Source organism: Triturus cristatus, chromosome 11 (genome assembly GCF_964204655.1).
Source record: "Triturus cristatus chromosome 11, aTriCri1.1, whole genome shotgun sequence".
Lineage (NCBI taxonomy): Eukaryota > Metazoa > Chordata > Amphibia > Caudata > Salamandridae > Triturus > Triturus cristatus.
This window is the reverse complement of record NC_140594.1, coordinates 116,371,434-116,659,791: the sequence shown is the minus strand read 5'-3', so window position 1 is coordinate 116,659,791 and position 288,358 is coordinate 116,371,434. Positions and strand designations below refer to the sequence as shown.

The following is a 288,358-nucleotide window of genomic DNA, read 5'->3' as shown; positions in this document are numbered from 1 at the left end:
CTACAATCCACACTGTGAACATCTTCAAAGGAGAACTGGATGCACTCAGGAGGTGTCTTTCAGTAGAATGGCAATATGAAAAGAAAGACAGTTTGGAAATGGAGGCATACATATTTTTTACAAAACAAAAAGAACTGATTGGCTGTTTCATACCATTCTAGAAAAAAAACTAGGCTGTATGTGAAAATTAATAGAAGCATGTTTTGTATTGGTACAAAAAAATGTGTAACCAAAGAACAGTACTATGGATTTGCAGTTAGGATTGAAAAGTCAAGCACTCTTGCTCTGTGGAATTGAAACATTGTGTGTCGAACTTCTGACCTAACTGCACACAGCAGTGTTCCATGAGCTGTTGCTATGGTAGCAGGCAGAAGTCAAGTTGGGGGAAGGGTACTAGGCAGAAGTCAAGTTGGGGGCAGGGTACTTTTGGAAAAGGGTTGGTTTTCAACCAATAGAAATGTGTCATTACATTTGAAAAAAAGGGGGAAGCACTGAGATTTGAAACTTACATGTATATGTGTGGAAAAATAGAGGGAAAGTTTGCCATTATCTGGTTCTGCTGAGAGGAGAGAGGTGTACAGAACAGAGATCCTGGCTCTGATAATCTGCTGTTTGAGTGACACATTTCTTTCACAACTAACTAAATTTAAAGGTGAGTTTACAGTTTGAGAGGGGATGTATGTGGGAACTTAAGAAATGAATAATAGAAATGGGAATTGTTTTTGTTGTAGTTACACATGGTGGATTCATAATGTGTCAGTCTGTAAAAGAGATTTTCACTTGGCCCGAAAAAAAAAGAGCAGTAAGTGTGCTTTCAAATTGGCACAGAAATTTCGTTTTGGGACTAATGTGAAAACATGACTCTGTGTCCATAGAAGAATTATAGGCAGAAATTTATTGCGTCTTGCTCTGGTGATTTCACAGTTGCAGTAGATGGAAAAGAGGAGCGAATTTTTGGGGGAAGAAGCAGAGGGTTAGCACACACCCATGTGCTTGCCATGTATAGTCATGCACAGTAATTAGAAGCGAGTGGGGTTTTCAGGTTTAAGTCTGTAATGCAAATACATTCAGCATCACTAAGGCTGGTTGCCCCTGCTGGAGTGTAGGTAGTCACAGAGAATACACACGGTGGTGGTCTGAAAAAAAAACAGCTTGGACATGTGCATTTAAATAAATTTTAAAAAAAGGTTTCAGAATGTGTCAGTCTGTAAAAGTGATTTCAAAGTGTAAAAAGAGATTTTTACTTGGCCCAAAAAAAAAAGAGCAGTAAGTGTGCTTTCAAATTGGCAAAGAAATTTCGTTTTGGCACTAATGTGAAAACATGACTCTGTGTCCATAGAAGAATTATAGGCAGAAATGTATTGCGTCTTGCTCTGGTGATTTCACAGTTGCAGTAGATGGAAAAGAGGAGCGAATTTTTGGGGGAAGAAGCAGAGGCTTAGCACACACCCATGTGCTTGCCATGTATAGTCATGCACAGTAATTAGAAGCGAGTGGGGTTTTCAGGTTTAAGTCTGTAATGCAAATACATTCAGCATCACTAAGGCTGGTTGCTCCTGCTGGAGTGTAGGCAGTCACAGAGAATACACACGGTGGTGGTCTGAAAAAAAAACAGCTTGGACATGTGCATTTAAATAAATTTAAAAAAAAGGTTTCAGAATGTGTCAGTCTGTAAAAGTGATTTCAAAGTGTAAAAAGAGATTTTCACTTGGCCCAAAAAAAAAAGAGCAGTAAGTGTGCTTTCAAATTGGCAAAGAAATTTCGTTTTGGCACTTATGTGAAAACATGACTCTGTGTGCATAGAAGAATTATAGGCAGAAATTTATTGCGTCTTGCTCTGGTGATTTCACAGTTGCAGTAGATGGAAAAGAGGAGCGAATTTTTGGGGGAAGAAGCAGAGGCTTAGCACACACCCATGTGCTTGCCATGTATAGTCATGCACAGTAATTAGAAGCGAGTGGGGTTTTCAGGTTTAAGTCTGTAATGCAAATACATTCAGCATCACTAAGGCTGGTTGCCCCTGCTGGAGTGTAGGCAGTCACAGAGAATACACACGGTGGTGGTCTGAAAAAAAAACAGCTTGGACATGTGCATTTAAATAAATTTAAAAAAAAGGTTTCAGAATGTGTCAGTCTGTAAAAGTGATTTCAAAGTGTAAAAAGAGATTTTCACTTGGCCCAAAAAAAAAAGAGCAGTAAGTGTGCTTTCAAATTGGCAAAGAAATTTCGTTTTGGCACTTATGTGAAAACATGACTCTGTGTGCATAGAAGAATTATAGGCAGAAATTTATTGCGTCTTGCTCTGGTGATTTCACAGTTGCAGTAGATGGAAAAGAGGAGCGAATTTTTGGGGGAAGAAGCAGAGGCTTAGCACACACCCATGTGCTTGCCATGTATAGTCATGCACAGTAATTAGAAGCGAGTGGGGTTTTCAGGTTTAAGTCTGTAATGCAAATACATTCAGCATCACTAAGGCTGGTTGCCCCTGCTGGAGTGTAGGCAGTCACAGAGAATACACACGGTGGTGGTCTGAAAAAAAAACAGCTTGGACATGTGCATTTAAATAAATTAAAAAAAAAGGTTTCAGAATGTGTCAGTCTGTAAAAGTGATTTCAAAGTGTAAAAAGAGATTTTCACTTGGCCCAAAAAAAAAAGAGCAGTAAGTGTGCTTTCAAATTGGCAAAGAAATTTCGTTTTGGCACTAATGTGAAAACATGACTCTGTGTGCATAGAAGAATTATAGGCAGAAATTTATTGCGTCTTGCTCTGGTGATTTCACAGTTGCAGTAGATGGAAAAGAGGAGCGAATTTTTGGGGGAAGAAGCAGAGGCTTAGCACACACCCATGTGCTTGCCATGTATAGTCATGCACAGTAATTAGAAGCGAGTGGGGTTTTCAGGTTTAAGTCTGTAATGCAAATACATTCAGCATCACTAAGGCTGGTTGCCCCTGCTGGAGTGTAGGCAGTCACAGAGAATACACACGGTGGTGGTCTGAAAAAAAAACAGCTTGGACATGTGCATTTAAATAAATTTAAAAAAAAGGTTTCAGAATGTGTCAGTCTGTAAAAGTGATTTCAAAGTGTAAAAAGAGATTTTCACTTGGCCCAAAAAAAAAAGAGCAGTAAGTGTGCTTTCAAATTGGCAAAGAAATTTCGTTTTGGCAATAAAGTGAAAACATGACTCTGTGTGCATAGAAGAATTATAGGCAGAAATTTATTGCGTCTTGCTCTGGTGATTTCACAGTTGCAGTAGATGGAAAAGAGGAGCGAATTTTTGGGGGAAGAAGCAGAGGCTTAGCACACACCCATGTGCTTGCCATGTATAGTCATGCACAGTAATTAGAAGCGAGTGGGGTTTTCAGGTTTAAGTCTGTAATGCAAATACAGTCAGCATCACTAAGGCTGGTTGCCCCTGCTGGAGTGTAGGCAGTCACAGAGAATACACACGGTGGTGGTCTGAAAAAAAACCAGCTTGGACATGTGCATTTAAATAAATTTAAAAAAAAGGTTTCAGAATGTGTCAGTCTGTAAAAGTGATTTCAAAGTGTAAAAAGAGATTTTCACTTGGCCCGAAAAAAAAAGAGCAGTAAGTGTGCTTTCAAATTGGCAAAGAAATTTCGTTTTGGCAATAAAGTGAAAACATGACTCTGTGTGCATAGAAGAATTATAGGCAGAAATTTATTGCGTCTTGCTCTGGTGATTTCACAGTTGCAGTAGATGGAAAAGAGGAGCGAATTTTTGGGGGAAGAAGCAGAGGCTTAGCACACACCCATGTGCTTGCCATGTATGGTCATGCACAGTAATTAGAAGCGAGTGGGGTTTTCAGGTTTAAGTCTGTAATGCAAATACATTCAGCATCACTAAGGCTGGTTGCCCCTGCTGGAGTGTAGGCAGTCACAGAGAATACACACGGTGGTGGTCTGAAAAAAAAACAGCTTGGACATGTGCATTTAAATAAATTTAAAAAAAAGGTTTCAGAATGTGTCAGTCTGTAAAAGTGATTTCAAAGTGTAAAAAGAGATTTTCACTTGGCCCGAAAAAAAAAGAGCAGTAAGTGTGCTTTCAAATTGGCAAAGAAATTTCGTTTTGGCACTAATGTGAAAACATGACTCTGTGTGCATAGAAGAATTATAGGCAGAAATTTATTGCGTCTTGCTCTGGTGATTTCACAGTTGCAGTAGATGGAAAAGAGGAGCGAATTTTTGGGGGAAGAAGCAGAGGCTTAGCACACACCCATGTGCTTGCCATGTATAGTCATGCACAGTAATTAGAAGCGAGTGGGGTTTTCAGGTTTAAGTCTGTAATGCAAATACATTCAGCATCACTAAGGCTGGTTGCCCCTGCTGGAGTGTAGGCAGTCACAGAGAATACACACGGTGGTGGTCTGAAAAAAAAACAGCTTGGACATGTGCATTTAAATAAATTTAAAAAAAAGGTTTCAGAATGTGTCAGTCTGTAAAAGTGATTTCAAAGTGTAAAAAGAGATTTTCACTTGGCCCAAAAAAAAAAGAGCAGTAAGTGTGCTTTCAAATTGGCAAAGAAATTTCGTTTTGGCACTAATGTGAAAACATGACTCTGTGTGCATAGAAGAATTATAGGCAGAAATTTATTGCGTCTTGCTCTGGTGATTTCACAGTTGCAGTAGATGGAAAAGAGGAGCGAATTTTTGGGGGAAGAAGCAGAGGCTTAGCACACACCCATGTGCTTGCCATGTATAGTCATGCACAGTAATTAGAAGCGAGTGGGGTTTTCAGGTTTAAGTCTGTAATGCAAATACATTCAGCATCACTAAGGCTGGTTGCCCCTGCTGGAGTGTAGGCAGTCACAGAGAATACACACGGTGGTGGTCTGAAAAAAAAACAGCTTGGACATGTGCATTTAAATAAATTTAAAAAAAAGGTTTCAGAATGTGTCAGTCTGTAAAAGTGATTTCAAAGTGTAAAAAGAGATTTTCACTTGGCCCGAAAAAAAAAGAGCAGTAAGTGTGCTTTCAAATTGGCAAAGAAATTTCGTTTTGGCACTAATGTGAAAACATGACTCTGTGTGCATAGAAGAATTATAGGCAGAAATTTATTGCGTCTTGCTCTGGTGATTTCACAGTTGCAGTAGATGGAAAAGAGGAGCGAATTTTTGGGGGAAGAAGCAGAGGCTTAGCACACACCCATGTGCTTGCCATGTATAGTCATGCACAGTAATTAGAAGCGAGTGGGGTTTTCAGGTTTAAGTCTGTAATGCAAATACATTCAGCATCACTAAGGCTGGTTGCCCCTGCTGGAGTGTAGGCAGTCACAGAGAATACACACGGTGGTGGTCTGAAAAAAAAACAGCTTGGACATGTGCATTTAAATAAATTTAAAAAAAAGGTTTCAGAATGTGTCAGTCTGTAAAAGTGATTTCAAAGTGTAAAAAGAGATTTTCACTTGGCCCGAAAAAAAAAGAGCAGTAAGTGTGCTTTCAAATTGGCAAAGAAATTTCGTTTTGGCACTAATGTGAAAACATGACTCTGTGTGCATAGAAGAATTATAGGCAGAAATTTATTGCGTCTTGCTCTGGTGATTTCACAGTTGCAGTAGATGGAAAAGAGGAGCGAATTTTTGGGGGAAGAAGCAGAGGCTTAGCACACACCCATGTGCTTGCCATGTATAGTCATGCACAGTAATTAGAAGCGAGTGGGGTTTTCAGGTTTAAGTCTGTAATGCAAATACATTCAGCATCACTAAGGCTGGTTGCCCCTGCTGGAGTGTAGGCAGTCACAGAGAATACACACGGTGGTGGTCTGAAAAAAAAACAGCTTGGACATGTGCATTTAAATAAATTTAAAAAAAAGGTTTCAGAATGTGTCAGTCTGTAAAAGTGATTTCAAAGTGTAAAAAGAGATTTTCACTTGGCCCGAAAAAAAAAGAGCAGTAAGTGTGCTTTCAAATTGGCAAAGAAATTTCGTTTTGGCACTAATGTGAAAACATGACTCTGTGTGCATAGAAGAATTATAGGCAGAAATTTATTGCGTCTTGCTCTGGTGATTTCACAGTTGCAGTAGATGGAAAAGAGGAGCGAATTTTTGGGGGAAGAAGCAGAGGCTTAGCACACACCCATGTGCTTGCCATGTATAGTCATGCACAGTAATTAGAAGCGAGTGGGGTTTTCAGGTTTAAGTCTGTAATGCAAATACATTCAGCATCACTAAGGCTGGTTGCCCCTGCTGGAGTGTAGGCAGTCACAGAGAATACACACGGTGGTGGTCTGAAAAAAAAACAGCTTGGACATGTGCATTTAAATAAATTTAAAAAAAAGGTTTCAGAATGTGTCAGTCTGTAAAAGTGATTTCAAAGTGTAAAAAGAGATTTTCACTTGGCCCGAAAAAAAAAGAGCAGTAAGTGTGCTTTCAAATTGGCAAAGAAATTTCGTTTTGGCACTAATGTGAAAACATGACTCTGTGTGCATAGAAGAATTATAGGCAGAAATTTATTGCGTCTTGCTCTGGTGATTTCACAGTTGCAGTAGATGGAAAAGAGGAGCGAATTTTTGGGGGAAGAAGCAGAGGCTTAGCACACACCCATGTGCTTGCCATGTATAGTCATGCACAGTAATTAGAAGCGAGTGGGGTTTTCAGGTTTAAGTCTGTAATGCAAATACATTCAGCATCACTAAGGCTGGTTGCCCCTGCTGGAGTGTAGGCAGTCACAGAGAATACACACGGTGGTGGTCTGGAAAAAAAACAGCTTGGACATGTGCATTTAAATAAATTTAAAAAAAAGGTTTCAGAATGTGTCAGTCTGTAAAAGTGATTTCAAAGTGTAAAAAGAGATTTTCACTTGGCCCGAAAAAAAAAGAGCAGTAAGTGTGCTTTCAAATTGGCAAAGAAATTTCGTTTTGGCACTAATGTGAAAACATGACTCTGTGTGCATAGAAGAATTATAGGCAGAAATTTATTGCGTCTTGCTCTGGTGATTTCACAGTTGCAGTAGATGGAAAAGAGGAGCGAATTTTTGGGGGAAGAAGCAGAGGCTTAGCACACACCCATGTGCTTGCCATGTATAGTCATGCACAGTAATTAGAAGCGAGTGGGGTTTTCAGGTTTAAGTCTGTAATGCAAATACATTCAGCATCACTAAGGCTGGTTGCCCCTGCTGGAGTGTAGGCAGTCACAGAGAATACACACGGTGGTGGTCTGAAAAAAAAACAGCTTGGACATGTGCATTTAAATAAATTTAAAAAAAAGGTTTCAGAATGTGTCAGTCTGTAAAAGTGATTTCAAAGTGTAAAAAGAGATTTTCACTTGGCCCGAAAAAAAAAGAGCAGTAAGTGTGCTTTCAAATTGGCAAAGAAATTTCGTTTTGGCACTAATGTGAAAACATGACTCTGTGTGCATAGAAGAATTATAGGCAGAAATTTATTGCGTCTTGCTCTGGTGATTTCACAGTTGCAGTAGATGGAAAAGAGGAGCGAATTTTTGGGGGAAGAAGCAGAGGCTTAGCACACACCCATGTGCTTGCCATGTATAGTCATGCACAGTAATTAGAAGCGAGTGGGGTTTTCAGGTTTAAGTCTGTAATGCAAATACATTCAGCATCACTAAGGCTGGTTGCCCCTGCTGGAGTGTAGGCAGTCACAGAGAATACACACGGTGGTGGTCTGAAAAAAAAACAGCTTGGACATGTGCATTTAAATAAATTTAAAAAAAAGGTTTCAGAATGTGTCAGTCTGTAAAAGTGATTTCAAAGTGTAAAAAGAGATTTTCACTTGGCCCGAAAAAAAAGAGCAGTAAGTGTGCTTTCAAATTGGCAAAGAAATTTCGTTTTGGCACTAATGTGAAAACATGACTCTGTGTGCATAGAAGAATTATAGGCAGAAATTTATTGCGTCTTGCTCTGGTGATTTCACAGTTGCAGTAGATGGAAAAGAGGAGCGAATTTTTGGGGGAAGAAGCAGAGGCTTAGCACACACCCATGTGCTTGCCATGTATAGTCATGCACAGTAATTAGAAGCGAGTGGGGTTTTCAGGTTTAAGTCTGTAATGCAAATATATTCAGCATCACTAAGGCTGGTTGCCCCTGCTGGAGTGTAGGCAGTCACAGAGAATACACACGGTGGTGATCTGAAAAAAAAAAAAAGCTTGGACATGTGCATTTAAATAAATTTTAAAAAAAGAGCAGTTTGTGTGCATTCAAAATGGCAAAGAAATTTCGTTTTGTGACTATTGTGAAAAGAAATGTAGTAATATATTTAAATACAATAAAGGATTTTTTTTTTAGTTTTTTTCAGGTATTGCTGAAGAACAGTGAACAAAATTTAAGATGCCTACAAAATCTCGAGTTCAAAAAACGCTAAAAAAAAAACTATATTTGAGGACAACTGGAGGACCAAAGTTAGTAGAAGATGCTGATGTTGGGAAAAAGAAAAAATCTTCTGGTAAGCAAAAAAAACAATTCCTAAACAAAATATTGAAAACAAACAAAAATGTACAAAATGTCTGTTCTCGGAAAAATGTAACAAAACCTACAGAACAGCAAAAAATTGAGGATTTAGTTAATGCAAATATACCTTCTGCAATTGAAAAGTTTAACATAAACAGAAAAACAGCATTTAAAGAGATACGTAGAAAAATGTTTCAGAGAAGAGTTATGTCCAATTTGATAAAGGATATAAAGAAATATAAGCAAAAGGCTAAATATTATAAGAGAAAAAAAGAAATTGAAGCCATTGCAGCAAAAGCATTAGAATTAAAAAGGAAACTATTCATATTAATTTTGAATAGGATGCGTACATTAGATAAAATGGTTAATGTACTGAAATCACAAAGCAAAAGCAAAAGAGTAGTGAACAGAACAAACTTTTGTAAAGTGTTTTTAGGAAAGTGGATGCATAGTTCAAGTAGTGAACCTTTTTTTAATGAAGAAAGCTATTTTCAAAGTAATAGTTTGCTGCATGCAGTTGACACCAGAGGTCGTTCATACGAAGTAAAAAATGGTTGCATAATGGAGAAGGAGATAATGGTTCCAAGAGATGAGGTACAAGTGATGGCAGATGAGGCAATGGGGAGACGTCCTAAAGCCCCAGTGTACACTTGGAATTGTAGTAGTATTTGCACTGTGCGTCAGGAATCTATTGACAGATTTCGAGAGTTTCTAAGAGAATATAGTAAAAAAAGTGTAAAACAAAAGATTAAGGTGCTTCAAAGTCTGGATCCATGCAGAGTGAGAGAGAATACTGGTTTGCAGGGTCATTCTCTTGCTTGTCTATCTAGAAAAGTGTGCAATAGTGTTTTCCATCATTTTAGGATGCTGGCTGTTCATCATACTGAAATGAGAAAGTTTGTGAGACGGTTGTATTTTGCCAAAAGTCCAGCAATAAAGTTAAATGAATTGAATAGGGCTCTGTTCCGAGGAACGGTATCAGATGTAGAGAAGGTTGTTGATGAAATTCAGTTTTGTTACTTTGGTCCTGAACAAAACAGTGCAGAGAAGGACACAGTAAATGAGGCAGAAGTGGAAGAGAATGTAGAACCCTCTGTAAGTAACACATTTAATGATCACATAACAAAATTTGCAATAGTCTCTAATGAAAGACCAAATGTTACTTGTATTTGTTGCCGCAGAACTCATTATAGAAAACAAACTAGGAATGTTGATCTCTACAGAAAGAGTGAAAATGAAGATAATTATAAGTGGATGGATTTTGCCACATATATATTTCTTGAAAATTGTTTTGAATTGGGTGAAGATCAGCGTATTTGCAAATACTGCTACAACAAGTTAGAGGAAAATAGAATGCCGACCAGAGCTGTACATAATAATTTAGAATTGGATGCTATTCCTGCTGAACTTTCTGAATTAAATACATATGAGTCTATACTCATTCAATGTGTTCATCCGTTCCAGACCATAGTACGTATGGAGCCCAAAACTGGTAAATTACCTCCTTCAGATTTACTGAGAGGTTTAAAAGGTAGAGTGGTGTATTTGCCCTTGGATTTGAAAAAAAATATGGAAACTATTGATGCAGATACTTTGGAAACTGAACCATTAATTATTCTGGTTAATGGTGTCCCTACAAAGAATAAGAAGATTTGGCAGGAGCTGGTAGATGTGCGGAAAGTACAAAGAGCAAATTTGTATTTGAAAAAAAATAACAAATGGTATGAATCAATTTATATAGAAGAAGAAGAAGAAGAAGAAGAAGATTTACAAGGAGACACAGAAACACCAACTGGACACATTGAAAAAGTGGACAAGTCAAAGGAAGAAGAAATTTATGAACATTTTAGCATACATCCTCTCCATTCGAAAGAAGTTATGGGAGACAATATTGATCTCTTTCAGATGAAGAAAGCAAAAGGAAATCCCGTGAGTGTATGGGAGGAGAGCTTGGAAGCTCGATGTTTTCCCCAGCTGTTTCCTAAAGGAAAAGGAGGACGATACGATGAACGTCCGGAACAGATTCCAGCTTCTGAGTATCGGACTACAAGACTATATGCTGAAGATCCCAGATTTCGACAAAGTATCCCTTATTTGTTCCATCTTTTATTTGAAAGCGACTTGTCTGCACTGTCTTATGCAGTAAATCACATTTTAAAAAGTGGAGTACATTTACAAAATGTGTCTGCTAAGGATTTTATGGAGAAAGTGCAGCACCGAGATGATCATTTGGAAACACAACTGATCAATCTGATGGCTTGTCAGCGTGGGACAAATGAATATTGGTACCGACGCCATGGTGAACTAAAATGCATGTTACGCAACTTAGGAACACCAACATGGTTCCTTACCCTAAGCTGCGCCGAGTACGCTTGGGATGATTTACTGGATTTTCTACGAGAGGCCAATTCAAACATTGAAAACATCGAATACAAGACAGCAGGAGAACTGTGCTCATTGGATCCGGTTAATGTTTGCAGATATTTCAATCATAGATTTGAGGCTATGATGTCCTTCATCTGCAATAAAAAAAATCCACCCCTTGGAGAAGTAGTGGATTTCTTTTGGAGAAAAGAGTACCAGGCAAGAGGTGCTCCTCATATTCATATGCTGCTGTGGATCAAGGATGCCCCAAAGTTTGGAACAGATACTGATGAAGCAGTGTTATCTTACATTGAAGAATATGCAACATGTGCTATACCTAAAAACACAGAAGAGAACAAGTTAAAGGAGCAAGTTCTACGTTTCCAAAGTCATCGGTGTGGAAAATACTGTCGACGGAAATACAAGAGCAAAGAAAAATACTACACTCTGGTGCCAATTCCGATCCGGTAAAAACCGGGTACGAACCGTCGGACGGAGCCTTTTCTCCGTCCGACTCGTACCCGGTGCGAAATCCATCCGAAAATGCAAGTACGAATCATACGGAAACACCATTTCCGTACGATTCGAACAAAACACCGACCGAACAGAAACTAAACACAATTCCGATCCTGAAAGGAGCCGACGTGACGTCGGTACGCATCCAGCCTACGTTTCACGAACCAGGAAGTACGATTCGAACCGACGTCATCCCGCACGGAAAATATTTACCGGCTGCCAAAAACTGCCGGGAAATCAGGACGACACACGCAAGGAGCAGCTGGACGCGACGAACAGACATGGACCCGAACCTACGTGCCATCCCTGCCCTCCTAGCAGTCCACCTGGCGTACAGGAACCGACGCAGACGCCGCAGAAGGTCAGCACAACAACCAGGGGCAAAGGGGGGGGCAGGGGCAGGACACACAACACCAACACATGGTACCAAATCACACATGGCCTGGACATACCTGACCATCAGGGCCTGGTCACTTCCAGGGGGTGGGGGCAAGGCCAGCAACGCAAGCGTCCGCCACAACGGAAGTGGATGGTCACGCGAACCGGTACGTACCCTACCCAGGCCGCAAGAGCGTGGGTACGGAACGTACCACGCGTCCCCCTACGTCACTCCAACAATAGCGGTACGGCCCGTACCCACGTCAGAAAGGCCTTGGTACAGCTCGTACCAGCATTGCTGGGGTCATGTAGGGGTACGCGTGGTACGACCCGTAGCCACGCCCCCAAGGCCTGTGTACGGTGCGGACCCCACGGCCCGCAACAATGGTGGGACGCACCGTACCCACACACCAAAGGCATGGGTACGGCCCGTACCCAGGCACGCAGAGCGTGGGCAGGGGTATGTACGGACCGTACCCCCACCCGTGGAAGTACGGCCCGTACCCCCACCCGTGCATGTACGCCCCGAACCCCCACTCGTGTATGTACGCCCCGAACCCCCACCCGTGTATGTACGCCCCGAACCGCCACCCGTGTATGTACGCACCCAAGCGCCACCCGTGTATGTACGCCCCGAACCCCCACCCCACCCTGGTATGTACGCCCCGAACCCCCACCCGTGTATGTACGCACCCAAGCGCCACCCGTGCATGTACGCCCCGAACCCCCACCCCAGCCGTGTATGTACGCACCGAACCACCACCCGTGTATGTACGCCCCCTAACCCCCCCCAGCCGTGTATGTACGCACCGAACCACCAGCCGTGTATGTACGCCCCCGAACCCCCCCCCAGCCGTGTATGTACGCACCAAACCCCCACCCGTGTATGTACGCACCTAACACCCACCCCAGCCGTGTATGTACGCACCGAACCACCACCCGTGTATGTACGCACCAAACGCCCACCCGTGTATGTACGCCCCCGAACCCCCCCCCAGCCGTGTATGTACGCACCGAACCACCAGCCGTGTATGTACGCACCAAACCCCCACCCCAGCCGTGTATGTACGCACCGAACCACCACCCGTGTATGTACGCACCGAACCACCACCCGTGTATGTACGCCCCCGAACCCCCCCCAGCCGTGTATGTACGCACCAAACCCCCACCCGTGTATGTACGCACCTAACACCCACCCCAGCCGTGTATGTACGCACCAAACCACCACCCGTGTATGTACGCACCAAACGCCCACCCGTGTATGTACGCACCAAACCCCCACCCCAGCCGTGTATGTACGCACCGAACCACCACCCGTGTATGTACGCACCGAACCACCACCCGTGTATGTACGCCCCCGAACCCCCCCCAGCCGTGTATGTACGCACCAAACCCCCACCCGTGTATGTACGCACCTAACACCCACCCCAGCCGTGTATGTACGCACCGAACCACCACCCGTGTATGTACGCCCCCGAACCCCCCCCAGCCGTGTATGTACGCCCCGAACCCCCACCCGTGTATGTACGCACCTAACACCCACCCCAGCCGTGTATGTACGCACCGAACCACCACCCGTGTATGTACGCACCAAACGCCCACCCGTGTATGTACGCACCAAACCACCACACCAGCAGAGTATGTACGCCCCGAACCCCCACCCGTGTATGTACGGACCGAACCCCCACCCCAGCCGTGTATGTACGCACCAAACCACCACCCGTGTATGTACGCACCAAACCACCACCCCAGCCGTGTATGTACGCACCAAACCCCCACCCGTGTATGTACGCACCTAACACCCACCCCAGCCGTGTATGTACGCACCAAACCACCACCCGTGTATGTACGCACCAAACGCCCACCCGTGTATGTACGCACCAAACCCCCACCCCAGCCGTGTATGTACGCACCGAACCACCACCCGTGTATGTACGCACCGAACCACCACCCGTGTATGTACGCCCCCGAACCCCCCCCAGCCGTGTATGTACGCACCAAACCCCCACCCGTGTATGTACGCACCTAACACCCACCCCAGCCGTGTATGTACGCACCGAACCACCACCCGTGTATGTACGCCCCCGAACCCCCCCCAGCCGTGTATGTACGCCCCGAACCCCCACCCGTGTATGTACGCACCTAACACCCACCCCAGCCGTGTATGTACGCACCGAACCACCACCCGTGTATGTACGCACCAAACGCCCACCCGTGTATGTACGCACCAAACCACCACACCAGCAGAGTATGTACGCCCCGAACCCCCACCCGTGTATGTACGGACCGAACCCCCACCCCAGCCGTGTATGTACGCACCAAACCACCACCCGTGTATGTACGCACCAAACCACCACACCAGCCGTGTATGTACGCACCAAACCCCCACCCCAGCCGTGTATGTACGCACCGAACCACCACCCGTGTATGTACGCACCGAACCCCCCCCCAGCCGTGTATGTACGCACCGAACCACCACCCGTGTATGTACGCACCAAACCACCACCCCAGCCGTGTATGTACGCACCAAACCACCACCCGTGTATGTACGCACCAAACCCCCCCCCAGCCGTGTATGTACGCACCGAACCACCACCCGTGTATGTACGCACCAAACCACCACCCCAGCCGTGTATGTACGCACCAAACCACCACCCGTGTATGTACGCACCAAACGCCCACCCGTGTATGTACGCACCAAACCCCCACCCCAGCAGAGTATGTACGCCCCGAACCCCCACCCGTGTATGTACGGACCGAACCCCCACCCCAGCCGTGTATGTACGCACCAAACCACCACCCGTGTATGTACGCACCAAACCACCACACCAGCCGTGTATGTACGCACCAAACCCCCACCCCAGCCGTGTATGTACGCACCGAACCACCACCCGTGTATGTACGCACCGAACCCCCCCCCAGCCGTGTATGTACGCACCGAACCACCACCCGTGTATGTACGCACCAAACCACCACCCCAGCCGTGTATGTACGCACCAAACCACCACCCGTGTATGTACGCACCAAACGCCCACCCGTGTATGTACGCACCAAACCACCACACCAGCCGTGTATGTACGCACCAAACCCCCACCCCACCCGTGCATGTACGCACCGAACCTGCTATAAGAATGGGGTGTGCAAAACACCCCCAGCAGTGCCCAGACACAGGAGGGGTGGGTGCAGGGTCCTCCCAGCAGTGCCCAGACACAGGAGGGGTGTGTGCCTATCACTCCCAGCAGTGCCCAGACACAGGAGGGGTGTGTACCTATCACTCCCAGCAGTGCCCAGACATCGGACAATATACCCCATCAACAAGTTCAGTGACCTACAAGGGTGATACCCCAGATGCAGGCGGAGACATCGCTGAGCCAGCATGGCTATATTGAAAGGCAACCCTCACACATCCAGGAAATGTAGACACAGCACAGCACAGCATTTGGGAGACACCCTGCAGGAAAAATGGGCTGGGCCACAGAGGACGGAACACACCTTGGGACAATGTCACCATACAGTGAGAGCAAACATGACCAAATACCATTTGCAGAGACCTTTGTGATGGCACGCAGATGGCAGGGTACACCCCATGAGCAGCACACTCCAACATTTCACAGACCCCTAACACATTATCACCACCCCAACGCAGGGAGCACCAGCACCAACAGCAAGTCCAGGAAAGCATCAGTGTGCAAAACAAAAAGAAAAGGCTTTATTCAGCAGGAAAATATATCAGAGAAAATGTCCACTATGTACAAGGGCCATGGGCCAGCCCAGCAGCAATGTCCGGGGGGGGGGTACACATCGGGACGTGTGTCCCCTAGCTTGGCTGCACAGTTCACAAGTCCATTTCATCCACAGAAGAGGGGGCATCAGGGGGGAGGGTGGAAACAGGCACCGCAGGGACAGGAGGGGAAAGGGTAGGTGTTGTGGGTGCAGGGAGGGATGAATCTGCCACAGGGGGGGTGCCAGCGCCAAAGGTGGAGGACAGAATGGCGCTGCACACGTCGGCAAGTTCCCCCAGCGACTCCCCCGTACCCAATCCAACCACAGGCCCCAAGGAGGGGGGGGGGGCAAAGGGATGGGTCGCAGCGCCACTGGGGGAGGGTGTGGACAGGGTGGGGGACTCAACTCCCCTGGCCGGGTCCCGCCTCCACCGCTTGCGGGGTGGTGTCATCCTGGGGCTGGGGGGCACACTCGCAGTGGATGATGCTGTCACTGACTGTTGGCCAGGAGAGCTAAGGGGAGTGGATTTGGAGGGAGTGGGTTGTGTGGAATGCGGACTCCCACTGTGGCTGCGTGTTCTACGTTTCCCCCCCGACCCAGTGGGTGTGCCTTCCTCACCCTGTGTGTGCGTGACAGGAGGTGTGCGCTTCGACTTCCCTGGTGGTGTGGTGCCTGTGTCTGTTGGGGTGCGTGCACGCTGACGTCTGGATGTGCGTGGGACAGGCACGGGAGTGGGAATTGGGGATGGGGCAGGGGTAGGGGGTGTTACGCAGCGCTGCAGGAGATCCAGTGCTGCAGTCAGTGTGGAGTCTATGGACCTCAGCAACTGCCGTTGGTCAGACTGCGCAGCCGACATGCCCTCCATGTATGCCTCCATCTGGGTCAGCACCTGGGTGTGGGCATGGAGGACATTTAGCATCGCAGTCTGACCAACCTGCAACTGCCTCAGGATGTCCACAGACTCCGCACTCACCGCAGCAGTGGTGACAGGGGCAGGGGGTGCGGTGCCTGGCAGGAAGGAGACATGTGGGGACCGAGCACGGAGGGAAGGGCCACGAGCATGTGGGAGGCCGGTGATGGAACCTGAGGTGGCGGGGGGATGTGGAGGGCTGCCATCAGCTGGGGGGGCAGACTCCGCCACCTCTGGGAGCTCAGCCTCGGACCCGTCTGCGTCATAGTCTGTGTTGGCAGTCAACAGGTCCTCCGCCTCACTCCCTTCGGCCTCCGTGCCACTCCATGTGCCAGACAGGACAGCACTGCTGGTACTGGTGCTCAATCTCTCCTCCCGGTCCGTGCTAGTGTCTCCTTCCGTGTCCCCCGGCGATGCTGTGGGCAAGGTGAAGAGACAGGAGAAAATCAGACACCTGTACACATATGTCACATGAGTCAAATATACATAGGTCACATTGCATAGCCTGAAAAGCAACAGGAGTAACACCTACAAAACAATGTACACATGTAGGCCATGGAACACACAGTTTTTCTACCCACCATGCCACTGAGACACAATGGAGATCATGACACAACAGCAAATCACTGCACCTGAAATTTTAGAGAGGAGTCAGCCTCTGGGGACAAATGTGCACAGCACCTGCACCACACTGCGTCGTCAAAAAGGGATGAGCATGAATCATATCCATTTACTCTTGCCGCATGCTGCAAAGGCAATACATGAAACCAGGCCACACATGACAGGGTCACTGCACCTTGAGCGTATGTCCAGTCAAACATCACACACAGGCTAAACCCAGCAAGGAGGATGAAGCTTCTGACATGTAGGCCTTGTACGCACAAACCACCCACACCTGAGACAATCTCATTGAGACGGAGAAAGTATGTACACCTCTTACTCTGGGATGGAAACACATGGCCTCCACTAATTCATGACTGTAAACACACAGCCCCTGGTGGCCATGTCCACACATCATTGACAGGCAAACATCATCAGATTGTCTCAACAACACACACAGGTAATGCCCACTGTGAGTATGCACAAGCAAAATGGGTCCCCCTGTACAGTGGACACATGTAGCAACCTGTAGGTCCTAACAGTTGAGCCCAGGGTACAATGCCACCCTACGCAACCCATGGCAAAGACACAGTGAATGGCCATATTGTTGGATGACGCACATGATACCTAGGAAGAGGTGCCCCAGGGCACAGTAGTGCCCACACTCCTCCATGGTCCAGGATGGACATGACTGCAAATTAAGCAACCGTCCCTGCACTTAGCAGGCCTCCCACTCAGGCACATCATGTCAGAGGGCACACAATTGGACATGCATGCTGGAAGGCTGTACATTTTGGAGACACACCCCTATGTCGTGATTCACAATCAGTGCCAAGTGACATGGACACCACAATGACTGAAATTGGCCATGGCACACGCAAGGTCCCCATACCTGTGGCACATCACCCCCACACATGATGCTGATAGCATAGGGCACCTGCATGAACTGCCTGCATAAATAACCTTGTGCAAGAGTGGCGACAGACCAGGGAACACATTGCAAGGAGGGGAAGGGAGGGAGTGAGAACAGCACTGTGCTACTTTGTGGAGAAGTTGACGCACTGCACAATCAAACCCTGGCAGTGTATCCATGCAACTGCACACTTACATTGGCTGGGGACACACAACTGACACACATGTACCTACCCCCTTCCTGCTGCTGCCTCTCCTGTAGGCGCCTGTCCATATCGGGGAAGACCACCGCCAGCACACGCTTCTGGATGTGGGTCAGACGACGGCGGCCACGGTTCTTACGGCTCTCAGGTGAGTCCCCCAGCAGGAGCCGTGCAATCCTCCTCGTCCAGCACCGGATGTCCTGCCAGCGTTTCCTCACCTGAGACAGGCTCCGCCTCCGACCCTCTGTACCCCTCACGGCACTGACGGCTTCCCTCCAGATCTCCCCCTTGGCAATGGCGCCTACCTGTGAGGATGCAAAAGAGAGAATACATTAATCCACATGAGCAAAGACACAGAGACACACATATAGAACAATCCTCATTATGAACAGGCCATGGTATGCATGCAACTAATTGCACCTTTGTCATAGGGACATTATCCACTGTGGAAGGCCAAATGCACTACGTGCCAGTGGAAGCACACGGGTGGCATGAGGGGTACCACACACTCACTGACCAGGGATCACACTGTGCCTCACAGGCTACACCAGGATTATGTACAGCACCTCACAGCAGTCACCTGCCCCAGCACACTGATGCTACCTCAGCAGAGTACACAGACACACACAGGTACAGGACAATCACATGGCATTGCCAACTGCGGGTACACACCTCACTCTGCCCATGTGCCAGTAGACGGGGGTGTCACAGGTGTGGGGCTGGCTCAGCACGGCATGCACACAGCACTGCTCCCTGCTCACATCCGATGGCCAGGCCATATCCATCCCTCATGCTGCTTGTGTGCAACACTCCCCATATGCACTCACCCACATGACAGGGGACTAACACACACACCAATGTGCAGGGGACGAACACGGCCTTTGGACACTCACAGCACAGGTACACTGAACAAACACACATCCATGGGTACTGACACCTGTCACACTGGGGGGAACACAGGATCACATCAGGACTGTGGAAACAACATCCCCAGGAGGAGTATGCAGGCAGAATGTGGCATGCACCTTGCATTCATTGTCACAGTAGGCACTATGCAAGTGAGGAGTGCACACAGGAAACACAGCATGCTCTGCATGGGTGACATGAGGCCTTCCACACCCTGGGACCCACTCCAAACAACAGTGCATGTCTGTCACACATGGACACAATGCCAGAAGTCACTGTCACACAAAAGGGGCACAGTCTAAGCTAGTGGAGTCTGCACTCACCTGAACCCCTGGTCGACCATACAGGCTCTGGAACTGTGGGAGGATCACATCTATCAGGGCAAGGTTCTCCTCCTGGGTGAATGGCTGTGACCTCTCCACAGTCCTGGACATGGTGCCAGAGGAATCACTATCAGCAGCAGTGGTAATGGATGAATGGATGTGCAGGCAAGTGCTCTCTCATGGGACCTGGCTGCCTTATATATGCCTGGCTGGCCTGTTCATGTATAGGAGTACAGATTGATTGGTCAGTCACATTAGCATCCTACGTTTCATCCAATCCCTTCAAACCTACCCCAGTGTGTGGCTTTGCATGGTTTCAGTTTTGATAATGATGTCAAGTCAACATCCACATTGCAACAATGTAGATTCTTTCAAACTGACTTCTGCTGTGCACCTGGTGCTCAAAATCAAAAATTTAACTCAGTCTCCATGGCAACCATCAGGCATTTAGGCCCTTATACTTGTCCCTCATGTGTCCCCTATGTGTTTTCATACATTTACACACAGGTACGGTGCGTTCCACGCCCTAGGGCACCCCACAAGCAGTGATACCGACCGTACATGCGCTTGTACGGTCCGGATCACAATATGGGCGCTGGCGTATGCGTACGCCACAGTAGTACGGACTGTACACGCGCTTGTACGGTCCGGATCACAATATGGGCGCTGGCGTATGCGTACGCCACAGTAGTACGGACTGTACACGCGCTTGTACGGTCCGGATCACAATATGGGCGCTGGCGTATGCGTACGCCACAGTAGTACGGACTGTACACGCGCTTGTACGGTCCGGATCACAATATGGGCGCTGGCGTATGCGTACGCCACAGTAGTACGGACTGTACACGCGCTTGTACGGTCCGGATCACAATAAGGGCGCTGGCGTATGCGTACGCCACAGTAGTACGGACCGTACAAGCGCGTGTACAGTCCGTACTACTGTGGCGTACGCATACGCCAGCGCCCATATTGTGATCCGGACCGTACAAGCGCGTGTACAGTCCGTACTACTGTGGCGTACGCATACGCCAGCGCCCATATTGTGATCCGGACCGTACAAGCGCGTGTACAGTCCGTACTACTGTGGCGTACGCATACGCCAGCGCCCATATTGTGATCCGGACCGTACAAGCGCGTGTACAGTCCGTACTACTGTGGCGTACGCATACGCCAGCGCCCATATTGTGATCCGGACCGTACAAGCGCGTGTACAGTCCGTACTACTGTGGCGTACGCATACGCCAGCGCCCATATTGTGATCCGGACCGTACAAGCGCGTGTACAGTCCGTACTACTGTGGCGTACGCATACGCCAGCGGCAATATTGGCCCAGGGACCCTATACACGCGCTCCGAGCGTATGTACGGTGCGTATTACAACTGTCAGTGGTGACAGGCGGCACACAGACAGGAATGGAGCGGACAGGTATTGCCAAGGGTGGACACCAATGCATTGTCTGTGCAATACCACCTGTGTGTGACACAGGTGTGTCAGGATGTGATGTGGCACTTTACCCCTGAGGTGTGGGCAAAGCACATGTACGATGAGCTGTGTACACATGTCGTGTGTGATGGTGCGCATTGTACCACACATCCCCTGCACTCCTTTGACATGTGTGCATGTCGTACACACTAGTGGAGCCATGAGTCACTTGCATGTCCCAGTCACGGACACCCGCACCTGTCCCCTGATGCCAGGTACACGGAATATTACATATGACACGTGTATGGCTGCGTTGCATGCTGCAACCATGTCATGTGTGTGGCATGTCTTTCCATGATTTTGCTGTAGGTGTGTGATTCAATGTGTCAGCAGTTGCTGCTGCCAACATGTGTCTGTGTGTCGATGGGCATGGCACACTGTTCCGCACACCAGCCCACATATGTGATTTGCCATGAGGTGTGTATGTATCCAACTACACGGAGTATCAACACAAGTACATATCCACATGCTCCCTATGTATGTTCTGTCTCGACATGTACTCCTCAAAGGCAATGTGTGTGGCCTGTCCTATTCCTATGACATGTGACCAGTGCATATCGCATCCAACTACCTGTCTGTACCATACGCATACTACTTCTGCACATGTGTGGATGTCTGTGAATCCTGTGATGCGTGTGCATGTTCACTTACACTGGCCCACAGCTAGTCTCATGCCATGTCATCGTGATCTTGCCCCCCTCCGTTAGTGGCTGTCCCTTGGTAGGAGTGTAACCTGACTGGCGTTCGTGTCCAGGAACTGTGGCACAGACCTGACTCACAACGTGGCATATGTGTATTGGCTGTGTAACATGTGCTCAGTGCATTGACGATGTTGTTGTACAGTGCTCACTCTTAGGTGTTCCTTCCATTTCACTGCAGGGCTCCGCCTCTCCCTCGACGTATGCCAGACATTGCTGCCCTGCATGAACGGGACTGTATACGCCGCTACAGATTCAGCCAACGGTTGATTGATGAGTTGACTGGCCGGCTGGAAGCACAACTCCTCCCGCGCCACAGGTATCCAAGTGCACTGACACCCAAGTTGAAGGTGATGGCAGCCCTACATTTCCTTGCCACGGGTACGTTCCAACATACCATTGCTGATGTCGGGGGCATGTCCCAGACGATGTTCAGCCGTGTTCTGCATGATTTCTTAGAGGCCATGTTGGTTCACCTGGATGAGTACATTAAATTCCCAAATCGTGAGCAGTTGACAGATGTCAAGCGTGAGTTCTATGCCCTGGGAGGGATGCCCCATGTCATTGGGTCCATAGATGGGACACATGTTGCGTTGGTACCACCACAGGCACAGGAGGTGGTGTATAGGAATCGCAAACATTATCACTCCATTAATGCCCTTGTGGTGTGTCTGTCCAACATGGTGATTTCACATGTCTGTGTTCGCTTTCCAGGATCAGCACACGATGCCTTCATCATGAGGCGTAGCAGGGTGCCAGAAATGATGCTGCAGCTGCGGAACGAGCGAGCATGTATTGTTGGTGGGTAGACTCTGGCAGTTCAGTGTTTGGCGTCATCTTCCAATCTCACTGCCTGTGCTGACACACTTCTGTCCATGATGTTTCCTTGTAGGGGACGCTGGCTATCCCAACATGCCATGGCTGATGACGCCTGTCCGCAACCCCAGCACGGCTGCCGAGCACCTCTACAACAACGCACATGGGCGGACCAGGAGAGTCATTGAGAGGACGTTTGGACTTCTGAAGAGCCGATTCCGGTGCCTCCACAAGACCGGCGGAGCACTCCCATATGCCCCGGTGAAGGTGTGCAAGATCATCATCGTCTGCTGCATGCTGCACAACATGGCAGTGGAGGAAGCTGTTCCACTCATACTGGATCAAGATGACCAGGACCATCCACCCGTGGAGGATGAAGGGCTTGGTGACGGGGCAAGTGATGTGGAGGAGGAGGAGGCTGTGGAGGACATGCGGAGTCGGCTCATACGCAACTTCTTTGCTTAGTGGTGAGTTCCAGTGTCTGAGTGTGCACGCATTGGGCCGTGTGTGGCATGTGTTGCAATGTGTGTGTCCATCTGCATGTCTGCCAAGTGAGTCAGTGGTGTGTATTGAAGTGTCACTCAAGTGATGGCGCAATGGAAGGATGTTGTCTGAGGGTCATCATTGTCACCTGTCATGTTAACAACATGATACGTGTTAAGTACATGCTTGCGGATGTGCTCCTTTGTGCTGAATCCTTGTGTGTCTCTCTTCCACAGGTCCATGTGCATGCTGTCTGCTGGTGGCATTGTTGTGCTCCTGCTACTCCTCATGAACACAGCGACATGTGCTGATTCAGCGTCACATGCACGGGCAAGTGTTGAAATCTCCTCAGGGTAAGGGATGCCTCACGTCGTTTTGGGTGTGTGAATTGTTTGTAGTCTGTGTGCACTTCTCCGGTTCATGTGTGTTCCATTTGCATACATGGTGATCCTACATGGGGAACATGACATGGGGCAGGCTTCACCTGGAGCCATGCTCAGACTTGGTGACTGTCATGTGGCAGGGGATTGGGGATTGTGATGAGGCCATCATTGTGTGTAACACTGGCCTCGGAAACATACAGGTTGCACCGGGTTGACATGGTGTGTGATTGCCCCATCAGGGCCTCAATGGTGTATAGCGGCCTCTCCGTGGCAGCAGGGGGTGTTTAGCTGTTATCCGTCACTTGTGTGCCAGGTCAATGGGATGCCAGCATCTGTGTTGCAATGGGGGGTGCCAGTGTTGCTCCCACATGTACATCCACATGACCTGTGTATGTGTTGACAGAGTATCATTGTCATTCCAACACACATGACTAATAAATTTGTCCCTCTGTCTCCAAGGTGCCTCTTCCCTGTCAATGGTGCCCTGTTGCCACTGTGCGTGCCGCAGGTCTGGCATAGTTTTCATAGGTGGTGCATATGTGTCTATGTGTAGAGTGACAAGATGCTAGGGGTTTGTCAGGGAGTGGGAACTGTATTATGCACAAGATGCACAGTTCCATCCACCTCAAGGCAAGAGAGACCATCCCCCAGGGAAACTACAACATCTGTGTAGAATCCTACCCTGCAGTCTACGGACATGTGCCTCACGACTCCCATGGTACTTGTCCATATCCGGAGTGCATCTGCACAGCTCTGCTACTGCGTCGGGCAACCAGGCCACATCAACGTCCTAACGGGATGGGGGGAATGTTTCACAGCCAGCTGCAGGATGACCTTCTAGATCCACGCCCACACTCATGATGCAGCCCACAACCCCAACACAACCATGTGGCACAGTGATCCTAAACTGCATTCTGGCATCTCCATGCATCCAACCTTGGCCTAGCCACCATTCTCAACATCCGCCTGACGCAAGCATGCTGCACATTGTAGGGACACATGTCTAGACATACCTGGGAGCGGCAAGCCAGGTCACTCCACATGATCCCTGACCTCTGCGCATGACTGTTGCTCCCCTGAATGTGTCTGTTGCCACAGTTGTGCGGGAACCACTCAGCTGGTTGGGCCCAGCACAGGTGAGTTTGGTACTCCATGTCTGTATCAGATGAGACATTGGGACCCATGTGTGTCCTGGGCAAGACTGCGACCCCACGGTTTGGATGGTTGGAGTTAATTCTGAGATCAGGCATGCTTTGACTGTACGACACACACATGTATTGTAATAATGTAGAATCACGGCATCATCTTGTAAGTGTGATTCATTTATTTGTGGTGGGGTACGGGTTTGTGGGGATGACAAGAGGTGCACAGCGGGAGTGTAGAATCCAGAGTTCACTGGGGGAGTTGGTATCCTTGTCGTAGCAAAATGTCAGAGTCCATGCCACAGTCTTCGTCAACATAGGTCAGACAGTGACCAGCAAGTCCATGTGGCAGAGAATGTCATGTGCTGCTATTGGGCCAGAGGGCCAGGTGCCAGGCCAGGTGACCTGGGAGATGGTGATGTTCTGCTGACTCTCACAGTCTTTTTCGTGGACGACCCACCTTCCTGCGGGGACCCTCGGAAGCAGTCCGTGACGATGTCTGTGACGCTCCGTCGGATGAATCCTCCTCCTCCTGATCCCTCCCTGTGTCTGGTAATGGCCTTCGCCTGGTGCCACAGGGAGGGTTGCCCATGTTGTCGGCAATCCGACGGAGTACACCGGTCATTTGGGTTTGCACCGCCACGAGCTCAGCCTGTCTATCCTCCATCCTTCCTTGGTGTTGCAGTTGACAGGCATGTTGCTGGGACTGCAGGGTCTTCATCTCCTGGAGGGTCCCCTTGATGTCATTGAGGGTGGACGCAATCTGGTCCATGCCCCTGGTGTCACGCCGGTATGTATCCAGGATGTTGCTGACCTGGGACACTACCGGGTCCTGAGCTGCCTGGTCAGGTTCGCGCCTCCGCCGTCCTCCACTCCCGCCACCCCTGCCCACGTGCACCTGGCCTGCCGTTGTGGGTGCATCGGGTCTCCGGGACCCCTGAGGGATGGCATCTGCGTTGCCGCCTGCCTCCTCCTGGGTGCCCGGAGGACCGTGTCCCTCCTGGGCAGACTGGCTGGGTGGTCGTGTGCGGGCAGGGCTCCTGGACGTCTCCTGGGATGTGGCAGGAATGGGGGTGGTGGTTGGCACAGTTGTACCTGACGCAGGTGCTGCAGGTGGTTGGACACCAGAGGGGCCAGGTTGGTCTGGGTCATCCACGGAGTGGTGAGAGTCATCGCTGGCGGTGGGGTCATCATCCCGCGGAGCCTGGTCCTGTGTGACTTCCCCCCCAGTGTTGGGGGGTGTTCGTCGACGTTGACCTGTGTGTGAGAGAGACAATGTTAACAGTGTCACATGTGGCATCCATGTTGCATGCATTTCTGATTTGGCACTCTTCCTCTGGGTAGTTGGATCTGTCCTGCATTCCTCTCACAGTGCACTTGTGCATGGCTATGTCCCTTGGCCACAGCTGTCAGGGCTTTACGCATGTGTGAGACACAATCTTAGTTGATGCATCTATTTGGGTACACAGTCAGCAGTGTGGTGTGCGGGCGTAGCGAGCCATGCAGAGGCGCCTTACGTGTTGCACTGTACGTGGCCAAATGGTGTTTTGGCAAGGCAATTTGATGTTGCAGGTAGGGGACTGAAGCATTTGTGACAGGGTTCTTACCGACACGGTGGGTGGGTATACTGGGTGTGTGGTTAGGTCTGTGCCTGCAGCACGGATGGACTCGTGCACAGATTGACACATGGACCGGTCTTCATCTACGGAAGGGGGGGTTGAGGCACTGCCAGACCTGGTCTGCATGCACACAGTCCACCGGCTGACGAGTGGACATGGCCACACCACCCAAGGGTGATTTAGTCTCCCTGTGTCTCCCTTCCTCCCTCCCTCTGTCACCCTCCTCCCTCCCTCTGTCGGTCTCCCTCTGTCACCCTACTCCCTCCCTCTGTCTGTCTCCCTGTGTCCCCCCTCTGTCTCCTTCCCTCTCATTCCCCCTCTCCCTCCCTCTCTTTGTCACTCTCTGTCACCTCAGGCCAGCTTCCTGGGCACACACAGTTAGCCGGTCTTTGAATGGCCATTGGCTTGTTCATGTGAGTTAGTCCCTGTTCTCCGGGCACCCATTGGGCAGTGTGTCTGAGTGTAGGCTGCTGCTGTGGCGGTGTGTGCTGAGACTCTATCAGAGCGATGCATCTTCATTGTCTGCTGTTATGTGCAAATTGTGCCTTCAGACCCATGGCATCCTGCATGGCAGCCATCATTTGCAGGCAAGACAGTACTGTGTGGGTACACACAGTTTGTATGGCTGTGCCCTGGGCCATATGGGCTGAGGGCATTGTTGTGTGCTTGTGAGTTGCTCAATGTTAGTTTTGCTGCCCCCACTCCCAGCATCGACCACATCCTGTGTTGTGTTGGTGTTTTGTGTGGCCTGTGACTTGGCATGGCCCTGATTGATGCATGGGGCATGGAGGTGCCAGTGGCATGTGTGTGTTTGTGGAGTGTTGTTGTGTCCGGTGGTGGCTTGGGGGGGGTGGCATGCATGATTGATTGTGTATGGCATCCCCCCCATGTGAGGTGAGTTGTTTGTGTACTCACCAGGGTCTGGGAGTCCTGGCAGTCCGTGTAGTCCCTCCACCGCCAGCGTGGACATCACCTTCTCCTCCCAGGGATGGTATAGTACCGGTCTGGGGGGCGGCCCTCCTCCAGTGATGTTCCCCTGGTTGTGATTGTCAGTCATCTTCCTCTTGACCGTCCTCCGCAGATCGTACCACCTGGATTGGCACTCGTGCCTGGTCCTTCTGGTTGTCCCAACAGCATTCACAGAATCGACGATCCTCTGCCACATGGCGGTTTTTTCGGATATGCTGGTCTGTCTGACCAATGTCCCAAAGAGCTGTGGCTCGACTCTGAGGATTTCGTCGACAAGGATCTCCAGCTCCTCCTTTGTGAACTTTGGATTCTTGGTGGTGGACATGGCGTGGGGTGTGGTTGTGGGGGTGTGGGTGTGGATGGCTGTGGGTGTGTGGGTGTGGTAGTGGAGGTGTGTGTGTGAATGTGATGAGGGGGTGTTTGTGTAGGTGGTTGTGTGAAGGTATGCAAGTGTGAGGTTCAAGTATGGTGGTGTGGGTCGTCTGTGGGCTCTGGCAGCAGTGGGTCTGTTGCAAAGGCTCATGGTTTGTGTGTGTGGTCCATTTTTATTGGTCCATTTGTGGGTGTGGCTGTGTTTGAAATTTGTGTGGGTGTGTTATGAGGAGTGATTGAGTTTTGGGCCTCTGTTTGGCAGTTTGGCAGTTGCAGGTGAGTGTATGTGATGTTTGTGGGGTTGTTGGGCCTGTTTGGTGGTGTGGGGAAACTCTACTTGACTCTCCTTGTGTAAATATGGTTTGTCCGGGTTCAGTACGTGTTTTTTTGGCGTCAGTACGGTCCGTACATGCACTGGTGGGGGTGCGGTCCGTACATTCCCTGGTGGGGTGGTGGTTAGGTGCGTAAATACACGGCTGGGGTGGGGGTTTGGTGCGTACATACACGGCTGGTGGTTCGGTGCGTACATACACGGCTGGGGGGGGTTCGGGGGCGTACATACACGGCTGGTGGTTCGGTGCGTACATACACGGCTGGTGGTTCGGTGCGTACATACACGGCTGGGGGGGGGTTCGGGGGCGTACATACACGGGTGGGTGTTTGGTGCGTACATACACGGCTGGTGGTTCGGTGCGTACATACACGGCTGGGGTGGGGGTTTGGTGCGTACATACACGGCTGGTGGTTCGGTGCGTACATACACGGCTGGGGGGGGGTTCGGGGGCGTACATACACGGCTGGTGGTTCGGTGCGTACATACACGGCTGGGGGGGGTTCGGGGGCGTACATACACGGGTGGGTGTTTGGTGCGTACATACACGGCTGGTGGTTCGGTGCGTACATACACGGCTGGGGTGGGGGTTTGGTGCGTACATACACGGCTGGTGGTTCGGTGCGTACATACACGGCTGGGGGGGGGTTCGGGGGCGTACATACACGGCTGGTGGTTCGGTCCGTACATACACGGCTGGGGGGGGTTCGGGGGCGTACATACACGGCTGGTGGTTCGGTGCGTACATACACGGCTGGGGGGGGGTTCGGGGGCGTACATACACGGGTGGGTGTTTGGTGCGTACATACACGGCTGGTGGTTCGGTGCGTACATACACGGCTGGGGTGGGTGTTAGGTGCGTACATACACGGCTGGTGGTTCGGTGCGTACATACACGGCTGGGGGGGGTTCGGGGGCGTACATACACGGCTGGTGGTTCGGTGCGTACATACACGGCTGGGGGGGGTTCGGGGGCGTACATACACGGGTGGGTGTTTGGTGCGTACATACACGGGTGGGGGTTCGGGGCGTACATACGCGGGCGGGGGGTGGTGGGGTGTTCGGCGCGTATGCGGGCACATGTCTCCATGGTTGCTATGGGAGTTCGGTTCGGACGGTGTTTTTTGCGTACGGTTGTGAAATGGGGAGGACGGGAGGGATCGTACTTGCGCAGTCGGACTTTATTTTTCCGCACGGTGGGTTTCTCGCCCGGGGACGTGTCGGTGACTTTTCCCGACCCGAGGACGTGTGGGGAAATCTTCCCAATGCGATTCGTATGGACTTTTTTCCGTTCGAATCGTACTTGGCAGTTTGTACGCTACTTTGACGATTCGGACGGTAAAAAATCCGGATACGAGTCGGACGGGGAATTTTTTTACCGGATCGGAATTGGCACCTAAATGTCGATTTGGATTTCCTAGACCTGTTCTTACAAATGGAAGAGTCAACAGTTTTATGTCAGCTGTGAGACATACTATCACAAGAAAATCACCTAAGAATACCTACAACCTTAAAAGAAAAGAAGAATCAAAAAATATAAATGACTACAACCCAGTCATTTTATCCATGTGGAACGCTAACATGGATATACAGTATGTTGCTGACAATTCCATTGCTGTTGCTCGATATGTAACGTCTTACATTACGAAATCAGAAAAAACAGAATTGAAGGAAATGTGGGAAGAGATTTCTCACGAGAAGACTGTCAGTAAGAAGCTGTACAGTTTTAGTTTGAAGATGTTATCGCATCGAGAAATTGGATCCTACGAATGTTCAGATAGGTTATCTTCTGCAAGTCTCTACTCGAAGTCAAGAAGAATAATTTGGGCAAGTTTAGGCCTTGCAGCAATGAGAAATCGGGTACTGAAATCTGTTGGAGAAATTGAATATTTGGCTGAGAATGACCCAGAAAGTACAGACATATTGAAAACAAACATGTTGGACACATATTATCCCAAGAGAAGTCATCATCTGGAGAACATGTGTCTCTATGAAGTGCTGCAGAACTACATTTATTCACGGAAAGCTGCAGAAGACATCAACAGTGGAAAATATAAAGTTGTTGGTGAAGAAGGATGTTTGGTGAAGCAAACCAAAGGAAGTTTGATAAATCACCGGAAGCTGAGTTGCGACACTACCGACAAGAAAGAATTTTACTACTTGGCTCTTTTACAGTTGTTTAAACCATGGCGTACAGAGGATGAACTACTGGGAGAATTCCAGAGCTATGAAGATTCTTTTAATGCTTGCAAAGACAGCATACAATGCAGTACATTCTCAACTTATCTGCAAATGTTAAATGAAGAAATTGAACAGGAAACTACAATTGCAGCAGAAATAGCTAGAGACAGTTCTCAGGACAGCCAAAGTTCAGGAACATACAGTCAAGATCCCCTAGGACAACCAATCGTTGAAAATGAAGCATCAATAGCCATGAATGAAGTGGAAACGGCTATGAATCAAGCTCAAGAAGAATTTATAGACTTAGAAAATTTGGAAAGACAACTGAATCAAGAGCAGCAACAAATTTATGAAGAGATCAAAAACAAAATTGATCACGGATTTCTACATATCAAAAAAGAGTGCTCATGCACATCATTTCATCCAATCAGGATGTATGTAAGCGGACAAGCTGGCACTGGAAAAAGTTTCCTAATTAAAGTCATCAGAAGCTACCTAAAGCAAAAAACGGATTCTACTTTGTCTTGTGTGGTTACTGCTCCAACTGGGTTAGCAGCATATAACATAAAAGGAATCACCTTACATCGTTTGCTAATGTTACCAGTGGAGCATGAGAACAAAATACAATTCAACAAGCTAACTGGAGAAGCATCCTTAGAAGTGTCAAGAGTATTGAAGAAGATGCAAGTTCTCATTATTGATGAGGTGAGCATGGTATCAAACTTAATGCTTGCCTTTGTGCATTTAAGAATGCAGCAAATTTTGAAGACAGACTATGACGTGTTATTTGGTGGAAAACACGTCATAGTTTTTGGGGATCTTTTGCAACTTACTCCAGTTAAAGGACAACCAGTGTTTAATACTGTGACACATGAAGACACGAAGAAGTCATTGGGAAGCATTGGAAATACAAATATTTGGTCCTTCTTTGAGTACAAGGAACTTACAACTAATATGAGGCAAGCAAACGATGAAGAATATGGAAGTATTCTGAAAGATATCAGAATTGGACTACTCACAGAAGTTGGCAAAAAAGCATTACAGAGTCGGCTGCTACATAACTTATTTCCAAAGGAAGAAATAGTTGCAGAGAAAATATACAAGAATATTGCAGAAAACAAAAGTGTCATCTGCTTAATGCCAACTCTACGTGAATGCTCAATATTTAATGAGGAGCTTTTGAAATTGGAAAATGAAGACATCATGAAATTGGAAGCAGTGGACAAAATTGAGGATGGAAGAATTACTGTCACAGTAACAGGCAAACTGAAAAATAAATTGGACTCACTAGAGAAGAATATCTCCAAAACAGCAGGATTAGAAAAAAATCTATATGTTTGCATGAACTGTAGAGTGTTTTTAAGGAGAAATTTGGATGTTGAAAAAGGCTTAGTGAATGGAGCGATGGGAAGAGTTGTGGGTTTTATTAATTATCAGAAAAAAGATGGAATTGAATGTTTAAAAATAAAATTTGATCAGATAGAGGAAGTTAAAGACATTTGTCGTTGTTCAGTTCGTTTCATGCTTGTGAAAGACTTATATGTACGTAGGAAGCAGTTTCCGTTTTCACTAGCATATGCTGTAACTATCCACAAGTCTCAAGGATTGACTGTAGATTGTGCATTTGTGAACATTGGTTCAACTGTGTTCAAAGAAGGTATGGCATATGTAGCTTTGTCACGAGTCAAAACATTATCAGGTTTATTCATGATTGACTTTGATGATTCAAAAGTTAGTGCTGATACAAACTGTGTAAAGGAGTATAATAGATTAAGAAGAAGCTATGCTCCTCATTTAGGTCAGTATCCTGTGTTGGAGAAACGTGTAGTTTCTCGTAAAAGGAGAAATGAGAATATCTGTAATGAAGATGTAGAGAAGAGGAAAAAAAAGAGGAGTGATGTAATTGCAAGCAAAAAGAATAAGGAAAATGAAGAACAGGTTGTAGGATGTCATTTTGAAAATAGCTCTGGTGTCAACTGCTACGCTAATGTAGTGCTGAATGTTGTATTTTATCTGGAAAGTTTGCAAGAGCAGATAATAGTAAATCAGGGAAAAAGATTCTGTTCAGAGCTCAGTCTCCTTTTTCAAAAGCTGAGTAAAGATAAAACTCAAATAGAAAGTGCTACTGACATTAGAAAACTTTTAGATGTATGTTCAGGACGAACACAGTTTTCTCAAAATGTACAGCAAGACGCACAGGAATTCTTGTTGTTTTTTCTTCAGGTAGTGGAAGAAGAAGGAGTTCCCATTGACATTTTTTTTGGTCTCTCTTATAAATGGGAACATAGTTGTGAAAATTGTTATAATATATGTGGCTCTATTGTTGATAATGAAAGGTTTATTTATTTGACATTGCCAGAGAGTAAAACAGTCACTTTTGCAAAATTAGTTAAAGATGCTAATCATAGCATGAAATGTGGTGAGTGTAATTCTGACATGTTTTCAACATTAATTTTAAGGGAATACGGACAGTATGTAATTTTAATGATGCAACGATGTAGAGCTGATGGTTCAAAATTGGATACTTTAATAAAGAAGTTTACAGGACAGCAATTATCAATTTCAGGAAAAACTTTTGTAACTGTTGCAATAATTTTCCATGATGGACCTACTGTTACTTCTGGACATTACACAGTTTATCTTAAATGTGAAAAAGGCTGGACACTGTGTAATGATTCCCAATTGATTTTCAAACAACGTTTGCCTTTTGATTTAGCAAATTCCTATCTAATCTTTCTGAAACCTAAATTTTAGAGAGACTTGGCAAGATGTGGACAAAATAATTTTACCATTTTACTGGATTACCATTGCAATTTTGTAGAAAAAATATTTTTTAAAATTATCATTTGGCCTAAAGGAAAGATAACCAATTGTAATGTGGACTTTTTAAATTTTTAATGCAATTTTGAAAAACCAATAATTTAGAGATAATCGGTAACTTCTGCACATTTTAAATTTTGGAATGCTATTGGACTGCCATTGGAAATTTTTACAAAAATGATTTAAAAAATTACTATTTGGCCATGTGGAAAAGTAAGCAATTCTATTGTGGACTAAATAAATTATTCAAAAAATTTTTGTGAACCAAAATGTTACAGAGAATCGGTGAGATCTGGACAGATTAAACTTTAGAATTTTAATGGTTTTCCCTTGGAAATTTATTCCAGGGAAAAAAAAAAAATACAATTTGGCCTAAAGGAAATAAAATCAGATGTATTTTGGAGTTATTTGAGATATAATATTGTGATTATACTCCTGAAACAAAAATATCAGACGGTATTTTAAAGAAAAAAGTATTGTTTTTAGATGATATTTTTTTAGAATAATATGCATTTCTGTAATGATAAGTTTAAGTGAGAAGAGATTCTGGTCTTTTTAAATACAATCTTTGAGATTGTTATTTTTTTTTGCCCGCTGTAAAATGATGAATGCAATTGCTTTCACAATTTATAGTGAAATGCAATATATTCTGAAAACAGCAAAAATAAGGCAAAAATATTTTTTGGTAAAAAATGTAAATATGTGTACTGTATTATAAAATGGTTTAAAGATATTAATACTTTTTTCTTTTTTTTCAGATCGATATAGAAAATTTTCGTAAACTACAACCATTTTAAAAACTATTTTTTAAAAAAACAAATGAATAAATATTTTTTTCAGTGAGTATGGTAAGTCAATAGTAATAATTGTAGTCTCTCAAGGACCTTGTAATGTGAAAAATGATTTTTAGTGTTTTTTTTAAAAAATAAAAAAAAAGGTACGCTTACCGTACGCGTACGGTAAAAAAAAAAAAAAAAAGTTTTTTAAAAAAAATGTAAAAAAAAGATGAAAGATAAGGTTGGCTCTTAAAAGAACCGTTGTGTTCATGCAGGGACAGAGGAAAGGAACCATGGGAAAATCATTCAAAGCTACAAATGTGCTGATCTATTTTGTTATTCACTAGGGAAACACTGGTCTCCCTATAACAAATTAGAGCTTTACAAAATGTGCAATGAATATCAACCTTCCGAAATCGAGGGTTCATTTCCAGAGGGCCAGCAAAAGGAGATTCTCCCCCCACAGATGAAGGGCTCACCTGAGCTGCAGAAGAAGGAGTAAGCTCTGCAGGTGATGGTCCAGGCTGAGCTGCTGTGGATGTACTGGCTCGTCTTTCTGAAGAGTTACCTCCAAAAAGTTGAGCATGTGTCCTTTTGTGTACATCCTTGAGGTGCCTCATCATGGTGTGATTCCCAAAGGAATACTTCCTGTCAGGATTACCTCTAGAAAGTACACGCTGACACAGCTTGCAAGTAACTAAGGGTGCATTCACCTTTTGCTGGCCTTCTGGAAAAGTAAAATAATCCCAAACATAAGAAGGTTTTACTTTCCTCGCTCTCTGCCTCAAGACAGTGCTGCTGGTGCTAGCCTCACTCTCAGAAGAGCTCTGCTGTTCTGCCATCGTATCCCAAAGACAAACCAGCTCCTTCTCCCAAGGGATCACAAGCAGAAATGAGGGGAATGGGTGTGGTGTAGGAGAGTTCTAGAACTGAAAGTAGTTTCAACCAATCAAAAGTTGTGTTTCAAGATCACATGACCTACCGTACGCTTACGGTACGCTTACGGTACGCTTACGGCAAAAAGTACGCGTGCGCGTAAAAAAGACACGCGCTTGCGCGCATGCGCATAACAGTCATTTCCCGGCACTTCCGCGTAACGTGCGCGTGTTGCGTAAGCGCGCACGCGTCCCACGCGCAGTACGCGCGCTACGCAAAGTACGTAACTATACGCAAGCAGCGTAGATAGATTACAGACGTTGCGTAAACCGTACGCTTACCGTGAGCTTACGGTACGCGTACTATAAAAAAAAAAAAAAAAAAAAAAAAAAATCTGGAAATAAATTTTACTTGTTTATTTTAAAAAATTTATATAAAATAAATATTTAATGATTTTAAAAAATTAAGCATAGTCTTTATAAAAGGTAAAAAATTAAATTAAAAATATGTTTGAAAAAAATGAAGAAAAAAAAAAAAAAATAGCATTTAAAAAACCTTGCAAATTCACTGAAAAAAACATGGGTTTCACACACGTTATAGTTAGGAATTAGCATTTAAAAAACCTTAGAAATTCACTGAAAAAACCATAGGTTTCACACACGTTATAGTTAGGAATTAGCATTTAAAAAACCTTAGAAATTCAGTGAAAAAACCATAGGTTTCACACACGTTATAGTTAGGAATTAGCATTTAAAAAACCTTAGAAATTCAGTGAAAAAACCATAGGTTTCACACATGTTATAGTTAGCTGGACATTTTACTCGTAAAAAACCAATGAAATTGCCCCGTTATAGTTAGTTCAGCTAACTATAACTCGCGCGCCCGCAATGCACTGCTGATGACGTCACATATTACATCACTCATGACATGGTCAGTGACATCACTCATGACATCACTGATGACATCTCAAATGACATCACTGATGACATCACTGATGACATCATCCTTGTGATAGAGTGGCAGACCTCATCTCACCTTAATATAAGCTTTGATACACACATTCAAAAATAGAGACTAAAAATTTCAAAACAATGGACATACCAATACCAGTTACAACAACCTCTTCAGTAATTCTAAGATCCACATACACATCCACTCATTCACCAACAGTCCTATACAGTCACTCATACATGTACTCACTCATCATATGTACTCATACATCTATACATCCTGTTACACAATGCCACTCATCCATAGAGTTACTCACACACATAGTCACTCATGCTAATAAAGAATAAAACATACATTTACTTGCATATACAGTAATACACACACCACCATACTTACTTCTACGGAAACTTACACATACTTAGTCTTTTAAACAATCACTTATAGAAACACATACTTATTCATACAGGAACTCTTTCAATCTCTCCCTCTCATATATACTCACATATATACACCAATACTCACATATACTAGTTTAAAACATATGTAGTTACTCCTGAAGACACTATTGAGACAGTCATTCACTCACTAACACACCCATACACACACTCATCCACCCATACAGTCCTGCACACATGCTGTCTTCAACACATACAAACAGTGAGTCACTCATTCATGCATCTATGCACTACGTAATACCCCCCACCGTACCATACAGACACTCAGACTGATACTCAAAAAAACAACTAATAACCTATATAGACACCCATGTAGCTACTCACCAACCCATGCAGCCACTTATACACAAAGTGAGAGATACACTTAATCAGTCAGTTACACAATCAATTTTTCAAAAACAAATCATCCATTTAGACACTTATATACCCATTTATTCTTCCATCGACCTTGAGATATACATATATAAAACATATTTAATTTTCAGAATAACACACATTCACTGGATGATGTCATCAGTGATGTCATCAGTGATGTCATTTGAGATGTCATCAGTGATGTCATGAGTGATGTCACTGACCATGTCATGAGTGATGTAATATGTGACGTCATCAGCAGTGCATTGCGGGCGCGCGAGTTATAGTTAGCTGAACTAACTATAACGGGGCAATTTCATTGGTTTTTTACGAGTAAAATGTCCAGCTAACTATAACATGTGTGAAACCTATGGTTTTTTCACTGAATTTCTAAGGTTTTTTAAATGCTAATTCCTAACTATAACGTGTGTGAAACCTATGGTTTTTTCACTGAATATATATATATATATATATTATCTACTGGCGGTCACCAGTAGATAGTTATAGTTAGGACCGTGTTTCCATAGGAAATCTGAAAATTCTATTTTGAATAACTTTGGCGCCGGTTGACGAATCCTCGCGAAATTTTCAAAACTAATGGGGCGCTCCGCTCAGCTCCTACCCTAAAAGTCTCGGGGTGATTCATCAAGCGGGGGCCGAGAAAAAAGGGGGGTCCCAAAACGCGTTTTCCCCATGCATTTTCCCATAGGACCTTTAGTCGAAGGTACAGCCCGAACGGCTGAACAGAATTACTTGAAATTTGGCAAAGGGGTAGTCCTCAGGTCAGGGAAGTGCCTTTTGCATAGCTGGAGTCAATCTGTTCAGTATTTCCTGAGAAAATTGCATTTAAAAGCATATACATATCTATATGCGCGCACCGTGCGCGCAGCCTAACGTGCGCGAGCGTAATTCTGATTGGTTGTTTGATGTCAGTCAACATTTGAATCGGTCGAAATCAGGAAGTGTCGGCCGCCATTTTGTCTGTCGCAGTGATAAGGAAAGGTGGAAAAAAGTTGGTAAGCGTGAAAAGGGGGCAGGGAAGAGAGTTTCTGACCCCCTAGCCCTAGTTAGGGGGTCACAGAAGGACCCCCAAGGGTGAAAAAAAATTTAATTTTTTTTTTAAATCGCGGGGTGCGCGCACGGTGCGCGCAGCGCATAACCTGTATGAAACCTATGGTTTTTTAAGTGAATATATATATATATATATATATATATATATATATATATATATATATATATATATACACATGTGTGTGTTTTTATATGGGTATATATTTATATACAGTATTAAATGTTAGTGGAGTTTGTTTAATATACATTATATCAATGGTATATATTATCTATATTTTTGTATGTTTTTGGATAATATTAGCTTCAACAATATATATTTTTGCTATATTTTTGGACCTACCATTATAAATGTAGGAACTAAGGAGTGGGGGAAACTCACAGAATTCCACTGAGTTACATCAACACTCTGTGAGATTCTGCAGAGTTTCGTAAATGGGCAGAATTAGGCACGTAGCACTGCTAGTGCTAATTTTTAGTGCCGGGAGCTCGTTACAAGCAGAAAAATGCACCACACGGTGCGCCAGAGGATGCTGCTTCTCAAGTTGATTTTGCTGCCACTCGCAGCAGCTTTCTGACTGCGAATGGTTGCAATTGCCTGCGACCACCCGCATTGGGGATATCTTGCCGGGTGCCCTCCTAGTGACCAAATATCGCACAGGGGGAAGTTGAATCTCGCTCGCCAACTTACCGTTGGCGAGCCACACGAGAAAAAGCTCCACTACGCGACAGTTGGTGGAATTTGGCTGGAACTCTGCTTTACATGCATAGTGTGGAGTTGCCAAAACCGCGCCAACTCCGCCGGCCGAGCGGAATTTATCACCCTCCCCTAATAGGAACTTTTTTTATTTTTATTTATTTATTGATATTTTCAAATAAATGCAATATAAATTTTAAGTAACAAACCAACATGCCAGTTTCACATGTTCATGTTATGCTATAGCACAGAAGACATAAAGAAATCATTAACCCTCATGGTCTTATGACAGCGATATGCATTAGTACCACCCATTACAGTATACACATAATATTAGGCATTAATCAATTTAAGCAGCTGAGTATAATGGCGGAGCCCAGACCCTACCCGATATTATCCATAATTTCACCATAACAAAAAGGAAAAAACGATATCATAGGTCATACATCCCCAGCGGTAACAGCATTTAAAGCAAGCTCCCCATCATCAGTCGTCCGCTCCCCAACCCAAGCAATGAACGGCTCCCATATATCACGGGGTCTCGAGGTGGGTGGCATAACCTCCAAAATGTGGACAATTGGGCATGACCATACGTAACCTCTCGAATCCATTCAGTAATTGTAGGCTTCCTCCTCCTCCCCCAGTGGACTGCAATTTGATGCTTGGCAAACAATAGCAGCAGCGCATGTAATTTGCGTTTCTTGACATGCGTTTCCTTAACTTACCCTAACAGTCCTAGTAGAGGGGATGGTGCTAGGGACATACCAAGGATCTGATTTATTGAAGTAAAAATCTGTGTCCAATATACAGTGAGTTCAGGACATTCCCATGCCATATGCAGGAAGGAAGCGGGAGTAGCCCCGCAGAGCCAGCAACACTCATCATCTCTCAGCCCCATACGGTGCAGACCCATGAGCGTTCTGTACAATCTATGGAGGAATTTAAAATGGAGCAAGCGGAGCTTATAATTGGGGAACAGCTCAGTTAGTTGACTACAACAGTATGCCCATTGATCTTCGGTCAGTGGGGGAAGGAGTTCTGCGTTCCACCTCCGTAATGCTCCAGGCCTTGTCACAGGGGCAGTGGTTTGCATGTGTGTATAAAGACGGGTTACAAGTTTGTGTGGCGATGGAGAATGAAGTAGCTTTTCTAAGGCTGATAAAGGGGGTGGGGGGCTGGGAAGTCACTATGCAGTGCGCGACATGCAGCTCGTAACTTGAGGTAGAGAAAAATCTCCCAAAAGGGCACCCTCTGACCCTCTTCTGCAACCAGGGGATCCCTGAACGTGTCATTTGGGTATAGGTCCGCAAATGTATGTAGTGTCATCTTCTGCGCTATCCTATTGCTTATCTTGTCCTTGACATTGGGCAGCATGGGGGTTTGTGCTAGGGGAATGGAAGGGGCATTCAATATCTGAGCCCCAGCTCGCCTATGCAGTCCATCTCAATCCCATCTCAGTGTTTCTGAGGTGTCTATTTCCTCTGTTGGACGCCTGAATTTCTGATATAACGCCACCCAGAGAGGAACCGGCGCCACCGCGTCAGTCTCCACTGCTACATGTGGCTGAAATGGCGTAGGGTGAACCCAATAATGTAAGATTTGTGCCTGTGCGCAAAGTGCATACAGTTTCATACCTGGTGCACCCAGACCTCCTTGTTTTAACAGAAGAGACAAGAGTTCCCACGATACTCTAGCTTGCCCGCCCGCCCAGACCAAAGATACCAGCAAGGAGCATAGAGTTTTAAAAAAGGGTTGTGTAAGTATGATCGGCAGATTAACAAAAAGGTATAAGAATTTAGGCATTACAACCATTTTTGCCAGAGCGATCCTTCCTGCTAATGACAAGGGGAGTTTTGCCCATAGATTAACCTTCTCGTCTATCCAGTTTATGGCACGGCCATAATTCAAGTTCCACACCTCTTGGAGGTCCCGGCTTATCCAAATGCCCAACTATTTAACTTTTTTTGGCTTCCCACTTCAGCAGGAACTCAGAAGTCACTGCCCTAGTGTTATCCGTCAGGGGGAACCTGACTGACTTAGCCCAATTAATGGATATGCCGGCCAACCCCCCAAATTTGATAAATTCCCTCAAAATAACATCCAAATTCTCCACAGGATTCAGGACATACAGGGTGACATCATCCGCGTAGAGTGACATAAGAAGGCTCCTAGTGCTGAACCCTATCCCCCTGGCCGTATGGTGCTGCCTAATGCGTGCCGCCAACGGCTCCATCGCAACTGCAAAAAGCAGGGGGAATAAGGGGCACCCATGTTGAGTGCCTCCCGAAATCGAAAATGGGTCAGACACGAGACCGTTAGCTCGCACCCTAGCTGCGGGCTCTGTATATAACAACCTGATCCACTTAATAAAAAGGGGGCTAAATCCCATCTGCTCTAATATCACAAAAAGATAAGGCCATTCCAGCATATCAAAGGCTTTGGTGGCATCTAAAAAAAAAGCCGCACTCTGCACATCCTGGTGTAAATAGTGCAGACCCGAAAAAACGGTCCTAAGGTTATGTGAGGTAGACCTCCCCGGAACAAATCCCGACTGATCTGGGAGAGCAATAATGGGGATTATGTGTTACAGCCTATTGGCAATTAACTTCGCTAAGATCTTAACATCCTCATTAAGAAGCGACAGGGGACGATAGGAGTCCAATTCAGTGTTAGGCTTCTCGGGTTTTAACAGGGTAATAATGATCGCCTCCTGCATCGTTTGGGGCGATACACCCAACGTTTGCGCTTCCTCATAAACCGCCAACAGCCTGGGTGCCAGCTCTTCCACATATGTTTTGTAAAAGGCGGTCGTCAACCCGTCTGAGCCAGGGGCTTTGTCCAGGGGCAGACTTTTAATTACCTGAGCCACGTCCTCCACAGTAAACGGTATTCCATGTATTCCCTGTGTCTATTGTTAAACCAAACCAGTTCTTTTTTTTTTTTTTTTTGAAACCGTTTATTGCAATCTCAAATAGTTACAGGTATGGGCCTACAACCGTCTGGCCGGCCGCTAGAGTGGCAGAAGCATATGACATATATACAGAAAAATCTCTTGGCGGTGCAAAAAGGTAAATCAGGAGATATCAGTAGTGCAGGCCACATAACTCCAAACCCACAATACGGTTTCCTTTTGTCGAAACACAACAACACAAAAAACCACACCCGCAAGGCAACCCGCAATCCCAAGTGACAGCACGCGCTCCTTAAGTGGGGGACCCCAACCAATCGCCAAACTCTGAAGAGGGGAATGAGAACAGATCAGGGACTGGGGAACCACGTGCCCGTGGCTGGGGGAGGGGGTCGGCTAGGGGGACGGAGCTGGTGAGGCAGCCGGCAGCAGTGGCGGCTCGCAAATACCCCCGCGATAGGCGTTCCAGGGGCCCCAGATTTTCACCCACGCCCCAGGCTTACCCCTCGCAACATACACCACCTTTTCACGAAACATACACCAATCCATGTGTTCTTTCCAGGCCGACACAGCCGGGGGCCTCTGGGATCCCCACAATTGAGCAATGTCACGCTTAGCTATCATGTATCCCAGAGTCACCCACCGCGTCTGCGGAACCGAGTAGTCAGTTGGCTCCCACACATTCAGCAAGCATCTCCTCGCTTCAGGCAACAGCGCGACACGCGTAACCACTCGCAGGACCTCGTGCACACCACGCCAGAATCGCTCCACCTTTGGGCATTCCCACAGAATATGCAAGAAAGTTGCCAAAGCACCACAGCCACGCTTACACAGTCCATCCTCAGCAAAGCCCATACGTAGAAGCCTTGGCCCCGTCACGTAAACCCGGTGGAGGATCTTAAGCTGGACGAAGCGAAGGCGAGCCGGGATGGCCACCTCCTTCGGAGAGGCCACCGCGGAAATCCAGTCCTCGTCGTCCAATTCCAGCCCATCGGCAACCCAGGCCTCACGGAGGCCAATCAGCAGGCCCGATCGGTCGTTGATCAGTTTTTTATATATAAGGGAGATCGTGCTGTCTGGGGCATGGCCATCCAGCACTCTGTCCTCCAGGGGGGAAGACTCCGGAATGGACGCGACATCCGGGAAGACGGAGCCCAGCGCGTGGCGGACTTGTAAGTACCGAAAGTACTCACTGCCTTGCAACTGAAACTCCGTCTGCAGCGTCTCGAAAGTTTTGAATCCCCCCCTCGTCCAGAGATCTCCCACTGTGCTGATGCCGATCGTGTCCCACTTCTCGAAGCCCTTCGAGGTCCACAGGGAGCCCAACCTCGCAGACGCATATAGCGGTGACGCCCGGGTCAAACGGTCCTTCCACCCCATAGCTGCGTTAGCCTCGTGCCATACACGCACCATGACACGCGTCGGTCCCGTCAGGCGAGGGTCCGGCGCGCCAGAGTAGAGCGCTCGATTGTAGTCGCCACCGGGCAGGAGCATCTTGTCCATTTCAAATGCCGGGTTCAGGGCGGGCCCGTAAAGGCCATGATTAATCGCAGCTAGCTGGGAGGCCCAGTAATACCGTTTAATATCCGGGAGGGCAACCCCCCCATCGTACCACGGGAGCGTCAATTTAGCCAAGGCAATACGTGGCCTCCCGTCCCAGAACAGGCGACGCTGCAAACTCTCCACCTCACGGAAGTAGCGCGCCGGGACCAAGTCCATAGTGTTCTGGAGAGCGTACAGAAAGCGCGGCAACGACATCATCTTAAACAAGGCCGCTCGGCCGAGCGGCGAAAGCGGCAGACGCCGCCAACGCACCACGTCCTCCTTCAAGCGCTGGAGGGGGGGCAGCAAATTCCGCTCGTAGCGGGCCTCCGGGTCCAGAGTAATATATATACCCAGGTACCGAAACCCCTGGGAGGCAATCTGGATCGGACAGTCCCGTGGTAGGACCGGAGCCTCCCCGGCAAGCACATATACACAGGATTTCGCCCAGTTGATGACGAGGCCTGAGTTGCGACCGAATGAGCGCAAAACATCAACTAGGACGATCAGTGATTTACGCGGGGAGGCGAGATATAGAAGGATATCATCAGCGTAGAGGGACACACGGTCCTCATGCTCGGGGGTCCAGCGGAGACCACGGATGGAAGGGTGCCACCGCAGCCACTCCGCCAGGGGCTCCAGGGCCAGTGCAAACAGGAGAGGCGACAGGGGGCAACCCTGTCGCGTGCCCCGTGCCAGTGCGAATGGGGCCGAAACTCGTCCATTCACCACCACCTGCGCCAATGGGCCGGAATACAACAACTTGACCCAGCTGATGAAGCCCGGTCCGAAGCCAAACTTCGCCAGCATCGCCCAAATGTATGGCCACTCGAGCGTATCAAACGCCATGGTGGCGTCCAAGGACGCCAAGATGGCCGGTTCCCGCACAACGGGACACGCGCGAGCACCCCGTGCAAGCGTCGCAGGTTAAGGGCCGTGTTGCGATGGGGTATGAAGCCGGACTGGTCTTGGTGGACCAAATCGCCCACCACGCCGACCAGCCGGTTGGCCAGCACCTTGGCGAGGATTTTGGGCTCCGCGTTCAAGAGCGAGATAGGCCTATAGGATGTGACCCGCTCACGGGGTCTCCCCTCCTTGTGGATCACCACGATCGTGGCCAGACGCTGGTCCGGCGGAAGGGAACCCCGCGAGCGGGCCGCCAGGAACATTGCGCGCAGGTGGGGCGCCAGTACATCCGGTCGCAGCTTATACAGCTCGATAGGGATGCCATTGGGGCCCATGGCCTTGCCAGATGCGACCGAGCGGATAGCAAGGGCAATTTCGTCCGAGGTGGGAGGAGCGTCCAGCGAATCCCTGTCCTCCACCGAAAGGGAGGGCAGCGCGATGTCCCGAAGCAGGGCATGGGAATCCTCCTCCGAGCAGGGAGAAACCGGGGAATACACCTCGCGGAAATAATCCGCGAAGCAGGAGACAATGGCGTCCGGCTCGGTGACACACACACCATCCATCCTCTCGATCAACGGAACCACACGACTCGCTCTCTCCTTTTTGTCCAACCACGCAATCAATTTACCAGCCTTATCACCCACATCATACAGTCGCCCCTGTTGCTCTCTACTGAGGCCCCTGGCCGCCTCCGTGACGAGGGCCCTATAGGCCGCCTGCTTGAGGTGTAGAACATGCAATGTGGCATCCGTCACCCCGCTCCCCAGGTCACCAGGTCACCCTCTAGTTCAGTAATTTCGGCCTCCACCCGGGTTACCTCCTCCCGCTCGCGCCTCCGGGCATGGGAGATAAAGGAGAGGGCCTCCCCTCTGAGAACTACCTTAAAAGCCTCCCACAGGGAGATAGCCGAAGGGACAGACCCCACATTCTCCTCAAAGTACCGCTGCAAGGATTTGATCAATTCGGCTCGAATAGTGGGGTCGCGCAGGTACCAGGCATTGATTTGGGCTACCCTGCCCTCCCCCCTCGGGAAGACATCAAAGTGCAACAGTAGTGGGGAGTGATCTGAAATACCCCGCGCCAAATGGCGCACCTCTCCCACTCTCCCAGCATAGGCCGCAGGGACAAGGACATAATCAAGCCGCGAGAGGCTACCATGGGCACCCGAGTGGAAGGTGTATTGCAGCTGCGCGGGATGCTTTAGTCGCCAGCAATCCACCAATCCTAGTGTATCTAAAAGGCCGGACAGCCACGCCTGTGCCCGGGGGAGGTCCCTGGGGGGATGACGATCCATAGACCCAGAAGCCACCGCATTGAAGTCCCCCCCAACTACCAGAAGCCCACCCGGGAGGTCAAGGAGGAGGCGCCCCAGGTCCGCAAACGTGGTAGATTGCAACCCCGGCGGAACGTACACTGATACAAAAACGACCACTCTGCCCTCCATTCTACCCACCAAGACAGTGTAACGTCCCCTCTCATCATGGCGCACCTCATCAATCTCCAATGGGAGCGAGTTCTTAATCATGATGCCCACCCCCCGCGAGCCCGAAGTGAAGCCCGAATGGGCCACCAAGCGATAGCCTCGCCGATTCATGGCATGAAAGGAATTACCTATAAGGTGTGTCTCCTGCAGGAAGACCACATCTGGTGAAATTCGTTTCAGATACTGCAGGACCACACCACGCTTAATCCTATCCCCCAGTCCGTTAACGTTCCATGATAACACAGTCAAATCCCTACCCCCCATCATACATGGAAGCCATCAGTCGTCCCCCAAAGAGCATCTCGAAAACAACAATACAGTAAAGGGTTCGCCTTGCGGTGCAAACAAACAACACTCCACCCCCACCCACCCATCCCAACAGAACTCCCCCCTCCCTGCACCCCTGCATGAGCCCAGACAGCCCCCCCAAAGTGCAGTGTGCCTGTCGCCCCATAGACGAAAAACTAACTAGTCCCCCAGAGGAGGAGGGAAAGCCCCCAATGGACCCCGTACGACCTCCATAGGAGGGGAACATACACGATCAGTGAATGGTAACCGGAATGTTGTCCAGAGCAAGGCCTACTATTCACCCCTCAGTTCTGATCCGGCGAGCCCTCCCCGCCAACCGCACCCCCCCCACCCCCCCGGCCCCGATCCCCAGGCAGAGTATCCAACCAGTCCCCAGCCGCCTCGGGACGGTCAAAAAAGTGCGTGCGACCATCCACCTCCACCCTCAGCTTAGCTGGAAAAAGCATTGAGTACTTAAGGTTCAGGTCCCGTAGGCGACGTTTAACTCCGAGAAAACTCAGTCTCTGCTTTTGGACCGTCGGAGTAAAGTCAGGGTAGAAATTCACGTCCATATTATCGAGCTTGACCGGTCCCTGTAGCCTGGAAGTCTGCAGGATAGCGTCTCTGTCCCGAAAGTTAAAAATCCGGGCAATGAGAGGCCGCGGCGGGGCTCCGGCCTTAGGTCTTCCTCCGGGGACCCTGTGAGCACGTTCCACCGCAAAAAGTTTACTCAGCCCCCGGGGCTGGAGACGGGTGAGGATCAGGTCTTCCACAAACAAATCTGCCGCCTCCTCCTCCCGTCCCTCCGGCACCCCGACAATGCGAACGTTGTTCCTCCGGGCCCGACCCTCGGAGTCCTCCAATCGACGGTCCATCAGGGCGCTCGCCTGGCCAAGCCGGTGCACCTCCTTTTGAAGGGCCGCCACGTCTGTAGTGAGACTCGAGGTAGTGTGGGCCAGGGAATCGACCCGGTCATTTGTTTTAGACAAGTCGGCTCTCACCAGGCCCACATCCACCAGGGCCGAGTCTATCTTCTGCGCCAGAGTATCAAAGCGCTGGTCCACCGAGGCCTTCATCTCGGCAATGGCGCCCATGACGTCCCGGAGGGTCAGATCCGCGGGCTGAGCAGACGCCTCAGTCGGGCCCGCGGGGGATGTACGCGGTGCCTCTGGAGATCCCTTCTGTAGGATGTAGCGGTCCATGCTGTTAGACTGATGTGCCGGGCCACGGCGGGTCGATTTCACCTTTGCCCGGTCGCCATCTTGCTTTGTGGACATGTCGCACTCCCAAAGTCGTGCCAATCTCCTCGAAAGGGCCGATAAACCAGTTCACGGGTTCCGGGGGGGGGGTGACCACTGGACCGCAGGACAACTCACAGCCGGCGGGTCAGCCGGGCACCGGGACAAGGCCACACCACCGCACCCCGCTCCGCAACCCTACCTCGCTTGAGGGCAAGGAGGGCGCAAAAGCGAAAGTGAAAGCGCGGGGTACGCGAGTCGCCCAGCCCTGCCCGCCGCTGTTGTACGCTTTGTCCCCGGATCGCCCCACAACTCCAATCCGGGGGGCCGGCGCGGAGAAGGCCGCAATCTTCGATCGGTGCTCCCACCGGTGTCCGGGGTCCGATTCGAAAACGGAAAACGGGTGCCGCCTCAGCTCGGGTACACAGACACAGTCCCCTCATCAAAGACAGGATATAATCAGGATTAATTCAGGAGGTCGCGGAGGTCCTCGGGAGCTTCGCACCTACGCGGCCATCTTGGTTGCGCGCTAGGCTCCTCCCCCCCAAACCAGTTCTAAGGAATCAAGAAAAGCCTTCATGCCCTCCATGCACTCGGATTGCGTAGCAGTATGTAAATTAGAATAGAATGAGGTGAACTCACCAAGGATATCTGCCGGGCCTCTAACGACACCACTCTCCTTGTTAACCAGCTCGGGGATGTAAGCAGTGGACCGCGGGGCCCGAATCATGCTAGCTAGTGTCCGCCCTGGCCTGTCTCCCTCTCCATATCTGCGCGCCTCGGCATGCTTTCCAAGAAATGTCACCTCCCTCTGTGCCCCATCAGCATAGTCTATTAGTTTGGATTTCAATTGGGCTAAAATAGCAGGTGTGCCATTAGAAGAAAATCGCAGTTCAAGATCTTTGATTTGAGCCTCTATTGAAGTCAGCGTGGTTCTGATTGCTTTAAGTAACCCCGCCTGTCTAGCAATACATTGTCCCCGAATGATCACTTTGACTGCTTCCCATAAAGATGCTTCAGTGTCAACAGATCCTGTATTATTAGCAAAATAGTCAGTTATGTCTTTGCGTATGTCTTCCTTAAAAGCCTCATCTAACAAAGCATGTGGGGGGAGTCTCCAGGAAAATGTTCGCCGCATGGAGTCAGGGAGTGTGAGGCACAGGAGGCAGGGGGAGTGATCTGACAATGTTCGCGACAAGTGTGTTATCTCCACAACCCAGCTGGCCACATCTCGAGATACCAGCCAATAGTCCAGCCGGGACCAGGCTTTATGGTGTTCAGAGAAGCATGTACCCTCTCTAGACAGGGGGTTGCGTAATCGCCAGACATCAAAAAGGTCCCCATAATCTGGTATGGCATTCAGGGCTTTACCAGCAGCTGGATGGAGAGTTCTGGCCATTCCCTGCATATCCATGAAATTGTTTAAAACTGCATTAAAATCTCCTCCCCATAAAATAGTGGAACATCCAGTCGCCTTAATCTTGGCCCATACATCTTGAAAGAAGCTCGGGGAATCAACGTTAGGTCTGTATATTACTACTATGGTTATAGGACTTCCTCCCAGCGAGCCTTATAGAATAATGTATCTGCCTTCAGGGTCCGTGTGTCCCTCCCTCTCTCTCCAGTCAATGCCCCTCTTAACCAGTATCGCCACGCCACAGGAATAGTTTGAGTAGACCGAAGAGTATGCAAATCCCCACCTCCTATGCCTGAGCTTTAGGGAGGGATTGACGTGAAGGTGAGTTTCCTGTAGCAAACACAAATCTATATTATGTCTCATTAGGTAGGCATGCACTAGTCTGGACTTCCTGCCATAATTTAGACCTCTTATGTTCCATGTTAAAAACCTCATAGTATTAGCGTGGTGTAGCATATAGTAACATATCTAAAATCACTATGTCTAGGGCAACATTTCCTATTTATAAATCTGGCTATGCATTCTTTCCGATAGCATGTAAATACACTGGCAAAACTTGTAGCAACATACCCAACCCTCCACCCCGCACCCACACCAACCCCTTAATCAGGTTGAATATCACCCACCCACCAGCAAAAAACAAAATAGTGTAGATCTGGGAAAATTCCCATGGGGATGAATGAACACCGGCGCACTACCCTACTGTGGCAGGGTGGCCAAGAAACTGCAGTGAGTCCGGTCTACAGCCCAATAGAGAAAGAACTGAGCGGGCACATATTATAACTGACTGCACAACACCCCACCCTTTCACCTCCAACACAACAAAGCAGCAGGCAGACATAGATAACAAAACAGGTGCGACAAGAAAGAAACCAGCATTGTCCCAAAAACCACCAAAGGCAACTTTCCAACCATGCCAGGCCAGCACAGCACATATATATGAATCCACCGAATGTCAGTTGCAACTAACAATACATATCAATCAAACATGTCAAGGAATGAACATTAAATGGTATAAGTCCTGCACATCTGTTTTGAAGCCAAATATAAGATAAAGAAACAAATACGCCGAAGCATCTAGAAGGCAAGGCCTGAATGCCCTCAATCATTGTCACTTAGTTGGTTTCCAGACGACTCTTCCAATGGAGGGCTGTTCTTCGCCTGTTTACCCCCCACATGTTTAGCAAATTTTAATGCGGACTTGGCGTCGGTGAAAAAATTGGAAGTTCCATTGTGAGACACCTTAATTTTAGCGGGGTATAACAGCGAGTAAGGGATGTGTACCTGCAACAGGATCTTCTTTGCTGGCATGACCTCACGCCTCGCCGCTTGCACCGCCTGTGTGAAGTCTGGATAAAAGGAGATATTATTGCCTTTATGTGTGATTTTTCCCAACTCAAGCGCCTGATGCAGTATCACATCGCGGTCCTGGTAATTGAGCATGCCCCACAAGCCCGTGAGCCCTGCCCTACTGCCTCGTCACCGCCCCCTGTGACCGGGGATCTATTTCATCTTCCTCGCGCCTCCCGCTTCGCGGGAGACGCAGCGTTGCACCGGGGAACCAGCGGAGCCAGCCTATCACGGACTGCATGCCCCACAAGCCCGTGAGCCCTGCCCTACTGCCTCGTCACCGCCCCCTGTGACCGGGGATCTATTTCATCTTCCTCGCGCCTCCCGCATCGCGGGACGCGTGCGGGCGTGCGCCGGGCCAAGCCCGGGCAAAGGGCGGGCCGTCTGTGGCCGTCAGGGGCCGGAGTAGGCCGGGCTGGGCCACCCCCCTTGGCTGTATCCTGCAACACCTATGAGGAGCGGCTCTCTAACATAAGGTGATTCAATACTCTGTGTGGTGTTCGCTTGCTGGTGTGCTCCCTTGCCATTTCTAACGCTGCTGTTACTGCTTCCTGAATGGGCAAGAGAAAGCTAGCTGAGAGCTCTGGGGGAACAGGGGGTAATGGTTCCTTGCCTAAAGTCCGGAAAATCAGGAAGCCTCGACGTGCTGGCAAACAGCCCGACCCGGAGGGGACTTTGTCACGTATTGGTGTTCTAGTGGGGGAGTGCGAAGCCATCCTTGGTTCCGACCAGTCATCGACGGATGATGGCCTGGTCATTGTCCAATCTTCTGCTGACTCTGGACATGTTAACTCTATGCCAACACCTATTGTGCCGGAAATGTTCCGTTGTAAGCCTACTGCAAGAGTTGCTAAGGGGGTTAGCAAAGCGGATGTGCTCGAGGGTTCGAATGTTGGGGACAATAATCTATTGTGTGATTCAGTTGATACTCAGAGCAGTGTTCCTGCTGTTCCTTGTTTTAATAGGTTTTCTCCCTTGATGAACGAACAGGTTGTCGCCAGTGGGGTCCCATGTGAATCTTTGTCGCATTCCCCTGCTATCCCCTTAGGCAATTCTATCGACTCATCTGTTAACCCCTTATTAGATCTTATAAAAACGGTTAACTTGTTGAGAGATGAAGTCAGCGCTTTGAAATTAGTGATAGAATCCCTGACTAACAAAGCAGGGTTGTGTTCTGTTGTCCCACACCATGCCCCTGCCACTACTTTACCTAACCCCTCTCTTGCTCCAGATAATCCCTTAGGAACTCAGACTGATAGGACAGGCCTTTTTAACCCTCGCCCTAAGGGTTATGCCACTTATAGTAATGTAGTTAAGGCCAATACGAACCACATTTTGGTTAGCTTACCTGATAACACCAAATGTTCTTTGCTGGGCAGAACAAGTCATCCAAAGAGGCCGGGTGCGTGAAGTGACCATGACACCTTTGACCAGGGGTCCCGGGTCGGGCGGAGCGATCATAATGTCCAACCCAAGGGCTACGTCGTAGATTCCTCCAACATAATCTACATGACCAATGTCCCCAAATTGCTACCTAAGGGCGGCACAGAGTCCCCTGAGTCGCTGACCAACAAGGCAATCCACTGGCTGAGACATGTGAGGGGCTGTCGTTCAGTTATTAGGGAGGATATCTCCAGAGCTACGAGATTTTCTTCACCCAGTGCTTTTGTTGATTGCATCGAATTAACTCTTAAAAGCAATTACCTTGCTGAAAATCTTCTAGCACTTGAGTTTAGAACTTGTCCCCCAGAGGGTTCTTCCATTCAACTGCGAAGCTATCTCTCGCATGATCTAGGGGGGTTGAAGCGAGGCCTCTGTAGCGATAGGGATTTAGATGGTTCATCCCTGGATACCAATGACTGACTACACAGTGAGGGGGGTGTTGGCTTTTGGGACAGGGGCGAGAGGGTGAGGGTCACTGAGCACCAGGAGTCCATTATGGCTAACCCTTGCATTGACCCCTGTCCTATATTTGCCAACCAAGTGGTTACAACTTTGAGTAGCAGTCATTTTGTCTTTGTTCCGGAATCTTGTCAGGGGTTTGACCCATCCGCCAGTAACTCTACAGTGGATTCGCAATTCACTATTCCTGATATCGACGGTCCTCCTTTGGCTGGTGGCTCTCTTTGCTCTTGGAACATTGCTGGTTTGAATTCCAAGCTAGCTATTCCTGATTGGGTAGCTTTTATTAACACAATGGACATTTGTATATTCCAGGAGACTTGGCTTCTTGAACCACGCTTTTATATGGGCTACTTAAATTTTCACATTCCGGCAACCAAGGGATCCCACGGGCGTCCATCAGGGGGTTTAACTATCTGGTTAAGAAGCGAATTGAGTCTGACAACTAAGCTTCCCCATACGGGAAGCAGTGATATCCAACTGTTGAGGTTAGACCTTGGATTATTGGGTACAATCGACATATATAATGTGTACGTTAGGGGTTCTAGAGGTGCAAAATCTTCGGTCATTGATGACTTACTTCGCCTGTTTGACCTTTACTCAGCTGACACCTTCGTCATCATTGCAGGTGACTTTAATACATCATTCGAACCTCTTGTTGATAATAAGTGGGACCTACAGGACAGTGAAGAGTTTTGCTGGGGTATTCCCCCCCTGGAGTTGTCCCCTATACCAAGATGCTCAGATGTCGCCATTCAGATTAATTCCCTTTGCATGGAAAGGGGCCTGAGGGCTCTGAATGGTAGGATGCCAGGCGACCGCGAGGGCGCCTGTACATTTAATAATGGGCTGAGCAGGAGTCGAATTGATTACATCCTGGCTGATATGAAATTATGGCACTCCCTCGTTGATATGGAAATAGTGTCCCTTCCAGAGAGTGATCATAACCCCCTCTGTTTATCACATAAATGGTGGAAGGTGTACGGTGGTCCTGCTGAGGCCAGGGTATCGCCCCCTTCCGCTGTGGTGCCATCCAACGATATGCGTCGTCTGAGATGGTCCGGACTTATGGGGAACCCTACCACCCTATCAAAGATCATAGAGGAGGTGAATGGCTCCATCATTGCTATTGAGTCAGTTTTAGCCGATGTAACATCAGTGCACGATAGTTTATTTGCAAAACTGAAATCCTATTTCTTCACAAAAGTGAGACCAGGACCAAGAGGCGCTAACCAACAAGCCTCTTGGTATAATAGAGAATGCAGGGAGGCAAGGCTATCGCTTGGGTCTGCCCTGAAGGGTGGCGATGTTAGCCTGGTACGGCATAGGAGAATCGTTTACAAGAGCTGTGTCGCTAAAGCTAAACGCCAATGGGATGGCAAAAAGTGGGAGGACCTCCTTGAAGCTAGTCTCCGGAATGATAGTAAATTATTCTGGAGTATTGTAAAGTGGGGTTCTGGTGCACAGTCTGAGTGTCCCCAAAATAATGTTTCACATGAGAAGTGGGTGGACTATTTCAAACCGCAGTATGCTTCTCCTACCGATCCTTCTGATAGCTATGGGTCCCCCCAGTTGTTTAATCCAGAAGATAACTTTTCTATTTCTGAGGTTGATCTGGCACTGGTGGGAGTGGCATCTGGTAAGGCTCCCGGACCTGATGGTGTTCCTGCGGATGTCTTTCTGTATGACAAGCTAAAATGGGGGAGGTATATACAGCTGATTGCTAACGCGTTGGCCCATGGAGCTCCAATTCCATGCTCTTGGAAAGCCGCGGAAATAATTCCGGTGTACAAAAAGGGTGACCGTTCGCTTCCTGAGAATTATCGGCCTATCAGTTTGATTGATGCGATTCAAAAGATCACTGGTAGACTGATTTTAAATCGTGTTCATCTCTGGATTGCGTCAAATAATATTTTATCCCCATTTCAAGCCGGATTCCGCCAGCACATTAGCACTGTTGACCAAGTCTTCCGTTTTACTCTTCTTTATTGGAAGACTGTGGTCTTGGGTAAGGGAAATTTGTATGCAGTGTTCGTGGATCTAAGGGCCGCCTTTGATTTAGTCCCTCGTTCAAAACTGTGGCAGACTCTAAAAGATTTGGGGCTTCATGGCGGATTGTTGTCCCTAATCCAGAGGCTTCATGAAGATAATTTGGCTAGAATCAGATGGGGCGGCCAGGGCATGTTGACCGAGGATTTTCCGGTCCAGAGAGGTGTCAGGCAAGGCTGTGCAATGGCCCCCACTTTATTTTCCCTATATATTAATGACATAGCGGATCGACTTTTGGAAGCACACGTTGACGCTCCCGTTCTTGGCAACACTAAGGTCCCAATTTTAATGTTCGCTGACGACACACTTTTAATTGCTAAGACACCTGGCGGCCTTCAGCGTTCATTAAATATTTTTGAGTCCTTTTGTGTTGATCGTGGCCTGGAGGTCAATATTAAAAAAACCAAGCTTATGACATTCAGGCCTCACAAATCTTTTAAAAATCAATTTGTTTTGTTTAACAATCCACTAGAACAAGTGCAGGCTTTTAATTATCTTGGAGTTAATATTCAAAATAACTTTGCATGGAAGTTACAGAGAGATCTGACTACTCTAAAACACAGGCAGATAGCTGGTGTACTAGCTGCTGAATTTAAAAAGTCTCCTTCGAAGCCCATTAGACCAGTGTTACAGGTCTATAGTGCCAAAGCGGTGAGCTCGGCACTTTATGGTGCGGAACTGTGGGGGTACGAGAACCTGTCTTCCTTAACCATCTCGGAAAACAAGTTCTTGCGCAGTATCACCTCCCTCCCGCAGAGCACACCTTTAGTCCCCCTAAGGTATGACCTTGGGAAGAACTCTATAGCTGATGTAGCCAGGCTTCGACCTATCCTTTATTGGCGTCGCCTATGGACCACTCCGGCGTTGGCAGAGTATGCAGAGGGTTTTCTTGACATATTGGCGATGGTGGGCTCCCGGAAGATTGCTTGGCTTAACGAAACTAGAAAATCCCTTGAGGCTTTGGGGTTGAGCGAACTTTGGGATAACCCTACAGCAGCTATTTTTCCATCTAAAGCTCTCTTGAAGGAGAAATACTGGGAGCTGGTAAACACAAAGGTACTCTCTGCCACTAAACCCTTTTCGCTTTCGGACGAATTTATGAACATCAAACTCGTCCCTAGGCTAGAACACTTTTGGGATCTTGTAACCAAAGTTCTTGATAGGAAATTGTTTTTCCAGATGCGGGTGGGAGCGCTGCCCTTAAATTCATTTGTAGCCCAGTGGGAACCCCAGAAAAGTAATTTATGTCCCTTTTGCAAATCCCAGGTGGAAACATTAGCCCATATGTTTTTTGTATGCCCTGCTTACTCGGCCCCGAGGCGTGTGTGGTTGAAACCCGTTTGCCTATTATTGGGCACTAGACAGAGTGTTGAAGCAGAAAGGCTCCTTCGCACTTGCACTGACCCGGTAATTGTTGTGGGGGTTGCCAAATTTCTGGGGTGGGCATGGATTATAAGAGCTAAGAGTATCAGATAGTAAAGTCAGACCTCTGGTATGTTTTACCCAATGATTTTTTTATTATATGCTTTTTAAAACTTGTAAATATTTTAAGTAGTTTCGCTTTTACACTGATTCTTGTTAAATTATTTGTGTATTTTGTACCTGTACTTGTTTTGTCTCGCTTTTATGACTTTTGTCGAATAAAGCTGTTTGGATTGGATTGGTAATTGAGTAGTCTCGCCAGGATGGGCCGGGGGGTGGCCCCGACTGGAGGTTTAGGACCCAATGCACGATGAGCTTTTTCCACCGCAAAGACTGGTGAGAGGTGGGCATCAAAGAGTTCCCACAGCAGTTCCGACACATAGGTCTCCATTTTTCTGATTGCTGTTATTTCCGGAATGCTTGTGATGCGCAGATTATTGCAGCGGGACCTCGCCTCTAAATCTTTGTTTTTGGCACGTATGACGCCCAATAGTCTGTCCATCTGTAGCAGTTGGTCTTTTGTCTCCACCTGGAATTCGTGGAAATCCGATTGTTTGTTTTCCAGCACATCCAGCCTATGTTCGTGAACCCCCACCTGGGACTTCACAGACTCCATCTGAGATGGCAGGGTATCCAGTTTGGCGTCAATAGTGCGGAGGCTAGACCGCATTTCGAGCATAAGTGTTCGAAGGTCTTCTCCCTGGTCTCCTAGTTGCCCCTCAATAGCACCTCCTGCGCCAGTCTCAGGGTCCGATTCCGTAAGGCGAGTCGTTCTCCACTGTTCAAAATTGATTTTGGGCTGTTTAGCATCTTGTTTGCCCATGATTTATAGTGGGCTTGTGGTAAATAATTTAATTACCGGTACTTAATTTGATGCGGAAAATTAATAAGAATAGCTCAATAAAATAAGAGGCAGAATCCGTGGTATTAGAGGTTCGGAACGGGCTTTATTCCAAAACACAATTCGAATTTGTGGGCTTCATATTCCATCACCACGAAGGTTCAGGAAGTGAAGGACAATACTTTATTGACAGGTAATCATTTTTATAGAAGAGGCATTACAGTGAAACAGATGCAGGAGGCGTAACAGTTGATAACAGAGATAAAAACATACATGCGTAACTAAAATGGGTGTAACTAGGCGTAACTAAAGAACGTCATTAGGTATGATGTCACAAATGGGTGGTTTCATGAAAGAATTTCGCAATGTCAGCAAAAATACTTGGCATAGATGCGCGCGCAGCAGCATGACGTGTGATTGACGTGCAACTAGGGGGTGAATGGGACTTGACATTTAGCTCTACATGTGGAGACAGAAGTCTGGGGTTATGTCAACCTAATCCCAAATCATATCTAATATCCTATGTTTAAAGAACTGTGTTATCCAAAAAGAGAGGTCTCTTAGGATAAAATCTTATTCTATACTGACTATACTGACTGTTAGTGCGTGTACAAGCGTCTAAGTGTCTACACTAGATGCGAGGGCAGAAATCTTCCATAGTAACAGGACTATGAATTACTTGCATAAAGACAGAGAAGCCGGGCCCTTTTGCACGGTAGCTAGAGGAATGTTTACTTAAACTGCTAGACAGGAATGCATTGGATGAGGAGCGGAGCAGAGCAGATAATCTTGAAGGTGAAATACAGTTTTTGGCAGGCAGATAGGCCGACAGGCCGAGTCAGGCACCGTTAGCCGCGCAGGGAGTAGGACAAAGTTCATGGATACAGATGCGAGCTCAGACTGGAGCTTTCAGAGGCAGAAGGCAGGAAAAGGCTTAATGGCAGAATCAGGGCCTACTCGCCTGGACTGTAAAATGGGATAAATGAACCATATAAAGCCGGTGGCCTTTCATACTTAGGAATAGAATATCCGGCCCATTCATGGCGGATCTGAAAGAGGACATGTTGACGGTGGACGCACATGTGTTTGCGTCTTCATAACTGGAACTGGAGGGAACATACATGTACTTGTGACTTATACATGAAACCGTTGGGGTCCAAGATAGGGGACATAACTGATCATAAAAATCCATATTTCCACATTCCCTCCTTGTCCCCTACTTGCCCTTAAGAGATATCAATCTTCATCAATCCGTTGATCTGTTCATATAACATAATTTTTTCTTCTTTCTTCTTCCGGGATCTCGAATGAAAACTTGGTGGTGGGATACACGATGTGGCACACAGACCACAAATCGCTGGCCCACATTGTAGACATAAGCAGCAACTGAATAGTATGAGAAAGCCAATACCTAAGAAGGAGAGCATTCTCCATCCCCAGGCTGACAACACGCCCCAGAACCAACCGGACCAAGTCCAGGTGCCTGGACTCTGGTGTATCTGGCTTACAATCTTATGAAGGCGAGTTATGGCTTTATATACAGACGGCGAATTTTCTGGTATGAAAATGCAACAACTTGATCCGATGACCCTACAAGCTCCGCCCCTATCGGCCAGGATGACGTCAAGGACAAGACGATTTTGAAGCACAACAATCCGCATAGCAGACTGCTCTTCTGTTAAATTGCCTAAGGCGGAAATAGTTTCGTTCACTACTGCTTTAAGGGTTCTGGTTAATCTACGTATCAGCTTACTATTAGTGACTGTACCTATATAGGGGAAGAAACCTTTATTGAAATCTGTGTATTTTTCCCATGCTGTTTCAGTGTAATCAACGATTGGGAGATCTCTCTGCTGTCTATTGTGTACTAAATGAGTATTTCTATGATAATCAGGAGGAGCTAGGAAAACAGGTGGCAAAAGGAATCCGATGTAACAGGTACCATCCCAATCTAGAGGCAAACGTATATATGCAGTCTGACCACATATAAAGTAGGAATGGCGAGAAGCTCTAAATGTAGACTTGCCTTGATCACTGAATTCTATTACAGTGGTGCACTTACTATGGCCCATATGTATGGAACCATTCTTTCTTACACACAATTCACCTTTAACTGGAAATACTGACATAGCGGGCAAAATTGGTGCAGCTTCGGATTCAACATTCAGGATCATGAGATTAAGCGTGAAATTACCTAATCCGTATACTTCATTTTCTAGATCAGTTCCTGTTCTTTTGGGAAGTCCCTCCTTGTTAGGGTAGCAGACTTTAAGCAAAACTAAGTTCAGGTTTCCCCATACCCAGTTATCTTGATAAACTGCAGAATTCGAATCTAGGGAATTAATTAAACTAAACCATGCTCCACAGGAGCCATTGTGTGTGAACGGATATGGAAAGAGAGGCAGAATTCCCTTATAGTTCTGATAGGGAGGGAGTCGGCCACATATCCAACAATTTGTAGCATTGCTAGTCTGATGGGAATGATGTAACATACTAATAAAAGTGTTATTGCGCAGCGCAAATCTATAGGACAACTCATGCGGGGGTAATTCACTAAAAGAATGTTCAGCAGTAACATTGTAAACATGTTTAGAAATAGGATAATATACGTGCAACAATATACTTGCAACGATTATTAAAAGACTTAAGAAAAACAAAATTAATAATGTCACTGTGCAATGACTACGCAGTGATTTACAATACGCATGTTTTTTCAACTGCATTTTTCCGTTTCTTTCTCTATTCAGGTCTAGGGGATACATGTCAGAGACAAATTCGACCGATTCACCTTGGAGAGGACTTAAACAATCAAATTGTCTGACTTATTAGACCGTAGTTTTAGTTTGTATAGTTCCTTATCGCTTAGTTCAACCAAAGGAAGCTTTGAGTCAATCGGTGAAGACACGCGAGGTGTATCGTTTACATCAGACGGTAGTCCATGAAATTTCTTGATATGATTTGAATGTATCCAACCTTTGCGACCTTCGATCTTCACGGCTGTCCTCGTGGTGAGTAGTACAAGTTGAGGCGATTTCCACCTAGGATCCAGCTGAGTCTTCCGATCAAAATTCCGCACTAACACCAGGTCCCCGGGAACTACGTCATGGGGTTTCACCTCGGTGTTGTCGGGAAAGGCTGCAGCTACCTGTGAACGACAAGATTGTAGTGCAGACATCAAGGAAGCCAGGTAATCTGTCAGCATATTACAGTCAACATCAGTTATTTTGCGTGGTATAGGCATCCCCCACATATTTGGTGGTCTACCGAAGATCACCTCATAAGGGGATAGCCCTGTTCGAGAGTGTGCTACCATTCTCATGTAAAAGAGTGCAACTGGTAAGGCTACTACCCAATCGACACCTTTCTCTCTACATATTTTGGACAATCTAATTTTCAGAGTTTGATTATGTCGTTCCACGAGACCTGCTGCCTCGGGGTGTCGGACACAGTGAAATCTCCATTGATAGCCTAACAAAAGTGAAACGTGTTTCATTAGTTCGGATGAGAACGGCTGGCCGTTATCTGAGTAGACAACACGTGGTAAACCGTACCGTGGGAAGAATTCTCGAACCAACTGTTTGGCAGTAGTCGGGGCAGTGTAATCTGAAACCGGGTATGCTTCTGTCCAACGGGAAAGAGCACAGACAACTACAAGAACATATTTGAATCCTCGACATCGTTCCATCTGGATATAATCCATCTGGAGGACTTCAAAAGGGTGCTCAGGAGGCTGAAATCCACCCTGTTCTACGGGAATGCTTTTACCTGGGTTAAACTGACAACAGATCATACAGGTACGAACTTTTTGTTTAGCTGCTGCTCGTAAATGTTTGTTGAACCAAATGTGTTGAATGCTGTCTAGCATAGCTTTTTCTCCTAGGTGTGCTGGACTATGTATTGTATTAATGATAACTTGAACCATAGAATCAGGAAGGAACCATACAGATTTTTCCTTCGTCATCCATCCTTGATCCGTTTGGATCCCTCCTAATTCAGTCCATTTCTTTATTTCATCTGGTGTAGCATGTGTCTGTATGTCAATTACGTCAAGAGCGGGATCCTTAACCATCATGCAATGTGTTGGTGTCGGAACTATTGTCTTTGTCATGTCAGATGTGTAAGTTTGAGCAGTCTGTTTAGCTGTTCTGTCAGCTAGATCATTGCCTTGGGAAATGATATCAGTAACTTTCGTATGAGCTTTACATTTCATAATTGATATTGCAGTGGGTAGATGTATTGCATCTAATAAGGCATGAATGAGGGGTCCGTGCTGAATGTGGGCACCGTGAGAAGTTAAATAACCTCTCTCTCGCCACAGCACGCCGAAGTCATGTACAACTCCGAATGCATAACGTGAATCAGTGTATATGTTGACTTTCTTATTTTTGGCTTGAATACAGGCTTGTGTCAGAGCGATGAGCTCTGCTGCTTGAGCTGACAAGGTATTTATGCAATTTGTTTCAATGACTTCAGTGACTGTTGTGACTGCATACGCGGCCACTAACTCTCCTGTACTTGTTCTCATACATGAACCATCTACATACAACGTCAGGTCTGGGTCTGACAATGGGACGTCTGTCAAGTCTTGTCTAGGTTTCGTCGTGACAGTAATAACTTCAATACAATCATGTGCTAGTGGGTCTGTTCCGTTTACTGGTAACAGTGTGGCAGGATTTAATGTACTACAACGTCTGATTTCTATGTGTGGCTGAAACAATGTTAATTCGTAACCGGTGAGTCTTGCTATAGTCAAGTGTTGTGTTTGCGTTCGGTTCACAAGAACCTCTACTGCGTGTGGTACTTGTACTGCCAATGGATGTCCTAACACTATGGCATCGCTTTGTCTGATTGCTAAAGCTGTCGCTGCCACTGATTTCAGGCACGCAGGCAGAGCCTGAGCTACGGGATCTAATGTACTAGAAAAATAAGCACATGGTTTGTGTGATCCTGCTTGTTCCTGAGTGAGTACTGACAAGGCAGTACCTTCGCGTTCTGTAACAAAGAGCGTAAAATGTTTATTGTAACATGGTGTTGCTAAAACAGGTGCTTGACATAAAGCTTTCTTTAGGTTTTCAAAAGCTTGTGTATGTTCCTGAGTCCAAGGGAGGACAGTCGATGTGGCTGCCTCCTGTGTTGTCAACTGAATGAGTGGTTTTGCTAGAAATGCATACTGAGGGATCCACTGCCTACAATATGAAGTGAGGCCTATAAAAGCCCGCACCTCCTTTTGTGTCTTGGGTATTGGCATGTTAGCAATTAACTGGATGCGATCGGGTGTAAGCTGCCTTCCCTCCTTGGACAGCGAGTGACCAAGGTAAACAACTCGCTGAACACAGAATTGCAGCTTAGAAGGGGACACCTTGTGTCCCTTTTCGGCCAAAAATTGTAAAACCGTCAGTGAGGCTTTTTCACATTCAGGTTCGCTTCTAGCGGTGATTAGCAGATCATCGACATATTGAAGCAGGGCAGTGTTGACTGGCATGTGGATACTGTCAAGTTCTCGTTTCAGTGCTTGGCTATAGATGCCGGGGCTTTCTGTGAATCCTTGAGGTGCGCGTGTGAATTTAAAGCTTCGTCCATTTAAACTAAATCCGAACAAGTATTGGCTTTCCGGATCTATTGGGACGCTGAAAAAGGCATTCTTGAGATCAATTACAGTAAAGAATGTTGCTTCGGAATCAATGGCTGTCAGTAATGAAGAAATGTCTGGGACTACGGGGTATTGTGGTACAATACATTTATTTAATTCGCGCAAATCAATAACCAATCGATATACTGGCGGGGCCTTTGGATCAGTTCGTTTAAGAATCGGAATTATCGGGGAATTACATACATTGGAGTCGGTTTCCACAACCACTCCTTGGGTAATAAGCTCGTCAATGATTTGCAGTAAAGCCACTACAGCATCCGGGGGTAACTTGTATTGTCGCATTCGTGGTAGTACCACTCCTGTCTTTAGTGTGACTCGATATGGTGTAATGTTCATGCAACCAACATCTGTAGGGCCTTGTGCCCATAAATGTGTGGGTAAAGTCTGCAGTCGGTGATCCATGTCTCGGGACACGTAGTGCCCTTTGAAATCACGTAAAAACAATCTTACTCCTTCCGGAGAACAACATATTATAGCTCCTAGAGCTTTCAATGTTTTTATACCTAACAGGTTTTCTGGACATGATTTAGTAAGCAATAAATCTGTAGTTCGTGTCAAGGGACCAATCGTAAGGGGAAGAGGCTGTGATACTTCGTTAATGATAGGTTTTCCTGAAAAACCAAGGGAAATATTCTGTGCGCCTGAGAGGGGTGCCCCTGGAACTTCACTACGTTTTATGGTTGTTCGGCTTGCCCCTGTATCCAGTAAAGATTTTCTATCTTGGCCTAATAATTCACTGTGTACATAAGGTCCTTCTTGATCTACAGGGACCTCGATAAGGGGTAAGCCAACTTCCCTCTCTAGGCTGTTTCATGAGTATCGTTGATAATCAGGATAGTCATACTGTGCGGTCTGGTACATCTGTTGTGTCGTTGTTTGTGTGGCAGCAATAGGCTGCGGTGGTGGAGCTGGCATAGACTGTTGCGGAGCTGGCATGGACTGTGCATGCTGCGGGGCTCCTTGTTGGTTCTGATCCTGTCTAAGTGGCCGTGGTCTTTCTTTTGTATTACCTATGGCGATATTATGTTTTAAAACTGGACAATCGTGTACATAATGACCTGGCTGTTTACAATAGTTGCATGTCCCTTTTACAGGACCTGCTGAAACACTGGACTGTGTCATACCCTTTCTATGACCGTCAGCTGGAACTGTCTGGGAAACTAGCATTTTCATTTTCGTGTCTTTCATGCGTCTTTGTTCATGTTCTTGTTCCTCTCTAATTCTATTGTGATGGTACTGTAACATTTGTAACATTTGTGACGGAGTGTTACCTTGCCAGGTACTCTCGAATTTCAATACTCTATTCTTAACTTGGGGCAAGGCATTTTCAACTAATTTTGTCACAAACAGATGTGGATACGATTCGCTACTTGCTTTTATTCCACTATTTATACCGAAACATTTTTCGAATCGGGCATAGAAATCACTAGTGTCTTCATCTTGCTTTTGTTTACAGGCTGAGATTGCACCCCAGTCTTCCTTTTTCGTAGTTAATAAACGTGGCAGTACCTGTACTAATAAACCTGGTAGTATTTTGGTCTTTTCCCCAAGCCCTAAACCTGGACCTCGAGCTGTTTCTTCGTTTTCTAATGCTGTCCAATCTATCTTTTGGTCTCCCACCTCCCAATCCTTTTCTTTGAGTTTTTCGTAAATGCCCGCAGGCATTAATACCTTTAATATTTTCATAATGTCGGGATAGGTATACTCTCCCATGAGCAACATGTCTTTAATTTCACGGTGGAAACCCGCTGGGTCTTTGTCATGACTGGGTACCACTTTCTTCATTTCTAATAGTTCCATTTTAGATATGGGTGTGTATACAAACACACGTTTAAACTGATTGTCATCACCTTTTATCGGGTGCACTTCGCGTAAGGGATTCTGTCTATCCATATAATACGTCGTTCTTTCCTTGATGGGCAGTGAGACATGTTCGGGGCATACAAAAAGAATGTACTGCTTTCTGGATTCTAGTATTTCTCTAATTAACTCAGTACCTGAACCTCTCCATTTATTCGTGAGTAATTCAGTCAATATATCAGGTAGGGGACCAGGATCGGAGTGTTGGCTTTTATATAATATAAGGAGTTGTTGAATCATGTAGATACCAGCTAAACGCTGTTCATCTGGGGTGAGGTTCAAAAACGTATGTGCTAGTTTATCATCACTATATTTTCCGGGACTGTCAACCCAGTGAACGGCTGACCTGGCTAATTCTTGTTCGTCCATAGAATCGAGTATATGATAACCCCTTCGTTCTCGGAGTAATTTGTCAGCGGCTTGGAACGAATGTTCGGGGGACCTTATATTTATTATAGGTGTTTGGAAATTTCTGTTATTATCTGGACGTATCGGACGTATCGGATCAGTAAAGCATCTAGTATTATTACAAGATCTCCCTCTACCTACATAGGCCATGGTTTCTAACTGTCCTGTGGGCAGTTCTAATTCTTCCTCCTCCTCTTCCTCGTTTTGTTCAGGCTGGTCTACCGCTAATCTTTCTTCGTGTATGCGTTCTACTTCTTTGCGGATCTTTCGGCACATAGCTACTATACTTAATAGTTTATTATGTCTCCCCTCTGATATATTCCGACTCCATGTGGTAAGAATTCGCATTTCTTCCGGATTTACCCCTGGTCGGTCTTGATTTCTGATCACACAATTTATGAGGAAACGTAACAGTTCCCCCTGTATCTCTACTTTCTGGTACTCCATGGCTCTATTAATACTCTCAGAATCTCGCCCTGACTGGACAAAGTGATATATATTTTCTAAATGCGTAGTCATTCCTGGTAGCCTCCCTAAATATATTGCAGCTCGTCGGATACGTAATGATGCCAGCAGCATTTCGTCCTCTTTGCCGGGCACCGGATCATATCTACAATCTACTAGAAGTTCCTTAAGCATGTCGGGAGTTACTAGTTTGGGCGTACGTTGGTGGGCTAATTCTTGAAAGGAAAGTTTATTTACTCTGGGTGGCGTGGAAAAAATGTTTGCTGTACCTCCTGTAGCACCGCCTGGGGTGCTGGATGTGAAAGGATTCGTTGAACGTGATATAGCAACCATAGGTGTGGGTACAGCTGTAGAAACAGGTGTGCTTGCCGGAACTTGTGTCGGAGTTTGTTGTTGCGGAGGTACAGACGGAGGGTCTTGGCGTTGAACCCCCTCGGCAGGCGGTCTATGTGGTGCAGTATTAGCATACTCGGGAGCTGCGTCGTCTAAATAAGAGGAAAGGAAAACATCTTCTGCGGTTCTGGGATGCCCTTTGGGATGTGCTTTTATCGGAAACAATGGGGGTGGCAAGTCTTTTGGTATCTCCGGAGTAGCCTTAGGTAACCCTTCGGCCAGAAGAGGATACATACCATTCATAAGGGCATTTCTTTGTCTGTCTGCTTGTTCTGATTTTGCTCGGGTACCTTCTTCAATTAATAGATTTTCTCGGACTGTATTTGAATTCTCCTTACTTTTCTCTTCCTGTCTGAGTGCTTTTTCTGTACGTCTATATGATTCTTTACGCCATAATTCAATGGCATCCTTCTGTGATTGTCTAGCTTTCTTTTTCCATAATTCTTCCTCTACTTTCATGATGCACTCTGCATCCCAGGTCCCAGCTGCGGGCCACCTCTGACTTTCTGGTAATTCCTTGGTGTAGTCTACCCATAAATCAAGAAATAATATGGCGTCTAGGCCATGTTTATGATACATGAAGTACCCTGGAGTGTCCCTAGGAGGAATGGGAACAGCTTCTTCGAGTACCCCTTTTCTAGTTTTGATCTGTCTTAATCTCGAAAAGAGCGGCATATTGAAAACTGATCTGATACCTAATTTTGAACACGTTTAATACAACAAAACACAATAATGAACAGTCATTCACACCACAATATGCAGAACGTATTTAAAACATTTTAACATTTAACATTTAATGAACAACAATGATGGTCATTTAGGGAACTAGTCACTAAACATAATACTCGGCACTAACTAGGTAATTCTGAATTATATACTAGACATACTTGATATACTGCTAAACAGTACAGATACACTGCTGAAACAGTGCAGACCGGATTTGTGTACCCAAACCCGTCTTGACCGGCACAACCTATGTGCACGTCAGAACGCCTCCCCAGCAATGGTACTCACCGGGTAGCTCGGAACGGAAGGCCTCGGAACTGAACTGAACTGGACTTGGACCAGACTGGACTCGACTCGAAACTTCGGAACTTCGGAACTTGGTGGGCCTCTGTATACCTCGGATCTTGCTCTCTCAGCTAGGCTCTGGTCGGGATACTTCGCACTTCTCACCGCCTCGTCTGGGTGTTGATCGCAGCCTCAGTTACCCCCGCTCGGCAGGAGGGAGATACAGGAAATCCTGTGGGTACGCGTTGTTGTCCGTCCAGCTGTGGCAGGAGACCGGGCCTGCAACGCACCTCCGGCGCGTGAGATGAGAAAGTGTCCCTATTCGGGCGCCATATATGTGGTAAATAATTTAATTACCGGTACTTAATTTGATGCGGAAAATTAATAAGAATAGCTCAATAAAATAAGAGAAGTGGGTGGACTATTTCAAACCGCAGTATGCTTCTCCTACCGATCCTTCTGATAGCTATGGGTCCCCCCAGTTGTTTAATCCAGAAGACAACTTTTCTATTTCTGAGGTTGATCTGGCACTGGTGGGAGTGGCATCTGGTAAGGCTCCCGGACCTGATGGTGTTCCTGCGGATGTCTTTCTGTATGACAAGCTAAAATGGGGGAGGTATATACAGCTGATTGCTAACGCGTTGGCCCATGGAGCTCCAATTCCATGCTCTTGGAAAGCCGCGGAAATAATTCCGGTGTACAAAAAGGGTGACCGTTCGCTTCCTGAGAATTATCGGCCTATCAGTTTGATTGATGCGATTCAAAAGATCACTGGTAGACTGATTTTAAATCGTGTTCATCTCTGGATTGCGTCAAATAATATTTTATCCCCATTTCAAGCCGGATTCCGCCAGCACATTAGCACTGTTGACCAAGTCTTCCGTTTTACTCTTCTTTATTGGAAGACTGTGGTCTTGGGTAAGGGAAATTTGTATGCAGTGTTCGTGGATCTAAGGGCCGCCTTTGATTTAGTCCCTCGTTCAAAACTGTGGCAGACTCTAAAAGATTTGGGGCTTCATGGCGGATTGTTGTCCCTAATCCAGAGGCTTCATGAAGATAATTTGGCTAGAATCAGATGGGGCGGCCAGGGCATGTTGACCGAGGATTTTCCGGTCCAGAGAGGTGTCAGGCAAGGCTGTGCAATGGCCCCCACTTTATTTTCCCTATATATTAATGACATAGCGGATCGACTTTTGGAAGCACACGTTGACGCTCCCGTTCTTGGCAACACTAAGGTCCCAATTTTAATGTTCGCTGACGACACACTTTTAATTGCTAAGACACCTGGCGGCCTTCAGCGTTCATTAAATATTTTTGAGTCCTTTTGTGTTGATCGTGGCCTGGAGGTCAATATTAAAAAAACCAAGCTTATGACATTCAGGCCTCACAAATCTTTTAAAAATCAATTTGTTTTGTTTAACAATCCACTAGAACAAGTGCAGGCTTTTAATTATCTTGGAGTTAATATTCAAAATAACTTTGCATGGAAGTTACAGAGAGATCTGACTACTCTAAAACACAGGCAGATAGCTGGTGTACTAGCTGCTGAATTTAAAAAGTCTCCTTCGAAGCCCATTAGACCAGTGTTACAGGTCTATAGTGCCAAAGCGGTGAGCTCGGCACTTTATGGTGCGGAACTGTGGGGGTACGAGAACCTGTCTTCCTTAACCATCTCGGAAAACAAGTTCTTGCGCAGTATCACCTCCCTCCCGCAGAGCACACCTTTAGTCCCCCTAAGGTATGACCTTGGGAAGAACTCTATAGCTGATGTAGCCAGGCTTCGACCTATCCTTTATTGGCGTCGCCTATGGACCACTCCGGCGTTGGCAGAGTATGCAGAGGGTTTTCTTGACATATTGGCGATGGTGGGCTCCCGGAAGATTGCTTGGCTTAACGAAACTAGAAAATCCCTTGAGGCTTTGGGGTTGAGCGAACTTTGGGATAACCCTACAGCAGCTATTTTTCCATCTAAAGCTCTCTTGAAGGAGAAATACTGGGAGCTGGTAAACACAAAGGTACTCTCTGCCACTAAACCCTTTTCGCTTTCGGACGAATTTATGAACATCAAACTCGTCCCTAGGCTAGAACACTTTTGGGATCTTGTAACCAAAGTTCTTGATAGGAAATTGTTTTTCCAGATGCGGGTGGGAGCGCTGCCCTTAAATTCATTTGTAGCCCAGTGGGAACCCCAGAAAAGTAATTTATGTCCCTTTTGCAAATCCCAGGTGGAAACATTAGCCCATATGTTTTTTGTATGCCCTGCTTACTCGGCCCCGAGGCGTGTGTGGTTGAAACCCGTTTGCCTATTATTGGGCACTAGACAGAGTGTTGAAGCAGGAAGGCTCCTTCGCACTTGCACTGACCCGGTAATTGTTGTGGGGGTTGCCAAATTTCTGGGGTGGGCATGGATTATAAGAGCTAAGAGTATCAGATAGTAAAGTCAGACCTCTGGTATGTTTTACCCAATGATTTTTTTATTATATGCTTTTTAAAACTTGTAAATATTTTAAGTAGTTTCGCTTTTACACTGATTCTTGTTAAATTATTTGTGTATTTTGTACCTGTACTTGTTTTGTCTCGCTTTTATGACTTTTGTCGAATAAAGCTGTTTGGATTGGATTGGTAATTGAGTAGTCTCGCCAGGATGGGCCGGGGGGTGGCCCCGACTGGAGGTTTAGGACCCAATGCACGATGAGCTTTTTCCACCGCAAAGACTGGTGAGAGGTGGGCATCAAAGAGTTCCCACAGCAGTTCCGACACATAGGTCTCCATTTTTCTGATTGCTGTTATTTCCGGAATGCTTGTGATGCGCAGATTATTGCAGCGGGACCTCGCCTCTAAATCTTTGTTTTTGGCACGTATGACGCCCAATAGTCTGTCCATCTGTAGCAGTTGGTCTTTTGTCTCCACCTGGAATTCGTGGAAATCCGATTGTTTGTTTTCCAGCACATCCAGCCTATGTTCGTGAACCCCCACCTGGGACTTCACAGACTCCATCTGAGATGGCAGGGTATCCAGTTTGGCGTCAATAGTGCGGAGGCTAGACCGCATTTCGAGCATAAGTGTTCGAAGGTCTTCTCCCTGGTCTCCTAGTTGCCCCTCAATAGCACCTCCTGCGCCAGTCTCAGGGTCCGATTCCGTAAGGCGAGTCGTTCTCCACTGTTCAAAATTGATTTTGGGCTGTTTAGCATCTTGTTTGCCCATGATTTATAGTGGGCTTGTGGTAAATAATTTAATTACCGGTACTTAATTTGATGCGGAAAATTAATAAGAATAGCTCAATAAAATAAGAGGCAGAATCCGTGGTATTAGAGGTTCGGAACGGGCTTTATTCCAAAACACAATTCGAATTTGTGGGCTTCATATTCCATCACCACGAAGGTTCAGGAAGTGAAGGACAATACTTTATTGACAGGTAATCATTTTTATAGAAGAGGCATTACAGTGAAACAGATGCAGGAGGCGTAACAGTTGATAACAGAGATAAAAACATACATGCGTAACTAAAATGGGTGTAACTAGGCGTAACTAAAGAACGTCATTAGGTATGATGTCACAAATGGGTGGTTTCATGAAAGAATTTCGCAATGTCAGCAAAAATACTTGGCATAGATGCGCGCGCAGCAGCATGACGTGTGATTGACGTGCAACTAGGGGGTGAATGGGACTTGACATTTAGCTCTACATGTGGAGACAGAAGTCTGGGGTTATGTCAACCTAATCCCAAATCATATCTAATATCCTATGTTTAAAGAACTGTGTTATCCAAAAAGAGAGGTCTCTTAGGATAAAATCTTATTCTATACTGACTATACTGACTGTTAGTGCGTGTACAAGCGTCTAAGTGTCTACACTAGATGCGAGGGCAGAAATCTTCCATAGTAACAGGACTATGAATTACTTGCATAAAGACAGAGAAGCCGGGCCCTTTTGCACGGTAGCTAGAGGAATGTTTACTTAAACTGCTAGACAGGAATGCATTGGATGAGGAGCGGAGCAGAGCAGATAATCTTGAAGGTGAAATACAGTTTTTGGCAGGCAGATAGGCCGACAGGCCGAGTCAGGCACCGTTAGCCGCGCAGGGAGTAGGACAAAGTTCATGGATACAGATGCGAGCTCAGACTGGAGCTTTCAGAGGCAGAAGGCAGGAAAAGGCTTAATGGCAGAATCAGGGCCTACTCGCCTGGACTGTAAAATGGGATAAATGAACCATATAAAGCCGGTGGCCTTTCATACTTAGGAATAGAATATCCGGCCCATTCATGGCGGATCTGAAAGAGGACATGTTGACGGTGGACGCACATGTGTTTGCGTCTTCATAACTGGAACTGGAGGGAACATACATGTACTTGTGACTTATACATGAAACCGTTGGGGTCCAAGATAGGGGACATAACTGATCATAAAAATCCATATTTCCACAGGCTGGAGATCACAATAGTAAATAGGGAGAGTTCCAACAGGCCACACACACCTTATTCTGCCACTGCCACTATGCAGCTTCTTGCGACTTGCTGAGTCCCAACAGTCTAGAGGGGCAGTGCGGCCCGCAGTACACCCTTCACCCCCTCCACGAAGGTTGCATATAGCTACCACTGCCAGGGATTCAGTGCAGCAGCTGCACCAGATAAACCGTAATGAGGTCTGAGTGTTACCCTCAGCCTCCCCACCACAGCCGCTCATCCAATGGTGTCAACCAGCTTCAAAATGATCTTATCCTAACACTCGTGCAGGTAACGACAGCATCAGATCGACCGTTACCATCAGAGGCTCAGGTGGCGCAGCTTGCCAGGTTGTAATGTGAACATACGGGCAAATTATAACCCCGAAGGTATTGTGCGGCCCGCTTTGATAGTATGCGGAGTGGCTGGACATTTTCAATGAATGCGCGATGTGCCCCGGTCTGCCTCCTGATGCATGTTGAGTGCCTGGTGAAGTTGTGACCATCCTATTATATACCGGGGAGCGGATAGAAATATACATACTGTAGTTTCTATTCTAAACGCGTTTTTAACTATCAAGACCCATATAGTTCTCCATTTCGCCTATGGTTTTCCCCTGAAGAAGGGACTCACTAGTCCCGAAATGCATAGGGCCGTTCACTAAAGACAGATGAACTGATTTATTTTGCTCTTTATATTGAGATTGATTTGTGTTATGTATTATTATGCACAAAGTATAGTATTTCTTGTTTATGTGCTAATAATGTAATGGTTTCATTGGATATGTATTGAATAATTTTATTGCAAATGTTGCAGTTATAATATAAATGATGTAATAGAAGCTTTTATTAAGGATGTAAAATATGGGGTATCTAACAGTGCATGTTGAGGGGGTGAGTTATAGTTACCTTAGGGCATAAGTTATAGTTTCTTGAGATAAGTATATATTTAACTTTTGAATTTCGATGGTTTTGTGCATGCAAAATCTGAGCCTAACTATAGCGTCCCTCTAACCTTTGGTTTTTAGGTGAATTCCTATGTTTAAAAAAAAACCTCTAATTCCTAACTATAAAGTCCCTGTAACCTTTGTTATTTCCACTGAATTTCTAGGGTTTTTTAAACGTTAAGTAATATATAATTATCTTCTGTTAATCCAACCCCTGCCACATACAGCCGTCAGTGGTGCTCGGCAGGGGTTGGTCGCACTGCAGCAGCAGGGGTTGGCCGCAGGGCTAAGCCCCCGTAGGCACCCAACTCCGTGCCACACATGGCTGGCAGGGGTTGGCTGTAGGGCCTGGCCCGTGGCCAGGCTCTGCGTCCAAACTCCTGTAGGCACCCAACCCTGTACAGTGCAAAACCTTCGGCCTTGCTTGGCAGGGGTTGGCTTCAGGGCCTAGTGCCCCCTTATGCACCCTATCCCACGCCACACACAGCCTTAAGTTGTGCGCTGTTGGTTTGGCCACAGGGCCTGCAGTCAACCCCCACAGGCACCCAGCCCGCTCCTTGCAATGCCTGTGACCGTGCTTGGTGAGGGGGTCGTCCGCAGGGCCTGGCCGCAGCCCACCCCCCATATATAGACAACCAGGGAGGGGATCTCGCAGCCCCCTTCCCCAGCTAATTATGGCTCCGGGACCCCATCCCCTAGGGCCACCCAATTACTAAAAGGGGAGAGGGCCATGCAGCCCCCCCTCCCCAGGACTATTTTGGCCCCAGGGACCTTATCGCCCGGGGGCCAGCCAATTACTGAAAGGGGAGGGGGGACGCACACCCTCCCCCAGGGCCAATTTCAGCCCTGTGGAACCCAGCCTGGCCAATTGGTGGAAGGGTAGGGGGCATGTGGCTGATTTCGGCCCAGGGGACCCTATACCCTGGGACCAGTCCAATTAGTTAAAGTGAAGGGCAACCACATAGCTTCCGGGCCGATTTTGGCCCCAGGTACCCTTTCCCCGGGGCCTGGCCCATTAAAGGAAGAGGAGGGGGACCATGCGGCCCACCTCCCTGGGCTATTATGGCACCGGAGACCCCATCCCCCAGGACCCGACCAATTAGTTCAAGGAGAGGGAAGCCATGTGGCAACCCACCCATGCCAATTTTGGCCTCAAGATCCCATCCTTTGGGGGCCAGCCACTTGTTGCAGCATGCCCTGGCCCCCCAGGACACCCTGTGTGCACTGTTGGGGACCGCTGGGGGAGACTCAATGCCTCCGTTGTCCCTGCCAGCTCCCTGACTCCAGTGGGAGCCGGCATTGAATGCTCCCGCATACAGTGAGCAGCAAAAAATACTGCTCCCTGCGTGCGGGCGCAATTTTTTCATCTGTTTTCCTTGACAAAGCTCCTGCCAAATGAAAGCAAACAACTATGTCCGGAGGGTGGGCACCTTGGGACATAGGGAGCCGGTCCTGGGGGAGTAGTGGTCCTCCAGGGCCAATGATGACTTTAAGAGGGGAGCAGCGTGGCCCCTCTTTTATTTTTGCAGGGCCTGCCCTGGAGAGGTGGTGGTCCCCGAGGCTGAAAATGGCCCGGGAGGGGGCCCCCTCCACTTTGACTAAATTTGAGATGTCATCAGTGATATCATCAGTTCAGTGTCATGAGTGATGTAATATGTGAGGTCATAAGCACTGCATTGCAGGGGCGTTAGTTATAGTTAGCTCAGGTAACTGTAACTGCAGAATTTCACAGGTTGTGTACGCGAGAAATCTGAGCTTAACTATAACGTCCCAGTAACCTTTGTTTTTTTTCTGTGAATTTCTATGTTTTTTAAAAATTCTAATTCCTAACTATCATGCCCCTATAACCTTTGTTTTTTTTAAGTGAATTTGTAAGGTTTTTTAACTGGTATTTGCATCTGCAGAGTGGTGGATCTCAGGAATCCCGCTGTAAGGGACTACTGGAGGTAATAGGAGGTTTCTTGGACCCAAGGTCTCTCAGCATCCAAGAGGACTTCATCCCCCAACCAGTATTGCACCAGGAGGCACGTTTGCAGAGTGGTGGAGAAAGGGGGTGTGGCCTCCAAAGTCCTCACGCCAATTGCGCTCTGTGGAACTTACTGGTGGTAACAGGAGGGGTGGTTGGCCCCTAAGGGCCTTTGGAGCCAAGGGGACTTCATCCCGCAACCAGCAGTGTACTAGGAGGTATGTTTGCAGAGTGGTGGAGAAAGGGGCATGGCTTCCGACACCCTCTCAGCAATCCCACTCTGTGGGACTTACTGGATGTAACAGGAGGGGTAGTTGGCCCCCAAGGACCCCCAGCAGCCAGGCGGACTTTATCTCCCCACCAGTATTGCACCAGAAGGCATGTTTGCAGAGACATAGAGAAAGAGGGCGTGGCCTCCGAAGCCCTCTCAGCAATCCTGCAGTGTGGGACTTACTGGAGGTAACAGAATGGCTTGTTGGCCCCCAAAGACCCTCTGGAACCAAGGAGACTTCATCCCCCAATCAGAAGTACACTAGGAAGCGTGTTTGCAGAGTGATGCAGAAAGGGGACGGGCCTTCAGTGAATTGCTGTTTTTTTAAAAACATTTTTCCTCTAATCTGGGAGGGGCCTGTGTGGCCCCCTTCGCTGTGCCAATTTCAGCACCATGAACCCCATCCCCCCCGAGCCTGACCTTTTTTTATTTTAATTACTAAATTAAAGGGAGGGGGGCTGAGTGGCCCCCCTCCCAGGTCGATTTTGGTGCCGGAGACCTCACCCCCGGGCCTGGCCTTTGCTTTTTTTTTTATTTAAAAAATAATAAGGGGAGGGGGGCAGTGCAGCCCCCCTCCCGGGTTTATTTCAACCCAGGGACACCATCCCCTGGGGCCTGGCCTGTACTGTGGGTGTCCTGGTCCAACCCAGTGCACCCACTTTCTAGTGTTGGGGACCGTGGGGCCAGGCTCAAGGCCCCCCACGGTCCGTGCCGGTTCCCCGCCTCCTGAGGGATCGGCATTGCTTTGACACAGAGGGAGCTGCTGAAATGCAGCTCCCTCTGTGTCAACGCAGTTGTGCTCTCTTTCAGCAAGCAACATTGCTCTGGATTTATTGTGAACGGTGCCAAGGACAAACGTTGGAATAATGGGCTCACATATTGCCTCCAAATTTTGGCCCCTGAAAAAGTCCCAATGTTAAGGGACGAAACGCGTTGGCTGTGTCCATGTTTGTTTTTTCTATGGAAATAAGAGGAATAAAGAAGGATTTCTGAGAACACACATGGCCCATGATATGTTTGATTTGCATGTATAACACATATTGTTAATTTGACTTCTGACTTATTGTAGGTATTGAACATAATGTGATTGAATTCAATTTGACTGATTTCTCTGAGGGAATATGTTCTAATTAAGTGCTTCTCCAACCCCTATTTTTTTCTAACGTTTCTTGTTTTTGGGGCGTTCTGGACAGTAGGCCCTGGGAGTGAGCATTTCTTCTTCAGGAACTATGCAGTGTGCAGCAATAATATACCATAACCATTCGTTTTGTGCCGCCTCTATTACATGATACTTAGTATTCGATATTTGCACCTTCATTCTTCTCCAGAAATGGCCTTTATGAAGAGTGATGCTCCTTCCAGCAGGGTAGTCTCCAATCTGAAGTACCCACAACAGAGGCACAAAGAGGGGCGAGGTTTCTGCACCTGGCTATCAACAGCCACACTAAAGACAGATCCGGAAAGACAGAAAAGGCTGGCCACACCTATATAGCCCTTCACACTGAACCACAGAGAAGGCACCCTTCACCCCCACCATCTACTAAACTGTAGTGCTTCGGAAATCTAATCAACAGATCCTCTCAGCCAAAGTACAGAATTTCATTCTGTAAGGAGGCTTGTTTCTTCTCTCCCTTTTCTTCTAAGGATCAGATGTACTAAGGCTTTCTGCAATCGCAAAGGCTCTGATTTGCAAAATCGAGCCATTTGCAACTGCAAAAAAGCTTTTTTGTATGTCCCAAACCCAAATTGTTACTGAATCGCAATTTGATTTTGCGACAGCGTGCTGAGCTGGTGTTTGGAAAAAGGGTGTGCTTAAAGGTCCCTTCCACATGGCAATTCAGAATGTGATGTGTTAATGTTTTGCGACTGAAAACTGGTCGCAAAACATTAATATTTTACTGACTACTGAAAGGTTGTGGTAAACTATTTGCAAACAGAAAGGAGTCCCGCAGGGACTCCTTCCCCTTTGCGAATGTTGACAAAAAATGTTCTTAATCTTTTAGCCTACTCCTAAAAAATGTTTGTTAAACTTTTAATTTTTTTAAACTGCATCCCATTTTCTTTTAAGAAAAACAAACTGCATTTAAAAAAAAAAAAACTTGTTTATTTAAAAGCAGTCACAGAGATGGTGCTCTGCTGACCACAGCAGGCCAACAATCCTGTGATGGAAGCGAGTCTTAGAGAGTCACAATTTGCATCCTACTTCATTAATATTTTTGAGTTAGGTCAAATTGCAACACGCTGCGATTCGATATTTTGTAAACCAGCCTACTAGTAGATAAATCAGTTCAGAAAATACCACACTGGTTGCAAAAATATTGGTTGTAAATTGTGACCAATATTTTGCGACCAGTGTTTAGTACATCTGGCCCTAAGTCTCCTCCCTTTGGCTTTCTTCCAGTTTCAGAGATGTCAGCAATACCCTTCCACTGTCTAGTAAACCGTCTCACCTCCATCTCGGGCATAGGAACAGGCCAGGGGCTTCCAAAATGGAATCCACAGTCTGCCATCACTCTGGCTTACTCATACACTCAATGCATTTACTACACATGCTACACACACACACACATCATGCATTCTGGATGTTAGCACTAGGATACGGGTTAGCGCATAGCAGCAGAGCTTCACACGAGCGGGCCATTATGCCTTCACTCCAGTGACACAGATAGAAGGTCTGGCCACAACTATGGATTCACAACCACGCTACTCTGCCACCACCACTCTACATGCTAAAACCATGACAGACGGTAGTCCACAGCCAGACAAGTGAGGGCGTGCTTGGTGTGCCCCTCCAGTTCAGAAATCAGGTCCATGCCAAGGGAAGGCCTAGACCTCTGAGCTCACATTAAATTAGTGTGGGGCTACGACAGAAGTAAAAAGACATGCTACAAGGCAAGGGAACTCAACTGTACACCATGCAGGGGATATTTCTGTCCCAACATGTGAGATTTTTATTTCTCAGACACCGAGTCACAAACCTCATAAGTTGTCCCCACTTGCACTCAGAGTAGTTGAGAATTGGAAGTCAACCAAGCACACCTCAAGGCCGCTGTGGCAGAGCTGCATTCTCACCACCAGTGCCATCTTAACACTTGAGCATGCTGGGTAATTACCCTGGGGGCCCCACAAGCATAGGGGCCCCATGTAGACCAGAATTTAGCACTAATTTTTTGTTCAACATTTTTATTCCTGTGAGTGGCTGTGCAGGCAGGGCCCCGTGCACTGCTTTGCCCAGGGGCCAATAATGCTGTTAAGATGGCCCTGCTCACCACAGCCACCATTAGTTGATGGTGATGATGACAATCAGCCTGATAGACCCATCTTGGAGCCAGTAGGGAGGCCATGACAAGCAGCGTGTTCCAGTGCGTGCTGCAGTCTGCACCATGAGGCCAAACATGCCAAGCAACCATTGCTGCTGGTAGATCCAGAATCAAATGGCCAGACGTTAGGAGGCCTTGAGGCATCCATGCTCCAGATTCAGTGCCTGCAACACAAGCAGATGAAACTAATGAACACATAAATACAGAACATGCAGAAATGCATGTCATTTGGATTCACAATATTGGTACTCAGTGGACTGAAAATCAGGCTAACATGAACACAAAAATGGGTAGCCTGACTACTGCAATAGAAGAAAATATGCAAACAAATGACTTTGAGACAAAAGCATGGCTGCTTGAATGGAGGGATTAACCCGTTCTATTGGTGGAAAATTAACTGTAGGAGAGCACAACAATCATCATGTAATGTCTGCAAACCAAATGTCCATAGAGCTAAAGCTGTAATAACTTGTAAACCGATGCTCATAAGCCAAAGTCTATTTTTGTCAGAAAGAATTTGTTTTTTAAGTTCTATAATTTTCAAATATTTTTTCTTTTCAAAACAGTTTTCCAATTTTGGACTGACCCAGCCAATGCGTTTCGTCCCAATGAAGGGACTTCATCAGGGCCTAAAAAATACATATCTATAATAATTTAGATATAAACAGACATTTAAAAATCTTTTGCTTGTAGTTCCTAATTTTTTTTGTTTTTTAATTTTTATATAAAATTAAGTGTATACCTTCAGTATATTCATATACCAAATCCAAATGCGTGTGCATTGCATCAAGTGAAAAAAGGTGTGAACGATTATGAACAAACAAGAGCAAAAATTTGACTTCACAGAGTCAGTTTAGAAAAATGTTATAGCGAACCTGTCCAAATGAATCAGTTTGCATGTCTTGGGGGCTTATTATCAAGGGCCGGTGATAAATATCGCAAATCGCGCTTAGCGCTTGCATATTTATCGCTGGCTATCTCTGGAATGTATCACCTGGTTAGCACGTTATCAACAACGCGCATCGCCGAGGCGATAAAAATTCCAGAGATAGTTGGGATATCGCCGTTTTCCATGGTGGAAAACGGCGATATCCTAGATGATAGGGCCTGTGGTCTTAGCCACACAATCCATCCCCCATGTTAGGTATGCCTTAGTCAGGAATTTAACAGACGTTAAATTCCTGCGTTGAGGCATAGTTAACGCGATTTTATATAATGCTAACCCTCCTTGATAATATTGCAAAGCTGCCTTCACGATATTATCCCATGTTGTTTTCACAGCCACGCCTCTTTTGCATCTCATTATCGAGGCGAGGCATGTGAAAAAGGGGCGATACGTCAAGGAATCACAAGCTAGCGTGCCCTTGATGATAATGCGATAATATTATCACCGCTTTTCGCCCGAAAACGGGCTCTAAAGCGGCGATAATATTATTGTTGCCCCTTGATGATATGCCCCTTGGTTGTCAAGGACAGTGGGCTACAACTTCTCTGTTGTGTGTCAGACCTCGTATTAGGTACAGGCAATACAACTCGATCCTCAATGTTCCACCCTCAAAAGTTGTGGTTCATACTTTGGAGCATGGTATCTAGAAATCTCCTGTAAAAACGTGAGAGCGCTCTTTGGGACACCCCGCCAGCAACAGCAATCACATCCTGGTAACTGCCAGAGGCCAAAAGGTTTAAAGAGCACAACTCGTGCACATGGGGACGGGAGATGAAACTCTCTGCAGGGTGCTCCTTCCTAGTTGAGGTTACAGCAATTCAATTAAATCTACGCGACTTAGCCTTAATTTGTCATATATTCCCTCCTCTGTTTGTTGGAGAATGGGGAGCCTGGATCTAACGACCCTCTCCTGTCTCCTCCTCTGCTGAGCAGCCTGCAGTCACATTCTCCTCACAATCACATACAGAGCAGCCATTCTGGAAACTTCTGATACATTCTGAGCCAGCGTTTATAGTTTGCACTCAGTTACCGCCTGAAACGAAATGGTGTTAATTATATGTGCAAACTGACGTTTTTGGGACTAGTCGCTAGTTGCAACAGGCTGGACCATGAGGTTTGCGGGTTGAAAATATAGACTTGGTAATTGCAACTTGCAAATACGGGGCGCAAAAAATACAGAGTGGCAAAACGCTTGCATCGCTAAAAATACATTGCGAATGCCTTTTGTTCATCTCAAAACACCCCTTTTACGGTTGCAAATCAATTTGTGACTGATTTGAGAGGCACAAATGCTTAGCACAACTTGCCCTAAATGTCTTCTTCTCCTGTATGAAACTTCAGTGACTAAAGTTAGTGTGTTTTCTATGTCTAGTGGGAGAAGCCTGTCTAGAGGAGCTGGGCCCATGCACCCGGGTAGAACTGTTAATATCAAGAATGTTTTGGAGAATGAATGGCTTGGGGTTACTGGCAAATACATGAGTATCCTTGCTGCTTCCACCTCTGACATGATGGAAGGGTGTGGTAATAGTGGTGGGTAGGTGGTGAGTGGAGGGTTCAGTGAGGGGATGCGCTAGAGAGACAAGGACAGCAGTATATACGGGAGATGACGGGTGAGGGCAGGAACTGACAGGGTTTGGGCGAGACCGTCATTTATGTGAAGAGGAAGAGTAGAAGCAATGAGATAGGGCAGGTTGGGGGGGGCATGTAAATGGGTAAATGGGTGAAACAATGCCTAATTTGAGCCTGTGGTTTCCGGTGCTGGCTCCCACACTTAATTGGCACTTAATTGTCAACATGGACACTTTTGACAGTCTGCCACAAGGTGGTGCTGTCTGGCTAATTTAGGGATGACCACAACAACAGTTAATTATTAAATCAATATACATTATAAATGACTATTACCTGCCCTCCAAGACATTCTTACAGCTTTGGGTGGCCTAAAATAGTCTGAATTGTTCAATCAATCAGGGCTTTGTAAAGCGCGCTACTCACCCGTGAGGGTCTCGGGCGCTGGGGGGGGGGTGGAGTGGGGGGGGAGCAGCTTTGGATCAGTCGAAGAGCCAGGTCTTGAGGTCCTTCCTGAACGTGTGCAGGGTCGAGGAACGTCTGGTGTTCACAGGGAGCTTATTACAGGTCTTGGCTGCGATGTAGGAGAAGGCTCTCCCGCCCGTTCTGTTTCTGCGGATGTGGGGGACCTCTGCCAGGGCGAGGTCGGCAGAGCGGAGGTTCCTCTTGGGTACATGGAAGGATATTCTCTCCTTGAGGTATTTGAGTCCGATGTTGTTGAGTGATTTGTAGGCGTGGGTGAGGAGTTTGAAGGTGACCCTCTTCTCGACGGGGAGCCAGTGGAGGTCTCGTAGGTGGTGGGTCATGTGTTCGGGGCGCAGTGTCCCGAGGATGAGTCTGGCTGCTGCCTTCTGGATAGTTTGGAGTTTGTGTAACAGGGTTCTGTTGATCCTGACGTAGAGTGCGTTACCCTAGTCCAGTTTGCTGGTTATGAGCGCGTGAGTGACGGTCCTTTTGCAGTCGGGGGGATCCACTTGAAGGTCTTGCGGAGGATGCGTAAGCAGTTGAAACTGGTGGAGGCAACGGCGTTGATCTGGCGGTTCATGGAGAGGGAGAAGTCGAGGATGATGCCACTCTGAGTGTGTTGGTTAGTAATTGTGTTGTTATTATTTGTTGGCAGCGTTGGCAGGGGCAATGGGTGGTGTAAGCTGCAGTGGCCTCCTGACCAGAGCACTGACACTTATTGTTTTTTTTACAAATTAAGCACTGGCAGGAAATTGAAGAGGGTGCGAAGGGAAGCGTGCATCCAGAGTTGAGAAAGAGTGGGAGGTACGGGAGATAGGACGAGGGGAAGACAGGCAAGCTAGTAGAAAAGGAAAGGAGGAGAGCAAAGGAAAGGTGAGGGTGGTATGGGGAAGGGCTGTGAGGGAAGGGAGCTGAGGTGTGAGGGAGAGAGAGGGAGATTAGAAGAATAAAGGAAGAGGGTCAGACGATAAATTGTCATGAGGCAGGGGCCGTGCAACATTTTTGGTGCCCATGGTGAAGCCATGCTTAGCGCCTAACTCGACATATGGTAGAAACATTTTAACATGGGAAAAAGTGACATACCTGCGGGCAGCGCAATGGGCTTGTAAATACGCACCACATGTCATGCTTCTATGTGCTAGTGGACGCCCTCTGGTGGAGCCGCCCTGGGCGGCTGGCAAGCATTGCCCCTCCATAAAACTGACCCTGCTGGAAAGTGGGAAGAGAAAGAGGGTGGGGGCTAAAAGTTTAGGTGGAAGAGAGCAAGGCAGGTCGAAGGGGGGAGAGCTGAAGTGGAGGGCAGCGCAGAGGCTGGTGGGATATTTGTTAAGTGGGAGAAAGGGGAAACTGAAGCGGCTGCGGAAGAGGAGAGGAATATGTGTTACCAGATTGGAGAGTCAAGTGAGGGAAGAAAAGAGGGGGGAAAAACATGGAGAAAGGGGAACGATAAGGATAAAGAAGAAAAAGATAGGAGGGGGAGAGGGGAAGAGAAAGGGGGTAGATGAACGGAAGATGGAAAGGGAGGAAAGGAAATAAAACATGGGCGACTGGGAGCGCGAGGAAGGATGTTAATGTGTAGGAGAGAAGGAGCATAGATGAGAGACAGAGAAGGAGAGGGGGGCGTGAGGAGTGGGGGTGAAAGGAACGGGGTGTGAAGGGATCGATCCGTCCAAGTGAATTTAGCACATGAATTGGCGTCTGGTGAAGACATGAAACAAATACTACGAACAGCCCTGAAGTAGTCTTGCATTGTATGCTAATGACGCGAGGAGTAGGTGTGAGAGGGGAGGGGCGTGGGCGGGGGAGAGCGCGTGGGGCGGGAGTGGGCGGAGGAGGTGTGCGCGAGATTCGAGGCAAGAGACAGACAGGCGCTGGCACAACAGCGGCTGCGAGGGACTGAGACTACAGACCGGACCTGGGAGAATACAGACCGGACCCGGGAGAAACAGACCCTCGAGAATACACACCGGACCCGGGAGAATACAAACCCCGGAGAATACAAACCCAGGAGAATACAAACCCAGGAGAACACAGACCAGACCAGGGAGTATACAGACCGGACCAGGGAGAATACAGACCGGACCAGGGAGAATACAAACCGGACCCGGGAGAATATAAACCCCGGAGAATACAAACCCAGGAGAATACAGATCCGGGAGAATACAGACCAGGGAGAATACAGACCGGACCAGGGAGAATACAGACCAGGGAGAAAACAGACAGGACCGAGGAAAACACAGACCGGACCCGGGAGAATAGAGACCGGACCTGGGAGAATACAGACCAGGGAGAATACAGACCAGAACCTTGAGAATACAGACCAGACTCGGGAGAATACAGACCCTCGAGAATACAGACCCTCGAGAATCCATAGCAGAATACAGACCAGGGGTAATATAGACACTTGAGGATACGGATCAGAATACAGACTAGACCCAGGAGAATACAGGCTAGACCAGACCAGGGAGAATACAAACCAGGGAGAAAACAGACCGGACCAGGGACCATACAGACCATCCCACGGAAAATACAGACCAGAACACAGACACGGGAGACTACAGATCAGACTAAAGGCAATACAGACCAGACCCGGAGAATACAAACCAGACTGGGAAGAATAGGAGCAGGTGTAATCCAGACCAATACAGACCAGACCCGGGAGAGTACACACCAGACTCGGAAGAACCCGACCAGAACCGGGAGAATACTACACACCTGCCATACCCGGGAGAAAGCAGATCAGACCTAGGAGAAAACAGACCAAATAACGAAGAAATCCAGACCAGAAGCGGTAGGACCCGAACAAAACCCAGGAGATCCCTGAACCCTGAACCCTGACCAGACACGCGAAATTCCAAGGCCAGGATCGAGTCGGTTCAGTGAGAGTCACAGGAGATCGCAGATAGGTCTCAAGAGATCTCAGGCACGCCTGGGGCAAGACCCGGGAGAAAACAAGTCACACCACGGAGATAACAGCCCCGGGAGGGTCCGCGCTAATCCCGGGAGATCCCTGACAAGATTCTAGGGAATCTACGCTGGTGACGTGGAAAGTCGTCCTGACCCGAGCGATTCACATTAAAGATCCCACAGAGCCGAGACCGGACCGGGTGGAGCCTGAGAGGGGGGCTGGGATCCACCGGGATTTCTTGAATAATTCATTGATCTTTCCACCGTTTGCAGCCTTCGACACGGGACCCCTCCACCGACCCCTGTCCCAGGACAGCCCTCCGCAGGGCACGCACCTGGACAGGTAGGTGTACGGGATCCCGCTAGGAGGCAGTGCCTAAAGGACCCGCCTTTGGGTCCACCTCCGGAGTGATCCCTCCGTCTGACTTGTAACAGAACAACTTTCCAGGGGTCGCCTAGCGATCTTTACTCCGAAACAATTCCTTGATTTGATCCGTACTTGGAGGGGATCGACCCAGGACAACCTTCTGCAGGACCACCTCAGTGGGATCCCTCCACTGAATCACCGCAACTGATCGTCGCTCCAGGACATCCCTGCAGGAGATCCCCGCCTCTGAAACATCTGTCGGCTGTGTCAACATTCCACGAGATCCCGACACAAGATCAACCAAGGAGATCACGCAGCAGGATCTACCCAGAGGGATCCCTTCGGTACACGCTACCTATGAAAGATCCCGACATCATCAGAGGAGATTACTGTACGGGGCGAATTCACAGGATCCCTTCTCTAATGCGCACCCGGGGACGATCCCTTCATTTGATCATCACCTAGGTAGGATCTGGCTTCTGTGGTGCGATCAATTTAAGAAGAACCTCTTTCACAGACCGGACCAGAAGGAAGGATCGATCGGGAGCGACCCGCGCTGGATCTCCGCCCTCCAGGAAGGAGGCATCAGAGAGCGGTAAGGGAGCGAGGGACGGCGGTGAAGAAGGAGTGAGAAGGTGCCAGGGGGACGAGAGGGTGCCCAGGGAAAGGGAAAGGTGCCCATGGGTAGGGTAAGGTGCCCAGGGAAGGGGAGAGGTGCCCAGGGGTAGGGAAGGTGCTCGGAGGTCGTAAGAAGTTACCCAGATGTAGAGGAAGGTCTTACTGGGCGTTAGAAGGTGCCCAGGGGTACCGGAAGGTGCCCAGTGGTAGGAAAAGGTGCTAGGGGGCGCAGGAATGTGCCGGGTGAGGGGGGGGGGGGGTTGAGGAGAACGTGCTCAGCGGTCTGAGAAGGTGCTAGGGGGCCCAAGAAGGTGCACAGGGGTACGGGAAGGTGCTAGGGGGCGTAAGAAGGTGCACAGGGGTACGGGAAGGTGCTAGGGGGCGTAAGAAGGCGCACAGGGGTACGGGAAGGTGCTAGGGGGCGTAAGAAGGTGCACAGGGGTACGGGAAGGTGCTAGGGGGCGTAAGAAGGCGCACAGGGGTACGGGAAGGTGCTAGGGGGTGTAAGAAGGTGCCCAGGGGTACGGGAAGGTGCTAGGGGGCGTAAGAAAGTGCAGAGGGGTACGGGAAGGTGCTAGGGGGCGTAAGAAGGTGCCTAGGTGTAGGAGACGGTGCCCAGTGTAGGGGAAGGTGATGGGGCACAAGAAGGTACTTAGATGGGAGAAAGTGCTAGAGAACACATTAAGGTGCCCAGGGGTAGGCGAAGGGGCTAGAGGGTGCAAGAAGGTGCTATGGAGTTGAAGAAGGTGCTAGGGGGAGTAAGAAGGTGCCTAGGTGGGAGAAGGTGCCAAGGGGTAGGGAAAGGTGCTCATGGGCGTAAGAAGGTGCCTAGGTGGGAGAAGGTGCTAGAGGGTGCAAGACGATGCACAGGGGTCCGGGAAAGTACTAGGGGGCGTAAGAAGGTGCCTAGGAGTAGGAGACGGTGGCCAGTGTAGGGAAGGTGATGGGGGACAATAAGGTGCTTTGATGGGAGAAGGTGCTAAAGAACGCATGAAGGTGCCCAGGGGTAGGCGAAGGTGCTAGAGGGTGCAAGAAGGTGCCATGGAGTAGAAGAAGGTGCTAGGGGGAGTAGGAAGGTGCCCATGAGAAGCTGCCAGGGGGCGTGAGTCGGGGCCTAGGTGGGAGAAGGTGCTAGGTAACGTAAGAAGGTGCCTAGGTGGGAGAAGGTGCTAGGGGGCATAACACGGTGCATAGGGGTAGGGGAAGGTGCTAGAGGGCGTGAGTAGGTGCCCAGGGGTAGGGGAAAGTGCTAGTGGGTGTGAGAAGGTGCCTAGGTGGGAGAAGGTGCTAGGGGGCGTAAGAAGGTGTTATGTGCACAAGAACATGCCCAGGGGTAGGATAAGGTTCTATGGGGAGTAAGGCGGTGCCTAGGGGTAGGGGTAGGGGCTGAGGGGACAGTGCTGATATTGTGCCGGTGATTGGAGGTGGGCTGCACCTGCGCTCATTTCTTTGGACCGGCCCTTATTTTACGTCATCAGACTTTGACCCAGAACAAGAGACAGAAAAACACAGAAGGAGGAAAAAGAGGAAAGAAAGGCGGAAAAACTGTGTCTTAGTGAGAACGCAGGAACCTGCAAGAGTGAGACACAGGGGCAGCGAGTGTCTGGGGGCAGATGAGAGAGGCAGGAGGCGGGATCATGAGGAGGCAGCCGCGGGGGTCGGCAATCCTGACTTTGGATGGCATCCGGTGCAGTCTTATGGGCCAACATTTGTGCCCAGAACTTCTTTTTCTTACACATCAGGATTTTGAAGGGTGTAAAATGGTGCCCGGGAAGGAGAAGGTGATGGGGGTGTGGGGGAGGGGGGGGGGGTGGTAAGAATTGGTGCCCAGGGGAAGATGCTGAGAGCCCTAAGAAAGTACACAGGAGAAGGAGAAGGTAGTGAGAGGCATAAGAACATTTCCATGGAGAGGCGAAGGTTAGTGATGGGTGCAGGATGGTGCCCAGGGGAAGGAGAAGATGCTGAGGGGCATAGAAAGTGCCCAGTGAGATGAGAAGGTAGTGAGGGGCGTAAGCAGGTGCCTGGTGAAGGTATAGGGAGGATGTGTGTGGGGGGAAGGTGTCTAGGCAGAGGGAGGTGTTGAGGGGCGTAATAAGGCGGCCAGGAGGAGATGTGGGTAGGGCAACAGAGAACTACATGAAAGGAAGGGGAGTGCACTGGGAGGAACAAGAGGTACTGAGTGTGGAGGGGGAAGGGCAGTGCAGTGGAGGAAGATAGGGTACTGAACGTGGCGGGGGAGGGGAGTTTATTGGGAGGAACAAGAGGGTACCGGGCATGGATGGGGAATGGTAGTGTACTGGGAGGAACAAGCAGGTACTGAGCGTGGATGGGGAAGGGGCTGTACTGGGAGGAACAAGAGAGTATTGAGCGCTGAAGATATAAGAACTCGATGAGAGTAAGGGGTATACTGGGAGGACCCAAGAGGCACTAAGAGGAAGGTTAACACACTGAGAGCAATAAAGGGTACGGGAAAGCAAAGGGTACAGAGGGGATTAAAAGCAAGCAGAATGTACTGGGTCAAACGAGAAGGTGGCGAGGGGTGGGAGAGGTATTCGGAGAAGGGGGGATGTACTGAGATGACTGAGATGTTACAGAGTGGAAAAGAGCGGGAGAGATGCTAGGAGGAGTAAGACGGTACTGAGAGTGGGGGGAGTAAGCAGAGCTCAAGGAGAGGAAGGGGGGGGGGTACTGTGAGGAATTAAATGGTGCCAAGTGGAAGGACGATGCCCTCGAGCACGTGAAGGGCACTGGCACTAAACTTAAAGTACCGAAAGAAAGAAAAAGTAAAGTATGGTATGGAGGAGGTGCCGCGGATGGGGGCGGAGAAGTTACCAAGAAGAAGGTACTGGGAAGAAGGGTACGGTCCTAGATATAGAGAGAAGGTACTGAGAGGAAGGGCACAGTGCGAGGTACAGAAAGAAGGTACTGGGAAGAAGCATACGGTGCTAGATATAGAGAGACGGTACTGATAGGAAGGGCACAGTGCGAGGTACAGAGAGAAGGTACTGGGAGGAAGGGTACAGAGAGAAGGTACTGGGAAGAAGGGTACGGTGCTAGATATAGAGAGAAGGTACTGAGAGGAAGGGCACAGTGCGGGGTACAGAGAGAAGGTACTGGGAGGAAGGGTACAGAGAGATGGTACTGGGAAGAAGGGTACGGTGCTAGATATAGAGAGAAGGTACTGATAGGAAGGGCACAGTGCGAGGTACAGAGAGAAGGTACTGGGAGGAAGGGTACAGAGAGAAGGTACTGGGAAGAAGGGTACGGTGCTAGATATAGAGAGAAGGTACTGAGAGGAAGGGCACAGTGCGGGGTACAGAGAGAAGGTACTGGGAGGAAGGGTACAGAGAGAAGGTACTGGGAGGAAGGGCACAGAGAGAAGGTACTGAGAGGAAAGGCACAGTGCGGGGTACAGAGAGAAGGTACTGGGAGGAAGGATACAGAGAGAAGGTACTGGGAGGAAGGGCACAGAGAGAAGGTACTGAGAGGAAAGGCACAGTGCGGGGTACAGAGAGAAGGTACTGGGAGGAAGGATACAGAGAGAAGGTACTGGGAGGAAGGGCACAGAGAGAAGGTACTGAGAGGAAGGGCACAGTGCGGGGTACAGAGAGAAGGTACTGGGAGGAAGGATACAGAGAGAAGGTACTGGGAGGAAGGGCACAGTGCGGGGTACAGAGAGAAGGTACTGGGAGTAAGGGCACAGAGAGAAGGTACTGAGAGGAAGGGCACAGTGCGGGGTACAGAGAGAAGGAACTGGGAGGAAGGATACAGAGAGAAGGTACCTGGAGGAAGGGTACAGGGAGAAGGTACTGAGAGGAAGGGCACAGTGCGGGGTACAGAGAGAAGGTACTGGGAGGAAGGATACAGAGAGAAGGTACTGGGAGGAAGGGCACAGAGAGAAGGTACTGAGAGGAAAGGCACAGTGCGGGGTACAGAGAGAAGGTACTGGGAGGAAGGATACAGAGAGAAGGTACTGGGAGGAAGGGTACAGGGAGAAGGTACTGAGAGGAAGGGCACAGTGCGGGGTACAGAGAGAAGGAACTGGGAGGAAGGATACAGAGAGAAGGTACCTGGAGGAAGGGTACAGGGAGAAGGTACTGAGAGGAAGGGCACAGTGCGGGGTACAGAGAGAAGGTACTGGGAGGAAGGATACAGAGAGAAGGTACTGGGAGGAAGGGCACAGAGAGAAGGTACTGAGAGGAAGGGCACAGTGCGGGGTACAGAGAGAAGGTACTGGGAGGAAGGGCACAGTGCGGGGTACAGAGAGAAGGTACTGGTTGGAAGGGTACATTGATGGGTACGGAGAGAAGGTACTGAGAGGAAGGCGCTGAAAGAACAGGCGATACAGGGAACAAAGGGTACGAGGATGATAAGAACATGCGCGGAGCAAGAAACAGTGTCCGATGGAGAAAGGCAAGGGACTGATGGCAAGAAGTCGATACAGAGGAGAGTACACTGCCCGCAGGAGGCGGGAGTCATGGGGGCGTGAGGGGGTCTGCGACAAATAGAAGAATGCCTCAGGGGGGGATGAAATGATGCGGACTGTAAGGAAAGGTACTGCGGAAGGGCAAGCTGCTGGTTAAAGGGGGAACGGAAAGGAGGGTGTGGCGCTGATCTGAAGGAGAAGGTGCTGAGTGCGAAGATGAGACACTGAGAGGAAAGATAAGGTGCTTATTAGAAGTTGAAGGTACTTTCAGGAAGGAAAGGCAAGGCGAGTATTGTAGGCTGTAAGAGGAAGGGTACGGTGCTAATTATAGGGGAAAGTACTGGGAGCTATCAGAAGGTGCTGATTATTAAGAGAAAGATATGGGGTAAAAGATAACGTGCTGATTATAAGGAGAAGGTGCAGAGTGGAAAGACGACACAATGGGAGAAAAGATAAGATGCTGATTATTTACAGAAGGTACTGCGATAAAAGATAAGGCACCAATCACAAGAAGGTACAGGGATAAAAAGATACAGTGCTTTTAATAAGACGCACACACTGAGTGCAAAGATTAGATACTAGGAGGAAAGATAAATGGTTGATTATTGTATTTGTAATTGTATTTACATAGCGCTTACGACCCCAGGTGAGGCGCTGAGGCACTTTCTCGGCGAGTAGCACGCTACTCCGGAACCCAAAAAGGATTAGTGGTGAATTAGTATAAGGAGATATGAAATGAATTTGAGCGGTGAACATGTGAGTTTGTTATTTGGATTCAAAAAGGATAGTGGAGAGATAGAAGAGAGGAGAGTTTGCATTTATGTAGCTCTTGGTACCCCTGACGAGGTGTCGAGGCACTTTGTTATAGTTTGATAGCCTAAAGGAACGGCTTCGTGCAACACTGGAGCCATGTCACATCTACCAACCATGATTCAGTTATGAAGAGTAAGTCAGGTTGTGTGTCAGTGAGTAGTTCGTTGATTAAATACTTGTTTTTAGAGAGTGATTGAGCATCTATTAGTAGGCAGTTTAGAGAATGTGCTTTGGTGATTGTGTGACTGTTTTGTAGAAGAATGAGCAGTATTTTGTGGGCTTGTAGCAGGTGTGTCCTTACTGCTGGTATTCGCTGTGTGAGGATAGCAATAGTGTAGCTGTTCTGTATCGTGTTCCTCGTCCAGCAGGATAAGAAGGCATTTCGATGGGCATGCGTGTGTATAGGTGGTTGAGATGGTGGTTGAGAGTGAGTTGGTGAGTTGTGTTGTTTTTGTAGAGTAGCCGTGTTGTGCAGTAGACACGGAGATGCAAAGTTGTGAAGAGTGGCATGTTACTTATTTTGTTTCTGTCTGTTTAGGGTGGAAGGTGTATGAGTTAGGGGTAGTGGTGCAGCATGTGGGTCATTTTGTAAGGGTCTAAATTGTCCAATGGATGAGAAGCGGTTAAACGGAGGTGCTGACTTGCTGTGTATGCGTTAGGTGTGGGGGAAGAGAGAAAGCTTGTCAGTGGAGTTTGTTTAGGGTGTATAATATTTGTGTAGTCAGGACGGTGGGAGTGGGTGTATGTTTCTAGTTTATGACAGAAAGTATGAGCTGTTGTGTGTGAAAGATTTTGTAGTGCTGGTCTGTGTGTTATGTTTCATTTTTGAGGAGTAGGGAGAGGAGGCGATGATGTATTTGTTTTCTGAGAAGAATTTGTATGTAGCGTATTGTTGGTGAGTTGAAGCTGCAAGGTAAAGGGGGTACTGAAAGTTTTGAGACGGTGCTAATTGTTAAGAGAAGGTACTGCGATAAAAGATAAGGTAATAATTACAAGAAGGTACTGGGTAAAAGATAAGTTGTTAATTAGAAGGAAATATATAGATTATGAGGCGAAGGTGCTAAGTGCAAAGATGATACGGTCAGAGGGAATATAAGATGCCGAGTACGAGGCGAAGGCTCTCGGGTATAAGAAAAGGTGCCGATTACAGGCAGACGGGACTGAGTGCGAAGATGAGCTACTGAGGGGAAAGATAGGCTGCTGATTATAAGGAGAAAGTACTGGGAGCAACGAGAAGGTGCTGATTATTAAGAGAAGGTACTAGGGCAAAGTATAATGTGCTCTTTATAAGGAGATGATACTGGGAGTAAGTGAGTCACAGTGAGGAAGGATACACTGCTGATTGAAGGAAGAAGTTCCCAGCTGAAGGCTATGTTGCTGATTATAGAAAGCAGGTATTGGGAGAAGCAAAGGTGTTCACTGCAGGGAGGAGGAAGAGAAGAGGCTGATTATAAGAGGAATGTACTGAACTGAAGGACAAGTGCTGATTATAAGGAGAAGGTACTGGGAGGAATGGTTAGATTCTGGTTACAAACGAAGGATACTGAGTGTAAAGGTGAGGCATGGGAAGGGAGAACACGGTGCCGATTATATGGATAAGGTACGGGGGAGGAAAAGGTGCTGATTTTAAAGGCGAAGCTTCTGAGTACAAAGATAAGGCCATGGGCAGGAGAATATGGAGCTAATTATAAGGCAAGGGTACTAAATGGAAGACCAAGGTACTGGGAGGAAGAATCTGTTGGTAATTATAAAGAGAGGGTACCGAAAGGAGGAACACTGGTTGATTAAAGTACTGAGAGGAATGATAAGAAGTTGATTATACAGGATGGTACAGGGCAGGAGGATATGGTGCTGATTATAAGGTAAAGGTACTGAGTACAAAGAAGAGGCATGAGGAGGAGGATCATGTGTTGAATATAGGGATAAGGTACCGGGGAGAAAAAGGTGCTACTTATAGGTAGAAGCTATTAGGAGAAAGGAGAAGTGAAGCTTGATCTTGCTAGTTTGTCCACTTGGGCATTCATTTATTTTTATTTATTTTTTATTTTATTTATTCATTGATGGCTTGGAGTCCATGGTAATTCTGAGGTTTCTTACTGCCTTAGATACTTTAGGCGGTGTTCCCAGATCATCAGGCCAGGCTGATTCTAAGAGGGTACTGGGAGGAAGGGTGCAGTGTTGATTATAAGAAGAGGGTACTGGGAGGACAGATGTGAGACGCTGATTGTAAGACGGTACTGAGAAAAAGGGTACGGTGCTGATCATATGAAGAGAGGGTATTGGCAGAAAAGATACGGCGCTCATCATAAGTAGATGCTGGGAGGAAGGATATGAGTTGCTGAGAATAAGAGGGTACAGAAAGAAAGGGTATGGTCTGTTATGAGAGGAGGGTACTCGTAGGAAGGGTACGGCGCTGATCCTAAGAGGGTCCTGGGAGGAAAGGTATGGTGCTGATCCTAAGAGTGTACTAGGTGGGAAGGTACGGTGCTGACTATAAGAAGGTACTGGCAGGAAGGTTACAGTGCTGATTATAAGACTGTACGGGCAGAAAGGGTACAATCCTGATTATATGAGGGTATAGGGAGGAAAGCTATGGTTCTGATTATAAGATGGTACTGGCACCAAGGGTACGGTGCTGATTATATGAGGGTACTGGGTGGAAGGGCACAGTGATGATCCTAAGAGGGTCCTGGGAGGAAGGGTGCAGTGCTGATTATAAGAGGGTACCAGCAGGAAGTGTATGATGCTGATTATAAGTGTGTGCTGGCAGGAAGGGTACAGCACTGATTATAAGAGTGTACTGGCAGAAAGGGTACAATCCTAATTATATGAGAGTACAGGGAGGAAAGCTATGGTTCTGATTGTAAGATGGTACTAGCAGTAAGGGTACATTGCTGATTATATGAGGGTACTGGATGGAAGGGCACAGTGCTGATCCTAAGAGGGCCCTCAGAGGAAGGGTGCCGTGCTGATTATAAGAGGGTACCAGCAGGAAGTGTATGATGCTGATTATAAGAGGCCCAGGGTGGAGACTGTCCTGAGACTAAACCTCTATTCTTAAAGTACGAGAGGAGGGGAGGGGCTTTGAGCGGAAGGCAGGTTCTGGTGGTGGGGGGAGAGGCAGGGTTCTCAGCGAGATGAAGCCGCTCTCGAGGGGGAGGGGAACAGGGTGTTGAGGGAGAAGGAACAGTCGGTGGCTGGCATGAACTGATAACGGAGAGGGACACTGCGCTACGGGAAAGGGGCAGAGACGGGCACGGAGGAGGGCAGTGGATGGACAGAGACGGGCACAGAGGAGGGTGGTGGATGGACAGAGACGGGCACGGGGGAAGGCGGCGGACGCACTGAGACGGGTACAGAGGAGGGCAGTGGATGGAAAGAGATGGGCACAGTTGGAGGGCAGGGGATGGACAGAGAAGGGTATGGAGGAGGGCGGTGGATGGGCAGATATGGGCACGGAGGAGAGACGGGCACGGAGGACGGCGGTGGATGGCCAGAGAGGGACACGGTCGGAGGGCAGTGGATGGAGAGATGGGCGCGAAGGAGGGCAGGGACATGGATAAGGGCAGTGGAAGGACAGAGACAGGAATGGGGGAGGGTGGGGGATGGACAGAGACGGGCACCAAGGATGGCGGTGAATGGACAGAGACGGGCACAGAGGAGGGCGACAGATGGAGGGAGACGGGAACGGAGGAGGGAGGTCGATGGACAGAGGCCGGCATGGAGGAGGGAGATGGGTGGACAGAGACGGGCACGGAGGAGGGCCGTGGATGGACAGAGATGGGCACGCATGAGGACGGTGGATGGACAGAGACGAGCAAGGAGTAGGGTAGTGAATGGACAGGAACTGGCACAGAGGAGGGCAGTGGATGGACAGGGACAGGCACAGAGAAGGGCAGTGGATGGGTAGAGACAGGCATGGAGGAGGGCAGTGGATGACAGAGACCGGCATGGAGGAGGGTGGGGGATGGACCTAGATGAGCACGGAGGAGGGTGGTGGATGGACAGAGACGGGCATTGAGGAGGGCGGGGATGGCAGAGACGGGCACGGAGTAGGGTGGTGGATGGACAGATGGGCACGGTAGGAGGGTGGTGGGTGGACATAGACAGGCACGGAGGAGGGCGGTGGATGGACAGAGACAGGCATGGAGGAGGGCGGTGGATGGACCGAGAAGGCATGGAGGATTGCAGTGGATGGACAGAGATGGGCATGTGAGAAGTTGGCCTGGCATATGCTGTCCACTAGTTATAGTGGGCACCTTGCACCAGTCCAAACAACCCTTATTGATGATAGGTTTAAAGACAACCTTTATTGAAAGCTATCCTAGTGGTAGCTATGGAGAGCAGCCTTCAGGCTAAGTCTTGAAGGAGTGTAAAGCAGCTTGGTTTACCAGATTATAACCTCCTGAATCACTAAATGAAAGGAGAACCACACAAGGTATATATAAAATATATGTATTTATTTCTAAACACTCTCTACTAATCCCTTTATGAGATTAGAGAGCCAGGCACACAATAATACAGTTCTAAAAGGACAGTAAATAGCGCAATATACAATGGGCCCTAGGGGCGGACCAAACCATATATTAAGAAAGTGGTATGAGAACCACGACTTGACTAGACACAGTGCCTAGAGGTATATGTGGGGCTGGGGATGCAAGTGCCCCAGAGGTGTATGTGGGGCTGGGGGTGCAAGTGCCCCAGAGGTGTATGTGGGGCTGGGGATGCAAGTGCCCCAGAGGTGTATGTGGGGCTGGGGATGTTTGTGCCCCAGAGGTGTATGTGGGGCTGGGGATGCAAGAGCCCCAGAGGTGTATGTGGGGCTGGGGATGCAAGTGCCCCAGAGGTGTATGTGGGGCTGGGGATGTTTGTGCCCCAGAGGTGTATGTGGGGCTTGGGATGCAAGTGCCCCAGAGGTGTATGTGGGGCTGGGGATGTTTGTGTCCCAGAGGTGTATGTGGGGCTGGGGATGTTTGTGCCCCAGAGGTGTACGTGCAGCTGGAGATGTTGCTGGCCAGAGTTGTTGGTTCGGCCGGGGAAGATTATACACCAGGTGTGTAGGTGGGGCTGTGGATAGTGGTGCCCCATTGTGCATAGTTCAGGCACTGCACTATGCTGCCTTGGGTTGGTGGGCGTGACTGCCAGCGCTACGCTCTTTCTAGTGCAGGTGGTGCAAGGTATGTTTAGGTCACAGAGGGGTGCAGGTGGGTGTGGGGATGTTGGTTTGCCAGAGGTGCCGGCACAACTTGTGATGTTTCTGCCACAGAAGGTGTAGTTGGGGGCTGGGCATGCTGTCACCAATGTGTTTTGTAGAGACAGAGGATGTTGCTGTTCTGGTGGTGGTTGTGGGCATAGGGTTGTTTATGCCCCTGGGGTGAAGGTGGGAATCGGGCTTTGGCATCAGGGTCGGCTTTAGCCCTGTGCTGCCTGGTGTGAAAATCTATTTTGGTACACCAGCCCCCATGACCTCCTCCTCAGATTCCCTCACTACCACCCGGCAAAAGTGCCCCTCATATCTCCATAGCCCCTCTCTCACATACATTTCATTTGTTTTAAGGCGCTGGTAAAGGCTGACCTAACCAATCCACTCAGCTATCCACATAAGATATAGATCTGTTCCTTGCAGCAGGTATATTAATCCTCTGCGCTACTTTATGGTGAGTCTAAACTGCCACTAGACAAAATTCTGATCTCTCTCTAGCAGGAGCATTAATCACAAGAGTTATCTTGACATTTTTATTGCTGCCTGAATGCTGGAAGCAGAAGCAACTCTGATTTTAAATTGTAAGTTATTGCTAAATACAGCAAACCCCTGACTTCAGTGCCCCCCCCCCTCCGAGTCAGCGCCCTGTGCTGCCACACTGGTCACACTACCCTAAAGCCGGCCCTGATTGCCATCACATAAGGTGTAGGTGAGGCTGATGCCACTGCAGTCCCAGGGATGTTGCTGTCATATAAGGTGTAGAGGTGGCTGGAAAAGTTGTTGTCACATAAGGTGAAGGTGGGGTGGGCATTGTTGCTGTCCCGGTGGTGTTTGTGGACCTGGGGATGCTCATGCCCCCAGGGTGTTGGTGGGAATGTGGAGTTGTCATCACATAAGGTGTAGGAGAGGCTAGCGGCATTGCAGTCCCAGGGATGTTGCTGTCACATAAAGAGTAGGCGTGGCTGTCAAATAAGGAGTAGATGCGGTTTGACAAGTTGCTGTCACAGAAGGTGTAGGAAGGGCTGGGATGTTCCTGTCCCAGGCATGAGGGTGGTGATGCGGATGCTCTGTCCCAGTGGTGGCCACAGAACTGGGATGTTTATACATCAGTAGTGTAGGTTGGGATGTTGATGTTGCTGCCACTTACGGTGTAGTGTAGGTGCAGTGGCGTAGCGTGGGTTCCCAGCACCCGGGGCAAGGCAAGTATTGCGCCCCCTAACCGATGGACCGTAAGCACTTCCTGGCACAAAATTGTAAAAGAAGAAAAATAAGTAGTACAACATTTTAAAAAGTTTACACCTCTTAAAAACTTTGTGCCCGGGGCAAGCACCCCTGTCTCCGACCACGCTACGCCACTGTGAAGGTCTAGTAGGTGGCCAGGTTATGTTGCCTCGCAAGGGATGTAAGTGGGAGCTTGCCACCACATAGGTGCTAGGTGGTCATGGGTGTGATGCTGCCTCAGGTGTGCAAATGGGGCTGGACAAGTCGCAGCCCCGCGTGTGGGCGTGGGTGGGAGGGATTGTACTGCCAGGGGTGTAGGTGGGACTGAGGGGCTCAAGTAGATTCTCTGTTAACCATTAGCAGGTGGGACTCCAAGCCACACTTTTAGTTCATGACTAACTGGCTAGAAATAGGGTGAGATGAATCCCTACGGGCAGTGCTTTAAATTTGCTGGTGCTATCAGGGGCTCAGTACCGGCTCATTTTGAAGAGATAATACCGGCACATCTCAGCACTGCTCCAATGCTTTTAATGGAAGAGTACCAGCACTTCTCAGCAACACATAGGTACTCTTGGACCAGGAGTAGCCTTCACACCAGCATCCCTAGGGTTCTGTACTTTAGGACACCCTCCCAGAACATTTCAGACATGAGGGACACCTACAGAAATGTTGCAGGGACTTAAAGACATGTCTCTTCTGTTTATTTATCAGTAACAGATGGAGCTGCTGCTTTCCCACACACAGTTCAGTGTCAGTGACTCTGATTGTCCCAGAGGCAGTGCTTGAAATGGGAAAATGGAAGGGACAGTGAGGACTGAGGCGGCTTACACATGGAGCTGGACTTTGTCATTGTTGTGTATGTGATGGAAAGCACTCTTGGTGGTTGCATTTATCTTATTGTTATTGCTTGATGGGGGTTCCTTGGCTAGCACACACAGTGCCATTAATATGCCATCACAGTGCTTTGGTAGCCTGGGGATGACATTTGCACACTCTTGGTAGGTTTGGAATGCCCACTGGCATCTTTACTCGATTTTGTAGAGTTGTGCAGTCACTAGAGTGAATGGGAGTGTGTCTGAGTTGGGTGACTGCATAAAGCCTGGGTGGAGTTTGAGTGCAAAAAATACTCTGCAGACCTACGCGGAGCTCTGCAAGCGGCGGAGTGCGTTAGATAAATGCCGTTCGCGGTGATTTTCACTGCCAGCACTGTGCAGTCATCGCGAACAGCACCATGCACAGCACAAGCAGGCACTGCTCTGCTCTGCTGCACGAGTAGATTTTTATTCGAGTGGCAGCTTTCTCAACGCGAACGGATGGTTTCACAACGCGAGTGGTCGTGAGCATACGGTACCACTCGCAATGAGAAATCTGACAGCCCACGTTGAGAAATCTCGCCAGGAGCTTGATTTTCCAAGCTCATGCTCACCAATTTGATGTTGACGATCGTGAATGAGGAAAAATCTCGCCGGGAGGTGGATTTTCCTCGCTCGCGCTCACCAACTTGATGTTAACGAACACGAGTGAGGGAAAAAACTTAACGAGCTCTGCGTAACACGGAGTGCAGAAATCTCCGCAATGGGCGCAGGGTTCACAGCCCAGACTTAGACATTATGAACTTTACATAGTTGTCATTTTCTTTCAGATGGGGCCTGAGGGATCCACCAGTCACTATTAAGTGTTTGAAGTTAGAAGTAGATTGGCTTCCCTAGTTGAAAGCAAGGTGTTGAATGGCCTTGAAGTTTTGGTGGCTAGTGGGGAGAGACACACAGTCACAACCTCTGTATTGAGATGGCTGTGGGAGGGCACTTATATTTTAAAGATGATTTTGGTCTTGGCATTGTCCTGAGGTTCAACCATTGTCTTGCCAAGGATGGTTGCTTATGCAATCTGCCCTGTAGGACGGGTGCCGATGAATGGTGTGGCCACTGGCAAGATGTTGCCCCAATACTGATTTTTGTTTTGGGACAATTACATGAGATTGTTGCAGAGATCTTCTGACTGGTAGGAGTCCTGGAAGAGAGATTGCCATTTCTCTTTTCATAAGGATTCAATCTTTGGTGGAGTTTGATTCTTAAATGGTTGTAAGGTGAAACAGAACCTTTTTGCCTTCATGCTTGAAGACTTGTCGTTGACTATGAATTCACGCCACGCCTTTCAAGCATGGTGCCCCTTTCTTCCAGTAGGGAGTGCTGTGGTGAACCAGCAGTTGCTTTTGACGTTGCAGTGGTTCATCTGTGACAGCCTGAGGAAGGCCTGGTGTTCAAGGGTTGTCATGAACCTACGCTCCAACACGTTGGGCTTTGACTTCAGTGGGGCGAGAACATCAGGTTCTCTATAACCCAGAGACTTATAGCCAGAGACCTCACAATGATCTTTCCATCAATTCTTGGGAGAACTATTTCCTGTTAGGAAGTTGATTGTGTGTGGGTCACATCACCTCCTTGTTGAGGAAGCTGAGCATGGTGTGGTCAGAACTGGAAAGAACCTAAAAGTTTGCCATCTGAAAAGAGGTGCAATCCCAGCTGTGGTCCGCAGAGTTTGCTATTTCAGTGACAAGTTGATGACATTCCAGGCTAACTTTGGCCTTTGTGTTGCTTTAAATGTAGACGGGACAGTTTTCATCTTAGATTGTGACGTTTCCTAATAATGAAATCCCCATTCAAGTGTGTGGGTGAGAGTTGTTGAAGATGTTGGATAAATGCCAAGACACATTTCAGGGATGTATATAGCCAGGCACCATGTTATATTAGCATGTATTTAACTCAGGAGTGTAGGGACGCATGCATTTTCTTACAGACAGACGAATTCTGGTAGATCAAGCCCGGGTCTGAGTCCCTGCCATTTCATTAGTTAATGAACTGGATGCACGAGCTGGCTGGTGGGGCAACATGCTCTGTAGACCAAGGCCTCTCTGAGGACACTGAGGGTGCTTTAGGGATGTAGCTGTCCCTGTTTTCTTGCAGTCATGAATGCTGCTGGATTTTGGGGGCTGACCTAGTATTGAGTTGGGCATACATAGGGGTTCTTGTGGACACATGATGAACTGACCTGGGATTGATGGTGGGTGAGACAAGAGGAAGGCTTGCTGGTTTGTTGGGAAGTTTGGTCTCAGTAGACTGGAGGAGGACAGGACACGCTTAGCCGAGAAGTGCACAGAACTGGGATGTCTGGGAAGACACCTGATCCCGAGTCAGAAGACTGATATGTTTTGGGAGTGTTCCTTTTGGTATTGGTGCTGTCCCTCAGAGAGTGTAATCAGTGGTTGAAATCTGTCAGCGTAGCCTCCTTTGCTTGTACCATCATCTCCTTATCAATATTTTTGGTGGTGAAGACTTGGTCATGTCTTGTGCTGGTAGCCATCTTGTGGCTTCCAGGGATCATTGGACAAAAGGGTCTGATGGTTTGTGTCCACCTGGAGGTGTATAGCGCATAGCACAGATCGTCAACATTTGTTGGGCCTTATACAGTAGTAGAATGCAATAGTAGGATTGCCCTTTAGAAGTCTTGGGTTTCTATTAGCCAGGCTTGCACTAGAACTTCTGTCTTCCAATTTGTAAGGTTCTTAATAGAGGATAGGAGATTTTTGCAGCCAACATGACTTGCTCCTAGGAGACACATGACTTGTGTGGTTCACAAAGCTGCATGGTGGGTGGCAAACAAGAAAGCTGGTGAAGTAGCTGTTGATGGTCGGAGTGAGGGAAGAGCAGTGGAAGGTAAGGGTGGTTTACAGAGGTGAATATGGTAGGCATAGTGGCCTGTGAAGAAGGAAGACCAGCTCTGAAGAATGTATACAATTAAGTCAGTGGTTATCCCAGTGTCCCGTCTTATGGCACAATGGGATGGGATATGAATGGGGGTATGCAGGGTGAGGGTGTTGTATAAACAATGCTAGGGATGTTACCCCTCGGGTGTAAGTAGAGCCGGGGAAGTTGCTGCCCCAATTGTGTAGGTGGAACTTGGTTTCTTGCTGCGTCCTAGATGCAGATATCATATTGGTTGAAGCTCCCATAGAGGTGTATGTGTGGCTGGAGATATTGCTGCCTGATTGGTGAAGGTAAGACTAGGCATTTTTACTGCCCCGAATGACTGTGGCCGGTCTAGGGATGTTGCTGCTCAAGAGGAGCAGGAGTACCTGTGGGTGTTGCTTTGTACGCTACACAGGCAAGGGTGGTGATGTTGATACCGTATGGGTATAGGTGGAATGGCTGGGGATGTCAATGCCATACGATTCTACATAGAACAGCAGGAGATGATGATGCTATCGGAATATGGGTGGAGTGGCTAGATGTATTGATGCCCTTGGGATGTAGGTGGAATGACTAGTGATTGCAATAATCTGACCTCTGCTTTGCACCTTGGGCAAGATCTCACACAGCGCCAGGACACCTACGGGTAACAGTAGCGCTTAATAAATGTTATAATAATAATAATAATAATAATTGCCATGGGGATGAGGATGGAATGTCTGGAGATGATGCTGTCCTAAGGGTGTAGGTGGAATGGCTAGAGATGTTGATGCCATAGGGGTGTGTATGGAATGGGTGGAGGTGTTGATAACCTAAAGATGTAGATGTAATGGCTGGTGATGTTGATGTCCTATGGGTGTAAGTGGGATAGGTGGTGATGTTGATGTCTTGGGGTGTAAATGGAATGGCTGGAAATGTTGATGCAGCAGAGTCGTAGATGGAATGGTTGGAGATGCTGATGCTGTGTGCGTGCAGGTGGAATAGCTGGAGATCATAATGCCCTAAGATGTAGGTCAAGTGGATTAAGATAGCTACAGGGGTGTGTATGGAATGTCTGGAGATGTTGATGCTACTGGTGTGTGTGTATGGAATGTCTGGAGATGTTGATGCTATTGGTGTGTGTGTATGTAATGTCTGAAGATGTTGATGCTATTGGTGTGTGTATGGAATGTCTGGAGATGTTGATGCTATTGGTGTGTGTATGTAATGTCTGGAGATGTTGATGCTATTGGTGTGTGTGTATGTAATGTCTGGAGATGTTGATACTAACTGGTGTGTGTGGAATTCCCAGAGATGTTGATGCTCTAAGGGTGAAAGTGGAATGGGTGGTGATGTTGATGTCTTAGGGGGTGTGGGTGGAATAGCTGGAGATGCTGGGGCCATGGGATTTAGGTGGAAAAGCTTGAAATAGCTATAGGGGTGTGTATGGAATGGCTGGAAATGTTGATGCTATTGGTGTGTGTGTATGTAATGTCTGGAGATGTTGATGCTAACTGGTGTGTGTGGAATTCCCAGAGATGTTGATGCTCTAAGGGTGAAAGTGGAATGGGTGGTGATGTTGATGTCTTAGGGGTGTGGGTGGAATAGCTGGAGATGCTGGGGCCATGGGATTTAGGTGGAAAAGCTTGAAATAGCTATAGGGGTGTGTATGGAATGGCTGGAAATGTTAATGCTATTGGTGAATGTGTGGAATGTTCGGAGATGTCGATGCCCAAAAGGCGTAGGTGGATTGGTGGAGATGCCGATGCCAAAGTATCTAGGGATACTGGAAATGTTACTCTCCCAGTAAAATACTTGACCTGGAAGTGCTGGTGTTACTATCCCAGGAATGTAGGTGTGCTGGGTATGTTACTGTTTCAGGGCTGCAAGTGGTTTATCTGATGACCTTGTATCTCACAGCCCGAGACGCATCATCTTCAGTATTATCGCCTGATGGTTTCTCCTTCCTTTGAGAATTAATTGATCATGTTTAATCCCAGGTGGTGCTGAAAAGAGAAAGGCCCACACCTGACCCAAACAGTGGATGATATCCTGAGGGTGAAATCAGGAAACCCACAAAAAACCCAGAAAATCCACCACATTCCACGAGGACAGCTGAGATCCACAGAGAGGAGGTAAGGCGGAGGAAAGATCAGATCTGAGAGAAGTGGTGTGTGAGAGGTCTGGAAATTGGGCGAGCGTGTGGGGGATGGGTAGGAAGTCTGATAAAGGGCAAGGGTAGGGCTTACAAAAGGTAAACACCAAGTACACCTGAGGTCCACGGGGAGAAGGCGGGGGGGGGGCCAAAGCAAAGCTCTGTGGGGTGGCAGTGGTTTGGGCAATGCATAATAAGGAACTCTGAAATGGGGCATACAAAGGGCATTGACCTGGGCATCAGAAGGGCATCTAGGGCAAGGTCCATGTTCAAGGGCATGTGTAAGGTCTTTTCGTAAAGTGACAATAAGGGGTGCTGATGGTGAACTGTGAACATGGCTTTCAGTAAGAGAGATGTTGTGAACACCAGATCAGGTTTGATCTCAACTATGTGGACAGAAGTGCTGTACGAAGAGGAAACATATTGACTACAAAAGTTCACGATTTGTATCAAGTTGGAAGCAGTCACTGCTGTGGATGACAAAAACAACACAACTGGACAAAGGGAGGGAGCCATAAATGAAGCCAAGACTTCAAAAGGCAATGTAGAAGTATTATATATGTATAAACAAGTAAGCACTGGCAAAGCCAAAAGGTCCGAATTTTTGTTAGGAGGAGTATCTGGTAAGATTTTGGTGACGTGCCACTGCCAGATGTCCTAGAAAAAAAGTCTCATAATGAAGCAACATTCTGTGCTACAACAACATGAAAGCTGGCAGGAGCGCCCCTTTCCTTAACAGACTGAATTAGCAGAGATAGGCTGCACCATCAAAGTACAGTGTTATGAAAATGAGTCAGAAAGTGCAGTTTGAGTTCTGGAGAGCTCAAAGGCATACACAGAAAACTCCTGCACAGGAGATGCTTTGATAAAGGGCCTGTGTATCTAACAACATGTTATCATGAGTCCAAAGTAAAACATGAACACGTAAGGATGATTAGTGAATCTCACTATGTCTTTATGACAATCTAGGCCATCCCCCTAGCATTTACTTCCTAAACAAAAAGACATAAATCAGTGATAAGAAGTCCATCAAAGTAAACGCACCCCACAATGCACACTGGCTTTCAATTACAGGTTGCATGTGACGTCACATTTCCAATTTAACAACAGGACCTACTTAATGCACTCTTTCTGTACTTCTCATTATACTTTTTTAAAGAGTTGATGACATGAGATTTTCTAGACAGATAAAGCTACTAAGAAGTAGCAAAAATGTAGTGAGACTATACCTAGAGCTTTAAAATTATAGGAAATGTATAAATTAAATACTATATTGCACATGATATCCTAAAATCAAGTTTAAGTTTATATTCCACCTGCACAAAGTACGGTGTCATTGGGGTGTCATCTTTATTATATACATATATGTGTGTGTATATTATATATATATATGTGTGTGTGTGTGTGTGTGTGTGTGTGTGTGTGTGTGTGTGTATGTATGTTAACTGAAAAACACACAGATAAAAAGTGAGTTATTGTTCTGGCTCAAGCATGTAAAACCCCTGAAATTCGCCAGTAATGCTTTCTAATGCACACAGCACATGCCATCACTTGTGCCACTCACCATGTTGCTTCTTGGTGCCTATTTTTTTGTTTTTGGGCATTTGTCAAATTAGTTTACATAGATATGTGTTTGGGGTCCAGACCCTTGGTGCTGTTGCCGGCTCCACACTGGCGCGTGCGGTGCAGCTGGCAGCACCAGGGCTGCTTCTTGCTTGATGCTTTTGTGGGCATGTGGCCTGGAGAGAGGAATGCCAGGGGTAGCTGGAGCAGCTGGAGTGTAGGACGTAGGAGCTGGGGTGCAAGTGTGCGAGTAGTTGCCTACTGCCATAAACAAAGAATATTAGATGGCGCGCCACTCAAGCAATGAGAAGAGACTGCAGTGCTTAATTTGTAAAATCTATAAGTGCAAGGGGCAATCTTTCCCTAAGGATCCTGCTGCGGGTTCTGCCAAAAGGTGAGGGTGGAGGGTAGCACGGCTGCATAGCCTCAATTCTACCTCATGCCTCTTTTTTGCACCACCCTTCCTTCCCTATTCCTTTTATCGTTTTCTTCCAGGTTCTTTGTCATCCCTCTTTTAGTCACTGTTTTCCTATATTTGTCTTCCTTCTCATTTCTCACGTAATTGCCATTTTGTCTCTTGCTCTGAGTCAAAGTCTGATCATGAAAAATAAGTCCTGTTCCAAAAATGAGTGCCCGTGCCCTGCACTTTCAACACCGGCTCAAACGAAGCATTTTTTCTCTCCACGCCTCCCATCCTCTCCTACGTCTGCTTCCTTTTCACTCCCCTTTAAACATTCCTTCCCCTCCTGCTCTGCTTCCTTCATCTTTCGCTCTACGCCTCCTATCCCCTCCCACTCTGCTTGCTTCCTCTCCTCCTTTCACACATTCCTCCACTTCCTTCTCTGCGTCTTCCATTCTTCACTCCACGCCTCCCTTCGCTCCTTCCTTCTTTCCTCCCCTCCCCTCACACATTCCTTCTCTGCTTCCTTCATTCTTCACTCCACGCCTCCCTTCCGCTCCCTCATTCGCTCCTCCCTTCCCCTCACACATTCCTTCTCTGCTTCCTTCATTCTCCATTTTTCACTCCATGCTTTCCTTCCGCTCCCTCCTTCCTTCCTCCCCCTCACACATTCCTTCTCTGCTTCCTTTGTTCTTCATTCCACACCTCCCTTCTGTCCCTCCTTCATCCCCTCTCACATTCCTTCTCTGCTTCCTTCGTTCTTCACTCCACGCCTCTCTTCCGCTCCCTCTCTCCTCTTCTCTCTTCTCTATGTCAGATTCTATCTTCTACCTTTCCTTTAAACTTTCTACCTTTTCCATCTTTTTCCTTCATCTCCCTTCTGTTCGGTGTCCTTCCTCTCTGCGACCTTCGCCTCCCATCACACATTCCTTTTCCTCCTTCGCTTCCTTCTTCCCTCCCCACCTCCTTTCTTCTTCTCTAGGCATCATTTCCCTACTTCACCCGTCCTCTCTGCCTTCTTTCATTTGCTCCCTTCAGACCCCCGTGTTTACTTCGGCTCCTCATTCATTCCTTCACACTTTCCCTCTCCCTCTCGTGTTCCTGCACACCACCCTTCTTTGCCTCTCTAGCATCCTTTCCCTTACTCCCTCCTCCTCCTCTCTTTCCTTCCTTCCACCCTCCCTCCTCCTCAATGTCCTTCTCTCCCTCCTTCCCTCCCTCCCTTCTCTAGCTTCCTACCCTCCTTCCCTCCCGTCTCTCCTTCTTTCCCTCTCTCCCTCCTCCTCTCCTTCCTTCCCTCTTTCTTTCCTGTGGTTCCCTCACTCCCTTCCCCTACTCTCCTTCCTTACCTCCCTCCCTCCTCGTCCAATCCTTCCTTCCCTTCCTCCCTCCTCTACTTCCTTCCCTCTCTACCTCCACCTCCTCTCCTTCCTTTTCCTCCCCTTTTGTCCTCCTCTCCTTCCTTCCCTTCTTTCCTCCCTCTCTCCTTTCCTCCTCCTCTCCTTTCCTCCCTCTTCTAGTTCATTCTCTCCATCCTTTCTCCTACTCTTCTTCCTTACTTTCTACTCCTCGCCTTCCTTTCTTCTTTCCCTCCTAATCATCTCCTTCCTTCCCTCTCTCCCTCCCTCTTCCCCTCCCTTCCTCCTCCTCTCCTTTCCTCCCTCCCTTGTCCTCCTCTCCTTCCTTCCCTTCTCCTTCCTCCTCCTCACCTTCCTTCCTTCCCTTCCTACTCCTCCTCTCCGTCCTTCCCTCCCTCCTCCTCCTCTCCTCTCCTTCCTTCCCTTCTCCTTCCTCCTCCTCTCCTTCCTTCCTTCCTCTTCCTCTCCTTCCTTCCCTCCTTCTTTTCCTTACTCCTTTCTCTTCCACTCCTTTCCTCCTTCTCTCTTCCTCTGCTCCTTACTTCCCTACCTCCTCTCTTTCCTTCCTTTCTTCCCTCCCTCCCTTCCTCCATCTCCTCTCCTTCCTTCCCACCTCCTCACTTCCCTCCCTCCTCTAGTTCTGTTCTTTCCCTCCCTCTTCCGCTCTTTTCTTCCTTCCTCCTCCTCTATTTCCTCCCTCCCTCCCTCTCCTCTCCTTCTTTCCCTCCCTCCATTTCCTCTCCTTCCTTCCTTCCTTCCGTCCCTCCCTCCTCTAGTTCCTTCCCTCCCTCCGCCTCTCCTCTCCTACCTTCCCGTCTCCTCCTCTCCTTCCTTCCTTACCTTCACCTTCCTCCTCCTCTCCTTCCCTCCCTCCATTCTCCTCCTCTCCTTCCCTCCATCTCCTCCTCTCCTTCCCTCCATCTCCTCTCCTTCTTTCCCTTCCTCCTCTCTTCCCTCCCTCCTCCTCTCCTTCATTCCCTTCTCCTTCCTCCTCCTCTCCCTCCTTCCCCTTCCACCTCCTCCTCTCCTTCTTTCCCTCCCTCCGTTTCCTTCCTTCCTTCCTTCCTCCCTCCCTTCCTCCCTCCCTCCCTGCTCTCTTCTCTTCCTCCTCTCCTTCCTTCCTCCCGCCAGTCTCCTCCTTCCATCCCTCGGCTTCCTCTTCGGTGCCAGCGGTGGGGCCCTGCTCCCGCGCCGGTGGGAAACACTACAGCCCGCGAGAGCCGTCCGTGAACTCTCTTTAGAGCGGACAGAAAAATAACTTCTTCCCTTGAAAACAATATCCAGGCCTGCAACCGCCCTTCCGGCGAAGGGCCTTTGGTAAATGTGGCTACAGACTAAAGACGCAGGGAAGGAACTGTTGGACCGCCTCTTGTTAGCGCCGAGAAAGTATGCCATTTTTTATCAGCGCTGTACAGATGCGATAACATACACATAGATGAAGAAGGACAGAGCTGCGGACGGGTGTCCTCATTATTAGTTGCCTGGTGCCGGTGGGGGGCGCACTTTGCATGGTTACCATGCAGAAATATAGCGCCTGGGTTACTGGTCGTAAAACCATACAGACATAGGCGCTGGAAATAGGAGTGTGGAGGTGCTGCCGCAATAATGCTGGGGTTCAGAAGGTGAATGAGCAATAAAGACGTAGGTACATTGGGGCAGATTCACAAGCCCCTTGCGCCACTTTTGCATAATTTTTAACATGAGAAAAGTGACGCAAAAGTGGTGCAAGGGGCCCGTGAATCTGCCCCGTTGTGTTTATCTTGTCACATCAGTGGTCGCTCAAAGACAGAGGTCAAAGGTCGAGTATGTTTGACAAGCTGCTGCTTATTCTTTTGGCATGGAGATTGGGGTTACTTTTCAAGGGCTGTAAAGTGAGGGTTTTTTTAAGCAATGTTGCTGCGGAGTATGAGAGGAAAGGCGGCGGGATGCCGTTTTTTCCTAACACAACGACATTGGACTGTGCAAATATTTCAAGATAGATCAGCAGTTAGGAAAGTACAAATGAAGCACATTTTTAATTCCGAAGAGTGATGGGAACAAAGATTTTAATAGGATCAAAACAAATCAAGAAAATTAGTTGGTGACGCTCATAATCGATAAACGTGCACTGAAACCCAAGTCACCCATTCTTGTTTGTGCACTGCATAGTTTCACTAATAAACTGTGCGCGCGTGCAAACTTAGTGGCCATTTGCATGGACAGTGGGCTGTTTGTAAGGATAGTGCACTAACACCATGCTTTAGTGATGTGTTTGCTAAAGTGTGCCACAAACTGTCCCACCAGCACTATACTGCACCCTCGCACTCTACACCCTCGCACTCTACACCCTCGCAGTCTACACCCTCGCACTCTACACCCTCGCACTCTACACCCTCGCACTCTACACCCTCGCACTCTACACCCTCGCACCCTCCTGCTGAGTGGGTGTGGCTCATTTTCACACTCGGTCTTTGTGTTACGCGTGGACTTTTCACGGTCCCTATGAATTCTGTGATGTAACATTGATGGCAGCGCCCTCACTCTGAAAATTGTTCCTGCACCCCTCCACCCACAGGATTCCCAATTCAATGCGGCCTAGCTCATTCTTTTATCACCTGTTCTGACCAGGTGGTAAATGTATGTGGGGGCCTCTGTGGGGTGGGGTGGGGTGGATAGGGGGTTGTGGGGGTACGGGAGGGAATTGTAAGCTAAGTTCTGGCAGGAGAGCAAAATGCTCCCACAAGGAGGCTTGGCTGGCAGTGCGTCCGAAGCCTCATGGGATTTTACCAGGTGGAATTACCATCTGGTAAAAGCGGCCCGGTGTGCCAACACTCAGGAGAACCAGTCCTCTCGGAACCAGGCAGAGTGCAGCTCCATGCGGTAATTCTGCTCCGCGTGACTCAATCAGGGCCCAGCCTGGGCCTAAGATGTTACCGTGGGAAGCGGGGCCTGCGGCGGTATCTCCTGTGGAGCTCATGGAAATCTGGGCTAGTGGCTAGAATGATAGAATAAGGGCCATCGATTAGGGAGTCTCTTTCGATCGTCCCATTCCCTCAGCGATCTCTTAAACAAATTTGCCGGTTTTTACAACAAAAAGGGGCTAATAATACACACAAAACAAAATGAATGATCTTTAGACCACAAAAGGTGTGAGAAGCAACTTCACCCTGAATAATTCGGGGTAGGAGGGGAGGTTCATGTTTCCTTAGTTAGGCAGAAACCTTTCCACACGTACATTGTGGACACCATGGGGCATATTTACAACTCAACGGCGCAGTGTGGCACTTGAAGGAATTTAGCAGCGTCGCGCTGTGTCATTTCATAAACGCAGGGATGCGCCATATTGGCAAGAATACAGCACATCTATCTGTGCTCTCTTGCACCAGCGGTAAAAAAGCTGCCTAGCGCAGTGCAGGCGCCTGCGTTGCAGGGATGATTGTGTTTGTGCAGGAAGGGACACCTTCCTGCACAAACACAATCATTAATGGCATTTTTCTCCTGCAGCACACATAGAAAGAGCAAAAAGCGAGGAGAAATAAAAGTATTTCTCCTCGTTGTGCCACTCTAATGCCTCCTTTTAAAGGGTGCTGGTTTTTGGCACTGCCTCAGATTTATAGATCCTAGTAAATCTGGGGCAGTGTCAAAAAGCAATGGGTGTTGCCTGGTTACACCCACAGCAACACCCATTGCACTCCCTGCTGCCGCAGAAAACGGTTTCGAGGAGGACCATATTTACAAGGCGCTGTTAAGCCATGCAAAGTGGCTTAGCGCCACCTTGTAAGTATGGAGCAGGGCACAGCGCCACCGGAGTGTCGGAAAAGTGACGCTTCCGTGGTGCAATGCTCTTGTAAATATGCCCCACAGTCTCTAGAATTAGAAATATTCTGGTGCAAACAGCATGTGCCACAGTCCACTGAGCTACAGAACGCAGGCGGTATTTGGTGTGACTTGCCCTGCAAGTGGACAAGGCGCAGTGTCACAGCGCTGCAGGCGGTACTTGGTATGACTGACCCTGGAAGTGGACAGGGCGCAGTGTTACAGCGCTGCTCTGTACAGTGCAGAGTTTTGGCGCCCTTCAAGTATGGCAGTGCTCCACTTCCTTTGTGCTTAGAGACGGGAAGTATATGTTTTCCGGCACTAGCCTCAGAGCTATTGTGGATTGGTGAACAATCTGGGGCACAAAGGCTCTTTGCCACCACTGCGCTGCCCTCAGCGATGCTCTGGGTTACACCGATAGCTCAGCTGTGGGGTGGTTTGAGTATGTCAAGAATACATTGGGGGAAATATGTCTTTCACAACGTTGGGACCAACCTAACACGATCATGTGTGACAGAAACTTAGATGCAAAATTAACATATAATCGGTGGGCCCGGGCAAACATTGGTCAAACACACATCATGGTAGCTTGACCAGGGCTTTTCACTGCCCAGACAAGTGTCCAGTTGCAGCCTTATTTAGATGATGTATCTTGGGTTTTAGCTCAAACTCTTTTTAAAAAAAAATTTAGGTCTGGATCTTGCCACCAATATATTTATCTCAAAATGGGTCACTTTCCGTTCTCATTCCCCTTGTTGTCCATTGTGTACATGTCTTATTGAAAACAAGGCCCATTGTTATTCTTTGCGCAGCATATACTGCCCCAAGCTGCAAATGGCTGCTGCCCCAATGAAGAGGCACAGGAGTCCGAAATAAAAAATTGCCCTGCAGTCACTAAAATTCTCTGCACATAGTGAGATGTTGACCGTTGTGGCCTGTTCTCTTTTCACTGCTTGGCTCACCAGGAGACAGGTTACTGCCTTGTGGTGATGATTACTGTTTATTTTTCTAAACTTTGTATTTTTTATTATTGTATTGCTGGTTAAATGTTTTATAGGTTGTACGTGAAATAAACTTTTTGGCTGGTTAGTTGGATATCAATCTAACCCCACATGCTAGAGCATTCAAAGACCGGAAGTTGCCTATCTAGTTCTGTTGCAGAACCACGTGGTCCAAAATGCAATGAAGAAACATGGAGCCATGGAACTGACTGGGCTGCCCACACCTGGCATGGGACATCTTGAGACCTCTCTTTGTGTCTCTAGTTCCCAACAGGCTGCACCTTCGGAGAGGTCAATAGGACTCCGCTTGTCATGTGACTGACTCTCACTCAATCATCTTTAATTATGCGCTGCAAGTCACCCGTGAGGGTCTCAAGGCGCTGGAGGTGCTAACTGCTATGTGGGCTCTGTTCATTTGACCAGCAGATCTTGAGTCCTTTCCTCAGTTTCCCGAGTGATGAGGTGGTCCTGAGGTTCAGGTGAAGGATGTTCCAAGCTTTGGCCGCCTCGGTGTTAGAAGGAGCATTCTCTGGGGGGCTCCAGCAGATCCGGGGTGTCTGTGAGGAAGGCTCTAGCAACACCTGAGTCATCTTCCTTTGAAAACCTTGACAAATGTCCCCATGGCATAGCTCACCTCTGACCCCATACCTTACCACTGTTAAAATGCAATTAGTTTGAATTGTCGGGTGTTTGTTTAGTGACCTCAATGCACTGCCTGCCATTCACCTGAGCCCATTCAAAGCTCCTCTCAAAGGCACCTGTCTTCTTGAAGGGTGCATGCAGTTCATGTGGAAGTTCCAGACAATCCCGTCACACCTCGGCTAGTGTCCTGCCAATGTCATCACCCGAACCCTGTCATTATTTCAATAAACTTCCAGAGGCTGACTTGGCCACGGGGAAAGAGTGGAGGTGGAGAGCAGAGGAGGTCACCTCTCAGCGGAGCCTTTGTCAGCAGTCTCAGCAGCGAGACAAAGGACTGAATGGGTATAGAGTCTTAACTCCAACCCCACTGACCTCATGGCTTTGTGGCAGAATGGCTACTGCCGGTCGAGGTCAGAAGACGGCCATGTTGCTCCAGCCCCCAGCGATGTTGCATTCTGTAAATATCATGTACTCATTTTATATAGCACAACATTTGCCAACCCCTTTGCCTCTTGGTCTCCCTGGGCAGACATTTGTCTGTGGCTGTGTGCTCCCCCAAGGGATGGTCTCTGTGGGACTTGGTAGGTAGCATTCACCCGAGAGCTGTGGTACGGGGTCAGCTGGACCCTCTTTACGTGCCGGAGAGTGTGCCGAACCCTCATGCATAGCCTGATGAGCATCACAGGCCAGCTTGAACGACCCTCTGACCACCGTAGGAAGCCAGCTGACGGTGATCCAGTCTGGGATTTATGTGATCTGATCCTCTGGAGCGTGAAACAAGCCGAGGTGCCGCAGTCTCACATTTTAGAACAAGGCTCAGTGGAGGCGGTCACCCATCCCTTAGTCACACAGCTGTCAGGAGCAAAACATTTAGTCTTTGATGCTCATTGGATGTAGTGGCATAGTCCCTTGGCCCCGCCTTTCACGAGGTAGGCAGTGCATCTTTGATTCATGTGATCATTGCACGGTGAGGGGTTTACCCCCCACCCCATTCAGCCTATTCTATTGTCTCCATGGTGGTGGCCACTCAGCAAGCTGTTCTCTGTGCTGGCCAGCTGTCAGAATGCAGAGGCCCAAAGGATGTCAACCACATGTTCTTATTCCTTCTCTTGACATTTCTTTGAAATGATAGTCTCCTCCAAGAGTAGGTGCAACAAGCCTTCGATCTCTGCCTGTCCAAGATGGCCACATCTCCAGTGCTTGCTTCCAGAAATTCCCAATCCAAGATGGTGGTAATAGTTTTCCAGTGATGTCATTTTCTGCTTAGAGCACATATAAGGATGCTTTTGCCAGAGAATGGCCCATCACAGAGCATTTAATCCCCCTAATTTTGCCACGTTTATTGCCCGTTCTAAAAAGCTTTTTGCCCCTGAATTTGTGCTCTCTTTCCTTCAGCAGGATTCCTTTGGGTTCTTTCTCCTGGAAGACCTTATCCCGGGCTGTTTCTCAAGTCTGATTCGGGGTGCTTGTGGTGCCTTGCTTTTGGACCACTGCATTAAATACAAACTATATTAAAAAATTACCAATAATGCTCAGGAGTTTTTTTCTGCTCTTTGAAGCCTTCCCCTCTTGAAAGTGTATCCTCCTAAAGAGACACTTGACACCTGTGACACGTATGTCAAATGCAGCGCAGCCGCATGGCTGCTAGAGGACCTTCCAGTTGGATGAGTTTCCATGCAATAACAAAGGACGTTTGAGAGACCTTCACTGGGTCTAGTCCTTGGCAAGCATGGAGAGGTGCATTTAAAGGGCATGGTGAGTTTTGAGGATCCCAGCTAGTAAGGGTTATGGAACTCAAGCCTTGAGAGGATGAGCAATTGAACCAAAGTTCTGAAGCCATCCACTGGGCCAAGGGACTTCGAGGCATATCAGCAAGGGCCGTCGATAACTATCGCTAAGCGCACTTAGCGCTAGGATAATTATCGCCGGCTATCGCTGCTTTCTATCGCTGAGATAGCGTGCTATCAGCAACACTTATCTCCAAAGCGATAGAAATGCAAGCGTTAGCTGGAAAACAGTGTGATTATCGCTGGAAATCCAGCGATAATCACACTGTTACCGGAGATACCTTGCTGATAGGGCAGGGTGGTTTTAGCCATGTAATCCACCTCCCATTGGATTACATGGCTAAGTCAGGTTACAAGCAGGCGTAAGGAAAGTAGCGATAACCATGGTTAGCGCTACTTTTCTTATAGCTATGCTTGTTAGCGATTCCCTTGATAATTGGAGAAATGTCGGTTAACGACATTTCTCCAGTTATTCCGGGAAGGAACGCCTACCTTGCATCTCATTAGCGATGAGATGCGAGGCGTTAGTGAAATGTGCAATGGCACACGCTAAAGCCAGTTAGCGTGCCCTTGCTAATACCGCATTAGGATTATCGCTGCTTTACGGATGAAAACGGCCGCTAAAGCGGCGATAATCGTCTTGATGATATGCCCCGACATTCCTCGGTGTAGCATGAGTTGGGCTCTGCTCCTTCTGCTTGGGTGTTAACGTAGGTGTCTAAAGTAATGGTTTTGTTAGGGGTGGATCCCAAAGAGTTGGCGACTTCAACAATGGGTAGTTTGCGTTCGACCAGCTTTGGTGCATGAAAGCAAGAGTGCATTGGCGGGGAGCAGTGCGGAGGGAAGACCTGGAGGAACACAGTGTTCAGTGGGTGCAGCTGGAGATGGTGTAGTGGCATCCAGGACAGGAGTAGAGCTCAGAGCCACCAACGTAGAGATGAAAATAGGCAATTGAGGGCTTCCTATAAAGTCTGCAAGTTTTCAGGATTGTATCGATCCTGGAGGAACCTGTTTCTGAAGAGATGAGGGGATAAGGGGGTGGTATTTTGTGTGCTGGAAGCAACTTAACAAATTAGGTTCCAGCCACCTGAACCGCTTATTCCCATTCGTTCTTGCAGGATTTTTAGTAAGAAGGAGCAATTGTGTTAACCGTTGCTGATATCCAAAAGCATTTTTTTACTACCCAAAATACCTAAAATGATTAATGTGTGTAATGGTTGGATAGGAAGCGAATGGTTAGATAATTGCAAAAATAACAAACACATTTTATTTGCCTTTGATTATTCAAACCACACAGCAGAATGCATAGTACAAGTTAAAAAGCTATCCACCAGGCCTCCCTTACAAAAACTATGAAAATAGTTCATGAACACACATGGAACAACCTATGTGTATGTACAACAATAATGAATGTATCCTAAAATGGCTTCCAAGTCATAAAACCGGGTTCCATTAAGAAGACAGATGAGAGCAAATTAAACCCAAAACATTTACAGTCAAAATCGTAGTTCATACCTAAAAACTTTAGTAGCATTGGCAAATGGATCATTTGCCCCTCTTATGGGGGTTCAATACGCGTGGAGAACTAGTTATCTCAAAACGCGGCCAAGAGTTCTTCTCCACGTGACCTGCTTGAAGCTTTTGTCTGCCCGGTAGATGGCATTGATGAATCTCTGTCAGATGCCATCAGCATGAGCCTCTGTACACATATGTACGTCCTCGGATACCCCATGCTCCATCACTTAACTGCTTTCAACAGATCTCCTAATGTTGTCCAAGTGCGGGAAATTACCAACACATTTGAGTTCCTTCTCTAGGTTGCAAGGTCGCCGCATGTAGTTTTATATAGAATATTAAACCACAGCTTTATTATCTCAACCCCAACTTTCGAGAGGCAAATTCTCAATATGCTGCTCAATGAGGCATAAGGGACCAGATGGTCTCAGTTCTGTGCAACACTCTTCGCGATTTGGTGTAGATTTATTTTCTTCTAAATGTTTTTTTTTACGTAGATTTATATAGCGCGAACTTGACCCGAATCGGATATCAGAGCGCTTTACATAGCATCAGTTGCGTTACATGAGGACACATTCATTTTTGTTAGGCACAGGGAGATTAAGTGATTTGCCCAGAATCACAGGATGTTCAGTGTCATTGCCGAGACTTGAACCCAGTTCCCCAGATTCGTGGTCGACCGCCCTAGCTGTTAGGCCGACTCCTCTCCATAAATGTTATGATGTAAACTAGAGTTTGTGGCAATGGAAAATCCTACAATCTCTGGAGGAAACGCTGAATTAAGAGGAATGTTGACAGGCTGAATTTTCTACCCAATAGGTCAGAAAGGTTTTTTCAGCAACACCCATTGATTGATGACGTCTGGTGACTTCAGACCACCACCATTCTCAGTTTTCCCAACCTGACTCCTAATAACATACTTGCCCCAGTATTCTAGTAGTATAGCTTTGGTAATTCCCAAAGATGGGTGCAATCGAGTCTAAGAAGGTATTGGATTTATCATCTAAGGCTACCACTGGAAGTAACTACATTGAAGAAACCTTACTGTAGTAGACTTCATTAGTTTTTCATATGAAAAGTACACATCAGAATGGAAAAACAGAATGTAAAAGTGTCTGAGGCCTAAAGACGTCTTCCCAGTCTCTTCATCAATGGCTTTCTTTTAAATCATCCATTTAAGTCTTGACGGTAGCTTAATTTCCTAGTTGGCGGAACAAGCTCTAGTTTATACCCCTCAATGTTCCAAGTGAACAGGGTTTTCCCACAGAGAGAATATCGAGGTTTTTTTTCAATCTACAATAATATCGAGTTTGAAATATCGAGGTACAAGAATATCAACTGCAAGAATATCGTGGTACAGAATGTCGACAGTAAGGTAAGAAATATCATTTTTTAAATATCGAAGACAGTAATATCGTCTGCAAAAATATTGTTGTTAATATTATCAATATTTATATTAGTGTTCTGTATTTTAGTATGTGTGTTAAAAGTATGTGATGTAATTTTTTGGTATAAGTGTAGTGTTTTTTGTATGTGTTAAATTGTTTGCAGTAATTACTTTTATGTAAATTATTTTTTGTGTATTTTAGTTCTGTAGCGGGTTGTGGGTTTATAGGGGAATAGGGTGGGAATGAATGTAATTATAATAAAGTAATTATTACATTATGTTTATTATTATTTATAACTAAATTATTATTAATTGATTATTACTTGGTTATTAATTTATATTAATCAATTAATAGATAATTATATTAATTATATTAATTGTGTTAGTGGCGTGGATATAGTAATTTTTACCCCTACGCTATCCAACACTTTCCCTTCTGTTGCACTCTCTGGAGTTTGAATAGTAATTTTATCCCCTCCGCTATCCAATATTTTCTGTACTGTTTTAGTTAATGTAGTGTAAAATGTATTTAAAAAAAAATAAAAATATTTTAATATTTTAATTTGTTATATATATATATATATTTTTAATTTTATATTATTGGTGTATGTGTATATATGTATTCATACGTTTTTGATATGTTTCTATCAATTTATAATTTATTAAAATAATTATTTATAAATATTATTAAGTATATATATTATATTTTATACATATATGTTTAATTTATTTTTACACTATATGTATTACTTATAATTGTAAACATTTTTAAATAATTTTAACTATGTTTTTTTAAATATATGTATTATTTACTTTATTTTACATTATTTTTTAACCATTAAAAAAACGATATTTTTAACAACAATATTTTTAACAACGATACTTTTTCTCAGATATTTTTGTACTTACCATTATGAAGATAGGACTTCGATATTCTGGACATCGATATTTTTGCGTCGATATGTTTGTATCTCGATATTCTGACTGTCGATATTCTGTCAGTGATCCGGTTTTCCTTCATCCGAAAATCAGGATCTCTGTTTACAAATTATTTTTCAGTAATTCATTTCTGTGTCTGGTCTAGCAGTACCAGATTGGTAGCAAACATTAGCAGTGACATTGGCTGAACTCTTGGTGAAACGAACTAACAATTTATCTTTGAAAGATTTGATATAAAATCCACAAAGTTAGGATTGGATGGAATTTGACTAGGACACTATTCTGCTTTAATTCTTTCTCAGTCTTAATGTTTTTGTAATCCTAGTTGCCTTGCCCTGTGGCAACCCTAACCCAGAAACCTATTTCTTCAGGAATTTATATCTTTTTTTATTTCTTTTTAAAAAGAAACATCTGCCAGTTTTGTGAAATTATTGAGTTTTGGTGAAGTTTAATAAAAAAAAAACTTAAAGAACATGGCAAAAAACTATCTTTCTAAATTATGCATGGCGGTAAGGTGGAGACCTGGGATGGGCAAAATTAAAACTGTTGGCAAACTTTCCCTTTTTCGGGTGATGTAAGCTTGCTGTCTTTGCCTGAGGCAAAGTTTAACTTCATCAGACCCCTGCTCCCATAGCTGGACATCTTGCCCAAGAAGAAGGGGACTTCCGGTTTCAGGGAACTGTTTTTGCCCCATTCAAAGCTGCCAGTAACTCTGATTGGCAGCAGGAAAACAGTCCTCTCTACTCCACAGCTGCTACTTCCTATTCCCCATTGCTGGAAGTCCGGCCTGGGAGTTAGATATACCTGGCTCTGGGTAACGGGAGAAGGTAAGCGCCTGGCTGTCCAGGTGCTTGAAGACTGGGCCGGCCTTGGGCATGGGCAAGTTGGGTGCAGAACTGGGGCATCTAGATTTAGAGGGCGTTCAATAAGCTGGCCTCAGACTCCCTACTTTGCCCTTTGAACCCCTCCGCTCTCATGCAGAACCTCTTTCACTTCCAGTTTAGCATACCAATAGGCAGGGATGGATTGGATTGCAAAATAAGCCCAGGCACCCTAAAAAAAAGTGGCCCGCATTTGCGGATTGACCCTTCTTCAAAACACTGCTTCCATTTAGTTGTTTTTATTGTTAATTCCTACCCAGGGCCGGACTGGCCGTAGCGGGCACCAGGCGTTTCCCCGGCGGGCCGCCGGGGTGGGGGACAATTTTGGGGCCTGGGGACCGTGTTTTGTTACCAGGGGCCGGCAATATCGGCCTGTAACAAAATCAGCCGAAACCAGCCTTAGCAAACTGCTCGCCCCCCCCCCCCCCCCCAGGGGGCCGGCCAAGCAGTTTGCCAGGGCAGGTTTCTGTTCCCAGTCCGGCCCTGTTCCTACCCCTTGCAGCTCGCTGCCTCGCCGCCCCGCCACTGTACATTGGCAGCAGCCACAACTGTAATAGAGGCCCATCTGCGTCCGGTACGGCGTGCAGACCCCCAGTGGGCCACTGGCGGCATCTGAACAGCACAGACACAGCCCAAATCAGCATTCTTGTTGCCCAGAAAACCGGCACACAGCTGCAACTCAGATATCGGCTCATCGCCCATTGCCGTTTTACCAATCCGAACCTGCGAGTAGGTGGTTCAGATGAAGGGGGAGCAGTAAATGTGTGTTCAAAGGCCAGTCACTGCTGAGGTAACCATCCAGGAACTGACCTGTAAACACAAAGGTGCCCCGCCCCAAAGGAATATTAGGGGGAGAGGTCAGTAGCGGATTTATAAACCCAGAAAATATTTAAAAAAATATATAAATAGTTCTGTCACTAATCAAATCATTACTGGTCACCTCAACATAATGGGCTTCCTTAACACCCTCATCTGTTCTGGTAGATGCACTTTTGATGCCTGGCCGCCATTTCCTCAGGTTCTGCAGCTGACAGAGAGCAGAGAGCGGTGTCATTGTTCCGTTCCCTGATTTCTCCTCAATAGCCCAGGAATCTCTGCCAATGGATGGCCAGGACTTTCTTAGCTTCATTGATTCTCCAGCGGGAGCTGTGGTCATGCAGTGAAGGTTTGCTGCAGGGTTGGTGCAGTGAAGGTTTACTGCAGGGATGGTGCAGTGAAGGTTTACTGCAGGGTTGGTGCAGTGAAGGCTTACTGCAGGGATGGTGCAGTGAAGGTTTATTGCAGGGATGGTGCAGTGAAGGCTTACTGCAGGGATGGTGCAGTGAAGGTTTACTGCAGGGTTGGTGCAGTGAAGGTTTACTGCAGGGATGGTGCAGTGAAGGTTTACTGCAGGGATGGTGCAGGGAAGGTTTACTGCAGGGATGGTGCAGTGAAGGCTTACTGCAGGGATGGTGCAGTGAAGGTTTATTGCAGGGATGGTGCAGTGAAGGCTTACTGCAGGGATGGTGCAGTGAAGGTTTACTGCAGGGTTGGTGCAGTGAAGGTTTACTGCAGGGATGGTGCAGTGAAGGCTTACTGCAGGGATGGTGCCGTGAAGGTTTATTGCAGGGATGGTGCAGTGAAGGCTTACTGCAGGGATGGTGCAGTGAAGGTTTACTGCAGGGTTGGTGCAGTGAAGGTTTACTGCAGGGATGGTGCAGTGAAGGTTTACTGCAGGGATGGTGCAGTGAAGGTTTGTTGCAGGGTTGGTGCAGTGAAGGTTTACTGCAGGGATGGTGCAGTGAAGGTTTACTGCAGGGATGGTGCAGTGGAGGTTTACTGCAGGGATGGTGCAGTGAAGGTTTTCTGCAGGGTTGGTGCAGTGAAGGTTTACTGCAGGGATGGTGCAGTGAAGGTTTACTGCAGAGATGGTGCAGTGAAGGTTTTCTGCAGGGTTGGTGCAGTGAAGGTTTACTGCAGGGATGGTGCAGTGAAAGTTTACTGCAGGGATGTTGCAGTGAAGGTTTACTGCAGGGTTGGTAGAGTGAAGGTTTACTGCAGGGATGGTGCAGGGATGGTGCAGTGAAGGTTTACTGCAGGGATGGTGTAGTGAAGGTTTACTGCAGGGATGGTGCAGTGAAGGTTTACTGCAGGGATGGTGCAGTGAAGGTTTGCTGCAGGGTTGGTGCAGTGAAGGTTTACTTCAGGGATGGTGCAGTGAAGGTTTACTGCAGGTATGGTGCAGTAGAGGCTTACTGCAGGGATGGTGCAGTGAAGGTTTTCTGCAGGGTTGGTGCAGTGAAGGTTTACTGCAGGGATGGTGCAGTGAAGGTTTACTGCAGAGATGGTGCAGTGAAGGTTTACTGCAGAGATGGTGCAGTGAAGGTTTACTGCAGGGATGTTGCAGTGAAGGTTTACTGCAGGGATGGTGCAGGGATGGTGCAGGGATGGTGCAGTGAAGGTTTACTGCAGGGATGGTGTAGTGAAGGTTTACTGCAGGGATGGTGCAGGGAAGGTTTACTGCAGGGATGGTGCAGTGAAGGCTTACTGCAGGGATGGTGCAGTGAAGGTTTATTGCAGGGATGGTGCAGTGAAGGCTTACTGCAGGGATGGTGCAGTGAAGGTTTACTGCAGGGTTGGTGCAGTGAAGGTTTACTGCAGGGATGGTGCAGTGAAGGCTTACTGCAGGGATGGTGCCGTGAAGGTTTATTGCAGGGATGGTGCAGTGAAGGCTTACTGCAGGGTTGGTGCAGTGAAGGTTTACTGCAGGGATGGTGCAGTGAAGGTTTACTGCAGGTATGGTGCAGTGGAGGTTTACTGCAGGGATGGTGCAGTGAAGGTTTTCTGCAGGGTTGGTGCAGTGAAGGTTTACTGCAGGGATGGTGCAGTGAAGGTTTACTGCAGAGATGGTGCAGTGAAGGTTTTCTGCAGGGTTGGTGCAGTGAAGGTTTACTGCAGGGATGGTGCAGTGAAAGTTTACTGCAGGGATGTTGCAGTGAAGGTTTACTGCAGGGTTGGTAGAGTGAAGGTTTACTGCAGGGATGGTGCAGGGATGGTGCAGTGAAGGTTTACTGCAGGGATGGTGTAGTGAAGGTTTACTGCAGGGATGGTGCAGTGAAGGTTTACTGCAGGGATGGTTAGGGTTCAGATACAAAATCACCAGGACCACTGGAGGATGTATGTCACACTATCGCAGAAATATATCGATAAAAAAATATTGTGCAACCAAAATATCATAGCCACATAATCAACTACTGAGATATCTAGAAGTTAAAAACATATAGGTACGTATGGATCTACTCTTCTTATCTCCGCGTCCATATCAAGATACACAGATGTGGAGTTACGTATAGTAAATGTATACTTACCCATATGTACTTACCTTTGTGATATGTTGGTGGTCCATATTCTGGCTCTGATACTTTAGTATATTTAAAACTGGACATTCAGCCAGTAGACCCCATGAAATGCACACCAGCGCAGCCACTGTATATTCTGCTTAAACATGAATTCGCCACGCTTGCCACATAATACATCATCTGCTGCATAAATTCAGCTCCTCGCCAAACGTTTCACACTCTCTTCTAAGCTGTACATTGCTATGTCCATTTTTAGGTCTCGCCTGACCCAGCGCATGCGCTGGTCTTTAGGTCTCGCCTGACCCAGCGCATGCGCTGGTCTGGCGAGACTAATTGAGAGGGCTCCAAAAAGTGCTACCAGATCAGCCTAGAGCTACAGTGCATGTGTGAGGGCGCGCGTGCCGTGCTTGACCGCGATTACTTTCACTTTCGCGGCCGCATGATGTTTGATCGCGATCACTTTCATAGTCAAAAGGTCTAGCTTTTGGGACCTTATAAGTATTTAGTTATGCAACTGTTGCATGGCTAAACACTTATAAGGTCCCAAAGGCGAGACCTATTGGCTATGCCAATGCTTGTTTTAGAAAGGCGATACATTTGCTGGGAAAGAATGTACATGTCAGGCTTTTAAAGAGGTGACACATGAGAATAGTAGAATCATCCTCCCTGAATTGCCTGGGAAAGGAAGAGGAAACAAAACACTATAAATATTTGAAGGTAATCCAAACAGGGTGTAAAGAGGGACACCTGCTCTGTCCTCAGCATGTTTGGCTTCCCTTCGCTTAGACTCATGCTGGCTGCTGAGATAATCTGCTCCAAGCAGGAGCCGCGTCAAGAGGGCCCTTGGGGTTTAGAAGAATCCCAAACAAAGTGCATCTCTGTTGTAAAGAGCCTCCCAGTGAGGCACGCACATAATACATATGGATGCACGGTGCTGTCCAGCAGGGCTGCGTCTTCATGGAGGCCAGAAGGTGTGCACACAGGGCAAACCTGACAGTGAATATAAGGTTTACCCGAAGGTATCAGAGCGCTTTACGTGAGCACCGGTTGCGAACCCATTAATTTTGTTGGGCACAGGGAGATTAAGTGATTTGCCCAGAATCACAGGATGCTGAGCGTCCTTGCCGAGATTCGAGCCCGGTTCCGCTGCTTCGAGGTCTACCGCTCTAGCCGTTAGGCCACATCCTCTCATGCATAGATCTAAAAGAGGAACCAATTCCAGTTCAGCATCCTCCCTTATGCTCCATTACCTTTGCATAAAGTGACAGCAAACTCCAACGTGAGAAAACAACAACAACAAAAAAATATTCTTAATTTCATGTTCACAATTGCATACCATAGACAATCAATCAATTTGAGTATAAAAGTGATCCCTCCATCCGTCTATGAAGTCTACATAAATAATACGAAGAAACACGATGGAAAGGCCTTTCCAAGAATGACACAAATGTCCCCATGTTGATAATGTATTTATCTAAAATGCCTCAACAGCTCATCTTTGTCACATGTTTTACTGGTCACCATGCATTTATACCATACACTTGATTAATGGCAGGCAGGGTCATGTAAAAATATCAAGCCCAGCCAATAAACCTTTTGTGGTTAACAGTCTGCAAATTTGCTGTATTACAGAAACAAAAACCTTCAACCATATCCAGTCAATTTTAAGATGCTTATGTTATGTTAAGATGCTCATATAGCGCGGCAGCTACGCACTCAGGTTTCCCAGCGCTTTAGCAACAGGTAAGGTTACTCCAGGCCCAACTGGATCAGAACAGCCACGTCTGTAATTGTCTGTGGAAGGTGGTCAAAGAGGTGCAGGAGCTCAGGTGTCCCGGTAAAGCATTCCAGAGCTTAGGGCCGAGGTATGCGAAGGAGCGACCACCCACGCACGACCATTCGATCCTGGGTACAGTGCGCAGCCAGAGGTTGCTGGAGAGAAGATGGTGAGCAGGCGGATGCAGTTTTATCAGGCCAGTGATATGGTGGGGGGCAACCTCTGCCCTTGCTGTGACGACATAGCGTACAGCCTTAGATTGGATGCGTTTGTCCACCCTTAGCCAGTGAAGCCCACAGAGGAGAGATGTAACCGATGCATGTTTTGGCAGTCTGTGAATCAACCTGGTGGCCGCGTTCTGCACCACCTGCGTACCTCTCATGGAGGCTTTATCAACCCCAGGTACAGGGTGCTGCCATAATCCAGCTGGGAGAAGATAAGTGCCTGGATGACAATTCTTTGGGCAGATGCGTAAAGAATCCAGATACATTTCCATTGCCATTTCAGGGTTGCGAAGCAGGTCGCAGATACCTTTGTCACCCGAGGCTTCATAGCGAGCTTAGTGTCCACTAAAAACGCAAGATTCTTGACTTTGTGGGCAGGGACAGGAATATTGCCCAGAGGATCTAGGCACTGCTGTGGTCCCGAAAGGGACGGGTCCTCTCCACGCAGCAGCACCTCTGTTTTCTCTCCACTCAATTTCAGCAAGGTGTTGTTCATCTACGAGGCTACATGAGCCAGGCAGGAGTTCAGGCACACAGAGTGGTGGTCCTGCGCGGATGATAGAGAGAAGATGATTTGAGCATCATCCTCATAGGAGAATAAGGTGAAACCACAGCATTCCGCCAGGTCCACCAGAGGACGGACATAGATGTTAAAAAGTGCTGGGCTTAGAGCAGATCCTTGCGGGGTCATAGAGGTCAATGCTTGACGTGTGGAGGAGGCTCTGCCTGAGGAGACGTGGAAGGATCCGGCCTTTAAGAGGACAGCCAAGCAAATGCTGTTCCCTGGAGCCCCAGTTGTGCCAGTCTCAAGGGGAGCGTATCATGGGACTCAGTATCAAAGGCAGCGCTGAGATCAAGTAAAATCAGCGCTGCTGTATCGCCCTCCTCTAGGGGCCATCTAAGATGTTCTGTGACCCAGAGGAGGGCGGACTCGGCGCTGCGCCCTGCTCTAAACCCTGACTGGGGGTCCTGTAGAAAGCTTTGTTACTCCACAAAAGCGGAAAGTTGTTTACAAACATGTTTTCCTATGATTCTGGACAGGATGGGGAGCAGAGAAATAGGTCTCTATTTGGACGAAATGGAAGGATCCAAATTGGGTTTCTTCATTAGAGCACGGACGGGCCTTAGCATGCTTTCAGGGCTGAGGAATAAACCCCTGCTGTAACGAAGGGCTAAGGGGTCTCACCAAGGGAAGCAGGACGTCAGGATCCAGGAGGCAGTGCTTGGCTTGAGGAGAGGGTCTTTGGGATGAAATCTAGCTGACAAATGTATAATATATGGAATAAAGCACCCCTGCTATATATTATAAGGATACTGAGGATTTACATAACCATATAATGGATTGAGGCTGAAGCCCGCCATCCTTGATATGGTCATGGAACTCTGAGGTGACCTGTAATATCCTTATCATGTACGGTAGGGGGTACTTTATCCCTTAACATGCATTGTCACACCATAACCTTTGCCACAAATCACTTAAATCCTTGGTATGTTGATCTTTCATATAAAAGAGAGAGCATGTTTGCAAACATGAACAATACAAATCGAATCTCTAGTCCAAAATTAAGCACATAAAAAATCTGTGACATATTCACTGTGAGAAAATATCAAAATCAGTTTAATTCAAGTCAGTTTTATAAAAAAATAGGTGCGGTAGCTTAGTATGTGTAGAAACATGCAGAAAGATTCTAACGTTTTTATAATCACCCATGGAGTGCAAGAATAAACATATTGCCATAAGTATCCCCTTTCTGGTTGTCACTGTGCAGCTAGAAAAACTGCGCTGAAGCAAGAACAGACATTTTCGTTCTATAAACAACTGCTTTCATTATGCTCTCCTTTCCTCCCCTTCTCTGTCTCTCTCTAAGTTTCGTTCTACTTTGGTCTTTATTTCTGAGTGGATGAGTGTAAATCATCTTAAACTCAACCCGGACAAGACCGAGCTGGTCTTGACGGGTGGTTCATCCAGTCCTTGGTCCTCTGCCTTCTGGCCCTCCACTTTCGCTCCCTCTCCTGCACCTGCTTCTTCTGTTAGGACCTTGGGTATTAAGGTTAGCCAGGACCTATCCATGCACGCCCAAGTCAGCTCTGTTGTATCTTCTTGCTTTCTTTCTCTTCGGCTTATCCGGAAAATCTCTAGTTTTTTTTCTTTTGAAGCTCTCAAAATCATCATTTCTGCCCTAATCACCTCCTGTCTTGATTACGGGAACAGCCTGTATGTGGCCATACCAGCTTATGAAACACGTCGCCTACAAGCAATCCAGAACCAGGCTGCCCGTCTCATTCTTCACTTCCCTAAAACCCATCACATTACCCCTGTACTTAAGTCCCTTCACTGGCTTCCTGTTCATCAGAGATCCCTTTTTAAACTTGGCTGTTTAGTTTTTCGGGCTCTTGCCCGCTCTGCCCCGCTCTTTATCAGTTCTCTTATCTCCTCTCACATTCCAATCCGCACCCTTCGTTCCTCCTCTTTGGCTCTCCTCAACGTTCCCCGGTTCCATAAGTCCAGAACGGGAGGTACCAGATTTTCTGTTCTGCCCCCCGTTTCTGGAATAGTCTTCCCTTATCTTTGCGTTCTATCCCCATCTATTCTCATTTCCGTAAAGCCCTGAAAACCCTCCTGTTCTCTCAGGCGTACTCCTGCTAACTGCCCTGGGTTACCCCTGTGACTGTTGGCCAGAGCTCTCAGCGCCAGGAAGCCGCTTGGCCACAATGCGCTTTATCAAATACTTTTTTCATTCATTCATTCATTCTGCGACCTGACTTGCCTTTCCCCTTGGCTCTGGCAGCAGGCATTGTGACATCAGAACTAAACTGTAATAAGTTATTACAGTTGAGTGGCAATGTCATTCCTTTATAATTGGTAACTGGGTTCATCACAAGTCACCATTTATAAAGAAATTAGAGAGAGGCTTCTATAAAGGAATTGCAAAATCACATGTATAATATTATTCAGCTCTGATTTAATTTTTTCTCATTCATAACTCTATTTCCATGTCAAAGGTGTTCTGAGATATGCTTGCAAATTTCAACAAGGGTGTGTTAATCCCGAAAAAGTATTGTGATTAGATACCATCATCTGCTTTTTGTTGCTCCTCTGCGATCAGAGAAAAGTACCTTCAAAAATCAGATTGTACCGCTAATTTACGTCATATTACATGTACATTGCAAAATATTGATTACTTATTTCGTCTTACAATCCATCAATTACCTAATTTCAAAGATCTTTCGGTTGCAACCCTGAAACCCATTTGTCCTATTCAATACACATTCGGCTGATGCTACATTTATAAAATCCTGGCAGCTACGACTATATTTTTGATACAGACTCGAGCTCAGTTTATCTTTCACACTTGGCGCCATCCTGTATGTTACATCTACCTTTTGAGACAACTTTTCGTTCAGCCAAGTGTCACCCTTCAACAATGGCCAATAATTGTTAAGAATTGGATTCAAATTACGACTTTTATTGTTACATTCTTTGAGTACTCTAAGTTAGTCAGTATACTCTTTTTTGTGGTTCTTTTTTATGGCTATCTAGTGAAAGATGAGTTTGAGACTTATGGTCTAATTTGTATTGCACTAACTCCTAAGTAGAATAGTTGCACCCCCTACCCATACGTCTTGCGATACCTGTATGTACTCTTCCTGGTGTGCACAATTATGTTTCCCCCTCCCAAAATCTCTTTGTGGGGCATTTCCTATAGTAAGCAGAGGGTGGCATTTTCAGGAGGATACAATCAAATGTAATTTTTTTGCTTTTCAAAAGAAGAAAGTTTGAAGTTCTCCTTTCTCTGTCGAGACTTTTACATCCAAATATTCAACTTTCCAAAATAGTATATGTAGACGATAACTCAACTGAATGGTGTTCCGATTGAGATAAGCCATACATGTGAAGAGCTCTGAATAAGCAGAGCCCCTACTTAAAAATGATCCATTGATATATTTCAATTAAGGCTGATCTTGTATCACAAATATTTCTGCTTCTAGGCCCCAGAAATTGTGTTTCTCATAATACCCTACGATAAGATGTGCATACGATGGTGCAAAAGCAGAGCCCATTGTAGAACTCACTGTTGAAAAATAAAATAGGTATTTTCCAATGTGCGTTTGGCCATGGCTATAAATATTTTAATGTGCTCAGAATATGATTCAGACCTGTCTAAAATAAAATACTGTAAACCCCCAGACTGCCCTGATGATTTACTGAGGTTAAGTCCAATAACATATTAACAAGCAACTAACCTTTATAACCTAAATTATAAATATGTTTCAGAAAATTACTCTCCTATCATAATAAATGAGGCACACCTTTTATGAAAAGAAATATGTACATTAAGGCATGTTTTCTACAGAATACAATGCAGGTTGTTGTATACAATATAATTTACTGTTAGTGATAGAAAGGCCAGCATTAATACAACATTCCTTGGTTTCCTGGTGATATAAAATGTTTAATTTGTTAGCGTTCATAATATTTTTCATTGCATTTGTTTAAAGTGTCGTTTTCTCTATTATGAGACATATGCTATATATAGAACTAGGATTCCTTTTGCATTAGGGTACTAAAATATAAAAATAGGTACATACTAATGCCACATGATATGTTAAATAATTAAAGTCATATTGCATAATATGCCACATAATTTGCCTTCTCTTGCTGTTTAGTCAACTCTGCAGATCATTTGGTTCTCTATTGCTACACAATTGCTGTGGCCCTGAATATGTCACTGAAGTTATTACACCTAATGAAGGTGCATTTCCAGGCTGGGATATTTCTTTATTAGGTAAAACATTTTTAAAACAGCAGCCAGTCAAGAGTGCAGTAAAAGCAGATTAATGGTGAAAACCTAATGTACACAATTAAAGTTTCCAGCACAGCCTTATCTTACTTCATGTGGCTAACAATACATTCCAGTGTCCGGTGTTGCTGTTGCTTGCATCTTCTACTTCATGACTAATTTTAGCTTTCAGCAGACAGTCGATAGAGGGCTTCACAATATCACGAGGCGCCTGACTAGTGTAGACCAACCATCTTCCTTCCTTTTGTCGAAGCAAGCTCAGGAGGTTTGGCTGCCACTGCTGAACATGGAGAAAAAGACCAGCTAAATACAGCAACTTGGAAAGTCAAAGTTGGGAAAGTAGTGGGGCTTCTGCAAAGATCTTTGCCAGTCAGCTTTTTTCGAGGATTCGCCTGTGTCTTGGAACGTGCTGTGAACCACTGTTTATGGTCAGGGCAGCTGGTTCATCTTCGGGAGTTAGTAGGTGCAAACCTTCCAGTCATGGTTGGCCTTTCTCTTCATGAGCCTCCAGGGTAATAGGGTCATCGCAAGGTGCTGTGGTAGTAGTTTGGATCTGTGGCTCTACCAGGGAAACTTCAAGCTGCGATATCTCGGGAATCGTCGGTGGTTGTTGAAAATGATTTTGTCAGAGATCCCTTTTGGGGCTGGGGTGCATGCCAGCATAGGTGCGGAGCTCCCGGGACAAGGGAACCTTGGATATTCAGTGGCCAAGAGTAGCCTTGAGCCTAGGGTCCAGTGGGGGTTCCTCCACCTCTTACAAGTCTTTGTGAAGCCCTCATCTATATACACTGTCACAGCCCACCAGCAAGATGATCTTGACCCTGGTACCCGAGATCCCGCAGACTCAATATTGGTGGAGAATGTGTGAAGTGATGGGGACGTGGCAAGAGACAAAGGACTTGACCCCTATATCCAGCCGTTGAGACTTTGATTGGGTTAACATTTCTTGCAGTAGCCTGTCATGGACAAAGCTGGGTATGCCAGATTTTCCACGAGCTGACGTACCGTGACCCCTCTCCTTCTTAGAAGCTGGTTGAGTCCAGTTCTGAGCCAGAAGCTGACGTACCATAACCCCTCTCCTCCTTAAAAGGTGGTTGAGTCCAGTTCTGAGCCAGACAGTGGCGCCGCAGGCTCCTTTTAAGTAGAATACGTGAGAAGGAAACAATGGAGTCCTCACTGAGGAAGGCTACAGGCTCCGGTGAGTTCTCTGTGAGGAACCATAGTGACTGAGTCACAGAGCACGGAGACACACTCAGAGAGAGGGCGAGCATTGAGAGAATATAGTTGGTTATAAACATTCATCCTTGCCAGGCAGGGACATGTATTTGTGACACATTTCCCCAATATTCTAGTAAAGAGGCTACCGGGTGAAAATTATTCCAAGAGGAGAACTTTCAAGGAGGCAACAAGCAAAATGTTATAGGACAGCAAGGCAGGAACGCCCAAGTTTACTAGAGGGATCCATGTCGCCAAGGGAACAGTGTTCCATACCGGGGCATTCCTTTTATAAACCATAGCCTGAAGATGTGATACTTGGACTGGTTCAACTAAAGTGAATCTGGACTCCAACTCCCAGAATGCATTATGTTGTTAACTAAACCCCCAGGGCAGGAGCGCTACTTATTTTCAGTTCACCAATTCTGCTCCCTGATATCAAGATCAACCAGCTAGATCTGTCATTCAGTGAAGCTTAGGGGAAGAAACGCAAGGTTTATTTTTCTTCATTTAAAACTCAAGGGGCTTTGGAGCCAGCTGCCAGGCTTCGGTGGGTATGGTGACTTTTGCCAGGCATGCCCCCCGTGCTTGTATTGGATCCTCTTTTTGCACTTAGGGACTATGAAGCCCGCACTTATGAATGGAAAAGTGTAATTAGTTTACAAGTTCCAGAATGCAGAGCGCTGTCGGCTGGAGGTCGCAGGCACGAGCCAAAGGTGAAAACATGTTCAAAGTAAAGTGCCCGCAGCCCGAAGGAGCACTTGCTTCAAACAGGAAAGCGTCCACTGTGCAATTATGTCTGCCAGAAAGAAGCGCCTGTCAGCAGCCCATCCACGTGTCAGTGCACAGGGCCGCTCATTCAGAGCTTTAAAAGCCCGCATGCACCTTTGCCACGCTTCAGCTCCTGGCTCTGAAAGACAGGTGGCCCAGGCTCAAACCGCTCTGGGCTGCTGACAGGGTAACGGCAGGGCCGCTGGAATTATGCGGCAGGGGAGGGACAAATTATGCGTTAGGTTCAGTAAAGTATGCAGCAAGAAAATGCAAATTATGTAAAAATATTACTTCATTGTTTTGCCATTTTTACACATGTTAACACTGGGCATTGGTTGCACCTCATTAGTACCAGTTTAACACCCAAATATAGCAATAAGCAACAGAAAGGTGGCCAGACAAACTTTGCAAAGGGCCTTTCACTGTGCGGCAACACGTGTCACTGCGTTTTTATTAAGTTTTGAACCGTTTGAATTAGACACCATTTTTTTTTGTTAAAATCTGCAAATTGGCGAGCAGATGATGGAGTGTTTGGCACATCTATATGTATACGTAAAATGCAGCAGCTGCACAATCGCATCATTCCAATGGCCCTGGGTAACACTGAACGCATACATAGCTGCCAAGCTTCCCAGGTCCATGCATGATGTACTGGTCTAGTCCAGGTTTTAATTCTGGGATTTGTAGTCCTGCTTTATAATGAAATAAAGCCACTACAAGTGCCACAATTCAAAGAAAAAAGCCTGTACTAGAGCAGAACATCCTGCATGGATCTCAGCGGCGTAACACAAAAAGTACCCCCCCACCCCCACCCCGACCAACCCCCAGCACAATGTGATGAGGGGCCACTGAGTTTCCAGATCTCACAGATATTCATTAACCTTGGGCTGGACGGGACTCCACGAAGGGGTTGGGGCCCCCTGGAGTGTTGCCCCAACCCCAGGGTCTTCAGGGGCCTGTATTATGCCTCTGATAGACCTGGGAACCTTGACAGGGCTGCATGTCTGCCAATATCTCTGGCCCATAGAATGTGCTGTTTAGTGGCTATTCATGTACAGTACATACTGCATAAGGAGTGACTTCTAAGTACTTGAGTACATTTACTGTTAAATGATTTCATGGCTGCCAGCTGGCTTCTTCTGATAAGTTTCCCAGTCAGCCAGTATTGAAGCTCTTTGCATTCTGGGATTTGTAGTTTTGCTTTTCCCACTGTAAGGATTGCCAGACAAGTCTCAAATTGCAACGCAAAGTGCTGTTTTCTAAAACGAAAAAAGCAAGCATTGAGAAAGCAAATTGGTATGTCCTTGACTAGCTTGTATTTTTTTTTAAGAATATGGAATGGAAATTGGAATCTGTAAAGTAAAAAAGTGTAACCGATGCAGGGACCTTTGTCTTAAAGCATGGGCACAGGTAAAAACAGTAAATAAAACAAAAGTAATGAGGGGATAGATTAGTCAACCAGCCTTGGCACTTACTTCTGTTACCTTTTAGGGGGAAGTGTATGCACACATATTACATGCATACTTAGAGCGGCCTTTGATCAGCCCTCTTCATCCATTGGTCTGTTAAATTGTCATTCACATTTTGCTTCCACTCACCACAGTGGGGGTCAATGGGTCAGCCCACTTCCACTTTCAATTACATTTTTATTTCTGAAATTTTTGACTATATGAGGCTGGTAATACAGCTAAAGCTATCACTAGACCAGACCTAAAAACAGGACTGCCTCATGAAATGGGCCCTTTAGCAACTATGGGCTTTGGAAAGTCGCCATTTTGCTGAAACTGATTCCCAGCACCACAAGGCCGGCTTTTGGTCTTTATGAATCATTTCCTGTGACGATTAATACCAGCTGAGAGGATGTTGCAGGTTCAGTACTCTTAATCGGGATGCACAGATTTTACACCGCGCTCAACGCTCCCGTTTAGCCAGTGTCGAAGCTCTCCCAGTTATTGACAGGTGGGTGGAGTTGAGGTGATTTGTGCAGGATCACACAGCTTGGTAAATTGATGGGAAGCCATGATTCAGGGTCAGTTTTCTTCATTCAACTGTGAACAGCTTAGTGGGGAATAGTGTGGGGTGGTGGTGCACATACATAGTGCTGCATGGGATATGGAGTGTTCAGTCATGTTCTGTGTGAACTGACAAGCGGAGGCAGGGTTGGTCATAAAATCAGGAATTCTCAAATTTCCTGGCTTTTTAGCCAGCAACACTATTCATGCTCTAATACTTATAACAGAAAACGCAACGATAAGTTCCAAAATACAATGTGCCTCTGGTGAAAAAGCGAGGACTGGGTGAAGATGTCACATGTTGTAAGGAGACTGCTGGAAGGTGCACACAGGGTGATGCACGATTTGAGTGGGGAGAGGGGCAGTGAATGCTACACTATAGAAGGGAAATGCCCTGTGCTTAATTTGAGCCAGTTGTTGCAGGTGGAGCTCACCAGAACTCATTTTGGGGGATCAAGTTTTACCTTTTCTCATTAGAGTTTGATCCACAGCAAGAGAGAGAAAAATACAAAAGAAGGAAAGGACGATAAAGATAAAGATAGAAAAGCAGTGAAAAAGAGAGAAAGCAGGGATGAAAGAACTTGCAGGAGTGAAATAAAGGGGCAGGTAGTGTCTGTGCTGGGAGAACGAGGCATGAGGTGGAATCAAGACTTCGCAGCCTTGGTGCGTCCCTGCCAAGTTTGACTGGTCCATGCATGAAGGGCCGCTTCAGTCCAGTTTTACTCTTTGAATTCTGGAACTTGTTGTCCTGTTTTATAACGGGATAAACAAGACTACAAGTCCCAGAATGAAAAAAAAACTGGATTGAACAACACATTATGCATGGACTTAGAAACTTGGCAGGGCTGTAGGTGTTTCAGAAATCCTATCATTCGCCAGCAACAGCTGCAGGCTTCTGAGAATTCTTCGGGCACTGGAAGTCACCAGCAGGGGGAATACCTCACTTTAAGATGCTTTGAAGAGTGTCAGGTTTCCCAGTTCTATGCTTGAGGATCTTGTCCAGTTCAGGGTTTTGCTTTGCAATCCAGGAGCTGTAGTCTACTTATGATGAGATGTGTGGAGCAAAAAACAAGCCAGAATACAAAAACCAACAGAACCTGGCCAGGGCGAGCTCTTCCTACATGGCTATGGAACACTCGGAGCACTGTCAGAGCAGGTTTAGTATGAATGGGTATGTCATGCAGAACTTTGGCAAAGGATTGTCCTGTCCTGAAATGATCCCAATTTCCTCTAAGCTGTTGCTTAATATTTATCCAAAGCTCCTCCAAGACGTTCTGCGTCGCGAGGCACGATATTTCGCACCTAAGCAGACGAGCTCCAGATGGCCAAGCACCGGCCATGTCGGGTTTACAGTCACTCATGGGTGGCTGCCAAGGAGGAGATCCGGGTCATTTTTAACCCGGAAGGGCAGTATGCAGCTCCCTGGAGTGTCCTGAGTCTGTTCATGAGCAGGGCATCCAATTCAGGCTTTTCTTTGCATTCTGGGGCTTGTAGTTCTCCTGTCTGTCTCTAAAAGGAAACACACACCATGCAGTGAATGAGACAGTTGACAAAGCGCCGACCAAGGAGCTCTACTTTGCTTGGCGCTGGGATTGTCTCGCCACCATTCGAATCGCTCTCCGATAGCTGCCGCTCGTGCAGTCGTTTCTGCAGGCCTCGTGCAGCACTCGCCACTGTCATTGGAGCCAGAGATGAACGGTGCAATGCGGACAGTCCACCTTTGCTTTTTGGGTTCGACTATATCATCTTTGCACTGGGGCTAAAATGGAACAAACGCTCTTTGTACTGTTTTTGTGCTGCCCATTCAGAAGGGAATTGACCACACAGAAGTTTGCTCCAGCCCTCATTACTCAAACCTTTGAAGTAAACAGATTTTGCCTCATTCGTAATAGGAAACTTAGCAAGCAGACTTTGCACTATGTCAAATGAAGATTATATGATCACCTGCGTGAAAGTTATATTCAAGTTCAGTTTGACTAGTCATCTTTTGGCAACTTGCTGGAAGCAAGCACTGGCAAAGCCAATAGGTCTGGCTACTATATTAGAAACATTGGTGCATATTTACAAGGGGCTAACGCTACGGGAACGTCACTGCATCATATTTACAAAGTAACGTTAACCTCTTCAGCGTTGCGCGGATTCCCGCGCAGTGCTGAAAGATCTGAGCGCGGGCGGGGCCATGACGGAACGGTTCTGTCATAAGCACAGCCCAACCGGCGTGCATGACGGAACCGTTCCGTCATCGGCATCGAAGAGGTTAAGGCACTTTTTGTGGCCTAACGCTGCTTTGTAAATATGGTACCCTTTCACAGTTGTATCTGCGTGAAAGCGGTGTGCAATGGGTGTTGCTTCCACCGCAACACCCATGCTTTTTAACGCTGCCCCAGGTTTACAAGGAGGTGTAAATCTGAGGTAGCGCCAAAAACTGACGTCATGCAAGAGCAGGCGTTAGAATAGTGCAACGACGGGAAATACTTTTATTTCTCCTCCTTTTTGCTTTTTCTATGTGTGCTACATTCTGCTGCTCACATGCAAAGAGCAAACGTAATGATTGTTTATGTGCAAGAAGGTGTCTCTTCCTTCACATTAACAATGATTAAATAATGGTGATTTGCTACTTCAATGTGTGCTGCAGAGTGCAGCACACATAGACGTGACACATCGCCATTATTGATTGTTTATGTGCAGGAAGGGACACTTTCCTGCACATAAAAAATAATTCCCTGCAATGCAGGCACCCTTGCAGTATGGTGCAAGCGTGCCTGTGTTGGTGCTAGGCAGGTAGTTGTAGCGCTAGCGCTAGTGAAAACACAGGGGTGCGCCGTATTGTAAACATGACACATCCCTGCATTTTGGAAATGTTAGAGTGCGGGACTGCCAGTTTTGGCATAGCTCAGTGCGCCGACATTTTCTTGTACATATGCCCCCTTGATTCTACATTGGTTGACGTGTTTGTCTGTGCGGTTGTATGGATGAGTGAGTGGTTAAATGTGAGAATAAGTCAAAGGTATATGAAGGAGTGAATGAATGGATGAATGAGTGCATGGATTATTGTTGAGTAGTTTGATCAATGGCGAATGTGACTGCATGGATGAATGGGTAAATAAGTGTGCTTGGTAGTCTCTGGACATTGGGTCCCTTTGTGTGACATCAGGCTGAGTAACAGTTTTGTCTTGCGTTGTAAAATTGGTTGAAAGAAGCTCACCCACCCTGGAAGATCTATAGGTAGCAGCATTGATGTCATACATTCTAGCATTTGGGACAAGAATAGAGGGTCAATTATAAAAAAAACAGGGCGGATGTATGATTGTGATGCAGAAGAACAAAGGGTACAGGATGCTGCAAACCACAAGTCCAATAGGCTCCTCCCTTGAATGAGCACTCCACAAATCCACTGCAATGGAAAACACACACTGGCAAAGCCAACAGGTCTGGCTTGCAGTATGAGGCCTGGCTAAAACATAAAAAGCCTGCTGCGGTGAAAAATAAACAAAACAAAAATATTCATTAGAATGCACCTATGAGATAAAGAATTGAATGTGTGATGATTCAGAGTACTTTGGCATACAAAAGGTCCCTGGTGCATTGCAATGTAAGCACTCCATAGAAGGCAGTGTGTCTTACCAAATGGTGAACATTATGTAGTGAGAGGGTAATACTTCTCAGAGTAGAGCCAAAGAACACTCGATGTATATATTAAAGAATTGGTAGCAATTGGTTTTGCAAACAGATGCACTTTAGACCAAGCCAGATCTTCAAGCTACTGAAATTTTTTTTATATCCACAGCATAGAAAGGATTAGAAGCCAAAAGCATCTGTGGATTTCTTTCCATTCCAGGAGTGAATGGGACAGAGGGAGGAAGAGCTCCTAACATTCTCCGGGATTGCTTTGAGGTGGTGCTTCCCCTGTCCCCACCCCCCCTGCCCAGCTTGGGCACATACCTGGTGTTCGATGTCCATTTACCTTCAACTTGACAAGCATCTTGCCACCCTCCAAAAGAGACATGCATACGCCCGCGGGCCTTCTCTCCCAACCCGCCGTGGGCTGAGTTGCACGAAGTGGCACTGACAGTTTAGAGGGCCAACGTGGCCTAATGCAGTCGTGGGGCTGTCCCTGTCTCTCGATTGAGCACGGTCGAGGCCAACTGGTTGTCCTCACCTGGAAGTACAACATGTCTTTAGAGATCCTGCCAGTCCTTGGTATCTTAGGAGTGAAAACCCGCCCATGCTGGCCTGCAAAAGCCCCTATTGCGGCATCAATCACTGGGAATAACCATCTCATGTTAGTGGAGGCAATACGGAGACCAGAGAATCAATTTTACAGCCTTGCGAGCATGCTTGTTCTAAATAGTGCACACAACTTCACCCATTAAGACATTTGGCCACCTCCCATCACAATGCAGCAGAGCACTCAACACCACCCAGATCACCAACCACCCCACACAACAGCATATAACCCATGCCGTCAACTTTACAGTTCATATTGCTATACAACACCGCATCCCAGATACAGTAACACATTCAATAAACCACACCAAAGCCATCAGAACACCAGACTCTGCAGTACACCTAATATTGCAAACACAAATGACGCAGCCACGTTACATCAGACTACATCACCATACCAATAACATCATCCGACCTAACCATATTCCTCCATCAAGACATAACCATAACACGTCAGATTATGTCTACCTTATACTGCTACTCCCCTTCACACCAACCACGTCACACCACACAAGCATATCACATCATATTATCTCATCATACACAGCATACCTATGCACATCATATCAACCATACACCTTGCTCAGGCACCTAGCATCACAGCAGACCATCCACGAGAGATAACATGTGGGCAGCACACAAGACATGACTTCCTCATGTCAAAGGACAGCATCAGTACACAACAGTGAGCACCACTGTGAATTGGGAATGCCGGACGACCTTCGCGGGAGGGTGTAGTGTTACTGAAGAGGTCTCCACAACTCAGGAATAACTTCCTCGAATACCAGTTCATACTACGGCTCCCTTACTGATGCGTGGTTGGTCACTTCTATCCATCCTAAGAAGACAAGTGGGCGGGATGAAAAATGTAAGAAGTCAACCCTGTGCGCCCAACATCTACAAGTGGGTCGTTGATTCCATGCCATGAGGAAAGGCCCAAGCACCAAACACCAAACACCACACCACACCACATCAGTGTGAGTGCTATCTTGGAAACTGAAGGCACTGCCTTAAAGCCATCGAACAACTTAGAGGTCACCTCCCATCCCTCCTACTCACACGTTGGTAACCAATGGCCCGAGTATGGTGGCTCGCACTTAGCACATTCTAGTCAAAGTATGTAATTGAAGGTGTGGTTGTGTTTATCACATAGAGCACACACTTGGCGTGTTTTGTTGCTCAGCCACAGCGCACACTTGTGTAAGTGTGTTAGTGTCTGTATTTTTACACAGAGCTCAACAGCTCAGACTTGTTTTTAGTGAGGGTACAGTTGACTTACTCACTTATAGTGAGGACAACATTTTATTGCTTAGGCATAACACAAGCTTGCACACGTGTGTTTGTGAGGCGGAGTCAGGGTTGCTGAAACCCAGCACATGCTTTCACACTTTTTTTTAAAACTGTTTTATATAGCGCGGAAGGTATCGGCTATCAGAGCGCTTTACACGAGCGTCCGTTGCGTTACATAAGGACACATTCATTTTTTGTTAGGCACGGGGAGATTAAGGGGCTTATTTATAAGCCTCTTGCGCCACTTTTGCGTTATTTTTAACATGGGAAAAGTGACGTACGGGTGGCGCAAGGGGCTTGTAAATAAGCCCCTAAGTGATTTGCCCAGAATCACAGGATGTTGTGTGTCCTTGCCGAGACTCGAACCCGGTTCCCCAGATTTGCGGTCGACCCCCCCCCAGCCTTTAGGCTAACTCCTGTCCCCAACTTGTGTTGGCGGGGTCTGCTTTCATTTATTACAGCAGCCAAGGGCCCGGACGTCTTGCTTGTACATTTGTTATTTCATTGCCATTTTACACAGCCTGCAAGCAGTCCTATCGTTTTGCAGCGCTGCAGGCTGTCAGGGGTGTCTTTCTACACAGTTTCAAGATTTTATTCGCAGACCAGAGCCCCCACCCTGTGATGATATGTGTCTGTAGTGAAGCTTGCATGATGAGAGGTTGTGAGTTGAATTAGGATAAAAAAGGATGATGTGTGTCTCGTGGTGAATTGTTGCTTGGCTTTATCTTTTTACTGATCTCCGGGTGTGTGATTGGCTGCTGGGGAGGTTTGGCCGGAGGGCTTTGCCAATAGCTTGTGTCAGTAACACGTCTGGTGTCTGGCCGTGAGGGCAGGCTGCCTGTGCTGTTGATGGCAGTATTGCTGTCTGAGCTGTGTTTGACGCATGTGGGGCGTTCTGCTCATGTGTTCTTTGAGCCTGCGATGATGACGTCTGCAGGGTGCTCTGGGTCATGTTTTCGGTAGTGTTTGCCTGTCTCATCCAACGGGTGCTAATGCAGTGAGTAGTGACGTGATAGCTCACTGAATGACTGGTCTGCGTTGTGATGGGCGTTTGTGAAACGTTCTCTCTAAGGTTAAGCTAGGGCGATATTGACTGTGTCCTGTTGTACTTGTGTGTGGCATCTTCCAGCTGTTGCATCCGTGCTCGGTTGGGTGAATGGGCGAACGAGTTCTGTGTCATGTTCGGGTGCAGTTCCGGATTAACAAATAGGCAAAGTAGGCGCCGGCCCATGGGCCCCACTTCTTTTAGGGGCCCTGCGACAATGGATCAAAACAGTATTGATTTGATCTTGAAGGAAGATTACAATCAAGCTTTCTTAAATTGTTTCCAAAAGAGAGAAAAAAATGAATCAACTCAAAGAAACGGAAACTTTACATTAAAGACTTTACTGAAAAGGACGTCTTGCAAAAGGCAGACGTCCAAGATATCCTAAAAGACTTCACCACAAACAAATTGAGGAAAGTGAATATTTAACAAATTGCTGGTTTAATAAAATTAAACAGAAAAAATGTTTGTTTAATAACATTATTAATTGTTCATGTTTAGTTTTGTGGAATAAAATTGGTTTATTAAAATTGTTGGTTGGTAAAATTAAAAACGTAGTAGGAGATAATTTGTAAGGGGGCCCCAAATTCTCGACTACCTCGGGGCTTCCACAGGGTTTCATCCGGCACTGTTCGTGTGTGCTAAACCGTGGTGGTTTGTGGCCGTGGGAGCAATAAGGGCTGATAGATAAGACAGGGCACCAACTTTCAATGCATGTGTACTAACTTTCAATGCATGTACCAACTTTCAATGGATGTACTAACTTTTAATGCATGTACTAATTTTCAATGTATGTACTAACTTTCAATGCATGTTTTAACTTTTAATGCATGTACTAACTTTCAATGTATGTACTAAGTTTCAATGCATGTACTTATTTATTTATTACTTGACAGCCAGCAGAGGGTTTTTGAGAACAAATGCTGTACATAGCAACAAAAGTTACGATATGACATAAGCGTAGAGAAAGTGGTGCTAGTAAATGTTGACCAATAGACAGATCCTTAAGGAAAGAAGTTACTTCATGTGATGTCTTTGTCATGTGGTGTTCCTGAGTGTCTTGGAGTGTGGTGGTAGCTCTAGGCACTGAAAGAATTGAAACCTCACATTCAGATCTGATCGCAGCTACCTTGCTTGTGTTAACTAAGCACATTGCACAAGTTGCAACATAGAGGGTCAGGATTTCTGCGACAGTTCAGGAGGCAGTAAAACCAATCATGCCTTCACAGACTAGGACCAGGTGTTTTTATGGAGCTGTTTTTAGGGCTTGACTTTCAGGTGCTTTAACTTTTCTGGACACGAAAACCTCTTGTGGACCATACCAAAAACCCATAGTGGACTTAGAGCCCGCCCATTACCTACTATTGGTTGGCTCTATTGTCACCCTCAATTGCCTGCTTTTAATTTGATGGTTTGCCTTCCTCTTGTTGTGTTTGTTCCTCCCCCGGGGCATTGCCCCCTCACCATCCTTTTGATTGAATGACTCGATTTCTCCCACTGCTCACATTAAGGAAACAACTTTTTTCTTTTTCTTTCTTCCAGCTCTTTCGCTCATGCGCTGCTGCCTACCCCACCCTCGCTCTCTCAGTGTCACTCCCTCATACCTCCCCCAAAGCTTGTTCATATTTTTCCACACCCCTCCGTGGCATATTTTTTAGGTCGAGGACTACCGGTCTGCCGAAGGCAGAACCGGAAGTCGAGATTTAATGTTTCCTAGAGTGGCTCCTTAGCCCGCCTCTCTTTTTGCCTCTCATCCATTGGCTGGCTTCCTAAACGGAGGCCAGGCATTGGAGGAGAGAGCCGTCCCTCCAAATAGGCTCCGTCTTTTTCAGATTCGGGGGCGTGTTCTTGCTGTTCTTTCTACTTTTTAGCCACGCCCTTTCTCAGGCGTGTTTTTCTCTCCTCCAGCCAATGGCAAGAGGAGAGAAAAAGAAACACGCCCCCGAATCTGAAACGGCCGCTGCCTTTCTCCGAGGCATTTCTTCTTCGCTCGAGAAAGGCGGTGGTGTTCATGGCGTCCTCTCCCCCTAGCTAGGACAGTAGCACCTGCGTTTTACCGGTTTATTAAGTCCTCTCATGTTGAGCGTACAAAACTTTAAGTGGCTTGACCTGCTTTAGGAGTAACCAGGTAGGTGTTTGTTATGTGATGCAGCCTCATGTCGAGCCTGAAGTTATCGCTAAATTGTATGGAGCTCTCCTACAAATCCCTGCCTGTTTTCCGTTGTGTGGCAGGCGACATCTGCCTCCAGCGCGAGGCGCTTCAGCTTACAGCGAGCGAGTGATAAGGCGTAACATAACGTCAAGTCGGGCCCGCCTTGAAAAACGGGGGCTGTGATACGACACAGCACCACCATCCGAGTGTAGGTTGCCCAGCGTGGTTACATGCAGTTTGCACACTAAAATAAACTGTGCGCAGTGTCGAAATGGGATGCCTGTCAAATGAAAGGTCTTTGGGTCCGTGTATGAAAGTAGGTTCTCCAAAGAGTGCATGAACTTTCGGCCAGCGCCTCCCTTTCCGAGAGATTGTCCTGCGTACCCCGCCGCAGACCGCAGTGCGATGTTATTATCTGGGAACAGACCCGCCGGGCAGAGAACTGCGCCGTCCACGAACTCCGGCTTTGCTTGTGTCTGCGCTGTTCTTGGCTCGTCGTGTGTTTTCCTTCATGTTTCGGTGCTGCTGCTTTCACCGTTTCAGAAGTGATAGCTACGAACTCCAGTCCCCCTATAGAGTAATGTACCTAGCTGCAAGCGAGAGCAGGGGTGATGAGCAATAAAACAATGCTCGGACAATCGATATATATTCAGCGAAGGCTGCTGCAGAAATTCGGTAGTCATGAGAGCTATGCGTTATTTCTTTTTACAAACTCCCTCCTCAGAGAAATTAGCAGCAGGGAAAAGTTGGATAGTACATTTTATTTCTTCTGGCTTACTTTAGTCACAGGCAGGCTCTGTTTTACACTAGGTTACGGGGTAAGGCACCAGTTGCAACGATCGGTGCGTATCCAGGACTTGTTGGGTGGAAGACGGTGACTGTGGTGTTAAATGCATTTGCAGGAGTGACCTGCGTGGGCTTTCATCTCATGTTTAGCTCTTACAATAACACAGCAGGTTAATGTTCCTGCTTCACAGCATCGCCTATAAATGTCGGTTACAGATGTGTTTTATGTAAGACAGCTGAGCTCAGTGGGTTAATGTCTTTGTTGCATAGATTCGTATGGTACGTGCAGGCAGTGCAGGAAGTGAGGGGGTCAAGCTAGATCAGGGAACCAGCAGCTGTTATGGAGCCTGCTCTGGTTCTGCTGGCCTGATGGAGTATGCTGAATTTGCCAACACCGGGATGCATTCTAGATGTGCTTGTAGCATGGTATGCTTTCCGTAGAGAGCAGCAGCCTGCCGGTGACGAGGCGTCTCTCCCACTTTCACTTACAACTGGGTCCAAACACACAGGCCTCACTTAAAGAGCCATCAGTCTCACTTGTGTTCCAGTATCGTCCTGGCTGGAAGCGATCTTGATCGTAGCATCTAAATGCCAATGCAATGGAGGGAAACAAAGGCTCTTAGGTTATCACTTCATAAATTCTTAAAAGAAACTGTGATTTGGAGACATGTTTTTGACTTTGTGTGTAAGAGATATGCATTCACTGTAAGAATATCGGATATATCTGTCTGTATGAATACCAAAACAAATAAGTTAAATGCACTAATTTATGTTTAATTTAATTCTTTAATACCTCTCTCATCCCAATATGGGGCATCTGAGCACTTTAGAGCATACGCATACATTAGAAAGAGACAATAAATCATACAAGTGTGCAAATCAATGTTTTGTTAAAGCCCTGTTTTGCTCCAGACTGAAACACACGCCATGCCACCATCTGTGCGGCATTAGCTTTGCTGCTTCGCCCGCTGCCAGGGTGACTGGCTGCGCGCGCTGCCACGTAAATCTCCACAGAAGTGGGGCTGCCCCGCCCGTAATCCACAGCTGAAAGGACGCGAACGAGGCTCTGTGAAAAGGCCGTGCAACGAGTCTCTGTCAATCAGCCCGGGTCTATTTTCTGTCCCTGCCTGAATCTGACCCTGCAACATCGACGCCCTAATTGTTCGCGCCTCGGCAGGTTTGAGGCGCTATGTAAACGCACTTACAAAAGCCATGCAGCCCACCACCACCTTAGGCACGCCCCCGCCCACACGGGAGCACCCCCACTGTATCCCTAGCGACCCCTACCAATTTACCTCACAGTGAGCTGCTAATGACCGCCCACTGTCCCTACTGGGAAGTAATCGGCGCCATCTGGATATAAACAAAGCCCGGACCCCCTGGAAAAGGGGCTTTGACATTCAAGAGATGCCCCATCCCGGAAGGGCATCTTCGCACATTCCAACACAATGCCCCTGTCTTGCTGAGTCCTCGCCGGGGTTATTCTGAAAACCGAGGCGTGTGTTGAATGAGTCTGTGCCAGTCTACCCAAAGTACTACAGAATGGGCACATTTTGCCAATACAACAAACATGCAAATCCTAGCGCTTCATTATGAACATGGGGCGTCTTTAAAATCGGTACTTGTGTACCACGAGTCCCACCGCGTGGGTAAAGTTAACAATATACCACTCTCATCACATTACACCGGAGCAGCGAGGTGCATGTATGCAGCCCACGTAAATACCACAAGTGCACACTTTCAAACAAAATGACAAATAAATACTCCATATGGCATTCAAATGGAAAATTAAGATTTGCGAAAGTAACTGTTACAGTTTACAAGAAATATTCATTATATCACAAAAACGACATTTTGACTAAAAATTGAGCTGTGGTCAGTTTGCGTCAGTCATACTAACAAGTGATGCGCCGTCGACACAGTTTATATCAGTGTTTAACAAGACTGAGCACTGAGGGTGTAGTGTCCCCGTGACCATTACAGAGGGGCTTTCCCTAATGGTTACAGTTTCCATAAACTCCTCTAGCGCGTGAAACCTAAGAACTGACGTGCACGTTGTGCAGTTATCAGAGTAGTTTAAGTGCGGACGAGCGGCGCGTCTATGTCCAGTGTGTGTGAACCAGCAGTCAATGCCCGCTTGAGTCGGTTTCAGGCAATACCTAATTTCTGATGTTGAATATGAATTTTGAGCTGAGTTCAGGCCCCGCATGCGTTACAGACAGTACTGAGAAAGCTACTAATCTCGTCGCCACAATGTCCCCCTGAGGACTGAGCTCTGTTGACACAACTGTCTATCTCCCTCCTCAAAGGGGCACGGAGTGCGCAGTTTCCTCAGTCGGACCGCGCCTTCGTGCCGGATGCGGATATCGAGGCTTGCCCCCTGACTGAGCGGGGTTCACAGTGTTGTTATTGTAGTCAGTGTGTCAGTGGTCCTAGTGCAAGGAAGGACATGCCTCCCCGGCTGCTGTTTGAAGTGTGAAATACAATAATATTTAAGGCTCAGTGTGTCCCTGGTGCCACTGCACCTGCTGCACCAATGGAAGCTTCACCCCTGGGGGTCCTTTGCAGGGACGCCTGAGTGAAGTCTGTGAGGTTACAGTAAATGGCGGCAGATAGGACTTGCTTGCTCGCACGAAGATCACGGCTTGGGGGGGAACTCTGCCTTCTTTGGCCTGCAAGGCAGACAGCCCTGGGCAAGTTTTTGGGGCACAAGCTCTTCTTGTCAGTGGTTATTGGTCAATGCTTCTTGTGAAATACAGGACTCGATTATTTGCAGTCAGCCTCGCATAATGCACGGGGGTAACTTCTTCAGGAAGATTGGGGGGGAGGGGTATATACGTCAGATTTCCCAACAATCACGCAGGTTAAAATACATTATATGCACTCTCTCTCTATCTCACTACCTCACTCTCTATCACTACATCACTATCTATTTCTATCTCACTCTCACTACCTCACTATATCACAACACACTCTCTCAAAACTTCACTACATCACTCTCTCACTACCTCGCAACTTCACTCTCTCTTTCTAACTCACTAATTCACTCTCTCTATCTCACTACCTCACTCTCTCTCTCAAATACACTAAGTCACTTACACTCACTCTTTCACTACCTCACTACATCACTATCTGTTTCTATCTTAATACCTCACAACATCCCTCACTACCTCACTCTCTCTTTCCTTACCTCAATCTTTCTCACAACATCACTCACTGTTTTTATCTCACTACATCAGAAAATACCTCTCACTAACTCACTCTTTCACTACCTCACTCTCTACCTCACTCTCTCTCACTACCTCACTCTCTATTTCAATACCTCACTCTCTATCTGCCTACCTCACTCTCTCTCTGCTAATGCAATAGGTATCACATATGCAAAAAAAAAACGAATGCCAATAGAAATGACAATGCCATTTATTTAGGGATACAAAAATGATAAAAAAATAATGAGCAATACCAATAGCTCTACCTATAATATTGCCGAGACCATTGCATTGTAAATGCTTGTTTAAATTATGTGTTTAGCCTCCCCTGGGCAAAGCCTCAAGCACCTCCGTCTCTCTCCCCCCCATTACTCCCCCACCATTTCTCCCACCTGCACCTGCTTTTTCCCCCCAATCCCTTGGTGGATTTCACATTTTATTTATTTATGGGGAGGGCCCGGTAGCCGCAGTTTGCTGCTCAGCTAGTGCTGAAAGTGCTGTAATGTTGAAAACACTTTTTTTAAATTTACCTATCAAGTGGCATCCACCATCTTGGATTAGTAAATACTAAGAAAAAACCCAAATAAAATGGTGCCTGTGTCCTATCCCTGACGCGTGCATGTCTGATGCAGCCTGCGCGACCAGCAGAATGACACGATCACCAGCAGTGGTATTTTTGTCTTTTTTTTGCCGATGATGTACAGCATCGGAAAAAGCATTGATAAAGACAACGAGTCAACAAGGCGGCTATGCAAATTCTGAATGCTTCTTATGTGATAATTAGCTGCTTGGTGCTTGATGACTTTACTGAGACATGGGGACATGTCTAGGGAGACTGTGGGGAGCCCTTGTGCGGAAATTGATAGCTTTATCCAGTGGGATGAGGGATTATGAGAGGAGGCCTACTGGCAGACTGGTACAGTGTAATGTTTGCAGAGGTGGAATGAAGAGATCAATGGCCTACCCTTTTGGAAAGAAATTTGTGAATGTATTTTTCGCATTTTCAGATGTTAGTTCTTACTTTTGTGTATGTGTTGCTACTGCCCTCTCCCATGTTCTTCGATAGGTTGATGGGAACCCCAGGGTTTCTGGCTGAAGAGGCTGTGGGCAGGATGTCTGGGATAGGGTGGAGGGAGCAGGCAGCGAGGCTGCAGGAAAGTAGATGATGCAAAACAAGAGATGTGCTCCCTCAGGAGTCATCATGCAGCCCAGTTTCAGCTATTTTAAAGAGCTCGGGTCACGTGTGCAGAATCCAGTCTGTTGATTCAATAATAAAACAAACATTGTTCTATGGGGAGAAAACAGACGACCTTATATTGAACTCATTTGATAAGGTTATTAGCTTGATTATATTAAGTATTTACAGGGTCCTTTGAAGAACAAGATTTAGCACAACAAACGCGAACAGTGATGAGCAGTTCTATACATATTTTCTAAGGTGCAAGCAGCGAGCTGCTAGGTGCACTGTGCAGGGCGCAGATAGTACAGTGTACAAGTGTTTGACCCCTCAATAAGCAGCACACAGTAACCATAACTCTACTAAAATTGTGTAAAAAACGAGACAACCAGCGAGCAATCCATTGTTGATGTTTCAACCCCTTGGCATACTTCAGCAGGGTCTTTCTCAGGGTAGATTTTTCAGTGGGTTGGGATTGTAAAATAAGCAAGAAACTGGAAAAATAGTGCAAGCTTCAGAAATACATTAAGCAAAGTGCTCTTAGATTGTAAAACTACACCCCCACCAGAAAAGTGATTTTTTTTTTTGGGGGGGGGGAGGGTGAGTCAGCAGAGATCAAAATTCAGCCACCACGCTAAATGCTGGCATGGTACCAGTGAGGCACAGTTTTGCTTATTGCCTGCACTATTGAGGGTGCAGTTGTATTTCCTACACTCATCGCATAGTTGTATTTGTGAGGGTGTGAATGTGCTGCTAACACAACACACACTATTTATATGAAGATGTGTTGCGTGTGTGCTCAGTGAAGTTTTTGGAAAAGAATATCATAAAATCCCACACCTGGCACTTTGGAAGTACTTGAACCTTCATTTCTAAATATTCCTGGCAAACAAATTAGAAAGTAAATGGCTTTCAGGGCAAATTAATGAAAATACGTTTTTACAAGTGGTGTAGAATCCTTATGGCTCATACTTTTCATTTCTGGGTGCAGGATGGAACCCAGAGCAGCCTATTAGATTTGTAAAAATCCCTGACCAGCAGAGAGGCTTGCATGTGGGGCTGCAGGAGAAATTGAAAGGAAAACATAGGATGTTAACCACTTAAGAATACTTCAAGGTTCCAAAGATGGAAGTCATACTGGAAGCATATGTACTCTATTGAAATTTGTGACATCTGGCTCATATATTTGCAGTTATGTTAATTTTTTCTGAACTTAAAAACATCTTAAACAAGCTAACTGAAGCACATGATAATAGGGGTTAGAGTCTGGCAATCCAGGATTACTCAGTCGCTGTGTACTCTCACTCCTCAGGCAAGAGATTATTTCAAAGGATTCATTTTCATTACACAGGGTGAGCTCATGTGGATGCCTCAGGGGCCCTGTTCTCCTAGGGCCATGCCCCAGATCTTCATGATGTCATGAATGGGATGTGCAGACATGCATGATCTTCCTCAGCTAACTTTTGAAGTTAATTTTCAAAACTGTGCAAACTTTGTCAAGATGATGAAGGTTGCAATGTTTAAAAAAAAAAAACAGGGAATAAAATACTGCATTAGGTTACAAAGACATCAATTCCTGCAAAAAGACACAAAGGGCCTAATTACGACCTTACAGCAGAGCGGTGGCGAAACAGTGCAAACTGCCGCGTCACCGCTCCGCCGAAGGTCGCCACCGCCCACCTGCCAGATCACTAGTTTCCAGTAGTTGGCGGGGTGGTTACCCCTGCGGTGCCCTTTAAAAGGCAGCGGTGCCTTTCAAAAAGGCACCGCAATGGGAACACCTCACATGATTCCTGCATGGTATGGACTCGTAAGTCCATGCTGTGGAGGAACCTATGTGCATGCACACAGGTGGGCACATGTTATGCCCCTTTGTGTGCATTCACATATGTCTGAGGGAAGGGTGGCCCTGTAGGGCTCCCTTTGTTTCCTCTCCGCTAGGGTTTTCATGGCGGTTACTGCCATGAAATTCCTGGCAGAGAGGAAACTCATAAGATGCTTGGCGGGACCGTGATGGTCCCACCAAGCATATTGCAGCCTCTGACCCCCGTCCCTACGCCAGGGAACGGCGGCTCTCTGGCGGAGCCGGCAGTCCGACTGCCCGAGTCATAATCGGGCAGTCGGACCGCCGGTGCAGTGGTGGCTGGATCCGTCACACAAGTCTGGCAGTCCGAGGGCCACCAGACTCGTAATCTGGCCCCAAGTGGAAAATTGCTGCGGCCCAAAAAAGTTTTTATAGGAATCTCCTCTCTCAGATGAAAATATACACAGCTGACAAAATTTGTCAACTTTAGGATGTTCCAATTTTACAACTTTGCAAACCTGCGTGGTGCAATTTAAATTGTGTAAGCTTCTAGATATGAGGAGCCACATCCTGCTTGTAGGCCACGCTATGCACACTGCTCAATACATCGAAGTTTACCCTGACTTCAAGTGGGTGCAATTGGAGCACTAAGTTGTGTAAGTAAATATTTATTGTATTTATAGACGTTAATTAAAACACCAGCGTGTCACCCTGTGGACTTTTAGTAAAACACTGAAGGAAAGTATAAGGTGCTGGTGGTTTTTTGGAGGGACAGTCTAAAAGTGCAGTCCAGGAGAGTTACATCAGCTTTTGTGATTATAATAACCTCAGACCCTCAGGGGATGATTGTGGGAATTGTATTAAGTCTAACACAATGTGTCTTATGTGACTATTTGTGCAAAAAGATGTCGACCAACCAATGATGGAGTTCTATGTATCGGATTCAATCTTAAGATGTCCACCATCCATCTATAGACTTCCATCTATTTACTTCAATCTCAGGATGTCTATTATCCATTCATAGAGTTCTATGTATCTGATTCATTCTTAAGATGTCCACCATCCATCTATAGACTTCCATCTATCTACTTCAATCTTAAGATGTCCACCATCCATCTATAGACTTCCATCTATCTACTTCAATCTTATGATGTCCACCATTCATATATAGACTTCCATCTATCTACTTCAATCTTATGATGTTCACCATCCATCTATTGACTTCCATCTATCTACTTCAATCTTATGATGTCCACCATCCATCTATAGACCTCCATCTATCTACTTCAATCTTAAGATGTCCACCATCCATCTATAGACCTCCATCTATCTACTTCAATCTTAATATATCCACCATCCATCTATAGACTTCCATCTATCTACTTCAATCTTAAGATGTCCACCATCCATCTATAGACCTCCATCTATCTACTTCAATCTTAAGATGTCCACCATCCATCTATAGACTTCCATCTATCTACTTCAATCTTATGATGTCCACCATCCATCTATAGACCTCCATCTATCTACTTCAATCTTATGATGTCCACCATCCATCTATAGACTTCCATCTATCTACTTCAATCTTAAAGATGTCCACCATCCATCTATAGACTTCCATCTATCTACTTCAATCTTATGATGTCCACCATTCATATATAGAGTTCTATGTATCTGCTTCAATCTTAAGATGTCCATTATCCATTAGTAAAGTTCGATGTATCTGCTTCAATCTTAAGATGTCCACCATCCATGTATAAGGTTTCATATATGTCGGTCAATAATTCATGGATACTTATTTCCCTAAAAGAAGGAAAAGAAGGGAGGAGGCGGTACGTTGTCTTCCAAGACCTTGCTGCTTTACTCTTTGCTATCAGTCTCTACTTACACTTGTCAAGAGTGGGTTCTTCTAGTAGCAGCGACAAACATGAAGAACCAAATTCAATCTTTGCTTGCGTACATTAATGTCAAGGCAAAGAGGGTGGAGCACCGGACATTTAAAGGCACATTTCTGCAGATCACCTTTTCCAGGCAATGAATGACCCACAAAATACAAAATGTAGTTTCTGCCTGTTCTCTCCAACTTTTACAGCTGAATGGTAACAGTTAGAAGCCTCCCAAAATGGAGGGACAGATAGGGCTTGAGTAGGTTGAACGTACATGGCCTATACTCAAAACCACAAAAAGGAGGGTACGGAGTTCCTAAGTGGTGTATTAACCACTCACAAGGTGAGGTTTAAATAGTACTACAGGTTGTGAGGAGGGGGATTCCTCCTTTCGGAACTAGGGCCCTCATGTAAATGTATGTGTCTTGTAAAGCGCACTGCTGCCCTGAGGCGTCCTGGCGCTGTAGACCGCTGGGGAACCCGTCCTGGCTATCCCTGTGAGATGGTCCCTCCAGGGTATCTCCAAGGTGAAACCAGGCATCCCCGGCGAATGTGGGGGGCCGTTGTGGAGATGAGGCAAGCTAATGCCCAGAGTTGCCGAGTGTGTTCCTGGTTAGAGTAGGTACCGAGGCGAGAATTATCAAGTCCGTTTTGACCCTGGTCCACGACCCTGCCGCGTCGGGAATTGAACCCTGGTCCCTGGCCAATTCTCTGCTTACGGATCTGCCGCCTCTAACCAGTGAGCCACACCTCTCCACAGCAAGCTAGGTGTCATGCTTCACCAACTGAGCCAATTGAGCCTGCTCCTCGTCGGTCCGGCGCTGCAATGCCCGACGGGCACCCGAGCACTTTGCAGGGCCGGTTTTCGGCTGATTTTATTACAGGGCCGATTTTGCAGCTATGCTGCAAAAACGGTCCTGTAACAAAACCAGCCCTCACCCGTGCAGCCCACCGGGGGATTGCCCGGTGCCCGCTACGGCCCGTTCGGCACTGTGCCCAGAATCACAGGATGTTGAGCTGACGCCGAGACTCGAAACTGGTTCCCCGTTCCAAAGTCTGCAGCTCTGACCGCTACACCACATGACTTAAACTTTTTTTCACCCCAAAAACACATTATTAGCTTATGTCCAAGATATGTAGGTATACTTTATATTGTATATACTATACGAAACAAGCATGGTCTATAAAGGCTTGCTTGATAGAAATGCTACACCACTTTGGTGTCTCCCTTTTGGTTGCTCCTAGCTTCACACATACATCACTAAAGTAGCCTTGGTGCTGAACAAGCGCTAATTGTGCGTGGGGGAGGGGCGGGTGCCTAATGGGGACTCTGACCTTCCACAGTTTCAGTTTCACTTGCTGAGACTGCGGTGAAAGGGTTAACTGGAGGCTGGGTGGGGAGGTCAGGGAGATTGTGAGGGGGTGAGTCACTCTCCGGTCAGCACATCCAGGCAAGGCAGGTACATCTGTAATGCTGAATTAGATCTGGCTAGGAATGCCTCGGAAACCCCATTAGGAGGCTGGGAGCTGCTGTGGATGTGCAGGGTCCATGGTGTGCTGCTCACACAGTTCTCTCTCACTTTCTCTCTCTCTCTCCCCCCCTCTCTCTCTTTCTCTCTCTCTCTCTCTCTCTCTCTCTCTCTCTATATATATATATATATATATATATATATTTATATATATATAGATAGATAGATACACACACACACATATATATACACACAAACATACACACACATATATATATATACACACACACACACACATATATTATCTACTGACGGTCGCCAGTAGATAGTTATAGTTAGGACCGTGTTTCCATAGGAAATCTCAAAATTCTATTTTGAATAACTTTGGCGCCGTTTGACGAATCCTCGCGAAATTTTCAAAACTAATGGGGTGCTCTGCTCAGCTCCTACCCTGAAAGTCTCGGGGGGATTCGTCAAGCGGGGGCTGAGAAAAAGGGGGGTCCCAAAACCCGTTTTCCCCATGCATTTTCCCATAGGATCTTTAGTCGAAGGTACAGCCCGAACGGCTGCACAGAATTACTTGAAATTTGGCAAAGAGGTAGTCCTCAGGTCAGGGATGTGCCTTTTGCATACATGGAGTCAATCTTTTCAGTATTTCCTGAGAAAATTGCAGTTAAAGTACATAAATATCTATAGCCGCGCACCATGCGCGCACGGTGCGCGCACGGTGCGCGCAGCCTAACGTGCACGAGTGTAATTCTGATTGGTGGTTACATGTCAGTCAACGTTTGAATCAGTCGAAATCAGGAATTGTCGGTCGCCATTTTGTTTGTTTTGAGTGCGAGAGTGAAAAAGGAAGGTGGCGAATGTCAAAAGGGGGCAGGGTAGAGAGTTTCTGACCCCCTAGCCTTTGTCAGGGGGTCCCTGATGAACCCCGAAGGCAGAAAAAAACATTTAAATTTTTTATAAAAAAATCACGGGCTTGCGCGCACCGTGCGTGCACCGTGCGCGCACGGTGAAAAACCATAATTTTTTTTTTTTTAAAACGAAGTTTATTGTAAAATAAATATATAAAAAATATAATAATAAATACATAACTTAGCATTTAAAAAAACGTAGAAATTCACTTAAAAAACCATAGGTTTCACACACGTTATAGTTAGGAATTAGCATTTAAAAAACCTTGCAAATTCACTTAAAAAACCATAGGTTTCACACATGTTATAGTTAGCTGGACATTTCACTCATAAAAAACCATTGAAATTCCCCCGTTATAGTTAGTTCAGATAACTATAACTCGCGCGACCGCCACTCTATCACAAGGATGATGTCATCAGTGATGTAATGAGTAATGCCACTGACCATGTCATGAGTGATGTAATATGTGACGTCATGAGCAGTGGATTGCGGGCGCGCGAGTTATAGTTAGCTGAACTAACTATAACGGGGGAATTTCAATGGTTTTTAATGAGTGAAATGTCCAGCTAACTATAACATGTGTGAAACCTATGGTTTTTTAAGTGAATTTGCAAGGTTTTTTAAATGCTAATTCCTAACTATAACGTGTGTGAAACCTATGTTTTTTTAAGTGAATATATATATACATATATACACACATATATATATTCTCTCTCTCTCTTTTCTCCTCCTCCCCAGCTGCCAGAGGGGAAGGTATCTGCCAGGTGTGAATTATATTTTATGCTATAAAATGGCTCAGTCAGTTAACCCTTGAAGCTGACATCAACTGTAAATGATGGTACAGAGAGTCTCTCCCATGGTCGGCACGTAGGGCGGCCAGATCACTACATGTCGGCCGAAGACTTCTTTCTTTTTATACGATTTCAGTAGTGTTGCTCCAGTTGTTTCAGCTCCCAGAATAAAGACCTTGTTTACTACATGAAAGCCTGAGGCTGGGAGGACTGTTCTGCCAACACTGGGTGAACCCTATTTCTGATGCATTTATTTATAGGGCGGCACAAAAACAGAGCACAAGGGCCTTCTGTTTGCACTTTGGGTCTTCTGAGGTTTACTCCCTGATTTCCAGTTTAGCATTAAAAAAAAGTTGGAATAACGTACAGAAAGCGTATTTATAGCCATTTTGCACGTCATTTTACGGTTCAGGTGTTGTGATCACAATCACCGCCACTTACAAGCTGGCGCAGGCACCATGCCCGCTGAGCTACCAATATTGTTAGAACAAACACCAGGGTCTCAATGAGGCGCCAAGTTCGCATCAAGAGAAGGGAATGCAAACATCTGTGCATTCTGTCCAGTCTATAGCTCTTATTTCATAATCCGTGTTTATTCTTGGTTTACTATGTAAATCACATTCATATCATAACTTAGGAGACATAAGATCAAAGTTTAAACAAGTTTCTTATTTCCACAATTCTCTGCTTTAAACATTGCTTGTTACATCGCTTGAATTTTCAAATTCTAAATTCTGTTAAAATGTCTTGCTCACAGAGAAATTCGTTCCATTTATATAGCGGCAAAATCTTACAGGCATCCAGGCGCTGTATGTTCACAATGGAGGCTGCGGGAGGAGCGTCGCCCCACTGCTCTCAGAGCAGGAAAAATAAAAGAATAACCTTGTTATTATCATTTTCTTTTTTGCTGTGGGGCTGGGTTGGGGCCGGGCAGAACTGGGGTCTTAGAGGGAGGAGTAGTGGCACACACTAAGCACGCATCACAGTTTGGCCGGCTGTCTTGGGCTCGGCCAGACAGTCATGTACTTTGCATGTTCCACACCAGGCTGTAATGCACAGCCTGGTGGGGAACAGGCATAGGCTCCCAGTGCTAGTCTGAGCTCCGAACCTCGGCGCTCAGACCAATCACAGCATTACTTTGCAGTGCTGTGATTGGCTTAGGGGAGCCTATGTGCTTCCGAGACTGAAGCGGAGAAGGCAGCCGCGTGAAGTGACCGAAGCTGAGGAGAGCCGGCATCCGTGAAAAGGTAACTGTTTTTTTTATTTTCAGCCTATTGCCCTCAGCTTTGAGGGTTCTACCAGGCTTAACTCCTTCCCTGCTCATGACGGAACCACTCCGTCATGAGCCACGGGTGCCGTGTGCTCATGACGGAGTGGTTCCGTCATGCTGCGGCCGTTGGCGGCCGCTCCACCCACGCGGCACTGATTCCCCGCCTGTGCGGGCGATCAATGCAAGTGGGCGGAGTCGTGACAGAACCACTCCGTCATGAGCACAGCGCGCCCGTGGCTCATGACGGAGTGGTTTCGTCACGAGCATGGCGGCGCCGCAAGCCCCCCAAACCCCCCCAGCGCCGCGGCAAAATTCGTGCCGCGGCGAAGGGGTTAAAGAGTCCTGGTTGATGACCTATACCCCAGGAGGGGTTGTAGGCATAAGCAAGTAAGGGCCAGACATTCCTTTTATTCCACCGGGTATTTCCCCATAGGCTGGGGCCCTTGGAGGTCGGTTTTGAAAGCCCAGGGTTGCTCCTGGTGCCTCTGTCACTTTCTCTAAGGTGTGCAGTTTAGCCAGTATATGAACATAGCAGCCGAACTTGCTTCTCAGGTGGTTTAAATGTCATTTTAAGGTCAGCCTTTCTTGTATGAAAACAAAGATCTAAGGGGCCTATTACGATGGCCGGCGGCCGTAAAGGTAACAGGACCGTCCGCCAGAGGTGCGGTGGTCCCGCTGTGGCCATTAGGATGCCACCGCCACCTTGGCGGTGGCATCCCCCATCCACAACATTGTGGCGGATGGCGCTCACAGCACCGTCCGCCACAATGCTGTGGATGCACGTTGTGCATTGGTATGCACAAGGTGACAGGCACCGTGCGGTGCCTGCCACCTTGTCCATGCCAATGTAGGGGGCTACCATAGGTAGCCCCCATGTGCACCCCCCACCCCCCAACACTCTGGGGGCCCGCAACGGGCCCCCAAAAGCAGAAACCGCATGCCAACATCGCCGCCAACATCATGATATGGATGGCAGTGTCTTGCAGACACTGCCACCATATCATGCCCTTTTTCCGCCCGGTCGACGGGTCAACCGGCGGAAAAGCGGCGGACGGTCTTTCCGTCCGCCGCGGACCCCCCAGCCATACTAATATGGCGGGGGGTCAATCAAGCAAGGATGGTGGGCGGATCGCCCCCGCAGGGCCAGCCGTGGCTACCGCCAGCCCGGCAGTGGCGATCCGCCTGCTATCTCAATGGACTTAATCACAGGCACGCAGTTTTCCATTTTTTACTCTTTTAACACATAAACATAAAAAACGGATTCCCTGTCTGTATATATTTTTAAAAACAGAAAATATAGAAGCTGTGATTTTCTTTTGAGTGTCAGTGATGACTGGCAGGCCCATAGGTGGGCAGATTGGCAGCATGGGAACTAAACAGGAGCAGGAGTTTCTAATGGAGAATAAAAAACTTCTAACATGCACTTGTTCCAGTACTACAATACTAATGTTTTCAGATGAGTGTAGTTTTTAATTGTGAGACACTACTTCGCACACTAAACCCTATAGACTTCGAAGCATGAGTGTACATTTCTTCATATGTTAGCCGCAGGGTAATTTCTTTCAAGGGTTCAGCTCTCAACAGTGCAGTAAGTGCAGTGGCGTCAAGGCACAGGGGAGTCAGGGGCTCGCTTCAACGCAATCACTGGCTGCTTTTTTGAGACAACCGTAGTGGATGGGGCCCAATGTTCTTCCTTGCATTAGGGCCTATATAGCCCTTGATACGCCGCTGATTTCATCAGCAGCGTCCGGCACAGGTAAGCGCGGTGAGGTGGAGCAGGGCACGGCAGGGGGGAAGCCGACACATGACGGAATAGGTATTATTTATTTATTTATTTAAACCTATTTTGTCATCTGTCGGCTTAACCCATCCCACCCCGCCCGGACCCCGCCTGGCCTCCCCGCGCTTACCTGTGCCAGCCGCCGCTGGATTTCATTCACCCGACCAAAATATGTACACCAATAAAATGAGAAAAAAATTATTAAGAAGAAATACAGACAGAAAAATCTAAAAAACATACCTTAATGACAAGGGGCATAAACAAAATCACCCCTAATTTAGCAATCACTGACTAATCTAACCCCCCCCCCCCAACATCTTCCCTAGGTCGTCTGCAAGTTATGATTGCTCTTTGGGGCGAGTTCACCTACAGAAGGGAAGACCCCTCGCAGTTCGAACCAGAGTGTTCATTTTGGGGTGAGCTTTAACTAATTTGGACGAGGCTGCACCTCCTTGATAGCTCTCGGGCTGTCCAGGTGGAAAAGGCACCCTGGTCTCTTTTCTTGGGATAACAAGCATTGGGAATGCCAATAGGTCTGCTTTAAAAGAATGTTATATGGTAATGTGAAGCATTACAAGTAAATAGGAATGGAATCAATTTGTATTTGAGTGGAAGCAAAGAGCTGTCGAATACTATTGGGAACAGTTGCACTGTCAAGCCAGACCTAAAAGTCCATGTTCTTTAATGACTGCCATCTGTGCTGCTGCCAGAGAAAGACAAACACCATAAATTACCTAGTTATCTAAGGCACTTTTACAGCATTACAATGTCACGCGTGTGCCCCAGAATGTCCAAGCTAAGCCAGCTGGATATATAAAATAATCCCAGCTGTGAGGAGGGAAAGCACTTTTTTGTGGAAGCACACAACTTTTGCCCAATCAAAATATATTCCCCTGGGTCCCAACATGTGGGCGGAGCCAAAGCCCCTCACTAGTGATGCTCACATAATTGTCTGGCGACAGCTGCGCTGTAAAGCCAGACCATGAAAAGGGGAGCTATGTAGAACGTTGCTGTGAAAATCTGTTAGGTATCATCATTAGTTTATTTCAGGACACAAGGGAAACATCAATGCACAATAAAACAGACAATACTTTTCCATCATAAATAATCACAACAGTTAAAAACACAGCTAAAAACAAAAATGGGAAAACTGTAAAATACAAATTTAAAAAGCATAGACATCATCTTGGTACATATTATGCTAAACATGAGATGGAAGGCTTAATAAACTAGCATAAAATCCAATCCACAGAAAGAAGTCACACTGCTTTTTGTCGGAAGAAAAAGTGCGAGTGCTTAGTGGAGATTGGAAGGAGAGTTCCAGAGTGCTGTAAGGATCACAACCTTAGAAAGGTGGCCCTCCCGTCATTGGAGCATGCCTGCGTCTACAGGCTCTCCTCTTAAAGCTTCCCTTCGGAGCTGCATGAGCCATGCTGCACAGGTGTGTTTGGATAGTGCAATAACAAACGCTTCTCTGGTGTCTGTGCAAGACTCCGAGTGTGGTGGAGCGCCCCCAGGAGCCCAAGAGCTGGCATTTCGGCTGGGCGGTAAAATGCATGGCAGAAAAAGGCAAAATGATGTAGTGTCTCCTTTTCCTGATTGCACGAGGGGCATCTTCCATTGTAGGCTTTCTCAACCGCCCAGTTCACCGAGAAGCTTTTAACCGGTAATACACCATATCTGCACCTCAGAAATAGTTGTTCAACGTGGCCCCCCGGGATGACATCAAGGAATGGCTCACATGCATGGGCAGGCTTACAATCTAAAAATATGTCAGTCAAGCCACCAGGCGTGATACTCCTCATCTCTCGCTCCCTAGGATGGTCCTTTATCAGTGCGCGTGGACCTTGCGCCTATAGGACCGGACAGGAAAACATGTTACTCCAGTAAGAGTAGGGGAATAGAATGCCACCTGAACTAAACGCGAAGGAGTTAAAAAGGAAATGAGACACTCTTTAACTCTAAGTGACGCAAAGGAAGTGACATCAAGCGAAACGTGACCTTTTGATTGGACTAAAAGTATATGTGTAAAATATTTACTTCCAAGGGCTTTAAAGCCGGGCATTTTCGTACATTTGTCTCTTACTGTGTCATTCATGTTTTTCTTCTGCCCACTACAGCATGTAGCATGGGGAAGTGGGTCTGCCCAAGTCAGCCATTGGCTGACTTCACCGTGACGGTATTCTGCGCTACCACAAGAGCACCTCCACACACAAAGTATTTATTCTGAGTGCCAGGGACTACTACAGCAATAAGTGCTTTTTGAGACCAAAACATATTTTTGTTTTTAGGAAACAAATTTAGACTGGTGAGGGCCTAACAGCTCTTCAGCTATGACGTTTGGCAAATACCATGAAAACAATACAAGAAGCATTAACCACAGAAATCCCCCGCATCCACAGAGCCAGAACGGGAGGAAGAACCTTCTCTTACATGGCGGTCAAGACCTCGAACAAACTCCCCCTCAGCATCAGACGAACCCCCAAACTGCAAGCATTCAGGAAGAGCCTCAAGACCTGGCTCTTCGAATGAGCCGGAGCTGCCCGAAATCCCCCCTCACCCCAGCGCCTTGAGACCCTCACGGGTGAGTAGTGCGCTTTACAAATCCCTGATTGATTGATTGATTGATTTATTACACCAAGCAAAAACTCTGGAGGCCAGCGTCAGACCGATTGACTTTGCCAATCCTTATTCATACAGAGAGCACTTTAATAAAGATATTGCTCTTTTAATAGTGACCTTCTGTAATACAGTTAGCACTTCTCATGCCTCTCAATGGGAGACATCTCTTTTTGATACAGAGAGGCCCTGTGATAAAGAACCCACCTCTTTTTAATACATAGAGCTGGTGATACTGCTGTAGGCTGGTGAGTTAGTGCTATAAGTATTTCTCTGAACTAGGCTGTGTGCCAGTGTACTCCTTTCGTTACCATGCCATTCACCCTTACAGACCCCTGCCAGTTAGTATTCAGTGCCCCCTTCAGTTTATCTGTTAGTGCTGCCTTCACAGACCCAGTCAGGTGTGGTCACTACATTACTCCTTGTCACCAGGCACAGCTGTTCTTGTCCTGGGCTTTCCTGATACAAGGCATTATTTCAGATGACTTAGGCCTAGCTGGTCAACTAAACTTGGACTACAATTCCCAGAATGCACTGATTCTATAAATGTATGCTCAGGACTAGATGCAAGGTGATTTCCCGGTAACCCTACAAGCCGGGCCTTTATCTCATATCCCAATGCTCCCACATTGTAATTGTATTGTATTGTATTTATTGTAACTGCATTTATATAGCCCTTACCACCCCTGACGAGGCGTAAAAAGTGCTTTTTCGGCAAGTAGCACGCTACTCCGGAACCCATAAAGGATTAGTGTTGAATTAGTATAGTGAAACATTAAAGTAATTTGAGTGGTGGATAGGTTAGTTATTTGGATTCAGAAGGATAGCGCAAGGATAGAAGAGGGCAAAAAAGGTTTGCATTTTTATAGCGCTGGTTACCCCAGGGTGTTGAAGTGCTTTTTTGACGAGTAGCACGCTACTCCAGAACCCATAGAGGATTAGTGGTGAATTAGTATAGTGAAATATGAAAGTAATTTGAGTGGTGGATATTAGTCAGTTATTTGGATTGAGAAGGATAGCGGAGGGATAGAAGAGAGAAAAAGGTTTGCATTTATATAGCGCTTGTTACCCATGATGTAGTGTTGAAGCACATGTCCCTATGCCACGAGGAAGTAGCTGTTGCATTGTGGTACTTGTAGTCACGACTTTCTGATGGGCTACCCAGTACAAAACCTCTTGAAGCATGCAACGCTAGTGAAAGTGGGAAGTGTGAAGGCAGTGTCGTGAGCAGACTTGTTCGAAGTTGAATTCCCCAGGTCACTGGTGTAAAAGGCACAATACAGTACCGTGCCATAGTGCACAGACAGGGCCTGGCTGCATAAACTATTCGTGCAAAGAACTTGGAAACCAGAGAGCTCTGACATCCTGCCCTGGTAGCCACACGCCTTTAGGTTCCTTTGAAGTAAACCACTAGCCCAGCTCGATATCCTGCCCCCTCCCCTCCTTGAAGGGGTCTTATTTCCACGGCGACCACAGCTCAAGGCACAGGGCACTGATGGCCGGTCCGGATGGATGACTAGAATCTACCACATAACAGGGGAGGTTAGGCGCCCAGTGAGTGGGGGTCAATGTAAAAAAGAGAGAGAGGGAGAAACAGGAGGAGAGGAGAGAAGAGAAGAAGAGAGAGAGAACGAGAGAAAGAGAGAGAGGGGGAGGTAGAGAGAGGGAGGGAGGGAGAGAAAAGGAGGGAGAGAGAAAGAAAGAGAGAGAGACAGAGAAAGAGAGGGAGAGAGAAAGAGAACGAGAGAGAAAGAAAGAGAGAGACAGAGAAAGAGCAAAAAAGTGAAAGAGAGAGAGAAAGAGAGAGGAAGAGTAAGAGGGAAGCGAGAGAAAGAGAAAGAAAGAAAGAAAGAAAGAAAGAAAGAAAGAGAGAGAGAGACAGAGAAAAAGAGGGAGAGAGAACGAGAGAGAAAGAAAGAGAGAGACAGAGAAAGAGCAAGAAAGTGAAAGAGAAAGAAAAAGGGAAAGAGAGGGAGAGAGAGAGAAAGCGAGAGAAAGAGAGAGAGCGGGAGAGGGGGGAGAGAGAGAAGGAGAGAGCGAAAGATAGAGAGTAAGCGAGAGAGAGAGAAAGAGAGGGAGAGAGAAAGAGAGAAAGAGAGAGAAAGAGAGAATGAGAGAGAAAGAAAGAGAGAGGCAGAGAAACCGCAAGAAAGTAAAAGAGAGAGAGAAAGAGAGAAAGAGACAGAGGGAAATGGAAAGAGAGGGTGAGAGAGAAAGAGAGAAAGACAGAGAGAGAGAGGGAGAGAGAGAGAGAGAGAGAGAGAGAGAGAGAGAAAGAGAACGAGAGAGAAAGAAAGAGAACAAGAGAGAGGGAGCACAAAAGTGAAAGAGAGAGATAGAGAATGAGAAGAAAGAAAGAGAGAGGGAGAAAGAGAGAGAAAGAAAGAGAAAGAAAGAGAGGAAGATAGAGAGAAAGAGAGAGAAAGAGAGAGAGAAAGAGAGAGAGAGAACGAGAGAGAAAGAAAGAGAGAAGCAGAGAAAGAGCAAGAAATTGAAAGAGAGAGAGAAAGAGATAAAAAGAGCGATAGAGGAGAGAAAGAGAGAGATAGAGAGAGAGAGAGAGAGAGAGAGAGAGAGAGAGAAAAAGAGAGAGAGAGAGAACGAGAGAGACAGAGAAGGAAAGAGAGAGACAGAGAAGAGAGTGAGAGAGAGGGAACGAGAGAAAGAAAGAGAGGGACAGAGAAAGAGAAAGAGCAAGAAAGTGAAAGAGAAAGAGAGAGAGAAAGGGAAAGAGAGAGAGAGAAAGAGAGAGAGCGGGAGAGAGAGAGGAAAATAGAGAGAGAGAGAAAGAAACAGAGAAAGAGAGGGAGAGAGAGAAAGAGAGAGAACAAGAGAAAGGAAGAGAGAGACAGAGAAAGAGCAAGAAATGGAAAGAGAGAAAGAGAGCTAGAGAGAGAGAAAGGTAAAGAGAAAGAGACAGGGAGAGATAGAGAAAGAGAAAGAGAAAGAGAGAGAGAAGAAAGAGATGTAGAGACAGAGTAAGAGAGAGAGAAAGAGAGAGAAAGAATAAGAGAGAGAAAAAGAAAGAAAGAGAAAGACAGAGAAAGAATTTCAGCAAGCGTTCATATAATTAAAATCTATGCAGTATTTACAGATATACATTAAAATCCCATCTAATACAGTCTAGCAATGCATAACGTCTTACAATCGACACATGACAATGCTCGCACCAGCTAACTAATCTATACATTCAGTATTGATTACTTCCGGCTGTCTCTGCGGGCTCAGCTGCAGGTAAAGCAGCCCTTTGTGGTGTGCTAGTCAGCCCCATCCTTCCAAGTGCCCCGCCCTGCACCTTCCCCAATAGAATTCTGGGAAAACGGTGCTACTGCGAGCATTCGTCAGCACAATTGTTCTAATAAATGTCCAAAATCCATAGGGGAAACTAACAGAAAAGAAAATGGAATCTTAACTTCTGTCTGCACTTCTTTCGAATTTAACATCTACCTTCTCCCACGTAGATTCTCACTCATATGTTAAGGCTGAGAATCTTTCTTGGGAGGGAAAGATAGATATTTTTTTTAACTTATAAATAGAACCTTTCTTGTAATCGAAAAAGTGAAACTCCCTAGTTCCAATTTGCATAGTGCTTTTGGCCGAAAAAACAGGACTGGCTGAAAGTCACCCTCGTAACATGGCGCCAATTCACATCCCGGTTCTAGCCCGGGTTCTATCTGCCAGACCAAACAACCTTGTACCCCCCTTGTTAGAGCTAGGGATGGTTCCAAAAAGCACATGTCCCAATAGACAAAGTAGGGCCTGGGTGGACCTGGCAGTTACAAGGGTAGGAACTCCTGGAGTTACCAACAGGACCAAGGTCATGGCAAGGTCATTGGGAGCACCGCTGTAAGTCTCCGGCCCTGGTTTTTTGGTATAAAATACTTTTAATGCTGGGAATGACAGTGTTGCTTATCCACCGAATTCTGGGTCACTGGAATTATGTGACTAGGCAGGACCTTATTATGGGGCATGGTTAATTAAATTATGCGGACAGAAAAAGCAAATTATGCTGCGTAATTCAGCACATTTTGTAATTACTTCCATATTTTGTCATTAATATTCGCTAGCACTGTCTGGGAGAAGGTTTCACCACATTAGGGCCAGTTTAAGACCGAAATACAGCAGTAAGCAACTGAAAGTTCACCAGTCACCCTTTATATGTATGTGTGGCAACATGTCGCTGCATTTTTGAGCTAGAAACAAAATGTTTTGTTAGGTAAATCAGCAAATTATGCAGCAGATGATTGAGTGTGTGGCAAATGCGGCAGAGCCATAGTATGCAGAAAACACAGGGGCATATTCTAAAGGAGCTATCGCTGAGTTAACGGCACTTTAGCGCAGCCAAAGTTGCGATAAATCCATCGCCCTATTCACAGGCCAGTGCAAACTGCCGATACCACCAGTTTTCCCGTGATAGCATCCTCAAAAAACATCGTCACGGATGACCTCGGCAACTATCACTAATGAGATGCAGAGTAGGTGCTCCCGAGCAAAAAGCCGCGACAATACCACTCCACAACATTCTCAACGACCTGCCTGATCTGCGATAAGAACACAAAACAGGCGATAAGGCGCGTTAGCAGCAGGAAATGAACACCTGCTCTGACCTGGTGCAAAGTCGGATGACAACCGGCTGCAGCCAAGGGAGCACAGCCCATAGCCAAGCATGAAGAACAACAGATGCCCCCGAGCAACTGAACATGCAGCCCGGAGCACCAATAGGGCAACAACACATATCCCCCCACACACCGGACCACCACCCCCCTCCCTCGTGACAAGGAGAATGCACATCAACCCCACGGAACCATGACCGAAACAAATCGCCTGAAGTCGCACAACCACAACACCTAACAGACAGGTGTGGCCACAAAAGTTGAAACACACATCCACGTCATATAACCAAAACACAATCTTTATTACAGATTAAACAAATAAAAACAATCATGAAGAGGCACTGTGTGTCTTCTGCGGGCATTCTGTAAGTCACAGCCTGCAAGACAGAAAGACAGATAAGAAGGTGTGTCATGTGCCCATCAAAAGACAGAAAGGGAGAGCGACAGAGAGAGGGAGAGAGAAAGAGAGAGGGAGAGAGGGAGAGAGAAAGAGAGAGAGAGAGAGAGAGAGAGAGAGAAAAGAGAGGGAGAGAGAAAGAGCGAGAGAGAGAGAGAGAGAGAGAGAGAGAGAGAAAAGAGAGGGAGAGAGAAAGAGAGAGGGAGAGAGAAATAGAGAGGGAGACAGAAAAGAGAGGAAGATAGAGGGAGAGAGAAAGAGAGAAGGAGAGCGGGAAATAGAAAGAGAGAGTGAGAGAGAAAAGAGAGGAAGAGAGAGGGAGATAGAAAGAGAGAGTACCAACACTGCGGACCCAGGCCCCACTGCTGACCTGAAGCCACCGGTGTGTCTCCAACCACGTGCCGGCACACACTGCAGTCCCCCAGGTCACTCATCTGAAACAGTTGCCAGAGACATGAATGGCAGAGTCCATACAGTAGCACATGCCATCACTGCTTGCCTGCCCCTGCGCACACAGGCTGCTGCACCCCAGCCCCTCTCACCGCCCAGCGGAAACTGCCCGCCCCTGCGCGACCAGGCCTCACTGCTCACCTTCCGCCACCGGGGTGTCTCCAAGAGGGCCCACCACGTGCCGGTTGGATCTCCAAGCCCGTGGCCCGCGACCATGGTACCCTCCACATCATGCAACCACGCACTGCGGGCCACCAGGTCACACACATGATTCTTGGTCTTGATTTCGCGATGGCAGTGAACACATCAGTGCACAGGGCATCATCGCAGACTGCACACCTGCTCAGCCCAATAGGTGCCACTAACTCTGTGAACTGTGAGGCGACACCACGTGGAGGGAGTCACGCACTGCCTACACTGCGGTCCAGTAGGGCTCACACCAATGCCACCATTCCGGAACGCCCACACAGCGCATCATCGCATGCTGCATACCCGCTCAGCACTGAAGGTGCCCCTATCTCAGTGCACCGAAAGACACCGTCCCGTGGCGGTGTGCCTGTGCCTGCTGCAGTGCATCCGGAGCCACCAAGTCTGTGCACCGCTAGCCATGGACACTTTATGATTGAGTCCCGTGGTGCGGACGCATCATGTCAACACCGGCACTGGGCAATGTGACGTGGCAGGAGAGTGGAAATGGCATCCAGCACGTGTGCCAGGCCTTTTTTATTGGCACGGTCACATGTCCTGTGATGCTGGTGCCAAATGGGTGTGGTGTGGGTGTGAGGGAGTGGCCGTGGCATGCAGACAACTAGACTTGTGAGCAGCAGATCCCTACAGGGAAGACCTGAGACATGTAGCGTTGTCGTCCTCCCCTGTGAGCGTGAGCAGAGTGGACTGGCCTAGCGTATGCCAGTCCAGCGCATGTGTGTGAACAATGACCCCGGGGCTGTGTGCGTGCTTCTGTTCTTGCCTGGACAAGGAAGTAACGAATGCGTGTTTCCCCGTTCTAGTGTTTGCACCACCCAGCACGCAATCGGCAATGTGTCACCCTGTGACCCAAGTCCCATTACATAAGCAACATGGTCGTAAGGTGCAATCAATGACCCTACATGCATTCATGCCTCCACACTTGCAAGATCATAGGCATGACACATCGTTGTGAAAATGAATGTTTAACGCACATTCAACGGAGTGTTGTATGCGGGCAGTACAGGGCCATGCAAAGCCCACCTTGCAGCGTCGGCCCGTGACGGGCCATCCAGAGTCCTTCTGTGAATTACATGTTCCTCAGTAGTGGAGGAGTTCAGTCCGCAGTCTGATATCTGTGTCATGGGTGACCAGACAGAATATGGCAGTCCATGTCGAGGTCCAAGGTGAGTGTCGCAGAATGCATCGGGGGACACTGGAAGGGATGATGCAGAGGGCAGAACCAAGCATTAACAGGCCATATGGCGGACATGGATACTGCCGCTTCCTTATGAACACGAGGCCAGATTCATCCGCATCTTCGTCCTCTGCTGTTTCAGGTGCCTCACATGTGGGTGGTGGTGTTCTGTCTCCAGCACTGTGTAACAGTGACACCGCAGGGGCCGGAGGTGGAATGTCTGCCGCACTGTGTGGCACTGACACATCAGTGGCTGGGGATGTGGATGGAGTGGCAGCAGCAGCATGCATTAGCGCCAGGCCTTGTGGCAGCAATTCCATGAGGATGGTCTTTATGGCATTGAGGGACCCAGCCAGCTCTCGCTGGTGTGCAGCTGTGTCAGCCGCTATTTCCGCACGCTTACGCTCCCTGTACTCCATGAGCCTCCACATAAGTCTCAACTCCCGGGCGAACTCGCTGGAGCCACTATGACTGGACAGTTGTTCTTGCCTCTGAGTCAGGACCCTGTCGATGTCGGACATGGTTCATTGGAGAGCATGGAGCGGACTGTCGGTGTCCGTTAAGGACTGTGAGTGGTCCCTGATGGGACTTTATCACCCACGTATGGCGTCTAGTTTGGCTGCCATGCGGTCGAGCCCCACCTGCACCTGTTTGGCCAGCTTCTCCTGGCACCCCAACACATGGAGTTGGAAGGCCATGTGTTGGTCGTGGGTGTCCTGGGAGTCAGCGGTGGTGGTGGGTGCTGCCTGCTGTGTGTACTGTGCAGGGGGTGGGTTCTCCTCGTAGCAGCTGGGCTGCCCTGCTCCTGGAGGTGGGCTCCAGAGGCTCTTCACAAGCTGTTGGAGGGCGTCAGAGTCGAAGGTCTGGTTGTCCTCTTCTTCATCAGAGAAGATAGGTTGGGATTGCTCTGCAGGAGGTGTTGTATTTCCCTCTGCAATGTGAAGGGGAGATGCAGTTTGACATTGTGTTCACATGTATGTTGACGCATTGAACATGTTAACATGCAGACTGAATGACAGTGTACATTGTGACTGTTTGTGGGGAGCTGCCTATGTGATGTGGGACAGTGGGCATTTCGACCACTTCACGGATGTGTGTTTGTACTTGTACATTGTCAACTCACATTTCCCTGCAATGCCATATGTGATTGGCCAGTTACTGCACACAAGCGGGACCAGTTGTTTCCCCTATTCTGTTGTGGACTTGTTGCGGATTGTGCCACATCGTTCTCAATGTTGTTGTGCTCTTCATGTGATGTGTGTGCCGCATTTTGGGGGAGTCGCCCCTGCAGCTCTGAGTTGGCTGCCCCTGATCCCTTACATGCGGTGTGTCTCTGCCTTCTGTGCTTCTAAAGTGCTGGGATGTAGCATTCGTGGGTGCATTGGTATCTTGGTGGGAGTTGGGGGTCTGTGGCATGGTTTGTCTGATGATGTGCTGTGCTTACTTGTGCATGTGTGCCATTGTGCCCATCTCCCCCTGACTCCCAGTCCATGGTCGTTACTCACCCTGTTGCGGTTGTGTCCGGTCCTGTTGAGCAGTGTCCGGGCCCCCAACTCCTGCCACCGTCTCCCCACTGATGACAGTGGACACCATTTCCTCCAGGTTGTCCAGCTCCTCCTGTGGCGCTGGACTCCCGCCTCCAGTCTGCATTGCTGCCTTCCGGTTGTTTGCGAGCTTCTGCTTGGTTTTGCCCTTGACATAATTCCAGCGCCTCGTCCATTGTCCTCCTCAGCACTCTGACTGCATTCACCTTGTCCACGATGGTCTGCCATACTCCATTTTTAGTTGCCAGTGACACAGTGGAGGTGACGAACAGTAGTTGATGGTGTTCTATCACCTTCGTTATCGGGATCCTGTTTTTCCTGCGGACTGAACCTTTTCTTCCTACTCTTCTTGTCCTTGCCCTTCCCTGACCCCGAAGTCCCAGGCTGGTCCTCCGGGGGGCTTGTGGGGTTCTGGTTGTCCTCTGCACTTGCTCTGGCTGACTCTATTGTGCTTCGCTGTTGTTTGGCTTTTGTATGTGTTTTTTTCACCTTTTGTAGTGCATTTTCCCGCATGTCGCGTGGGGATTGCAGGCCTGTGACTGGTTTTCGTTGATTTTTGTATCGCGATTGGCGTCATCGCCACTGTTTTGGCGTTGGTGTTTCTCATTTTTAAGGCGTCGCATTGGTTTTTACGTGTTGGTTTGACACGTTGTCGTGGTACTATTGCATGGTGCCGCCGGCTTGGGAATACTACGTTGGCACAGAGTTATTTTCCCGCGATGGACTGCGATGTGGTGAGTTGCAATAAGCTTCTCTTGCGGTAGTTATCACACGTTTTTGAGACTATGCCCCACAGTGTCCGCTGAATCACATTGATCCAGTGACCCTGAGTATATGTATGGGACTACAGAGCCACCCTTTGCATGTGATGTCAGCAACTCTGGGGCCGGCTAGCTGTAGCTTTAAGTGTTCCAGGAGATCCCCTTATGTTTGTAAAATGGGCTGCCGAATTCTGGACCAGTTTGTGGGATAAAGAAAGAGCGTCCGCAGGGGAAGGCTTCTATTCCTTCGCTAGCGCTTTCAAGCCCCCAAGAGGCCTCCAGGAGCTAACTGTGCTGTAATCTCTTAATATCCGATGTCCCCTCCCCTCTCCTCCGCACCACACACACAAACACACTTTAGATTTTACTGCTTTCATCAAACAGAAGCAATCACATGGGAAATACATCCTGATTAATATTTCATTTCCTGTCGGGCGGAGGAGATGGCAGCAAGAATTACTTAAAACCAAATTATTTCTGGCTGATGAGCCGATGAGGGAGCAGGAAATGTAATTGGATGCCCCTGACAGACAGTGGTGTGAGCGGGTGGGGTGAAGAAATAGAATGACCACATGGGAGGTTTTCAGATAGGCCAGGATCCCTGAAAGGCTAGAAGGGCTGGGGAAGGATCAATCACTAGTCAGGTCGGATCTCCGATGGGGAAAAAGGAGAAAAAATCCTTTGGGCAAAACTGAATTGCCTAGGCGCCTGACAAAATTCTATACTTAGAATCAGCCTCCACCATTACCATTCTAACTCACTCACTCATACTAGAGCAGGTTGGACCATATATAATCAACAAATGAATAAAAATGTAATAAAATTATCTATAAACAAAATTATACATAAATACATTTATTCACAAAATCTCAAATTAAAAAGGACAATACAATCATTGACATTGTACCTTGCAACAATCACATAAATGATTCATTACTACAGTCAAATGGCAAAGGACAGAAACAATAAGAACTTAAAAAAAAGAAAGAGAGTATAAGACAGACAAACAAAATATGTCTTTAAAATTTACATATCCGTGATATAACAATGCATAGGGCGTGGACCTTGGTGTTTTGTAATTTCTACTCGTTCACCACAGCCCGTGTTCACGAATTATGTAGTTAATAGGGCGTCGACGCGTTTCGATGGGTGTAAGATATTTCCATCTTTATCAAGACCAAATGATGAACTCTCTGGGCCAGATTCATGCAGTACCCCCACAGAACGTGCTGCAAAATGTATATGAAAATGGTGCTGTAAAGGGCTCTATTAGCCCCTCCTGTGAAATGAAAATGGGGTTATACTCCATCCACGTTCTCCACCACTGCAAAAGAGCACGAGCCACTGTCAGGGTCAGCCTGGCCTATAGGCAGGACCACTGGAATTATGCAGCATGAAACGGACAAATTATGCGGCAGGGTTGAGTAAATTATGTGGCAAGAAAAGGCAAATTACTTCATTATTTTGTCATGGGCATTGATTGCACCTCATTAGTACCATTTTAATACCCAAATATAGCAATACGCATAAAAAAGGTGACAAGTTCAGCTTCGCAAAGGGCCTTTCACTGCGTAGCAACACGTGTCGCTGCATTTTTAGTAATGTTTGAACTGTTTAAGCAGGAAACAAAATTACATTTTTGTTAAAATCTGCAGATTATGCTGCAGATGATTGACTATGTGTCAAATGCGGCAAATCTATAATTATGCAAAAATGGCCTTAGACGCACAATCGCATGATTCCGGTGGTCCTGCCTATAGGGCATTCAGGCATGGCCTGAGGGACTGGTTTGATAAGATAGTGTGAGGGACGGTTTATTAAGGGTTTGAGTACCTCTTTTTTGGTGTGGTGGGCGGTTTTTACTGTTGATTTCACAGATACTACCGCAAACATTGCTTGTTGTAAACACAAATGCATGCATACATTGCAAAACACCGATACAACGTGGCTTCACAAGTTCAAAACTGCCATATTTGCAAATGTGGGCCACTTCTATTTAGCTGTCTGATGCGCTAATTGGGGTGCGCTTTGATGTTGGTGTCTATTTTCTGTCGCCGTCTGATATTGTTTGCAGTTCAGTGTTACCTGGCTTGTTACTCCAATTGGTTCAATTGATACAAATGGAGACTGCATCTCCCAGAATGCACTGATTTGTTAAATGAAAGCTCAAAGCTGAAAGCTGTCTCCTGCCGACACAGAGTGATCTGTAAACCCACGGTGACAACGAACAACTGATAGGCCCCTGCTTGTAGATGAGTAGGGAGTAATTTTTTGCAACTTTTACAAATGTTAATGGAAAGCTTTGAAACCTGGCAAAGTTTGCATTTTTTTCTCTTTGCCACATCAGTGTGAAAATGTCCTTCCAGATCGGCAGGGAATTGTCAGTATGAGAAACTGGCATCCGCCTGGCACCTGCCACCCTAGCAGCTTGGGAACCAGCCCGCTATATGTTTAATGCCCCCTTCAATCTGTCCCAGCCCTACTGGCCTTGAAGCAGTGCTAGATGGCAGGGCTTGTGTTCAAACAAACTGGGCTGCCCAGGCCAGTATAGGGCGCTGCCAGCCCCTCCTCGGTAAGTGTGGGCATTCCAACAACAAGCAAACTACGGATGAGCTTAATATTACCAGCATCACTACACCAATATGTATGACACGACCAGTCCATCCTACAGGCTTGGAGCACAGAAGCCTGGTCTGGGAACGGGTCAGGCAGGGGGCATGTCAGGGATGCCATGCCACGTGGGCAGTCTTGGCTGCTACCTGGAAGCAGCAATTGGGTGGGTGGGGGAATCGAGTTAAAAAAACTTAGCTGGCCGATGGCCGGCGCCTCTCCTGCGTCCCGTCCTCTTCCTGCTTCTTGGGAGAAACAGAAAGCAGTAAGCACCAGGGCTCCCACGCTCCCCGCAGCCAATCACAATGCTGCAATACAGTGTTGTGATTGGTCTGATTGCTGTGACACGGTTCTTAACCAGTGGCTGGAGGGGTGGGCATGTTCTCAATGCAGGCTGTATTGCAGGTACTTACAGGAGTTATCCAGGGAGGCAGGTTGAGGTGCATAACTGCAGGTGCAACTCTGGGGACATTATTGAAAATAGCAAAGGGCAGTATGGCATTGGTGGCCACCTCACTCCGTGTCATCATTCACACTATTTCTATTTCTATTCTATTTCATGTGGTTATGTAGTGCATTCTGGGAGTGGGAGTCCTGCTTTACTTCCATTTTGCTAATTAGACTAGCCCACCTGATAGCAATGATTTGTAAAACCCCAGACAGGAAATAATGTCCGGGATGTCACTGAGTGAGAGGGTCACCATAGGAGGGCTGGTGGATGAAAAAAAGGGGGCGGGTGAGTGGGTAGGTGTAAGGGGGAGATTGAATGAAAAAGATGTTGATGTAAACAAAATAACATATGGATCCATTTTGAGACATGAATTGTTCTTACAGTTTAAAAGGCTCTGCCCACAGAGATATTTGCTGCCCTCTCCCTAAAGTGGGTCTTTCTGCCAGAGATCAGACATCATCTATGCCACCCTGATGGGACCTCTCCACAACTCTCCAGAAAACCTGCCTCTGGCTGCCAGGACCACCCCTACTCCTGGATCCTCTTCAGTAACCTGCCCCAGCCCACCAGGAGCCAGCCACAGACTGTCAAGAGCCCGCAAGAAGCCTGGTCCAGGCTACCAAGAGCCCATGCCAACCCGCCTTTGCCAGCAGTACAGTGTATCCTGTTGGATCCCTCTAGTATCTGTCACCACCAGTACCCAGCCTGCCAAGACCCCTCCCTCACTTGGCAGAGCTCCAACCCAGCCTGCCATGGCCCCCCTCCTTGCCCACTGTGAGCTATTTCCTGGTCACCGGGCATCATGCTGGTGTACCAGGAGCCTGACCCAGGCTATTTGCCCAAACCTCCTTCAAAAGTGGCCCAGCGGGAGCTGGCACCAGCCCGTCAGAAGACCCCTCCAGCAGCCCAACAAATCACCAGAGACCATCTAAAGTGCACCCTTGCCCTGACCTGCCTGCCAGAGTCTCTTTTGGAACCTGCTGGGGATCCTCTCATCTCCAGTGCACCAGGAGGCTGACCCAGGCTAGAAGCAGTCCAGCATATCTAACGGGAGCCCACAGCCCAACAGGAGCAGAAATCTTCCAAGCCCACCTAAGCTCCTCCTCAAGTACCACAGACCACCGCCAGCCTCTCCTGGGTCTGCCCAGCCTACCAGAAGCCCCAAACAGCCTACGGTGACTTCAAGGAAACACGCACGAGCCAACCCAAGGTCTGTGACAAGCCCACCCATAATCCACAGAAGCTTGTCCCAGGCTACGCAGTGTCTTTCAAAGGCCGCACCAGCCTACCGGATGTCTGTCAAAAAACTGTACCAGAAGTCTGTCAAAAAGCTGTATTAGGCTACCGGATGTCTGTCGAAAAGCTGCACCAGCCTATCGGATGTCTGTCAAAACTGCACCATGCTACCAGATGTCTGTTAAACAGCTGCACCAGCATGAGAGTACACACCCCGCTCTGTCGGATCAGAATGTGCCCTAAGCTGCTTGTAGAACTTTAAAGCTGGGTCACCATCGTTTTGGCTGGTCTTCCTCTTCTGAGCTGGAGAAGAAGGGACGTCTGGGTCGCCACTTGGCCCCTAGGCACTCCTGTAATGATCTCACTCCACACCTCACTGAGCGATGCCTGGCACCTTGTTTCGGCTCCATGCCCGCCCAAGCCAGACTTCCTGTTCCAGCCTCGTCGACGGGTCTTGAGCAGAACCTATCTAATCATACAAAAAGCCGCCATATAGCCAAGGGGCACGAGGAAATAATCACCACATTAACAGCGCGCGAGACAAGAGCGCGCAACAAGTGCTTCGGACAGCTGCGGCCCCGGCAGACGCTGGACGCTAGGCGGGACTGGCGGTGCTCTCTGCAGCCCATTCTCATGAGCATTAATGGATCGTTCACCTCAGATGTGATTAGGAGGCAAATGCAATTGCTATGGATCTTCATTAAGGCCCCAGAGATGCATCACCTCCTGCTCCTGGAGACGGCGGCGAGGGGACGCTGGGGAACATAGGTTCAGGCAGGGTTAGTAGGGACTGCCCTACTAGAAGTGACAGACCACCCATGTAGACGTAATATTGAGCCAACATGATCACAGGCTGCAGGAGTAATGACCACCATTGACCATCCAGCAGATGCCCCAGTGATGTTTATTATACAAGAGAGCCCTTCCTGGGATGATATCTGATGGTATCTACCAGGATAGGACCATTGAGTCAATACTCGGTGTTATTGGCCCCACATACGAAACCCTACAAGGATACCGTTTGCTGACTGCATCGCACATTGGGGAGCTTCGTCTGATCATATTTGATCATAGACCCCAGTAGGTAGTTCCATCTGCTATTTTAAGACATTTAAATTACAATCCAGATGTGCATCTGATGGTATTTAATCACACTGGCCGCCCAACAGAGAACTTCCTGCAGAATATTAGATGACTTTTGATGCCAAGAGAGTTCTTCCTATGATGACGCTTGATGACATTGACCACCTCATAGAGAGTTTCCTTCCTATATGTTTTATAACACAGACCAACCAATAGATTCCTGTAAAGATATTGGATGGTGCTAACTACCCAATCAAAAGCTTCCTTGTATGATATTAGCCAATACTGGTCAGCCAGTAGAAAACGTCCTCGGTTGATGCGTGACAACACTGAGCAGTTAACAGAGAGCTTGCTGGGTTCATATGTGAGTATATTGCTCACTTCATATAGCGCCCTGGGCTGATATAGGTGATAACCCAATGAAGAGTCCCCTTGGGGGATGCTTAGTGAGTATGGCGAAGGAATGGCCCGTGGGTGACATCAGATGCATATCATCTCCTGCAGAGCGGGCTGCTGGGCTGATGTGTGATAATAGTGACGGATCAGTGTGAGTGAGTCTGAAAGGATGGGAGAGCTTGGGGCAGAGTTTGCAAAGGAACAGTGGACCTGACACGCCACAGATTGCATGCCAAGGTCTTCTGGCCTTTTACAGCCTGCACCTCTACACAGCAAGGCACTGCCTGCAACTTCTGGACCATAAAGGGTGCAAGAGATGGACCGGCCCTGGAGCATCTCTCTCTTGCTGAAAAGCAGTTACAGTTGAGTTTGTCACCTGCCTTCTTGTTGCTCAGACACCATTTTTCTAGTCCTGGCCTTTTTTGTTACAAATGGTTGCTATCCGTCGTGTTAGTGCAATTGCTTCTATAGAAACAAACACTATAATTCCCATAATGCATCTTGTGTCACTTGGAATCCCAGGCCTGGAATTAAGGTGTCCTGCGAGATGTAAGCGCATGGTACTGCTTTGCTACAGTCAGCTTGTGAGGCAGGTCAGGGCCGGCTCTAGGGCGGTGTGTCCGGTGCCACCACACCGGGTGCTGACTTCAGGGGGCGCCGAGTTTGCAAGTTTATTTTTGTGTTAAAAGCACCTGCTGCCGTGTTCCTTGCCTCCAGTAAATTCCAGGCAATGATAAAAATGTCACGATAACTCCGGTGATTAATGTTCTTCCTGGAGAGAGATCAGAGTTTAGTCTAGTCGAGGTTTTGACTGATCATAAATTAGCACAGAGGGTTAATACCCTGCTGCAAAGAACGTGTGCCATGCAGATCACAAGGTGCATATAATGTACACAGGTCAGTGGCAGCCGCGGTCGGTAGTGGGAGAAGCTGCCGGGCGGTGACGTGAGGAGGGGGAGGGGCAGGGTGGGGGGTAGTAAACTATGGATTACGGAGGTTTACAGGTAAGTAAACATATACATTTTAAAAGGGAAGGGTTCGTCCAACTAAAAAATAAAATCATGCAATGGCTTAATATTTTTAGACCTATTAAAAGTAATATTAATGGAGAAATAGTGCATGTCAGACGACTCTCATGGCTGGGTGGTAGGAGCAAAGATCTTGAGGGTGATGTAGTTGTAGTGAACTTTAGAGACCCTCGAGTGGTGGACCATATTTTAAATTGGCCCTCGGGCAATGGAATGAATTCCATCATACCCCGTGCACTTACGTACTTCTATCCAAGATCACTGGTCTTCCCTACATCTTATGCAAGAGGCCAAGGACCTATTTACCAGAACTACCTAGCTCCTCTTGATATGGGATGCCCTGCACAGATTCAACATCCAGTATCTGTTGCCGATCCCTTTGGGTGGAATATTGTTCCCCCCAGGCACAATCTAAACATCATAAGGGGAATGGAGCATCTAAGACCATTTACACCGCTGGAGACTGTAAATAGGTTCGATGTGTTAACAGACATGGAAGGGTGCGACTGAAGTTTACAGCAGTCGAGGGGTTTGAGGACTCTCCAGGATGGGGGCGTGATCAGTGGGAAGCCACTATGCTTTGATCCTCCCAGCAAACAAGTAGCTGGTCTTGTTCCCCCTTTTGAACGAGACACCTCCATTGTTCATGATGATGTTGACGCCAAAAGATATCATGGTGAACAACTGGTGATGTCTGTTGAGGGCCCAGCTTCCCTGGAAGCAGAAGTCAACTACGCTAATTCTAATGGTCCTACGCGGGATGCTTGCACTGAACCCTTAGCTCTGAGGGGTGTTACTGAGACACAACCAATTCTTACAGCCCCCCCACCCGCCCATCTTAATTATGAAGAGTCTGTTCCAAATATCGATAACCAGTTTAAAGTTCTTAGCTGGAATATTGCGGGTCTTGCTACTAACATTGGCAATCCAGAATGGTGCTCCTTTATTGACCCCTTTGGAATTTGTCTCTTTCAGGAAACCTGGTCAACTGAACCCATCCATCGATTAGGTTATACAACTTATATGCTTCCTGCTGTAAAGGGACATCGAGGGAGGCCTTCGGGGGGCTTGTGTGTCTGGGTAGGCACTCATCTTGGTTTTAATATCAAGAGGGTTGATATAATAAGCTCCGATATACTGTGCATTCTTTTGTTACATAAAAAGATTCCTAAGATTGCACTTATTAATATCTATTCGCGAAGTACTCAAGGAGGTGGTCGTTCTACCACTATAGATTCCCTGTCACAACTTCTGGAATCATTCCATGACGAGGTAGCGTTGATGATTGGCGGGGATTTTAATTGTCACTTTGAGCCTTTGTCCGGAGTGACTTCATTGACAAATGTAGAAGATGAGGCTAGACTTATACCTCCCCTTAATATGTATCCAGCTAAAAACTGGACTCCGAAGGCCCTTCAGCTAACTTCCCTTACTTATGCTTTCTCTATGAGAGCATGTAATGGTCGATTTGGCGGTGATACCCCAGGACAACCAACTTATAGGGGAATGGGACATGAATCTGTGATCGACTACGTTTTGGTGAGCCTAGATTTATGGCCCAATATCCTGGATTTTAAAGTAATTAGACGCACAGAGAGTGACCATGACCCCCTGACAGTTGCTTTAAACTTTTATTTATTGAACTCAGGGCTAGATACAGCTATTCCTCCAGTGGGTAATTTAAGAATTATACAAGGGGGGAAGAGGATTCGCTGGCAAACCATAAAACAGTCCGAAACAGCAATAGCCAGCTTGTACTCCGATATTCTCCCCCTACTTGATAGGGTGTTTAAGGGTGAGACTAATAGCAGTGCAGATGATGAATTCCTAGATATGGACAAAATTCATAAAGATCTAGTAGCTATATTGGGCGGTTCCTTTTACACCTTAGGTCCGCCCAATACAAAGATGTCAGGCAAGTCTAATTCTTGGTTTACCAAGAAATGTAGGTTAGCCAAACAGGAACTACTTCAGGCCATTAGAGGAGGTAACCCTCTACTTATCAGGGAAGCCAGGCGAGTTTATAAAAAGCTAATTTCTGCAGCTAAGTCTGAGTGGGAAGAGCAAAGATGGGTCGCAATGAGGCAAGCCCTCGTGGCAAAGGACCCAAGAACATTCTGGAATCTTGTCCACTCTGGAAGCCCTGAGGGCAACACCATGATTGATCCAAATGTTTCCGAGGATGCTTGGGCTTCCCATTTCGAAAAACTATATTCGATTAACACTAGTAGGTGCATCGATCCCCCAGCCACCATAATGTCAAAGGATCCTTCCTGGCTGGCACCCCCCTGGACCCTATCAGAAGTGGACTTGGCTTTGGACCTGCTTCAAGCTAATAAAGCTCCGGGGTTGGATCGTATTCCAGGGGACCTATACAAAGACGAACCAAAGGTTTGGGCCCCTTATTTCCAAATTCTCTTCAATTCCATCCTACAAGGCTCACCGATTCCATCTACCTGGACGGGCGCGGAAATTATCCCTATTTACAAAAAGGGATCCCCCCTTGATCCAGGTAACTATAGGCCTATAAGCCTAATAGATGTGAGCCAAAAAATCTACTCTAGGCTTCTTCTCCAACGCCTACAGAGTTGGATAGAAGAGAATAATATACTAACCCCACTTCAAGCTGGATTCAGGGCCAAAACGTCCACTATGGACCAACTATTTAGGCTCCAGTTGCTCCATTGGAAACATGTTATTCTGGACGGGGGTAGCCTATATATGACCTTTGTGGATTTGAAATCCGCCTTTGATATGGTGGATCGTAACCAGCTATGGCACATACTGCTGGATATGGGAGTCCCGCCTTATTTATGTCATCAATTGAAGATTCTCCATGACGGGACCTATGCTAGAGTCCGCTACGGAAAAGTTGGAAATCTGACTGGCCCATTTCCTGTTGCTAAGGGAGTTCGACAAGGCTGTGTACTTGCCCCAACCTTGTTTTCCCTCTTCCTCAATGGCCTTATTGCCGAACTTTTAGATGCTATTGACATTGATGCACCGAAATTGGCCTCCAGAAAATTCCCTGCCCTTATGTTTGCTGACGACACCCTGCTGCTGTCCAAATCCCCGATGGGCATGCAGAGGGTGTTGGACCAGTTCACAAGCTTTTGCAAACAAAGGAATTTGGTGGTCAATATTGGCAAAACAAAGTATATGGCCTTCAATGTAAAATCCTCTAATTACCCACATCCTAAAATGGGAGGAGTCGCTTTGGATCGGGTTTCTATCTTTGAGTATTTAGGCTTGACCCTAAATGACAAGATGGGTTGGTCCCCACAAATTTCTAAAGCCAATTTAAAACTCAACCAGGCGGTGGGGGGCATCCTTAAAGTTCATAAGAACTGTTGCTTAAAAATTATAAGTGCCCCTCTAGAAATTTACTGTGTCCAATCTAGATCCTCTACACTGTACGGGGCTGAGCTATGGGGTTCTAGTAGCACAAATGATCTGACTATTACTGAAAATAATTTTTTGCGGAAACTATTATCACTCCCAATCAATACTCCGCTCATGCCATTGCGGTTGGATCTTAATATCCGTCCTATTTCTGAGGTCATTGCCATACGTCCGGTGATGTATTGGAAAAGGCTTTGGAGCACACCAGAGTTGGCATGTTACAGAGACGAATTGAAGGTAATCTTGGGTTTACTTGGGGCCGATAAGATTCCCTGGCTCCAGTATGTTAGGCAGTCACTATCCAACATTGGCCTTGCCCATCTCTGGACTAATCCAGAGAATTGTTTAGGCATTTCCAAAAAAAGTCTTGCCCTAACACTCAAAGACTACTTTTTCATTAAAGCTTACCGTCTAGTTAGGCCTTCTAGCCTGACTGATCAGTTCTTGGACGTTAAGTGTAATTACGCCTTTGTATCTGACCTCGACGTAATCCAGCCCACCCTAGCAAAGAAGCTGTTCCTACAGTTCAGATATGGGACCCTTCCTTTATATTCATTTACTGATAAATGGGTGGGTGTCCTTGAGCACAATTGTCCGGGGTGCTCATCTGAACAGGAAACTATGATTCATGTTATGCTTTTTTGCCCAGCATACGCTAGAATTCGGAAGAAATGGATTATTCAGCTTTGCTTGAATCTGGGTATTAGGAGCTACCTTGACTTTTTCAGGGTCTTGCGAAGTGATCTAAATCCACTTGTCGTGGTAACAGTTTCCAGGTTTCTACTTGCAATGTGGCTAATCCGTAGGAAACTGATATGTAACAATACAGATTGATCGATTGCTATAAATTCAATGGGGGGTTTTATTTGTTGATAAAATAGTTAGTCACCTTTATTTCTATTATGGGTATTGTACTGATTGAATATATTACTATGAATTGTTTCATTTATGTACTTTTATGATTTTAAACAATCGAAATAAAGGTTTTTGAATTGAATTGAATTGAATAAATTTTAAAAAACGAATTTCGTTGCGTGCACTACATCGCATTTGGGGATGCAGTGCGCGCAAGAAATTCGTTTTTTAAATGTATGTGTTTACTTACCTGTAAACCTCCGTAATCCATAGTTTACTACCCCCCACCCTGCCCCTCCCCACGTCACCGCCCGGCAGCTACTACCACTTCCGACCGGGGCTGGTCAGTGGGTTACTGCTTTTCTAAGAGACTTCTAATTGTTACTTGCAGTTTTATAAGTTAAAATCATAATATAGAACAGGGAATTATTAACTGTCATCAAAGAACTGCATGCACACTGAAAAGAATAGAGCATAGATTAATGATGCGAAAAAGGGTTCATTTGGGTAGAAAACGATTCTTATTCTTAAAGAGAACCCCCAACTATGGTGTTCCATTTTGAATTCTGAGGTTGTGCTTCTCCAGACCAAACACACTTAAACTATACTGTCCACCAGTATGAATCACATGGGACTCCTACACCTTGTAGTCTTCTGGCTTATGTAACATTTCATATACACTGATTTACACACCTATGATTGACTGTCTTTTTTTAAAGTTTTTTTTTAACTCTTTTTATTGATAGTTTTAGTACATCTTGGCAATAAAAACATCAGTAATCACTTATAGCACATCATTCAACTATCATGGCTAGTTATAATTACCATAAACAAGGCGATGTAGCGAGAGTCCGGCAATTCGGAGACCATGATAAAATCATCGAATGCAGACCCAGCGGAACGTCCAATGACCTGGCGAGAGTGATCCTTTTGACCCTGGCATAACTCCCCGCCATTCCCTCGAGGAAGAGCAGTGATGAACAATCGATATAAATCAGGACAGACAATATTAATAATTGCTTTTCGACTGTCAGTTTAAGATTATCGTGTTATGTGCGCCCCTCAACCTACCCAGGTGGGGACTATGCCATTGTCCAGTGGCGAGGCGGCAGTTTGACGAACGGACTCGGCATAGGCCCTAAGTGGCCCCCAGATGTCTTTTGGGTGCGAAGAGCGCAGCAATGTTGTGGAATACATTTCGCTGTTGGTATTACAATAGGCTAGGCTGTCGAGCCAGCTTTGTAGTGTGGGAACAGTTTTGCAGCCCCAAAGTAGCGCGATTTCCCTTTTGGCTAACAGCAAACTAAGGGAGGCAAATCTCTGTATTCCTTTAGGGAAGTTGACTACATAGCCGAGGAGTGCGATCTCTGGTGTGGGGACTAGTGTCACTTCCGTCATATCACCCAGTGTCTTGTGTACCTGTTCCCAGTATGCTTGGAACTTGGGACACGTCCATGTGAGATGGGCATAGTCCGCATATTGAGCATGGCATTTGCGGCAATTATGCGGTCTGGCCGGATCCAGGCTGTGTGATCTGGCCGGAGTGACATACATTCTACAGAAAAATTTGAAATGTAGCAGATTGTGTCGGCCATTGGGTGAGACACCTTTTGTTACTTTACAACATTGGAGCCACTGCTCATCCGTGATGGTGTGTCCTAGGTCATCCTCCCACGCTTTGCGGATCTTGCCATCTGTGATCGGGATAGTGTTTGAGCATGTCCTGTAGAGTTTGGACATGGGATGTGACCCTGACTGCTTCTCAATGATCATGGTGAGGGGAGAAAATGGGTCGGGTTCGACAGGGAAACTGGGCAGAGAAGCCCGCCGTACCGAGCGGACACGCCCCAATGCGAAGCGGTCCATGAACGATGCGTCACTGAAGCGTTCCTCGTCCGCCACAGAGGAGACATGTCCGCTAGGGACCGGGTCACACATTTTGGCGATGCTGAATTTGCTCAAGGGGCGCTGTGCAGCCTCTCGCCCGTGTTCGGCAGCCAGAGAGCACGGGGAACGGGTAGCGCTGAGGAGTAGAGCGTTGCAGCGCCCGTGATGCGCCTTCATTTTTCCCAGGCCCAGCTGATGGTGGAAACCGTCCGTGTGTCGGTGGGGTCTCTGGATACTCCCTTAGGTAGCACTGTGGCGAGCGTCCCAGGTAACACGAAATATGCCTCGGGCCAGAGAAAGGGGGTCCTGGCATCCGGATGGATCCATGCAAAGGCAGAGCGGCGTTGAGCTGCCAGGTAATACAATGTGAAAATCTAGGACGTTAAATTCGCCCCGCTCATAGGGCAGCGTCGTCACTTGCCAGCGTACGCGGGGCTGCTTGACGGACCCCCCAGAGCAACCTGAAAAGAGGGGTGCGTAGCGTTGCAAAGAACCTATTACTCAGGGGTATGGGGGTGCTATTTAAAAGAGATAAAAATTTGGGAAGTACGACCATCTTGACGATTGCGACCCTTCCGGCGATGGACAGTGGCAAACGTAGCCACCTGTGATTGACTGTCTCGCTGTAATGTGTATGTGATGCAAAGTGCTCTGACACCCCACACTAGTATGAGTGGCGCTATATAACGAATTAAATGCATCTAAAAGAGAGTGCTTATGGAGACTTGAGGGGCACTGTTAAAAGGTGGTGGTGAGGGAATCACCTCCACCATGAATGGGGGGGGGGAGGACCAACAAGCATTGTCGCACCGGCGCCACCAGCGCTAAGGCCGGTCCTGAGGCAGGTGATGGGGACCAGAGCCGGTCGATGGAGCAAGATTTTCCAGGCTCACTTTGCCAGACTTTGGTCCGTTCTGCGTCCAACAGGAGGCTGGCGCGTCCCCAGCTCCTCGGTGGTTGGGGCCATTGTTTTATTGCAACTATTTTTATGGTCCTGTTGCCCGTCAGAGCGCAGTTTTTGATCTGCATGCCTCATTTTGATGTCTTTCAGCATGAAAGTTGAACATTTTTTGTTTTTGGTCCAAACTGAATGGATTTTATCCCAGAAATAAAGGGGGCTGCGCTGCAGCTCGCGGCCGTATAAGGGCATCTCTCGAGGCCTCTGCTGTTCGTAATTGTTCAGGTTCTGTCCACGTGTAACTGCCTCCTTCTGTGAACTTTAAAGGCTGATGCCCCCTCGCCTGCCTCCCTCACCCACCCTCAAGCCGGCAGCCTGCGTGCACCTGCGCACCCGTGGCCTGGTACCCACCCCTGTGTACTGATACCCCCTCGCCTGCCTCCCCCACCCACCCCGCAGCCGGCAGCCTGCGTGCACCTGCGCACCCGTGGCCTGGTACCCACCCCTGTGTACTGATACCCCCTCGCCTGCCTTTTACCCACCCACCGTGGAGCCGGAAGCCAGGCGTGCACCTGTGCCCTGGTACCCTCCCCTGTGTACTGATGCCCCCTCGCCTGCCTCCCCCACCCACCCTGGCGCCGCAGCCTGCGTGCACGGTGCACCTGTGCCCTGGTACCCTCCCGTGAACTGATGTGCCCCAGCCTTCTCTCTGGCCACCAGGCCGGTGTGCTGGCCTATAATATCCTGTGTACCCCCAACAAGGTGTCCTCGTTCACCCCTTGCCTGAATCTGGTGCTCACACCTTCAGGTGTCTCCACCTTTCCAAGGTCTCAACCCGCTTCTAGTCCTGGGATTTTTATTTATCCACCTTTGCTTTCAGGTGCGGCAGTTCATCTGTTTTAGCTGAAGTGAAGCAGGACTGCAAGCCCCAGAATGCATTAGGTTGTTGAATGAAACCCAGGACTGGAGCGCCGCGCCCTTGCTGTCAGGCGTCATCTGGTGACCTTGTTCTATGTTATCCTATGTCCTGTGGACGGGATGTGCCCCCAGTCTCCTCTGTGAGCCTGCCATGCCCCCTCTGGGCTCCGCTCCGACCCCTGGAGCCGACACCCCCTCCTGCACCTACTCTGTACCCGGCTCAGCTCCCCCTGTCGGTGTTTCTGGAGGTGCTGTGTTATCCTCATGTTTGTTGCCCCTTCGGTCTCTGGAGTGGGTGATGTCTCCTGCATTTCTGTCTTCAGGGTTGAATATCTCGCCCATTGTTTCTGGTGTTTCCTCGTTTTATTAACCCTTTTATCTCCGGAACGCGTGGTCCTTCCTTTGGCGCTGGATCTCTTTTCTCTTTGATATTTTGCCTCCTCTCTGGTGTTAGCGATCTCCCCTGCTTTCCGGTCTCTAGAGTTATTAATAACTGTTGTCCCTGGAGCTGGTGATGTCTCCTGTCTCTGGAGCTGGTGATCTCTCGTGTTTCTAGGGTTGGTGATGTCTTCTGTCTCTGGAGCTGGTGATCTCCCCTGTCTCTGGAGCTGGTGATCTCTCCTGTCTCTGGAGTTGGTGATCTCTCCTGTCTCTGGAGTTGGTGATCTCTCTTGTCTCTGGTATTGTTGATCTCTCCTGTTTCTGGATCTGGTGATCTTTCCTGTATCTGGAGTTGGCGACCTCTCCTGTCTCCAGGGTTGGTGATCTCTCCTGTCTCTAGGGTTGATGATCTCTCCTGTCTCTGGGAGATGATCTTTCCTGTCTGTAGGGTTTGTGATCTCTCCCATATTTGTGGTTGATGATCTCTACCGTCTCTGGAGTTGGCTACCTCTCCTGTCTCTGGAGTTGGTGATGTCTCCTGTCTCTGGAGTTGGTGATCTCTCCTGTCTCTGGAGTTGGTGACCTGTCCTGTCTCTGGGGTTGATGATTTATCCTGTCTCTAAAGTTAATCATCTCTCTTTTCTCTGGAGCTTGTGATCTCTCCTGCCTCTGGATTTAGTGGTCTCTCCTGACTCTGGAGCTGGCGACCTCTCCTGTCTCTGGAGTTGGCGATCTCTCCTGTCTCTGGGGTTGGTGACCTCTCCTGTCTCTGGAAATATTTATCTCTCCTGTTTCTGGAGCTGGTGATCTCACCTGCCTCTGGAGTTGGTGAACTCTCCTGTCTCTGGAGCTGGTGATCTCTCCTGTCTCTTGAATTGCTGGCCTCTCCTGTCCTCTGTAATCTCTCCTGTCTTTGGAGCTGGTGATCTCTCCTGTCTCTGGAGCTGGTGATCTCTCCTGTCTCTGGTGAGCTGTCCTGTCTCTGAAGTTGATGATCTCTCCTGTCTCTGTTGATCTCCCCTGTCTCCTGAGTTGGTGAGCTCTCCTGTCCTTTGTGATCTATCCTGTCTCTGGAGCTGTTGACCTCACCTGTCTCTGGAGATAGTGATCTCTCCTGTCTCTGGAGATAGTGATCTCTCCTGTCTCTGGAGTTGGTGATCTCTCCTGTCTCTTGAGTTGGTGATCTCTTCTGTCTCTGGAGATGGTGATCTCTCCTGTCTCTGGAGCTGGTGATCTCTCCTGTCTCTGGAGATGGTGATCTCTCCTGTCTCTGGAGCTGGTGATCTCTCCTGTCTCTGGAGCTGGTGATCCGTCCTGTCTCTGGTGCTGGTGATGTCTCCTGTCTCCGAAGGTGGTGAACCCTCCTGTCTCTGGAGCTGGTGCTCTCTCCTGTCTCTGGAGTTAGTGATCTCTCCTGCTCTCTGTGCTGTCTCTGGAGCTAGTAATCTCTTCTATCTCTGGAGCTGGAGCTCTTTCCTGTCTCTAGAGCTGGTGATCTCTCCTGGCTCTCGAATTGGTGATCTCTCCTGTCTCTGGGATTGGAGATATCTCCCGTCTCTAGAGCTGGTGATCTCTCCTGCCTATGATATTTGCTGTCTGTGCTGTCTCTGGAGCTGGTGATCCCTCCTGTTTCTGGAGCCGGTGATGTCTCCTGCCTCTGGAGCTGGTGATCTCTCCTGTCTCTGGAGCTTGTGATCTCTCCTGTCTCTGGTGCTGGGGATCTCTCCTTTCTCTGGAGCTGGTTATCTCCCCTGTCTCTGGAGCTGGTGATCTCCCCTGTCTCTGGAGCTGGGGATCTCCCCTGTCTCTGGAGCTGGTGATGTCTCCTGTCTCTGGAGCTGGTGATCTCCCCTGTCTCTGGAGCTGGTGATGTCTCCAATCTCTGGAGCTGGTGATCTCCCCTGTCTCTGGAGCTGGTGATCTCCCCTGTCTCTGGAGCTGGTGATGTCTCCTGTCTCTGGAGCTGGTGATCTCTCCTGTCTCTGGTGCTGGGGATCTCTCCTTTCTCTGGAGCTGGTGATCTCCCCTGTCTCTGGAGCTGGTGATCTCCCCTGTCTCTGGAGCTGGTGATCTCCCCTGTCTTTGGAGCTGGTGATGTCTCCTGTCTCTGGAGCTGGTGATCTCCCCTGTCTCTGGAGCTGGGGATCTCTCCTGTCTCTGGAGCTGGGGATCTCCCCTGTCTCTGGAGCTGGTGATGTCTCCTGTCTCTGGAGCTGCTGATCTACCCTGTTTCTGGAGTTGGTGATCTCCCCTGTCTCTGGAGCTGGTGATGTCTCCTGTCTCTGGTGCTGGTGATCTCTCCTTTCTCTAGAGCTGGTGATCTCCCCTGTCTCTGGAGCTGGTGATCTCCCCTGTCTCTGGTGCAGGGGATCTCTCCTTTCTCTGGAGCTGGTGATCTCCCCTGTCTCTGGAGCTGGTGATCTCCCCTGTCTCTGGAGCTGGTGATCTCCCCTGTCTCTGGAGCTGGTGATGTCTCCTGTCTCTGGAGCTGGTGATCTCCCCTGTCTCTGGGGTTGGTGATGTCTCCTGTCTCTGGAGCTGTGGCTCCTTCCACTTTCTTATAATAATCATTGCTTCTTGATGTCTGTCAGGGATGATGATGATGATGAAGATGATGATAACAGCAGCAACAATAATAACAGTAGTTATTTAATACCAATAATTATTGTTTGATTTCAGTCATTAGAGCGCGCGTGCCCCCCCCCCTCCCCCAGGGGAGCCCGGACACCCCTGACCGGCCCCCCCATCGGAGCCCGGAGACCCCTGACCGGCACACCCAGGGGAGCCCGGAGACCCCTGACCAGCCCCCCCCAGGGGAGCCCGGAGACCCCTGACCGGCCCCCCCCAGGGGAGCCCGGAGACCCCTGACCGCCCCCCCCAGGGGAGCCCAGAGACCCCTGACCGGCACCCCCAGGGGAGCCCGGAGACCCCTGACCGGACCCCCCAGGGGAGCCCAGAGACCCCTGACCGGCCCCCCCAGGAAAGCCCGGAGACCCCTGACCGGACCCCCCAGGGGAGCCCAGAGACTCCTGACCGGCACCCCCAGGGGAGCCCGGAGACCCCTGACCGGACCCCCCAGGGGAGCCCAGAGACCCCTGACCGGCCCCCCCAGGAAAGCCCGGAGACCCCTGACCGGACCCCCCAGGGGAGCCCAGAGACTCCTGACCGGCACCCCCAGGGGAGCCCGGAGACCCCTGACCGGACCCCCCAGGGGAGCCCGGAGACCCCTGGCCGGGTCCATGGACAGACCCCAAGTGGAGGCGGGCTGCACCCGGGGGCCGGTTGGAGCCCTCCTGGAGGGTCAGCTCCTTCTTCACTAATAATAATAACCATAATAATAATATTAATAAACACAACAACAACAACAATAGCAACACAGATAATAATGAAAGCAATAACAACAACAACACCAAGAATAATAACATCAACGATAATAACAATAATAATGATCACCATTAATGTAATTCAATGACAATTATTGTAATTAAATAACTATGATGATGATGATGATTATTATTAATTGTATTATTATTGGAGATTTCTGATCGCAGACAGACGCTGGCTGGCGGAGCCCCTGGAGGGTCAGCCTCTTCTCCGAAGAACAATATTAATAAAAGTAATAACAATAATAATAACAATGACAACAATAATAATCAGAATAATAATCATTACAATTACAGTGATAATCTATTCCAATTCGTATCACAATGTTACCGCAGGTTTAATCGCTTCAAGGCGCTGCAAAGAGTGTGTGTTGCTATTAGTGTACGGAAGACCGTACAATAGATTTAAAGGGCACGTAATGTTATGTTATGTCATGTGCATTTCTAAAGCGCAGCGGTTACCCGGAGGTGTCTTGCCGCTAGCTACTATCCTCTGGGCATTGAGCGTAGTGGAGATCATACCTGCTGACCTGGCTCTGTTCATGAAGGTGTCAACGGGGTCTATGTGATGGGCCCCAGGGACCCACCCACCCACCCTACATGGACCACGTACCACAGACGGGGTGGAGAAGAAGCCGCCCCCACGGCTTTGGGCAGCCGAGCCGCAGGTGCAGTCCGCCTCCATCTTGTGTGTGCTCCAGCGCGAAAGGGCAAATTTACATATCCTCCCTGCGTCACAGACCCGTTATCACACTTTGCTCATTCACGCACGCCTTCACTGGTGGGGCCCATAACACCAACACTCAAACGTCTCACTCGAGTCTGCACACAGGAGGAAAGAAGCACTGGACATGTGGGGGTACCTTATTACCTATAGGAAGAAATTCTTTACGTTATATATATACAATACTTCTTAGTCCCACTAGACTTCTAACTTTAACATCAAGGCACTCCACCACTTGGTCGATGGACCAATTAGTTGGACTGGTTGATGGTGATTTAGAACCAGCTAAAACACCTTTAATCAATAACTTATTAAAGAATCACCAACTCGTATTTCTGTTAATAATGTTTAGTTTATCTAATTGACTTCACCTTCATTGGCATAATCAGCATTTAATCAAACAGAATTTTCAATAAACATTTGGCACAATTTAGCATGACAATTATTTTTACCTAATTTCTGATACTTGCGACCATTTCCCTGAAACCTGTCAGCCCTGCATAAATCAAATCCCTTCTGGTATAATCGTCCGATCAAATGCAGGCTAAGACCCAAATTAGTCCGGAGAAAAGTTCTTTTCGCTTGGCACGACACAATCCCCAAGTATCCAAAGGACCAGACAATCATGCAAGCAAATCGACCAACGGAGATTCGGATCACACTTCTGGAACGCACTAGTCTATACCCTCTTCTACAGTTCCCCTTTTATAGTAATTTCTAAAATAATCGGCAACATTTTCTAAAATCTAAACACTCGGATTGGCTAAGCCCCTCAATTTTGTAATATTGGACATGATTCCCAGAGTTTTCTTGGTTCACATGGAATTGGATATGTCATCCTTTAGATTGTACAGTTCTCATGCGAAAGGGTCCGAAGTATCAATATGCAGACCTCTAAGGACAGGTTGCCATTATCTTTTCTGTCATTCACACTAGGTGAGTTTTGGCAGTCCTCCACGTTACTATCCTTGATGAGGAACACTGTACTGTGCCCTGATCGGAGGACGCCTGGAGATCTCCAGAGCCATCCGAGTCTGCGCAGTAGACATCGCGCTCACACGACGGTGGCCACTTCCGAACTCCATTTTGAATATCATGGCCTAGTAGGCCCGAATGCCAACTTAAGTAAAATAAACAAAAAAAAGTAATTAATATACGGAAATGAAGATTCTAATGTTTAAACCCACACTAACCCCTTTATATATTAGTATTTTCCTAGCTTAGAGCAACGTTTAAAGCAATAATACTCACCATTTCGCCCCATCAGGAACGCAAAACCATTACAAAAGCAACATAAATCATGCAATTTTCTATATCAACACATTCTACCGTTAATATGCGTACCACAGTTAGTCTTTAGAGTTATTTGCCATGAAATTAGCATTTAATCCCGCGTGTAATTCGTGTTTATTAAGGTGTAATGTTGATTAGTGATACCACTGCAAACAATTAATATAGGTTAATATTCAAATTGATTACGTAATTAGTGTTTTCATGCAAAATAGAGAAGGTATACACATTTTTCGTTTTACCTGCTCCACCATGTGCTTCATGGACATGTTGAGAAATGTCCAGACAAACTGGTCTGGTAGGGGACATGCCGTGCCTGATTTTTTATAAATAGATAAATAAATAGATGAATAAATAAGTAAGTGCCAGTTGCCAAATTATTTTTGTCCGGGGGCGAGTGTGCTCTCTAAATACAGGTAGCTGCAGATAGGGACGGGCACAGTGTGGGAGATCTCAAAGAGTCCTCGCCCCTGTAATAAGTGCCTGTTCCACTTTCAGCAAGCAGCATGGATTACACACTGGGGGCATGGATGTGAGTTAGGTGTTGCGAGGGGTATCAGCACTTCTAGTTTTCCATGTGCTGGTCCTGGCATTGCCCTTGCCACTCCTCGCCTCAGACAGCAACAGAGACTAAACAGAGCTCTGGCAGCCACGTTCATGTTCTGTAGTTTCCTCTCCTTGTCCCTCCTCCAGCCCTTCAACAGCAAATAGGAGGCTGTTAATATGTCGAGGAATGGGACAAGGGCAAACCCTCAAATGTCACTGTGGAGCAAAAGTTACTTAGTGTCACTCCTGCTAGCCCATGCGTGCTGGTGAGTCAGTGTCCAGGGCTCACTAGCTCATGTGAGCTTCTGCACTGATGCCAGTCCTCATCGCCAACAACATCCATCTTAGAATCTTGTTAAAAGACCCTGTGGAACATTTGGAGTCTGAAGAATATGGGTAAATAGTGACTGGTAAGCCAATCACGGAAACGCAAGAGACAGTTCTCCATCTACATAGACAACATCCTTCCTAGCCCAGTTCTAACAAACAGATGTACCCCAGGCTCCACACAGAAGAAATCAGAGAAGAGGACATACTCACACAGTGCAGCCCTCACTTGTCTCCTGACACACAATGTGCTCAACTTTCCACCACCCACTCTAAGTTAAGTGAAAAAAATGGGTGGGGGCTACATGGGACGGCAAAGAAGCAGGCGTAGGGGCTGTAGTGGCAGATTAAGAAAGATCATATCTGGAGAAGCACGGTTGTATCATCCATGTGTTATTCATGAGTGTCATCTTTACTCTGGGAATACAAACAACATCTGCTTTCTCTTTCTGCTTCCATCTTCTTGATCTTCCCCCTCTGAACTGTTGGCTCTTTCTGTCCAATCCTGTCTGTGCATTCAAAGCTGTTCTGTCCTCCCACCTCTTCCACAGCGCACTCATGATGCAGCATGGCCTTATTTAAGGGAGAAGCCTCACTGCTTGTTGATGCCACACGCAGTGCTGCTGAACATATATTAAATAGCCAAACATAAGCTGACAGAGATTAATCTGGGCAGCACTGTATCAGAAAGGACATAATATAGGCCCAAATCTGAAAAAGTTCTTCGTCATCCATCAATAGTCTGAATATTCAAAGCGGGAGTTTCCTAATACCTCTTTCTGCGCGGTGTGAGAGCTCCTGTGCTTTTGTTTCCCATCACTTGGAGCTCCAAGCTCTGATATTTGTGTCTTCTTTGCTCCTCTATCTATGCTTTTACCTATTCTTCCCTTCTACTACTCTCAAACCTCATTTTCTCTCCTGTTATTCCCTTCTACTACTCTTGAACCTTATGTTTGCCTCGTGCAGCCCTATCACCGGCCTTTCTCTAAACTTTGAAAACTTGATGCCTGTCCCAGCGCTGCCTCCTCTTTGAAATGTACAATTCAGGCCTCTATTCCCAAAGCCTGTGAGGGATGAAAGCTGGTGCCCTCCTTGCATCCCTTCCCCTGAACTTGGTCACACACCCAGATCATCTTTTTGTTATTTCTTCCTAGGAAGCCTTTATGGGAAGGCGTCTGAAAAATATAACAGCTGGATGTTTCTCGAGCCAGCTGGTGCTGCGGTGAACAGAGAGGCAAGACCATCGAGGCTGTGACTTCATGAGCTGGAAAGACCTACATGGTGCTGGGAATTGAGGCCTCTTGGTGCATGACCTGGAAGTCGTCCATCTTGACCCTTTCTGGATCCGACCTTAGTGGCACCATAGTGGATGTTGGCTTGCATTTGTCAAATTTGCAGCTGTCGCTCTTTACCATACTCCTGCTTGTCTGCCTCCTTAACTTCCTCCTTCCAGCTCACCCATCATGAACAACTTTGCTCAGCTGCATTGAGAAAGAGTTTGGCTCGATTTGTGATTGGAATCATTCAGTTGTGCAGCTGCTATTTGAAGACCCTCTGATATTGGAGAACGAGGAAGAAGTCAACATCACGATTGTTGGACCACAACATCTTCTGATCGTGTTCACCACAATTTGGAAGTAGAAAGTTTGAGCACGTTGCCGCTATGGACGGTGATATTTCTGCCCACGCACTTATGTCGATCTGGCCGCTCTCACCATGATAACGGATGAGGATGGGAATTTGACCTGGAACCTGCTTTACATTGTGCTGGAGCTGCTCATTGCTGTGCTGGCCATTCTGGGCAACGTGCTGGTCTGCTGGGCTGTCTACATAAACAGCAATCTGCAGAACGCCACCAACTACTTCGTGGTGTCCCTGGCTGCAGCGGACATCGCGGTCGGCGTGCTGGCCATCCCCTTTGCCATCACCATCAGCATTGGCTTCTGTTCTGCTTTCCACGGCTGCCTCTTCATTGCCTGCTTTGTCCTGGTGCTGACGCAGAGCTCCATCTTCAGTCTCCTGGCCATCGCCATGGACCGCTACATTGCCATCCGCATCCCGCTCAGGTGAGGGACTGGGGAGTGTGGGGAGTGAGGCAGAGTGAGCAGAGGGGAGAGTGGGGACAGGGGAGCTGGGTCCTCTGGAATGGAGGAGTGGGGTTGTTTAAAGACAGGAAGGGGTAGCTAGGAATAGATAAACTGGTTAATTTGGTGATTACATGGGAAGTGGGTTCTCCTGGAAGTGGATGAGCGGGCATGTGTGGGCATGGGAAAGAGGGTTGCTTAGGGTCTGTGTTCAAGAGCTCGACCAAGGGATGGGTAACTTTGGGATATGATGTCAACAAAAGGTCTATTAAGAATAGGATATGAGCACAGAATCATTCAGGCAAAGGGTGGGCATTGATCACTCTGGCATAGGAGGTTGGCATGGATCATTCAGATACAGGATGTGGGCAGGGATCATTCAGGCATAGGATGTGGGCATGGGTCACCTGGGTATAGGATATGGACATGGGTCATTTGAGTATAGGATTTGAGTGGGGGCCATTCAGGTATAGATATGTGCACATGGGCCACTAGGGAATTAGATGTGGGCACATGGTTTTTCTGGGATAGGATCTGGCCATGATCTTTCAGGTATAGTATGTGGACATGGGTCACTGGGGTATATGGTGTGGATTTGGGTCACTGGGGCATAGGATGTGGATATGGGTCATTTGGGCATACGATGTGGACATGGGTCACTTGAGTATAGGATGTAGACACAGTACGCAGAGGTATATGATGTCGACATTAGTCACTCATGTATAGGATGTGGACACACATCATTTGGGTATGGGATGTGGACACGTTTATTTGAGTATGGGATGTGGGCACATTGTTACTCTTGGATGGGATGTGAGAATGTAGTCACTGAGGTAAAGGATGTGAGTTTAGGGTCACTCTAGGATTGAATGTGGGTCCGAGGCATAGCGTCATCCAAGGAAAGTATGTAGCACAGACTCTGGCATAGGATGTGGCCATAGGGTCTCATCAGTGTAGAATGTAAGTGTGAGATTTAGGGTCACTCTTGAATAGGATGTGGCTTTGAAGCAAGGGGTCCCTAGGATGGGATGTGAGTGTCAGCTATAGGGTCACTCTAGTGGAGAATGTGTGTGAGGCATGGGGTCACTCAGAGATAGGGTGTGGGCATGAGATGGGGGTCACTTTAGCAAAGAATGTGACATGAGTCACTCAGGTGAAAGATGTGGATACAGAATCACTCAAGCATAAGATGCGGGTATAATGGGGTAGGATATAGTCATGGGGACACACCAGCATAGCATAGGATCTGTGTGTAAGGCATGGGGTTCCTCCTGGATTGAATGTGGATGCGAGATGCAGGGTCACACTAGGACAGGATGTGGGTGGGAGGCATGGGGTCACCCAAGAACGTAGGATATGAGCATATGATCTCTAGGAAAGGATGTGTGTGCGGACCAGGGGGTCACTTTATGTTAGGATGTGTGGGTGTGAGGCGTGGGGTCACTCAGGCATAGGGTTTGGTTGTGTGGTCAGTCAGGGACTGGATGCAGCCCCAGGGTCATTTAAGAATAAGATGAAGCTAAGTTAATACGAGTGATGTCAGAGGTCCATGGGCAGGAAATTCCCATAGATGCCAGATGGCACATACCATATGTAACAGGGGAGCAGACATGGCCGAAATACCAGAAAATGTGGCTACTAGTGGCAGCAATGGTTGCCAAGAGGAACATTACCAGGGCGTGGGGAGCCGCCCTCCCCCGAAGGTGGGTCAATGCAAAGCCGATCTGGATTGCTGCAGCCCAGCAGAAAAGATAATATACAAGAGTAGGGGATGCCCATGAAAATGGGAGAAAGTATGGCATCAATAGGAGACATATAGAAACCTATGAGGTGGGTGGGAGAGTGAGGGAGGATAAAGGGATCGACAACAGAAGGGGGAGAAGGGCTGCTAACGATTATTGGGGTCAGGGAAATAAGATCAGAAATAATTGTTGTATCAGAGGACTAGAGAGTTGGACGTGTATGCTTCTGTATTTCTATCCTCAATGCCCGCCGATGTTATACTGTATACTGCAACCGATGTATGTTTAATAAAAAGATTTGTTAAAAAAAAAGAATATGATGAAGCTTAGGCTTAGGATCAGATGTAGGGGTGAGGTTTGGGTCGAATACAGAATATTGTTGGAAATTTGCCTTTTCTGCAGGGCTTCCCCAGATTTTTGCTGCCTTTTTGCTGAATCCTCTTTTTGCTGGCTATAGAGCTCTGTGTACTTTACCCCTGTTAACCAGGGGTAAAGTGCTTGTGCTCCTTCTTTCAAAATGGTAACATTGGTATTTAAATTATCTATAAATTGGTATACTCCTAATTAGTGTATTTAATTTACCTATAAATCCCATAGAATGTGGTACCAAGGTGTAGCCAGGGCTTGTAAGTATCAGACCTGTGCTCCATCGCAGTCAGTGTAAAAGTTTGCCTAGCCCGTATTCTACTACGTCCATTGATTTTTATTGGCACTTAGTGCTTCTTGGCACTATTTCTACTTAACATTATAAAAAATTCATATCTCCGGTTCTCCTTATTCAATTTTTGTCATTTTGGTGTCATTTTGTTTATTAACGTTTACTGTATTTTTCTAATTCAGTTTGGGATTTTTATTGTATTCTATTTTAACTCTATTACTGCTTTAGTACCATAAGTATTTTGCACATCGCCTCTATGTTAGGCCTGCTTGCTCTGTGCTATAGCTACCAGGAGGGGGCTCAGGTTTATTTAGTGACTTTAGTGGTTCACTCTGACAAGGATTTGGGTTATTAATTAAGGTGGGTACTTACGCCCCTCAGCCCTATAACCCCATTTCTTGCAAATAGGATGTGGACCCTGCCTAATAGGATCTGAGTTTGGGGCCACTTACGATGAGTATTTTGGCATGATCTGAATTAAGAATAGCGTGTAGGTTTGGGATTATTCAGGAATAAAATATGGGTGCAGGATCACAAGTGGAAATAATGTGGTATGTCCCACGGGGTTTGGATATAAGCTCACTTAGGGATAGGATGTGGGCACAGGGCACACTGGCATTTGATGTGGGCACTCAGTAAGCTAGAGGTTTGATGTTGGCCCGCAGTCACTCTTGAATAATAAGGGTTGCTGAGAGTTAGTCTGTGTGCACAACCTCATTCAGGGATTGGATATAAATGTTTGGCCACTCAGAGATGGGTTGTTGGCAGAGCCACTGCCAGGCGTTGGTCTCTGAGAGAACCCTGACAAGGATGAGGCTGAAGATGGTCCTCCTTCAAAGCAATATCTGGGGTCCTATAAATATAGGTGGACTTAAGGTCTTCCTCTTGCCCCCTGAACAATGCACTAATGTGGTACATCATTAAGCGGTCCACGGGACAGATGGAGCTTAACCTTTAATGAGAGTATACTGTCACTTTTCAAATGCAGGCAGGTAATCTGGGATAGCGAGGACCTGCACTTTTAAATTTGCATTTCAGCCACTGTGTTCCATGAATGTTTTGTACATTGTAAATAGCCTGTTTTTAGGTCTTGCACACCAGACAGCTTTAAGTGAAAGCCTTTTGTGGCTTGTGGAACATACCAAAAATGTACACTGTGTTTAGGGCCTGCCTAGTGCTCACCTTAGGTTCTCTTTATTTTCCCTCTCATGTCCTTGGTTCTTATTCAATGACTTGCCTTCCTCATCTTGTGTTTGTCCCTCCCAAGAAGCATACCCTCTTTACCATTCTTTTGATTGGCTGACTCGTATACTTCCACTGCACACATTTATGGAATTACTTTTTTCTTTTTCATTCAGCATTCAATGAGAGTGCATGTGTTTTGTTAGCTCTTTCAATCGTGGGCTTCTTCCGTCCCCCAGACTCCTGCTCCACACATACTCCGTTTCGCTCCCTCATCCCTCGCCCCAAACTCGGCCATTGCTTTACCCAGCCCTCAGTAACATTATTATCCTACATATGGCACCCTTCCAGTCCAGCCTCTAGCACCTCTCTTGCTTCTTTGCCCAGCACCCTTCCATGTTGCTTCCTCCCAACTTGCTCCCCACCTCCTTCTCCATTGCCCTCTGAACCCTGAACTGCCTGTAACACTTTATTTTTAATCTAAAATATATATTTTTAATTTACAGACCCAAATAGAGCACCTGCCATCTTTGGAATGTATTAAAGAATACACGTAGGTCATTCCCAAGGTGAGTGTATAGGAAATCATTCAGCCGTCAGCGGCGGCCACGTCATTATGCTGCTTTTTTTTTTACTGAGGCTAAACAGCATCTGCGAAAAAGCATTTTTATTTTTTATCGATGCTGCGAAGCATCAACAAAAAGCATTGGCTAAGCCAATAGGTCACAAGACAAGAGCGATTGGCTTTGCAAATGCTTGTTTTACATACCCTCGCCTAAGGGGTGTTTTGAGCATGAAGAGGGTCCTTAGCTATGTTGTGCATTTTGCATGGCAGACCATAAATGTTAATTTCAGAGATAGATAGATAGATAGAAAGAGAACGATAGATAGATATTACCCTCTCTCTAGCCTCTGTCTCCTCTCTCTAGATAGCCATCTTACTCTGTATCTGTCACTCCCCTCTGTACTCCTCCTTCTTTGCCTGGCTTTCTCAGTCTCTTTCACGGTCTTACTCTCGCAGTCGCTCACACATACAATTAAGGAATAGTTAATTCTCCTGCATAATGACATTCTTTCAAACTCTCCTGCCGAAGTAAAGAACATCTTATGAACCAAACATCAGGTGCTTCAGTAGAGTGTTATTGCATGGTTCCAGTATTATTGGATTGTTCGAGTATTATTACCTGGGTCGAATATTATTAGATGGCCGAGGGTTATATGATGGTTCAGGTATTATTGCATGGTTTCACTATTATTGGAAGACTTGAGTATTATTGTGTATTAAATGCCTCAAGTATTACAGGGCTGCGATCTGCAAACCGAGACGAAATGAGGGCTGTCCCAGAACTGCCCTTAGTGAGAGCTGGAGCATGCAGCCACTGCTGCTAAGTCACAGTGAGAGCTGGAGGCTGCAGCAACTGCGGCTAAGTCACAGTGAGAGCTGGAGGCTGCAGCCACTGCGGCTAAGTCACAGTGAGAGCTGGAGGCTGCAGCCACTGCGGCTAAGTCACAGTGAGAGCTGGAGGCTGCAGCTAAGTCACAGTGAGAGATAGAGGCTACAGCCACTGCTGCTAACTCACAGTGAGAGCTGGAAGCTGCAGCCACTGCTGATAAGTCACAGTGAGAGCTGGAGGCTGCAGCCACCGCTGCTAAGTCACAGTGAGAGCTGGAAGCTGCAGCCACCGCTGCTAAGTCACAGTGAGAGCTGGAGTCTGCAGCCGCTGCTGCTAAGTCACAGTGAGAGCTGGAGGCTGCAGCCACCGCTGCTAAGTCACAGTGAGAGCTGGAGGCTGCAGCCACTGCGGCTAAGTCACAGTGAGAGCTGGAGGCTGCAGTAAGTCACAGTGAGAGATAGAGGCTACAGCCACTGCTGCTAACTCACAGTGAGAGCTGGAGGCTATAGCCACCGTTGTTAAGTCACAGTGAGAGCTGGAGGCTGCAGCCACTGCTGCTAAGTCACAGTGAGAGCTGGAAGCTGCAGCAACTGCTGATAAGTTACAGTGAGAGCTGGAGGCTGCAGCCACTGTGGCTAAGTCACAGTGAGACCTGGAGACTGCAGCCACTGCTGCTAAGTCACAGTGAGAGCTGGAGGCTGCAGCCACTGCGGCTAAGTCACAGTGAGAGCTGGAGGCTGCAGCCACCGCTGCTAAGTCACAGTGAGAGCTGGAAGCTGCAGCCACCGCTGCTAAGTCACAGTGAGAGCTGGAGTCTGCAGCCGCTGCTGCTAAGTCACAGTGAGAGCTGGAGGCTGCAGCCACCGCTGCTAAGTCACAGTGAGAGCTGGAGGCTGCAGCCACTGCGGCTAAGTCACAGTGAGAGCTGGAGGCTGCAGCCACCGCTGCTAAGTCTCAGTGAGAGCTGGAAGCTTCAGCCACTGCTGCTAAGTCACAGTGAGAGCTGGAGTCTGCAGCCGCTGCTGCTAAGTCACAGTGAGAGCTGGAGGCTGCAGCCACCGCTGCTAAGTCACAGTGAGAGCTGGAGGCTGCAGCCACTGCGGCTAAGTCACAGTGAGAGCTGGAGGCTGCAGCCACCGCTGCTAAGTCACAGTGAGAGCTTGAGGCTGCAGCCACTGTGGCTAAGTCAGAGTGAGAGCTGGAGGCTGCAGCCACTGCAGCTAAGTCACACTGAGAGCTGGAGGCTGCAGCCACCGAAGCTAAGTCACAGTGAGAGCTGGAGGCTGCAGCCACTGCGGCTAAGTCATAGTGAGTGCTGCAGACTGCAGCCAACGCTGCTAAGTCGCAGTGAGAGATGGGGGCTGCAGCCTCCGCTGCTAAGTCACAGTGAGAACTGGAGGCTGCAGCAACCACTGCTAAGTCTCAGTGAGAGCTGAAGTCTGCAGCCACTGCGGCTAAGTCACAGTGAGAGCTGGAGGCTACAGCCACTGCTGCTAAGTCACAGTGCAAGCTGGAGGCTGCAGCCACCGCTGCTAAGTCACAGTGAGAGCTGCAGGCTGCAGCCACCGCTAATAAGTCACAGTAAGAGCTGGAGTCTGCAGCCGCTGCTGCTAAGCCTCAGTGAGAGCTGGCTGCAGCCACTGCTGCTAAGTCACAGTGAGAGCTGGAGTCTGCAGTCATGGTGCTCAGTCACAGTGAGAGCTGGAGGCTGCAGTCAGTGCTGCTAAGTCACAGTGAGAGCTGGAGGCTGCAGTCATGGTGCTCAGTCACAATGATAACTGTATGCTGCAGTCAGTGCTGCTAAGTCACAGTGAGAACGTGAGGCTGCGGCCACCGCTGCTAAGTCTCATTGATATTTGTAGGCTGAAGTCAGTGCTGCTAAATCACAGTGATAACTGTAGGCTGCAGCCACTGCGGCCAAGTCACAGTGAGAGCTGGAAGCTGCAGCCACTGCTGCTAAGTCACAGTTAAAGCTGGAGGCTACAGCCACTGCTGCTAAGTCACAGTGAGAGCGGCAGGCTGCAGCCACCGCTGCTAAGTCACAGTAAGAGCTGGAGTCTGCAGCAGCCACTGCTAAGTCTCAGTGAGAGCTGGCTGCAGCCGCTGCTGCTAAGTCACAGTGAGAGCTGGAGTCTGCAGTCATGGTGCTCAGTCACAGTGAGAGCTGGAAGCTACAGTCAGTGCTGCTAAGTCACAGTGAGAGCTGGAGTCTGCAGTCATGGTGCTCAGTCACAGTGAGAGCTGGAGGCTGCAGTCAGTGCTGCTAAGTCACAGTGAGAGATGTAGGCTGCAGTCATGGTGCTCAGTCACAATGATAACTGTAGGCTGCAGTCAGTGCTGCTAAGTCACAGTGAGAACGTGAGGCTGCGGCCACCGCTGCTAAGTCTCATTGATATTTGTAGGCTGAAGTCAGTGCTGCTAAATCACAGTGATAACTGTAGGCTGCAGCCACTGCGGCCAAGTCACAGTGAGAGCTGGAAGCTGCAGCCACTGCTGCTAAGTCACAGTTAGAGCTGGAGGCTACATCCACTGCTGCTAAGTCACAATGAGAGCTAGAGGCTACAGCCACCGCTGCTAACTCACAGTGAGAGCGGCAGGCTGCAGCCACCGCTGCTAAGTCACAGTAAGAGCTGGAGTCTGCAGCAGCCACTGCTAAGTCTCAGTGAGAGCTGGCTGCAGCCGCTGCTGCTAAGTCGCAGTGAGAGCTGGTGTCTGCAGTCATGGTGCTCAGTCACAGTGAGAGCTGGAAGCTGCAGTCAGTGCTGCTAAGTCACAGTGGGAGCTGGCAGCTGCAGCCGTGGTGCTCAGTCACAGTGATAACTGTAGGCTGCAGTCAGTGCTGCTAAGTCACAGTGAGAGATGGAGTCTGTAGCCACTGCTGCTAAGTCACAGTGATAACTGTAAGATGCAGTCAGTGCTGCTACGTCACAGTGATAACTAGTCTGCAGTCAGTGCTGCTAAGTCACCATGAGAACTGGAGGCTGCAGCCACTGCTGCTAAGTCACAGTGATAACTGTAGGCTGCAGCCACCGCTGCTAAGTCACTCTGAGATCTGGAGTCTGAAGCAATGGTGCTCAGTCACAGGTAGAGCTGGAGTCTGAAGCCACTGGTGTTGATTTGCGTTAGAGCCCAAGTCTGCAGTCACTGGTGTTAAGTCCTGGTTGGAATCAGCGGCTGCAATCCCAGGTGTTAAGTCACAGTGAGAGCTGGAGACTGCAGTCACTGGTGTTAGGTCACAGTGAGAGCTGGAGTCTACAGCCACTGCTGCTATGTCACAATGAGAGCTGGAGGCTACAGCCATCGCTGCTATGTCACAGTGCGAGCTGGAGGCTGCAGCCACTGCTGCTAAGTCACAGTGAGAGCTGGAGGCTACAGCCACTGCTGCTAAGTCACAATGAGAGCTGGAAGATGCAACCACCGCTGCTAAGTCACAGTGAGAGTGTGAGACTGCAGCCACCGCTGCTATGTCACAGTGAGAGCTGCAGGCTGCAGCCGCTGCTGCTAAGTCTAAGTGAGAGCTGGCTGCAGCCACTGCTGCTAAGTCAAAGTGAGAGCTGGAGTCTGCAGTCATGGTGCTCAGTCACAGTGAGAGCTGGAGGCTGCAGTCAGTGCTGCTAAGTCACAGTGATAGCTGGCAGCTGCAGTCATGGAGCTCTGTCACAGTGAGAGCTGGAGTCTGTAGACGCCGCTGCTAAGTCACAATGAGAGCTGGAGGCTGCAGCCACTGCTGCTAAGTCACAATGAGAGCTGGAGGCTGCAGCCACCGCTGCTAAGTCACAGTGAGAGCTGGAGGCTGCAGCTAACGTTGCTAAGTCACAGTGAGAGCTGGAGTCTGCAGCCATGGTGCTCAGTCACAGTGAGAGCTGGAGTCTCCAGTCAGTGCTGCTAAGTCACAGTGAGAGCTGGCAGCTGCAGTCATGGTGCTCAGTCACAGTGAGAGATGTAGGCTGCAGTCATGGTGCTCAGTCACAGTGATAACTGTAGGCTGCAGTCAGTGCTGCTAAGTCACAGTGAGAGCTGGAGTCTGCAGTCAGTGCTGCTAAGTCACAGTGAGAGCTGGCAGCTGCAGCCATGGTGCTCAGTCACAGTGAGAGCTGGAGTCTGCAGTCAGTGCTGCTAAGTCACAGTGAGAGATGTAGGCTGCAGTCATGGTGCTCAGTCACAGTGATAACTGTAGGCTGCAGTCAGTGCTGCTAAGTCACTGTGAGAGCTGGAGTCTGCAGTCATGGTGCTCAGTCACAGTGAGAGCTGGAGGCTGCAGTCAGTGCTGCTAAGTCACAGTGATAGCTGGCAGCTGCAGTCATGGAGCTCAGTCACAGTGAGAGCTGGAGTCTGCAGCCGCCGCTGCTAAGTCACAGTGAGAGCTGGAGGCTGCAGCCACCGCTGCTAAGTCACAGTGAGAGCTGGAGTCTGCAGCCGCCGCTGCTAAGTCACAGTGAGAGCTGGAGGCTGCAGCTACCGCTGCTAAGTCACAGTGAGAGCTGGAGTCTGCAGCCATGGTGCTCAGTCACAGTGATAACTGTAGGCTGCAGTCAGTGCTGCTACGTCACAGTGATAACTGTAGTCTGCAGTCAGTGCTGCTAAGTCACAGTGAGAACTGGAGGCTGCAGCCACCGCTGCTAAGTCACACTGAGATCTGGAGTCTGAAGCCATGGTGCTTAGTCACAGGTAGAGCTGGAGTCTGAAGCCACTGGTGTTCATTTGCGTTAGAGCCCAAGACTGCAGTCACTGGTGTTAAGTGCTGGTTGGAACCAGCGGCGGCAGTCACAGGTGTTAAGTCAGAGTGAGAGCTGGAGACTGCAGTCACTGGTGTTAGGTCACAGTGAGAGCTGGAGACTGCAGTCACTGCTGTTAATTTACAGTGAGAGCTGGAGACTGCAGTCATTGGTGTTAGGTCACAGTGAGATCTGAAGACACCAGTCACTGGTGTTAAGTCACGGTGAGAGCTGGAGACTGCAGCCACCACTGCTAAGTCACAGTGAGAGCTGGAGTCTGCAGTCATGGTGCTCAGTCACAGTGAGAGCTGGAGGCTGCAGTCAGTGCTACTAAGTCACAGTGAGAGATGGAGTCTGCAGTCATGGTGCTCAGTCACAGTGAGAACTGGAGGCTGCAGTCAGTGCTGCTAAGTCACAGTGATAGCTGGCAGCTGCAGTCATGGAGTTCAGTCACAGTGAGAGCTGGAGTCTGCAGCCGCCGCTGCTAAGTCACAGTGAGAGCTGGCAGCTGCAGTCATGGAGTTCAGTCACAGTGAGAGCTGGAGTCTGCAGCCGCCGCTGCTAAGTCACAGTGAGAGCTGGAGTCTGCAGTCATGGTGCTCAGTCACAGTGAGAGCTGGAGGCTGCAGTCAGTGCTGCTAAGTCACAGTGAGAGATGGAGTCTGCAGTCATGGTGCTCAGTCACAGTGAGAACTGGAGGCTGCAGTCAGTGCTGCTAAGTCACAGTGATAGCTGGCAGCTGCAGTCATGGAGCTCAGTCACAGTGAGAAGCTGGAGTCTGCAGCCGGCGCTGCTAAGTCACAGTGAGAGCTGGCAGCTGCAGTCATGGAGCTCAGTCACAGTGAGAGCTGGAGTCTGCAGCCGCCGCTGCTAAGTCACAGTGAGAGCTGGAGGCTGCAGTCATGGTGCTCAATCACAGTGAGAGCTGGAGTCTGCAGCCGCCGCTGCTAAGTCACAGTGATAGCTGGCAGCTGCAGTCATGGAGCTCAGTCACAGTGAGAGCTGGAGTCTGCAGCCGCCGCTGCTAAGTCTAAGTGAGAGCTGGCTGCAGCCACTGCTGCTAAGTCAAAGTGAGAGCTGGAGTCTGCAGTCATGGTGCTCAGTCACAGTGAGAGCTGGAGGCTGCAGTCAGTGCTGCTAATTCACAGTGAGAGATGGAGTCTGCAGTCATGGTGCTCAGTCACAGTGAGAGCTGGAGGCTGCAGTCAGTGCTGCTAAGTCACAGTGATAGCTGGCAGCTGCAGTCATGGAGCTCAGTCACAGTGAGAGCTGGAGTCTGCAGCCGCCGCTGCTAAGTCACAGTGAGAGCTGGAGGCTGCAGCCACCGCTGCTAAGTCACAGTGAGAGCTGGAGGCTGCAGCTACTGCTGCTAAGTCACAGTGAGAGCTGGAGGCTGCAGCCACCGCTGCTAAGTCACAGTGAGAGCTGGAGTCTGCAGCCGCCGCTGCTAAGTCACAGTGAGAGCTGGAGGCTGCAGCTACCGCTGCTAAGTCACAGTGAGAGCTGGAGTCTGCAGCCATGGTGCTCAGTCACAGTGATAACTGTTGGCTGCAGTCAGTGCTGCTACGTCACAGTGATAACTGTAGTCTGCAGTCAGTGCTGCTAAGTCACAGTGAGAACTGGAGGCTGCAGCCACCGCTGCTAAGTCACACTGAGATCTGGAGTCTGAAGCCATGGTACTTAGTCACAGGTAGAGCTGGAGTCTGAAGCCACTGGTGTTCATTTGCGTTAGAGCCCAAGACTGCAGTCACTGGTGTTAAGTGCTGGTTGGAACCAGCGGCTGCAGTCACAGGTGTTAAGTCAGAGTGAGAGCTGGAGACTGCAGTCACTGGTGTTAGGTCACAGTGAGAGCTGGAGACTGCAGTCACTGCTGTTAATTTACAGTGAGAGCTGGAGACTGCAGTCATTGGTGTTAGGTCACAGTGAGATCTGAAGACACCAGTCACTGGTGTTAAGTCACGGTGAGAGCTGGAGACTGCAGCCACCACTGCTAAGTCACAGTGAGAGCTGGAGTCTGCAGTCATGGTGCTCAGTCACAGTGAGAGCTGGAGGCTGCAGTCAGTGCTGCTAAGTCACACTGAGAGATGGAGTCTGCAGTCATGGTGCTCAGTCACAGTGAGAACTGGAGGCTGCAGTCAGTGCTGCTAAGTCACAGTGATAGCTGGCAGCTGCAGTCATGGAGCTCAGTCACAGTGAGAGCTGGAGTCTGCAGCCGCCGCTGCTAAGTCACAGTGAGAGCTGGAGGCTGCAGCCACCGCTGCTAAGTCACAGTGAGAGCTGGAGTCTGCAGCCGCCGCTGCTAAGTCACAGTGAGAGCTGGAGTCTGCAGTCATGGTGCTCAGTCACAGTGAGAGCTGGAGGCTGCAGTCAGTGCTGCTAAGTCACAGTGAGAGATGGAGTCTGCAGTCATGGTGCTCAGTCACAGTGAGAACTGGAGGCTGCAGTCAGTGCTGCTAAGTCACAGTGATAGCTGGCAGCTGCAGTCATGGAGCTCAGTCACAGTGAGAAGCTGGAGTCTGCAGCCGCCGCTGCTAAGTCACAGTGAGAGCTGGCAGCTGCAGTCATGGAGCTCAGTCACAGTGAGAGCTGGAGTCTGCAGCCGCTGCTGCTAAGTCACAGTGAGAGCTGGAGGCTGCAGTCATGGTGCTCAGTCACAGTGAGAGCTGGAGTCTGCAGCCACCGCTGCTAAGTCACAGTGATAGCTGGCAGCTGCAGTCATGGAGCTCAGTCACAGTGAGAGCTGGAGTCTGCAGCCGCCGCTGCTAAGTCTAAGTGAGAGCTGGCTGCAGCCACTGCTGCTAAGTCAAAGTGAGAGCTGGAGTCTGCAGTCATGGTGCTCAGTCACAGTGAGAGCTGGAGGCTGCAGTCAGTGCTGCTAAGTCACAGTGAGAGATGGATTCTGCAGTCATGGTGCTCAGTCACAGTGAGAGCTGGAGGCTGCAGTCAGTGCTGCTAAGTCACAGTGATAGCTGGCAGCTGCAGTCATGGAGCTCAGTCACAGTGAGAGCTGGAGTCTGCAGCCGCCGCTGCTAAGTCACAGTGAGAGCTGGAGGCTGCAGCCACCGCTGCTAAGTCACAGTGAGAGCTGGAGGCTGCAGCTACCGCTGCTAAGTCACAGTGAGAGCTGGAGTCTGCAGCCATGGTGCTCAGTCACAGTGATAACTGTAGGCTGCAGTCAGTGCTGCTAAGTCACAGTGAGAGATGGAGTCTGCAGCCACCGCTGCTAAGTCACAGTGATAACTGTAAGATGCAGTCAGTGCTGCTACGTCACAGTGATAACTGTAGTCTGCAGTCAGTGCTGCTAAGTCACAATGATAACTGTAGGCTGCAGCCACCGCTGCTAAGTCACTCTGAGATCTGGAGTCTGAAGCCATGGTGCTCAGTCACAGGTAGAGCTGGAGTCTGAAGCCACTGGTGTTCATTTGCGTTAGAGCCCAAGTCTGCAGTCACTGGTGTTAAGTCCTGGTTGGAATCAGCGGCTGCAGTCACAGGTGTTAAGTCACAGTGAGAGCTGGAGACTGCAGTCACTGGTGTTAGGTCACAGTGAGAGCTGGAGACTACAGCCACTGCTGCTATGTCACAATGAGAGCTGGAGGCTACAGCCACCGCTGCTAAGTCACAGTGCGAGCTGGAGGCTGCAGCCACTGCTGCTAAGTCACAGTGAGAGCTGGAGGCTACAGCCACTGCTGCTAAGTCACAATGAGAGCTGGAAGATGCAGCCCCCACTGCTAAGTCACAGTGAGAGCTGGAGACTGCAGCCACCGCTGCTAAGTCACAGTAAGAGCTGCAGGCTGCAGCCGCTGCTGCTAAGTCTAAGTGCGAGCTGGCTGCAGCCACTGCTGCTAAGTCAAAGTGAGAGCTGGAGTCTGCAGTCATGGTGCTCAGTCACAGTGAGAGCTGGAGGCTGCAGTCAGTGCTGCTAAGTCACAGTGATAGCTGGCAGCTGCAGTCATGGAGCTCAGTCACAGTGAGAGCTGGAGTCTGCAGCCGCCGCTGCTAAGTCACAGTGAGAGCTGGAGTCTGCAGCCGCCGCTGCTAAGTCACAGTGAGAGCTGGAGGCTGCAGCCACCGCTGCTAAGTCACAGTGAGAGCTGGAGGCTGCAGCTACCGCTGCTAAGTCACAGTGAGAGCTGGAGTCTGCAGCCATGGTGCTCAGTCACAGTGATAACTGTAGGCTGCAGTCAGTGCTGCTAAGTCACAGTGAGAGATGGAGTCTGCAGCCACCGCTGCTAAGTCACAGTGATAACTGTAAGATGCAGTCAGTGCTGCTACGTCACAGTGATAACTGTAGTCTGCAGTCAGTGCTGCTAAGTCACAATGATAACTGTAGGCTGCAGCCACCGCTGCTAAGTCACTCTGAGATCTGGAGTCTGAAGCCATGGTGCTCAGTCACAGGTAGAGCTGGAGTCTGAAGCCACTGGTGTTCATTTGCGTTAGAGCCCAAGACTGCAGTCACTGGTGTTAAGTCCTGGTTGGAATCAGCGGCTGCAGTCACAGGTGTTAAGTCACAGTGAGAGCTGGAGACTGCAGTCACTGGTGTTAGGTCACAGTGAGAGCTGGAGACTACAGCCACTGCTGCTATGTCACAATGAGAGCTGGAGGCTACAGCCACCGCTGCTAAGTCACAGTGCGAGCTGGAGGCTGCAGCCACTGCTGCTAAGTCACAGTGAGAGCTGGAGGCTACAGCCACTGCTGCTAAGTCACAATGAGAGCTGGAAGATGCAGCCCCCACTGCTAAGTCACAGTGAGAGCTGGAGACTGCAGCCACCGCTGCTAAGTCACAGTAAGAGCTGCAGGCTGCAGCCGCTGCTGCTAAGTCTAAGTGCGAGCTGGCTGCAGCCACTGCTGCTAAGTCAAAGTGAGAGCTGGAGTCTGCAGTCATGGTGCTCAGTCACAGTGAGAGCTGGAGGCTGCAGTCAGTGCTGCTAAGTCACAGTGATAGCTGGCAGCTGCAGTCATGGAGCTCAGTCACAGTGAGAGCTGGAGTCTGCAGCCGCCGCTGCTAAGTCACAGTGAGAGCTGGAGGCTGCAGCCACCGCTGCTAAGTCACAGTGAGAGCTGGAGGCTGCAGCTACCGCTGCTAAGTCACAGTGAGAGCTGGAGTCTGCAGCCGCCGCTGCTAAGTCACAGTGAGAGCTGGAGTCTGCAGTCATGGTGCTCAGTCACAGTGATAACTGTAGGCTGCAGTCAGTGCTGCTAAGCCACAGTGAGAGATGGAGTCTGCAGCCACCACTGCTAAGTCGCAGTGATAACTGTAGGCTGCAGTCAGTTCTGCTACGTCACAGTGATAACTGTAGTCTGCAGTCAGTGCTGCTAAGTCACAGTGAGAACTGGAGGCTGAAGCCATGGTGCTCAGTCACAGGTAGAGCTGGAGTCTGAAGCCACTGGTGTTCATTTGCGTTAGAGCCCAAGACTGCAGTCACTGGTGTTACGTGCTGGTTGGAACCAGTGGCTGCAGTCACAGGTGTTAAGTCACAGTGAGAGCTGGAGACTGCAGTCACTGGTGTTAGGTCACAGTGAGAGCTGGAGACTGCAGTCACTGCTGTTAATTTACAGTGAGAGCTGGAGACTGCAGTCATTGGTGTTAGGTCACAGTGAGAGCTGAAGACACCAGTCACTGGTGTTAAGTCACAGTGAGAGCTGGAGACTGCATTCACCGGTTTTAAGTCACAGTGAGAGCTGGAGACTGCAGCCACCGCTGATAAGTCACACTGAGAGCTGGAGGCCACAGCCACCGCTGCTTAGTCACAGTGATATCTGAAGGCTGCAGTCACTGCTGCTAAGTCACAGTGAGAGCTGGAGGGTGCAGCCACGGCTGCTAAGTGACAGTGATAGCTGGAGGCTGCAGCCACCATTGCTAAGTAACAGTAGGAGCTGGAGGCTGCAGCCAGTGCTGCTAAGTCACAGTGAGAGCTGTAGGCTGCAGCCGCCGCTGCTAAGTCACAGTGAGAGCTGTAGGCTGCAGTCAGTGCTGCTAATTCAAAGTGAGATCTGGAGGCTGCCACCACCGCTGCTAAGTGGTAGTGAGAGCTGGAGGCTGTAGCCACCGCTGATAAGTCACAGTGAGAGCGGGAGGCTGCAACCACTGTTGCTAAGTTACAGTGAGAGCTGGAGGCTGCGTCAGTGCTGCAAAGTCACAGTGAGAACTGGAGGCTGAAGCCACTGCGGCTAAGTCACAGTGTGAGCTGGAGGCTGAAGCCACTGCGGCTAAGTCAAAGTGAGAGCTGAAGGCTGCAGCCACCGCTGCTTAGTCACAGTGAGAGCTGGAGTCTGCAGTCATGTTGCTCAGTCACAGTGAGAGCTGGAGGCTGCAGTCAGTGCTGCTATGTCACAGTGAGAGCTGGAGTCTGCAGCCGCCGCTGCTAAGTCTCAGTGAGAGCTGGCTGCAGCCGCCACTGCTCAGTCTCAGTGAGAGCTGGTTGCAGCCACTGCTGCTAAGTCACAGTGCGAGCTGGAGTCTGCAGTCAGTGCTGCTAAGTCACAGTGCAAGCTGGAGTCTGCAGTCAGTGCTGCTAAGTCACAGTGAGAGCTGGCAGCTGCAGTCATGATCCTCAGTCACGGTGAGAGCTGGAGGCTGCAGTCAGTGCCGCTAAGTCACAGTGAGAGATGGAAGCTGCAGTCATGGTGCTCAGTCACAGTGAGAGCTGGAGACTGCAGCCACTGCTTCTAAGTCACAATGAGGAGTCTTTAGCCATGGTGCTTAGTCACAGTGAGAGCTGGAGGCTTCAGCCGCTGTTGCTGAGTCGCATTGAGATCTGGAGTCTGCAGCCACTGCGTCTAAGTCACAGTAAGACCTGGAGTCTGAAACCATGATGCAATGTCAAACTGAGAGCTGGAGTCTGCAGCCACCTCTGAATTTTTACAGTGAGAGCTGGATGCTGCAGCTGCTAAGTCACAGTGAGAGCTGGAGACTGCAGCTGCTGCTCCTAAATCACAGTGAGAGCTGGAAGCTACAGTCACCGCTGCTAAGTCACAGTGAGAACTGGAGTTTGCAGCCGCCGCTGCTAAGTCACAGTGAGAGCTGGAGTTTGCAGCCGCCGCTGCTAAGTCACAGTGAGAGCTGGAGTCTGCAGCCGCCGCTGCTAAGTCACAGTGAGAGCTGCAGGCTGCAGTCACTGCTGGTAAGTCACAGTGAGAGCTGGAAGCTACAGTCACCGCTGCTAAGTCACAGTGAGAGCTGGAGTCTGCAGCCGGCGCTGCTACGTCACAGTGGGAGCTGGAGTATGCAGCCACCGCTGGTAAGTCACAGTGAGAGCTGGAGTCTGCAGCCGCTGCTGCTAAGTCTCAGTGAGAGCTGGCTGCAGCTGCTGCTGCTAAGTCACAGTGAGAGCTGGAGGCTGCAGCCACTGCTGCTAAGTCACAGTGAGAGCTGGAGGCTGCAGTCATGGTGCTCAGTCACAATAAGATCTGGAGCCTTCAGCCACTGCTACAGCACAGTGAGCGATGGAGTCTGAAGCCATAGTGCTCAGTCCCAGGGAGAGCTGGAGTCTTAAGCCATAGTGCCAAGTCACAGGTAGAGCTGGAGGCTGTAGCCTCTGGTGTTAAGCCACAGTGAGAGCTGGAGACTGTTGCCTCTGGTGTTCATTTGCGTTAGAGCCGAAGACTTCAGTCACTGGTGTTAAGTCCCGGTTGGAACTACAGGCTGCAGTCACTGGTGTTAAGTCACAGTGAAAGCCTAAGTCTTCATTCCCTGGTGTTCAGTCACAATGATAGCTGGAGGCTGCAGTCACTGGTGTTAAGTCACTGGTTGCAGCCTCTGGGGTCATGGTGAGATCTGGAGGCTGTAGCCACTGGTGTTCAGTTGGTTGAGAGACGGATACTTCAGTCACTGGTGTTAAGTCACAATGAGAGGCAGAGCTGGAGACTGCAGACACTGGTGTTAAGTCACAGCGAGAGCTGGAGGCCGCAGTCACTGGTTTAAGTCACAGTGAGAGCTGCGGACTGCAGTCTGTGGTGTTAAATCACAGTGAGAACTGGATACGGCAGTCTCTGGTGTTAGATCACTTTGAGAGCTGGAGACTGCAGTCCCTGGTATTAAGTCACAGTGGGAAGTAGAGACTGCAGACACTGATTTTAAGTCACAGTGAGAGATGGAGACAGCAGTCTCTGGTGTTAATACACAGTAAGAGCTGTAGACTGCAGGCAACACTGCTAAAACTCATTTAGAGCTGGAGACTGCAGACACTGGTGTTTAGTCCCATTGAAAGCTGGAGATTACAGACACTGCTTTTAAGTCAGAGTAAGAGATAGAGACTGCAGGCAACACTGCTAAACTCATTTAGAGCTGGAGACTGCAGTCTCTGGTGTTAAATCACAGTGAGAGCTGGAGACTGCAGTCTCTGGTGCTAAATCACAGTGAGAGCTGGAGACTGCAGTCTCTGGTGTTAAATCACAATGAGAGCTGGAGACTGCAGTCTCTTGTGTTAAATCACAGTGAGAGCTGGAGACTGCAGTCCCTGGTATTAAATCACAGTGGGAAGTAGAGACTGCAGACACTGCTGTTAAGCCACAGTAAGAGCTGGAGACTGTAGACACTGTTGCTAAGACTCATTAAGAGCTGGAGACTGCAGACACTGGTGTTAAGCCACAGTAAGAGCTGGAGACTGTAGACACTGCTGTTAAGTCTCATTGAGAGCTGGAGACTGCCGACACTGGTGTTAAGTCACTGGTTGCAGCCACTGGGGCCACCGTGAGAGCTGCAGTGCTGGGCATAGATATCAGGCAGTGAATGGAGATAGAGCTGCTGGCCCCGGCCAGCGGGAGACATTATAAACATTATAATCTCATTGACCTTTGACCCCCCCTAAGCCTCAGGATCTATTTGGAGTCTGTACTATCTCTACGGGAAGAGTCCAGCTCTGTTGACTTGGCCCAGAGTTTAACACGCAGCTGTTATCCCACGGCTGCTGCCTCCCTATCCCGCTGTGGAACAGGCGTGCAGGGGGCTGGAGACCCAGGACTTCCGTCTCTACCGACCCCACCCTTCATCCGTGCTTCCGATCCATCGCTGTGTGCTGCTCCCTGCCCTCCTGTCTCCTTCTACGATCCTACTCTCTCCTGCTCCCCATCCTCCCTCTGTCCTGCGCCCACCCCCCTTTCTCCTGCTAGGATTCTCCTCTCTCCTGCTCCCCTATCCTCCTCTCTCCTGCTCTCCTATCCTCCTCTCTCCTCTCTCCTGCTTCCTATCCTCCTCTCTCCTCTCTCCTGCTCTCCTATCCTCCTCTCTCCTGCTCTCCTATCCTCCTCTCTCCTATCCTCCTCTGTCCTGCTCCCCTATCCTCCTCTCTCCTGTTCCCTATCCTCCTCTCTCCTGCTCTCCTATCCTCCTCTCTCCTGCTCCCCTATCCTCCTCTCTCCTGCTCTCCTATCCTCCTCTCTCCTGCTCCCTATCCTCCTCTCTCCTATTCTCCTCTCTCCTGCTCCCCTATCCCCCTCTCTCCTGCTTCCTATCCTCCTCTCTCCTGCTCCCCTATCCTCCTCTCTCCTATCCTCCTCTCTCCTGCTCCCTATCGTTCTCTCTCCTACTTCCTATCCTCCTCTGTCCTGCTCCCCTATCCTCCTCTCTCCTGCTCCCCTATCCTCCTCTCTCCTATTCTCCTCTCTCCTGCTCCCCTATCCCCCTCTCTCCTATCCTCCTCTCTCCTGCTCCCTATCCTCCTCTCTCCTACTTCCTATCCTCCTCTCTCCTGCTCCCCTATCCTCCTCTCTCCTGCTCCCCTATCCCCCTCTCTCCTGCTCCCCTATCCCCCTCTCTCCTGCTTCCTATCCTCCTCTCTCCTATCCTCCTCTCACCTGCTCCCCTATCCCCCTCTCTCCTGCTTCCTATCCTCCTCTCTCCTGCTCCCCTATCCCCCTCTCTCCTATCCTCCTCTCTCCTGCTCCCCTATCCCCCTCTCTCCTATCCTCCTCTCTCCTATCCTCCTCTGTCCTGCTCCCCTATCCTCCTCTCTCCTGCTCCCCTATCCTTCTCTCTCCTGCTCCCTATCTTTCTCTCTCCTGCTCCACTATCCTCCTTTCTCCTGCTCCCTATCCTCCTCTCTCCTGCGCCCCTATTCTCCTCTCTCCTATTCTCCTCTCTCCTGCTCCCCTATCCCCCTCTCTCCTATCCTACTTTCTCCTGCTCCCCTATCCTCCTTTCACCTGCTCCCCTATCCCCCTCTCTCCTGCTTCCTATCCTCCTCTCTCCTGCTCCCCTATCCCCCTCTCTCCTGCTCCCCTATCCGCCTCTCTCCTATTCTCCTCTCTCCTGATCCCCTATCCCCCTCTCTCCTATCCTACTTTCTACTGCTCCCCTATCCTCCTCTCACCTGCTCCCCTATCCCCCTCTCTCCTGCTTCCTATCCTCCTCTCTCCTGCTCCCCTATCCCCCTCTCTCCTGCTCCCCTATCCCCCTCTCTCCTATCCTCCTCTCTCCTATCCTCCTCTCTCCTGCTCCCCTATCCCCCTCTCTCCTATCCTCCTCTCTCCTATCCTCCTCTCTCCTGCTCCCCTATCCCCCTCTCTCCTATCCTCCTCTCTCCTTTCCTCCTCTGTCCTGCTCCCCTATCCTCATCTCTCCTGCTCTCCTATCCCCCTCTCTCCTATCCTCCTCTCTCCTGCTCCTCTAACCTCCTATCTCCTGCTCCCCTATCCTCCTCTCTCCTGCTCCCCTATCCTCCTCTCTCCTGCTCCCCTATCCTCCTCTCTCCTGCTCCCCATCCTCCTCCCTCCTGCTCCCTATCCTCCTCTGTCCTGCTCGCCTATCCTCATCTCTCCTGCTCCCCTATCCCCCTCTCTCCTATCCTCCTCTCTCCTGCTCCCCTATCCTCCTCTCTCCTGCTCCCCTATCCTCCTCTCTCCTGCTCCCCTATCCTCCTCTCTCCTGCTCTCCTATCCTCCTCTCTCCTATCCTCCTCTCTCCTGCTCTCCTATCCTCCTCTCTCCTGCTCTCCTATCCTCCTCTCTCCTGCTCCCCTATCCCCCTCTCTCCTATCCTCCTCTCTCCTGCTCCCCTGTCCTCCTCTCTCCTGCTCTCCTATCCTCCTCTCTCCTGCTCCCCTATCCCCCTCTCTCCTATCCTCCTCTCCCCTATCCTCCTCTGTCCTGCTCCCCTATCCTCCTCTCTCCTGCTCCCTATCCTCCTCTCTCCTGCTCTCCTATCCTCCTCTCTCCTGCTCCCCTATCCCCCTCTCTCCTATCCTCCTCTCTCCTGCTCTCCTATCCTCCTCTCTCCGGCTCTCCTATCCTCCTCTCTCCTGCTCCCCTATCCCCCTCTCTCCTATCCTCCTCTCTCCTGCTCTCCTACCCTCCTCTCTCCTGCTCTCCTATCCTCCTCTCTCCTGCTCCCCTATCCCCCTCTCTCCTATCCTCCTCTGTCCTGCTCCCCTATCCTCCTCTCTCCTGTTCCCTATCCTCCTCTCTCCTGCTCTCCTATCCTCCTCTCTCCTGCTCCCTATCCTTCTCTCTCCTACTTCCTATCCTCCTCTGTCCTGCTCCCCTATCCTCCTCTCTCCTGTTCCCTATCCTCCTCTCTCCTGCTCTCCTATCCTCCTCTCTCCTGCTCCCTATCCCCCTCTCTCCTACTTCCTATCCTCCTCTCTCCTGCTCCCCTATCCTCCTCTCTCCTGCTCCCCTATCCTCCTCTCTCCTATTCTCCTCTCACCTGCTCCCCTATCCCCCTCTCTCCTATCCTCCTCTCTCCTGCTCCCTATCCTCCTCTCTCCTACTTCCTATCCTCCTCTCTCCTGCTCCCCTATCCTCCTCTCTCCTGCTCCCCTATCCTCCTCTCTCCTATCCTCCTCTCACCTGCTCCCCTATCCCCCTCTCTCCTGCTTCCTATCCTCCTCTCTCCTGCTCCCCTATCCCCCTCTCTCCTATCCTCCTCTCTCCTGCTCCCCTATCCCCCTCTCTCCTATCCTCCTCTCTCCTATCCTCCTCTGTCCTGCTCCCCTATCCTCCTCTCTCCTGCTCCCCTATCCTTCTCTCTCCTGCTCCCTATCTTTCTCTCTCCTGCTCCCCTATCCTCCTCTCTCCTGCTCCCCTATCCTCCTCTCTCCTGCTCCCCTATCCCCCTCTCTCCTATCCTCCTCTCTCCTATCCTCCTCTGTCCTGCTCCCCTGTCCTCCTTTCTCCTGCTCCCTATCCTCCTCTCTCCTACTTCCTATCCTCCTCTCTCCTGCTCCCCTATCCTCCTCTCTCCTGCTCCCCTATCCTCCTCTCTCCTATCCTCCTCTCACCTGCTCCCCTATCCCCCTCTCTCCTGCTTCCTATCCTCCTCTCTCCTGCTCCCCTATCCCCCTCTCTCCTGCTCCCCTATCCCCCTCTCTCCTATCCTCCTCTCTCCTGCTCCCCTATCCCCCTCTCTCCTATCCTCCTCTCTCCTATCCTCCTCTGTCCTGCTCCCCTATCCTTCTCTCTCCTGCTCCCTATCTTTCTCTCTCCTGCTCCACTATCCTCCTTTCTCCTGCTCCCTATTCTCCTCTCTCCTGCTCCCCTATCCTCCTCTCTCCTATTCTCCTCTCTCCTGCTCCCCTATCCCCCTCTCTCCTATCCTACTTTCTCCTGCTCCCCTATCCTCCTCTCACCTGCTCCCCTATCCCCCTCTCTCCTGCTTCCTATCCTCCTCTCTCCTGCTCCCCTATCCCCCTCTCTCCTGCTCCCCTATCCCCCTCTCTCCTATCCTCCTCTCTCCTATCCTCCTCTCTCCTGCTCCCCTATCCCCCTCTCTCCTATCCTCCTCTCTCCTTTCCTCCTCTGTCCTGCTCCCCTATCCTCATCTCTCCTGCTCTCCTATCCCCCTCTCTCCTATCCTCCTCTCTCCTGCTCCGCTAACCTCCTATCTCCTATCCTCCTGCTCCCCTATCCTCCTCTCTCCTGCTCCCCTATCCTCCTCTCTCCTGCTCCCTATCCTCCTCTCTCCTGCTCCCCTATCCTCCTCTCTCCTGCTCCCCTATCCTCCTCTCTCCTGCTCCCCTATCCTCCTCTCTCCTGCTCCCCTATCCTCCTCTCTCCTGCTCCCCTATCCTCCTCTCTCCTACTTCCTATCCTCCTCTCTCCTGCTCTCCTATCCTCCTCTCTCCTATCCTCCTCTCTCCTGCTCTCCTTTCCTCCTCTCTCCTGCTCTCCTATCCTCCTCTCTCCTATCCTCCTCTCTCCTATCCTCCTCTCTCCTATCCTCCTCTCTCCTGCTCTCCTATCCTCCTCTCTCCTGCTCCCCTATCCTCCTCTCTCCTGCTCCCCTATCCTCCTCTCTCCTACTTCCTATCCTCCTCTCTCCTGCTCTCCTATCCTCCTCTCTCCTATCCTCCTCTCTCCTGCTCTCCTTTCCTCCTCTCTCCTATCCTCCTCTCTCCTGCTCTCCTATCCTCCTCTCTCCTATCCTCCTCTCTCCTGCTCTCCTTTCCTCCTCTCTCCTATCCTCCTCTCTCCTGCTCCCCTATCCTCCTCTCTCCTATCCTCCTCTCTCCTGCTCTCCTATCCTCCTCTCACCTATCCTCCTCTCTCCTGCTCTCCTTTCCTCCTCTCTCCTGTGCCCCCGTCCTCCTCTCTCTGCTCTCTATCCTCCTCTCTCCTGCTTCCCAGCCTTCTGTCTTCTGCTCCCTATCCCCCTCTCTCCTCCTGATGTTTCTATCAACCCTCCCCACTTTTTCTCCACATTTCTTGCTCCTCCAATCCATTCTCTCTTGCTTCCATCCTATTCCTGTATCTTGTTCTCCCTGTGCCTCCTGATTCCCTGGTTTGTAATCCTGAAAGGGCAGGTTGTGCGCTAAGGGCAGCATTTCACCGGCCAACAAGACACTGAATTACAGATGCGCTGGGGGGCCTCAGTCTGTGGTGGTCATCACCCTCACAGAGTGTGCTGGGTGCAGATGGCACTCAAACCACCTTCCAACGGGACGTCCTAGGAGTGCACACCCTATAATTTTCCGAGGTAGTGCACACTTGCTCCTGAGAGCCTCTTCACCTGTTTACCTGCATCTGTAATAAGATGCGGTGCACATACACATGGGCTCCATGTTAGCCTGGGCCCACTGCCCCGTGCAAGAATGGACTATGCTCTCTGCCCCGCATCTGTAATATGACGTGGTGCACCTACAAATGGGCTCCATGTTAGCATGAGTCTGCGGCCCCTTATAGAAAATAGACCATGCACTTCGCACTGCATCTGTAATATGACGTGGTGCACATACAAATTGGCTCAATGGTAGTTAGAATTGACACGCGGCCCTATGCAGAGAACGGACTATGCTCACCACCCTACATATGCAAGATGATGCTGTGCGCATACATTTGGGCTCCATGTTAGCATGGGCCTGGGCCCCACACAGAGAATAGACTATGCACCTCGCCCCGCATCTGTAATATGATGCGGTGCACATACAAATGGGCACCATGTTAGTTAGCATGGGCCCGCAGCCCCATGCAAAGATTGGACTATGCTCTTCACCGCATATCTGTAATATGATGCGGTGCACATACAATTGAGCCCCATGTTAGCATGGGCCTGATGCCCCATACAGAGAATAAACTATGCTCTTCGCCCTGCATCTGTACTATGATGCGGTGCACATACAAATGGGCTCCATGTTAGTTAGCATGGGCCCGCAGCCCCACGCAAAGATTGGACTATGCTCTTCACCGCATATCTGTAATATGATGCGGTGCACATACAAATGGGCTCCATGTTAGCATGGGCCGGGGCCCCATGCAAAGGATGGACTGTGCTCTTCACCCCGTATCTGTAATATGATGCGGTGCACATACAAATGGACTCCATGTTAGCATGGGTTCATGACCCCGTGCAAATAATGGACTATGCTCTTTGCCCCGTATCTGTAATATGACGCAGTGCACATACAAATGGGATCCATGTTAGTTTGCATTGGCCTGCGGCCCCACACAGAGTTTGCACTATGCTCTTCACCCCGTATCTGTAATATGATGCGGTGCACATACACCTGAGCTACATGTTAGCATGGGCTCGCAGCCCCATGCAAAGATTGGACTATGCTCTTCACCGCATATCTGTAATATGATGCGGTGCACATACAATTGAGCCCCATGTTAGCATGGGCCTGATACCCCATACAGAGAATAAACTATGCTCTTCGCCCTGCATCTGTACTATGATGCGGTGCACATACAAATGGGCTCCATGTTAGTTAGCATGGGCCCGCAGCCCCACGCAAAGATTGGACTATGCTCTTCACCGCATATCTGTAATATGATGCGGTGCACATACAAATGGGCTCCATGTTAGCATGGGCCGGGGCCCCATGCAAAGGATGGACTGTGCTCTTCACCCCGTATCTGTAATATGATGCGGTGCACATACAAATGGACTCCATGTTAGCATGGGTTCATGACCCCGTGCAAATAATGGACTATGCTCTTTGCCCCGTATCTGTAATATGACGCAGTGCACATACAAATGGGATCCATGTTAGTTTGCATTGGCCTGCGGCCCCACACAGAGTTTGCACTATGCTCTTCACCCCGTATCTGTAATATGATGCGGTGCACATACACCTGAGCTACATGTTAGCATGGGCCCGCAGCCCCATGCAAAGATTGGACTATGCTCTTCACCGCATATCTGTAATATGATGCGGTGCACATACAATTGAGCCCCATGTTAGCATGGGCCTGATGCCCCATACAGAGAATAAACCATGCTCTTCGCCCTGCATCTGTACTATGATGCGGTGCACATACAAATGGGCTCCATGTTAGTTAGCATGGGCCCGCAGCCCCACGCAAAGATTGGACTATGCTCTTCACCGCATATCTGTAATATGATGCGGTGCACATACAAATGGGCTCCATGTTAGCATGGGCCGGGGCCCCATGCAAAGGATGGACTGTGCTCTTCACCCCGTATCTGTAATATGATGCGGTGTACATACAAATGGACTCCATGTTAGCATGGACTCATGACCCCGTGCAAATAATGGACTATGCTCTTCGCCCCGTATCTGTAATATGATGCGGTGCACATACAAAGGGGGTATATGTTAGCATGGGCCCTTTGCCCATGCAAATAATGGACTATGCTCTGTGCCCCACATTTGGCATATGATGAGGTGCAAATACAAATAGACTCCATGTTAGTTAGCATGGGCCCACGGCCCTATGCAAAGAATGAACTGTGCTTTTCGCATTCAGCAGGTTTGAAATGCACAGAGGCACTATTTGGATTACAGATGGGGCTACACACACTTCTGCAAAACCTTCTGTAGTATCGTATTGGAAAAGAGCAAATCGCCCGCAGGGCTTCTAGGTGCTTCCTTAAACTGGCATCTTGTATCCTTACCTCAGTCATGGCTGTAGCCTGTAACACAGGCTCAGTCGAGAGCTGTCTTTAAAAATATAGGGTGTCTGTGCGTTTGTGGGCACCTGCTTAGTTGTACATAAACCAGTTTTTAATTTGAGCCAGTGGTTTCCGGTGCTCGGCACTGGCCCTTAATTGTCAGCACCTGCTCTAGTGACAGTCCACCACATGGTGGCGCTGTCTGCCTAATTTTGAGATGAGCACAACAACAGGGTTCAATAAGTCAATATAAATTAAAGAAGAACATTGCCTGCCCCTCTCGCCATTGCTGTAGCTTTAGATAGCCTATAATAGGCTGAATTCTCGCACTTGTAGGAGTGCGATGCTTAGAAGTTTAGTTCGTTTTGGTGTTGGCTGTGCTGGCCGGGGCAATGTGTGGTGTAGACTGCAGCGGCCTCCCGAGAAGGGCCCTGCACACACGTTTTTTACAAATGAAGTCCTGCATAACACAGAAGTAGGAAGAAGTACTGAAGGAAATATTGAGCCGCCTACTTCTAAAGCAATACCTGTGAATTGAGGCCACGTGCTTTACCCAGCAGCCCTTGCTGCAGGGTATGTTTTGGCTCTGTACCTTTTTATAGAAAAGTCGAAACCAGACCTGGAGCTCATATGTAACATGGGTTCAAAAGGCCAATGCTGGAGTTAAATTCATGGCTAAGACTATCTTAATAGTAGCTTTCGAGCATGAAATACAGTGTGCCTGGAAGTGCATTGCAAGTCATTCACACTTCCATCTGTGACCCTCCATCATTCACCCCTGCATGTCCTCTGCCTGCAAGCCTTTGCTCCATGGGACTGGCCACCCAGTGCTCAGGATAGCTAAGAGGGGCTCATGAGGTGTTTCCAGCAGAACATCTAAGATTTAGTGAATTCCAGTAAATGTGGAAGGGAACTGGGACCTTTGGGGTAGTTTTGTTACCATAAAGCATCATAGGGCAGCAAATACACCTCCTTGCTGCAAAACTGGCGGTGTACTAGGCCTCATCCCCTTACACTGACTTAATCCCGTGTGCAGGTCCCTCAAAGAAGAGAATCCTGCGTGTCCTGAAGAATTCCTGCTCCAAAGCCAGAGTGAAGAAGAGAGTTGACTCCAGCTCTGTCTTGAACGTCTGTGCCAGCATCTTGCTCCGGGATGCATGGCCCCAGCCTCCTGCCAAGTCATGTTATGTTATATGCTTTGTAAAGCGCACGGCTGCCTCAGCGATGGGGCATCCCAGTCTAGCTTAATCAAAAAGCCACAACTGTGAAAGAAAGACCCGGAGAAAATGTAGGAGGCAACATCAACTTTAGATGGTTAACAACCAGGTCTTCAGCAATTTCCTGAAGGACAAGTGGTTTTGGATAAGCCTTAAAGGAAGAGGGAGGGCATGGGCTTTAGCTCAAAGGACCAACCGCCCACCCGCCCTTGCTCTTTTAACACGTGGCACACAGACTAAATTATGATCAGAAGAGCGCAAGGACCGTGGAGGGAGGTATGGAGTCAGCAAGTTGGATAAGATGGGGACTCCCTGAGAAAAGAAAATCTGGTGGGCCATGCACAGAGCCTTAAACTGAATACCTTATACGGCAGTGTAATTTGTGAACGGCTTCCGCAGTATAGCAGTATCCAGGAAGGTTAAATAGCAACCTTGCAGCTGCAGTTTCAGCTAGCTGCAGCCTTCTAATCACAGGTTTGTTTACTCCCAGGAAAAGGATGTTACAATAGTCCAGCCGAGAGAGGATAACAGCCTGGACAATGACTTGACGAATGTGGGGATCAAAGAAGCCCAGAATTTCCTACGTAGCAGCCCAAAACACGTGCCTAACACCTCTTTCGCATGTACTTCAAAGGTTGGGGAATTATCGACCCAAACGCTTAGATTCCTAACCACCAACTTGAGACAGGAAGGAGTCCAAGGGGAGAGGGCCGCCAGTGGTCTCCACATGCGTGGACGTCCCTGCCTACGAGAAGAAGTGCTGACTTGCTAGTATTTAACTGCAAGCAATTAGCCACCATCCATTCTGCAACAGCCTTCATACCTTTTTGGAAGTCGGCCAGATCTGATGAAGGAGTGCCAGAAAAAGAGAACACAAGCTGGGTGTCATCAGTATGAGACACCAACGCCAAACCCAGAGCTTTAACAACCTGAGCCAATGGCTGAATGTAGATGTTAAACAGTGTGGAGCTCAGGGAGGAGCCTTCGGGGACACTGTGGTGTTAGGCAGGGACAGCACCTGAAAAGAGCGATCTGCAAGGAAGGAGGAAAACCAGGTTAGAGCAGAGCAACCAACTTTAATCTTTCGCTGGTGCGGGAGCAAGATGTTGTGACAAACAGTGGCAAAAGCGTCACTTAAGTCGAGTAGAATCAGTACGGAGGAACTGCCTTCATCCAAGACGCCGCGGAGTTGCTCGGTGACTGCAACAAGAGCCGACTCTGTACTGTGTTATGACCTGAAACCATTCTGGGAAATGTCCAGCGTGTGATTTCTTTCTAAGAATTTTGTTAGAATGGCATTAACATGAGTCTCTGTTACTTTTGCAAGGAATGGCAAAAACAGAAATAGGCTGGACATTTTCCAATTTTGAAACGTCTGAAGTAGTTTTTTTCAGAAGAGGAATAGCTTTGAAATGCTTCCAGGAACTAGGTACAGAGGCTGATGTTAATGAAAGGTTAATCGATTCAAGTCAGGGTGTAGAGAGGCAGTCCTGTAGTTTCCGAAACAGGTCCGGCCTGAGTGGGTCACCAGGTGAGCCCGATTTAACCTTCTTCCATAGAATATGCAACTCTGACAGGGCCATCGGAGTTAGGGAGTGTAGCCGTGGCAAGATGGTGCTAGTCGAACTGGCTGGACAGGAGTCAATAATATTAGGAACAAAGATGGAGTAGTTGTTTTCTACTTTGTTAATAAAATATCTTGCCAACTTCTCACAGTAGTCATTAGAGACTTCCATATGCTCTACAGCGAGTACCGGTTTAGTTAGACTGTTAAGGAGAGAAAAGATACCTTTAGTGGGATTATTGCGACATCTTTATTTTGTTGGCAAAATATTCCTCTTTGGATCTCTTAATCAATTTATGATATGATTTAATGGCAGCTTTTTATAATTTGTTTCTTGAATAGTCGTATGATTGCCTCCAAGAGCATCCCAGAACCTCATAGTTCTTTTTTGCCGACACCAGAGATTCATTAAACCAGGGTGCAGACCGCTTTTCATTGCTCCTGACCGATCTAGCAGGGACAAAAGTGCCTACCGCAGAGGAGAGCCAGCCCTGGACATTGCTGTTAGCATCTTCCAGATTGGGTTCCAGCAGCGGGCATCGCTTCTGGAGAAAGTCTAATAATTTTTGGCGGCCAAGCTTGTGCCAAGGCCGTCTGAAACTAAGGACTGAATGAGAAGACTGGTTCTGGCCTACTGGACATATGGACATAGGGATCAAAAAATGGTCCGTCCACGCCATAGGCAGAGGGGTAAGTTCCTTCAAAAGATTAAGATTCGAAAAGACTTGCTCCAGGAGTTGCCCAGCCACATGAGTGGCACCATCAACACATTGCGTGAGCTGACAAGCAGCAAGGTCATCTAATAAATTAACGATTTCGTCATTCTGCCTGACGTCCAAATGAAGATTCAAGTCACCTACTATATTAAAATTGGCTGGTTTAATAGTCAGAGAGGCCATCAAGTTTACCAGTGCCTCGCTAAACATATTGGACGGGCCTGGAGGGCGGTAAATTAATAGCCCAGATATCGTGAAGTTGCTATTCAATTCAATATTAAAAAGAGCACTGTTACAATCCTGATATTGCCTGGTGATAGCCTGCAGATATATTGTTCTTTCAAAATAAAAGCAATTACCGGCCCCTTCCACTAACTCTATTGAAGTTTTTCATGAAATAGCCCTGAGGGAGAGCAAGGGCTGGTTCTGCGATGGAGTTCTGGGTAAGCCAGGTCTCCGTCAGGAACATAATGTCTGGGATTTTATCTTGGATCAGGTCAAACACCTCAGCATAATGTTTGACCAAGGAATGGCAGTTGAAACTCAAAATGTTTAATTCTGTAGCCAGGCGGGGTAATTTAAAGCGTGGTACCACATAGCCAATCTCATAGCCACACCTCTTACATAGGAAGGGAAGTGCATCTTGAATGTTTTTATGCCGATAGCAAGACGCTAGAAATGGCCTGAGGGTGGGAAGTTCTAGAGGAGAATAGACTGTCCTGTGGGAGCCTAGGAGAGGAGAATGAATGGCTCCGTCCAGGCACGGACAGGGGCAGACGGGCTTGCCTTTGGCGTGCCAGCAGCATGTCCGCTGAGTACACCTGCCATGAAATACCTGGGGGCTCTAACAGGGCCAGCTCCTGATTGGCAAGGTAAGTGGTAAACAACAGGGCTAAAGGATGCCAAGGTCCTGCCTTAGATGGTTGCTTACCTTTCAGATTATTCCTCCCAAGGCTAGAAGGTGCAGAAAGTCTCGATAGCCTAAGAGAGTAGGGTGACCACCTGACATGGAGGCAAATTCTGGACAGGACTGTAAAAAATGTAGGACAAAGGGTGAACATTCAGGACAAAAACTTAGGACCAAAGGTCAATTGTACGGAGACATCCAAGGAGAGGCCATACCCCTCTGCTTTATCAGGGCATTTATTTACTATTTTCCGCATAGCATTGTTTATTCACTATGGTCCTTAGGTGATCGCCTCTAGGTATGCTACATTCATTTGGCCCATTATCTACTTTTTCAATAGTAAATGAATGCCTTTGAACATGGTGTCAAGGGCATCACCCCTATCCAGATTTACCCAAACGTTCTTGGAGAGAAAGCAACAGCAACATTTGTATTATTTTGCTGAACAATCTTCAAGTTTAAACAAGTTGAACAAACACATCACGCTCAACTCAACCTGCAGTGGGCTTTAAACCTAAAAAATCAATGCGGCAGAGCAGAGGGTGTGGGCGACAGTCTCACATCTAGTGTCAGGATGTGGGGTACCCACAACTTGTCTGTAGTCTCACAGCACTAGAGGGTGCTTCCGGGACTCCACATTTAGCTCAGGACTGGGAGCCCAGAATACCAGACAAATAGAGTTAGAGAGAAGAATGAAATCAAGATCAGATGGGAGACCCATAGCAACTGATTCAAAGGGTTGTTGCTAAGAACCCGACAAATAAGGAAGAGAAGAACAAGGTGGGACCATTCCTAAACTCAGACAAGATGAGCCCGCCACGAGCATCAGAAAGTATTGTGCACCTGGGGATTTGTCTTAGCAGGGAAGAGAGAAACCTTTGAGGCTCTGTCAAGTGGTTGAACAAGCAGCACCCACTGCGGCAAACTCTGCTGATACAATGGTCCGCTGGTCATGCTTGTGAAGGGCGAGCAGGGGCCAAACCCCTTGGAAGATTGCGCTGGGCAATCGCTCGCTCTGTCCAAGTCTTAAAATGTGTCTGCAGTTGAGCCACAGCCGAACCAGTGATCTCGGTCATCCCTAAGTGCCAAAGTAGATGCAGAATCTTCAAAATAATTGTGATGTAAATTACACAAGCAAAATATAAGATTATGATAAAGATTTTGTAATGTAAGAAGTGTTTCTTCAACATATGGTTGTGTTTTTTCCCTTTATATACAATTCGACCCACGATTGAACTGGGAATCAGTTACCTTTTGATACAAAGGGATCAATATCTACCATTACCCTACTGATTTTACTGATTTGCAGGATGGAAATCTGAGTAGAGCGACATGGTCTCAGTTTGATCTTTGGTTTTCTCTTTCACTTTGAGTAATGGGCCACGTGGCATTAGTGAAGATGGTGGTGCTACCCCAGCTATTGTATTATTTTGCTAACCTTCACCTGCTCATCCATTGTTCCTTCTTCAGACACCTCGACACGTCCCACATCTGATTTGAGGGCTGTGGCACCGCCGGGTAGCTCTTTTCACTCTAAAGCCACTCATTACAGCAGGTGGATTAGCCCGTCTGGACCTCGAACACCATTATTTAGCTGCACAGCTCCAATGGGAATTTCTCTAGCTGTCTGGCCGCCTCCTGCATAAGATGGGGTTTACCTGTAAAGACTTTAAGGAAGACTTACTGCACTACTCATTGTTTCCTACTGACCATTCTACCCAACACAACCCAAATTATTCCACCCGGCTTTCTCTTACTTACTAGAACCCGTAAACTCACTTACACAAAGAAACTCCACACTCCTGCAATACCTTTTCTAGGCCTCCCCACTTACACAGGATGGTTTTGCTCAGGGAAAATACATCAGGGGCATGTTGAATGCCTCTCAAAACTGAGGTATTTCATTGTCGATGGCAAGCTACTAAATTTCCAAACCCTAAAGGCAGACTAGTGTCTTCACCTAGGTCAATTCCTTTCTTACGAACACCTTAAATAATCATTAAATGTCTTATTTCATGTCCGCCACCTATCACCAACCCCACATGAATGTCCAAATGCTCTACGCCATAGGGCTGGCGGCAAACTGATAAGATGGATGTACAGAGCTTTACTGCAACATGGAGACCACTATAGAGCTTCCCTCCGTGCTAACTGGGAGACTGACATGGCCAAACCTCTGTATGATGCAGACTGGGCTAAAATATTGAAACATCCCCACAAAGTATCCCACGACTGCCGTTTCAAGTATATTCAATTTAATATTCTGAACTGAGTCTATCTTACATTTGCCCAAATTAACAAAATATACCTGGGAGCTGTAGCTTCATGCTCCTGCTGTATGCAATTAAATGCAGATTTGTTTCATATGCTTAGGTCTTATGCTTAGTTTGCGAGGTGATGTCGAACACGATGGTCTGTATGCTAACGAATTTCCCAGAAGTGGTCCTATTGGGCGTGTACCCCTGCCCTAGATTCGAGAAACCCTCCACAAAGTTCCTTGACCTGGCTCTTCTACAAGCAAAACGCAATCTTACACTGCTCTGGAAGGATTCACCATCTCCGGTTATCGTAAGTTGGCCCAAGGTCTCGTTCTCTTGGGTGCACCCTGTTACACAGGGAGGAGGAATGAGTCGTCTGATAACATATTTTATTGCGCAGGTGTGGGATATTTTGGTGGAGGACTTTAAAGACTGCACCAAGGATGATACTCTCCCCCTATAATTCACCCCGACACATGTACTCTCAGTTTCTATATGGTAGTTGTTCTTACCACATCCAGGCCACTGCTCCAGGCAATGGCTTAAGGGCGCCTATCTTCGACACACTGTCATGATTTCCCCTCTAGAACATTTTCATCTAAGCACTACAGGTTTCATTGCGCTTCTTCCCTACGCCGACAGTTAAAGCAGCGGCACCTGGGCAGGGGGCGGGGAGGGGCAGCTCATTATGGGCCAGTTTGTTACATAGAAAGCTTTAACAATTGTATGCTAACTCTTCAGGATAAGCACAGCACTGCGTTTCTGTAATGGTATGATGGAATCTATTGCTAAATACCTGGCTACTCTCATGCTATGTGACCCCTTTTGGCATACAACAATAAAATCTTTTTTTTTTAACATATGGTAGTGTTTCAGTTTAGGGCGTTAGATCACAACATTGCATTGACGTTTATTTGAAGTGAAAGTTTTTACACATGAACTTTAAAGCATTCATTAACCCTCCCTCTTAACATGAACGGGAGTGAACAAAGTGAGCTAATTATCTGGTGTCCCTTCCATCATGGCCAATATTATCGTTCTGGATAGAGGAACATTCCAGTCTCATAAAGCATACAAGCAGTTTTTTTGTACACAGTCCATCTTAAACTGAATTACTTGAAAGTACTCTCAAATGTCTCTATCAAGTAAATGCAAAACATGAAGTGAATTGATTAGACTAAAAGCACTCAGTTGAGCCATGCAGGAAGCCTGGGGTTTGAAGCCAGGCTTCACTGTCACACATATTGCACTTTAACCACTGACTAGATAAATGTATTTCTCTCAATCCCCTTTAAAACCAGAAGACAGTGTTTTTGTACAACCCTGTAAAATTAATAGTATACTGTGTTAAATAAATACAGATGACAGGCTAATCTGACACAATATCTAAAAAGAAAAGGTTCATAATGAAGGTAATAAAAGCAGGACACTATGTGCTAATATCACTAACTTTGTAGACATTACATAGCTATTCTAGTGGTGAGCGAACCGCTGAAAGCTTGAGCCAGGCTCCGAGGCCCGTGATCCCATAGCGAGCCGAGCTTTCACATGGCTTCTGCCTGCCTCCTTACCTCGACCCAGGATGTGGTGTTAGGGACAGGGCTGTTGACTTTGGAACTGGGGATCCAGGTTTGAGTCTCGGCAATGGCTCAATACCCTGTGATTCTGGGCAAACCACTTAATCTCCACATGCCGATAACCAATGAATGGGACCGTGTGTAATGAAAGTGGCGCTCATGGAAAGTACTTGAGTCAAGTTAACGCTATAAAAAAAACTGCAGAAAAATGCATAAAGAAGTAAAAACAAAGCCTTTAACATATAAGGATAAAACAAATACCCATTTCCTGGCTGATTTGTGCAAAGGTATATTAGAACACAAGGATAAATTGCAGGTTGTGTTATCTTAGGCAAATGTTTAACTTCACCAAAACTCTTTTTTCTCCATGAACGCGTATGAAAGCACTGTTCAAATATGTGAGTCCTGAATACCAGTTGTACAAAAACCTATTGCATTTTATTTAATAGACTTTCCAATACACTTCTCTTGAATTATATCATATTTTCCATGATGTTTGTTATATGATTTACACTGCAAACATATCAGGGCTTGTCTTGTGCACGGGCTCTAAGATTAGAGCCAGACCCTTGGCTCGCTCTCCTTGTTAATTTATTGGCTTGCCCCCCTCGAAGCTATGCAATGCAGTGGTTGAAGTGCATTAAAAAAAGTATAAATACTGCTTTGGGGACGGGGCCAGTGAAAGCGAAGGAAGAATCGAAGAGCCAAATATTCTGTAACTATTTTGTTGATCTTTCACCGTCAGGTTACATATAACATAACGTACTAAAAAATGAATAAATATTAAAATAATGAATAAAATAATAAATTGCACTATTTTATGTTTTGAAACCTCTACTGGTTAATGCGATCACTACAGATGTGTATGTGTGCAACCAGAAGCCCACATAAATTAATCCTGTTTGGTGCAGCAGGGAAAAGTGACTTATGTATTTTTAGTGCTAGGATCCCTGGAAGCCCTGTGAATTTTCAAGTCCTTATTTTAAACGTGCATTATACACAGTATGATAATAAATTTCGGTTAAAGATAAAAAGTGCTTCTAGAGGATAGTTTTTATTAATAGTCAGACTAAACATAGTGCAAACGATTTCTATAACTGTCCTTTTAAAGGACGCACTCCACAGCTCAGCTTGGAATACCCTCACAGTACCTCACAAAAAGAAAATACCTTGTCATCAGGAAGCTTCAAGGGATTCCATGAATTAACACCTCCAAGCAGCCTTTACATTTGCCAAGTAACTAATTGCACACATTTGCATTTCCTTAGGGAAGCAGACACCCTGACAAGAAGGCCTATTTTAGCCGTCTGCCCCTCCTTCCGGGATGCAACACAGGAGACTTCCACCCTTGCACGTCAGCTGGGGAATCTCAGTGGTGGAAATGAACTCTTGTTCTTTAGCCGAGAGACTAAAATTACAAACTAATCCCGTGCGTTAAGACATTCATCATGTACAACGGACTTTAGGGCTACTTTATGACAGTCTGTAAAAATTATGGACCGTTGGCCCCCCTAAAAGAGATTAAAATGTTCTCCTACCTCGAAGAATTCAAGTGGACCAATTTGAAATTGACATTTCTCACGGACCTGAAACAGAGGTCGAAGTGGGTGTGCCCATACTTTTTTGATTTATGAAAAATCGTTCTCCTACTTTTTGTAAAAAGACAACAGTCCCGGGAGAGTTAATTCAATGCTTTAGATGAAGTGTCACTTAGTGAGTCTCATATGAAAACCGAAGCCAGGCAGACAGCTAAACAAGCCTTCCTGCCAGGGTGCCTGCTGCTTGAAAGAAATGCGCATGTGCGCAACAAATTAATTTGCAAATGTAAAGGGTAATCGGCATAGCTAAAGGATGCTTGGGATCCTGTACTGGCCTTTTATTTTTTCAGTCTTATATAGCGCAAACTCGACCCGAAGGTATCATAGCGCTTTACATGAGCACCCGCTGCGTTACAGAGGACACATTCATTTTTGTTTTAGGCACAGGGAGATTAAGTGATTTGCCCAGAATCACAGGATGTTGAGCGTCCCTGCCGAGACTCGAACCCGGTTCCTCAGCTTCGAGGTTGACCGCTCTCGCTCTAGCCATTAGACCATATCCTCTCCCCGGCTTTAATTGATCGACTCACTCAAAGCTGATTTATTCTCTTTGAGTGGAGTGCAAAAAGTTAACAACTGAGCAGTGAAGTGAGTGATTTTAGTTTTAGTTGTGTTTGCATCGCGCCTGCTACCCCTGACAAGGTGTTTGAAAGGACAGTTAAGTAAATAAAAAATTGCATTACGTACACTATTGGCTATGATTGAAACTAATCTCTGCTGAAGAGATTCATTTACCACATATTTGGCGATGAGTGAACCACTTGACCATACATTGCCCACCAAACTGGAGACTTTTATTATTATTTTCTCAATTTTTCCTCAGTGGGACTTATTTCAGTTCTTTTCAAAGATATACACCGGATTGCTGCAGACTCCTTCTTCTACTAGAAAAGCCCCTGAGTGCTGATTGGTAACTGTTCATATTTATTTTCTTGCCTTTATTGTAACATCTGCCAGTGCAAGCATATGGCGTGAGCTGTGCGTGAGACATACTGCTTCTACCCCACACCCAGCGCAAGCATATGGCGTGAGCTGTGCGTGAGACTCACTGCTTCACTTCCACTCCCACCTACTTTCAGCATCAGCGTTTATTTACAGCACAGCACGAGGGCCATCATTTAAAATAAGCTGAACCTCAGAGAAAGTCAAGCAGCGAAGAAGCTTCTTCCTGCTTATTCCTATGACTCGTGCATAGCGTTTACGTCGCTTATGCTCACGTCACTACGTCACACCTTAGTGGCCATTTCGGGCCATATCAAAGTAGACGGATGTGCGATCCTTATCGACAAGTTGAATTTAGACATACAGATCATTAGTATACTGGATTCAGCAAGGATTTTCAAATTACAAGGTATTTATTTTGAAACTCTTGATCAGCCTGCTGTTGGATTTATTTATTTCACATCATATATCTCGTAAGCTCTTAGGGGCAGATGTACGACCATTTCTTGCGGTCGTAAACGGGAATTCGGCCTGTTTGCGACCGCATAATGGGTCAGTCCCATGTACAAACCATATTTTGGAAGCCGCTAACCTATTAGTGACTCACAAAATATGGTTTGCAACTCGCTATTAGGAAGGGGTGTGCCAAGGGGATACCCTCCTAATAGCGAGACTGACTGCAATGTATGATTGTTTTGCTACCTCATTTACAGTTGTAAAACACTCGCAGTTTACTACCCTTTTCAAAAAAGGACCCCTTCCCCTTTGTGAATAGGTGCGAAAATATTTTTTAAGAGCAGACATTGGTCCCAGGGACCACTGTCTGTTCTTAAAAAATGAAACTGAAAAGTTTCATTTTTCTTTTTTAAATGCATCCCGTTTTCCATTAAGGACAAACAGGATGCATTTAAAAAAAAAAACCTGCTTTATTAAAAAAGCAGTCCCAGATATGGTGGTCTGCTGACCCCAGCAGGCCACCATCCCTGTGAGAGCTAGCCATACCCAATGGAGTCGCAAATTGCGATTGCCTCGTGAATATTAATGAGTCATGCAATTTGCAAACCCATTTGGAATCGCGAACAGTGTCTGAGACACTGTTGTATTAAGAGTTTTAGCTGCAACTTGCGATTTTGCCAAAAGTGTTGATATTTATATCTGTGACCAATATGTTTTCAATTGTCATTCAAGAAAGATTCAGGAAAGATTACTAAGTTGTAGGAGCCCAACGCTGCAGGAAGTCATTGACTTAGCTAAGGGCATAGAGAAATTCATGGTCTCTTTTAAAGCATTGAATCCAGGAGATTCTGTTAGCTCTCTATTTTTTATTTATTTTTAGTCCTCATTTGCCTCAAACCTCATTGAACGCACAAGCCACCCGTCCCATATCTCCTCAAACTGAGGGGAAATAGGCGTTCCATTGAGTTCTCACGGTGCCAACCGCCTATAGGGTACCTTAGCAGACGTGGTCGTTACTTTCCCAACCAGGGGAAGAGGTTACTCTCCTACTATGCCACAAGAACCTGATGGACATCTTTCGTTGGCTAATGAACAGGAGGTGCCCAACGTTGTCCAAAGAGTTTCAAAAAGACATAATCATAGGACCCGTTGTTCTTAGGTACATTGTTAAGACAAAAGATAAAAACGAAAATTAAATCAAAGGTGTACCCCCCTATATTTATGTCCTAACCCAATTCAGCAACAGATTCCAAAATGCTGTCTTTTTCCTACTACAGGCTCTGGACCGATCTATCTTAGAAGTCTCAAACATCGATGCCAACCACTCAGAATGCGTAGGAGGGGCAGGATGAATCCAATGTTTACATATTTGTCTCCTGGCTAACAAGATAGCGTAGAACACAAGGGAGCTGGCTAGGCCAGTAACTTGATTTGTAAGGCCAAAAATTATCAGGGCCAAGTCAATTTGGATTGGGGCTTTGAAAATACTTTCCAAGGACTTCTGGACTTTATCTCAAAACAGAGCGATAGCAGGGCAGTCTTTGAACGTATGGATGTCTGAGGCTTCGACAAGACCACACTTTTTAGAACATATTTGCGTCCCCCTTGAGAACTTAGACAGCCTCAGAGGGGAAAAATAGGCCCTGTGTACAGTGAATATATGATTTATTTTCAGCCAAGCAGGTTTCACTATGCCAAAGAAAGTCTTAAATGAGTTCTGCCACAGGTTCTCAAACTGTACATTTGGAAGATGTTCACTCCATACTTCGTCTGCGAGTTTAAATTCACCATCCACGGCCTCTTCAATTGCCCAGTACCAATAGGAGACCTCTCTCCTTCCTACTGTCCTGACTACTAGCTGGTGTTCTAGACTGTTACCCCCACCTATGGGTTTCTTCTGTTTTTTCTGGGTTTTAATCCAGCTCTGAAGTTGGATGCATTTAAACCTCGAAAGGCCCACTCCCACTTTCCCTCTTAGTTGTTCCCATGAAAAGAGAGTGCCCTCAGAAGCCAGATCCCCCCCATACCTTCAAGCCTGCTTCTCTGAGTGGTAGTGCCAGCATATCCTGTAGACATTCGGGCGAACCTGGTGAGTCCCAGAGGGGAGCTAAGCTTGAAAAATAATTAAGGTCCACCAGGTGCTTTAATCTAGCCCATGCTCTGACCATTGACTGGAGGGCTTTGAGTTTAACCTTTTTGAAAAAGGTTGGATTCCCGAACTTAAACATAAAGCCCTCCATGGGTAAAGCCTCTCTTAACATGGCCAAAAACATATTTCCTGCCCTGGTGTTTACTGGCATTTTTAACAACATTTGCGAGTATGCAAACAGAAAGGCCCAAGCATAGTACTGTATATCGGGTAATGCAAGACCCCCCTTCTCTCTCCTACGCTTTAGCTTTTTCCAGGCTATTCTAGTGGATTTGTAAGCACAGACAAAAGAATTTACAGCCTGCTGAATTTTATCGATGGCTAATTTATCAAAATGTAGGGGGATCGAATTGAAGAGAAAGGTTATTTTTGGTAGTATCACCATCTTAACTAACTTCACCCTCCCCAGAATGGTTAAAGGGAGGAGAGCCCAAGATTTCATCAGCTTTTGACACTCCCTTGTGGCGTGTGCTAAGTTGACCTCTGCTACCTTAGCTATATCTTGGATGATTCTTACTCTCAAGTATCGCATACTGGGGCTGGCCTGCTGTTGGCCTGCCTTAAGATTCCACATCATAATGTCAGTTTTCTCGGTATTCACCCCATATCCTGAGACCTGCCCAAATTCCTGTGCCAGTCTAATCACTGCCGGAAAAGTTGTTTCTAGATCTGCTGAAAAGACCAAAATGTCGTCTGCATACAAGGCCACCTTCCTCTCCCACTCTCCAAATCTAAAGGGAACAATCCTAGGGTCTTCTCTAAGCCTCTGAGCAAGAGGTTCTATATACATATCGAAAAGGAGAGGGGAGAGAGGGCAACCCTGCCTGTTACCCCTGGTGATCTTAAATGGTTTAGTCAAATTTCCATTGACCAACAGTCTAGCAGACAGATCTTGATATAGCATCTGAATAGTACGACAGAACTTTCTGCCACAGTTGAATTTCCCCAAGACTTCCGACAGGTAAACCCAATTGACCCTGTCGAAAGCCTTGGTAGCATCTAGCGTCAGGGCTGCAAGAGGGAGCGAGTATGTTGAGGCAATATCTATTGCTCCAATAAGATCATACGTAAGGTCTGATAGTTGTCTTCCTTTGACAAAACCCTTTTGATCTGGGTGGAGGATGTCTGCAGCCACCAACCCCAACCTTGCTGCCAGGATTGAGGTGAACATTTTATGATCCACATTTAAGAGCGAAATAGGCCAGTATGATCCACAACTCGCTGGGTTTTTATCAGATTTCAAGATCAGAATCACAGTAGCGTCGTTCCAAGATTTAGGGGGCCTTAAGCCCTCTGCTGTTAGCTCTCTATTGTCACTAGTGAATATACCATGACATTGATCGTGTATGTTCCTTCAGTTAATGGACGTGGCAAAGGTGAGAAAATTGCTGCAAAGAAACTGACTTATGGTTGCTATGGGTGCAGATCTAAGAGTCACCTTAGCAATAATCCCACATGTCCAGCTGTTGGAAAATGTTGCATGTTATGTTAAAAACAACTGGTCATTTTTAAGCTGCATGTAGAAGCAACAAGAATATAGTAAAGAATAAGGTCATGTAGCATAGATGTAACAGAGGGCCTTTGTACAGAAAGACTCAGTGTGGTGTTAACTATGGAATGCAATTCCTTAACAAGTTCAAGGTCTGTTAAAGGACCTTTATGTAAAGGTATCATTGATGATATCTCTTTGCAGGTTATGGTGGATTTGGGATTCCCAATCATCATTCTAAGAGATACAACTTCTTATGATAATAGGAAAGATAAAGTAACACTTTTGCCAACAAATGTCAACTCAATAGCTTTTGGCGAAAAAGACATTTACATGCTGGGCTATTTTATGTCAAAATTAGAATGTTTGGGAAGAGTTACACCTAGGAAAATGTACGTTGCAGTTAAGGGCAAATGCATCATTGGGTGGTTGGATTTGGCAAACATGGGATTGTATCTTAACTCAGGTGCTGAAAATCCTGTGGTTGTTGGAGACATGCCTTTAGCATATGTATCTGGTAATTCTTGTGGTACTACTATTGAAAATATTATATTTGAGTTTAATGATGTTTTCTGTGAACAGGTTTGAGCATCACATCAAATTCAAACCTCAGGCAATACCTATAGTTCACAAAGTAAGCAGGTCATAAAAAATTTATTAAGTAGGGATTATTAAAGCATGTGGGTCATCATAGTGGGTGTCTCCTGTGGTAGTAGCACATAAAAATCCAGTAAAATCAGGTTATGCGCTGACCTGTAGTGCTTAAGAAGAAGAATCTTGTTGATTGCTATCCTCTTCCTAAAGTATATGAGTTCTTATTTATTTTTTTATTTTGTTTATTAAACATTTGATAATCGTACATAGTGGCAATCACAGTTATTACAATCCTATCAAGCATAATACAGAAAATGGAATCCCATACATCGCATTTCCCAACAGTATACAGACTCACACATGTATGACACAGCAGCATTCATATCAAAAATACAAATATGGAGATTAAGGACTATTCTGTAGCATGTCTGGATGTTCGCGTAGAAAGTATGTGAGTTCTTAACCAATCTAAGAGGAGCTAAATATTTTTCAGTTATTGACCTATGATCAGCCCATCATCAGATTGCCCTGACACCTGAGTCACAAGAATTGACAACTTTTATTACACTATTCGGTGCTTACAGTTATAGAAGGATGCCATTTGGGCTTGCTTCAGAAGCAGGCGTTTTCCAGAAATTGATGGTCAGTTTGTTTGTATACGTGAAAGGTGTGCAGGCCCATCAAGATGGCATTCTCATTTTTGCAGAAAGCATGGAACATCATAATCAGATTTTAAGGAAGGTGTTGTTTATTCTATTCCAAACTAGCCTGACCACCAGGTGCAGTAAGTGCAAATACTTTGTATACAAAAGTTATACTATTTGGGTCACATGATTTCTTCATCAGGTATTAAACCCACATTTTGTTTAATCAAAGGCGTCCAGGAGGCAATTCTGCCTAATGATAGAGATTCCCTTCATTTATTTTTGGCCTTGGATAAGTATTATGCTTGCATTGTGCAAGGATTTGCCACAGATAGTGGAGCCATTGAGAATTTTACTGCGAAAAGGTGAGGAGTTCTTGTGGTCTAGTGAACTGCATGCAGCCTTTGCTAAAGTTAAGAATTTGACTGAAGAAGCACTAGACTTGAGAGCTTTTTAAGAAGGAAGGAAGTGCATGATTACTGTTGATGCAAGTCTGATGGGTTTAGGTGCTGTTCTTAGTCAATGGATGCCAGGCAAGGAGTAAACTGTGACTTTTGCTTCCAGAACATTAAGGCAAAGTGAGAGACATTCCAGCAGCATTCAGCAGGAGGCATTAGCTTATTCACTGTTCAGAAGTTTAGAATGTGTATATAGGGTCGTGAATTTGAACTTTTTACTGACCATAAACCTTTGGTTCACATTTTGAGTGGCAGTGGAACGAGTAATGTGCCTGCAAGGTTAGTGAGACTGGTGTCGAAGCTCCAAGAATACAGATTTGTGAAGAAACATTTGGCTGGCGGTAAGAACTTTCGGGCTGATTGTTTGTCACATATGCCACTACATGATGCTGATGAGAAATGTTTTGTGCTGACAAGTGAGTGTGTTGTAGCTGCAGTGGATGCTGTGAGTCAGTGTGCGAGTAAGTTGACAGAAATAATTGATGGAGGCATGATGGTGATTTGCAAAAAAGTCAAACAATTCATATCCAATGGCTGGCCTGAAAAGAGGTGCTTTTATCAGGTGATTTCAAAACATTCCTTCAAGTTTCTGATAATTTGTCTGTTGTCAGTGATATGATCAAGAGAGGTGAGCTATTTGTACCACCTGAACTTTTATGAAAGGACATTGTTTATCTAGCTCACCAAGGCCATTTGGATGTCAACAAGACACGTAAAAAATAGATACTATTTTATTGGTGGCCTTCTATGGATAACCAACCCATGTTTTTCATTGATAAGTGCGCTGAATGTCTTCTTTCTGATAATCATTGGAAAGCCAATGAATTGCCGTTGCATCCTGTCACATTTCCTGATGCTGCATGGGATACCGTGGGATTGGATTTTTCAGGTCCATATCTGATTTTCCCAAGCAACATGAGATATTTAATTTTACTAATTGATTATTACTCATGGTGGACTCCAGACAGTTGTGACATCAGTGCATGATAGTTGCACGTTTTTGAGAAACACGATTTTCTAGTTACTCCGTGGCACTTCATTGTCCCCTTTCACATTACTTAGGGGAAGAAAAGTGCATACTAATTTATTTCCAGGTTGGTTAGAAATCAAAAGTTGTAAAACTGTTTCACACGATGTGAGTGACAATAGTGAGATTGGGTCTAATGACGAAACACGTTTCGAAGAAGAAATATTTTGATGAGAAACACAAGTCTCACAATATAAGTTTTAGTGCAGGTCATTGGGTTTTGATCAAGAGACCCATCAGAGACAAAAAAGGGGGAGTCAAAATTGCCTTTTCCTGTATAAGTTGTAAATGGTAAAAAAAAAGGAGCTGGGTTACTGGAAAGCAGAGGGTGGTGGAATATAAGAAATTTGGTTAAAATTTGGTTAAGATTACTCATCAACAAGCGGACACTTTTAGGGAAAATAGGAACATGGCAGGTGAATCTGTTGGTGCAAATTCTAACTGGGAAAATTGGTTACCATTTGATTTAAACAATTAGCAATAATTGAATGATGCAAATATCCAAACGGGTCTATACAGAATTCAGCTCCTACTGCTAGTATGGATTTTGCAATAGAGGATACTTCTGTATCTGAATGAAGCGTGTCACAGAATTGTCTGATTAAAAGCAACAGTAGTGTAACAACTTGTGTTAGTACAGAAAGGAGAGCTGGATCTCGTGTGGTAAAGGCACTGCAAATTTGATGATTTTTATTTGTACTAGTGTTATATATATTTTTGTTATATGGTTCTCTTTTTGTTAGGAGGGAGAAGGTGTTGTAGTGTTGTTTATATATCTTTTACTTGTGTTCAAATCACACTTACCTTGTATTCTTTTGTATGTTTCTCACGATCTGGAATGGAGTGGTAGCGATGGGTTCTCACAGCGATTGCCGGTCAGTTGCTGTTGGGACTTGAAGCTTGGTGGTTATTTTCCTGTCGTGGGCAATTCTCTTGGAATAAACTTCGTTGAAACTACGCTTTGCTGAAGAGATTAATTTACCACGGTGGGGGGGGGCTGCCAGTAGATCTCTAGGGCACAACAGAAATGACTGCCTCACCAAAATGTACAAAATGCCACCACCAGCCATGCTGCAGCCGTATATAGGGTTAAGGAAGGAACCTTTCTTGCAGTGCCTAATTTGAGCCTGTGGTTTCCGGTGCTCAACACCGTAATGTAATTTTCAACACCGGCGCTTGTGACAGTCTGCCAGAAGGTGGCGCTGTCTCACAAATTTAGAGATGACCACAACAGTTATTATTATTTATTTTATTTTATTATTATTATTATTATTTCTGGTATTTGTAGAGCGCAGCATTCATCCCAAGAGATATCAAGGCGCTAAAAAAAAAAGAAAAGGCTGCTGAGGTTTATGCAGGAGGGGTTAGTATTTGGGAAAGAGGTGTGTTTTGAGTTTTTTTCGGAATGAAAGAAGGTTTACGGTATGTCTCAGGTCAATCGGTAGTTCATTCCATCGTTTGGCCGCCAGATGGGAGAAGGCCCGTCCTCCTGTCCTTGTTCTATAGATGCGCTTAGGTTTTGCTAGGGCTGAGTTAATGGATCGCAAGTTCCTGTTTGGAGTATAAAATTCGATTTTCCCCTGCAGGATTGTAGGGCCTGTTTTATGGAGGGCTTTGTGCGCATGACAAAGTAGTTTGAATGTGGCACGCTGACGCATCGGAAGCCAATGAAGTTGTTTTAGGCATGCTGATGCCGAGTCACGTTTGCCTTTGTTGCATACCAGTTTAGCAGCCTGGTTTTGCAGAACCTGTAGGCGGGAGAATAGCTGCTCTTTCATTCCTTCGAATAGAGCATTGCCATAGTCCAGGCGGCTGACTAGGAGGGCCTGGGTAATCGTACGACGACAGTCGAGTGGGATCCAGGTGAAAATCTTAGCGAGGAGTTTCAGGATTGCAAATCCCTTACCCCACAGTGTGCGCACATGATCTTTCATAGATAGTGCGTCATCCATCATAATGCCTAGATTTCTGGCGTGTTGTTTCGGAGTCGGGGCTATTCCCAGTGACGGTGGCCACCATGAATCGTTCCACGATAGTTTGGCTCCTCCGAACAGCAAGATTTCAGATTTTCCGGCATTAAGCTTGAGGCAGTGGTTACGCATCCAATCTGCCATTTCGGAGAGGCAACTGTGGAGTTTATTTTTGGTTGTTTCTGATCTTTCCGATCTTTCATCCATGGTCACCATCAGCTGCGTATCGTCGGCATATGAGCAGATGCCGATGCCCCACTTTCTTCCGATGTCGGCCAGAGATGATACGTAGGCATTAAAGAGGGTGGGGCTCAGGGAGGCCCCCTGTGGGACTCCACAGCCAATGGGACGGGGTTCTGAATGGAATTGGCCCATGTGCACTGCTTGGGTGCGGTTGCTCAGGAAGGATTCAATCCATTGCAACGCAGTGTCTTGTATTCCTTTGCTCCGGAGAATGTTCAGTAGGCATTTGTGCGACACCGTGTCGAACGCTGCCGACAGGTCTAGCAGTATCAGAGCCACCGAGCCCCCTTGGTCGGTGATGCATCTGACACTGTCCGACACTGCTAGCAGCGTAGCCTCGGTGCTGTTGTTGGATCTGAATCCGGTTTGGGTGGGGTCCAAAAGCGAGTTGTCCTCCAGATATTTGGATAACTGTGAGTTAACCATTTTTTCCAATGCTTTGGAGAGGTAGGGGAGTTGTGAAATAGGCCTATAGTTTTCAGGGTTGAGAATATCGGAACCAGCTTTCTTCAAGAGAGGGGTTACAGATGCGTGTTTCCAGCAGTCTGGAAAGGACGCGGAGGCGAGGGACTGATTGAATAGTTTGGTGATGAGTGGGCATAGAGTCGGTGCAATTTCAGAGAATACAAAGTGCGGGCAGGGGTCTGCGGGAGAACCAGATTTTATTGCTCTAAGGACTGTTAACACTTCTTCTTCAGAGAGTGGTTGGAAGTTGGATAGACGAGGGGAGTTGCCCAAGTTTAGGCGATCGTTGTCATTGTCGGATACAGATGGGCATATGTCATCACAAGGGGGGACGGGATGGGAAGGGGTGAAGGTTGAATACATTTTATTAATTTTATCGGAGAAGAAGATGCTAATCCGTTCGCATGCTTCTGTGGAAGGGGTGAGAGTTTGCGAGGTGCAGGATGGGTTACTAAACTCTTTCACGATTTTGAATAACTCTTTTGCAGAGTTATGGTTTTCGTTGATTCGTTGCACAAGAAATGCCTTTTTTGCCTCTCGGATGGCAAGGATATATTGTTTCCTTTTGGCGGTATAGTTGGCTCTGGTTGTAGGGTCTTTCGCTTGTCTCCATTGGTGTTCTGTTTTTTGGCATTCCCTTTTAAGACTCTTGAGGGCGGGGGTGTACCATTTTTCGTTAATGGTTGTTTTTTTTCTAACTTCTCGTGAGGCTGCTATTTTGTCCAATGTTTGGTGAATTCTGGTTTCTATCCGGATGACAGTTAAATATTAATTAAATATACATTACTTGCCGCCCACGCTATTCTTATAGCTTTGGGGGCCTGACATAGTACAAATTGTCACACTTGTAGGAGTGTGATGCTTAGTACTTTGGGGGCCTGGCATAGTACAAATTGTCACACTTGTAGGAGTGTGATGCGTAGTACTTTGGGGGCCTGACAAAACAAATGGTCATACTTGTAGGAGTGTGATGCTTAGTACGGTGTGGGTACTGTCATTGGCAGCATGGCAGGGCCCATTTGTGGTGCAAGCTGCCGTGGCCTCCTTACCAGAGCCCTGGCACTATTGTTTTTACAAATTAAGCACTGCTTTCTTTTTTTTTTTTTTTTAAATTTTTATTAAACAATAAATCAGTTACAAGCATGGGCCTACAACCACCAGGGCCGGCCGCTAGATTCAGAAAGGATCGTACATTAGTTAAGGCCGTAGGCGACACCTGGGGCCCAGCCCCGTAAATGGCTCAGGATAGCTCGAAAGAAACAGGAGACATACAGTTTACATAAATAACAACAAAAAAACAAAAGGCGAGGCATAAGGGCAAAAAGCGTGGGTCAGGCTACATCCGGGGGACTCTACTCCAAACCTTCAATTAGCTATCAACAGGAGGGAGTACTGAAAGATCGGGGGGGGGGGGTAACGGGAGAGGAACATCTATATTCGATTATTACAATCAGTTGCAAGGAACCATCAAGGGTCAGGGGGACAAGGCAATATCGGTGTCCACTAGGGGGGGCGTACAGATACCCCCACAATACACGTTCCATTGCCCCCAAATTCTACCCCATGCCCCGGGTTTACCGCGGGCCACATATACAGTCTTCTCCCTGAACATACACCAGTCCATGTTCTCCTTCCATACTGACACGGTGGGCGGCTGCTGGGAGCCCCAAAGCTGCGCTATATCCCTCTTGGCAATCATGTAGCCCAGGGCCGCCCACCGCGTCTGCGCCGCGTTATAGTCATTGGGCTCCCACACATTCAAGACACATCGACGCACCTCCGGTAGCAGCGCCACCCCGGTGACTTGTCCCATGACCCCATGAACCCGACGCCAGTATTCCGCCACCTCCCGGCACTCCCAAAGGATATGGAGAAAGGTGGCACTAAGCCCACACCCCCGCCTGCAGAGCCCATCTTCCGAGAATCCCATCGCGACCAAACGGGGGCCCGTCACATACACCCGGTGGAGAATCTTTAGCTGGACCAGACGGAGACGGGCTGGAATGGCAACTTCCTTGGGAGACGATAGTGCGGACTGCCAGTCCTCGTCGTCTAATTCCACCCCGTCCCCCGTCCACGCCTCCCGAAGGCGCACCAATAGGTCCGCCCGATTATTAATGAGTTTTTTATAAATTAAGGAGATAGTACTGTCGGGGACATGACCATCAAGTATGCGGTCCTCGAGGGGCGAAGAGGCAGGGATCTTGGTCCCCTCCCCAAAGACAGAGAGCAGGGCGTGCCGAACCTGGGCGTATCGAAAGAACTCCTTTTCCGTGAGTTCGTATTCGCTCTGGAGCGCCGCGAAGGTCTTAACCGCGCCCTTCATCCATAAGTCTCCCACTCTACTGATGCCAATCGTGTCCCAACGGTCAAACCCCTTCGTTGTCCAGAGGCTTCCCAGTCGGTCGGAGGCAAATAAAGGAGTAGCGCATGTTAGTCGCTCACTCCAGCCCATGGCTACATTGGCCGCCTTCCAAATCCGTACCGCGATCTTAGTGGGGCCCGTCAGGTTCCGTCCAGCCGAGCGGGAGTAAAGCGCCCTGTTATAGTTACCGCCGGGAAGCAGGAATTTATCCATCTCGTACGCCGGGTTCAAGCCAGGCGCATACGTGGCATGGTTAATGGCTGATAGCTGTGAGGCCCAATAATACCTGCGAATGTCGGGAAGCGCGATGCCCCCGTCGTACCAGGGGAGAGTGAGTTTGGCCAGGGCGATACGTGCCTGTCCGTCCCACACCAGTCTCCTCTGCAGGCTCTCCACTTCCCGAAAGTAGGCCACTGGAATGGTGTCGAAGGAGTTCTGAAGTGCATATAGGAACCTGGGAAGGGACATCATTTTAAACAATGCGGCCCGACCCAGTGGGGACAGGGGCAGCCTACACCAACGAGCCGTGTCTTCCCTCAAACGCCGAAGTGGAAGCAGGAGATTGTGCTCATAGCGAGCCACCGGGTCCAGCGAGATGTGTATCCCCAGGTATTTAAAGCCGGACAGAGATATTTGGATCGGAAGCCGAGGCGGCAGGAGAGGGGGGCCACCGGAGATAGGATAGACACAGGATTTAGACCAATTAATCGTGAGACCCGAATTTCTCCCGTAGGAAGTCAGAACATCGAAGAGAACGGTAAGCGACTGCCGCGGCGAGGTAAGATACAGGAGGATATCGTCAGCGTATAACGAGACCCGATCCTCAAAGCCCGGGGCCCACCGGATCCCCCTGATCGAGGGCTCCCAGCGGAGCCAAGCGGCGAGTGGCTCCAGGGCAAGAGCAAAGAGCAGAGGGGACAACGGGCACCCCTGCCTCGTACCCCTACCGAGAGCGAAGGGCCGAGAGACCCGCCCATTAACCACCACCTGAGCCATGGGTCCCGTATAGAGAAGCTTCACCCAGCCAAGAAATCCCTCCCCAAAGCCGAATTTGGTCAAGACAGCCCAGAGGAATGGCCACTCGATGGTGTCAAAGGCCATCGTGGCATCTAAAGAAACCAGCACGGCCGGTTCGGAGAGGTACTCTGCCCTGGCGAGGGCGCCATGGAGACGCCGCAGGTTGAGGGCGGTGTTGCGATGTGGGATGAAGCCGCATTGATCAGGATGAATCAGATCGCAGATGACGCTCAACAAACGATTGGCAAGGACTTTAGCCAGGATTTTAGGCTCTGCATTTAGCAGTGAAATAGGCCTGTAAGAGGCACAGCGGTCCCGTGGCTTACCTTCCTTGGGGATCACGACTATCGTGGCCAGTCGCTGGTCGACCGGAAGGGAAGCGGCCTCAAGGGACTCCTGAAACATACGACGGAGGAAGGGCGCTAGTTTATCAGGGCGCAACTTATATAATTCGATAGGTAGACCGTTGGGGCCCATGGCCTTGCCCGAGCGAAGGGACCGAATCGCAGTCGCGATTTCATCTACCGACAAGGGAGCGTCCAGCTGCTCACGGTCCTCGGCAGAGAGGCCAGGCAAAGCAATGTCCCTCAGTAGAAGGCGAGAATCTTCCTCATCCCTATCAGTCACCGGGGAGTACACGGTCCGGAGGTGGTCGGCAAAACATTCCACTATCTCACCAGGCTCAGTCACACACACTCCATCCGAGACACGCAACTCCGGGACCACACGATTCACTCTCTCCTTCTTGTCCAGCCACGCAATCAGCTTTCCCGCCTTGTCCCCGGCATCATACAACCGACCCTGCTGCTCCCTATACATAGTTTTGGCAGCGTCAGTGACAAGAGATCTGTATGCAAACTGTTTCAGGTTGAGGGCATGGAGCCCGTCCTGAGTGACACCCACCTCCAAGGCCGACTCCAGCCCCGAGATGTCAGTCTCCAGCTTCACCACCGCCTCACTCCTAAGCTTCTTAGCCACCACTATCTGGGAGAGGGCGTGTCCGCGGATTACGGTTTTAAAGGCTTCCCACAGGGACATTGCAGACAACACCGACCCCTCGTTTTCAAGAAAGTATTGGTCCATAGCCTTAACCAGACTCTCGCGAGTCGTAGGGTCTCGCAGGTACCACGGGTTAATGGGAGCGATCCGCCCGGCAGACCGCGACTCGGTGTCAAAGAGAAGCCACAGCGGGGAATGATCGGAGATACCCCTCGCCAGGTGCCTGACCTCTCGAATTCGACCCGTCTGCGCCGCGGGCATAAGGAAATAATCTAACCTAGAAAGACTCCCATGTGCCCCAGAGTGAAAGGTGTATTGACATTGGGTCGGATGCATTAATCGCCAACTATCCACCAGGCCGAAGGTCTCCAACAGACCACCTAGCCACGCCTGGGCAGCGGGGAGGGCCCTGGGTGGGTGACGATCCAGGTCACCCGAAACCACCGAATTAAAATCCCCGCCCATAAGCAGAAGGCCATCCGGAAGTTCAAGCAGCATTCGACCCAAGTCCGCGAAGGTGGAGTTCTGGAGGCCCGGGGGGACGTAAATTGAGACCAGGGCAAGGGGATGCCCCTCCCACCCCCAGTCAGACAAACATAACGCCCTCTGTCATCTGAGACTACCCTCGTGATCTCCAACGGAAGTGAGGATCGCAGGAGAATGCCCACCCCCCTGGAGCCAGTTGTGAAACCAGAGTGAGCCACGAGGCGGTATCCCCCCTGTTCATTGCATGGCAGACATTACCAACCAGATGCGTCTCCTGGATGAACACCACATCAGGAGTCAGACGACGCAAATACTGCAGAACTACACCCCGTTTGATACGGTCCCCCAACCCATTGACGTTCCATGACATCAGCTTCAACCCGTCCCCCCCCATCCCCTCCAATAGATCAAAGGTCCCCCCGCAAGTAGCACAAGTCCCAAAGGTGGAAGAAAATCAATACCTCGCCCTGCAAACAAAAACCACACTACAAAACAACCCCTCCTTCCCCCCCACCCCCCCCAACACCCAACTCCCCCCACCCTGCACCCCTGCGGGCCAAAAAACCCCCCCAAATTGCAGTGTGCCTGTCGCCCAACTAACCCCAGTCTACAAAAAGACCCCGGAGGAGGAAAGGGACCCGTCCCCGCCCGCCCCCCATACTGGTCCTAGCAAAACACACTGAACCAAAGAAGTACAACCCAGCTGAGCAGTGCAAATTAGCAAAACCAAGGACCAAGAGTCACTCCAAAGGGGACCCGTCACCGTTGGCACCCGCAGAGGGCCCGGGACGGCCACCTCTGTCCGGCAGCGAGTCCAACCAGTCACTCACGGCCACAGGAGAGTCAAAGAAGGCAGTCCGACCCTCATGTTCCACTCGAAGTTTGGCAGGGTAGAGCATAGAATACTTTAGGCCCAGCTCACGAAGACGGCGTTTCACCCCCTGGAATCCCATCCGCTGTTTCTGGACAAGTTGAGTAAAGTCCGGATAAAAGTTAATGGATGAGTTCTCATGTCGAACCGGGCCATGGGCCCGTGAGGCCTGCAGAATCGCATCCCGGTCTCTGTAGTAAAACAGTTTGGCCACGATAGGCCTCGGGGGGGCCCCCGGCCGTGGCCGCCCGCCCGGAACTCGATGAGCCCGTTCAACCGCAAAAAATTTACTCAAGCCCGCAGGGGTCAGCTGTTGGAGGATGAGTTCCTCGACCAGGAGGTCAACCGGGCGGTCATCGGAGGACTCCGGTACGCCGATGACACGGATGTTGTTGCGTCGGGCCCGTCCCTCGAAGTCCTCCAGCCGCCGGGCCATCTGATCATTGACCACCTTGATGTCGCCAAACGCGGCCTGCAGGTCCGACACATCCGCACCCAGGGTGGAGGTCCGCGCATCGAGAGTTTGAACCCTCTCGTTTGTTTTGGAGAGGTCCGCCCGTATTAAGGTGACATCAATCGCCACCGTATCGATCTTGCGGGCCAGGGCCTCGTGTTGCGTGGCGATAGTCTCCCTGATGCCATCAATGGCGCCCATGATGTCCTGTAGGGAAAGTTCCGAAGAGACGGATGTGCCACCACCGGCGGCGTCTGAGGGGGGACCGGCCGGTCCAGGAGAGCCTCTGCCCTGAGTGTAGCGGTCCATGTTGTTGGTCTGGACCGATCCTCCACGGAGGGAGGCCTTAGTTTTACGCCCCTCAGGGCCCCCCCTGCCCCCCATGCGGCCACGGACTCCGAGGGGGACCGCCGATCAAAAGTAGCCGGGATACCGGCCCTGGAAACCAGCGCCTCACCCGAAGCCACAATATGGCGGTGCGGGGGGACCCAAGGCGATAGGCACTCTAGTGGCAGGTGGAGACAAAGCCTTGTGCAGAGGTCCAGGAAACCCCCCGCCACCTCAATCGCTCCACCGGCCAGCCCCCTGAAGTCTGAAAGTGAAACCGAAAGTGGCCGAGCGGCCCCTGGCACCGCGCCGCAGCCGTTGTTGTTCAACTGCGACACGGCCCCACGGCTCACCTTCGCCCCGGGCACCTCCGTCGGGTGGGTCCCAAAAGTTCAAACAACGATAACTCAGGATTCCCGGGTCCAATTAAATTTCTGAAAAGAGATACGTGCTCAGCCGGTCGTCATCTCCCAGATTCCAGAAACCAAATCAGGATATTGTCAGGATAAATTCCGAGGAGCAGCGAGGGTCCGGGGAGCCCTGTGCTCACGCGACCATCTTGGATGCTCGCTAGGCTCCTCCCCAAGCACTGCTTTCTTGAGGATAAAAAGGTATAAGCTTTTGGGGGAGCCCTTTTTTCGAGTGAAAGCCTAGATTTCTGCGCAGCGAGCATCGGAAGTGATACCCTGGGGTCACACCCACAGAGAGGAACTTTCTGGGAAAACATGAAAAATGTAGGCTAGACATACTGTGACCACCAGCTGAAGACTTGCATTTCTACACTGAGGCACCTCTGCCTTAGATCAGAGAATCACAGGCAGCTGCAAATGTCGTGTTTGACGTCACGAGCCTCATAAACACTCTAGGCTCAGGTCACGCTGAATAGCAAGAGAAGGCACGTGGCAAGAATTGAACACAGAGTCCTTGCAGCGTCCCATCCTTCTTTGGGGGTGCGGCGGCACCAGTCCCCGGCCCTGGGGCATCTTCAGTCTCTTTATTTGAAGATGGAGCACCAATCAGACCCAGTCACCAACAGCAGGCATTCTAGAACGTTGCTTTGTTTGATGATGTCAGCTGGAGGTTTGACATGTATTGTGGCATCATTCACTAGATGGCCCTTTAGAGCTGTTCACTCAGCGCGCTACTAGGGAGGGTGCCCGGTGTGCCCGGGTTCAATGATCCAATCAGGAACGATGCGTTCTGTCTGGCTGGCATCCACCGCGTCCTTACCACGGCCAGGAACCAAGGGTACTGGGAGCTTGGTGCGGAAGGGGCATTGGAGGTCAGTATACCCCCAATATCAAAAGGGGGTTGGTTGTATTCAAATGTGTCCTTGTTGGCAAGAGTCGATGATATCTTATCTGCAAAAAATGACTTTGAAACCTATTGCCTATCAAATGTCTGCTTGGAAGTGACACCCAGTGGGTATGTTCATCGCCTATCTTTCTCCCAGTTGCTCCTAGGCTCGCGTTCTTAACTTTCAGACATTCTGCGTTCCTTCTGAGTTATGAAAAATAGCTCAGGTTTGAATTGTGGGAATTTTTTTAAAAAGTGAATCAGCTACCAGTATAGCAATACTGAGATGGCGGGCACGCGCGCTGGCGTTTGGAGAGCGCATGCTGTAGAGGGTCTGGGAGTCACCAGGTGTGGCTAACAATCTAGGAATCTCTTGTGAGAATGACGTTTCCCATTTGCTCCCTATTTTACCTTGATGATGTAAAGCACTTAATGCTTTGAGAGAGGTTTCAATATCCTTAATTTACAGACACTTTAGTGAAAACTTGGTTGTCCGAAATCCTTAGTGGTGGTCAATCCTACAGAAACAGGTGGACATTGGTATCTGTGTGAGCCAATAAAATTGTTGCCACTAGACTCGGCTCAGATGAAATTTGGGAATGGTGCTAGAATTTTAAAAATTCCGGCAGGTTCCTGTGCACTCTAAAGTGTTTGATATTCTGGGAATGCCAGTTCAGAAATGAGTTCACCATGACTATTATGCTACAGAGATTTTGCACCACATTTTCGAACAGAACTTTAGACACATGCCCGGGGTACTGGCAGTAGCCAATAAGATCGTGTAGCCGAAGTGTTTTGAATATGCCTGAAATGAGTGCGGCAATGGACAAAAGTTTATGATCAGAGTCTAACTGTATCAAATCAAGTATACTCGAGGTATATACCTTTTTGGATAATTTGTAATTGCAAAGATCTACTATAATGATGATGCAGCAATACTTATTGAGGATGCAAAACAAATATTACAGAACTGGGTCATTCCAGGTATTTCAAAATTGTAAGATCTAATGAAAAACTAGCTTCATGTGCCAGTTTTAAACACAAATATTCACCCAAATCAAAAGGTGAACAAGACAGTTATTGAGAAATGGTCTTTGTTTCTAAAACTAATCATCTATATATCAGGAACTTAATAATAATTTCAATATCTTAGATCAAATTGTATGGGCCCGATTCACAAAAGCAAACTGAGACTAACTTTAGTTCTTTCGGTATTCACAAAGGGCAGTTACGAGTGGTAAAGTTAGACTTTTTTCTCAGTTAAACTTAAGTTTTGGTCTTAAGTTTAACTGAGACCAAAACTGAGACAAACGTCTAACTTTACTACTTGTAAATGACATTTCTGAATAGCAAAGGTCGTAAAGTTAGAATTTCGTCTAAGTTTACCTTTGTAAATCGGGCCCTGTGTATCTTGCCTCATATATTCTCTCTCTCTTTGTTCATATGTAAATAGGTATGGTTTGATGGTTGTGTGGCAACAAGATCCCATTTACCTGTTTCCTAGAAAAAGAGTCTAAGTAAGTGACATATTTGATGTTACTTATGGGAATTTATTTTTCAGCTATGTGCTGATTGGATGAAATGATTTCGATGATGCCCCCGCTGTTTTAGGCACAATGCGGTGCGTTTTGTCATTCTCTTTATTTAAGATTACCTGTACATTTTCTATTTTAATGATTGTTTAACTAGTTGTTTGGGTGTGTTGTATTGTGTATTTTGGCACCATTTAGCATAAATTGCAGCACGTAACTCCTTCTGTATTAGGGCAGTTGATCAAGGATATACTAACTAAGGACCTCATATTGGGATTGCAGATATTAGACATACAGATGTCCCTTCTACCAATCCTAAGTTATCTTCGTCCCATTTAGAAATCCGGGGGTCTTTTAGTTTCCAGTGTAAAGACTCAGCTGGACCCCCCTTCCACCATTGAAACCTTTGTCTGGCAGCCCCTCAGCCCCAGATCTCCTTGCTTTAAATGGGCCTGCCAGTGAAAAGAAAAAAGTTTTGTTTCCTACCCAACCCTGCATCATGTACAGTCACCGGCAATAAGGGTTCTGGAACGTCTCTTTGTTTGATGAAGTCTTGTTGTGTTGTAAAGCCTTTTGTGGCGCGGTTCTACAGGCATCTGCAACAAGGAACCAAGATATACCCAGCCGAAGAGCCCATAACAAGTGCGAAACCAGTTGCTTGCGTTCCGGGTCAGGGAGGACCTGGCCCTGCAGGTCAGGCTGGACTCTTCCCATGAGGAGCAGGGTCAAGACTGATTTGCATATGGATGGTTACAAACTAAGGTGGCATGGTGGGTGAAAAACGAGGGCTATGGATGCGGCCGGAGTGATTTCCAGTGGCTGAGATTAATTCAAGCATTCCATCCATCACCTTGTTGTTTTTGCATCATTCTACAAGCGGCATCTTTAAACTTCCCTTCCCAATCTCTAGTGTCTTGTCCAAGTGTTTCTTGTTCCCTCATAATCCCTTGTGTCATGTCCGTCCTATCCTGCAAGTCTTGTCCCCTTTTAAACACTGTTATCCAAACCCCTCCTCTACCCACATTTCATGCTGTCTTCTAATCCCCGGTTTCTTGCCCCCTCCAAAACCTTGTTGGTATATGCCTTCCAAATCCCTGCTGTCTTGTCATCTCCTAACGATAGCTGTCATTCTCCTCCGAATCCCTGGTTGCGTGTCCTCTTCTAAACCTTAGTGGCTGGTTACTTGTCCCCTATTAATTCCTTGTGTAATGTGCCCTCTATTCCTAGAGTCTTGTCAACTCCTTATCACTGGAGTTTTTCCACTCTTACCCCAAGGTCTCATGTCACTTCTAATTCCTGCTCTCCGGTCGTATGTCCCTTCCATCCCTGGTGTATTGTTCATTCATCGTCCCTAGTGTTTGGTCCCACTCCTGATCTTGGTGCTGTGCCCCACTAATGCCTGTTTTTGGTGCTGTGCCCCACTCCTATTCCTAGTGTCTTTTCCAATCTTATCCCAGATGTTTCGATCCCCATCTCCAGTGTACCTTGACAGATTCTATCTACAGTGTCTTGTCCCCACTTAACTCATTTTCCTCTGAATCCAATTCATGTCCCCTCCTCATACTTAGTGTATCTTCGCACCGTATCCTTGTTTTCTTGTCTCCTCGTGATCCCTGGTGTTTTGTGCCCTCCTCATCTCTGGTGTCCTCACCCCCTCCTGATCACAAGTGTTTTGTACATTTATGATCACTGGTGTATTGATCCCTGGAGTCTGGTTCCCTTCTGACCCTTGGTGTCATGCCCCATTCTGATCCCTAGTTACTTCTCCCCTCTTGATCCCTCCATATCCCTGATTTCTTGTGCCTTCCTGATCCCTGATTCATTATCGACTTCTTATCGCTGGTTCCTTGTCCCCTTCTGATCTTTGGTTCCTTGTCCCTTCCTGGTCCCTGGTTCCTTGTCCTCTCCCGATCTGTGGTTCCTTGTCCCCTCTTGAGCCCTGGTTCCTTGTCCCCTTCTTTATCTCTGGTTCCTTGTCCCCTCCTGATGCCTGGTTCCTTGCCCCCTCCTGATCTCTGGTTCCTTGCCCCGTCCTGATCTCTGGTTTCTTGCTCCCACCTGATCCCTGGTTCCTTTTCCCAACCTGGTCCTTGTTGTCTTGTCCTCGCTTGATCCCTGGTGTTTTTTGCCCTCCTGATCTCTGGTGTCCTCACCCCCTCCTGATCACAATTTTTTTGTACATTTTTGATCACTGGTGTATTGATCCCTGGAGTCTTGTTCCCTTCTGAACCTTGGTGTCATGCCCCATCCTGATCCCTGGTTCCTTGCCCCCTTCTGATCCCTGATTCCTTGTCCATTCCTGATCCCTGGTTCCTTGTCCCCTCCGGATCTCTGGTTCCTCGTTCTCTCCTGATCTCTGGTTCATTGTCCTCTCCGTATCTCTGGTGCCTTGTCCCCTCCTGTTGTATAGTTCCTTGTCCCCTTCTGATCTCTGGTTCCTTGTCCCCTCCTGATCCTTGCTGTCTTGTCCTCTCCCGATCCTTGGTTCCTTGTCCCCTCCCGATGCCTGGTTTCTAGTCCCCTCTTAGTCCCTGGTTCCTTGCCCCCTTCTGGTTCTTGCTGTCTACTCCCCAGCTGATCCTTTGTCCCTTCTGATCTCTGGTACCTTTTCCTCTCCTGATCTCTGGTTCCTTGTCTCCTCCTGACCCCTGGTTCCTTGTCCCCTTCTGATCTCTGGTTCCTTGCCCCCTCCAGATCTCTGGTTCCTTGCTCCCTCCTGATCCCTGGTTCCTTGTCCCATCCTGGTCCTTGTTGTCTTGTTCTCACTTGATCCCTGGTGTTTTGTGCCCTCCTGATCTCTGGTGTCCTCACCCCCTCCTGATCACAATTTTTTTGTACATTTTTTATCACTGGTGTATTGATCCCTGGAGTCTTGTTCCCTTCTGAACCTTGGTGTTATGCCCCATCCTGATCCCTGGTTCCTTGGCCCTTCTTGATCCCTCCTGATTCCTGATTCCTTGTCCATTCCTCATCCATGGTTCCTTGTCCCCCCCCCCCGGATCTCTGGTTCCTCGTTCTCTCTTGATCTCTGGTTCATTGTCCTCTCCTGATCTCTGGTCCCTTGTCCCCTCCTGTTGTATAGTTCCTTGTCCCCTTCTGATCTCTGGTTTCTTGTCCCCTCTTGATCCTTGCTGTCTTGTCCTCTCCCGATCCTTGGTTCCTTGTCCCCTCCTGATGCCTGGTTCCTAATCCCCTCCTAATCCCTGGTTCCTCGTCACCCTCCTGATGCCTGGTTTCTAGTCCCCTCTTAATCCCTGGTTCCTTGCCCCCTTCTGGTTCTTGCTGTCTACTCCCCAGCTGATCCTTTGTCCCTTCTGATCTCTGGTTCCTTGTCCTCTCCTGATCTCTGGTTCTGTGTCCCCTTCTGATCTCTGGTTTCTAGTCCCCTCTTAATCCCTGGTTCCTTGCCCCCTTCTGGTTCTTGCTGTCTACTCCCCAGCTGATCCTTTGTCCCTTCTGATCTCTGGTTCCGTGTCCCCTTCTGATCTCTGGTTCCTTGTCCCGTCCTGATCTCTGGTTCCGTGTCCCCTTCTGATCTCTGGTTCCTTGTCCCCTTCTGATCTCTGGTTCCTTGTCCCGTCCTGATCTCTGGTTCCTTGCCCCCTCCTGATCCCTGGTTCCTTGTCCCATCCTGGTCCTTGTTGTCTTGTTCTCACTTGATCCCTGGTGTTTTGTGCCCTCCTGATCTCTGGTGTCCTCACCCCCTCCTGATCACAATTTTTTTGTACATTTTTTATCACTGGTGTATTGATCCCTGGAGTCTTGTTCCCTTCTGAACCTTGGTGTTATGCCCCATCCTGATCCCTGGTTCCTTGGCCCTTCTTGATCCCTCCTGATTCCTGATTCCTTGTCCATTCCTCATCCATGGTTCCTTGTCCCCCCCCCCCCGATCTCTGGTTCCTCGTTCTCTCTTGATCTCTGGTTCATTGTCCTCTCCTGATCTCTGGTCCCTTGTCCCCTCCTGTTGTATAGTTCCTTGTCCCCTTCTGATCTCTGGTTTCTTGTCCCCTCTTGATCCTTGCTGTCTTGTCCTCTCCCGATCCTTGGTTCCTTGTCCCCTCCTGATGCCTGGTTCCTAATCCCCTCCTAATCCCTGGTTCCTCGTCACCCTCCTGATGCCTGGTTTCTAGTCCCCTCTTAATCCCTGGTTCCTTGCCCCCTTCTGGTTCTTGCTGTCTACTCCCCAGCTGATCCTTTGTCCCTTCTGATCTCTGGTTCCTTGTCCTCTCCTGATCTCTGGTTCCGTATCCCCTCCTGACCCCTGGTTCCTTGTCCCCTCCTGACCCCTGGTTCCTTGTCCCCTCCTGACCCCTGGTTCCTTGTCCCCTCCTGAGCCCTGGTTCCTTGTCCCCGATCCATGCTGTCTTGGCACCGCCCGTTCCTTGGTACCATTCGCCCTTCTGATCAAGGGCGCCGTGGTGTCCTCCCCAGTCCTGGCCCCTCTTACAACCCCCTGCTCCATGTCCCTCCTAATCCTGAAGTAAGACGCCCTCTCCCCGCCCACCAGTGCCTGTGCTGGCCCCTCCAGTGCTTCCCTACCCTCACGTGCACCTGGATCACAGCAGCAATGGTTCCAGTTTACAGAAGGTAAACGTGAAATTCCCAAAGGCGATGGAGAGAACCTTATTTTCCAATGTTTCGCTAAACAGACATGAGCCACAACTGAGTCACAGTCACCTCCACGACTGTCCAATCCCACCCTAATAGAGGGAGCGGCAGTGCTTAATCTGTAACAAAGAAGGTGCCAGGGCCCTCGCCAGGAGGCCACTGCCGCTCGCATCACCCACTGCTCTTGCCAACGCTGCCAATGACAATACCAACATAACTGTTGTACTCCTGCAAATGCGACAATTTAGGCTATTCCAGGCCCCAAAAGCAATAAGGATGGCTTGGGCGGCAGGCATTAGTCATTGTTAATGTATATTCAACTAATGAACAACTGTTGTTGTGCTCATCTCTAAATTAGACAAACTGGGCCACCTTATGGCAGACTGTCTGAAGTGCAGGTGTTGTCAATTAAGTACCGGTGCTGAGCACCAGAAACCACAGGCTCAAATTAAGCACCGAGTAGCTGACAATCTCTATTGCTCTGTTTCTACAGAAACAATGGGAAGGTTTGTTCAAGCTTACTGTGACTTCAGAATTCTCCTGTACTGTTATTAAAGCTTTTCTTTTACTTTTTTTCTTCATAGCATGATTACATTTGTTACACCATGCATTGTTTGCCATAAGATATCGCCTTCTTAGCGAATACAACAAAATACAACAAATTAAATCAAATAGACTTATAGTGAAAAAATGCTACAGTCATTCCAGTACTTCATGTTTTATATATGATGAATTACTTACGGTATCAGGCAGCATTACGTCACCAAGGAGTTCTATGACATCACAATAGTGAGACCACATGCAGAGCTCTGCTTATACTCTTAGGCAAGGCTTTAAGTGGGATAAAAAAAAACTAGGGGGCAGATTTACAAGCCCCTTGCGACACTTTCACGCCGCCGTTGCGTCACTATTGTGACTCAGCGGCAGCGCAAACCATGCGCCACGTTGCGACTTATTTACAACGTGACGCATCTAGGCAGATGCGTCACGTTGTAAAGCCCTGCTCCACATGAAACCTGCGTCAGGTTTCATGTGGGCGTTCTGTCGCAGGGTGGGCATTCCCTCGCAGGAAAGCCCTGTAAAACTGACGCAATGAACTCTACAAGATTTCACTGTCAGTTTTACGACGCTGCTGCGTCAAATCCTTACGCCTGCTTGAAGCAGGCGTAAGGAGTGATGCACCACGTGAAGTATGGGTGGCCCCTGTGCATTGCAGGAGTTGCGTTGCGCTTGCGACGTGACTCCAGCAATGCACTGCCCGTACGCTACAAGATGCATCACGCATCTTCCCCTCCTTGCACCATGGTGCGCCGTATTGTAAATGCGATGCATCCGTGGTGGCGCAAGGGGGGATTTCGTGACGCATCTGTTCTGGCGCATCCCTGCTGATTTGCAGAGATGCGCCAGAAGTTGTAAATCTGCCCCGAGGGGTGCTCTGAAAGGGGCATAGCAAACCTCTTAAGGAGGTGTGGCCAATGGGGGTAGGGGCGTGGCCTAAATTATGAGAACTAAAATTGTGTGCCGCTCCAATATAATGGTGCAATTGTTGACGCACAGTTTGGCTAGCCCTAGACGGTGCATGTTCCCTCCCTCCAGACTGTATTGTTTACCACATGGTACATAAGGACTTTTTCTCATCTCTGCATCTACTACAACCAGCTAAATCGAATAAGTTAAAATATGTCCCTGCCATTAATAAACAATGCACACAGTACAGATGTGGCGTTTAACAGTATGTACGCATGTCACTATTCCCCACTCTGCCAATTAGGATTCAGTTTTGTGATTTTCTGTCAGGACCACTAAAATGATGCGATTTTGCGGAACTTTCCACATAATTAGGGATTTGCCGCATTTGCTGCTTAGTCTTCTGATGCATAATCTGTAGATTTTAACAACAAAAAATGTTTCTAGTTAAAAAGGATTAAAAGGTATTAAAGATGTGTCATACGTGTTGGCGTGCACTGGAGAGCCCTTCGCAAAAGGTGACTAGTCACCTTTCAAGTCCTTGTTGGTGCATTCGGTGGTAAACTGGGTGAAGGGAAATCTTTGCCCAGACAGTAATCATATGTGTAAAAATGGAAACATAATTAAATACCATCATGTGCCAAATTAAGCCGTGTTATCTGCCTTTTCTTGTGACAGAATTTATTCAACCCTGCCGCATAACTTTGGTCCTTTTCTGCTGCATAATTCTAGTGTCCTGCTTTGTGGTTACACACAGTTATCTGCCTTGCTCTCAGTAGGTAACTGAGATTTCATGATAAAATTGATTAGTTTAACTTGCATTTATTTTCCATTTAACATGTGCATATTTTGTACGCAATTACCTGAAGGTTAAAAACATAAGCGACCTGTTACAGAATAGATTGTTCTCTTTAGCCACATACTGTCCACTTCCACCCCAGTCACTGGCCTCCACCCCAGGGTATCCAGGGTCACAGGTCATACTCTGTTTTGAAGCTCTTCAACTGATGGTTGTAAATCTAGATTGCCTGGAAAAGCACCCAGTGCACAAAGTGGCGCTTCCAGGCCTTTTTCATTTACACAAAAACTTCAAAAGCCATTTATGCTCCCCTAGGAATGCAGCCAGGGATCCCCAAGGGGGCGCGCCCCACAGTTTGAAGAACTGTAAAGCATAGAGGGGATATGAGAACCTCTCACCACTGCCCCACCTCAGTGGCTGACACCACGACGATGTTGCTGCTCCTGCGCGGGGGAAATCCAGAGAGGAAATGACTCTCTTTACAGGATTTTCCTTCCCCCTACAACGCTCACCTGGCATGACGTCATGACGTAACTTCTCCACTAGTGAGAAGTGAGCAGTGTGTGCACGCACATCGATGTGCCTGCTGTCACTGTAGCCTGGAAAAAACACAGGGGCATATTATCAAGCACTGCGTTAAAATTATCGCCGCTTTAGTGGCAGGAAACTGCAGCTAAAGCGGCGATAATGGGCTTGATAATATGCCCTTGAGAATTCCCATAGAAGCCCATGTTGACACCAGAACATGGGCTTCTATGGGAATTCTCTGCGGCTTATCATCAATCCCATTATCGACGCTTTAATTTTAACGCCGTTTGTTGATAATATGCCCCACAGTCCGCCTGTGCCAGAACACAAAACAGAGCCCGATAGGGACCCGGTTCGAAGCCTCCTTTTAAAAACTGCAGGTGCTCAGTACCAGCAGAACCCGGCTAACTTAAAGCCCTGCTCTTTGGTAAGAGCTAGCCTCAGACATGCTAGTGAGTTCACACTTTACCTGCGTAGCCCATTAGTGTTTGTCAGGAGAAAGGCAAGGACTGTTATAATCTGGGCATTTGCCATTGTGAGGCAAAGACCAAGGCGGGATTGACAAAAATATGCATCAAAAACTGCAAATGATGCGGCCTGGGGCACAATCTGTGACAGTTGTGTATCATTATTCAACACCTGTTTATATTGCTTGTGCAAAGATGCATCTCATTAGAACAAGTTTAACACCTGGATACAACAATGAGGAGCTGGAAGGGTCTGCCAGGGCGCAGAGCGGCTTCTTGGCATTTTTTTTAATAGTAGCAATTGGCTCATTGGAACTAGAGACATTTTTTTGTGAGAGCTGCAAACTATGCAGCAGATGGGATATGCGGCAAATATGGCATATCTATACTTATGTGGGAGAATCTCCTGCTGCTGAATCTTAGAATGGAGTTTACCTTGATTATGAGCTACCAATAGGTTTTATTTCATAGGCACAGGCCAGTGTTTTTCATAAACATAGAATTTAAATGTGGTTTATAAAATCCACATAAACTATGGTTCGGTGTACTTATCAATGCAATCGGTATGTGGCATTGTTCAGAAAAAGTTATTTTATCTTTGGAAACTATGGAGTGTGATTAATGTGCACTCTGCCTATTTTTAAGTCATGGCGAGACAGTTCATGCGCTGTCTCTTCAAGACATGTTGTTTATACACTGTGGGCTTACAACCCGCCCACAGCTTTTCATTTGTTTGCTGCAGCTTCTCTCTCATTTCCTTCATTCCAGTCTATGAAGGAATACCTACGTCATGTCCTCTCCCTGTGCTTGGCCCAGCCCTGGAGCATGGACAAAGTACTGGTGTCCATCCGTTACTCCTGTTTTTGGAGCTATGTTTCTCTTTGTAGTTCAGCACTCCACATGGTGTTTGTGTTTCTCCCTCTGCTCCAGTCCATTTCTTTTATGTTCTCGCACTCCATAGGAGTGCTTGTGTTTTTCCCCTGTGCCACAGTCTGTTATTATTCACCCCCACCCACCCACTCCATTTCATAAACTCTCCCACCCACCTCTGACCCACACAACCCACCCACCCTCGTTCGTGTTGTGCCTGTGAAACTAAAAGCAGTTTCAAGTGGAACAACGGGCTCCTGCAACCCTCTTGCTGGGAGCTGTTGGGTGAGTGATTCTTGTTTTATTTCTTTTACTTTTGGCATCTTTGGTGTGTTTGGCAAGCATCCCCTTTCAGGCAGCGGGGAGAGTGGGGAGGGGCAGTGCTGGTTGTGTGGTGGCTCCAGTGCTTAATTTGTAAACAAAAAAGCGTCAGGAGCTCTCTGCAACTTGCACTACCCATTGCCCCTGCCATCTCTGCCAATGACAGTACCGATACACCTAGTAAGCATCGCACTCCTACAAGTGTTACAGTTCAGACTATTACAGGCCCCCAAAGCTATAAGAATGGCTTGGGTGGCAGGTTTTTGCCATTTTTAATGTATATTGAATTAATAAACAACAGTTGTTTCCTCCTCTGTAAATTAGACAGACAGCGACACCATGTGGCAGACTCTCATAAGCGCCAATGTTGACAATTAAGTGATGGTGCTGAGCACCGGAAACCACCTGCTCAAATTAAGCACTGACTGGCTCATTTGTATACAGCAGTGAGCAGCAGCTCCTGAACTGCTTTCGAAGTTGTGTGTTTCTTTGCTACATTACTGCTGGGTTCCCACTCCGAAGCTGGCCTCTACTTCAACTGTGAATGAAAACAGATGGTCCCGGAGGTCTCTCGAGGGCTCTTAAAATGTATTGATTTCCCTGTGGAATGTCATTTTTTGCAGAAATATGATCTGCTTCGTGCCCATGTCTACCAACCCCCCACCAACCCCCTCGGCATCTGCTCAGCATCCTGTGATTCTGGGCATATCGCTTAATCTCCCCATACCTACCAACAGTGCTTGCCAGCTTGCCAACTATAACTAGTGCTCACGTAAAGCGCTCAGCTTTCAATCGAGGTTACTGTATTTAAAAACTACAGAAAACTTAACTTATATATAAAAACAGAGCCTTAACATAAGGAAAGACAAATAGATACCTATTTTTTGGCTGAGTTTTACAAAGTGAAACCAGAAAACCTGGATAAATCACAGCTTCCCCAATTAAAATGTGTGCTTGGCCAAACATTTTCAAAGCGTTTTTTCTTCATTCGCATGCGTGAATGCACTTTCAAATATGTGACTTCAGAATACCAGCTGATCAAAGTGATCACTTTTAATAAGTACTTGTCAGGGCAGTATTGTAATGTGCCTTATTAATGTCAAGGCTCATCTACACTCGACGGACTGTTCTGCCCTCTCATCAGAGTTTAGGTGAGTGAGTTGAGGGTACCAAGGTGTGTATGTCATAAGCAAACTGCCAGCAGCAAGTGCTGGGGAAGGAAGGGAAGCTCTCAGTTTGGCTCAGTGACGAGGCTTGCTTTAGCTAAGGACTGGGCTGGCGGCTTCAAACGCCCGGCAGGGAGCCTAGGCTGCTGGTCACGCAGCAGCACTGCCTTCTCTTCTTCCTGTGTGCCAGTGAGCTGTTTGCCCTCAGTGTTTATAGTAATTCAGAGGCAAGCTGAGAAAAGAAATGCCTCTTTTCCTATTCCCGAACTCCATGCAAATTACAATGGCTTCTAGCAAAAGTAGTATTAATGTGCAAAGCATTTGAGCTTCTTGCCACCCTATTTGATCAGAGTATCCAAGTTAAGTCACTGCATTGTTTCATGCCTGCTGCATTTTTTTTTTACTTCCTGTAAGTGCTGTACATGTCTAGGCAAGTAAATTGTACATTCCACATAGTAAAAACAAAGACACTTTTGTGAATTTTGAAGAAACCTTTCATATTTCATGTGGTGTGTGCTGTATGATTTACATCAAAAATATTTTTAGGGCTCGGCTGGTTCACAGGCTCTGAGATCCCAGCTGCCTTCCACCCCCTCCCCTGATGTGTGGCGTGACTTGCCCCCCTCCATTATGTTGCTTGTTTACCTTCTCCCCAGTTGCCCTCCACTCAATACTATGTTGCCGCTTGACTCACCCCCTGTTTGTTGCTTGACTCGCCCCCTCCTCTGGGTTGTGTTGCTTCACTTGCTGCTGTTCAACATGGCTAAAAGACATTGACAACGACAATAGCGCTCGGATTGCCGAGACCTATTGGCTTTGCTAATGCTTGTTTTCTTTTGGGAGGAAGATGATCTGTATTTCATATTGAGGTCTGCTTGATTGTGTAGCTACCTGTGTAACTATTGTTACCAGTTCCTTCAAATACACATAAATTGGGTTTTAGCTCCACCCAGAGAAGTATTTCTCTTTCACTGTCTGCTATTGGCTGTCAAAGTGCATCTTTCCTTTCTCTATGGAGTGTTTGCATTGCAATGCATGATGCACCACGTCTGTATATACGTGTACGGTATTCCTTTAGCACAAACCTAGTCAAAGGCGGCAGAGTGCTATACAGGTTTATAAGCATGGATGCAGTCAACACTTGATAGGAGAGGTTGCTGGTGTGTGGATTGTTACTGCATTGTGACGTAGTGTCCTTTAAAGAGAGGTGTCGCCAACTCCTTCCTTAATTAGAGCAGTGTGGGTACATGGGGATGTTGTTCCAGATCCTGGGTACATAGATGGAAACAGCCTCCTGCTTATTTATTTATTTTTTTTACACTTTTTAGTCTGCATTCTAATGGTGTCCTGGATTCAGGTGGGCCGAGAGCCACCAGCAACATCTGTAAGATAAGCGGTGGTTCTAGCCATGATGGCTTTGTAAATGATGCCGTTGAGTTTGACGATGGTGCGGGCTGGCAAGGGCTGCCAACGGAGTTCCAGCAGCTCTACACCTACATCACCTGCACTCAACACGATCACTACGCCGCCACCTGCATGCAATCCCACAAACAACCTTCTACATCACCACCGTCCACATACATCAACACCACAATTTGTACTATACCACCACCTACACTCTACCATTCCTACACGCTACACAAACACATACACCTCCAACCTACACCTTAGCTGCTACCTACGCCCCAAACCACCACCTCCATTATAAACTCTACACTCGCACATACATGCTAGAACAGGTTCAGCATTTTCAACATTGCCGACATGAACACCGTCACTCTATATTATTCGCCATACCCTCAACACCATCTACAGTAGCATCCACAGCCTACTCCTACACGTGCGTGTTTGGCTGGCGATGGTAAAATGCACCGTGGGGCAGTTGCGCTTTGGTCCTGGCAGGTTTGTTTTGAGACAGAGTGCCTGTAGTAATCGGACAGTTGTGGCATCATGGGGAAACTATTACAAAGGTTTTGCCCCTGGGTGGTTTATGATACTGGCAAGTTAATCAATCAATCAATGAATCAATTCAACGTTATTCGATCTAAAAGACAATAGACCATAAAAGTACATAGAAAATATGACACATAGCTGTAAACACTCAAGAAATTAAAAATTATTATACAATAAAACCAGTTAAAAATATATGTATAAAAAAATTACAAAGTTTAAGAACACTGGCAAGTCGCTGCAGACAAACATTGCCAAAATCAATGAAATATGTGTATAAGTAAATGGCGCCTTGGTGCCCTCTTGAAGTTTCTAGCGGGCTCTAATGTATCTTTCTGTCTTCCTAGGTACAATGGTTTGGTGACCAGCCAGCGCGCCAACGGGATCATCGCCATCTGCTGGGTGCTCTCCTTCATCATCGGCCTAACGCCCATGTTGGGCTGGCATGCCAAGATCCAGGACGCGTCCGGCGGCGGCAACTGCAGCGAGTCCATGGTGGTGTGCCTTTTCGAGAAGGTGGTGACCATGGACTACATGGTCTACTACAACTTCTTCGCCTGCGTGCTGGTCCCTCTTCTGCTCATGCTGGGCATCTACCTGAAGATCTTTATGGCCGCCCGCCGGCAGCTCAAGCAGATGGAGAACAAGATAATGCACAGTGGGCGCGCGCGGTCCACTCTCCAGAAGGAGGTGCACGCGGCCAAGTCGCTGGCCATCATAGTAGGCCTCTTCGCCGTCTGCTGGCTTCCCTTGCACATTATCAACTGCTTCACGCTCTTCTGCAAGCAGTGCCCCCGCCCTCCTGCCCTGGTCATGTATGTGGCCATCATCCTGTCCCACTTCAACTCTGTGGTCAACCCGCTGATTTACGCCTACCGCATCCGAGAGTTCCGCCTGACCTTCCGCAAGATCATCAAGCAGCACATTCTAGGGAGCAAGGAATCGTTCAGGACTAGTACGCCCAGCACGCGCGCGTCCATCCATGGCGGGGAGGATGGGACCTCAGTGAGGGACAGCGGCTACTCGTTGAACTTCTATGTCAACGGCCACGTTGGTGCCTCCATTAGGAGTGGAGGCACTCCGGACCAAACCCAAAGGAGGGGGCACCTAGAGAGGCCTCATAATGGGCTGGCAGAGGGCGTAGGGACAAACGGGCACATCGTGGAAGCTGCCCTCCGAGACGATGTTTCCGGAAGTTTGGTGCAGGGTGGTGCCACCTGCATGGAGAATGGCTCCAGTTGGCAGGCGGCAGACATTTCCTGATGACCTCAGTATCAGCCCATTGGTGCATCAGTACATCTGGTTTCTCATTGGATGCCTCGACGGAAGGCGGGGAACTTGAAGGATGGGAGTGTGGCTCCATGCCGGTCTGTCAAAAAGCAGCACACTTGGGTGCAAAAAACAGCAATGTCGTTGTTTTTCTTGGCCCCGCCACAGGGGGCAACTGCAGATACGGGGCATCAAGGGACACATTCCGCTGTCGGTCTTTTCATTCTACGTGAACTCTAAGTCCTCCTTGCCACCCACCTTCTCCCTCGGCCAGCACTGGCACCCTCGGTGGCACAGCTACGGAATGAATGCCCATGTGAAGGACTCGCAATGTCTGGCATTGCTGTGGGTGAAGAACTAAGTCTTCAGCCATTCAAGGACTGATTAAGGAGGCTGAGTACCAGAGCAGCTTGCACGTCACATGCGCTACATCTGTTCACCTCTAGGCGCTTTCATCCCGTGCAGGATACCGCTAGTTGTGAGAACAGAAGGATGTGTGTGTGGTGACGCAAATTCTGCAGCGCCTGTCATGTTGGTTTTGTTCCATGTTTTCTCTCTCGGACATGCCCCTCCCCCACTCCCTACACACACACACACACACTTCTGCACACACTTTTTCACACTTCTGCACTCCACCTGGAGACTGGTGAGAGGTAGGTCACAATATAGTGTGTCAAATGATGAGCTCAAGCAGCCAAGCTGACGGCCTAGCACTTAAATGCACCGGGGTTGCAGGTCCTTTCCGCCCCAGCTGCTGATTGGCAGTGGGCAGCCAAGAAACCCAGGGATCAACACTGAGGTTGCAATCTCAGTCGATGACGTGCCACGGAAGGCAGCATTCCGTCGATGACGTACGCAGGAGGGATGGCGTTGTGTCACGTGTCCACAGGACCAAATGACAGGCTCAGTTGGTAACATGCCAGTTCAGGTGGCGGTCTGAAATGATAAGGTGCCCGCATATGTGACAGTGAGTTAAAAGCCAGCAGAGGGGGCAGCCAGCTATGGAATATGGCGAGGGTATGCCATGCCAGCTGGTAGCGGTGTGAGTCGGGGTTATGCCAGCAGCGGCGGCAGCTCAATTCTACCACATGCCAATAGGCAGGGGTCTGAGAAGGCACTAATGCCAGCTAGAACGATAGTCACAATTGGTTTTGTGCCAACAGAGGTGTCAGTTCACCCAGGTCCGAGTTGGTCAGCGGTCAGGTGAGGCAGATTTGAGCCCCACCGCCTTTAAAACTCAGTTGTCATCCCAGGTTTACAAATACATTTGCGACAGAGGAGAAGGCAGAAATAGGGAGGGGCACATTGATAGCAGTGCCTGGACTGCTACCATGTTAGCGCCGACCCCCCTCCTCCACTGGGTGAGGCAACCCCCCTTGTTCCTGTTGTTATTTGTGGTATGTTGTGGTGACCTTTTCTGAAAGGTCACGAGGGAGGGTCCGGGAGCGCTGCAGTCGGGATGTTGGTGGGAGTGTGTGTGTGCGTGTGGGGGGGTGTGGGGGGGGGGTAATGGTGGTCCTTTTCCTTAACTTTCCGAGGTAAACAAAGCAGGGCGCCAAAGGATGGGAGTGTTGGTGGGTCAAAGGTCAGGCTAGTGTATTGATTTATTGATTGACGTTTAGGTAAATAGGGCCGTCGCCCTTCCCTGACAGCTGCTATTCCACGGATGTCACTCCCCTCTGGGGGACCACGTGCTGTCTGGAGCTCTTTCCTCACAGCCTAACGACTCCCCCCTTCCCTCTCTATTTCTCCCTCTCTTTCTCTCTCTGTGCCTTACTCACTCCAGCTCGCCATCAATGTCTCCTCGTCATCTTCTGACACGGGCTGGCACCCAGCGCAGAGACAGGGCGATCTGCGCTGATGCCAACTGTACCCATGTGCGGCTGCTTCAGCAGAAAGCGCCCACTGAGGTGCAGACCTCGGATAGCTCTGCTCTCTCTCAATGCACGCACAGAGCAGACTTCATTCTTATGGCGCTTCGACAGCGACGCTACCTCGTAACGGGTTAAATGCGCACTGCCACACGTGGCCTTGGATAACAGGTGCGCATTGCAAGCCAGGACTGTGGCCCCAGTCTGTCGGAGGGCAGCGTTCAGGCACAGTGCACAATATAATTGCAACAGGCTTCTGATAGCAGAGATGTCACTGGTGTGCACGAAAAAATAAAACCACGGGCGTTGGACAGCAGTCTTCTTCCCAAAAGAGGTATTCTAGTGCTTGGAAGCATGAGCAATGCTGGACGCCATAGGTCGAGTGAGATGGCGCTTGTACCGGCGGAAGAGCCCTCCTCGCGGTATCAGTCTGGCGCGAGTTCGCGCGTGCACCTGTCGCGTGCACCTGACGTGTTAACAGACAGGAATGAATGGCCCAGGCGGTGGCGTGAAGCGTGATACATGTTATTTCCCTCCTGTTATTAGTCTACCTGGAAGGCGCTCATTCTTTTGTTCTCGCTGGCGGTGAAGGTGCACTTATGCGTTTGAACCCGTGTGCTGTTTAGGTGTTTGCCAGTTGTAGTGTGAGATGCGTCTGCAGAGGTAGCGGCCTACCGGGACCCGAGGGTGATTTCCAGAACCGATTCTGCCCCAGTCCCGCCCGCCTTTGGGCACCTACTCAACTGCGAAACTGCCCCTTCTCGGTAACGTTTCTTGGCGCTTGGCACTTAGCTCCTCACTCGAGCACTTCCTGTTTCACTTCTAGGGGTTAAAGTGAGGCTGAGGGGTTTCCAGGAGCCCCTCTATATGACTGACCCCAAGGGTTCGCCTCCAAAGGCAGGAATGCTCTGTGTCCGGGCTGCCCCAAGGGGCCACCCGCGAGATCCGGCCAGCCTCAGCCCTGCCACGGATACTGCACTAATACTCGTACCCAGGGCGGCCCCAAAGTTATCATTTGCCACACATGCCCGATGGCAGTACTCTCGCCGGTACTGCCGTGATACTCCTCTCCAAGGGTGTCCCAAAGCCGTCATTTCCAACATCTGTCCGCTTCTGTACTCCCTTTGATACTGCTGTAATACTCTCGTCCATGGGTGTCCCCAAACTATCATTTACAACACATGCCCTGCCTCAGTACTCTCATTAATACTGCAGTAATATTCTTCCCAGGTCTGTCTCAAAGTTATCAGACATGGCCTTCCTCAGTACTATCATTGGTACTGAAATAATTGTCCCCTGGGCTCCTAAGGGATCCCTTGCACTGCAGGAATACTCGTTACCAGGCTGCCCCATCGACTTATCAGCGCTCTACCCACCTCTCCACTGTCCTTGGAGCTGCAGGAATGCTCTCTTCCAGGGCGGTCCCAAGGGCTCTTTACTCAGATCTCTGCGGTCTCACTGCTGCCCTTACTTTGCAGGGGTGCGCTCTACCAGGCTGTCACAGGGAACTTATCAAAGATCTACCCATCTCGGCACTGTCCTTGGCACTGCAGGAATACTCTCTAGCAGGGCTGACACAGATGACTCAGCAAATATCCCTCCACCTCACTGCTCTCCTTAGCACTGCAGGAATACCCTCTACCAGCCAGGGCTGACACAGGTGACTCAGCAAAGATCCCTCCACCTCACTGCTGTCCTTAGCACTGCAGGAATACCCTCTACCAGCCAGGGCTGACACAGGTGACTCAGCAAAGATCCCTCCACCTCACTGCTGTCCTTAGCACTGCAGGAATACTCTCTAGCAGGGCTGACACAGGTGACTCAGCAAAGATCCCTCCACCTCACTGCTGTCCTTAGCACTGCAGGAATACTCTCTAGCAGGGCTGACACAGGTGACTCAGCAAAGATCCCTCCACCTCACTGCTGTCCTTAGCACTGCAGGAATACTCTCTAGCAGGGCTGACACAGGTGACTGAGCAAAGATCCCTTCACCTCACTGCTCTCCTTAGCACTGCAGGAATACTCGTTACCAGGCTGCCCCATCGACTTATCAACGCTCTACCCACCTCTCCACTGTCCCTGGAGCTGCAGGAATGCTCTCTTCCAGGGCGGTCCCAAGGGTTCTTTACTCAGATCTCTGCGGTCTCACTGCTGCCCTTACTTTGCAGGGGTGCGCTCTACCAGGCTGTCACAGGGAACTTATCAAAGATCTACCCATCTCGGCACTGTCCTTGGCACTGCAGGAATACTCTCTAGCAGGGCTCACACAGGTGACTCAGCAAATATCCCTCCACCTCACTGCTCTCCTTAGCACTGCAGGAATACCGTCTACCAGCCAGGGCTGACACAGGTGACTCAGCAAAGATCCCTCCACCTCACTGCTGTCCTTAGCACTGCAGGAATACTATCTAGCAGGGCTGACACAGGTGACTCAGCAAAGTTCCCTTCACCTCACTGCTCTCCTTAGCACTGCAGGAATACTCTCTAGCAGGGCTGACACAGGTGACTCAGCAAAGATCCCTCCACCTCACTGCTCTCCTTAGCACTGCAGGAATACTCGTTACCAGGCTGCCCCATCGACTTATCAACGCTCTACCCACCTCTCCACTGTCCCTGGAGCTGCAGGAATGCTCTCTTCCAGGGCGGTCCCAAGGGTTCTTTACTCAGATCTCTGCGGTCTCACTGCTGCCCTTACTTTGCAGGGGTGCGCTCTACCAGGCTGTCACAGGGAACTTATCAAAGATCTACCCATCTCGGCACTGTCCTTGGCACTGCAGGAATACTCTCTAGCAGGGCTCACACAGGTGACTCAGCAAATATCCCTTCACCTCACTGCTCTCCTTAGCACTGCAGGAATACCGTCTACCAGCCAGGGCTGACACAGGTGACTCAGCAAAGATCCCTCCACCTCACTGCTGTCCTTAGCACTGCAGGAATACTATCTAGCAGGGCTGACACAGGTGACTCAGCAAAGTTCCCTTCACCTCACTGCTCTCCTTAGCACTGCAGGAATACTCTCTAGCAGGGCTGACACAGGTGACTCAGCAAAGATCCCTCCACCTCACTGCTCTCCTTAGCACTGCAGGAATACCCTCTACCAGCCAGGACTGACACAGGTGACTCAGCAAAGATCCCTCCACCTCACTGCTGTCCTTAGCACTGCAGGAATACCCTCTACCAGCCAGGACTGACACAGGTGACTCAGCAAAGATCGCTCCACCTCACTGCTGTCCTTTGCACTACAGGAATACTCTCTACCAGGGCCGACAAAGGCACTTATTAACTTAGGTCCCTCAAACTCACAGATGTCCTTCACACTGCAGGAATTCTCTCTGCCAGGGCTGGCACAGGTGACTCAGCAAATATCCGTCTGTTTCGTCACAGCAGGAATAATGCTGTGCTGTCTTACTTCTGTCCTTCACACTGCAGGAATTCTCTCTGCCAGGGCTGGCACAGGTGACTCAGCAAATATCCGTCTGTTTCGTCACAGCAGGAATAATGCTGTGCTGTCTTACTTCTGTCCTTCGCACTGCAGGAAAACTCTCTACCAGGGCCCCACACATGGTTGTCACAGGACAAGAATCCAGGTTTACAATCACTGACCTGCACACTGTATGTACAAAGTACTACCTTTTTAATTTAAAGTTTGTTTTTTTAAATTATAAGTTATACAGAGATTGTCTTCTATCGTTTTTACCTGTAAATAGGAGAGTCGACATGTTTCCTGTTTTTATTGGGGTGCCGGGCAACTTCTGCGCCTAATTCTCTATGAACTGAGCAAAGTATTAAAGATTGTGTTGTTTGTGAGCTGCACTGATACCGAGCCAAGGCCTTGCTAAAATGTGTTTTTTCATAACAGATATTAAAATGTATTCACAAATGAAATCCCTGGCGGCAGGCTGGCCTCATTGGGGGGAGGGAACAGACGGGTTCATTTACACCTCACCTTCTTTTTTGAGCGAGTTTCATGCCTCTGTAAGGTTGCCCGGGCGTAGCTACTATTGATGCAGCGGGTGCAGTAGCACCGGGGCCAATCGAACCATGATAATGGCTGTGTTTAACTTCCCAAACAGCAATCGAAGTGGGCATTTTCATTGCTTGCATCAGAGCCCATGGAATCTTTGCTACGCTACTGGAAGGTTGGCATGGATGAATGTGTTAATGTGTCAAGGAAGATGGGGGAACTTACCTTCATTCACAGCTGTCTCATGTCCTGGGGTCCTATGGGCATGTGCGTCAAGACGCTGAGAAGGAAGCACTTTCTAGCCAGGACCGCCTGATGGTAGCATTTCATCAAAATCACAGTGAATTTGGAAGTGATACCCAACTTTTAACTCCGGTGATGTCACAGGAAGTGACATCACAAACCCCATTACCTACTTGTCTTGTTCTTGGTATGTTTTTTAAAACCATTTTGATATTTTGAGGCAACAGCTTGTTAATAAGTCGTTCATTGATAACAAGCACAAAGAAGCAAGGGCAAAGCCCAGGGGACTGACTTTAATGTGCTGGTGCCAACAAGCACAGGCCTGAACAAATGCTATTTGCATATGTTAGCATGTTAAAGTCAAAGCTACTAGCTTTGCTAATGCTGAACACCCCAAAAGTGAGCAGCACAAGTGATTTGTACACAGGCTATTACAGGGTGTATCAACGGTGAGTTGCACAAGCCTGTAATACCACAGGCTGTTAATAGGTGTCACCAGAGTCAGCAGTACAAGGCTGCTTTACCACTAGCTGTTACTAGGTGTCACTAGAGAGACCAACACAAGCCTGCAGTACCACAAGCTGTTACTAGGCGTCCAGATAGTCAGCAGCACAAGCTGCAATACCACAAGCTGTTACTACGTGTTTAGATAGTCAGCACCACAAGCATGCAGTACCACAATGTGTTACTAGGTGTCACTAGAGAGACCAGCACAAGCCTGCAGTACCACAACCATTCTTACAAATACACCAAAACAAAATGGTTCTGCGGACCAACCCTATATTTCAACCAAAAGTAATCTCTGCCTTTCATATCAACCAATCTGTTGAGTTGCCTGTGTTCTTCCCTCAACCAGATTCTGTGGCTTATGGAGTAGCATGCTGCTCACCAAAAAAGCGCTTTAACACCGCGTATGGGGTAACAATCGCTATATATAAATATGCAAACCTCTGTCCCTCTTCTATCCCTCTGCTACCCTTCTCAGTTCAAATAACCGACTAACATATTATCCACCACTCAAATTACTTTCATATTTCACTATAATAATTCAACACTAATCCTTTAATGGGTTCCGGAGTAGCGTGCTACCCGCCAAAAAAGCACTTCAACACCCCAACAGGGGTAGAAAGCGCCATATAAATGCAAACCTTTCTTCCCTCTTCTATCCTTGCGCTATCCTTCTGAGTTCAAATAACTGACTAATATCCACCACTCAAATTACTTTCATGTTTCCCTATACTAATTCACCACTAATCCTTTATGGGTTCCGGAGTAGCGTGCTACTCGCCAAAAAAAGCGATTCAACACCCCATCAGGGGTAACAAGCGCTATATAAATGCAAACCTTTTTCCCTCTTCAATCACTCTGCTATCCTTCTGAATCCAAAAAACTGACTAACCTATCCACCACTCATATTACTTGCATATTTCACTATACTATTTCAACACTAATCTTTTTTGGGTTCCGGAGTAGCGCACTACTCACCGAAAAAGCACATCGACGCCTCGTCAGGGGCAGTAAGCGCTATATAAATGCAATTAGAAAAAATACAATACTAGGTGTTACTAGAGAGACCAGCACAAGCCTGTAGTTCAGTTCAAATCAAAGTTTATTTGGACTAAATAGTCCTTAAACATAAAACATCGTCATAAATACAGCCCCTAAAATCACACATTTTTAAATTAAAACCATAATCATAAAATTCATGTTTAAAATCATTGACACTTCCTGCGATCCATATAACATACCTCATATCATACGATAAGGCAAGCATTTCAGTACTAATCACATTTCAGGTTTTCTTTGGCTTTTTGAATGAACTTCCCCAAAGCACAAGCCTTCTCACCACAGGCTATTGCTAGGCATCACTGCAGTTCCACAGGCTATTACTAGGCATCACTGCAGTTCCACAGGCTATTGCTAGGCATCACTGCAGTTCCACAGGCTATTACTAGGCATCACTGCAGTTCCACAGGCTATTACTAGGCATCACTGCAGTTCCACAGGCTATTGCTAGGTGTCCAGAGAGTGAGCGGCACTACCCATCAGTAAAGAGACTGCTACAAGGTGTCCCAAGAATGGATAGCACAAGCCATCAGTACACAGGCTGTTACTTGGTGTCCAGAGAGTGGGTAGCACAAGCCTGCATTACAACTGACTGTTACTAGGGGTCCAGAGAGTGGGTAGCACAAGCCATCAGTGCACCAGATGTTAATAGGTGTCCTGTGAGTGTGCAACTCAAGCTGTCAGTGCACCAGATGTTAATAGGTGTCCTGTGAGTGTGCAACTCAAGCTGTCAGTGCACCAGATGTTAATAATTGTCCTGTGAGTGTGCAACTCATGCTGTCAGTGCACCAGATGTTAATAGGTGTCCTGTGAGTGTGCAACTCAAGCCGTCAGTGCACCGGATGTTAATAAGTGTCCTGTGAGTGTGCAACTCATGCTGTCAGTGCACAGGATGTTACTAGGTGTCCTGTGAGTGTGTAACTCAAGCTGTCAGTGCACAGGATGTTAATAGGTGTCCTGTGAGTGTGCAACTCACGCCGTCAGTGCACCGGATGTTAATAGGTGTCCTGTGAGTGTGCAACTCAAGCCGTCAGTGCACAGGATGTTACTAGGTATCCTGTGAGTGTGTAACTCAAGCCGTCAGTGCACAGGATGTTACTAGGTATCCTGTGAGTGTGTAACTCAAGCCGTCAGTGCACAGGATGTTACTAGGTATCCTGTGAGTGTGTATCTCAAGCCGTCAGTGCACAGGATGTTACTAGGTATCCTGTGAGTGTGTAACTCAAGCCGTCAGTGCACAGGATGTTACTAGGTATCCTGTGAGTGTGTAACTCAAGCCGTCAGTGCACAGGATGTTACTAGGTATCCTGTGAGTGTGCAACTCATGCTGTCAGTGCACAGGATGTTACTAGGTGTCCTGTGAGTGTGTAACTCAAGCTGTCAGTGCACAGGATGTTAATAGGTGTCCTGTGAGTGTGCAACTCATGCCGTCAGTGCACCGGATGTTAATAGGTGTCCTGTGAGTGTGCAACTCAAGCCGTCAGTGCACAGGATGTTACTAGGTATCCTGTGAGTGTGTAACTCAAGCCGTCAGTGCACAGGATGTTACTAGGTATCCTGTGAGTGTGTAACTCAAGCCGTCAGTGCACAGGATGTTACTAGGTATCCTGTGAGTGTGTAACTCAAGCCGTCAGTGCACAGGATGTTACTAGGTATCCTGTGAGTGTGTAACTCAAGCCGTCAGTGCACAGGATGTTACTTAGTGTCCTGAGACTGAGCAGCGCATGCCATCAGTGCACAGGATGTTACTAGGTGCACAGGATTTTTTTTTTTTTGTAATCATCATCTGTCTCAGACAGCAGTAAACAAAAAAAGCAGGTTGTCGTTACCGTTACTCTGTTTCTAGAGACGTAGGCATTCGAGGTAGGCCCCAAAGATGCCGCCAAAAATGCCGCCCGCCTACCGGCACACAATAAACTTAGTAGGTGTAACTGACCTCTTGTTTTAAGGGAGAGGGTGGTCGCACTCCCTCTGGCTGATTGTAACCAGTGGCTGTAGCTGCTGGCCCAGCAGAAAAAAGGCAGGAGCCGGCACAGTCAAAGAGCTTCCAAAGAGGCATAACCATAGGATCAAAAAGAAGAGAGAAAAGAAAAGAAAATTTCCAACGTGATAACACCCCAACATAAGCCTAAAACAACGATACTCAATTGAAATCCCCCCTGCACTAATTAGGAGACCAGCTAAGTAAACAGTCCCATAGTGCCTTCTTTCTACTATTCTGCAATCTGACCAAATCAGTTTTGGAGGTCTCATATAAGGAGGATAGCCAGTCTGAATGGGTGGGGGGTATGGACTCTACCCATCTCCTACATATTTCTCGTCTAGCCAGCAGGATTGCGTAAAATAAGAACCCCCTTGCCGGACCTGTAATTTCTCCAGCATTACCAAAAATGATCAGGGCCAGGGAAATATGGACTGGGGTCCCCAAGATGTCAGCTATGGTAGCCCCCACCCTCTCTCAAAATTCAGAGATAGCTGGGCAATCTTTAAACATGTTAATGTCTGAAGCTTTCACCAAATCACACTTCTTACAGCTAGCCGGAGGGCCCTTTGTTATTCTAGAAAGTCTAGAGGGAGATAAATAGGCCCTGTGTGTAGTAAAATAGTGGTTCCTCCTGAGCCAAGCTGGTTTTACCACTGCAAACAAAGTATTGAAAGAAGTTTGCCACAAGTCCTCCCAGTCTGCGTCTAATATAAAAGCTCCCCACAATTCTTCGGCTAATTTAAAATCCTCATCAATAACTTCCACGATGGCCCAGTAAAAGACAGACACCTCTTTCCTCCCCGCCGGTCTTAATACCAATTGCTACTCTAGAATGTTTCCTTCACCTATAGTTTTTTTCAGATTCTGGGACCAACTCTGCAGTTGCAAATATTTATGTCTGGAAATGCGCTCCTCTAGTTTATCATCAAGCGCCGCCCAGGGCATGAGTGAGCCCTCAGCAGCTAGATCACCCACACTAGAAGCCCAGATGTTTTAAGTGGGGCTGCCAGTTTATCTTTCAGGCAGTCCGGGGCCCCCGGAGAGTCCCACAAAGGAGGCAAATTTGAAAAATAGTTTAAGCCAGTACTTTGCTTATTTCTGGCCCATGTGAGCCATACCCATTAGGATTTTCAGTCTGATCTGCTTAAAAAACTTCTGGTCTCCATACTTAAAAAGGAACCCCTCCTGTGAAAATCCCACTCCATCCAGCATGGCCGAGAACATGACCCCCCTCTCTGACAAATCTGGGGATTTCAGCGGCATTCTTGAGTGTGTTAGTTGGAAGGCCCTGGCATAATACTGGAGATCCGGGAGTGAAAGACCTCCGTTCTCCCTCCTCCGCCTTAGTTTCTTGCATGATATTCTCGTGGCTTTGTAGGCCCACACACATGAATTAATTGATTGCTGCAGTTTGTCAACAGCATGCTTCTCAAAATATAAAGGAATAGAATTAAAAAGAAAAGTGATTTTTGGCCATATTTCCATTTTAACTCAATTAATTCTGCCCATAATAGTCAATGGGAGATGGACCCACGATTTCATGAGTCTCTGACATTCCTTGGAGACAATTGCAAGGTTGGTCCCCGAAATTTTGTCTATGTTTTGGGCAATCCTAACCCCCAAATATCTCAAACCGCTTTTGGCCAGATGTCGACACTCCGGCAGATTCCACACCATGATGTCGTTTTTTTCCGCATTTACCTCGTAGCCAGACACTTGGCCAAACTCGTGTGCTAACCTAATGACATGAGGGAAAGACAACTCTAAGTCAGATGTAAGGATCAAGATGTCATCCGCATACAGAGCTACCTTCCTCTCCCATGCTCCAAACTTAAATGATGTAATACCCGTCTCATCCCTGAGACGCTGAGCAAAAGGCTCAATGTACATATCAAATAGGAGAGGAGAGAGGGGGCAGCCCTGCCTGGTTCCCCTAGTGATCTTAAAGGGTTTAGTGAATTTACCATTGACTAATAGTCTTGCCGAAGGGCCACTGTATATAAGCTGGATTACTCAGCGAAAATTTCACCCCAAAGTTGAACTTTTCCAACACTGCCGAGAGATAGTTCCAGTTGACCCTATCGAAAGCCTTAATGGCGTCTAATGTCATTGCTGCCAGAGGTAACGAAAAGGCGGAAGCGCAGTCAATGGCTCCAACAAAATCATAAGTAAGATCAAAAAGATTCCTGCCGCTCAAAAAAACCTTTGGATCGAAATGCAATATACCACCCGCCACCGCACCCAATCTATCTGCCAAGATCCTAGTGAAGACCTTATAGTCTGTGTTTAAGAGGGAGATGAGTCTATAAGACCCACAGTCCGCCAGAGATTTCCCTCCCTTTAAAATTAATGTTATGGTTGCTTCACCCCACGAAGCAGGAGATCTAGCACCTTCAACTAATATCTTGTTGAACAAAGTTGTCATAGTTGGAATTATAGCTTCTCCCAAAAATGTATATAATTCCACTGGAAGCCCATTGGGCCCTGCGGCCTTACCACCTTTGCAAGTGGCGATTGCTTTCCTGACCTACTGCTGGGATATATCAAGCTCCAGATTTTCTCTTTTGGAGGAGTTTAAAGATGTGAGATTAATCCCACTTAGCCACTCCCGAACCCCATTGCTATCTACCACATTGTCTTCATTATACAGATCTTGGAAAAAGACAAAGAAGGCTTCTCCAATCTCTTCATCCGTGACTGCCACTGTATTATTGTGTTTAATATCAATTTGTTTTATGAAATTTTGTGCCCTGTCGGTCTTGGCTTTCCATGCCAGGAGTTTACTGGCGCCCTCCCCGTATTCAAAATGTGCAAGCATACTAGCCTCCCATCTTTTAGAGATCCTCGTCTGGATGATACTTTCCAACTGATCTTTCAGGGTTACCAATTTCGCCCGATGTTCCTGGCGTTTTACTGCGTCAACCTCCCCATTCGTCTCTATATTGCTTGTTTTTGTAGAAAATCCTACTTGTTACCAGGCTTTAAGATAATCCTTCCAGGCATCCCCCACTACTGAGATCTCTGCTGACCCAACATTTATATTTAGGAAGGACTCTGTCTCCTGAGATAAATAATTGGCTTCTGAATCGTCCGAAAGTAATAAACGATCAAACCTCCACACCTTTAATAATTCTTTCTCTACCCACGTTAGGTCTATCCATACCGCCACATGGTCTGATAGGTGAGGGGTCAGATAGCCTATATCCTTCGTTTTATCCCTCAAATCATGACTAACCAGGATAAAGTCTATCAGTGATTTATGTTTGTATTTATGGTTATAAAACGAAATGCCTGAATTGGAACCAGACCTTTCCCTCCAAATGTCACTCAGTCCGTGCTGCCTCATCATTATTTGAAGATATGTCCGAGATGTAGACAACACCTTTGCCCTGCTACTTGGAGACTTGTCCAACTGAGGATTCAGGACTATATTAAAGTCACCAGCAAGAATAATTGGTTCTGGAAATTCCAAGATATTTGCAAAAATGGTTTTCAGAGTTGATGGGCCATCTTGGTAAGGGCCATAATAACCTACCACCGTTAATTGAGACCCTTTGACAGATAGCTTGATGATGACCCATCTGCTACCTGGGTCAACCCTCGAACTTAGAAGCCGAGCATTTACTTGCTTTTTAACCAAGATGGCAACCCACCAAATATTAGCACTTTTATTGGTGCTAATGCAGTATTCCACCCATCTGATCTTTCCAAAGATCTCACTTATTTCCTCTCTCAGGAGATGTATCTCCTGTAAAATGATTATTTGAGCAGGGGAATCCTTAAGATATTGTACGATTTTTTCCCTCCTACATTTTACCCAGAGACCATTGACATTCCAGGATAAGCACTGTAGAGTTCTCATGGCGGTTTAAACAACGGAAGCTTAAGCATGCCAGCTGTCCCCGAATGCCGACACCAAGCCAAGCGCAACACCCCAAAACTAACCAATTTAAAAGGTGAATGATATTTTTTTTTTATTTTAACCTCTATGCTCCCTACCCCGTGCTCCCTTTCCCACCCCTTGAGCCCCTCCCTGGAGAACCCTACCCCCATCTACCTGGACTGAAGTCCAGATTCTGCCCACCGGGACATCTTAACTTGTCCCTAACTACTGATAGGGAAATTCAAACAGGCAAAAGAAAAGAATCCTAAATGTCTATACCTAATGGAATGACCCTATGTGTTTTAATCTAGTCGAGGAAGGAGAAGGAAGCTCGCTATCTAAAAGATCCTAAGTCTTAAAGTAAAAAGTTCTCAGATGCTCCTTTGTGTGCCTGTCATTGTGGCAAAACTATTTGGAGACTTTGGTTAAGGTTTCCAAAAGCTCATCCGCCTCCTGCAGTGTTTTTAAGTTGTACATTTTGTTATTAAGCATGATTTTTAGGAGTGCAGGAAATTTTAGGTCGACCACCTCGCCCAACCTCTTAAAATCTTCCATTTTCCTGCCCAGCTCCCACTGTCGATCCAAAGTGGCACGCGCAAGGTCTGAGGGAATTTGGAAGGCAAAGTCTCTAGGTCTCAATGATTTTTGTTTTAAGGCACAGTTCAGAATTTTTCTTTCAAGGAGAATGTGAGAAAGTTTATTAAGATCTTTCTTGGCTTTGTCCGGTTAGGATGTTTCCTGAAGGGATCCCTGTGTATCCTCTGTATGTCTTTCTTTAGGTCTTCCTCCGATTCCTCGATCTGTACTAATTTCTTTATGAGAGTTACAATAAATGTTTTAAGATCTTCCCCCTCCTTTCCCTCAGGAACATTCAAAAGACGCAGATTATTACGCCAAGAGTTATTTTCCAACATTTCGAGTCTATCTCGGAGCGTGACTTCTTCCTTTTTAAGCACTGTTATGTCTGCTTTAGCTGCTCCCAAGTCGTTCCTGAGTTCTCCAAATGAACTCTCTAAAGCAACAGTCCTCGAATTCAGGAGATCAATTTTTTTCTCCAGAAACTCACAGAAGAGCCTGATTTCCCCCGATTTGCCTCTGAGACAGAAAAAGCCTTTCTAATGTCTATTGAAAGGGTAGAAAAAAGCACACTGGGGGCCTCATTATCATGGGCCGCAGAAATTTTCTCCCCCTCACCACCTCCACTCGCCCCCCTCCATTCATGTACAGGGCTATCAGTTCCTGCATAGCTATTACCTTCATCCGAACCCAGAGTTGAAGGTTTAGCCACAGGTGCAGCTTGTATAGCAGATGTGGGGGTGCCAACTGCCTCTTCCATATACCGCAAAGGAGGTCTCAACTCAGGCTGCCCCGAGGTCTTTCTAAGAGTCTGCCCCTGCTTTGCTACGTCTGGCACCTGAGGTTGAATTTTAAAGTAGGATCTCAAGGACGGGGTAATCCTAGTTCTTGACTCTGAAGGTTTACCCTTAACTCTGCCTGTTGTAATGCTCTTGCCCTTAACTTCGCAAAGCTGGAAGGTTGAGTTATTTTCAAATTCTGTGGCCAAGGCAATACCCTCCTTCCTGTGTGTTGGGCTATTATTTATGACCGATTCACCATCCGAGTCCCGCGTAATATTCTTATCGGAGGATTTCCCTTTAATCACCCCCTTCGCTGCACCTCCCCGCTTCCTGCCTCTCTTAGCACTCTTTACTATCGGGGTTCTAATATTGACAGAGACTAAACCCCGCTGTGCAGCACCAAACTTAAAGGCACCCCCCTGCTCTCCCACCGATGGTTGCTCTGCTAGACTCAGTGGCGTTTAAGGAGAGGGAAGGAAGAGCTTACCGTCCTCCTCTGCAGGCACTCTAAGTGAAAAAGCTGCATCGGGGTCATCCCCATCCTCCAGGCCCCCCTGAAACCTCGTGTCGATATAGCTGTGGACACGGAAGAGCGGAGGTGAGCCCAGCGGTCCCCAAGGGCAAGCATCCATCCATCTCCTCCAAACACACAGCTTTCTCCAGCGTGAACGGCGCAGACAGGCTGCAAGTGCTGTTCTGCCTCTTCCGGATTCTGCTCGGAGGAGTCTGCGCGCTGCCGCTCTATGGCCCCATCTCAACTCCAGGGCGGCAGCAGTCCAACGCGGTAGGTTTACTGATACCCCGCGACACATTCCCTTAACACTAATAAGTGAATCGAACCTCCCCAATACGTAACAGGTCCCTAAGACAGGAATCCTACAAGTCTCAATGTTGCCGCATTCTTAGGCATGGGACAAAGGTGCCTCCTTCACGATTGGCTCTGAAATGATCCATCCGGTGGAATAACAAGAATCATTGTGTAGGAAATTTTGGTCGATTCTTCACCAAATTTCCTTTGGGATTGCAAAACTCGTACTGCATACACATTGAAGGGTTAATAAAAATCTTTTTTAACGGTCCTGAAGATGGTCTAGTGGACGGAAGCCTTAATTAGACCGAAACGTCGACAGCTACATCTTTTTCTTTTTAATTTTGTTAAACCCCCAGAGAAAACTTGTTCACAATTGTAATCGGGAAGAACATTGTTTTGTATTAAGGTGAATCTTCCGGTTGCATTGTGTATTGTAATCTTTTGAACCCTCTATATATATAATAATTTGTTTTATAAGAATATAAAGCTCTTTTTGAACATATACACCCGTGCTTCATGTATATTTTATGTTGGTACAAGATTAATACATGTTGAAATAATTGGGAAATGTTTTTGTGATATAGACACTTTGTGACAGTCAAATTAAGATAGGCAGTCTGAACTGAGGTTAATAATTGACACAGAATTTACATTTAATAAATCCCTTGTAGGCGCCTTTAGCTGCTAATACTTCTTGGTCCAGAGCAGAACCTGGAAAGAGCCACAATCAAATCACAAGAAAGCGACACCCAATAAATAAAATAAATGAAATTAAAATAGCCAACCGCAGGGCTGCTCTATGACAAGCGAATGCACCGCCAGAAAGGACAAAAGGAGTGAATACATATGGGAAAAATTATATACAGAACATGCTGGCGTCCATTCACATATTTTCTGAGAAAATGTTGCGCTGCGAGCTTGGATCATGGCCCCAAAAGCTTGAGAAAATGAAAATTGAGCCGTGCAGGAAGCCACATTGTGCAAGAGAAAAAAATACGCTCACGCCATAAGAGGAGGAACGTGCCGGGAAGAAAAGCGGTTCATGTGAAAAGAAGAAAGATGCAATAAAGTGTGGGGGAGGAGCACATGCTGCAGGGATCTGCGTAAAGTGTGAGCAAGGCGTGTGACTGTTCGAGATTCACACAAAATGTCACTTTATTGGGACAAGCTTAGATAAGTACTTAGCTGGTAACACCAGCCATAAGATTGTTCATTGCCCAAAGCTCCACCCTCTGTTCTATCAGGCAGCCCAAGAAAGAAGGGCCAGGAGAAAAAACACAAGGCAAGGACGTGAAAAGCAAAATATTTGGGGTGCTTTAAAGTTTAAAAAGCTCTAGTGGAAGAGTGGCTTAGGAAAGAATACCAGAGGAAACATTTTAAAATAAACTATCCGGAAAGAGAATGGCCCAGACTGCCCCTTCATCCCATTTCTGTGGGATCTGCTATTAAAAATGTTTTAATTCACATCTCACCTCCCTTTTCGGGAACGCCCCCTCCTGTCAAGGCCATTAGATGCTTCTCTCCCCCAGAAACTGTTATAAAAATTATGCAGAATAAATGGGTTTACCTTTTTATATCAGGGATAAAAAGTAGAGAACGTGTGTCCCACAGCCCGCGGCCGAATAATTTTTATCTGGTTTGTGGGGCCAGATACATTGCTGAATGATATTTAAGAAGTTCTATAGGATCGTCGAGCTTCAGGTTTAATTTCAGGGTAGAGTGTTCCACGTTAGGGGGTGTTTATTGCACAAAAAGGAATGGCTTCAAATCTCGCGTTTCTCAGGAAAGTGATGTTATTCAAGAGACATGACATCATTCCTGTTAATTGCGGATATCATCCAATGGGAGTGCTAGCCTTGGTCTGTTTTTTTTCCCCTCTAGCCAATAAGCTTCTAAGCATGACAGTGCGTTTAGATGATGACAACCCACAAAGCACTCCACTAAGCCTTACCATTGTCCTTTGTTTAACTATCATCCTCTTCAGGAATGGTAAGCCAAACACAAGCATAGCAATCAGGGCCATTGTTAGAGGAATCTTCCAGACACCAGTTTCAATAACCCCTCGCAGCTATAGACAGAAGAGGTTTTTAACTAAGTACTAAGGGGCATATTAACAAGACGCAGCGATAATTATCGCTGAACGCGCTTAGCGTGTTTTTTACTATCGCCTGCTATCGTTGGATTATATCGCCATGATAGCGCTGTATTAACAAAGCTTAGCGCATTGGCGATATAGTATCCAGCGATAGCGGGAAATGGGCCGTCATCGCTGACAAAACAAGCGAAAATCAATGCGAAACGGCGATAAGCTTGCTAATACGCGCATGTGGCCTTAACCCTATAATCCACCTCCCATGTTTTTATTAGGCGTACAATTCCTGCGATGATCGGGGTTTAGCACGACTATTGTTATTGCGGGATATCTTTTCTAATAGAGCGAAGATGTTCAAGCGACCTTTTCCGTGTACTTTTAGTAAGGAACGCCTACCTTGCATGTCATTAGCGATGATTATCGCTGGCATGCAAGGCAATAGAAAAACCGGCAGATAACCCTGGAAAGCTGGCGTTAATGCATGCTAGCGCTGGCTTGCCAATAGGGCGAAAAAAATATCGCCGCTTTATCCGCAATTAGGGCCGCTAAAGCAGCGATAAGGCCCTTGCTAATATGCCCCTAAACCTTTTTACTAAAACCACAACTTCTGAAGTTTACAGTGAAACGTTTTTCTCTTCTTTTTACAACATATGAGGAAACACCATAAAGTAGGGCTCACCTGATTTTTTTTCAATACACGTGATCCTATTTTGAAAAAGAACCCTTTTCATGCTAACTGCATTGAAACAAGCAATGGCAAAGCCAATAGTTCTCGCCTATGCAAGAGCTATTGGCTTGACCAATGTTTTTAAGTTGTGTTGTACATCAGTGTGGCTGCTGTTCAGCATGCCTGAAGGTTAGTGGTGTAGAGGAAAGCGGTGTAGAGTGGAGTGGCGAAGTGTGGAGTAGACTGGCGAAGACTAGAGTGCCGTGGAGTGTTGGGTAGTGTTGAGGAGTGGAGTAGAGCGGAGGGGCGTATAGTGAAGGGGCATAGAGTGGAATAAAGATTTGTAAAGTGGGGGGGTATAGATTAGTAAAGAGTAGAGTGTTGTGGAGTGGCGTAGAATGGAGAAGAGCTGTAGAGGGAGTGGCGTAGAGTGGAGAGGCGTAGAATGGAGTAGAGTGGCTCTCACCCAGTCAACTCCATGTCCGGCCAAACACCCGTTTGAACAACTTCAAAAGTATGTGAATGTCCAGACTCCAACTAAAACACTTAAGTGCATGCCTAAACCTTCAGCTGCTTGCTACTCTAACGACCTCTCTGACAGTAAACACTATATCCGCAGACAGAAAGAAAATGGAAGAAAAACAGAACTCTTTATTACCTCATGGTAATGAAGTCCTTCCGCCCAACACACAGCTCACCACATCAGCCAAACCAAAATACTATATTAAAATTAACACTGAGGCTACCAATAAAAGCACAACACTGTTCAAGACACTCGAACACTGCAACAACCCACTGCCCGACCCTCCTATGCCACACTCCATAGACAATTGCACTACCGTCACCTGCTTCTTCATTGAAAATATATAGACGATCAAACAGCACATCGAAACATCAAGCCGGCTTCCTCTCTTACGACCACCCCTTCACATGGAATTTGGCAATGGTCATCCTTCAAAGCTCTATCTCTTGCAGATCTCACCGACATTCTCAACTCCCTTAAAACCATCTAGTATGAAGATAATGTCTCACCTCATTCTTCATCAAAATTCTTTCCGCGTAAGTTCTCTTCCCCGACTAACTATTGTCATTGACTCCATCATTCAAGGCATCTTCCCAGAAGCTCGTAAAACAGGTCATATATTTCCACTCCTACAACAATCCACACTAAGCACCAATGACCTCCCCACTACCAACCCATCCGTCACTTAGCATGCATCGTCAAGATCATTGAAAAATCAGTCTATGCTGAACACCAAGATCACATGAATGGTGAGCATCTCTGTAAATCTAGCAATCTGGCTTCAGATCAGATTGCAGCATGGAAGCCATCATATTATACATCATAGATGACCCCCTCCTGACCGCAGGTGAAGATGACGCATCCTGATATTGCAGGGCCTCCCAACTGCCTTTGACACAGTTGACCATCCCATCTTCATCTACACCATGGGGTCTCGAATGGGATTCACTACCATTGTCCTTTACTGGTTTCCCACTACCTTTCTAACCAGCTGTTCACATGGGCCTCTCCAGATCGCAAAAGATAGCTTTCACCTGCGGAGTGCCCCAGGCTTCCGTACAGACCCCTGTCATCTTCTACATGGAGGCCCTTGGGGCTCTACTGAGAAATAACAGCATTAGAGTTCACCAATATAGAATTGGAGACATGAAAAGAAGCCATTCTGTTTAGCTTCCCTGAAGTGCTGGCCCGATTGGATATGTAAGGGCTCGTCCTCGTTGACAGAGACAGGCCATTGGCTTGTGAAGGGTGGTGGCTGCATTGAGGAGGTTGGGTGGGGCTGCAGATAGAGTTGAGCTCTGAAAGCTACTTCCTATTCCGCTGCCTCAGCCTTTGGAAATAGGACAGCTCTCCCACGTGACCGTGGATGGGGAAAGGAACTGTGAGTTAATGAGAAGAACAGGGCTCTTTTTCTGACAACCTCAACTGAGTACATTGTGTGTTTCTGGACAAATGAACCCATCCACCTGTCCCTCGGTTCCAGTATCTGGGAGCTCTTGAAACTGGCTAATCACTGGCATTGATGGCTTTATAAATATGTGACCCAGCTCAAACCCTGGATCCGAGCCATGGGTGCGGGGCTGGAGCACACTCCATGGGGAAGAGAGGGCAGTCACACCGGCCAAGTTCCCATCCTCTGCTCAGCACAGAAGCCTCCACAGCTGCTGGGGTCACCGCCACTCTCTCTCAGTAAACGGTAGGATATTTGAGGAAGATTTAATAATAGAGAAATTCAATATGAGGGTGAGATTAATGGATATCTCACATTTTTGGACTGAATATAACTAGAGATACACAAAGCCACATAGTTTATCCTTGCAAAGTGCCTGTAATTCATGCAAAAACCATAACAAACATACAAAGTGCTCATAGTTTGTTGCGAGGGAGCTCCTTGTAAACATCTGGACTTTCACAAGCATTTTACATGCGAGTTACTTCTGTTGAGTCACTCATAAGGAGAAGCTAAGTAGGGGATTCACTTGCATACAGCACGCGTTCATGTTATCAGCATGAAACGGTTTCAGAGTACTGGTGAGAGAAGGCAATGGAAGAAGTCAAATCTCCTTCTGATCACAAATATGTTCACCACTGAGGCTATAAATGCACATTTTAGACTCAACATAAGAACCTGTATTCCAACCTACATGATGGAAAACAACAACTTGAACAAAGAACTTTCCAAGGCTTACAAGGAAATGGCAGCATTTCCATCATCACGTCTCAACGTGGTATCACCGTAGCAGATATGCAACTATCTCATGACACACTTCTGTGACAAAAGAGACACACTCGGAGTCAATATATGTGCCCATATCTTGTGCCTTTTTCAGAGACAACTCTCTGAACCAACACTTTGAATTGTCTTCCATCCATGACATGGCCAATCATTAACCCTGCAGCTCTACTTCCTGAAATGTCCAATGCCAAGGTTGTCCAACATTGCCAACTAGCTCTCGTCTCTCGTCACTCAACTCATCAATTCCTCTCTTCCATTTGGTAGAGTGCCACAACCATTCGGACGCTCTGGTGACTCTAATATTGAGGAAGACCATTGCAGACCCAGAATGGCTTGACAACTATCACCCAATATCTCTTGCTAGCTGAAGTGCTCATCCCTGCAATAAATGTGAAATACCAAACTTGCAGCCCAGCTCGAATAGAATACCCTTCTGAGCGAGTTCCAAACTGGGGTTCGACCCCGCCAAGGAACTCATACTCCAGCCACGGCGTCTGGGATGATTTGATCCAGCACAGGCATGTGCTCTGAACCATAGTTGATCATAATAGTCTGTGGGATCAGATTTACAGCAGTGGTGGAGAGGCCCCCCAATGGTTTGCAACCTTTCTGTCTAATACGTCTCACAAGGTCAAGCTTTCTTAATACCTGCTCATCTGTAGTGACATCCAAAATGTTGCCTAAGGCTCGTCTTTTTCTCCTTTCATCATCAGCATCTATATGGTGGCGCTCTCCCTGTATCACCCCCAACCATCTAGGAGTGTTCTAATATGGTTTATTGACAGCAAATCTCCACTGAACAGCATGATGATTGGTAAGTTGTGAAATGCTCTGCAAGTGTACAAAACTGAGGGGCATATTTACTACCAAGTGGCGGAGCGCAGGTTTAGCCTCCTTGGCTTAACGCCGCGCTCCGTCACATCAGAAATGCAGGGCTGCACCAAATTTACAACAATATGGTGCAGCCCTGCGTTTCCCCGTGCCCTGGCGCTAAACTTAGCAGCCTAGCGCCAACCCAGGCACCCTTGCACCATAGTGCAAGGCTGTCTGCTTTGTCCTGCACATAAACAATCTTTAAATGCTGTTTTGTAACTTGTATGTATGCTGCTTAATTTTTTTTGTCTTGATTGTTTATGTGCAGAAAGGGTCATCTTCATGAACATAAACAATCAATGGCAATTAGCTGTTTCTATGTGTGCTGCACAATGTAGCACACCAGGAAACAGCAAAAACGAGGAGAAATAAAGCATTTCTCCTCATTTGCCTGTTTAAAACCAGGTTTACCCTGGTCCTAATTTTGGCTCTGCCTCCTATTTACGCCACCCTTGTAAATAGGGGGCAGCATCAACATCAATGAGTGTTGTGGTGGAACGCCCACCGCAACACCCATTGCCCTCCCCTTTCACTCTAAGTACAGCGTGAAAGGTGGCTTTATGTACAAGGCAGCGTTGAGCTACATTAAGTGGCTTAACGCTGCCTTGTAAATAAGGCGGAGCTCCTATCGTCCCCACAACATCACTAAAAGTGACGTTGTGGTGGTGTTAGGAGCTTGTAAATATGTCGCTAAGTATGCCACACCTGACGCTGTCATATTTTCTCTAAAACTGAGATACAACTAATATGACCAGACAATCCTTCCTCTCTTTCAATGGTCTTTCAGGAGTCAACCACTAAACACTTCTCCATATGTGCATATCTCTGAGTAGTTCTTGACACCAACATGTTGATGATCCCACCGGTGAACAAGATACGAAACCACAGGGCTTATTTACAAGCCCCTTGCGCCACTGGTGCGTCACTTTTAACATTGTAACGTACCGGCAGCACAAGGGGCTTGTAAATAAGCCCCCACTCTTTTCCCCAATTATCTGTTGTCCAAGCTGTCCTGTCCTGTTGCTTCTAGATCACTTGGATGCATGCCACGAGGAACACCAGAATTTACAACAGCGATGCACCAATGTATGGTGGCTTTGCAGTCTCGTGTGTGGTCAAACTATGAAAATTGCAATACAATGCATCACGTCTAATTATCGATTTGAAGCAGTCACATCACTCCTGCACCTGGGTCTGCATTAGCTGCTCCTTAAACAAAAGAACAAATTCAAGCTCGTATGCCTCTAGCGCAAGAGCCTTCACTGTCAAGCCTCTTCCTGTTTCTCCAAATTGAGTTTGTCTTATGTGCCAATCAGAGAGTGGGATCCACTTTTCCAGTGACCATTAGGACATGTCAGGGACAGTGGCGCCCAACATGGATCGGGTGTGGCGAGGCAGGGAGGTAGTAAGGGGGTGTATAAAAAAGAAAAAAAAACATACCTCCTCGCCACGTCTCTCCCACATCATCTCACCTCTGCGTCGGGACGAACAAGAAGCACTGAGGCTTACAGGCTCCCCTGAGCTAATTACAATGCTGCAATGCAGCATTGTGATTGGTCTAAGTGCCATGATTCGGGGCTTAGCCAAGGACTGGTAGCCTGGGCATGTTCCCCACCCAGGCTGAAATACAGCCTGGGTTGAGAACATGCAGATTTCGCATCACTGTTTTACTGACCCGAGATAGCCGGCCAAACAGTCATGTGCACTTTGTGTGCCCACCACACCTCCCCCTGCTCTGTGAGCAGTGCAGGCCCGCCCTACCCCTCAAAGCTGCCACAGCAGGGAAATATAAAAGGATAATAACAAAAAGTTATTATCATTTTATTTTTCCTTTATTTCACTGCTACAAAGCAGTGGGGCAATGCTCCTTCGCCTTAGCGGAGGATCTGCCACTGGTCAGGGTTCAGATAAGGAAGATTTATTTCACGGGCATTGAGTTGCTTCTACCACTAGCGGCCGGCAACATTAAAATATGGTGGGGCACAATGCCCAAAAAACTCACCATACTTGTTGCGCTGGCATGCAGGGTCTCGTTGCGGTCTCTCTGCTCTCCTAGGCGGTGACTAGTGGCGGTCTGGCGGAAAGGGAAGCACCAGGATTGGTTGGAGAAGGCTAACTCAGTGGTCATTTTGAGGCTGGGGGCTTGTGGATGCAATCCCTCGGCTGTTCCTCAGCCCTGGGATTGCAGGCTCTGAAGTGCGCATGTCAGATTGGCTGGCTCTAGACAGCCACCAATCTGACTTGCACGTTGGCAGGGGGCTGCATTAATAGTGCAATTGCACCAATCAGCCCCGCCCCCTGCCGTTGTGCTATAACAGTCCGAGCCTGGGACACATTTTAATAAAGTGGTACTTATGACCATTTTATTACTGTGTGTGCCTGCTGCACTCACAGCAGGCGGGGCGGCGCTCCTCCGCCATAATGGAGGAGTCGCCGCTGACTTCTACATAGGAGAGAAGCCTGGGCCAAATGACACTCGCAAGAATCTCAGTTTGTCTTCCTTTCTCATATTCCAAACGGAGATTCCAGCCAGAATGCCACGCATTCCTCTCCGTCAAACAATAATAATAATATCCACATTTGTAAAGCGCGAACACTCACCCATAAGGGTCTCTAGGCGCTGGGGGCCGTCGGGAAGACTAAGCAAGCTATTGCCCAGAGTCACATGGTGCTGGGCTAATCTGCCGCCGGCGATCGAACCGTGATCCCCAGATTCCGGAGTCAGTCGCCCAGGCCGCGGCGCCACACCTCTTCCCAACAACAAGAGTACAATAACAAGCAAAGACATTGTACTATGCACCGAATGAAAAGTACAGAATATAGACAAGAAAGCAATCTAAGTGGTGAAAACCAACTCATGATATGAATTAGATTTGACCACAAACAAAAAGGAATAATTATGTTGAATGAAATAATCCCAAAATATGTCGATGTACAGTGACCATGTGAGCAACTAATACAGTTGATAATTCTTACACCGTAGCGGAGACTGGCATATACGCTTGGGAATTCGACATTTACCAGCAGAGGCATCCAGGACCACCGCAGCAGAAGGACTGGAATGACCTATGACTTTATGATTATTGAGCCATAAACACCGCTGAGCCCTTACCAATTTGCTCATGCGCCAAACGATTCCATTCATACACTCAACCACCTGTTTGCCAACTCTAACTATACTTGTTGGATTTGACCATTTAGATTCTCCAGTTGTGGCATATCTTCCTTTTTTCACATGGATCCATTCACCTTCCTTTAGAGACAGTGATGTGTCTCCAGCAGCTAGATTGGATTTTAACCCAGACTCACTCTTTTCAAACCACTTGCTTTCCCTAAATTCTTCCAGTCCAGCCAGCCTTCTCCGTTATATTCAACATCCACATGTGTTGTAAATGATACACTGCAGCTCTACCTCTCATGTTTCAAAGGGTGACGTTTCACCAGCAATCGTAGGTGTGGTACAATATCGCCAAAGTAACTCCCTGATCTTGTGATGGCCATCCTTACCGTTAACTATTGCGAATTGCAAACCTTCTTTCCCCACTCTTATCCCTCTCGCCACCATGCAATTGCTCCGTGGGTGATATACAGGCATGCGTATATGTTCAATTCCATGGCTTGTCAAGAATGCTTTCAGTTCTTCCAATGCAAATTGTACACCATTATCATTCACAATACTTCTAGGGAATCCCTTCCTTTCTAAAGCTTCTTTCATAAATCCCCTAACATTTTTCGAGTTAACCTAATTAATAATTTTCACTTTAGGCCATTATAACATTTGATGAATTAAAACTATGTAAAACACTTAACTCTTCAATACACACAGGACCTGCAGTATCAATCAATATAATTTCCCATATTCTACCAGGGCTAGACATGGATAATTTCATGTAATTTACAATTTGTGGTGATTTATCGCTAGTGGCACACTCTACACATGATCTTGCCTCATCTATCTACACCAGGCTACCAAAAATCACATCTCACTTTCCTCTTCATGCTACTCATACCAGGATGTCCATCATGACCCATGTCTAATATGGTTTGACTCAAACTCTCAGAAACTATCAATTATTTACCTTGCAGTAGCAAACCTTCCTGTTCGCAAAGGGCAATTACTCCGTTGTCCTGGCAGAATACAGCAGCACGACCACCAACATATAGAGGAGGCCCTAAATTCTAGGTCAGAGTGGAGAACACAGTGGCACCATTAATCAGAGAAAATATTTCTCCAGTATTAGGCAGTGGGTAGAGACTAACCCATACATAGTCGTTTATATCTCTCAAATTGTGATCTCTTGCCACAGCACCTACTTTTAGAAGGATTTTATGAACAAAATGTTTAGCAAGCCCAACTTGGATAAAAAAGACTTTTGAAAATAAGTTCTCCCATTCTAAAACCTTGTTATTTTGACTTACAATATCAAATCTTTGCAACCCAAAACTTCATCAGGATGTTTGTGATTGAGATTTACCATGAGATCCAGTTGTTGTGGCCATTCTTATAGCCATGAACCTTCTCTGTCAACATATATCTTTGCTTCAATGGTTTTCCCCTGATATCTGGGGCCAAACATTCTACATTGGGGAACAAACGAAACAAATCCTCACAAATTCATGTTTCTTGCCCCTGATATCCACTGCACAGAAAGGCTCATCTTTCTTTTCTCATTAACTTTGTATATACCTAATATTTACTCCTCATGTGATGTGGCATCATCTTGTGTAACCTCTCAAACTTGACCTCAATACTCCATACTGGAATCTGCCTTAATATCTTTGCATCTGTTTCTGCACACTCTAGCATAATGGCTCTTTGCCTTTCAATATATGCATACTTAACCAATTGCTGAGCATGACCCATCATTTGATAAATTACCTAATATACAACTTTTAAAACACACATATTATTTCTTCTATAACACAGTTTTACCCCATAAAATTGTGTGAGGCTTTGTTTCAGTACCCATTCCTTTATTTTCCCATCCCCTACTTCTTGACCAGTTGCACGTCATCTGTAATGTTATGCACTAATTGCCCCATTCCAAACAACAACTTTACTTGTAATTTTGCATCACATGTTTTGTGTACTATTTAAGCATGAATCATTTGGTCGCAGGAGACACCACAATTGCATTTGGAAGTAAATGCTCACTTACAAAAGCATCAGTTTATTCATTAGGCAACTGACCCCTCCCTAAACATTTATGTCTAGCAACCACTTCATCTATCCTTTTTTTATAGTAAATGTCTAACTGTTTTATTGCAGATTGTACAAATCCGCTTCTTGAATGGACTTTACAAACCACATATTTTTTTAACCAATTAAGTGTGTGAATCATCAAATTTAGACCATGCAATCTGCAATATTTGGCTATTTAAATATGGGGCCGCCTATGTAAATTTGAATTCAAAATTATTGATGGCAAACACAATTATGTAAGTCGCCGCCGTTGCTCTGGCACGTAAACACAGGAATCACCCCTTGTAGCTTGTTTGGTGAGCTGATCACCGATATGAGTCTGCAATGCCACCATTAAGATGGCCGCTGAAACATGATGACACATGTTTACATGCACGTCAAAGTGCAATTATCCTCAATGCACACTTGCCTCTTGTGCCGTAGGGGAAGGTCTTCACAAGATGGGATCTCGCGCTGCCTCCACTTGTGCGCCACACCTGGTATGACTGATACAAGCCTAAACCATACAGTAAACCTTTTGTTTCCTCCAGCTCTGGAATGAAGCTCACAGTTGATCTTGCATCAGGTCTCATGACCGCCACGCCAAGACTCACTTTTGTAGCACTGCCAGTGTGTCCTGGTGGGCCATGTCATTTCACCATTGACAAGCGTGAGCTCTCTCTCACAGCAGGGCTCCAGGCTTCTCCCAGCACGACCCGCTCGTCACCAGTATTGAGTCCACTTCTTCAACGACCACCAAGACACGTATGGGTTCAGATAAGGAAGGTTTATTCTGGGAGCATTAAGTTGCTTCTACATAGGAGACAGGTCTGTAGAAGCCTGGGCGAAATGAATCCCAGTGTGTATTCCACTCTCACTTTCCACACGGAGAGTCCAGCCAGCATGCCACACGGACACCTAAGATTGACCTCCTAAAACAGACTTCTTCCATTCAACGAGAAACAAACATTGTGGTAACAGATCATTACATGCCCGAGGCTCCCCCCTCTGAAACTTGCTTCTTTTCTCCTCAGTGCTGTCACCTATCTGCAATGCAGGAAGCTCTCGGAGATCCAGCTCTTGCAATAGACCTTTGGCCTCTTTACCCCGCCTGACTACAGAGACCACTTACTTCATTGGGATTATTGTGTCTGCTGGTTATCCTTTTCAGCTGCCTCCTGCAGCACCATTCCCTTGAATGTGCTCAAACGCCTCTTTGAGGCTGCACTAATGGTGAGCAAAAAATGAATCAAATAAGCTCCCAGTTCCCGTCCACAAATTTCATATAAACTCTCCCCTTTGCATCGTCCTATAGTTTGCCCAATGTTGCTTATTTTAAAGGAGATATGCAGTGTAGGATACGCTTGGGAATTCGACATTTACCAGCAGAGGCATCCAGGACCACCGCAGCAGAAGGACTGGAATGACCTATGACTTTATGATTATTGAGCCATAAACACCGCTGAGCCCTTACCAATTTGCTCATGCGCCAAACGATTCCATTCATACACTCAACCACCTGTTTGCCAACTCTAACTATACTTGTTGGATTTGACCATTTAGATTCTCCAGTTGTGGCATATCTTCCTTTTTTCACATGGATCCATTCACCTTCCTTTAGAGACAGTGATGTGTCTCCAGCAGCTAGATTGGATTTTAACCCAGACTCACTCTTTTCAAACCACTTGCTTTCCCTAAATTCTTCCAGTCCAGCCAGCCTTCTCCGTTATATTCAACATCCACATGTGTTGTAAATGATACACTGCAGCTCTACCTCTCATGTTTCAAAGGGTGACGTTTCACCAGCAATCGTAGGTGTGGTGCAATATCGCCAAAGTAACTCCCTGATCTTGTGATGGCCATCCTTACCGTTAACTATTGCGAATTGCAAACCTTCTTTCCCCACTCTTATCCCTCTCGCCACCATGCAATTGCTCCGTGGGTGATATACAGGCATGCGTATATGTTCAATTCCATGGCTTGTCAAGAATGCTTTCAGTTCTTCCAATGCAAATTGTACACCATTATCATTCACAATACTTCTAGGGAATCCCTTCCTTTCTAAAGCTTCTTTCATAAATCCCCTAACATTTTTCGAGTTAACCTAATTAATAATTTTCACTTTAGGCCATTATAACATTTGATGAATTAAAACTATGTAAAACACTTAACTCTTCAATACACACAGGACCTGCAGTATCAATCAATATAATTTCCCATATTCTACCAGGGCTAGACATGGATAATTTCATGTAATTTACAATTTGTGGTGATTTATCGCTAGTGGCACACTCTACACATGATCTTGCCTCATCTATCTACACCAGGCTACCAAAAATCACATCTCACTTTCCTCTTCATGCTACTCATACCAGGATGTCCATCATGACCCATGTCTAATATGGTTTGACTCAAACTCTCAGAAACTATCAATTATTTACCTTGCAGTAGCAAACCTTCCTGTTCGCAAAGGGCAATTACTCCGTTGTCCTGGCAGAATACAGCAGCACGACCACCAACATATAGAGGAGGCCCTAAATTCTAGGTCAGAGTGGAGAACACAGTGGCACCATTAATCAGAGAAAATATTTCTCCAGTATTAGGCAGTGGGTAGAGACTAACCCATACATAGTCGTTTATATCTCTCAAATTGTGATCTCTTGCCACAGCACCTACTTTTAGAAGGATTTTATGAACAAAATGTTTAGCAAGCCCAACTTGGATAAAAAAGACTTTTGAAAATAAGTTCTCCCATTCTAAAACCTTGTTATTTTGACTTACAATATCAAATCTTTGCAACCCAAAACTTCATCAGGATGTTTGTGATTGAGATTTACCATGAGATCCAGTTGTTGTGGCCATTCTTATAGCCATGAACCTTCTCTGTCAACATATATCTTTGCTTCAATGGTTTTCCCCTGATATCTGGGGCCAAACATTCTACATTGGGGAACAAACGAAACAAATCCTCACAAATTCATGTTTCTTGCCCCTGATATCCACTGCACAGAAAGGCTCATCTTTCTTTTCTCATTAACTTTGTATATACCTAATATTTACTCCTCATGTGATGTGGCATCATCTTGTGTAACCTCTCAAACTTGACCTCAATACTCCATACTGGAATCTGCCTTAATATCTTTGCATCTGTTTCTGCACACTCTAGCATAATGGCTCTTTGCCTTTCAATATATGCATACTTAACCAATTGCTGAGCATGACCCATCATTTGATAAATTACCTAATATACAACTTTTAAAACACACATATTATTTCTTCTATAACACAGTTTTACCCCATAAAATTGTGTGAGGCTTTGTTTCAGTACCCATTCCTTTATTTTCCCATCCCCTACTTCTTGACCAGTTGC

The 288,358-nt window shown here is 47.6% G+C and overlaps 1 protein-coding gene and 1 long non-coding RNA gene across 3 annotated transcripts; both read left to right on the top strand.

The window, feature by feature from the left end:
* The first annotated feature begins 80,657 nt into the window (after positions 1 to 80,657).
* ADORA2A (adenosine A2a receptor) lies at positions 80,658 to 259,197 on the top strand. Of its 2 annotated transcripts, none has more exons than XM_085633574.1 (4): positions 80,658 to 82,646; positions 100,058 to 100,192; positions 187,761 to 188,672; positions 256,814 to 259,197. In XM_085633574.1, exons 3-4 carry the CDS (start codon positions 188,323 to 188,325, stop codon positions 257,727 to 257,729), a joined length of 1,266 nt encoding a protein of 421 aa, XP_085489700.1. In that variant the 5' UTR covers positions 80,658 to 82,646; positions 100,058 to 100,192; positions 187,761 to 188,322; the 3' UTR covers positions 257,730 to 259,197. The 2 variants fall into 2 exon arrangements, with proteins under 2 accessions (XP_085489700.1, XP_085489702.1); XM_085633576.1 differs by lacking the exon at positions 80,658 to 82,646 and adding an exon at positions 87,300 to 87,336.
* A 47-nt stretch (positions 259,198 to 259,244) lies between these two features.
* Positions 259,245 to 263,491, top strand: LOC146783456 (uncharacterized). Its single transcript, XR_014970489.1, has 2 exons — positions 259,245 to 261,574; positions 261,957 to 263,491. It is a non-coding gene; the product is annotated as an uncharacterized LOC146783456 (long non-coding RNA).
* Positions 263,492 to 288,358: the final 24,867 nt, after the last annotated feature.

Bases quoted from the DNA above. Each gene is read 5' to 3' on its own strand.
- ADORA2A (XM_085633574.1), top strand. From the start codon at position 188,323: ATGATAACGGATGAGGATGGGAATTTGACCTGGAACCTGCTTTACATT. The intron at 188,673-256,813 runs GTGAGGGACTGG...CTGTCTTCCTAG, and splicing joins GCCATCCGCATCCCGCTCAG to GTACAATGGTTTGGTGACCA.